This window comes from Ornithodoros turicata, chromosome 2 (genome assembly GCF_037126465.1).
Source record: "Ornithodoros turicata isolate Travis chromosome 2, ASM3712646v1, whole genome shotgun sequence".
Classification (NCBI taxonomy): domain Eukaryota; kingdom Metazoa; phylum Arthropoda; class Arachnida; order Ixodida; family Argasidae; genus Ornithodoros; species Ornithodoros turicata.
Window position 1 is genome coordinate 67,268,966 of NC_088202.1, and position 288,358 is coordinate 67,557,323.

Sequence of the window (288,358 nt, forward strand, 5' to 3'; positions counted from 1 at the left end):
TTGCTATTTTTTGTATCTGAACCTCGACTTACCTTTTTTTGCTCTCGTTTTTTGCCTTGATCCTCCGTGGCACGTTCAAAATGTTGTGCGTCGGGCACCTTAGATTTTCATCCGACGATTTCGTGCCGATATTCCAAATTGCCTCAGGAGTCGCGCGTAACCTATGATAACATTCGTTGACGAAATCCTTGCAGTGGAAATTAGCAGGCACCACTGTCAGCCAAGAGCTTCGCACTGCTTGGTCTTTTGGCAGCTTATAAAAGGTAACACTTGAATGCTCCGATGAATTGTTCTAACAGCGTAGCACGTAGCACCGTCGCATCTTCGACAACTTCGCCGTGGCATATCGCTCCAGCCCATAAAAGGCAAGGTCAGAACAAGGAAGTGCACTTTCCAAACGACGCCGTGCCAAAAAAAAAAAAAAAATATTCACATGCTCTGTTTCCGGCTACATAACAGCTCTTCGCTTATGTACGATGCACAGAGGACGAAACGAAAGAAGCCAAGCGGCCAAGCCAAGAGTGCATGCCAAGCCAAAGACAAATAAACCGAGAGCAGTGACGTCGGTGCGCCCGTGCGCAGGGTTTGCCGACGGTCTGACGGCCGGGCGTGGGAACTAAAAAAACTGTTTTCTAAAAAACTACGAACAGTTGGAGCAAGATATTTCGCACACATATTCAGTGTTAGGTAATGAACACACAGCGCGAGTATCGCTCAGTTCTGCGGCAGTTCAAAATCGGCATATCTGACCTTTAAGGCCCGCGCTTGCATGGGCCCTGCGCATGAACCCCTCAACCAGGGATAACTTTTTTTTTTACATCAAGTATGCACTTACTCGTGTGAAACAGGCCCGCGATGTGCCTTTGCCTCGGGCCCCGCACACCCCTAGCACCGCCCCTGCTGAGTGTAGGGAATTTCTGGAATTGGACCCCATCCGCCCCCACAACAGGGTCTCATTAATACTCAATATCCTGTTGGAAGGCAGTTGACAACAGTTCATCTCATGTATTGCTGTTGAAACGTGTTTTCCCTTCGAATTACTGATTAACCATAGCTGCCATCGCGGTTTATCGCTATCATCACTTTCTCATCCCTTCCGCAATGAAGCAGTGTACCACCATAACGCCGGAGAATGACCCACCACATCATCACCCATTGATATGTGTGTGTTATCGCTTGGCGGTAGGTGAATCTCATATCTGGCGGCTGCGGTTCTGGCAGCGTTCAACAACCCAGTGACAGGCACTTCGGGTGAAGTCGAGGTGTGTCACTTCATGATTTAGTCGATTGGTCAGAAGGGTTAAAGGCAAGCTCGAAAATGCTCACACCACTCGAATTCGAACTTGCGGATGCGAAGGTCGTCGTAGCGACTTCCATTTTCCTTTGAGGGACTTATTGCATCAGCGAAGCCATAAATCATAAGACAGGTGTCGAATGATGTGTGTTGTTCTTGTGTTTGCATGCTCCAATAACAAAGATTTTACGTAGAAATCTCGTTTAATGCAGATGAGCGTGTTGCATAATCATGTGACGGCACCCTGCACAATGAGTGGCCCAGCAGATGACGTCACTCAATGCATTTGCTGAGCCAAGTTTTGTATATATGCGTACGGTTTCTCCATCTGACGTATTTCGCAAAGTGCCTATTTTAGCATATCTTGGTTCCATGCAGTTACCCACCAAACGATAACGAAGCAACACAAAAGGCGTACAGGAAGTGGGGAAAATGTGCCGTTTCACTACAACCGGAGCATCCCTACATACGTTGTCATGCTATCACAGCTTCGCGTCGCGGACACTAGAGCGGCGTTGATCAAAGGAGGGCGGAAGGGAAAGAAAGGGAATCGTCATTCTCCCGCCTGAGTGGCCCGCACGGCACTCAGGAGTGCGCCGCCACAGTTGCGATATTTGGAAGCGCCTACCTCAGGGACTCGCGTGCTTCGTTGCGTTGGGCGCGCTCGCCTTTCGAACATGTGAGCGGAGACTGATGTGGGACAGGCGGTGACAAGTGTATAAAAAGGTGACATTTATGTTGTGCTTACTGCGAAAGAAGGGTGTGCTTTGATGGATTTAACGTAGAGAAGATCTTGTTGGCGGAGGTGAGTTATAGAATCTGTTCTATACTTGTGCGAACAATATCTTTAATGATTCTTAGCGGGCGTTAACGACAAAAGTGACACCGTGCTCGTTGGGAGAAGATGCGATGCCTGCCATTGGCGTATATTGCGTTTTTACTAGATATATTTCATAGGCGTCAAATGTGATAATAAAGAAATGGGAAAAACCAAGGCGCACGTCTTTCGTGCCCATCCATAGCCAACTTTTTGTTGCCGCTGGATGTAATCGCGCGGCGAAATGCATCCATTGTGTCATCCCTGTGTATACGGAGTCACATATAAGGCTGATTTGATATATTTGGCTGGTTTGATATAAGGCTGTTCTCTTTTTAACCTCTTAATCATGTATGCCTCGAAAGCGTCTCAACGTATCAGGAGCTCCCTAAAGATGCACTCTGCAGCAACCACGTCTTCGACGGCTATTTTCGACAACGATTCTTCGGTCACACGTAATGCATTCATAATGATTTCGTTCCGCTTTATCATGGGTACGCCGGCACTTAAGGTAATGAATTTCAGTGTATTCTTAGAGTCGGAGTCGATGATCACAAAATGTGCCACTGGATGACTGAATAGATCGAATCAATTGACAAGAAGGAAGGCCCAAAGTGCGAACTGCGGAGAATGGGAGACTTTTTTTGCCAGACTACTTTTTTGCCAGAAGCGACGAATACTTAAATAAAAGAGAAAAAAAGAAAACTCGGACATCAATTGTTCAACATTACCACCACACGTGGCAAAAGACAACTTTTAGCAGGCTCTGTTTTTGCAAGCCGCGTCACTCTTCCGTCTACCTTCGGCTAAGTATAGCCGAGCATTATGAAATGGAAGGGGCGTAATCCGCTGAGTTTTCAATGCATACATCCAGTGCATGAAGCAATGCCCATTGCCAGCCTGTAGTCTACAAACATAGTGACAACTGTAGTCTACAAAGATATCATCGGTTTAATGGACATGAAACCGAATGAGAGCATAGTAGAAGAATCATCTACCACGGAAGGCGCGAGTTGGTCCGATTAAATGGACGTTGAACGCCGACACCTTTCAAGTAACGGCCCCCGAATTGCCTCTTCAGCGCCTATACCTCCGGAGTTTTCTTTTACGCTAACATCGTCATTATCACACGGGACACGCACGTGTATGGTGAATTACAAAGCCGGGAAATCCCACCATAGCGCTTGTCAGGGCCTAGGAAAACAAGGACTGGTCGAAGAAGCGTAGTATTACGCTATGCTTCAACAATAAATTGCATGCAGAGTTGATGGACGCGATACCGGCTTAGGCGCTCATGTGAAGGAGTCGATGTGATGCCTGAAACGGCTGACGACGACTACGATACATTAAACCTCGAAATTCATCTGACCAGCTCATCCCCTATACATGTCTCAAAATTGCATCCGTTTTATATAACCAGGTTCCTCGAAGCAGGAAGGCTATGCTGTCATACCTCTTAATCTCGTTGCCGCATGAGAGTGCTCTGACATGGAATACTGCCATCTATGGCGCATTCATTTACGTAACGCATGTCACAACTGTCGGGACGACGAAGTTTCGATGATTGATGGTCAGAAGATGGGAGAAAGTAATTATGTTTGGGCTTTGTAGCAAAGTTGTAGCAAACATCCTTCGCGAGTGATAGTTGCGGAGCCCTGCTAGTTTACTATTTACTATATATGAACTGAACCGGGCGGTATAATTTGCAGTTGCGTGAACAAAGGCCCTCAGCTATGCCAGTGTAATGCTTTCTAATGTCCTGACCAATCAATCAGTCCAGTTCACACACCCCTGGTGATAATGTGTGGGTATGCTTTCAGACAAAACGAATACAACCCGATGAAAACTACACATTTCCAAGCACTCCGCGCTGCCTTCTGAAATGTCACGCGTCAAAAAAAAAAAAAAAAGAAAGCAAAAGCAAAAGAACCGAAGAGACCAAACCAGAGTATATAGCTCATGGAAAACTTTATTTGTATGTGCTTTTGTTCTGTGAAACTAAATAATCCACAGCATTATGGACACCATGGAAAAGGATAGATGGAAGTACAACTATAACGAAAAACGAAAACGAAAGTACCTGAAGCCAATCACACATTGCGAACAGCCAATGGAAGGACCTTTGTAAATAACCAATAGGATCGTGCTTTTGAGAGCACATGAAATGCGAACCGAATTCGTCCCGCTGCGCATTGCACTGTGTAGCATGTGTGTATCTTTGCATTCTGAACTTTTAACTTTGCACAACAAAGAGCTCGATTTTTTACTATAACTTGTGAGCGTGCTATCTATGTGAGCGTGCTATCTATTAATTCGCTTCTTCGGAAATGCCCCTTCAAGAAACCACTTTATTTATTGTTTCCGATTAATGTCTGCAGTCCAAGTTGGGGGTAATTGAGTACTTAATATTTATTTATTAATAGCCTCATGGCAAAGCACTACCAGGGACCGTGGCACTACTGAGGGGAGTGGTGACTATCTATATGATGCCATGAAAAGGGTTACGGTTAAGAAACAATAACCAAGATGGAAGGTGGTTCTAGTTCATACTCCTTCTTGGTCCCAATTGATCTAAACATGCGTTGACCTTGCCATGTGGGATCCCTATTTTGTAATGGTGAACAACACGAGATGAAACGTACGGCGGTGCTGCGAGGATGTGTTGTTTTCAAGTGAGACTGTGAAGGCGGGGAGTGTGGACTGCAAAAAGAGAGTGTGCTGATTTTGCGGTGTACAACAGCAACAACAATAAATGATGACGATGAGATAGGGTGTTTCACCGCTGTGGTGCGGTACCCTACCCAACTGCACGTAAACATTATGTGAAGATGATGAAGGAAGGATGAAAATACAAGATAGAACTAAAGCGTCTGGAGCAAACCAGTGCACGACAGGAAGTCCATGAACAGGTGAAGAACCCGACGATGGAGCACAGGATCTTCATAGGGGCCAATGAGTGCAGCTAAGGGAGCGGCCTCTTGCTGATACGGGCAAGCTCATCACACAATATCCGCCTTTGTAGGCAGTAGAGTGCACATTCCATAAGAATGTGCTAGGCGGTCGCCACGACACCGCAGGTGGAACAGAGGCTTGTCTCACAGCATCTGGTCATGCACTTGAATTGCGGGGTGAAAGCCACATTGAGCCGGAGTCTACGCAGGAGGGAGGTAAAATGGCGTAGTAGACGGGCAGGGAAAGAAAACGACAAATTTGGGTCTACCGAATACATGAGAGATTGAGCCGTGATGTCCCTGCGCCATTTCTGCAGAGCCAAGGGTTGAAACCATGCAGTTAGTAGGGTCCTTCTGTTACCTCTCGACAGCACAATGGGCACGGCTGTCGGGTACTCGTGGGCAGCCGTTGCTACTCTGTCAAACTCCTGATTGCCTCTTAGACCGCAGTGACCTGGAATCCACTGCAGGGGTATATGATGACCTTCATCATGTAGACGCTGAATTTGGTGGAGAATGTCTACTACGATGGAGGCTAGCGACCCACGAAGTCTCATTGTTGCCACACATGATCGCAGCCCGTGAATCGGTGTAGACCACCCAGGCACGCGGAGGAAGTTGGGATATCTGCTGCAGAAAGAGTAGAATGGCATACAGCTCCTCCGATGTTGAAGACGTACGATGTGTGAGATGGTATCCACGTGCGACTGCATTAGATGCGACGACAAAAGCACACGACGAACCCTTCCGTGTGGAAGATCCATTTGCGGTGTAGTGATAACGGCACTGAGGCTAAATTAGCGTCCACTGATAGCATGCTTGCTGTTTGACGGAAATTGGATAGAATAAAACAAGTGGCACGGTTCTGGGTAGTGGATACTCTCTAGCTGATCGATTAATGTAAACTGATCGGAATTGTAGATTTTCAGTTTTAGTCAGGCGTCTACTTTGAAGAGTGACAGCGTCACGTTCATGTGGGCTATGCAAATGTTTCTCCTGCTGTATTGAGGTTAGTTTTACGCCGAAATACTTGTATCTGGTTACATACTCAAGTTGAATGTCATTCGCCAAATAAGGGCACTGAGCGATATGACGCCGATGCACTCGAATATGCCTACATCTGTTAAGGATAAGTCGTAATCCACAGAGTGCAGAATTTTAATCGCAGGTTACAGAGTCGCAAGCGTTAATTATTTCTGTGGGTCTGGTGACTACCAGTCCCGGTACTAAAGCAGATAATCCTCTGGGCTCAATTGATGCTAACGGAGTTTCGATTTTGCTCTGTAAGACTCGGAAGCACACACAAAAAAAACTTTTTCCTGAATAGTCTAATACAACTGTGTTCAATATAAAAGTGGCACCCGGGGTGCTTTCAAATAATTATTTACTTCATGCCCCAAGGAAACAAGTGTACGGACAAATGATGTTTAACATGAGGCATCTTCATCTGTCATCTTTCATCTTTCAAACGATGTTTGCCACATTTCGCCTAATCCATCGTCTTCGTGCGATCAAGATGCGGAAGAAAAACATGTGCGGAGGTAGCGTCTTCTATTACGTTGAACATGACTGTAGTTCAGATGCTTTTATACTTTTATTCATGCATAAATAGACGAACGAGCTTACACTTTATATGGATAGGTCTCATAGCTATAAACTAATATGCGGACCCAAAATTATTAACAAAGATTATGGAGCGACTCATTTATAACAGCGTTGACTTCTGACAAATATTATGAAAATTGCAATGAATTTACACTTTTGATACATAAAATGCATGTTATGAATGAAGTTATGGCCTTACTATAGGCGGTGTGCAGAACGACCACCGCGCCTCCATGCGGGTGACAGCCGCAATTGTGCTGGAAGTCGTACGCGGCTGCTGCATTGACAGGCAGGCAAATCTGCAAGGAGTGATCCAACTACCGTGTTCGTTCATCACCGTGTTTTATGAAAGAAACTGGATGCTTCTCGCCACACGTAATGACATGCTGGAAATAATTTGTGTGGAAATCAGCGACGTTCGAGCACCCGACGCCTCCCACCTGCTCCTCCCTTAGCATGAATGGCTCCTGCGACCTGTAGTTACGGTATGCACTTTTTTATTTTATTTTACTCTCTTTGTTGTGAAGGAAGGACAGTTCGACATCGTGGAGGAAATTTTGGGTCAACTGCTTTGAAAGGTGTGCGCTACCAGAAGTGGTTAAATTCAAAGAATTTTGCGGTTTTCTTCTTTTGACAATTGGGATATCTAATTCTGACTCACATTTTTCGGAAGCAAGCCCAGAATCGGGATATTCGCGAAAGCCGTCGATTTTTGTTCAAAAAGAAATCATATTTCACGGGTTCAGAAGTTTTGAGAAACGGATAAACATCGGGCAAGCTACAAGCTCTGCACGTCAAGCTATTGAGGCGGTTTGCTGGAATGCCAACGACGATACGTGCGTTATGTGCAGAGCCGTAGCGACAGGGGGGCGAGAGGGCCAGCTGCCCCGGGCGCCCTTGTCAGAGGGGGTGCCGAACGGCAGGCCCTGGCAGGTTGGTTGGGCAGGATAAAGCGGGAACGAGGAAAATTTGAATTTACGATCTCGGCAGTGCAAATAAGCGTTTTCATTTCTTTGTTTAGAGGGCTTCTGACGGCAGTGGGGGGAGGGTCGCTTCAGATTTACTCAGCCCTGGGCGCAAACTTGCCTCGCTACGGCTCTGGCTATGTGGTAAAAATTACACACGTTTTACCCTTACGAAGAAGCGCCTGCTTGGAAATTGCACGCAATATATCTAACATGAGTCAATCCTACGAGAACGCTTGCAAGAAACAATGCAAAGGGGCGCAGCGTCGTCGTCTGCTTGCGCACAACGTCTCCCAAAGCATTTGCGCAGTTTCTCCGCCGGGGGGACGAGCAGCAGCGCCCCTATAGGCGCTGGACGCCGCCTATACACTTACACATAGCGTGCTTCACATAACACTGACCAGAATTTTTATAAAAACCTATGTGAGCAGCATAGATGTTTGCAGATGTTGACGTTAGATATAGATGTTGTTTCAGATAGCAGTTGGGTACTACGGCTAGGCGGACATCCTCTCGAAGAAAGTGTGCAACTGCAAGATGACTAATTACCTAAAATTCGTTAATTAACTTTTAATTAGGAGATATCGGGCAAAAGCGAGATGGCAGTTTGAGAGACTATCCTACAGTTGTAAGCCATTTCAAGTTTAACTAATCATGAAACCTGCACGTGCGTTAAAGTATTCATCGCTGAATTTTGGAGTAGGTGCCGCTCAGCTGGCCAGAGAAACAGCTTTCCGACCTAGATAAGCCCCCGTCGGCGTGGGTGATGTGCTTCTCACGCGCACTTTTACTGATTCTGCTCATTTGTATACGAAAATTCTGGGATGGATATTCTAGCGCACGAGCGTGTTTCAGGATTTTTTAAACGTGGAATGGTGTTCAACGAGGATAGTCTCTCAATCTGCTATGTCGCTTTTGCCCGAAATTCCCTAATTAAAAATTTAATTCGTAGTTAGTCATCTGTTAGTTGCATAGTCTCTTCCAGAGGATGTCCTCCTCCCCGTAGAACTCAACTGCAAAAACAACATCTATGCTGCTCTCGTAGCTTTTTTGTAGAAAGTTTGGTTTGTCTGACGTGTCGCACTCTGTACACACTATACACCAATCATTCAGCAGTAATTTCAGCTACTACGAAAATAACACAAGTTACCTTTTTTTTTTTTTTTTTTTGACACAGAGAAGGTCGCGCTCTGCAACTCCATAATACCACCACATTAGGGAGCTTGCGACGAAACAATCGAGACCGTGCACGGAACTTACTGGTTTAATCCGGTGGCTGCTCCACCGGGACATCACTAATGATGCCTGCACCGCCGGATGTATTGAAGATTAGGCGAACGTGAATGACGGAAAGTTAGAAAGAATATTTTGTGTAGCAAATGCGACTGAAGAAGAAATATTGGGAATCCTACCATGCCCTTCTTTCACTCTGGGATGCTCGGTGTAGGCTCTGCAACCGAGGCCGGTGTAGGCTGTGATACGAAAAAATTGCTCCTCTTCAGCTACTGGGTTGAACTGATTCTGCCTAATAAAGAAAACGACTGCTACGCTCAGGCTTCAGGTTAGCCAACATGAGCAGAAAGACACGGATGTACAGAGCTGCAAAAAGGATTCGGAGTAGCTCATTGCTCTGGAACGTGTGTGTGTGTGATGTAAAAAGGAGACACTCGACACATCTCTAATAAATTACTTGTAAAAGAAGGGGCGAAAAGGCTGACTTACTCTCATTTGCTTTTTTTTTTTTTGGAGGGGGATCGTTTATCGAAAGCAAGAAAAAAAAATAAGAAAGAGAGGGCGGTCTGCCTTCCTAGACGGGCGGCAAGTTGCCACGGAGCGAGAGAGCAAAAAAGACGAGAAAAAAAAAAGGGGAACACGAAAAAACGGGACACACCAACACGACACACGGCACATAGCTCAGTGCAAAGTTCGGTGGCTATGTCATCTGGTGGTCACCTTCGGTCCACCATACAGTTCACCATAATAACTTTGAGTTGGTCACATTTGTTATAGCAGGTCACATATTTGTTGGTCACATTAGATGGTCAAAGGTTTGTTGTTCACAGTTGGTCCAGTTCATAGTTGATCACAGGGATCACAGGTTGTTGGTCACTCGGTTCACAGCGTTGTCTATTTCTTCTTTGCTGTCAGAGAATACCTAGGAGGTTACTCTCCTTCATGAAATCTAGGTCTATGCTTTGTGTTGCCGCGTTGACATTGGTCCAGTAGGGTATATGAATGACTCCAGAAGGGGGTCTGGGAGACCTAGGTTCCTCATTCTTTCCATTAGATGTTTCCTCTGCTGTTTGTATGTTATGCAGTGAAGATACGAATGCAGAAAAATAGGCGATATCAAGTTGCCGGTGGTGAGCAAATCAAAGAGTGATATTAAACGGTAGGAGCACCTTATTTATTTACACATGGTAACGAGACTTTCGTGCACTTCTTCGTAAGATATGTTCTATATTTTCTTCGACATCGCAGATGTTGCACAGCACATCTTTACTTCGTCTTGTGATGCAGAGGACGTCCTTAGTCTTAGCGCTTCGAGTTCGCATTCTCATTAGAAGTGAAGATTCTTCCCTTGTGAAACCCCTTGTGATGCAGTGGGGAGGGGGAGGGGCTGGCATCGGGGTGAAAGCGCCATAAATGTTCATTTATAGCAGTTTGCGCATGAGCGTAACTTGGAATAGCAGGGAGTAGGGTGTGTAGGAGGTAGCCTTGCAGCCTCCTTGGCTAGTGTGTCGGCTCTTTCATTTCCAGGTATGCCCTTGTGCGATGGTGCCCATTGCAAGGCCGATTATATTGTCCCTGATCTCTAGTTCTTTTATGATTTCGAGAATCTGCAATGCAACAGGGTGGTCTTCGTAGTTGTTGGATATTGTTTGAAGGGCGGGTTTTAGTCTGATAGAATTACCACCGGGCCAGGTTTCAGAGCTGGAATGCAGAATGCTGCTGCACTGTTTCCAGCATTTCTGTCAATTGATAAGTCCGTGAATATTTGTAGTGAAGCATGGTGGTGTTCGTGTCTGTAGTCTTCGGTTAGCTTCCGAGCAACTATGTCTTGCATATTTCCTTTTGTCTTCATGCATGGAGTTGTCGTCGTACAATGTGGTTGGGGTACAGTCCATGGAGCTAGGCTTTTTGGCGGTCTTGCCTTACGTGTGGATTCCGATCAACCTGCGAGTTCTCAGCGTTGTTATAAAGCGAGAGCGTTGCATGTTCTTCAGTCGGTTAAGGAGAGCTCTTCCTGGTTTTGTCTTCTGCAATCTAGTGATTTGTTGTAGCAGTTACTTGGTTGCGAGTAGGGGAAGAGGCAATGCTGGGACTTCCGCATACATTGCTACATTTCTCGTACTCAGAGGAACTCCGATGGTACTTTTGAGTCGCCTCAGATGAATCCTTTCCAGCACTATTCGTGACGACTCACAAAGCTTTGTGTACGGGTAAGCCTACATGAGTCTAGCCACTGTAAGGGCACTATGACCGAGTTGTATAGTGCTCTGTGGAGAGCCTGAAGTGGTGCTTGCTAGTCTCCGAGTAAGATTTAGCGAGGCTTGGCAGCGCAATTTGATGACCTTCGTGTACGTTGGCCACGACATTCGACTGTCTATGGTCGTCCCTAAGGATTTGGTTGTTTTAACCCTCTTTACTGGTGTGTTGTTCAAAGTAAGAGGAGGAAGTCGTCCCCAGCCTGCTCCTGGGTCAATTAGCATGACTACTGTTTTTTCGTTTGATAGTTGAAGATCCCTAGCGGTCACGTAATCGTTCACAGAGTCGACTCCTCTCTGTACCACTTGTCTTAAGATGCTGGGACTTATGCAGATATCGTCCGCATACAAGGATATCTTGATACATGGTGTCGTCTTGGGGATGGCTGCTGGAAGCCCTGCCATAACGACATTGAAAAGTAGCGGACTCAGCGGGGTGGGGTTGGGGGGATATGTTTAATAGAGTGAAAGAAAAAAGGAAATGTCTGCCAGGCTATTGCCAGCTTGCTATTCCGAAAAAGAAACTGAAAACTAAAGAAAAAGAAAGAAACTGAGAATAAACAAAAAGAAATAAAGGGAAGGAAAAGATGAAAGAAAAACAGGCATGCAGTGCAGTGCAGTACAGGCACGAAAGAAAGTCCCAGCGGTCTCAGCACGCTGCCATGCCGTAGTCCTATATTCTGTAGTCTTGTACTGCTGAAGATGTTTCCAAGGCGTACTTTAAAATGTCGGCCCGTAAGAAAAGCATAGACGAAGCGCACTGTATGTCCGCCAATGCCTACTACTGCTAGTACGTTGAGGGCGCATTGTGTTGAAACCATATAGTTGAAGGCCTGTTTTATGTTGAAGAGACGAAAACGATTTGCGTGGGTGTAAAAAAAAAGTGTAATTGTATTCGACACCGGAAGACTCGTGCTATATTATTATGATGAGCATCCTCCTTAAAGAAAAAAAAAAGAACTAAACAAAGAAGGAAAATCCCGATGACACACATCTTCTGTGCCTCATAGGCTCTCTCTATAGCAATACCCACTATAATTTATAGTTATATTTTTAGCAACATCGGGGGTAAATATAGGGTTATATTTTGCTTCAATAATTCGGGTGTAGTCGGGTTGAACTCAGCCTTATTCAACCCAATTCTGGTTGAATCGGATTGAATCAAGTGTAAGTGTCCGGTTTACTCTGCATAATACACATGACACACTAGCGGACACGGAGTATGAATGAGTACTTCATGCATCTAACAGGCAGTAGGGTCTCCGTTTTGACAATTTGTATGGTCATATTTATGCATTGTCAACACAGGTTCCTAAGTTCTGTGCTAGTTGTGAAGACTTCGGAGTTGGTTCAGCAGTTTTCGGTGAAAATCTGGTTAAGCACTGTTTTGCTCATTTGAACACACCAGGCAAAGCCATGCAAATGCCAGGGAATTCTTGTGCCCATGGGAGAGGCAGCGCCGTTGGTGGCAGTTGTTTCTGGTAAAGCTCGGTATCAGTAAACCAGAAATATCCCAGTGACGTCCCAGAAACGTCGCAATCGTGACATATGTCAGAGACGTCCATCAGACGTTTTCTGTACGTCCGCAATGTGACTGAAATTTGTCTCACTTTGCATATCCCAACGATCCCTGCAGGATGTAGAAAGAAACAGTCTAGAGCGCTGTGGGGATTGTCACGTTGACATGAACCTGACGACAACCATGAAGGAATCGTATGCGCAGGTACTGGGTTGTGATTGCGGATTTTGACTTCTACAACGTAGGATGCCTGAAATAAACCTCTCTGGCCGTTCTCCTGATTGGGTCACACGGGTGCACGGAACCTCTGTGAGAGGGTCTCCCACAAATTGAATACGCTACTACGCGCGGTATTTTACAAATGAGCGGAACAACCCACAGAAAGTCTGGAGAACTGTGAAGAACTTAGCATTTGGTAACACCCCACCACCGCTCCCTACAGAACTAACCATTGACTCTATATCGTATCAGGGCTTAGAACTAGCTAACATGGTTAATAACCATTTTGTCAATGTTGGGGCAACAGATAGCGCAGATCCCAGTTCTACAACCTTCGTTGGCTCGTTCCCTGTGAGTTCTGTCTATCTTTATCCGGCTACAGTTGCCGAGATTGAGGGGATATTGTGCGGATTAGATAATTCGCTGGCTGCTGGCGTCGACGACCTTAAAGTAAAGCCAATAAAGCACATATTGCCACTTATTAGTGACAAGCTCTGCTACTTGTGTAATAATATTTTAGAAACGGGTACCTTCCCTGACGCATTAAAAATAGCCAAAGTTACACTAATTTGCAAAGGAGGAGATGGAAATGACCTCAATAACTACCGCCCAATATCCGTTTTGCCACTCTTTTCAAAAGTGGTGGAGAGAATAATAAATGACAGACTCACCAGATTCGTTTTGAAACATAACATAATAACAAACGCACAATATGGATTTCAGAAAGGGAAATCCACTGAAACCGCATTAATGAGAATCAGAGACCAGATTGTGGAAAATATAGAAGATAAGCGGTATACTGTAGGCATATTCCTAGACCTAAGAAAGGCGTTTGACTCGATACAGCATGATATTTTACTGCGAAAATGTTATTCCTATGGTTTACGCGGGACGATTCACGAATTATTAAAAAGCTATCTGTCTGAGCGCTTCCAATACGTCAAGCTTCATGGTTATGAATCTAATAAGCTTTTAATAAAGTACGGGGTACCCCAGGGATCCATTCTGGGTCCACTCTTATTCCTTCTTTACATCAATGACATCGTCTCCATTCCTAACACACCAGATATAATTTTGTATGCCGACGATACTAACATCTTTTTTCCCACCATAGCCTGTCACACCTTGCCACGTTGATAAACAGCTATCTAGAACACCTTTCCAGATGGCTAGCAGCAAATCGATTAAGGGTAAATGTCAGCAAGACGAAATTCATAATATTTCGATCTATCAACAAGGTCTCCGACCCGACGTTCTCGCTAAGCATTAATGCGATTCCCTTAGAACAGGTTTCTGAGATAAAATTCCTGGCGTATGGTTTCACGAGAATTTATTATGGAATACGCATGTTGATCACCTTACAAAACAACTATCCAAGGTAATCGGTGCTATCAGTCGCATTAGAAGAGCACTGCCAAGGTGGCTCATGAGCAATATTTATTACGCACTTGTCCATTCCAAACTCTCCTACAGCCTGTTAGTATGGGGCAACACATCAGCAAATAACCTAGGCAAATTACACATTCTCCAGAGAAGAGCAATACGTTTTCTAACAAATGCCGACTTCTTTACTCCTTCTCCAGACCTCTTTTCCGACGCTCACATTCTTACTGTTAAACAAATGTTCATTTTAAAACTCGGAATTCATATTCATAAGGAAGTTAAGGAAAATCGCATAAACCTTACAACTAAAACCACGACGTATGGGCTAAGGCACTTCAGGAATTACATAACGCCATGTGTGCGAACCAACTACGGGTATCAATCCATGGCCTATCTAGTGCCTCAATTTTTAAACAAAGTTGCAAATTTTGTAAAGCCTGAGTACACACAGGCACAGTTCAGAGGCCTCTTCCGCTCATATTTAGATGTCAATTATAACATTAAGCTATTTTAAAATGGTAAACCTTAGTATGGTTGCGTGTGCCTTTGGCTAAAGGACACTTTGCACAGCGCTGTATTTCTTTTTTCTCTTTTGTGTGTACCATCTAGGTGAGAGATGAACATCCACGAACAGTGGAGTACTTGTACTGTACATGTAAAAAATGTTATCGATGTTACTACTGCATAATCACGTTGCAATAGACACTGTAATGGCGCACAGATATCCGCCGACTGTTTATGTTTGTCTGTATGCATTCCTGTTTGTCGGTCCAGGTACCTCGTCAGGCTCCGCCTTTTGTACCTGGACCTCATTTCTGTATTTTTGGAAATGAAATAAATAGAAATAGAAATAGAAATTGGCGCCCAACGTGGGATCCGATTTAGTGTGCCACACGGCTATGAGAGCCTGTACAGATTTGTTTCATTCTGGCTGTTGGCCTACACACTTCTGTTGCGAACACCTTTTGCTGTCACGATTCTTTGTCTTGTACAACCTTTGTTTATTCGGATTGTGTTGTTACTCCAGGTATTGATCACCTTTTTTGTATCCTGGTAGGGGTAGGGAACGTTTGGAACAGCACTGTTCAGGCTCTGTAATTGTGTCTGGCGGAGAATGGGTACCGTAAGATACGCACTGGGCATACAGCAGGTCCCTTTAATCAGGATATCGTAAATGGCGGTAAAGTGTCACTGTCCGCTGATACGTTGACCATCCTGGGACAAAGTCTGCGATCTACCGCAGGGTCCGGCTTTGGATTCATTGGCTGTACAGATAATCTAGAATGTGGCTGTCACTCACCGAAAAAAGAAAAAAAGAAAGACAGAGAGTGAGAGAGAGAGGGAAAAAAAGCTGCCACTGTACAATCTTGAGCGCGTTCAGGTTCCACGAGGGTCACTTGCTCTGGTACACCATCACTCTAGTGCATATACGCCCTTACAGAAACCAGATATACCTTCTTCTGGAAGTAGCTTGTGGGTCCGTAGAACTTTCTACCAATTTTTCGTGGCTTTACATATGCAGCTCGAGAGTCTGATTGCCTAAACGCTATATATCTGGGAGATTCCTGTTATACGAATAAGGGTTCGAGTTAAAAGCGATAAAATACCCCAGTGCAGGAGATACAAGGAAGAGACGATCAGGAAGTGATCAGGATCGTGATCTGTGATCTGTATCCCTAATCTGCAGTGCTCTTCGTGTAGTGCTTTCCGTGATCGTCTCTTCTTTGTGTCCCTTGCACTGATGCAGGGGACACAATCTTGAAATTGTGTCCCCTGCTTTACGTGACGCCATCGGGACCTGGCGAAGCGCGTTCTGCTCAACTTCTTCTGCGGGAGTGAGATCAGCATCAAAGGCCGCGCACGGCGCATTATCAGTCAGTGCTGTACTTTCCAGGAAATAACTTACTTGTTCTCACTGCATTAAGTTTACGACTGGCAAATCTGGAACATAACACTCGGCGTAAAACTGAGTCCGTTCATCTTGAAGCAGCAACAAAGACGAACGACAAACGACATACGAGCAGGGTAACTGCTTTACTATCAAGTGCTTTACTTTACTTTCAAATTGAGTATTTGCCGAGGGAAACCCCACTTTTAGAAAATGAAATACGTTTGAATGTTGCACATGTTTAAAAGTTACGGTTACCATATGTTTGCGGTTTGATTTCACCGGCTGTGGTCGAGGGAAGTTCCATCTCTCGCTTCTCTTTCCCCCAGTATATATTTTCTCTACCACATGTGATCAATTTTAACAGGTCTTTATCACGCGAAGAATGGCCCATCAATCCCCCAGAAATAAACGATTCCTCATGAAGAATGGTGCACCAGCAGAACGTTCTCCCGCACTCAAATGCCACCGTGCAGGACCATCGTCGTCTTATTCGTTCTATTTCTTCCCACCTTTTTTTTACGTTTCCTCATGAGTTGCCTGTAAAGGCAGTATCAAGCAAATGACTTTGAGCACGCGAAGCCCTACACGCCACGACGCACCTAAAATGTGGGCGACGTCCCTATAAGCGTGCGAGGAGCGCGAACCTCTTATTTCCCATCGCTTAACATAAGAAACCGCTTCCATTGCTTCGCCCTCGAACTTCAAGGCGGGCATTAGGGCATGTAGAATGCAGTTACCTCTGTTCTGGAACACCCGAAGACTATAGCACGTGGCATATCCAGATGTCGGTTTACGTGAAGAGTGAGCAGAATTTTTACTAGCACAGAATCATCTTGCTTTGCGGCTGTATGTTTTTTCTTCTTCTTCTTTTTTTTCTTCTTTTTTTGCACTCCGACTATTGCGTTTGTTCTGGGCTGCGTTTACATGAATACGACAAAAGCGTATCGTATCGAGTCATATAACAAATCCACTCCGACGGGACAAAGTCAACCAATCCACTGGACGGGACGGCTGCGAGGAGGTGCGATAACTCGATACGATGCGCTCCTGTCGAATTCGTTCAACCGCGGCTCATGAGTACACGAGTAAGAGTATAGGTCAAACAGGGAGCCGTTTGAACGACCGCCTGAGCTAATGGTATCACAAACATCAGAACCGCTCCTGCAACCACTCACATAAAGGGTTGCACGTGTCAAACGCAGCCGACGGAAACAAAGGGACTAGTCCACCACAAATATAAGAGTGCCAGTGAGATAATAGAAGCACCAGTCATGTTATTAAAAATGGTTCCAATTGCAGTAGTTTCCCCTCGGGAGATCTTACAAAACAGGAACAAGAATTCCTGGGAGCATGTCTTGGAGCATTCCTGGGCATTTGGGAGCATACCCTGCTCGAGGGAAGGTAAGACACGGTAGAAAAAGGGAGAGCTGACATCAGAAGGAATAAATTGTTGTTAGAAGGCGGTTGTGTTGTGCGCTTGTGTGTCGTCCCCTCGTACGCCATGATCATCTACGATGGAAATTTGACTGCGCTTCGTACAGGACCCCGCGGGCACACGTCGAGCCCATGCAGTGGTCGACCATGTTCAACCGGTATTGTTGCACAAAAGTTGGACTTGGCCAAGTGGCATTATGGCATCACCAGACCTCTTCGGGTCATCACGACTCTAGTTAGAACAGAGAGCGGGTTATCTATCAAATTTCAACTATTGCAAGCCGCACAAAAATTGGAGGTGTTAAGGAGACAGTACAGACTGTAAAGTTAAAGGCTGTAAGACTGCAAAGACTGATCATCCTACATATAGATGGTTACTTTCACCGTGTTTTAAACCTGAATATTGCAAAATTCAGCAGAAACTTGTCCGTCAATTGATACGGCAAGGGTAAATCGCGACGGGATCGGGCCAATGAAGAATGCAATTTCTCATTTGATACGCCTCACTGTTGCTTTGCGTCACAAGACTGGAACAGTATTTGATAGTAGTGGCCATACGTAAAGCCATATTGACGTAAGTTCTGAAGTTCATTCCCGGCGAACGACCGCGCACGCAAGCCAGAAGGCCGAAGATGAATCTTCCTCGCAATACTCAATGGAAGAATGCCGCAGGAAATATTGATTTCGCTGTTTACTGGGCGTTATCTAGTGCACCTACCTTATTCAATCTGTCCACTTACAAAGGGAAAGGAATTAAGCATGATCTCATTAATCGATGCATAGGGTCTGTTGCTTCATCAGTTCTGCATACGGTGAACTATTTTAGGAATCAATTAATCGATGGCATAAAACCCTCGAGGACAGATTTTCAGGCTTGGAGCCAGTTGCTGTGGCGAACCCCGCTAATCGTCTCATGGACCATGCGCCGCCCATGGACACGATTACGCTGCCTCGGCCATCGATTAATTGGTGCTCGCTACGGCTCGGCACTCCGAAATAGAGGTATATAACATGGTCTGCTGGGTAGCGGGGACGACCGAGCCGAGTACAGCTACGTGGTTACTTTTTGATCCCTTCCTCCTGGTGCACGGTAAAATGCTGCTCGGCGGACCACATAACCCTTACGGTGTTTCGGATCGAGTTTGTACCGGCCGCGGGAGATAAAGGGTTCTAGTTCTAGAAAGATCTAGTTCTGTGCTAGGCTAGGTTTGGTTGGGGTAACCTATAGATGTCGGCTTCTATAAACGAGAAGACGGCTAGTCCAAGCGGGTGTGTGCTTGATGGAGGTATTGGTAAAAGAACATCGGTAGCATGGGTCAAGCGCTCCAGAATTTTTTTTCTCTTCACGGCAGATTAGCAGAAGGCACATGATGCATATAAACATCGGCTCCTAGTAGCTACGTAGTCGGATACCGCTTCCTTACTGCTCTAACGTTCAAGAGAGGCAAAAGAATGGTCGAAATGACCATAATGGGACGCTCTACTCACATGCAAAATCACTCATACACGCGTACGTACACATACATGAACTACTAAACAAAAGTATGATGTTACTTATTACAATTACCTAGTTGTATATCACAAGGACTATGCGGGTTACAAGCAAAATATTCTATGAATGTGTCAAGCTGCGCGGATAGCTCCATTGACTGAGCGTTTGTGTACGTCTCGCCCGGCACAGCACTCACCAGGGTTTAAAACCATTCTCATAGTGAAAAACAACGTTCAGCCGAGTGAGGTCCAACCTAGGAACAGAACGTCGACATTCAAAGCGTGAGCAATGCGTCACATCATCTTCGACACACACACACACATAAATGGGATGATGATATGGTGGGTCCTTCTCCGCTGTCCTATTAGCCGTCCTATTAGAGTTCGTCCATTAGTCCACTGCTGGAGAGGAACTCAGTAACAGCTCGTAGGCCTTGCATCAGATGTGAGGGGTCCGACCATAATTTTGGCTAAGTCGAACTGGCATTGATAGACGCGTCGGAGAGCAGTTTCCATGAGGGCGCGCTCGCGATCGTATTGTCCGCAGACCAGGAGGACGTGATGGAGGTCACCGCGCACACCACACGTGGAACAGAGGCTGGACGCGCCGACACCAAGGAGGTGTTTGAAACCCGGCATAAAAGACGTCTCATGCGGTGGAAGAGTGTAAAGGAACGCGGCATTCGGCGGGGGAGAGTAAGGGACAATGTGGGCTCAACGGAGTAAAGCAGAGAGTGGTTGGTGATGTCACCACCGACATCTTCGACACTGCCATCTTCGACAGCTTACACAGAACAATCGTGGGACTAGCCCTTACCGAGTTTGTGCAAAAGCATATCCTTCTTTAAGATGGAGGCGACGCAAAAGGGACTCTGCTAACTCTGGAAGAGCGAAAGTGAACTAGTCAAGTTCGAATTGAACCTTAAAGGAATGTGAGTGCATTCCTCGTAAACCACAAGCCCCTGTTGGTGTGATCAATATGTCAGTCGTTTGCTCCACTTTTCATGAAAAGGGGTCACCTGGATAACAGGGATGAGGTTTGCGAAGCACTCTGCAGTGACCGCTGCCTCCTTGTGTGGTATGGTGGACGTCGTGTTCGAACGTTCTCCCACAGGATACTCACATGAATGTAACTCACTTGTCCTCTCTGTTCATCTTTCCAATTCCTCGCCCCCAAGGGTATGTTGCCTTCTACAATACACTGATGTTGTGTTCTGCGCGGGATAGTGAGGTATCTCCATATTCGTCTTTGGTGCTGAGAACTAGCTGTTTGCCAGTCACTTCACGTGGTGCAGGCGGCGGGCCGAGGGTAGGTCTCAATGTGCACCATCAAACACGCGCACTTTTGCGTTTTCATCAACCCATAGTTGTGCACTATATTAAACGTCGTAAACCACACGCCTCTCCAACGGCCTGTAACGCGCGGGCGTCGGCGGAGGAAATGATGATCACGGGCAGCCCGACATCGACCCTTTCGTCCTGCGAAATGCTAAAATACGTGGATTAGAACGCGAATTACAAGTGCCTATGGAGACGTTTCACGGAACAATCGTTGTCTTCTTTCTGATCGCGGCTAGTTCAGTTTCCTTCTTTTGTTCACCTTCTTTCCATCAAACTTTGCTGAAACCGGGAGATTCTATGATGGGATTGAGCTTTAGTCACCATTTTTCGGGTAGAATGTGTGCTAACACAGTAAAAGCATCGTCCTGTTTTAATTCTATAGAACAGGAAACCTAATATTAGATGAAGTAGTCTGTCGCTTTGCATCCTGCTTTCCACATACAAAGGAGCATGTCAGCGGTGGTGGTGATAATCAATTCACCGGTTCTGCCGGATACGGGAGGGGTCGTGCAGCCAGTTGGAGAGACGGCTCGGCCAAATGCGGCAGCTTGATCGATGACGCCAAATGAAATACATCGTGTGTGTTTTGAAGTACGTTCTATGTTCCAACAAGAGTGAACAATCGACTGATGCAACTGTTGCGTGTCAGCAGGACACTGATGGGAGTTCGGAAACAAACCACCCATTACCTGTGTCCTTAATGACGACAGCTTTGTCTAGACGCCCTGTATTTGTCTTTGGGCACGAGACGGGAAGATGAACGTGTAGAGATGTCCGTAAGTGATGTCTTACCGCTAAATTAATATTGTAAGATATGCCGCGCCCGTATTAACATTTAAAAAAAAATAACAATCTACAGTGATTTGGAAGTAGATCTGTTTCTTGTGGTACACATCACCTGGTAGAAACCAGCACTTATACATGTTGGGCATCTGTGCGATCTCAGAAAACATCAGGTGCCACCACCGTCATCATGTTAAGCAGCTCTTAGGGAGAATCCCTATACGTCAGGCCGTTCTTTTCCCTTCTTTTCAATCGCTCTGATATTACAGCGATAGCCATAGGGGGGAGGAGCCTTTGTCAAGGTCACGGCGTGATATCTTGCAGTTTGTTCGGCCCGCCATTGGTTGGCGCGGCAGCAAATCGGAGAGACGATACAAAAGGAAAAGAAAGGCGGCAGTCTCTTGCGCGGGGCTGCGGGGTGAGAGCGCATTCAGTGTACCGCTATCAATATCCGGTATGGGGCGGCCACGGAGAGTGCGTGCGCCGTCCGCAGATAGGGAGCTCAGGGCCCAGCGCGCCGCTGCTGCCAGCAACTGCGTTGCGCATCAGGGGACAAGCATACCAACGGGCATTGGCTGCACGACATGACCCAAGAGTGAGGAAACACAAAGCGGTTGTGATGAGACGAAGCCGAGAAGATCTGAAAAATAGGAAATTCGAAGCCGAAGCCAAGGGTCGAAGGCGGGAGAACGAACAAGTACGCGACCACGAAACCGTGGCCATGAGATGGAAATGGTTCCAGACGTGTATGCTTGACCAATCTTTAAACCGGCAGGGGAACGAAGACGAAGGACAGAACAACACAGGCGCAACTTTCAACAACGTGTTTTCCGCAAGCCAAGGGAATCATATACAAGGTGTCCCAGAAAACGTCATTGAATTATAATAAAAAACTACACCACCTAGAGTCATGCGGTCAATGGCATTTGTTCTTGCTGGGTTTTTGCCACCTCATGATGTGAATGTCGTGTAACGTAAGTTAAATTATGTAAATTTCTGCGATCTTAAGTCGGAAATTTGCTTAGAAAAGGTTACTTTTTTACCCCACCAACGTGAAGAGCGTGTCTAATTTACTCAAATTAATGGTAATTGACAGGGGTATTGAGGAGCTATTCCATCGGAAAAAATAGCCGAACATCATGCTCTACGGAGGTCGCACAGAATAGCGCACGATGAATTTTTCAGCGCAATCTTTGTCAGTCCGACGAAAGGAGGTTGGAAACCCAGGCCACCCCGGCATCGCAGAAAGGGATAACACAGGCACGACTTACCATGTCCGACTTTCGCTGAGATAATGCTTTCCCCCTCCCAATTTTAGGAACTGTTACTTTTTCTACTATCACTCTGTGGGCTGGCTTCGGAACCTCCTTTCGTCGGACTGCGAGCATTGCGCTCAAAAAGTCATCGCGCGTTATGGTCCGGTGCTCCGAAAAGCATGATATTCGGCTATTTTTTCCGATGGGATAGCTCCTGAATATCACTGTCAATTATCATGAATTTGAGTGACTTTGGCACGCTCTTCATATTGGTGGGGTAAAAAAGTGACCTTTACTTGGCAAATTTCCGAGTTCAGTTCGCAAATATTTACATAATTAAACTTGGGGTGCATGACATTAACTTTAGAAGGTGGCAAAAACCTAATAAGAATAAATGCCGTTGACCGCATGATTCTAGGTGGCGTAGTTTTTTTATTATAATTCTATGACACGTTTTCTGGGACACCCTGTATACAAGCCGGGTGTTGCAGGTGTAGCAGACGACGAGGAGACGGATAGAGGAGATCCGCATCACCTGCTGTTCATCCACCCGACACGTTTCCGTCGTACCCGCAGCAATACGGGCATCCCCTTCCCACTCTGCCGGGCCTCATACAGGGTACACCGGTGACGATGCTCGTTGATACCGGTTCGGCCGTCACCATCCTGAGATACTCATGGTGGGCCACCCTGCCCGGAGATCGATGCCCAGCTCTGTTGTCTACCGCTCCCAGTCTGCACGCTCTCGACGGTGCTGCACTTGACGTGCGCGGCTCGTCTGCCGTACAGATTACAGTCGGCGGAACTTCTACACAACACTCCGTCCTCGATGAAAGATGAAAGTCACTGAAAAGGTTAGCCAGCTGTAGGTTAGCCAGCTTTCATCTTTCATCGTTGATTTCTTAGGCAATTTGAGGCTTTGTTTGTATCTGTCCCCTCTATGTTGTTCCAGCCTCAGAACATCAGTTTATCTCTAACTCCGTCCTCGTAGTGGCTGGTATTGCACATGATTGCATCTTGGGCATCGCCTTCCTGACACGACATCGTTTCCGTTTGGATTTCAATAAAGGAACACTGGACACCTATTCTGCTCCGTGTGACCGTCATTCAGATACAAATTGCGATGGGCTTTTTGTCTGTTTGGCTACGGCGGTCACTTTACCGCCACACACGGAGACCTTCTTAACCGCCGTCGTGTCGTCTCATCCCAACTGCTATGAAGCGGCCTTCAAACCGCGGCCCGACTTGTTCCAAGTTAAGGGTATTATTGCTGCGACTGCAATTGTTGACTGCAAAGCCCCACTCCCCGTGTGTGATACCAACGTGACCAATCAGCCGAAGACGCTGTACAAGGGCACAACGCTTTGGTCTCTCGATGGCACCGATACCGACGGTAACCGGTATGTCCCCGCAACAATTGCCACTCCTGAAGATCCGCTCGCGGTGTTCGCACCAACTCGTATTCACCGGGCACCCTGGAACCGAACACGTCTAGCTGACATCGTAACGACTGCGACCGTTGTGACCGGAACGCACCTCTCGCGACTGACTGACCTATTGTATACCTTTGAGGATGTAATTTCGCAAGCCGATACAGATCTGGGCCGAACCACCATTGTCAGGCACGCCATACACACTGGAAACACTCCACCCATAAAGCAGAACCCCCGTCGGATACCACCACACTGCCGAGAAGTCGTCCAAGGGAAAATAAACAATATGTTAGACATGGGCGTCATTCGGCCCTCTTGTAGCCCGTGGGCCGCCCCGATTGTGCTGGTTAAGAAAAAAGACGGCACTCAAAGATTCTGTGTCGATTACAGACGACTCAACGCTGTGACCTCCAAGGACGCTTTCCCCCTGCCCCGTATTGACGACACGCTTGAGCTCCTCTCCGGTGCAACATGCTTCACCACGCTGGACCTCGCGTCAGGACACTGGCAGGTGGAAATGGATCCTACGTCAAGAGCACACACATCATTTACCACGCATTATGGGCTGTATGAGTTCGACGTCCTTCCGTTCGGACTCTGCAATGCCCCTGCCACGTTCCAGCGACTCATCCAACAAGTTCTTGCTGACCTCCCTTTCTGCATTTGCTACCTTGATGATATTATCATATTCAGGAAGTCAGAAGCCGCGCACCTCGATCATTTGCAGACCGTTCTCCAACGCCTTCGTATCAATTCGTGGCAATTTTCTATTATGGTTCCCTCTGCTTCTTCTTACCCTGGCAACTTTTCGTTACTGTAGCTTTTTTCTATCAATCATTGCTTTGCGATGAATCCAACAAACAGGGTTCAACTCTAAGTGGGAACTTTCTGTTATGGTTCCCCCTGCTTCTGGTACCCCACAAATTAAGGAGATGACGAGAACAGAAGTAGAAAAAAGAAGTTGATTAAAAAGGGTGTTTATGAAGCGGTTATGAACTACTTAAAAGGTGCTAGGGAAACTTTACAAAGATATGTACGTAACAGCGCAGCAAATTAAAAAAAAAGTTAAAGGTCTCTAAGTGCCGCTTCTTTTGTGACAAGGTATTGTACCTTGGTCACGAAGTGTCCCGCCACAGGGTGTCCGCTGACCCGGCTAAGATAGAGAAGGTCCTGACGTGGCCCACCCTCGCAACATCGCGGACCTCTGCTCTTTCTTAGGACTGGCGTCCTACTACCGCAAGTTCGTTCTCAGATTCGCTGCTATAACCGCTCCTCTCAACAGGCTACTCACAAAGGGAACCGCCTTCACTTGGAACGAAAGCTGCGACAACGCCTTTAGTGAACTCAAGCGCCTCCTGACCAGCGCCTCCTGCCTTTCTTCTCTTCGGCAGGGAAATGACCGCCACGCAAGACTTACTTCTAGATACCTTCGAGCACGTTCATCGTAGTGATTCACACACCCGGCATTTCCGCAACCTTACCAAGGCACACCGTACCGTGCTAGCCAACCACGAGCGAGCGAAGCAAACCCAGAAATTCTACTATGACCGCCGTGTTTCGGAGTACCTATACGACGTCGGTGACCTGGTCCTACTTCACTCGCCGGTTGTTAAGCGGGGTACGTGCCGTAAATTCTACCTGCCGTGGCAGGGACCGTACAAGATCATCGAGAATGCAGTGTTCCGTGTCCAAGACGAGCAAAACAAGCGGAAGAGGATCGTTGTCCATCACAACCGCTTAAAACCGTTGAACACCGGCCGCAGGTGGGAGGGACACAGCGCGAACCACGGACATCACAGCGACTGCAGCACACCACCTTCTAGGTGGGAGGGACACAGCGCGTACCACGGGCATAACAGCGACTACAGCACACCACCTTCCGCGTCGGACGACACGTACGAACACGTCATAAGTTTACTCGCGCACTTGGAGACAGAGGATGACAGTGTCACCCGCGGAAGCTCGTCCCCTGAACGTAGCGTCCAAGTAGCGGACGGACTAGGTCACTCTGTGCAGCCTTTGGAGGGCGTTGATGTTTCGCCTACTACGACGTCTGGAGAGGATGGGAAATGCACTAGCCCCTGTGAAACTGCTGGTGGCGATTCCCCGCCCATCACAAGTGGTGACATCGATGACTCCCCGTCCAACACAACAAGTTCAACTGACGACTCTCCATCTAACACACCCTCCAGCGTCCCGTCACCTTCGCCTCCACCTTCTCCAGATGTACCTCGACACCTAGGATAACCTGGTGTCGGATAAACCTCGGTGCCGGAGGATAACCTCCGGCACCGATCGTGGCTTCGCAAACCTGCGCGTTACCCGGACGATGGCAACACACTGTAATTTTCGTGGAAGAACTATTCCTTTTCTCGAAAGGGGGGATAGTGTAGCAGACGGCGAGGAGACGGTTAGAGGAGATCTCGTGACGGAGAGCACGAGCACGGGAGTTCGAGGTTGAAGACGGACTTGGTCGGTTGGTCGATTAAAAGACTCCTACTGATACCCGTTACACAAGGAACAAAACTCTCCTGTGTTTGACGTCGCAAACGGGGCGTTCCTTATCTTTGTTGACCGGGGGAATCATAGACTTCAGCTAAAAATCACCCCCCCCCCCAAAAAAAAAGAAAGAAAAAAAAGTAAAATAGAATAGGAAAAGCACCTGGACGTCGTGCTTCGAAGGAACGAACACAAGCACACGAACACAACGACGAACGAAGCACAACGAAGGACGTTGTGCTTAATCCCTTTCGATTTTGTTCGCCGCAACACCCAGGTTGTATACAAGATTCCTTTGGCCTGCGGAAAACACTACACCGGACAGATGCATAAACACCAGATTGAATGAGCACGCGTACAACTTCAAAGCTGACACAGACACCTAGCTTATCTGAACACTGCAATACTTGCGGGTGTGTTGCCGGTTTTAGTGATACGATCACAATGGGAAAGTACAGGAACCAGTCCCAAGGATTGATATAGAAGCATTTTTTGTCAAAGAGCAGGAGGACAGATATGTCATCCTATACCATCAATAGCGTCGGGTGCGGCTGTTTTGAGCGAGCGTTTGAAACCACAGCTTTATTCATTAAACTGTTGTTGAAAGTTGCGCTTCTGTTGTATCGGTGCGTGTTGTCGCTTCGTGATGTGATGTGATAAAGAAAAAAATGGGGATGTGAGTGTGAGTGTATGTATCCTTCGTCTTCGTTCCCGCTTTAAAGAAATGACTTGTGCGAACATGCCCGACTTAGCGCATTAACGTGTGTACTTGAAAGGAATGCGCGTCCGTCGGATTTTGCACTGGCCAACGCAGAGTTTGCGGAGAAGTTTCTGAATAACGAGTTCGGGCATGTTTTTAACGTTTGCGATAGGCTGTGGATTGGGACCGACGTGGCCAATGCCACCTAGATAACAGAAGGCCTGAGCAGTGGCGTCGCTAGCGTGACCCGGTGCGAGGTCTCATTGCGTCACCCCCCCCCCCCTTCACACACACACACACACACACACGCACGCACACAATAATGGATCCCTTTTCCATACCAGTCGATACACAATACATAATATCATACCACACGCAGGAAAATACCACACGCACGTGCCCGGAGAGGCTTCTTAGGTTGTTTGCTGCAGAGAAGCGATCGTACTGGTGCAGCGCGTCACCCGGTGCGGACCGCAGCCCCCGCACCCTCCTAGCCCACGCCACTAGGCCTGAGCAGTCTTCGAACTGACGCCACGCACGTGGCCCTACTGCGGATCTTGGGGATAGATAGATATGACGTCACCGAAAGAACGAAGAAGAGGAAATCTCCCTCATTGAAAATGTTTGGCAGTCGGTCTGGAGCCCGATCCTCAACTTGTTGTTATTTCTATAAGTAGTAGTAGTAATTAACTGAAAAAGGAAAGAAAAGAAAAAAAAATCGGGGGAAGTTATTTCTATAACGCGCGTACATCCATCACTTCGCCCGTGATTCGCCGCGAGCTCTTGCGCGAGCCTACCAAAACGGCTTTGGAGAGCGCGAACTTTAAATATCACGATAACGTGACGTTATCGAGAGAGTGCTCGCCTTGTTATCTATTTTTGGCAACATGTTTGCTCTTCACAATACGTCTTCGACATCTTCCTTTTTGCTCTCACTTTTGTGTTGGGCCTTATGATGGGGAGGTGGCAGCAGGTAATGTATCTCTGCCCTGTTGTAGATAACTCTGTTTTGTGCGTAAGAGTTGCCATAAATATTACAGTAGTGTGGACGAGACCCAAAATGCAAGCACGCGGCGGAAATCGCAATGGACGGCACAGGTACTTATGCCTGTACTTGTCCGCGTCAGCACTTGCTTTGCCAGCCATGTGTATGAACTACGCTGCTAATGTACTAGAAAACTCGCCATAGTAGCTAGCAACATCACCTCTGGCTGAGCGTTAACTGTTGACCAAGGGTTTCTTCATCGTATTGGTTAGCTACTTCACCACGCTCTTTCAAATGCAGTGTGCCGGACATCACAGAGCGTACACCGTACATCCTCATCTAATCATCTACCTCATCCTCCTGCATTAGTCGTGACGTTGCCCGCTACAAGCGTGGCCAGACCACGGCGAGCAGTTTCACCACCACCACCGTACACCGTTGAGCTGCTGAGGTTAACATGAAGTTGAACATCTCTCTTTATTTGATGGATTGATTAATCGATTAAACGATAACAATCTGGAACTTAACAAATTCACATAAAATATGTCACGTAACAGGCATTTATTCGATTGATGTGCTACAGATTTTTATCTGGGAGAGAGAACATACCTGCGTTATGTGGCACGTTTATCAGCTTCGCAAGGAGTGCGTGGATTTGAATTGGACGAAGGTGCGCGTAAACATTTCGCTGGAAAACATGAACCTCCTATAGACATCACTCTGGTGTACATTACCAATAACCAGTAAGATAGAAGTGAACGACAGCCGTCCACGTTTGGGCAACGTATACACTATTGTATGAGCCCCTAGTTGTTGCTGTTTTGAGATTCTTGAAATGCAATGTGTTGTTTTATAAATATCCGAGGCGGACGCATGCGGGAAAGTAAGAGAAAGGTATATCGGGCAATTGCGTGATCTGTCTGCGTCGATTGATGTTCGCACATTTTGTGCGACAACGTACGTATCCCATTCACTCTACGGCCAGCAAACGGAATGTTAGAAAGCACAAAATGGGAGGGACGTGGACAGGGAGGCGCAATGTGAGAATTAAATTACAAAAATAAATTTGGCGGAATGCGTAAACGGTTTTCAGATGTGTGGAGAGTTGTTGGAACCAATATCGTCGGCGATGTATCGCTGGTCTGTATGACATTTCAGCGGGGCGTGGGAGACTGAATGACAACGGTAGAATTGCATTCGTGGGAATTGGTACGAACAGAAAAGGAGCGCGACAGAAATGCAGTTTTCCATTCGAAATACAAACAATGGGTTTCCATACTTCAATTTTATTGAAAACACAACAAAAACCATAGTTTGAAACACAAAGGACGGAACACTGATGTAAGGTTGTAGTGGAAGTGCAATGAGGAATGGGAGAGTGGGAAAGGAAAAAAAATACAGACGACGGGCCTCTCTCGTGTGGACTGGCGAGCTTTCGACATCGCCAACCTGTTGGGTCTTCCGTCGTCAGACAAGCCGCTGAGGGCACTTGAAGATTTTTACATACAACTGGCTTATGGACATTCTATGAGTCGCCGAATGTGCGCTATCTGTACCCCCAGCGATTGCTACATTTTACGCTCACTTTGGTCGGAACTTCTGAACTATATGTTGAAGTGCATCATCATCTCTGTTTATCATATTTTGGATTTCTCATCATCTCATCATCTGTTTGTGCTTTTTGAGTGTAACCGTACTAGAGTCGCCAGTTCGACTTCGTCGAAATTGACATCCTCATTTTTTTCTTTATCACGTCACGTCTTTATTTGTCACGTCACAGACGACCACGGAAAGTGTTGCGATTTCTAGCGGCACCTGTTAGCCACCTTCGCTGACGGTGACGTTGTTTTTGCTTTGTTTCTGTGAATGTGCTAAAACTCCGTAATGTGTGACTTCTTTTAATTCCGCGTTAGTGCCTCGAAACAACCGTACAGTCGTGGACAGATGGAGAGATAGTACAGCAGGAAGGAGTGGTTGAGGAGTGGTTTGGTGTGCGTCAACGGCTGACTTCAGGGGCAGGGGGAACTATGCCGTAATTGGTCTGGGAAGTGTGCCACAAAACCCAAAGAAAACCACAGGCAGTGCAGCCGGTGGTGGAGTCCAACTAAATCTTCCGCACAACCTTGCCTACCACCAACGAGAGGATGATTTTACCCATTCGGCCATACCCTCATCACACTGTGTGGACGAGGCCCACGTCGTCTGGACGAGGCCCATGCCGACCTATGGGCGGGTTTGCGGTTGCGCCGCACGGAAATCATGTACGGCCACAGCGCAGTGAGCGCCCTTCGTCTGCTGCAATGCTGTCGCATTTTGTTCGTGTTTGTCAGTGCTGCACCAAAGAGTACAGTTATTTTTTGTTATTAATTACTGGAAGGGAACTCCGAAGCAAGGAAAAGACCTACATAGCTAGGACACCAATGTGTCTTCGTACACGTCTTTTCCTTGCCTCGGGGTTCCCTTCCATATTGTACAACCAGTTAGCCCACATGTCATCTCTCTTTCAAGGTTATTAAAGACATGGTCTCTTAATGCCGTATTGGCCTTCACACCTGGAATCCACACCTGACGTGGCGTTACGCTGCACTATGTTGTTTGTTTAATTATCGCGGTGCGTGTTCAGTAGGGAGGGTTAGAAGGATTGCATGAAATTTAGCAGACAGGAGCATCTTTTCGATAACAGTTCCGTAAACGGGGTACGCCAAGAACCTCATTCCTTTGTAGTGGCTGACATCACGTTGAGGTCTTGGATTTGAAAACTGTTTGTTTTTGTTTTGTTTCCGTGGAACGCTTCCGATGTGTTAAAACTACCTAATGTGAGCTTCCTTTTGATTCCACTGCCCCGCAAGCAGATACCGCACTCTAGCGGCACTTGCCCTTTCCATACCTGCGCGCGCACCTGTCATTCTCTTTTCCTCCTTAATGGAGCGGAGAGGCTAGAAGGATTTTGGCACACGGACGGGGCGATCTCCAGAAACCTTCACGTTAACAGTAGCCGCTGTAAAGGGAGTGAGATCAGCCATCATGAACGGGGCGGTACAGTGATGTCCCTCTTTAAGCTTTGTCGAGAACTCACTATCAAAGTTGAAGTTGCCGATGTCGGTGAATGTCTGCACAGTTGTCGACGTCTTTGCGTAATTCCATTTAATGCAATTTTATTTTGTCAGTGCCCATAAACAACCTGTACCGTCTGAGTATTGGTGCACCACACCAAATATGAAGAATGATACTGCTCTCTTTCCTGGATAACATGATCGTTGTAAAACATGAGCCTACTGTAGACATCACTCTGATGTACTTCCTCGACGACATTTTTGGACAACAGCTGATTTGTTGAGAATGGGAAGCGTACGCCTTTTTTGGCTATTATTTTATGTCTCAATTGCCATAAAACGGCTCTCGGCTCAAGTCAAAAGCAATAACTGTATCATTCGGCACACTCATTGGCACAGATAGTGCTATGCGGTGAAGTCCTTTTGTTAGAGCTCAGACGCTTTCAGACATATGTCGGCACAGTTCCCTTAGAAGTCGGCCCAGGAGGCACATTCCCCCAGGGCGTGAGTCGTGACGTTGCCCACATACGTGAGGCCGACAACGGCAAGTCCTATCACCACCACCACCACCACCACATTTTGTTAGAGTGCAGAATGTGTAGTCTTCCGTTTAGGATGTGTGTGGCGGAGGCCGTGTTCCGAAACACGAAGTTACTGTTGCTAAAGTGGATTTCGTAACACTAGGTAGATCTTTCTTTAAGAGTTTTCGTAATGCTATTTCTTTCTTCTCCTTCTTCTTCTTCTTCTTCTTCTTTTTTTGTTGTTGTCTGCCTTTATGTAATCTGCATTTTTATCGAATGCCTTGCTTCCTCCCACACTGACACATGTAGCTGGGGACTTTCGACATCTGTTCTGAAACGGGGATGCTGCTCTTAGGTAGTCAAAGAGAGTGTCGGAATCGCTCTCGCACAGCCTTACACTAAGTGCAGCATACCTGTTGGGGGGAAAGGAACATGCAATCAGGCGCTCTTTGAACAGCCTCACCAGTTGCCAAAGTGCTCCCCGGAGCATTTTCGTAACTTTCTTGCATGACTGTGTGGTGGCCTCTTCCGTCCTCCTGTAACACTAGTTTCGCTTCGGTGTTCTACCTAATTGCTAACGCCACCTGCAGAGGTGCTAGCTATAGCTTTCGCCCTGCAGCGCGGGATTGTCCTAATGGAGATACAGCAGCTTTGTAGCCCTGTTATGTCTCGCACAGCCATGCGAGAAGGATATCGAATATTATACGGGAAGAACTTTGGCAACAGGTGGGACTGTTCCAAGAATGCCTGATGGCATGTTCCGCAACCCTGAATGAGGGTGCTGCACTGAGCCATGGAGAGTTTTGTAGTCATCTTCGTACAGCAGCGCATTCCACGGATATGTTTACGAAGGGATACCGGATGCTCCTTAGTAACAGTCGCAAGAAGCTTAAAATCCCAGGCGAGCAGCAGTGTTATTGAGGTCATGATCATGGGCTGTGTTACTCTACCAGACGATGTAACCAGGGTGTTTGCCCTTGGATCTAAGTTAAGCGTTCCTCCTGTCCACACGAAGCTTGAAGTTATGGGGTTCGCCAGAGATGTAGCCAGAGGAGATGGGAAAGAATACAATGATGTCTGCATGCGAAAATGTATTAAAGCGGCATGTGTATCGGCCCAGCTCTCTTCTAAGGGCTTTGTCACCTCCAAGACTGCCTTTAGGAACTGCAATGAAGACAACCTACCGTTGACCTCAGACAAAGAAGACGTGCTTGTAGTAGCGTCTTCAGACCAGCAAAATGAACGCAGGGGAGCAGCCCTTCGGAAAAGCTTAAAGGGACTCTGACCAGAAGTTGTGGGAGCTATTTCGTACTTGCAGTCGATAAAGCACCCAACAAGGACTCTCCATGCGAAAATTCACGCATTAAAACCCCACGGTTTCTCTAAACCCGGATTTTAAACATTCGACTCCATCCGAGTGCAGCACGCCTAGCGAGAAACCGAGAAAACATACGTTGATATAGAATATCCACCCCGGCCCACCATCAAAATGACGTCAACATGAGGGCCACTGGCAACACCCACAATTGGCTCAAACGCGTCACGTGGTCACGCAATACCCTGTCAATTCCCTTTATGAAATGACATTTATATGTTAATATGTTTTTGTTACAGAGTCTCCAAAAGAAAAATATACTCTGCGTTTAAACCATGCAGTAGGTTCTAAGATTGCCTTTTCAATCTGCGTTCTGTTGTCTTGTGTTCCATATTCCGTTCAGTGTGTTCCGTATCCGGTCAGCTGCAATGGCTGCCATATGACGAGCTTGCGATCTTGTGTGATTCCCGGCTCATCCTGCCTTTTTCGGGTCATTGGGTTGGTGTTGGAGTTGTTCGCCATATTCTGAACGTTTCATCTATCATTGCGGCGTACTGTTCTTGACCTGCTGCGAAGCAACGAACCGCAACGGCAGTCACTCGCCTCAGCGAAATTCTGACTGCTGCATGTCAAAGGAGGGTGGCACCTTAGTCTTCCTTAGGAGCATCGGGACCTGATGGTGTACTACAAATGCTGAAGTTGAATTCTTTGAACCTTCATCTAAAGAAACCAAGTGTGCTCTCGTGTGGTTCTGACGGAAAAGCAGTTTCAACAAGGTTAGCACATTTATTTTTCAGTTCCAAGTCTGCGCACTCAAAACCATGCAAGTGCATCCGATCATTCTCGTAGCTGTTGTGTTACACGAATGCTTCCTTACATATCCCACAGAACCCTCCGCTTCATGAACCCAGTTATACTTTATGTGACCCTTCTGATGGCTCCTTACTAGGCTATGCCGCTCTGAAACATTGAGGTGACGAAAGGTCGTGGGTGCTGCACCTCTGCTTTCGAAAGATGAAGCAGTCATTCCACACTGTGCTTACTGGCTTTGTATCGGGTCTAACAAATCCGACAGACCTGGACTGCCTTTTTCAAGGAAGTTTAAAATGTAAGTATGTGTTACATTGATTTCACATATCCCCACCACATATTAAATGTGTATATCGCTGTACTTTTGATGCTATAGCATATCTAGCGTACATTATTATTGAACACCTAGCGTGGAAAACTCGACACCAGCCACACAATGCCAACAATTGTTTCTGCCTTTTCTTTGACTGCTTATTTTTATTATAATATTATTTTAGTATAATCGTCTAATTTTGCAATAGTCAGTTTTTCCACAGTTGTGGCGCACTATAGCCTGAGTTGCTTATGCGCCATTGAAATTGAATCGTCATCATCATCTTTAACTGCCATTATTCAATTAAAGTGCCATGTTTCAGTTGGATACAATGACATGGCCAAATATACGAGTATTTCTTGCTTTCGTTCTGGGGTTGCCCATTTCAGAAAAATAGTCACTGTGAAGTTTGTTTTCGGAAACATTAAGAGGACTAAAACCAAAAACTTTTCTTTCAGAGCATCCCTTATGCACCTCCATTTCAATTAAGATCTGTGTTACAAGAATGACAGACCACTCAACAGCGATGAACATTTGAAGTTGGAAGTGCTGGAACGAAGATGCGTTAGTCCGTGTGAAAGGTGTTTTATATGTGTCTGAGTACAGGACATAGATCACAAGCTAATTTCAGTCTTCAGAAGAGGTGCCAACTATGCTCCTTCTATCTACTAACCAGCTCCACTTTTTGGGGTTCCCTGTAAACTAATGAAGCACATCACCAGCACGTTGTTAACCATGTTGAGTCTATCAGTTTCTTTTTTAAATTCCAGCATGGCTTTAGGAAAGGGTATTTAGGCAAAACTAACATAATTCGGTCACAGCATTTTAAACTGTCTTGATTTCTGGGTCCATGTAGATGCAGTATCTTTTATTTTGTAAGGGCTTTTGACACTGTCCTTTATGCTCGCTTGTTGGCCAAGCTAGCCTCATTAAAATTTGATCCTGCTGCCAGTAGCTGGACATGCAGTTTTTTGACTAACCGCAACCGTGCCAACAATTCGTGAGGGGAACCTATTATATCGCTACCATGCAACGTTTGTCACGGTACAATTGCATCACATTATAATCTTGTGTAAAGCGAGGCCTTTTGGTGATCGGTCTTGTATAATTACACGTCCCTCTGTTATGTAGCACCACACGGTTCTTCAACCTATGACAGATAAATAAATATATTGCCAAGTAAATTGTTTACAAGGCTCATTACCCCCATTTCACCACATAACCTCAAGCATTTGTTAGAGTAGTGGCCCAGGGTATCAAGCTCGCCACTAATCATCATTCAAACAAAGTTCGTAATGTAGAATCCTTTACTGAAAATACCGACTTAACACAACGATTGAGAACAAAGAGAGTGAACGTTTCGTTGCCTATCCTGGTGGCATCGTCGCTACAACAGAGAACAGTCAAAAACAACGTCGATGGAGTCAAATCGTGTTGTGCATTCCTTTCATCCAAGGTGTTTCATACGCTATTTGAAGGGCACTCTGCCCATCAGGCATTAAGACTGTGCATATAAAGTTAAGTGCATAGACTGTGATGCAACCTACACTGGCGAGACAGACAAAAGACGTGGCACAAGACTAGAAGAGCACACAAGGGACGTTGCCAGGGCTTCTAATGCTACTCAAACCAGGACCAGACCATTGTTGGCTTAAGGGACATGTATTTAATTTTAATGGTGCGGTAACCTTTGCCTAGCCATGTGGCCCTAGAAAGTTCAGAGTCCTGGTTTATCAGACGTGATGCATCAGCCTGTAATACAAACCGTGGCCCCCTATCGGTTGTGTATGACGCCCTCTTAGGTAAGCAGGCTGATGTGCTCGTCTTTGGCCTCCGTTGTACTGATGATGCCACCCGGATAGGCGGTAAACGTTTACGCTCTGTTTTTAATCGTTGTGTTAAGCAGTGTTTGCAGTAAAGGATGTTACATTATGAGGTCGTCACCCGGCATTTGGAATATATTTTCAAATAAAGTTATGGTTTTACACAGCTCATTACATTGTAGAAATCATTCTTAGTGCCTATTGTTTAGGGGATACCATTCTTGCAGTCACATGGAGCACTGAAGGGCCAATTTCGAAAGTAAAGGAAAGCTGATGTAGTATGTTCCTGCCGACATGGCACAGCGTATGCACGAGGTAGCTCCATTTCAGAAGCCTGAGAACACTCAAAGCAATTAGTGTGCTAGCATTAGATATTGTGTGCAGCATTACATATTTGTTTTTGGTAGGGCAACTAAGACGGGTGGATAGAAAGACAGTTACAACCTGTTTCCAGAAAAGACACTCAGATTCATTAGCGATTTCCTGCAAGAGAGCTAAGGCTTTTCCAGATTACTAGAACATGGATACCTGATTGTAGATAACAAGAACTCATACACTAGAGGTCAGTGTTACACACGCCCTGCTTTCCATCAAAACTGTTAGAAGGTGTGACCCCCCAAACCAGCACGAAATTCCTGGAGTGTCTTCACTGGGCACTGTCGCTGTTCCTCTCATAAGGTGCTCTCTATGAACCTGACTCCCAGTCCTCGATGCACTGCCTGAGGTAACTTCAGCATGCTTTCCCAACATGAATGGTTGCAACTTCTATGAGCAGTGTTGTACATACTGAAAGCAATACGAAATGCTATGCCTTGACAGGTTATGTTGATATCCTTCTTGACACCGTAGAGAGATGTTCCTTGCTCCCTTTATTCCAAACCGCACTATCACACGCAAGCCCACTTGCCACCAAGCCGATGAGTATTGCCTCACAGTCACGGCAATCAAGGGAATCAATCACTGAGGCTCAGAAAAGCTGTTTTCTATGGGGATCTGATCCAGGACTGAGACATGAGTAGCCCCGTGAAAGCATTAGGGTTTCTTTGAATTTTAGGTGTGTCAGCTTTTAATTTCCTCCTTCCCCCTTTTTTTTGTGTAGTACCTGGTTACTTTAGCCTTGTACAGCTTTGGAGATGTGGAGATCATGTAAGAGGTGGAATTAGGCTTTAGGCACAATGAGGCAAAGTGTAACAACATACCTTCTGAGAATGTTTATGTATCATTCACACAAAGAGAGGATAGGTATTACAATAGATGTTACATCTTCTTCTGGTTTTCATATTTATTTATTCATGAATATACCTCAAAGGCCCTCGTGGGCATTACATGAGGCGGGACATCAACATGGGTCGTTTAATAAATATAGAAGTTACAAGGAACATGCATATTTGAAAGATAGACTCTGCTTTTCATTTGTTCGTCAGTCCTGCTCAAGAAATTGTTCAGATTAGCAACGGTATACAATGTCACGAAAGGAACGCACATCTATCGTTCGGCAAGACTCACTAAAAAGGAGTCCTAGTGTTGTGTTTCAACACAACATATTGAACTCATCAACCATGCATCATCATGAAAGCTATAATTCATCCTTACAGATGCTGAATTATTTTAAATGCGATAGACGAGCTGTGCAAAGAGGTACCTCTAGTTAGGATGTTGGGTACTCGAAGCCTGTGGTAGTTTCTGTGTGGAAGGCTTGCCAGATCCTGTTCACTGCACAGGCTGGGATGGCTATGCTCTTGTTTTCCCCAAGCTTGTGGTAAAAACACCTTGCAAACTGGCGATACGCAATATATCCGTATCGCCTACACAGATGTACATAAAATACAGTTTAGGCGAATAGGTAACGTACAGGGTGTGTGTCGTGGCATTTCCACATGTACTTGAGAGCGACTGCAATTTATCTGCACACACCCTGTATATTACTACACATGCTGTATTCTTTTAGAAACCAACATTTTTTTTTTTACTTTTCAGTGAATCGAAAGTAAGCACGCTCAATATCGCTAAAAGCTTACGCTAAAAACCTAAGCACAGGGAAATACATACACAGAAAACAAACAACATACAAAGACACAGCACACTGACAATTACACAGTTGCCTATATTGCTTTTCTCCAATTCACAGTTCTGTATTGTGTCGTCTTTTATGTGCTGCACCCTGTACTGGAGTTTTTAGCGACTTTAATGCAGGACCAAACCAATTTTGAGCGCCCAAATTTTAACATCGTTCGACAGGGCCACATGTGACTTACTTGTGAATACGGTCGCTCATAGGTTCGCGCTGCTCACGGAATTCAAAATATCCCACCCTCAGGACAGTCGTATAAGGCATAGAGGCGTGGGTTGTAGTGCACTCATACGGCTGTCATTCGGCTGCGCTTTCGAGCTCCTTGCAGCACAAGCATTAGATCTCCTTCTGCATTGTAACACACCAGCGCACCGGCACCTTAAACACCAAGTACGCATTAAATATGATGACACGAAATTTCAGCGAACGTTTACCATGTTCGATCACAGTGTGCGTTAAAGAGCTCATCGCTTACCTGTCTGTCGAAGACAGGCGACTGATCCTGTTTGCTTCATCTCTGACCGATGTTCGTAGAGCTTTGACTTCGGCTCGCATTTGCGACATCCGCGACGCTTCGAAAGCGAGGCTCCCAAACTGTTCAGCACACAGAATTTCCTTCTCGATCGCAGAAAGGTCAGAAAAAAGTTCCGGGCTCGAAGTCTCCGCATTTCTTGCTTCGATGTCCATATTGAAGATCGCTTTCCGGATGCAGCCGCTCTCACAAACTCACTAAAAACAGAACTTCCGGTCCGGGCGCCCAATGAAACGTGAACCTCATGTTTTCGTCACGCACACGGAAATTGGCGGATATCCACTACAAAGAGGCTAGATTTCGGCGCCGATTGCGCGAGTTGAGGAGGAAAAGCCAAGCCGGTTTTCAGCTCCCCATTTGGCAAACTTTGCCGCCGCGCACAGCCAAAATATTTCGCATGTGGCTTGGAGGCATATTACCTTCGTAGTAGATGCAAACGAAAGATTTGTTGAACTTCTGGTCAGAGTTCCTTTAAGGAAGTGCAAACGGGGGAAGAGAAAGGTTCGCAAGATGAGTGGTGGGCGTCTTTACATGCATATGAGTTAGGGACCTTCAATCAATCAATCAAATAGAGTTTATTGTTGACCAAATAATATGCATACATTTAATATACAGATAGAGGTCCTATAGTACCTTAAAAAGAGTATTCTTTGCACTAAACAGAGGTGGCTGGAAGTCCTCTTCTTAGAAAAGACTTATAAAGGGACAGTCCCTTTCAGGGTCACAGTGTCGGAAATAAGAACCCAGCACAACGAGTTAGCTGCCTACCTGTAGAGACACCTGAATTGTACTCCAGTAGAAGTCCCGCACCGGGTACCTAACTTGGAGGATGTCATCCAAGTGCTTGAAGCTAAAACAGTGCAGGGGAAACCCATGTTCTCTGTGGATGTGTAGGATATTTGTTATTCCATTGAACAGCCTGTCCTCTTCTCGGCGATACTTAAATCTAGAGGAGAGGTGAGGTCACCTTCCAAAACGCGTCAGGAGTGCTGGTGGAGAGCTCCATGGAGCTTTTCCGAACTTACCTTCGGCCCACCAGAAAGATGGAAAAACCTTCCTTCACAAAGAGGGTATCTGCACCAGGTCAGCAGTGGCGCCTTTACCGTCTGAATTTTATTCTGCTACAATGTAACCGTAATATACAAATGGTTCTCACTGACCGGTTGCATACCAGCGTCTTTCGACACGTCGAGGATTAGTTGGTGTTCTACGAAGGTGAAGGTCCATGTGACGGGGTAATGTAAGAAATCCTCCACGTCTTCAAGGCGGCTTCGTCCGGGTTGACGCACACATCATAAGTACGTGTTGACGGTCAGGCCAGCTACGGTTCTTTGACGTCCGGCTTTTACTCAGGACCTCACGTATGTTGGGACGGGGAAGATCAAGAGACGATCTCATCTGATCAGAAACACTATATACAAGTCGTGCCCTCACAATGTCTGGACAAGCCTATGCAACCTAATCAATAGGACTCGAGCCACTGGGTATCCTAATTTAATCGATTACCCGAGCACTGAAGAAGGTGCTGCATGAGGGAAAAGGGACTGCGTCGAAGAGTAAGAAACCAAGGACTGTTAGGCCCATAGTATCTCCTTATGTCCACGGATTCACGCACAACCCCCCCCCCCCCAAAAAAAAAGAAGAAGAAGGAAGAAAGAAAGTACGGATTCGGTACCTGTTGTGGCATCGGTGCTAGGGTTCGGAGCCCGGGATCCCGGGATTTCAGCATACTTTCACGTCTCGAAATCCCAGGATTTCGGGATTATAAATTTTGGCTTTTCTGACAAAATTTATTCGGTGGTACAAGTGAAAGGGAAAGAACGGTGTCCAACCGACTTTTTGTTTTAAGCGTTCCTTCCCTGAAAAATGTCATTTGCAATCCGAAACCGAACCAACCTTATCGTCACGACACATTACAACGACGTTAGCTGCTGACCCATGTGAACTACGCAAGTCATAGCGGAGAACCGCCCTCAAATAGCATAAAACTCCCATGAAATCAGGAGGAGTCTTCCAATCGTACAACAAGAAACACTGCAGAATCTCTCTCTCTCCTCTTTTTGTTCTTTTAATCCGCACGATTACGTATATATATATATGAAAGAAAAAAGAGCAAATGGAGACAGCCTTTTCAGAAAACTATAGATTCGGCTAGCAGAATTGAACACAGCCGTCACTGTGGGTGAATAAAAGGCAAGAAGAGCAAAGCGCACCATTCCATGTATTCACACAAGCGACATTCCCCAGAATACTCCAGGGGATGATGCGAAATATGTCACTGATTTTAGCGGCTGCGTAAGTAGAATTGCTGTACGTCATAAGTATGTACCTTCTCGTACGCAACTAACTGCGGGAAATATCCTGAGGCTCAGCCAGAAGATATTCCATAGCAGACGACAAGAAGAGACGCATTTCATTGGAAAGTCGTCAGTCCGGCTTTGTGCGAATGCTCAATGTAATACGCAGGCTTTACCCCGTGAGCAGTTTTAGTTTTTTGCGCTTTTTTTCTCTCACTAGAATGTTCCGTATAGGGATGAGAGAAGACGGGAACTATATCGCAATTTGTGATAGCATGGTTGTGCAAGTGGATACAGTCCTATACGATATCCTGGGTATAGTTTCGAAAAAATCCCTATCCCGTCCCGAAATCCCGGGATTGTAAAAACGGCTCCGGATTCCGAACCCTAATCGGTGCCGCACAAGTTTGCTCTACTTTGTGCAAAGACGGGTAATCGTCACGCGTAGTTTGAATGAGAAAGCGCACAATCATCGCAACACAGCATATAAAAGAGACAGATGTTGCGGTATAAAATCAGAGTCGCCAGTTCAGCGGTGCTTTTGATTCCCTACCCTGTTGTGTCCCTGTTAAAGTTTTGTGCACTGTGGACATCATGGTAAGTCAGTACCAACTACCCCATCAATTCGTTCTAGTTGATACTGGCTCCAGAGATGCTCATGCCTCCTTACCATATCAGTTCACTCAGCGTATTAAAGATAACAATAAAGGACGGGAGGAAAACTTTTGGCTACGAAGGAGAAAGCTCTTACTGTTATATCCTCGTTAATTCCGACACACAAATCATCTGAGCCGAGAAATAACGTCGATCTCTGCAGTCTGGTTTTCTTATTGGGTAGGGGGGCCTTCCCCTAAATTGACCGGCTTCAACTTGGTATGCGTGTCACCAATACTATCGAGCGCGAAGCAGATGTACTAAATGACCTGGCCATCAATCCATCACCATAGCGGGTGCTATTTGCGATAAAGTTAGCCAAGATAGACGTTTGCCCCCAGGGCTCAAAGCAAGATCGGCTAATTACGCTACGAGACTTAATTAAGTACCACATTTTGCTCTTTCGGACGTTCATTTTTCGTCAAATTTAATTTTCTCATCGTAGCTCGAGGCGCTTTCGATATTTCCGCGGAAAAGTCGAGTTTGTTAGGGCGAGTTCTTTGCATGAACTCGCCTTTCTCTTCACTATGTGCGCTCCCCCGTTAATGTGGCTAGCCTTTGTACTTTGGTCTGCTGTACTGGATCAATCACCACTCTTCCTAACACGTGTTACGTTTTGTGTGCTGTCCGGCTTGTCTGGTTTCGGCGCCAGTGTTTGTGTTGCCACCAGTCCTATTCCGTTATTCAAGTACATAAGCGCAGACCGCTGTTACTACAAGACGTCCAGACAATGTCCTCTGTGGTACTTGAACAATATAATCTCGGATACAGTCCGCCAGCACAAACCTAGGTCCGTTGCACAACCTTGTTTCGGAAGTTTAAATCATTTACTTTGGGTTGAGGGGAAAGAACGTTGTTGCACCGCCATGCCCGAAGCTGCCACATCATAGCGGAAATCGTTAGCGTCGGTTTGGGTTTTGCTGTCACGCAGCAAACAAACTCCATGGACGCAATGCTGGTGGACGACGGCTATTTACGCGGAATAATATTTAATGCCATATTCGACACAAGCGGGATCGAAATGTATACAGAAATAGAAGACAAATTGGCCGCTTGGAAAGTACTTCTCCCGTGTCATTGGCCCTGCCCCGGGTGCCTGTCACGGCTCGCGTGACGACAACATTGTAACACGAAATTGCTTTCCCATCGTGTTTCGACAGAAGCCTTGTGTTATGCGCGGGATAACGCATGCCGTCCCATGAAATACATGAGAATTTAAGGGGTACGCTTTGGACAGCCTAAGTGTGCAGCAGTTTTTTGCCTTTCGCTCAAGTGACTGTGAGATCAATGTAGTGCTGCAGTCACGCAGATTAATGGGACAAATTTCGCAGTGAGCGGGGCAGGTGCCGACAAATTGCGAAGCTTCGAATGACGTGAAATATTTAACCGAAACGTCCAGCCGGACTCTTTTCTTTGTTTGCATTTGATATCATTAAATAATATTGCGCACATTGTGGAGCAGGTCACTCATGCTGCTGCTTCGTAGATACGTAGTTAGCGTTGGACATACTGCACGTAGGCATTCTGTGCGCGCCATTTGTATTTGCTTCCCCCGCGCAATATTACGACTTGTTACATTTTCCGCATTGCGCAAATAATTTGGCGGATGTGCTTTACGTTGAGACCGTTCCCCGCAATTAAGTTGCCCTCCTCTCTATCTGCTGCCTTTAAAAAAGGATGAGGAGATGAAGAGAAGAATGACTTCCGATACAAGTCCCTCGTCAAGCTGCGGCAGCATATGGCATCAGCAAATCTACTAAAGACGCTGTCCCAGGTTCGCTATATTCCACCAAAGTCCTCGAACTTTCGCAATAGACGATGGCCGTTGGTCGATGCGCTGCATCTTTGCCCTAATGACCCCAAATCGCTCCCGCTGGAACGCTCGCGTTACTCGAGAATGCGATGCAGGTCATTTCGAACATCACGGATGGAGCAGAGTTCGGAACCCAGACGTTGCTTAAACGCCGGTGTGAACGGCACAGTGAGCGTCATCCGACGAAACAGGGTCGTTTATATCGTGTTTGTAAAACACAGCGCCCATTCTTCTCATCGTGCATGCAGATCGCATGGATAGTGGCGTGCGCATCGCTGGGTATGGATGGAACGAGTCCGTGGCTCACGCGCTCTTACCTCTACATGCTCTTAATGAGGTAATGCTCTGAATAAGCGGCGAATCAATGCGGTAAGCCGATCCTCCGCACAAAAGAGCGATCATCGATCGCTATGTGGTCATACTGGGAGTCGGAGACACGCGATTTGTCCCGGGGATGTGGCGCGTGTATGTATGTGTGCGTGTAATAGTTTCCCTATATTGGGCCCATGAGGAACACCCGGGTAGTTCATATTAAATGAAAGAGACGAAAGAGAGAGAGAGAGAGTTATTTGTGAACGTGTCCCCGATGACGCTAGTGCTGATGGTCATAGGAGAACTGTAGTTCTCGACGACTGTGATAAAGAAAATTCTATTTGTATTTTAACTTTCACCAATAGGTTCTACAGATATACATATATTCGCTTATAGGGGAAATGAGTTTTGTGCGTATTATGCGTGTTATGTAGTCCTGTCTACCGCACAAGGACAACATAAGAGGGAGACGCATAAGACATGTTTTACCGCCGAATCACACACATACAAAGAAAAATACTAATAAAAAGACGTTGCGTTAAGAATACTCAAAGCACGCTATATCACAGGATCCTGTGATATAGCTTATATGTGTTGTAATGATGCTTTCTGTAGTGGGCTCCTTGGTTTCGGGAAGTTTTCCTTTTTTTTCGTTTATTGCGCGGCTCACTTTGCAGTAGGAAATAAATCCGATGTTTCGATCACCAAGGGGACTAATAGCGGATAGCCATTTTGTACACTGAACTCCAGAAGTTAATGAATGAACGCCGTAACCAATGAGAATTGGCCGAGGCAGATCACAATTAGGGACGACCCGGACACGTAAGCCTCAAACGCCCAGAAATTAGCCTTTTACCGAAGTTGTTTGAATTAATTAATGAAGTTCGTTCGGCAATGCCACCATCATCACGCGGGTCTGTTATTCCTGTGACACCGGGACTCGACACATTATTTTATGCAAGAAGAATCGATTGCTTGCTTGACGGCCTAGAAGAAGTGTGCTCATGCTTTCGCATGTTGAAAGACAACAACTACAACAAATAAGTTGAATGAAAATGAATGGGGAAATGACGATGACTAATTCTGGTGTACTATCTTTGAACTGTCTGGAGAAACACCGACCAAACTCGAATGCGCACGTCTCCTCACTGAGGCGTTCAATACATCCTGTTACGGTGTCACCACTCTGCTGTAGAAGTTCGAGTCGCTCAATATACTAATCATCGGGTTTTCGCTGTTGCTGGCGGGAGGTTATCCCGTGACGAGTTTTTAGTGTTGCGTTGGGGTGATGGCTACGAATCCTTGACTGTGCTTTTACAGTAGGGGAGACCGGGGAGCATTGTAATAGTTTTTACTCCTGATTTTGCTGTGACGAAAGTACGTTCCTCAGGCTGATGAAACGAACGATGGATTTTAGTGCGATCTTTTGGTTACTCAACACAGATATTAAACTAAATCTGGCTTCAAAAACAGTAGACAAAACATTGCACGGAGGTCGTCAAGTGTGACGATACCCCCCCCAGCAGCGGGGCAGATTGTCACACGGGCTGGGTCGGGTTGCCTCAGCTGCATTTTCTCGTAATCTTTATTGTGGAGGTGTACCGAATGGAATATCCATTGGAAGTGCATATGGTAAACAAACTAAACGAGCAGAACAGAACCTATTATCTTAAGCCTTACATTTCCACAATGTACACGTCTGTCCTAGCTGTGCAGGATTTATGGGTGCACTGCAAGTTAGTCATTACTGGCTGTAGTCCGGCATAGTAAATGTAAAAAGCGACACTAAATTATTAGCCGATATCTAAGACGTACTAAAAAAAGCTACTAAAAAACACCTGCTCGCGGATATGGTTTGCGCTGTCAGTCGCTCTGCCAGTTGAAGCACGTGACAGCTTACCCCACCAGATATGGGACAACTGGCCCCTACGACACCCACAGTGACTTTACCTCAGCAGTGGACTTAACTGTGGAACGTATTCCGTTGAAAATCGGTGAAAAGATTTCTGAAAGCTGAATAAACATTACGATCAAAGGGAGGAAGAGGGGGAGCTGGTGATATAGTTCATGTCGCTACAATGCAGCACTCAGACGGGACGAAGGGCGGTTAAAACAAGGAGACAAACGTATCTGCAAACTCACAACTGACAGGAATTTATTTGCGCGGCCATATTTAAACATTCTTCAGAGCTTTAGTGTGCATCGTGGAAAATTTCAAAATTACAAGAATGGAAAATTTTACTAACTCGTCACTGAAACAAGTCTTGTGCTGTGCCATACTTGCCATACTTTCCATGACAATGAAAGTTTCTTCAGTTAGTGGTTGCTCGGGTGCCGCTAACAAACAGCGGGGAACTCCCTCAGCTGCTCTGGGGGCTTAATCACTTCCATCGTTCGCGAGCCAACGAGGGGCAGAGCTCTCGTTAACACGAACACGTGACACGTTTCACGTGACGCGCTTTTTCCGTTAACGGGACGAAGGCGTAATCTCTTGCTCGCGTAACGACCGACGGTGCCTAACGAATGTACTCACGTGCTCACAGGCTTCATCGCCTACATGGCTCATGATCTAACGAGGCGCGAGGCACTCGGGAGCTCGAGCACGTGGTGTATGACGCGCTCTTTTCGTTAAAGTGACAGGGGCGTAATCTCTCGGTCCAGTTACGATCAAATTAGATCGTTTGCCTAACAAGTGGGCCTACCCACTCGTTAGAATGTGAAACATCTTCATTTGGAGATTTGCAGAAACGGAATTTCTGCAGAAACGAACATGTATTGCTGCACGACTGTGTACAAAATGACATATGCTCCCCCTTTCATCGTACTTACACCAGTGGTTACATGAGGGCTGTGAGATATTCTCGAGAATATGCAAATGAAGAAATTGTTCTCTTTAATAGTACATTGCGGACATAGTGTTGATGTTGCAATGAAAGGAAGAGCAAAGGATTTTGTGGATTTTCTGAGGTCGATTGTCTTGAATAGTTTCATAACATTCTCTTGCTTCGCGCTGCTAACATGGAATTAAAACAGTTCACTGACGTTCTGTTCAAGCTCACTAGAAAACTGTTGCACTGCGAATTTATTTTAGTTTAGGCGTCAGGATGCCTTTCAACTGGACCAGATAGATTTTGTAAAGTTGTTCCGTCCGGCAAGAAATGCTATTCGCATGTTTATGAAGCCTGACTGTAAGGCTGCGCGTTGTACTTCCATGCTTGAAGAAAAAGTTACATAAAGTTAATGAAATAAGTGTACACGTTGAGGAGAACGGGTAGCCTCCTCCTCTTTCTTCTTTTGATACTTCTGATACCACTACGTCTTTCCTTTCTGGTCTCGGACTCCCACGTGAACTAGAACTCAGCACACACTAGTTCTCGTATCATACTTAAGACCATTCTCACCCGACACCATCGTCAGGGTAGGAAAATGATTTACAATTTTTTTGCGTATAGCTCGACGATTATCCTTAGTGATCTTCATGTTTGTTAATTATTTTCACACGACTAGCGAGCCATATATTGAGACGGGAAGAAAAAGAAGATGACGAACGAGCCTGAGAACCAACATTGGAACTATTGGAACGCAATCAGTATGTATGAGAGCACGAGAATGCGAGTATAATGCGAGCTATCGGAACAAATGATACAGTCCTACTGGTCAGAGAAGATGCAGCCTCGCTGCCAGCCTGCTCTTCGCTGCCTACACGTCGAGACTGGGAGGTAACCGGGTTCGAATCCCGGTGCCGGCTGTGCTGTCTGGGGTTTTTCCTGGGTTTTCCTCAGACGCTTTCAGACATATGTCGGCACAGTTCCCTTAGAAGTCGGCCCAGGACGCACATTCCCCCAGGGCGTCAGTCGTGACGTTGCCCACATACGTGAGGCCGACAACGGCAAGCCCTATCACCACACACCACACCACCACCACCTGCTCTTCGCTCAGGGCGGTGACATCACAACACGTGAGCGCTCGCAACGTGCACAATAACCACAAAGAACCCCAAGAACACGCTGACATCCCTCACTTATCCTGAGGATGTCATTACGGGACAGCAATGATATCCTGAGAATATCCCCACATGATCCTCAATTTGTTAGAAAAGTGTTAGAATGAGACTCCAGAGATGGTCCTAGGGACAACATCTGGGGACAAGACTGGGATACTCTCAGGAGCACTATAGGATCATGTAAAATTCTCCAGTAAATCTGCTTTCATTTCTCACTTTTAGAAGTGTGCAGACGTTTACAGTGGAAACGGACTCTCTCTTTTGCAGTTTTCAACCTCGGCCACCAGCTTGTCATTTCCCGTCTCTCATTTTTGATTGTTTTTTGATGACGAACAATGGGTGCCGTGGTATAAAAAGCAAAAAAATATAAAAGGTCATGTGCCACTAAGTGCAAGACTAAGACAGCCGACTTTGAAAGGAATATCCAACAGTGGCATTTCCTTTCGCAGATAAATCATATACTATATATTGCTTATCTTGCGAACTTCCGCATGTGCGAGAGTCCTCCTAGCATCGCAGTCAAAACCAAGGGTGAGGAACCTAAGTTTAATTCAATTTCATGTATAAGTAACAGACCAGTGACAAATTCCTTGGAGTATAAGGATACAACCAATGTAGCGTCCGTGTTTCCTACTTAGTTGATTTAAAACATCCACCGAAAGCCAAGCACGTGCTGTAATACGCCATCACTTTTCTGTGTCTTCCACGGAAATGCTCCGTGCAGCATCCCGTCAGGGACCTTGCACGGATGTTCATGGCAACGAGGTCACAATGAAAGGTCTAGCAAGCTATATTTTATCGCACATTGAACCCAGTGCATGGAGTATCCGTTGAAATCATTCGATTTGTATTTGTATCCCTGTATTTTTGTATTTTCTCTTTCTATTCTCTCTTTGTAATATTTTGTAGTTTATACATGATCACTGCTGATTTGGTTCAATTTGGTTACGACAAAGAAATCGAAACGCTAATTAATGGGCGCAGGCATAGAAATGCACATCGCATTATTAAACTAATTTACTTCTCCTATATATGTCCTCCGGCTGGCGGCCGCAGGATGTACGCAAATGACTATCACTGGAAGATCCCATGATGACACTCTCCGGATCTCCTCCGGACATCTCATCACGGACGAGGACGCGATGACACTTTGAGGACGTCCTGAGGATTGCGAGTGTTCTTGGGGAAGCTTCACGAGGAGCACAGATTGCGACCACGCAAAGCGTCGATAAAGTTGGTCGTTTCGTTAGCCTGAACGACTCGTTCAGCTGTCTCGTGCCGTTAAGTTGAACGTGTGAAACGATTAAGCCCCCTGGTTTCTTTTCTTTAAGTCGCGAGTGCGACAACTGACCCGTGTGGCAACTCTCCCCAGTCTCTCCTACACCTCTGTGACGACCAGTGCCTTTATTGTGATGTCATTGTGGTCGAACTGGATTCGAATATTTGCTCTGACCATTTGGCAGCTGTATGGTCTAGGTATATAATTTCCATAGGTAAGCACGGTGAGGTCTTCCACTTATATGAAAGGAAGACTCAGCTTGTGAAAGAGCTCGCACAACACGAAGATTCGCTGGATGCCGTTGTCGAGAAGTATGCTCTCCGTGACGGAGTGACCTCCTCCAAACGCCCGGTGTGTTGCTGTTTGAAGTATTGGAAGTTCTGAGCAGGCTGTTGTGACGTGGGACTGCTTGTGTCCAGTTTGTGTCACGACACCACCCGCTCTCTCCGGATAAGACGTGCATCCTAACCGTTCATCCAAGCAAGCTCATTATTGTACTCACTTGACAAACTGGGAAACAGTCTGAACTTTTGAAAATTGTGGCTAGGATCGAGCCGCTTGATTTGCTAGGAGATTTTGCTCCGGGCGAGATCAGGTAGTCGAAAATTCACACTCCAGTCAGCGCAGGAAACGCAACATCAACAAAAGGTTACTCCGCTACCGGGGATCACACTCCAAAAGAACGCCACCGGAAAAGAGAGACATCCTGAACGCGCAGAAGGCTTGAAAGGTTTGCTCGGACCAGGGTGACGCCCATGGAGTTACGCATGTGAAATTCCGCACTAGATTCGAATGCTGTATTAACACAACGAAATTCCCACCACCTTCTCTCGAAGAAAAGTAAAGTCGGCGCCTGTTGTACTTCACTTCACTTCTTTTAGGCTTTTGCTTAGCGGCAGTCACTGGCGGCGTTCGCTCGATGACGAGGATGATAATAGGCAAATATTGGGACGTGGATCGCGACGTGACCGGAACTGGCTGCCTTAGTAATTCTCTACCGTTACCATCGTCGGAGCTTTGCTCGTAACAAATAGAGCATTTTGAGATTCCTCGTTCCGATGCGGTCACCGATTAGCATATAAAACGGTTCTGCTAACGTTAGGCGTATTAAAGCCCTTCTGATGTAGACAGCTATGTGCTTCTAAGCACCGGCTACCCTTTCCTAATTCGTCATGGTATCAGCTAACATCATGCTCGCATGCGTTATAACGTGTTTTCATGGTCTGTGCATTAGTATGTGCTCCGCACATTGGGAGTACCCCAGTCGAGCCGACAAAGTGATGGAACCCTGGGTAGAACCATATCTCTCTAGGACGTCTTATTCAGATCCCAATGTCTCTGTCAGAACCCGGACGTACACAGGATATCCGTGGGAGGTTGCGAAAGGAATATCAGTTTCTGGGTATATACTCTGTACGTCCCCGACAGAGTTATCCTGGGGACATCAAGGTTTGATTGTCCGGTGGAGGACCTATGACGGACAAAAATTAACGTGGCACACAGTGGTCGAATGCCTCAAGGCTAAAGTTTGACTTTCGATGAGCCTACTGACTGCCTCAAACCAAAAACCGTAAGCGACCCAGATGTTATGTTGATGGTGAATTAATGCTCCAAGAAATTCCTCACTTCAGTGTTGTGTATGGTTTAATCGTGTTTAAGTTAGACACGTCACCTTCATTTTTTGTCATACGCGAGCAGGAGTCTCGAAGTTGCGGAATTTCACAAGACAAGCTATAGATAGTCGTAAACAACGAGAATTAGCCGAGGCAGGCCAGCATCTTTCCCTTGAGTTGCTTAATTCGTCCATATATAGTATGTTTTCTTTGAGGAAAGTAATGCCAGTACCCCACAGCTACCCGCAGTCGCTGCCGGAAACAGAGTATCACTGCGCACAGAGCTAAAGAGAGACACCCATAAGGTCAGGAACCTGTAACGTGCTCCGGTTGGTTTGCCAGAATCACGTCGCAGGAGCCAAAATCGCGGCGCCTGATCTCGCCAGTTTTGCAAGATCTCGCATGCTCGCGTGGCACTTTCCAAATGATAGGAATCTGCCAGCTAGCACTTTTTCCTCTCGGTCTCGAAGCAACCGGGCTTCCCGCTACCCTCTCTCCGTCTGTCCACGTCTGTACGCCGCTCATAGCCACAGTTGCTCCGCGGCACTAACACGAAAGTAAAACTTAAAAAAATGCCGCTAGTTAGTCTCAAATGAAATCGAACCATCCTCTGTTTTGGGTCCCCTTGCTTCACTCGTCGCACCAACATTCACTATATGGTGACCATGAACCGAAACACTACGTCATTGAGTCAACGACCAAAATATGCACTTTGTGTTTCTGCTGTAGTTCGTGCTTTTCTTTTTCACTCTTTTCTTTTTGTCATTTTTGCACATAGAATTCATTCTGGAGCCATACGTGGGATTATGAGGACGAGGTTCACCCAAATAATGAGCTCGATTCTACAGACAGCTACTGTTCCCACGCCAGCATAGTTACTTCTTCGTTTTTCATTTTCCTGTTCAACACATCCTTTAAGGGTCCCAAGGCTGATTAGGCAGTCGTTACAGCTCAGTGCTCTTTGATGGGCATTCATATCTCAGCTCACGATACGTGGTATGTGACCCTGATGAGCCCCACGAAGTTTGTATCATGCTAATTCCTCTTCATGATGGGAATCCTGCCACCTTGTGTTCAGGAACGATATGCTGACAGCGGTGTTACTGCAAATGGATGGCTTGAGTCGTCGTGAGGAAGCCCCGCTGCATGGACGAAATGGAGAGTTTTAGCGCGCCAATTTCCTGCGAATGAAACTGTACTGACCCGAGTGTCACGCATACGGTTTACGAATCGGTGAGCGAGTCGTAGCAAGCGCGATTTCGTTCGAACGACCCAGTCGCATTGAGTCGTGAGCGCGACCGATTGACATCGGCAAACAAGATTTCGGCGATTAGCAGTGGCGTTAGTGTAGTCGCTACTTGTCAGACGAAGGAAAGGTCGTGGACGATATAAATCTCCCGTGTGAAGTGGTCGGTTGCCACCCCTACCGCGATCCCGCAAAACGGCAAACCGTGACGAGCTCTGTAGGCAAGTTGACAGGCAGCGGCTGCGTGAACGTACAGACTACATTCTAAAGCGCTTCCGGAAAGCAGGGAATGGAACACTTGAGTAAGCAAGTACAGAACAGTTGCATTTTCCTAGCTTGTGATGTAGTATATGTACTAGAGCTGTGCATGTACTTACGAAGCACTTTATTGGCGCCGGTCAACGTGCAAGCTACGTCACTTACGCGCTTTAAATCATCAAGCCGTCGTCTCTTAATTGCCGTAAGGTGTTAAGTTACATGGCGCAACGCATATGTGGGAAATCACAAACGTGCACATTACGTCACATTAGATCTGTTAGGACATGCATTTTCAACTGCCACCATGCAATTCAAACCTGTTTCCATTCACCTCAGACCAGGCAGCGTGAGGTCGCACGTCTTGGATGGAGGAGAGCTAATTTACGTTTTACTCGGATGTCGGGCACGGAGGAACAGTACGAAGGAAACAGAAGCTGCTTGGAAGAGATAACTGGCATAACAACTGATTTTGGCAACAACATTTCGGGAGGAACAATGCAATAAAAGTCACTTCAGCTCGCGTATCCGTTACGTTTCGAATGGCCGGAATCGGTCGTTTCGTTAAGAGTCATTCTACCTCAAACGTCCGAAGTCAGTGGCTCGAACATTAGAGGTCGCAATAGTAATGTGATGTTTACTTTCAGTTGAATAGTACATTCGCAACATATTTAACTGCCGCTTCGCACCGTTCTCCCACCAGGCGGCGCCAGACATGCTCGCGGTACACGAAACTTGTCTTCATTCCAGGGCTTCCCACGTATGAACTATTCGTTCGATTTCGAAAATTCTGCAGTGCTTGTGCTGAGAAGGGGCCAGTTCCCCTCTCAGCAAACTGTCATGTACCTTTGACAAAAATCACAAAGCAAGACAGCAAGACATCAAGACAGCAAGATAGACAGCAAGAAACAAAGCCTAGTGCGACCAAGTTAAACCTTTTTTTATTATATCATTAACGCTGCACCTGTGCACAATTACTTTTTTATTTGGTCCACATCACATAGAAGTTTAACACAAAAGGAGATCAGGGCTCTAGGTCCAAGTAGTTTTTCTGGAAAAAAAAATCCCAAAGTTGTGTGTTTTGTTTTCTTTTTTGGTAAAACGCGGATAATTGGTTAAAAAATAACGTACTACTGGTAGTCCAGGATGTCCATCTTGGGATGAGACCTTAGCACAATGACTATATTTTTCAATCTTAAAATATCTCGAGGGCGCATTTTGTTATTGCCGCGAAACGATTTTTTCAAACCCTGTACCAACGGCTTACAGCACCCGATGCAGTCCACGCCCTCTTGAGCCAACTTTCCCACACAACGCTCTGCTTTCGCGGCATTTTCGGCGTGGTCGTGAAGCACTGCTGCTTTAAAGGTCAGTATGTAGGTTTCAAAGTATAAACGCTTTAATATATACAGCATGAAGACACCAGGTAGGGGAAAGCGAACGCCGCTTTGACGTCTCTGAAGAAGCCCGGATTCCAGGTCTGCGCTGAAGTGTGTGGCAACTATCGTCTTCCAGTGGATCCCGGGTCATGCGGGCATCAGCGGAAACGAGGACGCAGATCGAACAGCCGCAGGCGCGCACGAGTACACCCGGCGCGTCCCCATCATCTTGTCTCGGGGGGGATCTCCGTTACCTCGTCTTAAGCCTCACTGGCCCCATGATGCAGTCTCAATGGCAACGTGACATCACCACCCACTCTCTGCTTTACTCCGTTGACCCCACATTGTCCCTCATTCTCCACGCCGAATGCCGCGTTCCTTTACCGCGTCTCCTTTACCACCGCATGAGACTTCAAGGAACTGTCTGGTGAAATTTGAGCCCCACTGTTTCTGTGCGCGACCTGGTAGTGTTTGCCAGTGTGATGCCTCACATAGATCCTAAGCACTCAAATCGCGTTAATCAGCACAAATTAGAAACATTAAACCGGACTGTAGGTTGCGCCCCGCAACAGCTAAAAAAGTCATGATGGGCGTACTCCCGTCACGTGATAGCTAAGTAATACACAATGAACTTATGACTGGCTACTAATCTTCAATAAACACTACTTTTAGAATCACAAGAATTCTTCAAAATATCGAAGAAACAGTATCCCAAAATACTGTCAGCGCGGTCAGCGCCCTCTGTTTGCTCCCCTCCCAACCATGTCGCACGGCATTGCGAAGTTTGTGTACGCAAAAAAGTTCATTTCCTGCCGGAATTGAACGGAGCTCCACCTGACAGCGATGCCAGGTATCTACTGTAATATTCGGGGATACACCAAGTGTGTTCTTTCGACAAGGGACGTTGTGTACCACAAGATTCCAACGGGAAATGCGCGGAAACGAAAGTTGTTGCAAGCGTTTGGTCAAGACATTCGTGAACCACGCCGTATTTGCTCAACCCATTTCTCTGACGAGTCCTACGAAATGGTAGCAGCGGACGGTCGGAAACTTCTCAAACGGACTGCAGTCCCGATACCAGTGTTTCTCCTTGTGACGTCTGACAATGCGAACACCAGTGCACACGTGGTATGTATTTACCGATACACAGGAATAATACATATATGTGGTTCACTTCAAATTCAAATCGATTTTGCTCCGTCCTTTCTCGCTGGCCTTTCCTGTGGAAGTAAATAGATCCCCCCCCCCTCGATTTTTGTGATACTTACGGTGCGTAATGTACGAAACGCAATATCCCCCTTCCCCTGGGGAGCCCTGAGCTCTCGCAGGATAATATAAGTGTCAAATAGATTATGCGCTATAGATACTGACCGTATTCTTCATTTATATCAGCGACACAGGCTTCCATCGTCACTGACAGGAATGTGAAACTCGGAAGCAAAAGCGTCCAAACGCATAATTTACCGTCAACACCTCTCAACCTTTATCCAGTGACGAATTCAACAGCTATTGTCCATACACCCTCATGCTCACAGGTGGGTCAAGCTCTTGTTTTGTTTAACATTTTAACTTCTGCATTCCTCGCAGGTGCATGATATGACAATATCTGCACCACTGGTGGAACCAGCTGTTGAGTCATTCTGGAAATCTAAAGACAACAGTTTTGAATGGCCTGCTGCTCTTGAATGAACGCTCTTCTACTTTGCAGTGTTGTACCATCTGCTCCACCCTACCAGAAGAAGTATATCAAATGTGCATCAAATTCAGAACTTCCGGTGCATCTCACAAAGTGGGCACCCAGATGTTCGCGCCACGCTTCTCACCACAAAAGCCGAGTGCCCAAGTACACACAATTTATCTTGGAAACGTCAGCCAGAAGTGAACAAGATGGCTGCGGGGAACGCCTTGCTGTCTGGCACAATCCTTTTCATTGGGGCCAGTGCCGCCAAGGTGTGAATTCATAGCGCCTTATGTTTTCGCAGATTCAAGTGAGACCTTGTAGTATTTGCTGTTGACCAGGTTCCCTGGTTACTCGAGCTGATTAATATTAAAGTCACCTCAACAGACCTCACCTACAACACCTACCAGAAAGGTTGCAGGCTCCCTTTCGCGACACAGGTAGGATTATCAGAACTCACGGCCATAAGAGACTGAAACATTCAAATAATCTTACTGAAACACAAGCTTTCGAATAGAGTCCGTCCTTCATTACGCATGATACAGACACACATGGTAGATATTTATACTGATGTACATTAGAGAAAGGGAACAAAGAAGGTAGAGGAAGAGGAAATCCAAATTCTTGGTAGAAAGCATTGAGGGCACGAAAAAATAATACAAAACAAGGCACACAAGCTTTGCGTAGTTGAATTTTTTGTTAGAATACTTCTATCTTCAACAATGACATAAAAGGTACATGTGGTAAAAGGTAAAAAGAACAAGCTTGTACAATTGCAATATGCAACTGCCATGCCTGGCAATACTTAGTGGCCATGTAGTCCACAAGAGGATCTTGTAACACAGGGTTAAGAAAAAGCTTGAAGCTGCGGTCAAGTCCAGTGCATGTGTTGAGCTAAACCCGTGGATGCAGCATACTTGTAACCACCTTTACAGGTGTAGTTCCAATTCTGAGGGAAATGCAGAGCTTCCGCTTAGCATGTGGAGAAGTGTAAGCTTACGTACACAGATGAGCTGTCATTCAGGAAACAGTGCATACAAGCTTCGAGATAATGTGTCTAGGTTTGACCTGGCACACTTTCAACATCCATGACAGCTATGAGGGACCATGTTTCGATATAAAGAGCATTGGGAAGACACTTAGCCATGACCGTATCTTATCTTCGCAGAGGATGTAGATCACCTCCTGAGTGAAACACCAACAACTTGCAAAGATGTGAGCTACAGTGAATTAGTAGCGGGCCTGAGGCCTAAGCCCGCACCAATGACTGCAATTGGACTGGTATGAGGGAAAAGATGGGAAATTTATAATGAGAAATTGAGAAAGGGTTGCAAAGATGGATGTGCACAGAAAAGGTCTAAAATTTTTGTCAACGATAGGGATGCCTCTGAAGAGAAGCCTCTGTTGACGCCATTGGCATGACCCCACCTGAGTCCTTCTTATACTGATAAAGTCATGAACTCGAGATGTTTTATAGGCAACGTGATAGCCTATATGTTCTCTTAGAGATTATGAACTGGAACGTGTTTGTGGCAAACACCTGTGCACTGAACAGAAAAAAAACAAAAAAAACAAAAAAAACAAGCATACATACATTGCGTTACTGCAAATTGATATGAACACAGTATGGGGATGTTCTCCTTCATTATTTGCTTGTTTACTGCTATCACTTGTAGGCTCATTCATAAACATAGTGACCAATAAAGCAACATTACTAGCTTTGATGTCTGTAGAATGTATTATACTGTGTAGTGGCTGTCTGGTTATTCCAGAACGGTATGTGGCAGACCTGTATTGTGCATGAAAGGGACAATGTTGTGATCAAGCAGTGTTAACGACCAAACCATCCAGTGTACCTCTGTCAAGATGGGAGGCATTCAATGCTGTCTACAAGCACCTGAAAGAAAAGTGAGAGCTTCATCTCAGTGAAAGCGAATAAACATACACATGGTCAGACAGCACCTAGTGCATCACACGTCAACAAGGCAAAAACCTTTCTTTGTATGCTTCAGAAGGAAAGTTTTCCCTTATGGTATGTACAGCACATGCCTTGAGGACTTTTCTGCAGTGCTTTCCTAGTGGTTCCCAGAGCCACCTCGTAAACTGTTTGTAGGCAACGTACCGGAACTTCTTGCATGTACCATGGATAGCGTAAAATTATGATATGTAACTTTACTAATAACAAACCGAAGGCACACATGAATGAACTCACTTGTTCACTTTGCTGTTCCTGATAACAACGTAGGTACTCGTGGCTTTCTCTCACGTAGCAATAGGATAACTGGAGCAACTCAGTCTTCAGCCACAGTATTCAAAAGTACATATTTCTTGAAATCCAATCGCTGCGCTGCTTCAGTAACGTCTCATTTCGCGGCAACAAAGGCATTCTTCTGCTGTCGGCATCGGCACGCATATGCCGCAAGGACACCTGAACCGAAAGAGCAATGCCATATTTCGGCTGCGAGGTTCTCAACATTTTCATTACACATGAAGGGTGTTTCCGACGGCGGCCAGTTGACGGCAATGACGGTAATTCATCCTCCGTCGACGATTCTGCGGATGATATCGTGTCATGCTGCGTCTCCCGCGTGCACTCATAAGAACAAAAGTTCACCGGGCGTGACTGCTGGACTATCGCAAGCTCGAAGGCATCTAAGTTTGGAAAAATCGACATCACACGACGTGGACCTCAAAACAGCATTACGGCTGCGCCACAGATCGGGAGGCAGATTAGAAAGGCGAGACTAGCCGTAGCCGACACGAGCCAACCCAGTGTTGTTGCTGAGAGAGTACTGAGCTTTGCGCTCGAATGCAATCTTTGAAATTCGATTACTCAAAGAAAAAAGGGATTCGTAACTGAGACGTACTCTTCCTAGGCTTTCATAAAATCATAAGATAACTCTGGGTTGAAATTCACTTTACAGTTCCTCTAATGTGGCTTTTACACCGGCTTTCAAACACCTCCTCGGTGTCGGCGCGTCCAGCCTCTGTTCCACGTGTGGTGTACGCGGTGACCTCCATCACGTCCTCCTGGTCTGCGGACAGCACGATCGCGAGCGCGCCCTCATGGAACCGCTCTCCCACGCGTCGATCAACGCCAGTTCGACTTAGCCAAAATTCTCGGACCATGGTCAAACCCCTCACATCTGATGCAAGGCCTACGATCTGTTGCTGGGTTCCTCTCCAGCACTAGACTAATGGACGAGCTCTAATAGGACACCTTTCCATCATCATCACTTTCTCATCCCTTCCACAAGCGCAATGGGGCAGTGTAGCGCCATAACGGCGGAGAATGACCCACCACATCATCATCCCATTTATGTGCGTGTGTGTGTTTGAAGAAGCCAATATTACGCCTGACATCTGATTCATTCAACGGTTAGCACCGAGGCCGAGTAAAAGTAAAACAAAGCAGAGAGAAGAGCGTTGTGGCCGACAAGGATGCCTTTACGTTTTTGTTATCTGCAACCGAAAGATTTAAGTAAGCAAGGAAGGGAAGGAAAGCACCAAGAAAGTGGAATACTCTATGTGGGGGTCACTAGATTATAAATGCAAAGAGCGATAACCATGGACAGACTACTAATGCAACCTGGGGTGTGAGTGATAAAAGCCGTTTCCAAGATCGTGCGAGAGGTATCAGCCTTGCAATGCAATAGAGTTTTAGCCTCATTGAAGAGAGGAAGACAATCAAAACAGTTGTCTCAACGTTGGGATGGTTCGGAGGTTGGTGAATTATTTATTTATATTTATGTTTATATGTGTCTACTAACAGCCTAAAGCCTTACCAGCAGTACACAATAAAAGCACACAACATAGGAATGTATTAATAAAATAAAATTAAACGTTCATAGCACAATGAAAAAGCAGCTGGCATTGGCCATACTTATACAAACATCAGAGTTCACATGCGCGACGAAGAGCTGATTGGACACTTCCCATATTACTTTTAAACAAGTCAACGCAAGCAGAATTAATGTTACTTAAAATCTGTATTCTTAATGAGGGACATTTTTCTGTAGAGTTACCAAAAACATGGAACATTCGCAGCGCCCTGGTGTTGCGCTTTGGGACGGAGAGAGCTAGCCTCGTACTTACGCTAGTACAATCTACACGATTTTACGCTAGTACAATCTACACTTATACAAAAATATCTGATCACTGGTAAACCCGTTTGCTCAAAAGGGATGGCAGTGAAATTATTGGAAACATTTGTGCTCTCTTAAGCGCTCATTATTACAACTTTTAGCTTGGCGAGTGTAGAAGGATCCATATTTTAAGGGAATTGAGTACACAACGCTTTCGGAGCAATTCACAAAAGGAGATTTGTGGTTTAGGCCGTTTTCAGTAGGGGCGTATAAACGGAGTTCGATTTGAGAGTTTCTTAGCTATCCGGTATGCCACACGTGCACACACAGTAAGCAGCGGCCAGTAGTCCTAGTGAGCGGGAAATACCATAGAAAAAGGAATTATATTATGACAGGACGGCGGTTGGTAGGGTTTCACACGGGCCTCAAGGACGAGTAGCGTCTCGCTAATACAATGGCTTTCAGAAGCAATAGCAGTCAGACACCCCCTCACTGAACCTTTTTTTAAAACTGGGTTTCAGCGTCCGGCGCTTGCAGGCACACAACGTGACTTCTTAACTTTGTGATTTTTTTTTCAGAAAAACTATTTGGAGCTAAAGCAGTGATCTTTTTTTTTTTTGCTGTTAAACCTCTATGTGATGTGAACCAAATAAAAAAGTAATTGCTCACGGGTTCCGCGTTGATGATATAATAATAAAAAAATGTTGAACTTTGTCGAACTGGACTTTGTTTCTGGCGTCGTTCTCTCCCAGTGATTTTTGTCAAAGGTGCATGACAATTTGCTGTGAGGTGGACTGGCCTCTTATCAGCACGAGCACTGTGGAATTTTCGAAACCGAACTAATAGTTCATATGCGGGAAGCCTCGGAATGTAGAAAGGTTTCGCGTCTAGCGAACATGTTTGGCGCCGCATTGTGGGAGAACGGTGCGAAGCGGAAGTTAAATATCTTACGAATGTACTATTCAACTGAAGGGGAACATCACAAAAAAATACTATCGCGATCTGTGATGGTCGAGCCACCGACGTCGGACGTTTGAGTCAGATTGACTCTTCAAACAAGAGCGATTCAAAACTGTTTTAGCTGTGCTCGCAATCGCACACACACACACGAATCGCGAGCACAGGGAGGTGGTCATTATTACAGTTGCGTCGAAGTCGCGACAGGTTTAGGTTCATTGCCGATGTGTGCCCGAAGATGAAATAACTCCCCACCCCTGTAGGGGGTATTGTAGAGGGTGAATAGGCGATGTAGGGGGTTATGAAAATCGTTTCGAAACACGGACACGGAATACCAGAAAGACTCCATGTAACGAGCAAATGCGCCTCAAGAAATGCTCGCCGTTGACGCGAAGGAAAAGCCTGGTTGAGCATTTGACTGCCATTAGTCACGTGGGAAAAAGAACATACACGAAAGCACAGGAGTCACAGAAGCGTTTCCCCCAAACACCGAAGGACATTTGGCAACGACCAGCGACATCTACTGTGCTGAAACGTGAGTCGCACCCCTACAACAGGGCGACGTGACGTCCCGTTCGCTGGCAATTTCCAGCCCATCCAAAAAGTGGAGGGTCACAGAAAAACAAAAGAAGCGGAAGGAATCACTGAAACGGAAACCATCCGCCCCGCCATTTGGTCTGATGACTCGGCATTATGATGGAGCAACTCACGTGGTTCGATGAGAAGAAAAGTGTGCCGCTTTCCAGGCATCACGTCAAGATCCCCTACAATACCCATAATTCCGATCTCGTGCGCTCGTCAAGGCGGCGTGGGGCACGACAATAGGTCTCGCATGCAAATATTACGGAGCAGCGCCACAACACATGAAAAGCGATAAGTAAATGCTGATGCACACGAACGACTTTCCGCGCTTGCGAATGCGTCGAATCAAGCTGACGGGTCTTGGTATACGCGAGCGTGCCCCCCGTCAGGCACCGCCCAAATTTCGTTTTCACTAGATTATAAAATGATCTCGTCATGTTCAACGAGCATGCCGGTGATGCACACGACATCTTCTATAGGTTTACGGTGATGGTGGTATCTGATGATAATGATAACAAGAATGATTAATGGGGACACGAGTGGCGACGACATCGAACTACGTACTCCGATGAATGTATACCATATTAATTAATCGCGTATTCGACTTGCCGGTTTTGAGCGACTTGTTTCGCTCGGCTTGAATTTGCCCTACTTGGCTTCGGATTGGATTCACATTGGTCGTTTGAGATCAATTCGCTCTGTTTGCATTCTTTCTTGCTCTGTCGAGAAGGCTCGGATGCATCACTCAAACACATGGAGGAAGGAAACCTAAGGAGATCCCACTCCTATATGTTTCCACTGCATGGAAGCGTAGAGGAAGTGACGGCATGCCTGCTGTGTCACATAAGGCAACTGCCCAATCCGCGATGAGCTCTCGCCATGTGCGAGGCAAACAATAGTGGGACAATGCAGCAGCTTGTACCGCGTTTCATAAACCGCGATTGCGCATGCATCTTCTGCGGAACAGTTCGAATGCTTATGGTATGCAACCAGCTGTGAAAACAGAGTTTGCGATTGCAGCATTTTTTTTAAGATTTCAAATCCTGCTTGGAATATTCTTATTCCATTATCTTCATCATCATCTCTCAGTATCTACAAATGGCACTCATGCAGCGCCCAGCCTGCTGGCCGGCAACAGCTCCATCTCATCATCGTGTCTTTCTCGCTCGCTCGCTCGCTCGTTCGTTCGTTAGTTCGTTCATTCATTCGTTTGTTCATTCGTTCGTTCGCTCGCTCGCTCGTTCCTTCCTTCGTTCGTTCCTTCGTTCGTTCGTTCGTTCGTTCGTTCGTTCGTGTGTGTGTCGCAAACCAATTAACGCCATTTTAGCGACAACGGGTCGCTTTTCGTCGAATGGTTCGTAGTTGGTGCAGTTCCTGATTGCACAAAAGTTTTCGCAGCAGTTTTACCGTCATATTATTTGCGTTCTCTCAAGAGTACATGGTCAAACATTGTTGAAAATTCTTTCATTAGGCGACAGAGCAAAATATACACGCACTTGTGTTCGGACCAAGCAGTCTGGAGCCGTGCTTTCGGTGCCGCGTCCGTTCACGACGTGCTATAACTGCATTTGCTTCTTCAACGATGAACAACGTTGCATCTTCTGAATAGAAATTAAAGATCGCCAGCACTAACTTTTGGCACGTGCTGTCATAGGGACCGCGATTAGTGTACAAGAAACGCATCAATTCAAAATTCCACTGGCTCCATTGACAGATAGCACGGCAGACTGCATTGACCATCTGCCCCATCGGCGCTCTCACATTCTTTTCAGTCCTAAGGGCAGCTGCACCGGTCAGGCACCTTTTCGTCACTTCCGTTGGACCCTTGTAAAGACGGTAAAACGGGGCAGCACCTTTTGTGGTGAAAATAACGCAGCTACTGACTGGTTCCATGCATCCATCTAGCCATTGGACCATAACAAACCGAAACTCCAAACACAATCCAGAAAAGACGTCCAGCGCGTCACGCCACCCGTATAGAAATTAAACACAATGGGGTAAGATATCATCTGGTATATTTATATTTCCATTACGATGAACGACGTCGTGTGGTGCTGACAGGGAAAGAATTTGAACAGAATTATATGACTGCACACGGCCCCTTATGAATAACAGCGCAATTGCGATTGGAGAATGCGTTCTTTCGCAATCTTTTGAACTCGTGCTTTCAGGAAAGGAATCGGTTTTCGTGTGCGGCTTCCTTTTGTTTCGTAGTCGGCGATATGTTTGTGCGGTAGACGACAGCGCTCGCGCCGCCACAACCAATGCTTGTAGCCACTGCGACGACAGGACGACACGGGACTATCTGAAAGCCACTTCATGGGAAAATTCACTTTACGAGCGATGTTCATCCTTTCTTATTTTCGTAAAGGTTATTTGATGTCAGTATTGGATACTCGGAAAGCAGCCTTCGACCAGTAAGCAAAGTCTGGCATTTGGTATTTAGCAAACTCGGACAGTCAAATTGTAAGTAAGACATCAAGCCTTTTGGAGTATTTTTGGAGAAGTCGTTGGGACTTTATATGGTAGTGCGTTATGCGATTGATCGTGGTACCTTGCTTTCGGAGCTGCAGGATCTTATGTTACGATCAGCAGACTGCTGAATCGAAATCGAACAAGCCGGTACATTTAATGTCTCGAATGAAAACATTATCAAAGTTCACTCAAAGCGCCAAAAAGCACCATAGTCACCGCAACTTTACGGACGATATACAAAAAGGAATAAGATCGAGCTAGACGCCATCTAATTTGTCATTCAGGGGGCTATCGAATGGTATGTAATTTGTTGCTCTATTCTATCTCGAACGTAAGCGATACCTCTTTCAGTAGCACCATGCCTCCGAAAAATGACGAATTTCGGAAGCCTTTATCTTAGAAAACCCACAAGATATTTTCGCGAAAATTTGATGTGTGGTAGATAGATAGTCCTTTGGACTACACAATGAAGAAAATTCCAAATTCGGACTTGATGGGTAGGCGCACTGTCAATTTTTTGCTGCCTTATACGCGGAGCCCAATCAAGCGGGGTCACCGTCTCCCGCGTGGGGCAAAATCGAAGATATTCTAGTCTAGTCTAATCTAGTCTAGTTATATATATATAAAGCCAGAGCAAAAAATCACTACAATGCGATAAGAAATAGCCTCAAACCCGCGTGCGACGACATGGTTTTCCGAGAGGCAGTTTTTTTCCTCTTCTGTTTCCCGAACCGCGCAGCGCAGAGAATTCCGAAAGCATTTATTTTTTTTAATGCGGAAGCATTAGAGTCCTCGCTAGGGAAGAATCGCCGCGTGTTGCGTCTGTAGCCACGGAAGCGGAGAGGGGCGCTCCGAGGGGAGAGGAGGAGACGGTACATGGTACATGGGTATTCGAGGCGACGCTGACGTGGCGACATTGGCAGGTGCAGCTGTGGTGATCGACCGTTCCAGATGTGTCTGCGTGGGCTCGCCATGGACTATGAATCAAGCTGTGGGGAGGACCGGCGGCCAAAGAAGGCTAAGGCTGCGAGACGGCGCCGTCAAGCTGAATAGGAGCAAGCCCGAAAGGCTCGTTTGCCTGCGTATGCTGTCCTGCGTTAGCTACCTGTAGGGTCGTGTGAAGAGATGTGTAGCGTTTCTGAAGGGTCATTGAAGGGTTGTGTTGCGTTGTGAAGGGGACTTCCAAAAGGTTTTCGTTCATACGAGACATCAAACGTACCGGCTTGTTCTATTTGAGATGGAACTAGCCTAGAGCAAGTTGTCATTTGAGGGTCATTCATCGTCTCATCATCATGTCACATCTCATTCCGTCTATTGTTCGTTGGGGTCGTGGGCCGCACCTCACGCGGCGAATTTCCCAATCATCACCATCGTCATTGTATCTCTTTTTGTTCTTTCGAGCGTTCAGTCATTCGCGAATTATCTTACTTCAGAATTTCTGAAGCCGGTTGTAGCACGACCCTACACCAGGCGAGGTTGAAAATTTTATTTAGTGGATTATAGGGCATCATACGATAACCTTAGATAAAGGAAGCCTACTCAGTACCTCTTCTTTCTCGTTCGCCACGTGGTGGACATATTTGAGGTAAGAGGTAATTCAGCCTATTTGTGTGACGACATGCTGCACGTGCCGTGGGGCGGGTCTGCGGAAAAATTTTGTCCTCCTGGGGTCCTTTTGACATACGCTGGAAATCTCCGACACACGGTGCTGGACACTTCGTCTCCGTAGGGCCTCCGTGTGAACGCTGGAAGAAATGTTTACCTCCCCCACGTGGACATATACAGTTGAGCGGTGATAGTCTTCGGTCAATCGCCGCAGAGGATTTCAAACACAGGCTTTCTGTGGCTCCCAGTGGCTGGACTTGCGGCTGACGGCGGCTCGTCTCCATAGTATACGGCCGCCAATAGCACGTCGTGATTGGCGGACCCTTAATGAGTACGTCACGTCGTTAAGAGATTTCGCCTTGTTTACTCATAAGTGGCGTTCGCCACGGCCCCTGTTATGGAGACATCTTTAGTGTATCGTTCAAGTATATGCGAGGCCTCGCCTCAAGTTATATGTACGTAAAATAGAGTTAGTTGCTCCCATGTAAACGTGCCTTTCAAGTATCATACGTGAGGGGGTGATAGACGAGGACGCCGCGAACACTGAACCTGATCTCCTATGACATTATTGCAAGCATATCCACCCGTAAGGCGGCCATAGGGAGAGGTCACGTACCGTTACGACCAAAAGGAATGGACGAGGCTTGACACCAATGTTTCAGACGTTTCAGCCCAGCGGTTTGTCCTCGCCAACCACCACAATTGGAAAATTATTTTTCCTGCCCCCCCCCCCTTTGTTTTGCGTGGAGCTCAATAGGTGATGCAATGATCCAATGAAACATACACATGCATATGTCATAGCCCCTTTAACGTATGCAACGTTTTTATAACAGCGATAGCGATGCAAACCCGTCGAAAACAACAACCTCGAACAATTAGAGTTCAGCCGTCAAACCATATAAGATTGGCCCATAAAATCACGGAGAATGCACTTCGCTGATTTCGCCATTTTTCGCCCCCTTCCGCGTCCTTGTGCTAAGTACTGCAATTGGCTCTCTCGGAACTGGGTAATTAATTGTGGAACAGATGACCACATTAATAGGGAATATTAAAATACCGTAGGAGTCTGCCGAACCATACTGTATTTCGTTTCACATGTCGCATAGCAGAGACGAGTGATTAATTGGCGCAGAGTAATTAACGCGCTGTGACGTGATTAATCGTATAGATTCTGGAAAATAACTGTCGTGCACAAAGAGCCCCAACATGGCTACTTCGATTTTTTGTGGATACGGCAATGAGATGTGTCATTCTTAGAAAGACACTTACAAATTGAATGGATTCAGAAGTCGTTCGGTTCGTAAAAACGGACTCGCTTCGACAATGACTTGTTTTCTTCTTTACCTGTTTCTACCATCTGTCATTTAGTATATACATAACATAACGGGCACGTATCCTACTTACTGTATAGCAATGACAGGTACATCTACATGATGACGATGACATGAGGTGCCTCACGTTGCGGTACCCCGCCCCGTTACATGTGAGAGGGTAAGTGATATGGGAATGAGATGGGGAGTGTGTCCACATGTGGATTGGAGTAACGGAAAAGCGAGAAACACGACGTGTGCCTAGACTATCCGCATCAACCCGGCTGTCATCAGGGACTCTGTGAACTATCAAAGCCCCTGGCGGTGTTGCATAGAGCTGTGACAAAGATGAAACGGCGTTCGACGAAATGGCGTCCGATGAAATGGGCGGACACCAATGGTTTGCTGTTGATTCAAAACAGAGCACGAAGTATCTGTCTTCCCGTTTTCTATGTAAGACGCCGTTTATCATGACTTGTTCGCCAAGACGCCGCTGATAAGAGTATAAATTTCTGTCGCCCATCCGCTCATGTGTTTGGATTGCTGGGTCAAGGTTACGTTGAGGCGAAGGCCGGATTCACACGACCTTTTCACACGATCGTCCGTCGTCCGTGTGCATCAAAAACACAACGTAATGACATTCGAGCCCCATAGGTTCCAATGGGTCCGTTGTGCCTCCGTTAAAAACACGGACGCGAAAAACGTTCGTGTGAATCCGGCCGAAGTCTGTGAAGAAGGAAGGGAGGGAGGCAAAGGAACGTGGTACACTGTCTCGAAAATTACAGTACATGTCCCAAGGTATATATAAACAGGTAGCGAAACTCCCATAGGGCCCTGCGTCTTCAGATGGCGCCATGATACGAGACTGTTAGCGCCATCCAACCGTTGCGCGGACTGCTACTTTTGTAAATAAATGACGTCACATATGACGTCAGCAGCATGAATAATAAGTAGTGCATAATTTGCCATGGCACGTTTGCATTCGCGTACTTCGTTTGCGTTGTACCTTCCCCTTTTCCTTACCGAACCATACTAGTCACCCAGGACAGCAATACCAGACGAGAACACAGAAGAACACCAGGTTTAATGACACATATCAGCTCGAAACACATAGAGTATTTACAGGTTTTGACGAAGGGTACGTGATAACCACAAATAAGCTGGAAGTTTCACTTAATGTCCATTTCTAACCTAGACCTAAACGTACACGTAGTGATTAGCTGTTTGTATTTCTTCAACGAGTGGTCATAATGGGTCCGTTGCAAAAAACATGGCATCCTTGGTGCACAGCTGATTCGGTAACACTGACGCTATCATGGCCGGTCTTGCATTGACGAAACGTTTTTTATTTTTTTTCTCGGGGCCAGCAACACGGGATGAATAGCACTCATGTGTTCACACGTGTTAATCTTTGCCTACAGCTTCGAAATGTGAACGTCGCTTCCTGTTTAATCCAGAAAGTGTACGAACTCCGCATTACAATGCACGGGCACACGGCACGGATAAAAGAATGCACGGACAAACGAGCGTACAGCTACACATGCGCAGTGGAGCAGGATACGGAAACGTACATATGTGGTAGATGATTTCGTATATGTGTACTTGTGGGATAACAGATAGCTTTTGCTATACTTGAATTATGAATAAACTATTAGCTTATACAAGACCCATGCGCGCGTCGTAAATATTTTTTCTTTACGACCGTACCTGTGCTACCAACACCCAGGACCGCCCGAGTCACGGAGATGACAGTGTTGCCGGGTCAGATTTGTTTTTTGTTTTTTTCTCGCCTTCGCTACCTGGCTAAATTTACCTTGCATGTCCTTCCGTGTACGAGAGCGCTGCTCTGTTTTGCCAAGCGTATCTAGCGTATACTCAAGATGTCGCTGCCTTGCAGACATATAATGTGGAAATAAATAGATCCCCCCCCCCCCCGAGTTTGGTTAGCTAGCAGGCCAAACATCTGACGTCATCTGTATGTGTAGAAATGTTAACCCTGCAGGGTTAACAGCAGGGTTAACAGCGTTGCCCCCATGGGGGCAACGCTGTCCTTCAGCCCCGTAATCACAAGGTTACGGAGCGTGATGTATCGTTACGTGCGAACGGAAGATAGTGATGTTCTGTTTGCTTGCTTAATGTTGGGCCTCACGTCGGTAGGCGATGTCTTGGCAATAACGCCGACTTTATTTTAATGATGATGATTTGGCAGTTTCATCGTCAAGGACGACAGTCTATCTCATTGCTGGCGGTAATGCCGTTTAATATATTAATGAGTCGCGTCACAGTGAGCACCGAAGCCTTACGGTGTCCGAAAAAGTTAAGGTGTGTTTTTAAAGGAGCAGTCTAGCGGACAGACAACTTTGTTTCTGCTTTTGGCCGGTATGGAATGTTAGGTGCCCGAAAACTGTTTTCGCACAGTCAGTACAACCGCAGTGAACTGGCGACGCCTACGAAAGCCCCCCGAATCTCACGTGCGCGAAACATTCTCCTTCACCTTCACGATACACACGTGACGAGCACCGGGACGAGCGATGTGTGTAGGAAGGACGCTCCTCTTTGGATTTGGGATCACATGATCCAGGTCATGTTGGCCATCATCCGTCAGCGACATCGCTCCGGCCGGAGTGTCTGCTACCGCTTCTGAAACGAATGAGAGGGCTCTCTCTCACAAACGTCACTCAAGAGGGCGTCCGGTCTGCAGTTCGAGCGCTCGAAGCTCTTGCCGCGGCAGCGATTTTGTAAATAAGATTGCGCCGCAGTGAAATCTTTGGGCAGAAATCTTCATGGGAATGCTTTTCGTACACTGCTTTACAAGTCATCGGCAGTTTTTGGCCATGTTGGAAAACACTTTAATGCTTCATTAAGGCAGGGCGTTGGTGGGCTGGATTTGGTCATGGACCAAAAATTCTGACATATTGAGAGGGCGAGAGTCCAGCTTATTTACAGACACTGGAAGTGTGATTCTGAAAGCTTGGTAGTGCGGACAATGAAGAAGAATGTGTTCTAGATCTTCGAGGTCACCGCAGTGACGGCGTCTTGGAGAGTCAACTTGTCCCAAGGGGTAACGCCACTGAGCTGTAAATGCCACATTGAATTAATGCATCTTCTTGACGAGAGGTGTTTCATGTCATCTGGAAACCGTACATTGGACGAAGTCTGGCAATCATAGACGTGGAGATTATGTCAAGTGTTCATTGGCGAGACGCCAGTGGTGCCATAATTCGTCGAAGAATGGAACGACCGTCCCCTCTCGGCTGTGGAATGCTCGTCCGTCTTCTAGGTGAAACAGCTACTTCTGCGACGCTGTCAGCCTGTTCATTGCTCGCGACACCGCAATGGGCTGGAACCCACTGGAGAACTAGCCTGTGTCGCGGTTCGTACACAGGCTGATAGGCCGTTAGCACGTTCGTCACTAGGGGTGCAGACGATCCTCCTCTGTCTGTGTTCTCAATAGCTTGCAGTCCAGATCTTTTGAGTCGGTGAACGCTGTGCAGTCTCGGGGGTTAAAATCAACTACGTGTTAAGAAAGAGTAGAATGGCGTAGAGCTCTGCAGAAATTGCTTGGTCTATGGCCGAATCCAGACCACCAACGCCCTGCCCTGAAAGCTCTTCTGACCTTTTGGGGTTTGGGGAAGAAATACCACCAGGTTGTGTACTATCATTTCGTTTATTTAAATCATATGGATAATACATAATGCAAAATGTCAGGCAGGGCGACTCAACAATCAAGTGACAGAATTAATTGTGCTCCGGCAGAATTGTGCTATGAATACACATGTATCATAAGTGTAAGAAAGGCCCTCACCGGGGTACTATACGATAGGCACGTCCAGAAAGAGGGCCTGTACTGCCAAGGAATTGCTTGGAGATCATCCATTTTTCCTTCCTTTCTTTCTTGTCCAGCACGAAACAACGGCTGTGCGTACCGTCTTGGACACTACGAAGCCCTAAGAGTGATTTCGAAGAGCGACAGATGATGACGTCCGAGAGCTGTTCAGCAACTTGAAAGATGGAGAATAACGAAATTGGATGGTATCCACAGCATCAAGGGATTCGGCTGGTCACTAGGTAGGTAGGTATTTCTTGCCGATACACCGTTGTTTTTAGATGATATGCAGAGTATCCAAACTAACATGCGCAGGGTTTAGAGGAAGACAGAAGGCTATAGACCCACTACCCTTTGTAACCAAAAGGGCGCATGTGCGTATGCGTATAGAGCAGACTCGATGGTGGGTAAAAGGGGTACAAACTGTATGCTGTGTACGGCGTGTCTGGCCTTTATGTACCGCGTAGCACATCTAAGAGCTACACCACTTCGCGGCGTGCCTTTAATAATGACCGAAAACACACAGTGATCATGCGATTTTTGCCTACCAAACAGGACAGCAGCGCCATCGCATCGCCATGACGCCACGCAGTGAAGTGAGTCTATACGCAAACGAAACCAACTGAGTGTTGTTAGCGGTCGTGTATCCTTGAGATTGACAGTATCTTTTCTCATAAGACTGATCAGCTAACATCAGCTGACACACATACAAAACGATCCACGTGATCTGACGTGCCTTGCGGGCCGGATTGTCACGTGCTATTTTTAAATACGTTTTGGCGATCTTCCGTTTTACGAGACATTAATGCTGATGATAAGCTAGTCTGTAATGACTGGAAAGCGGCCGTAGCCACAAGGTACCACAAGACACATGAAGTGAATAAGTGCTCAGATCAGGTAAGATATTTTGATCAGATCAGGTTGTGTTGCAGACATGGTTCACTTTATCGCTGTCCCTTGGGCATGGTTCTCTTTTGTTTCACTTTAACTTATGAATTTCATTTCCGTCACAGAAATATGGTTCAGGCACAATCGGTTGTGTCTAACAACATATCGAGCATGATCAACTGCTCACAACAAATGGATCGTCGTACAACATAGTGCATAAACATCATAGACAATCGGACAAAACACAGCAGGCGCTGGTCTACATATTGCTGACATATGAAACGCGCTATGAATGAATCCGCTCGTTTATACAATACAACAATACGCACACACAAAAAAAAAAGAAAGAAGAAGAAACCCATCCGGATGTGGTACTTTCGTAAAAGAAGTATCTTACTAGAACTTTATGTTTGCATTGCAAAGTAAGTGTAATCTTAAGGATCGCTTGGACAGTGCTTGTGACATGCGTGAGTATCTTAATTTTTTTGTTTGTTTTATTAGGTAGGACATAGCCCGTTTTCCATATACTGTGTTTGTAGTACTGGGTTTCTGTCTTTTTCTGACTTCCAAAATAGAATACGATGGAACCCTATGTGCAAGACTCAGGTTGTTATGCTTAACCAGTGTATAAATATATTTTCCAAGTTTTAACAGAAACATTTTTGCTGCACTGAGAACTCGAGCATTGGAAAAAATCACTGGACAAGGGGTGCGGAAGTCAGCATTTATTATGAAGCGCACAACTCTTTTCTGAAGAACGCGTAGCTTATTTAGAGGGACTATGAAATTTCCCGAACCCCCCATATTTTTTGCTGGAAACTGTTCTTCCCACCGAGAAACTAATATGCCAGAAATTTTTGCGGGCGAAATCGCTCCACTCTGTGAGAAGTGCGCGCTTGAAGTGTCTCTTCCGCATTCCTCCTCTCCCGCGCGCTTTCTTCTGCAGATCGGGTAATTATACGGGCTCTCTTTTTGGCTCCGGTTACGTCACCGGTGTTGCTAATGCCAAGTAATGCTCGCCCGTTGGCGGCGCCTGCGCCTCCAGCCGCCGGCTCTAAAGCGAAACGGACCGCTTCCAAAATATCGTCGCCACTGGCGCGGCTGATCTGAGGATCCCTAATTGGCTGCGTTACATATGTGTAAATATTTGGATGCCCATTGGTCTCCGAGAACTGGCGCCAGTCTTCCTTCGCGCTGATTGGGCGAGAGTCATTTGATTGAGGCGCGAGGATCTGAACGGTCGGTCGAACGGAGGCGAAAGAAAAATGACGGAGGAGACTTCATGTCTGTCCGGCCACGCGTGTTCACTAGGGCTACGACCGTTGTGCTCGCAGACGCTAGCGTGTAGTTTAGAGGGTTTTAAATGCTTTATATTTATATTGTGGTCAACTGCTAATGTCAAAACGGAGTGGCACATCCAGCTGATCACCTCAACAGCGGGAAGGCGAACGTGACAGGGAATTAAGGATGAAAGAAAGGGAATTCCTGCACCTCCAAGGGACGCAGAAATCGTACGAGAGGAAGTCTGCACTCTTTCCGACGTCCAGCAGGTGAACGGTAAGACAAGTTTGGTCACTTTTTGTTTATGTTATGGTTTATCACGTTAAATGTACAACATTTACGAGTCACTCGGTACGTTAGTGCAGTGCGTTGTCGTAATTTGTGCGTTTCGGATATGCAGCTAATCAAATTATGTGTGGTTATGCTACTTGCCCCTCATGCACGTCGCAGCCTGATTCACTGTGATCTACGAACATTTGTGACACGTGTGCTTTTGTATTCAAGCACGAAATCAACGTCGATTGCCTATTTATAACAGTGATTTTCGTTCAGAGTTACGGATCATCAATAGATTGTTTCTGTTTTGTTTTGTTTTAGTGCTCCCGCAGCCATCGGCAACAACGACGCACCTGGCCCAGCTGTTTTCGAAAACTGTATACCTGTACATTCTGGGTGTGCGAACTGCGATTGGCTTTTGAACTGCTCTTCGATGTCGAAGCACCTAAAGCTCCAGTGAAGCCTGTTACAAGACGTGAAAAATATGTACTGTAACTTTTTCGAAGCAGTTCCCGAGGACAAATAAACTTGCTTTATCATACACCATCGCTCTTTGATTGTCTGCTTTGGGACAACATGATCGTTGCTCTACAGCAAGCGCGGAAGAAAAACGAACGAAGCTGGGGCTGGGCGGCAGGACGAGAGGAGAGACGAAAAACCCCAGGAGAGAAGGGGAAGGAGGTTGGGAAAGGAGGTCGGGCTGCGCATGCGCCCTTGACCCGAGCTTTTTTTCCTCTCTGCTGACCTGGGACGCTGTGAGTGGCTCCTGCAGATCACGTGGTTTGGGCGCCCGCCATTTTCCCTGGACCATTGCGTCAATGGGAGCTTCCGGCGGATGGCGCCTGCTGGTCGTACCTACAAGGTCACAAGGTCTTTGGTCGCGTCTAGCTGAAGTTTCTCTTCGTTCGTTGAAGGCGTTCGGATAACACGCGATAATGAACAGCTTTTTGTGCGTGAATCGTTTGCTACACTTGCGCTGGCAGGTATGACATGTGAGCTGTACTTTTTCAATGAATGAAATCGTCTTCTGCTCGGCGGCTGTTCACAACAAGGAACCCAAGCAAGCATCTCCGTGGCTATGAGGTTTTTGCTAACGCGTAACGTGGGCCTCTAGCGATTCACCGCAACGCTGCATTGTCTTATTGGTTGTATCGCCGTCAACGGTGGAAAGTGTCTGCTGGTTGCTTGGCGTTCCAGTTATATTTACATGTTGGCAATGTGACAACAAGTGCGACTGTGATATTTGGAAGATGTCCCCCTTTGTTGCTCGATTTGTTTACAGGAATTGTCGTAAAAGACTGGGTGGTCTAATGTTTTGTTTTACTTTGTTTCAATCCGTGTTCTTTGTCATCATTATTATTATTCTTCAAAGCAGCTTCGCGCCTTCAAGCGATTCTGATTTATTCTGCATTGCTTGGTCTACAGACGGGACGGGCTGGCTGTATTTCCTTCCTTTCCTAAGAACTTGTTGTTTACCTAAGAATATGTTTCACGCAAGCATTTATGTTTTATGAAGTATGCAATGTCGAGCTCGTCGTAAATATGAACATTTAGCATTAACACCCACCATGCCACCAGAAACTCAACTACAGCGTATTCTGTAAGAGTATTGTGCACATCGTATATATTTCTGATAACTGTTTGTTGTTTAACACACTTATTGTTCAACCAGGTTTCCAATACTGTGCAATACATCCATAACCCCGAGACTGACGGACATAATCCAACGACACCAGTTCGCCTGCGTCATTGTCACCTTATATTATTGTGTTACACAAGTCTGAAGTGACAAGTTGAGGTAACTGAAAAGAAGCAAGAAGCCCCAGTAGTCACGTAGCATGCCCTATATTTTGCAATTCCAAAAACGACAAGGAATTGGTACTATTTGAAATAAACTGCTTTTTGGTCTTCTGGCGGAAATCTGCTTTCTTCGTGAAATAACTATTCCATTTGCCACCTGGAGAGAGAGTCCTCAGCTGTGCAGGCTCCACCGAGGGTGTGGGCGCACTTGTATGTGTGTCAAGGATGAGGGCACTAGGCTCAAACAGCTGAAACGTTGACATTTAGCTCAAATAGTACGATAACTAAAATATATAAGACCTAACATCTACATTACACATTATATGCTACACATGCATAATTTTTATGCATATGCAGACACAGGATGAATTCTATTCTACACTGTCACACAGCTCATCTAACAGCTGTATTGGCACCAGTGTTACCAGCAAATAAGGGCTGAAGTAGCTGCACAGGCTTTACAGGATGCCCCGAATAGGTTGAACTGGTTGAGCACAGCAGTACACCACTGATATGGTAATGGTTGGTAAGGTTATTCTTTGGTAACGTGAAACAAAGTGCAGAGTTGTAGCAGGAACAAAATCTCATGAGGGCATAGTGCATGAAACGTAGGTTACTTTAATTTAGAGGTGACCTTCAGATCACTTGCTAGAGTTGTTCTGGTGTTGTTACCCTGGTGAAAGACTTCAGCTGCCATACACATGGGCCTCCCTGGTTTGAGAGAATAAAATGAATAACACAGTATGCAACCCCAGTTCCGGTGAATGCAAATGGATGTAGTCCACCTAAGTAATGATCATAAGATAAGGAACAAAGTCTGCACCTCTTAAAAGCACCCTAGCTTATTCAGGTGTAAACAAGAAAATGTCCCCCTCAATATCATATTTCTGCACATGATAAGGCAAACTGAAATCAAATAACAAAATAAATAAAAAAACTTGTGAACAATATACAGAGCCTGAATGGTAGGCAAGATAATGCTGCAAAGAGGAATCCCGAAGGAGGCTGCACAGCATTTGTCTACTCTGAACAGTGGGTTGCAGCTTTTGGCCATGCTGTCTCAACTCAGGAGCTTCAGGCTCTGCTGAGGGAATTACCTCTAAACATGAAAGCAGATAAGTGAAGAGAAAAGAACGGATACATATATTCAATATGTTAAATTATGGTTTCTAAGGCCATGCTAAACGAAGCCTATTTCTATCAACAGTGCATCACCTGAGTTTAGTGACGAGATTCGGTAACTTCTATTTTGTCGTTTTTTGACACTCCCTCCCTCTCACTCATGTGTGCCCCAAGCGGCCGCAAGGTTCCAACCTTGTTAGCCCCAATAACGAAAAGTATACTCACACTCTTGCGCCGTTTAGGTGAATGCTCTTTCCCCGGTGTGGACAGGTATTGTGATGCTTTATTCACTTTGCTACACTTTATTCAAACGACACTGAGCTCGGTATCCAGTACGTTGAAGAGCTTAAGCGTCTCCTTCGTAGTCGCAACCATGGAAATGTTCGCTACAAACACTGCAGTCAATGGCACCGCGCCGTCTTTCCATTCCGGCTATCCAATTTCTTCCTGGCATCAAAAGCTGTCCATCTCGTCACTGAGAAGCATATGACACTGGATGCTCGGCGAATATATTGACGTGAATTAGGGCAACCAACGATCCAACATCGTCTCGGTATGTCGACGAAAACCACAGGATGCGACTGCGATAGACTGCGACCACCGCGCGGAAGCTGGCGTCATGGAGTTTTCCACTCCCAATGGACGCATACGCTGGATTCTACGGCGCATGCTCCTGGCGGGACCTCTACACGTCACGATGACATGTCACGGACCCGGCCGTGGTCCGCGTCAAGTTACTCAGTGTGTCTCCGCGCGGCATCTCGCCACGGCGCGGCGCCAGCTGTACTCCCTTCGCCGCTCCGTTTAAATACGCTACAGAGAAAACTCCTCGCATGACGAAGGTAAAATTTTGTTTCTAGACTCAGAAAAATGTTTTCTTTCTGATGAAAACGGGAAAAAGTCATTTCATAGTCCCTTTAAGTTTCTGGTTTCGCAAAAGTAGTGTAAAATTGTATAACCTGGAGTATACCACAGCATAATAAATGTACGTCATCAACCAATTTGGGAGTGTTCCTTCAATGCGATTAATGGCACCTGCAGACTTAGATAACTATTGAGCTGTAGCGTATTCCCATGAGTATCCCATAAGTTTTCGTGGAATCATACTCTTATGAATTTAATTGCCCTAACTTGCTCATTTGGCATTGAATTGGTGAATAATGACAGTTAACAATTTAGTGGCTTATTGATTGGTCAAAAAACAATAAATTTAGGATTCGAATGTTAACGGTAAGCCCGTTTCAGGCGAACGATTCTGAAAGGTTCGATTGATTACCCATCTAAATTTTTATCCTTTTATCGGACGTTACACCGTCATGTTCTTTCTATAGGTTCTAAAGTATAACGGTTTTGACTACACCCCTTCAGTCGTAGTTTCGACGACTTCGTGAATACGATGAACAACCGCTCTCGTTTTCTTCTGCCCGAACAACGACAAGAAAATATGTACAACGATGTTGGCAACCTTGCACAGATGGGGGCTGCGTGTAACTTATGGCTGCGAACCATGAAAGCAATCGGTCACAAACCCGCTGAACCGTTCCCCTGCCACAGATCTCAAAGGCAGGATCATATATCCTTACTAACAAGGCACAGACATTCGTGATTCGATGACATAAGATGTTTCACTTCTCATCTGGTCCTTTGGATCATCTCCATGTGACATGAGCGTAGTATGACGGAGCTGGCAGCGTGCACAAATAGTGCGGAAGCAAGATACCGTTGTTGTTTCATTTTCTGTAATACTATTTTCCCGTATTCCCCATAAGAAACGATATGGTTGTGACGAAAGGACCTAGAACGCTATACGAAACCCAACTGAAGAGCAGCTTTCTTTGCGATCCATGTCACCCAGAAGAGGTACGTTAGAAGTCAGCAACGAAAGCATAAGCTCCAGCTCCCTCAGGGACGCCACGCAATGCAGTCTTGATGTCTGCTGCAGAACAACTAAGCTAACAAATCAACAATACGCGCAGGCGCCCGTCTTTCTTTTCGTAATTTTTACAATAGTTACGTGGTAAGAGAGAATACTTGTGAATTGGCAACACGGATATCGTTGACCTGTGGACCTCGTTAAGCCGTTTGCGTGACTCAAACAGGCACTCATTCTTGAGAACAGGCTACTCCGCGCACGCGAGCAATACGGCATCGTGAACCGCCCGAAGTCCATTGCAGGCGCACGCATGGGCGTGCTGTATTTTTAACGTCGATTGCGTCGTTTGGGCTCGCAGTACCAGTCGAGTGTCCGCGTTGTGTTACACAGGGGGAAAAGGTGGCATCAGGTGGCTCATACTTGCCAACGGTTGCAACATGTGCAGCAAAACCTGCATAATGTCGTCCTCCGTCCTCAATGGCAAGTTTATGACCGCTCGTTCTCCCTTAGCGATTAGTTGAGAAGGGTAGATGATTAAACCCAAGCGTCCCCTGTCCTGCAGTCCTGTTAGTCGATATCAAATGTTTGTGCAGGTTCATGGAATTGTGCTAATTAATAAACGACATTAAACAACATTAGTATTGCAATAATTGACAGCACGCAATCGTCCTCATAAGGGTGGAAGGTGTTTCCAATATGCGGGGGGTCAGCCGTCTTGCTATTTTTGTAAATTCCGTGTTAGCACAGCGAAGAAATGGTTGCTATGAGCGGCGTACAGATGCGGACAGATGGAGAGAGGACGGCAGGAAGGCGTGGGGGACAGGGGGGATTGCTAACCATCCATGAGTAGAGACGTAGTCGAAAGGGTGGATCGGACCGTTTGAGTGAGATGTTGCGCCCTCTCGATTGTCGTCTGCTACTGGCTGAAAACAAATGCACGTGAAGAGGCGCCTCGGTTCCGTTTCGTCAGTGCCGTGATACAAGGGAGTCTGGTCATTACGAGGAGCCTAAAAAGGGGGCTCCACCTGTCAATCAAACTTGGGCGATATTCATTGGTTGCCGTTTCCCATGGGGGCTACCATGACACCAAAAGTTCTCCATGGTGGAGGATGGTGCTTGGAACGGCGATGCGGTGAATTCGATACAAAGAATTTTCACAGACCACTTTAATTTCATGCTATGAGTATATATCGCATGTACGCATTTGCAAAAGCAGCTTCAACTTTCGCTCCGCCATCATTATTTACGCGAAAATGAGACGTTTCGACTCTACCGTTAGGCCTAGTTAAAACCGCTATCCCAAGAAAATAGCAAGACAGTCGCCCCTGACGGGTAAGATTTTGCTTTACATAATTTAAATTTATTTATACATTCATCTTTGCGCATTTTCGATTCAATCTACCTATGTTACGTGATTTAAAAGTTCATACACCGGCAGCCGTCTGCTAAGACGAATCGGTTCTACCGCTCTCCGGGCCAATCACTTCTGCCAGCAACCATTTCTGCAATTCTCAGCTTTCCCAACATGCCTCTCTCCATGCAGATGGCGTTGATAAAAGTGGGCGCAAAATCCGTCGTCTTGGGCCCCAATTTTCAACCTTCACATAGAGATCGTTATCGTTATATTTGAAGTTCGCGCGCTCCAAAGCTGCTTTGATAGGCTCGCGCGGGAGCTCGTGGCGAGTCACGGACCGAAGCTATGCATTTAGCGCGCGTTATGGGGTAACGACAAGTTGAAGATCGGGCCCTTGGTCTGTCACCTGTGATATCCGTTTCAATCCAAATCAATCGAGTTCCTCCAAAATGGTGGCACGCAGTAAATAATAGTGAGGTATAAGTACTGGGTGGCCTGCAATAATAGGGAACTGTATTTCGACCTATGATAGGCTAGATACCTCAAAAAGTGAGTGGAGCCTCAGGTATATGCAGGTCCCATAAATGGCCAGACTCCCTTTCGTGTTCCGTTTTCGTGTCCTCCGTTCCAGCGTACTGCGCGTGTACACTTTTTGTGTATCCATCTTAGGTTTCGAACACCGTTTCTGCTGCTTCTCTCTGTATGACGTTTGAGTGCCCGCGCGCTGCTCCCTGGAACTTTTGCAAATGGCCCATTTGCAAACGGTGGTGGAGAGCAGTACCAGTGTGACCTTGCGCTGACGCTGCACCGTCCGCGCTCACTGATTGGTTCAGAGTATCGTCTGCTAGTCAGCTGTGCAGTGCTCTGAAGAAACATTACTCATAGGGAAACTCCCGCGGCACAATGAAATCCTCCACGCCGACGGTCATCCTTTCAATTCCTAACCGCACCCCCACCCGCGAAGGAACAGGTTTACCGACTACAAAAGCAGATAGCCCTCACACACAAAAAGAAAAAGACAGGCGCTGACCTCGCCTGACTGCGCAGACGTTGCCATCGTAGGTCGTCCTTCTCCTCGTCGTTACACACCGGGGGGGGTCTAGAACGAACGAGCGCGGCTGTGTTTGTGTAGTTTTTTTTTTTTTTTTCAAACTGCACGCATCAAAACCTTTTGTGCTATTCGGCGAATTGACGCATATACTTTCATTAGGTGTTTTAAACTGCAAATATTTTGGTTAGCCCTCTGCGCACTCCTTTAAACAAATTTCTTGAATTGGTTACTTATTCCGTGGATGAGGGGGTTATTTATTAGGCCAAAGGAAAAAAAGGGGGAAGGTCAGCCAAACGGGATGTCGGCTTGCTATTCCGCAAATAAAAAAGTGATAGAAGAATAAAAGAAATAAAGAGAAAGGAAAATAATTAGGAAATAAAGGATAAACTAACAAACGGTGAAAGAAGGATGATATATATTAAAGACAAAGATGACAAAAAAACATGACTAACAAACGGTGAAAGAAGGATGAGATGGATTACAGAAGAAGATGACTTTAAAAGAAAAGCATCAGGTTAATGCGCTGAGGGTGAGAGTGGGGTACTGAAGAATGCGATTGCACGACTGAAGTTCACAGGCTGTTCCCAAGACCTGAATCGCGAAGACAGCTTCCCCGCAAAACTATCCATTCCGTCAATGTGAAATGCTCGGCTTGTACACGTTGAACGAATTGGCCGTCTGATTTCGCAGTTAATCTCATTGAAATTGCGGAGAGAATTCAATGAGATCATGTCTTCTATATCCAGCAGGGAAAATATGCGCTGACCAGGACGACTGACGTTCATGGGGTAAACACTTGAAATACTTTTGGGGAGACGGTTAGCTAAAATGGCCTGTCAGCGCTTCGCCGTCTCATATCAGTTGCGCTTGAAAGTGTTGTGCAAATATTATATATGAAGGTGGACCATGTGCTGCACGTGTTTATTACTCGAAAGAAGTTGTCTTGCAACACCTGGAGTTTTGAGATGAGATAGACCACGGTGTGCTGATTTTAGACAACTGTGTCCCCTAGAGTACATCTCAGCACTTGTTTTTGGCAGGCTTCATAGCAGAGCAACGGTCTTTCCGTCCAAATTGTAGGTATCGTAATATTGGGGGAGATCAGAGTGTGTGTGTGTGTTTCTATCAGCAATATTGAGGCCCAAAGGGGGTCTTGTTTCACCTTAGCTAAAAGTGTTTTCAATATTTCAGCTTAAGAACAACCTCCTGCTCTTATTCTTGTAAAGTTTCAGTCTCATCCGAGGGGAACGGGGACAGCGTGCGCTCTTCGACCGCGGCTGCACTGAACACCCTTTGAAACAGGCACGACGCCGAAACACACACACAAAAAATCTACAATTTAACAAAAAGTTACTTTCTATTTTTTCTGTTTGTGGATCCTGAAGGTGTTGTTATATGTACAGTTCTGTTTAAACCACTCCTTACTAGTTCGACATTGCCACCAAGAAATTGTCATCTGAAATATGTACGTTTTGATGAATTCACGATATTTTTACTACACCTAAATTGTTGATGTAAGTAATGACATGTTTTTTTGAGAAACTAGTCCTAGTGAGCTCCGGAGCTGCGAGGCATCGTTTCGCAAGGGAGCGCACTTAGTTTTACAAGACATGCTAAAGTTTGGGAATTTTAACGTTTCCGGCACCCACGACGTTCTATCTGAGCCATAAATGAATGAGGCCCTCATCATGAGTATACGGGAAGTCCATAAGAAATTTATTTCAGACTTGAACTCTTTCAGTTCAGTAGAGCAGTCACTGCACACCACCAAAGTCAACATGGCTTTAGCTCCGGGCGCAAGTTTTCCAACCCTCTAGAGGCGGGGCGATGGGGCGCTTCGATATTTCGGGATAATATTTCGTATTTGTTGTCCCTCTATCTCCAGAAGCAACCTGATTTTTTTCCCATAAAAATACGTGATGGTCGAGCATCACTCTTGTATCAGCTTGCGTGGAATTCACCCACATGCGAATGTTTTTGCACAAAGAAGACACGACACTCAATCGCTCGAAGCCATCACATTGGATTGGATTAGAAAACAAAAAAGGCAGGGTCCGCACTGTGCGTGCACATAGCACGCGAAATAATATATCAGTGTAAGTGACTCAGCTCGACGCCTAATGAAGCCCCACTGTTGAAGCGGGCGTGTGATGCGGGAGCATTCAATGAGACATCGAGTAGCACATGAAAGAACTGTAAAAAGACAGTAGAAAGCAAGCGATCTTCTAAGTAGAATTCATGACAGTAAAACAGCAGACACAGACACCTTTGTATTTGTATGCCCCTTTTCGTTGTTCCTATAGTCACGGGGCCTTCATTGCCATGAAGTCATTGATTTTTTGTTTGTTTTTTCAATCAATCATTCAGATAGCGTGAAGAAAATTGGTCAAGCATAGGACCACTTCAAGGTGTATCATGTGTCACGAAACGGTACATTGGTACCATGACAGTTCCTTCTGCTTTATTTTAGAACGGTTGTAGCCGTTGTTTGGTAATGCATCACAAACGAGCCATAAAATATGTGTCCCACACAGACACACACCTATTAAACATGATTTCCAGGTACCGGCTCAATAAGGCATTACTGGGCGTTGAAGGGGTTCCTGTTCCGTCAAGTATTCAGTCACGACGGAATTAGTTTACCCTTAAGATTGCTATATTGAGGAAATGGATGCACCTCAGTACCGTTCTAGCACCTCAAAATCGGTTCTCTGTGGAGTTGCGCGCCACGAAGGAGAGATGGATGGCCGAGCTGGACAAGAAAACGACTATGCCCGATATCGAGTGTCGCTGGAAACGAGCAGTAATTTCTTTCTTTCTCGTTTTATTCCTAGTTCTTTACTCTCTTTCACAACGCTTTCGGAAAAGAGGCTTCGCTAACGTTGTAGCCTGGCTCTTGCATTGGCGCTCGTCCAAGTACGTGAAAACCTAATGGCACTCAAGGGCTCATTAACTTTGCATTAAGGGCGAACATCTCTTCTTGATGTAGCTAATTATGCGATCAAAAGGAGCACACTTCTTTATGTTCGCTTGCATGTTTAACTAAAATTGTGATATATAACCGAAAGAAAGAGAGTAGGAGTCTGTAGGTTTACGACATTGCCAGGTAGTGTATTTTAAGCGTAAGGCTATATTTGTTGCCATCTAAAATAACTTTTCTTCTGTGGGTTTTAGTGCATTCCTCAATAGGAGCATTAATACAAATGCGTCCACTTCGTTTCGTAACATATGTATCTCCATCCAAATATGGTGCACTGGTAGCTATCTAAGGAGTCGCAAAATGCATAAATTGCGGTAGCATGCCGGTTCCATTCTGTTGTATTAAAGGGAGACTTCGGAAGAAAATCGGTTACAGTCTTCTGTTGCTTTTGCGATTATTGACATGTTTCGAACACAGTTACGGAATATCTTGGCTGAAAAAGGCGCAGACGTCACAAAAATGATTTTTGAAATATGAGGAGCGGCGACTCCCATCCGCCGCTGGAAGAACGTGTTGCAAGCAACACTGGGCGGCCGTCCTGCATTACTGGGTATGAGTGCGCTTGATCTGTGCTTGTGTTCATTTAACGCCTTGTAGTTTTTTCGTCTTTGTTTGTTTGTTTTTTTTTCACAAAAATAAATGATGACAGGCGACGCGAGGTATTTCATCAAAACTTGCAGCAACATGTCAATTTCTACATCCGGTGTTGTTTATGTTCGCTTCCCGAGTGATGAAAAGCGCGTCGCCGTGAGTGGGATGCAGCGCTTCGAAAGACTCGAAAGATTCGACACAGAGTAGAATATGTTTCAGCCATTTCGAATCTAAAATGTTCGACATCAGAGCACGTCTGATGCACCAGCAATTTGTCTTCCAAGAACAAAAAGTGTTGCAGAGCCACGCTGATCCTACGCTCTTCCCTGGTGATCCTATGCTAACTCAACGGGGCACGTACACAAAAAGAAGACTCAAAGAGGTATAAATATACAAGGTGGTGCAGATGTTTCCTCCTTTGATAATCTGAGTCCGATACAACTAAAAATATATTGATTGTAGATAAGGCTCTGAAGGAAGACTCGTCATACGCGGTGAGCACCCGTGCAACACGGATGTTGATACGGGTCGTAAAGGCCTGAACCCATAACGGAACACTGCTTCTAAACCGCTCTGACCAGCCGCGACACATGCGTACTTCTGCCGTTTCTACATTCCCTGTGACGTCATGCGTCGGCTTCGTGCGGGTGCTCTCAGAAAGGGAAGTTCCGGCCTCCTCCTCCCCCGACTGTTGTCTCGATTTAGATTGGCTGATATTTCCGCATAATACATCGCATAAGAGGGAAACCATGCTCATAGCAGGTATTTGGAAGCCAATATGTGCCAAAAGCGTCGTGCAATAAGTGCACTAGCCACTAGAGCAACATCGATGTCGTTTTTGCAGTTGAGTTATATGGTCAGGCGGACAACCTCTCGAAGAAAGTATGTAACTACAAGATGACTAATTACCTTACCTATAAAATTTACGAATTAACTCTTTAATTTAGATATTTCGAGCAGAAGTGAGATAGCAGAACAGGAGACAATCCTCGTTCAAAGTCTTTCCATGTTTAAAAAAAGCAAAAGTCCTGCTGTTCAGATATCTGCATTGTGATGAACGCCGCGCGTCCAGTTTTATTTGTGTGTGTTTACCCTACCCTGTGTTTACCCTACTACTGCAAGACCGGTCATGGTCAGAAGGACAAGTACGTAGGACCAGAAACATCATTCGTGGCAGCGACCTTTGTGTGAAGACGTGGCCACGTTTTGTGTGTTTGTTGGTGAGGTGGTAAAGCATGCCAGTAATCAAACTGGTACAACAATGGAGGAAATCAAATGAATCTGCTACTGTGGGACAGCGCCCGTTTGTAAAGGAACGATTCAAGATGACAGGAGTACGAAACAACCGATCCGGTACGTACTTACGAATGAAATGTTATTCCCGTGACACAGCTGATTTCCGTTGAACGGCAACCGCGGTAAGAACACGTTAACAAAACGTTGTTCCCGCACTGGTGCTCACATTTTAAGAGTATATTACTTTGGGGAAGCATAAAAGCACAGAAAGGAGCGCGAGCAACAAAGCGTTGCTAAATCGAAACTTTAGAGAGGATCACGTGGTGGGCGGGAAGTAATGGCGGTTTTGACAGGAGCGACCGCCAGAGGGGTCCCACGGAAATCTGTTCGAAACGGCCACTCCTGTGTTTCCCTCCTCCATGCTGCAAACGATGTAATCGACAGACCGGCAAAGGCGCAGGCTCGCTGGTACATAGCCGAGCGAAGGGGCACCGTCTGGTCCCTCCGCTTCTGTCGGTGTCACGCGGTCCCCCTTCACTCAGCTAGACGATATAATGTTTCTTGTAGCGCGCAATACTTATTACAACAACACATACCTTCCCCAGAACCGTGATCTCCATAAAATACTAAATTTACGCATATTCTTTACCTAACTTCGTGTTCACACCGCGTACATAATTACCTCCGGAACTGTTACAATTGACACGATGGAAAATATAACAACAGAGAAATAAATATAAACACAAACAGAGGTTTTTATAACAGATATATAACAACAAATGGGTAAATATAAGCACAGGTGCCGAAGAACACGAACAATTGAAATGTGGCCAGTCCTCAAAAAAGCCAGAAAGCGGCGGGACTCGAACCACGCACCCCTCTATTGTCGGTCGAGTGCGCTAACCACTACGCTACGCTGGCATCTCCTTTCCGACGGCTTACCACGGGACCTCATCCAACTGACGGGACACGCCACCCAATCTCTTCGCATATACTCTCCCGCATTGCTTCACATAAACGCAATTCTGATACACGCTGTCTGGCTTTGTGGTCTGGCGCTGCGTAAGATACATGTGTGACACCATATCGAGCTGAATCCATGCGAGATAGCGTCGGAACTGCCCGCCGTACTGAAGTGCTTTTCTCCACACGTTATGGGGCGAAATGAAACCATTCTGCGCCTTGTTTGCTTCGACGAGGTGTACGCGAAGGTACGGGGCATCTGCTGCTCACTCGTTTTCTTGTCGAGGATTGGGTGTGGCCCATATTCTCCCCTCTCGATATTAGAACGGCAGGTGCTGCATTGAATAATTTCCGAGGAAAAGGTGGCTTCACATTAAAGTGTTGTCTTAAAGCTTAAGTGCAAATGAACTCCAAGTTATTATTATGTTGTCTCAGGGCACCTTTGTCACGCAGTAGCGGTTATATGCAGAGTTGTATTTTGCTCAATGCGGATATTGTACACACTGTTATATTTGGAGACATTAGGAGCAGCTGCGTCGCTGCTTACCGGCAGTTGTAGATTTTGGCGAATACTAGGCGTTGCTTTTTAAATGCGACAGTATTTCCTTAACACACTTTTGGGGCATCGGTGTCCGCTTCGCGTCACAACGCTTGGAAAGATTTCTCAACCGCGCCGCCGGTTCAGTAGGGAGATGTAGAAGGATTGGAAGGATTAGAAGAGATATACCAGATTGAAAGGTATTTACGATATACCATTCCACAAAATGATACATCACCCCGTAATAAAGTTGTTGTTTTGTTGTCCTTTGAAGTGGCTGGCATCACGATGGTGATCTTAGATTTATATCCTTTATCGTTATTCCTTTATCGTATATTGCGTATCGCAATACATACTACACGAACATATCATTGCAACACATTGTAACCTTTTCAATCTGCAGAAGTAGTGCCTTCAGGTTTACTCACTAGTCATCTAGGATTTGGAATTCATTACCACCCGCAGATCTCAGGAACATGTTAGCTTTCCCCTCTTTACCCCTCTCTTTCAAAAATGCTTTGTTACTTGTTGTCATAACTTATTGTCATGTCATATCTTTAGTAAACTTTACTGTAAATGAACAATTTGGTGGTAATGTAAAACTAAGCATGGAAGCGTGCGAACCTGACCTGTTGCGTTAGCCCTGTATTTTACAGAGAACACGAAAGAAATCATTCAAGAAGTAATTAATAGTGGTTTCAAAATAAATAACGTTCCAGTCATGTAATGTCCGAAGAAAGAAGGAAAACATAAATGCATATCGGACCTGCTATGCGAGATATTTAGAGTCTTATTTTGAGGGGAACGGCCAGCCTTTTCATTTCCTGAAATGTATCTGGAAATGTTAAGGTGGAACTCGACATTAATAATGATGTAATTTGAGCGGTCGCAAGGCGCAACATCTCTGCGGGCATGTAGCTGAGATAGAGAGTCTGAAAAGCAGTATTTGTTGAAAAGGAATCGGAGGACTAGTTTTTGAATGCGTTCAAACTTTATAATGTTGGTCTGTGTGTTAGGACCGCAAACTGAGCTGGCATGCTCCGTGGTGGGTCGTGCTATAGTGCTTTGTATATATCCTGTTTCGTGCGAGACAACAACAACAACAAATAAGTAATGATGATGTAGTGGGATGTTTCGCCGCTCAGGCGGCACCCTATCCCGTTGCTTGAGGGGGAGAAGATGATGCATGTTCAGAGTTCACGCAGGAGCCCTGTTGCTGCTAAGAAGGTGATGAGGGCTTGAAGAGCTGGTAGCTGATGCGCTGGGTTGGCCAGAGGGCCAGGCAGTTGAGGAAGGGCAAGTGAGGGTGTCCCAGTGGCTTCAAGTTGGCGCAAGAGGACGCGTCGCTCAGTGGAATACTGCTAACAGTCGATGAGAATGTGCTGGACGGTACTTGGAGTATTACAGCAAGGGCATAGCATTGTGTTACTGTAACCCAGCTTGTGGCCGAAGTATGGAGTGAATGCGACATTCAAACGACGTACGATAGACGTAAGGACGACGATGCGCATGCTATGGATTGTTTTATGTGTCAGTGCTTTCTTTTTTTAGTGTTTTCTAACTTGCGTTGGCTACGTGCTTGTACCAGATAAAGGTCCCAAGATATATATACACATAAATAGTTATACTCAGGGACCCTTGGGATAACAGCATTTTGAAGACAATAACCGAACCTTGACGTTTTGGCAGTACTTTTCCAATTACGGCCAGTACGGCACATTTTTGGAGTTCAAAGACATTTGCCACAGATCGCATCAATCACTAACAGTAGCGGGGCATGTGCTTAAAGGAGCAATGAGGTGACATTTAACATCGCTTGAAATCTTGCCCCGCTTGTCAAGCTGTCCACCAGCAGTCACCATGCAAAATATTGTCGCTCTGCGTTGCGTTATAGCTGTGCAATCGAATTTACGAAAAAAGAAAAAAAAAAACAGTTCGAGAAAGCAGCCGCGGACGGCCGACACGATGCTCCGATGCACGAGGCTCCGTGCCTTGTCTTTTTTTTTTTTTTCATTTTATTATTTGCAGCTCACGCGCCGCTTGTACATGAGAGACGCGGAACCCGAGACGAGGAGGGAAGAAGGACGACACAACAAGAATTCTCGATTTCTCAAGAATTCTCGAATTTTCGAGAATTCTTGGAGGAGGAGGATTTTTGAAAGGTGTGCGGAACAGAGCCCTAGCGCTCGCTGTGTAGGTCACATACGCTCATCGTTCTTTTGCAGTATCTCAATTTATTCATTGCAGAACACTCAGCACCGAAAAACGAAGAAAAAAAAAGAAAAAAATCAGGGGTCATCTTGGTCACCTCACCGAAGCTGATTATCACCGCTCTCAATTTTCTCTTAAGTAACGCATTAATTCTTAATTAATGAAATGAATTGTTTCCGTTACAAACTCGGGTAGCGACGATCTTCTACGATCTACTACTCTCTTATACTGAAGAATAATGCTTTATTTAATTGCCTTTTCCTCCAGTCTTCAGAGCACGAATAATACTTTTTTTTTTCGAATACTTCAGAACGTGCATAATTGCGCTACTCCTCCAGTTTAGAGTCCGGTCCATAGAGTTCGGAGTTCGTCGTCTGCGGCTTAATGTTTCGCTAGCAGCAGCCTTCCTGTGCAATACAGGAGTCCGTGGAACGCCGCACTGTCTAACTTGTGGAACACAGTTTATGTACACACAGTCGCCAAGAGTCTGGTGTGCCAAAATAGGAGAGCCGTACCTACCTATGGGAGTGAATAAAAACCAGTAGTGTTTACGAATTTACTAGTATTTTAGCGCGCGTGAGCGATGTGTGCCAAGTGTAGTGCTCCTAATAGCTCAATTTTTACAGCGGCAGCTGTTAACTGGAAGGTTCCAGGAGATCGCCGTGTCCGTGAGCAAAAATCCTCCTCGCATCTCCGCTCCAGAGAAGAGGAAAACAGAGTGACAGGTGCGCGCGCAGCTGTGGAAAGGGCAAGCGTCGCTAGAGAGTGGTATCCGGTTGCGGGGCAGGGACATCTAAAGGAAGCACGCATTAGGTAGTTTTAACCACGGTGGTTTTAACATATCGGAAGCGTTCCACGGAGACAAAACAAAAACAAAAAGCTTTCAAATCCAAGACCAGCAACGTGATGTCAGCCACTGCAAAGGAATCAGGTGCTTGGCGTACCCTGTTTACGGAACTCTTATCGTAAAGACGTTCCAATCTGCTAAATCTCTTGCAATCCTTCTGATCCTTCTAAACCTCCCTACTGAACAGGCGCCGCGATAATTATACAAACGACAGTGTGCAGCGTGACGCCACGTCAGGTGTGGATTAGTGGTGTGGAGGCCAATACCGCATCAATGTATCGTGTCTTTAGGGTAGGTTCACACGAGGGACGCATCCCCGGGATAAGTCCGCGGATGGTGTAAACGTCACAGCCTACGTCATCAAAATGTGCGTTTTCTCCGGTCCGCGGAGGACCGGAATCCTACCGCGGACCATTCGTCTCCGACCCACAAACGGTCCCCGTGTTGGCGGGGGACTTGAGGACGGAGCAGCGTCTTTTCACTGTTTTTTTTTTTTTTCGTCTTTTGACTGGCTGTTTTACAGCTCTGACCGCTGAAGCAGAGGAGATTCGAAGAACCGCGTAATAAAACAGAGAAATCGTGTACGGGTCTTCACGAAGCAAGAAAAAAAATGGCGAAAACGAGGGTTTTGCTAAGAGCAAGCAGATCTCCAAATACGATGCCCACTAAAGCACGGCGTGGAAATGTGACCTTACTGCATATACAGCAACAGATAAATTATGATTATGGCTTTTATGATTGACACGTTTTGCATACGCATATGTCGCTTTGTACTGTAAATAGCTTTTACTACGTGTCCAGTCTCAAGAACTGACAGTTGTCCGTTTCCTTTGCTGAAAACTCAGTGCAGTTTGAGTTCTTTGTTTTCAACGAAGAGGACATTTTATGATTCCGCGGCACGGCAACACAGTTCCTACGCAAAGGCGTCGACCGCGAAATATCTCTTGTCATCGACGACAGCAGTTTCTTTTTTATTTCGCTAGTGCAGTGGTTCCCTGCATTGTGGAATGCTGCAGGTGCAGTGTACCCCAACGTACAAAATTTAATTTCTTTTCTGTTCAACCACAGTGCAGAAAAGTGAGAAAACTCGTTCCCGCAGCCTGATAAGTAGAGTTGGAGACCGACTTATCCGCTCCCATCCCTCGTCCCGTGTGAATGCTCGGCGGGGACGAGGACTCCGCCGTCCATGTGACGTCACCGCCCGCCGGGGACTTATCCCGGGGATCCGTCCCTCGTGTGAACCCACACTTAATAACATTGAAGGAGAGATGAGATATGCGCAGCTGGTTGTACGTGATGGAAGGGAACCCCAAGACAAGGCAAAGATACAACATCTCATCAACAAACATACACATATACAACAAACAACATATCTTCGTACGAAGATATGTTGTTTCCTAGCTATATGTACGTCTCTTCCTTGCTTGAAAGTTCCCTTCCAATAATTAATAACAAAAAAACTGTACTTTCTGGTGCACTGCCAAACACGTACGAAATGCGATAGCATTGCAGAGACGAACGGCGGTCCCTGCGCTGTGAGCGTACATGATTTGCGTGCGGCGCAACCGCAAACCCGACCATATAGGTCGGCATGGTCCTCGTCCAGACGACGTGGGCGACATCACGTGAGACACGCTGTGCAGCCACACTGAGCGATCAGTGGCATGGCCGAATGGGTAAAAGCGCCCGCTGGTTGGTGGTAGCCGAGGTCGTGCGAAACATTTGGTTTGTATCCACCTCCGGCTGTACTGTCTAAGGTTTTCGCTAGGTTTTGTGGCAGACTTCCCAGACGAATGACGGCACAGCTCCCCCAGAAGTCAGCCCAGGACGTACACCAAACCACTTCTCCCCCAGTCCTTCCTGCTGTCCTCTCTCCATCTGTCCACGCCTGTACGGTTGTTCCGAGGCGCTAACACAAAATTAAAAAGAATCACACATTTGGGCGTTTTAGCGCATCAAATGCGTTCCACAGAAACAACACAAAAAGAACGTCAGAATCAGCAAAAGTGGCTAACAGCTGCCGCTGTAAATCGCATCACCTTCAGTGGTGGTGTAATTTTTTGGTCTGTATTTGGTCCACTCTACCCTTAGTAATCTCAAGGAAATACCGTGAGGTGATGGAAGGGGATTAAATGAATAGAGCCATGTAGGATTAGAATTTGAAAGGAATAATAAAATATAAAATAAAGCGTACGGGTTATGCGATTATCATTACAGCAACGGAAATAATATCGACACTAAAAATAATGTACTTACATGAGGGTGCACAACCCATCAACATGTATTAGATAATATGTGCGATATGTGCGGACCATGATCAGTTACGGCGGGAGGACCCGATCGTCGTCGTACAAAAAGTTTCGAACACAAGCTGGCAAGGTGACCGCAGAGCGAGAAGCCGTGCACAGACCTCTTTGATTACATCACAAAAAAAGTAAGAAAAAGGGTGGATGGATGGAAGAAGGAGATAACTGTGGGCAGGCAACACCAACCTTCCGGCAGCGCAAGTATGTTTTTTCTTGTTTGATGTGACCACTGAATTAGATAATGAGAGGTTGTTGGCTATGAATCAAACTGGTCAATTTTGGATATAATGCAGATCATTTACATATTAACATTGCGATTTCTGACCGCTTCGTATGACACAACTGCAATAACTAATTGAGTAACCGTAGTCATAAGAGGGAGTTTTTTCATATGCACATGGTGCAGAGTCAGATTATTTATAAAAACACGTTGTGCTACCTATGTCGCAAGTGCAGTGTTTTCCGCTGTTTATTTGGTCGTCATGCTTTCATCATCGCCTCTGATTGCGGTAGTGTGATGAAATGTTGGAGCAAACGAACAACTGCCTTCGTTGCCACTTTTCCTTTCTGGCTCACCGGTGTAAATGTTGCGGGAAGAAAACAAAAATACCAGTGTACAAACTATGATGAATCTTTCGCTTTAATTACACACCCATATGCACACCTGGAAAACGCGTTCATGTTAAACACTTCTGCTTGACGTCCTCGATCCCAGTAATGTCGTTGTGTGCGCACCGACCTACACTGTCTCCACTCATGGAGGACAATTCATTGTCGTTACATGACCCCGGGTGAAAGATAAAAATAGCAAAAGTGGCAGCGAACGATACGCTCTGTCTAGCAACAACGTGCACTGCGTAAGCAGCGACCTCCAGCGGCGGTCAAAGGAGTGCCGGTATTAAACGCACGTGAGACCACGCGTCCCGCAATCGAAATGCGCCTTTTTTGGGAGACCTCATAAAGAATAGACCGGAGACCATAAACGTAAAAGCAGATCAATAACACAGCGTGCGTGTTTCTGCAATTGAGTGCTGTGCTTACGGATAATGGCGTGGTTAATCATTTGCACTGTGAAAGTTCGACCCGATGTCAGATTTCTTTCTTGTGCATGTGCCCACTCAATTAAGAGGATAGGGAAATGGGGGATTAATTATTAATTAGGCACGGGCCCGTATGCGCCGTTTGTATTCCTAATGAGCCTACTTTGGTGGAGCTTCGGTGAGCCGAACGCATGACTTGCGTCATCTCGTCCGCTTTAAGCGTCTCATTGGTGGAAAAGCAGTGGCGTAGCTAGTGGGTGGGGGGAGGTTTGGGTGCTCAAACCCTCCGAACGCGTACCTTCGCACTTGGAAAAAAGACAATGGAGTGAAATACTCCTCTCCATGTAATGTTCCCATAAAACACACCCCAAAGTATTTTTTTTTTCTTACCACACGCTGCTGTGGAACAGTGCGACAATGCGAGAAGTATATGGGCGAAACGTTATAAGACATATTCAACTCACTCAGGTGCGCCACCTTTCATGAACGACGTTAACACCTTGCCGTGGACTGAGTTTCAGAGTACGTTGAAGAATCCCGAGATGGGCAAAATTGAACCTACAGAATGATGAGTGTGGCAGCGAAAATCAGCCGTCTGCAACTGACGGCTGGTTTTGATATCAGAGTTGTATTCGAGCTTGAGTTAGCCTTCTTTCACACGTCCGTCACATTTTTGAAGGTCGGGAGACTCAGACGATAGGAACTGCTTGTTCTTCTTCTTTGTTTTTTGTTCGTGTGCATCCGTGTGCAGTCCGTGTCCCGTCCGCATGGCCGTTTTTGACTGCGGTGTGTCGCTTTTCACACGCCCATTTTTCTTCTTCTTTTTTTTCCCCCCAAATCGTGCGTCCGCGCCGCAAAACGCCCTCCGTCCACGACCCTGCGGGGCAGACACTAACGTTATCCGCTGCCTTTTCAGACGAGACAACTTTCTCGTCCGTGTGGTATCTAAATTTCTGACGGGCACAGAACGTACCCATAAAATTCGCTGAAACATTTGTTGTTTTAGCGACTTTACGTATCCCCGCCGTGAAACTCAGAGTGCATGCACTATTCCTGTCCGTTTTTGTATGTATACCGCGCATGAAACTCTCGAGTTTGAGAGTAGGAACACATAGTATCGCCCACGAAAAATAATAAAGGAAATAAAACAGGAATGGAGGAATCGAGCGGTTATTGGCGTTTCTTAGGACTTGCGGCAGCGAAAGGTGTGGCCATGAGAGGTAGCACCACCCTAAATGTATGTCATATTTTGGACATTAAGCAATTTTCCACCAACGGTTTCGGGTGATTTGTTGAAATGCTCAAGAAATCGCAACGGTGTGCTGGATGACAGTGTTTGCGCATCACTCTGAAAACCGAAACGTCTGTTTGTAGTACTGCTAGAACGAACAACCATCGACTGTTGGTCTCTTTCCCCATTTCGCTCACAGTCATCCTGCATTTTGCTCATAGGATTGGCACAAAGGACCTATACATGGAACCTATCACCTAGCGTGAGAAAAACTAATAATGAAAACTCGACTTGTGGCAAGTTAATGTTTCACGGAATTAAATTGTCACGGAATGGCATTCTTTTCGCTTGTTTATTTTTTATTTTATTCCGTGTTAGAGCCGCGAAGCAACTGTGGCTATGAGCAGCGTACAGACGTGGACAGATGGAGAGAGTGCAGCAGGAAGGAGTGGGGGACAGGGGGTGGGGTTCGCTTGTGATTTGTCGAAAACAGAGGGCGTACGCCTTTTTGTGGCAGTTACTATAACCGCATAGTGGCACAAAAACGTGAAACTCCTCATGTTTTCAGCAAGTCACGAGTGATAAAGATATCACTTCTGGCAACGGCCGCTCTCATCTTATTATGCGACATTCTTTTTAGGGATGGGCGAACCGAATCCGTAGATCCTCGAATCTTAGACAGAGATTCGAGATTCGGGAATCCGAATCGACGAATCGAATCTTTCGAATCCTCCAACCACGTTTGTTTGTTTCTTTTTAAAATTGGCGCCTCCGGTGTCCACCGAAAGCCTGATTGGTCGGTTGGTGTTTTCTTGTTTGTTTGTTTACATTGTTCTGGACTGAAAGAGTTGAAACAGGAACTCTCATTACAAGTCTAAAGTAACATACTTTGCTTTTGATTGTTTCTTAGTTTCACGGAAAGAATTCAGACTCGAGAGTTTATGTATTTCCTGTAGTCGATGAACAACATGTTAAATAAAGGATGAAGTATACGGGTATGTTTGCTACTGAAAGTGAACTATTATTTAATTTGTTTCTCATTAAGCAAATGTATCAAATTCTGCTTCAAAACACTTCACAATAGGAGCGTTTTCCCCCTGGCTTTTCACACTCTTTTTTGTTTCGTTTTGTTTTAAGAAGGGGTTCGAAAGATTCCAGTTTTGTAAGATCCGTGGATTCGCAGAACCATCCCTATTCGGATTCGGAAAATTCCGGATTCGCCCCATCTCGAATTATTTTCTAGTTCATTTTTCGGATTTCTTTCTAGCGTGCATGACGCGAGGATAGGCGAATGCCTGTTATTAGTTTTATGTTGTCTATTTCTATCTCTATTTTGAGTGAGGGTGGTTGGTGAGGGCGAGGAAGGGGGAGGTGTACATTGGGAAAGCAGAACTTGCTGCACGAAATGACATTTGCACTTCTGATTCGCTGACGGCAGGAGGCGCACGCCTTTCTGTGGCAATTATCATAATAGCATAATGCAACAAAAATGCGTACGCCCTCAGTTTACAGCAAATCAGGAACACGATATCATTTAGTGTGCTGGTTGGTTTTCAGCGTGTGGTGGGATGAAGTTCTGTTTATAGTCGTGACGATGCCCACTCCTGTGTGGACAAAAACAGCGAGCCGAACAAGAGCTCCCCTCCCCCCAGTCTGTTTTCAGAGTGTGGAATGACATAGCAGCATGAAAATATCGAAAACACTTAGAGGGACTCTTTTGTCCCTTGAACGCGGTACAGTTCGCGTAATGCGCCCAAACAGAACCGCATCTCATGTTTTAATGTGTGGCGGAAAGGCCGGTATCCCAAAGCGTAACCTACGGTAAAGAACAGCAAACAGCGATAATGAACAACAATTTGGCGTCCGCGCTAGTTTCAGTGACACATGTAGCGTTGTTCGGGACAACCCGGCACACGGTGCCTCTGCTGACCAAGTTTCCTCAATAGTTGAGCACGAGATTCAGCCCCAATCAACATCGTGCGTCCACGTGTCTCTAGTTCTCAGTTTTTCTAATTAGTCATTTTTCAGTTTGTCTTTTTCTTTTTACTTTCATCTGTGACTGTGAGACACGAAGGAAAAAACGGACAGCACACGGGTCGCTATCTCTGCTCTGTCGAACGACACGGGCAAGTGTGATCCCCGTAAACGGGCAAGAATAGTCCCCACAGTGACGGCTGCGACTCGGACACACGGGCCGTGTAAAAAGAAAGACCGTCTGAACAGCACCATATAGGTTTTAATGGGTTCTATTTTGCACCGTTAAAAACATGAGCAAGAAAAACGGACGTGTGAAAGAGCCCTTAGGCGTAGATACGACAAGGAAAAAGTTCATCCACACTCTAAGAAAAAAAGGAGTACTTTTACTCCTTTTGGGGACTAAATGCATTGCAACCAAAAAATAGTCCCTTTCGGGAGTAAATGCACGGGAGTAAATGAATGTCACGGAGTGGAGACTGCATTTCACGCGCTGTTGTAAGAGTCCCAGGTACATAATTAGTGTGCATGCATGAAAATACTTTGAAGCAAACCGTCAACCGTGATATATCGAGTGATATAAGATCTTGCGCCATACTTAGGGCACAATTTGCGAAGAAAGATGCGCTAACTGTTTCTTACTCTGTGTGACTCGAAAATTGCTACGTTGCCTGAGTTATACAACCTTATGTCGTTCAAATTGACCAAGAGCACATATTTACGTAGACTGTTGCATTCAGGAGACCATTCGCGAAGTTTAGTGCCAATTTACAGTCCTGGGGAGTAAATGTCAGGACTAAATGTCCGGTTAGGGGACTAAAATGGGGAGTAATTGCAGACTAGGGGAGTAGAAGCTGCAATTACTCCCCGTTTTACTCCTTTTTTTCTTAGAGTCCAGCAGAGGTCTGCGGCTTTCGAGATAATCTAGAAAAAAAAAAGAAAGAACGGCGTGGAAATCAACAAAAAGGAAAAGAACAAGGAAAGGAAAAAAAGAGACCTTTTGTACCACTTATGCAGTACATAATTGGTACAAAAAAGGCGTACGCCTCCTGTTGTCAACAAATCAGGGGCGAGGACAATGCCATTCTGGATGATGGTTAGCTAGGAGCATGCCATATGCGGTTAAGTTCATTTTTAAGAGTGACTGTTGGGAATCGCGCGATTTCGGGATTTATAAATGTGGATCTCGCAACAAGATCGGGGCTTTAGTGCCACACGAGGTCGTATACGTCTGTAACAACTTGCGCATTCCCGCTATCGCAAATGGCAACACACCGTTCCCGCTGAAGTCGGCCCAGGGCGCATACTAACCCTCCTGTTCCCCGCTTCTTCCTGCTGTCCTCTCTCCATATCCATGTCTGCACGCCGCTCATAGCCACAATTGCTTCGCGGCGCTATCATGAAATCAATAAAATAAAATGGCAATACAGCGCGCGTTTGCTACAAATTGATGCGCCCGCTCTTCTCTCTTTTTATTTCTCTGTAATAACCTATTGTGTTTTTGTCTCGAGTAGCCGAGTCTAGTTTTCTGGAAAGAATGTCTCGATTTTTTTCTTCGCGCTTTCTCATCAACCTATGGGTGAATGTCAAAAGTTGAAAACGAGTGTGTGTGAGAGAGAGAGAGAGGGAGAGAGTGGTCTGACTGATCAGAATAATCTTTGTGATTTCATAGGAGTTTTAGTGCTACTTGATTCCTGGCTATGGGGCGTGTTTTTTGAGTTCGGTCAGCAACCAACATGTTTATCGTGGACGACGTAAGTTGGTTCTATTTCAGATTGCAACGGATGCTTTTCGCGGCAGGGACACGCGAAAAAAAAAAAAAAGTCGGTAAGACACAATTCATTTCCTTTTCCGTAGTATCGCCAATCATTCATTGTCAGCACAGCCGAAATTTTACATCCAGATTTCGGGAATAATTTCAGAATATGCCGGGATCCGAACCCTATCCGCATCCTCGGTTTCCGGTTACACAAGAATGAGCATCCGAACCGACGTCACAAAGGTATTCCGCGGAGGTATAGGTGATTCTGGACTCTTTTGATACCCTAGCCACACGGCAAACTGAATTCATTAAACGAAATGGCATTTACTTCACCTCCTAACCAACCATCATCTCGAATGACATCGTTCTCTCCCCTGACATGTTGAAAACAGGAGGCGCGGGCCATTTTTGTGACAATTATACAGAACATAATTGTAACAGAAAAGGCGTACGCCACATGTTTTGAGCAAATCAGAGGAGAGAACGACGTCATTATCATCATCGCGCACAGTCGCATCGTTTGCTAGATTTGGTTTTGCTATTTGAATCATTTTGAAAATAGAGAGAGAGAGAACCTTAACGTGTTCCTGAAATAAAAGAAAACTTCCACTTATTTTTTTTGTTTTTCTTATTACGGAGCTAGTGAAACCAGTCAAACGCACGTATTCTTATTGATGCAGCGAATAAGATGATGTATAAGATGATGCAGCGAATAATATGATGAGAGAAGCGAATAAGATGATGTACATGGCTACGAAGAAACGCAAGCGACAACACGAGTTAGAAAGCTTTGCTTCCGACCGACGATTAAGGAAAAGCCCCGTACCAAACCTACCAAAAAACACGCACAACAACCAACAACCGCTGGCGACCAGCCCGCAACAACTTGTAAAAGTGGCTCACGAAATCTGGGACACGCAGCCCCTGACCCTTCACATAAACGCCATCTCCTTCCCTTTTTCCTTTCTGTAGCATTTCTGTAGCTGCACCTATGCTGTGGAAAGTTTCGAGAAGCGGCCCGCACTCAAGCGAAAGCAAAACCTTGAGCTAGCTCTTCGAAATGGAAACTGTCGAAAACAGGAAACGCCCGTCGGATTCATATCTTTGGCTCGGTGCCAATGATCCGCAAATCATATTTCAGTTGGCACACTGGGGCCACAGCGACGACAGAAAGGCAGAAAAAGGAGAAGCTCGCTGTTTTCACAAGATTGGAATGCTTCAAAGTGGATTGAAAAAAAAAAAAAAAGGTAGTACAACATGCGAAACACACACATAAAAGCAGTTCTTTTTTTCTTCTTTTTTCAAGAGATAGTTTATGGCGAAGTAGGAGATGCGGGACGACTGGCGAAGCACAGGGATCTTATCCTTTCTGATGCTCAGATTCTTTGCCTCGGCGGCTCGGCCTATGAACCAAGACAGCTAGAAGATCTCGAACCAAATCAATGCAAGCTTGTTTCCTCGTGACGGAGCGTTCCTGTTGGAGTGTTAGGCTCTATAATCTAGGCTCCTTCTTGATTGGCTTAGTGTACTGAACGTTGCGCGTCGTAAGCAAGAACAGTATCTGCTATGAGGACGAAAAACAGCGATAGGAAGGCCGCGCGTAACGTGAGACCCACGTAAGAAGTCTGTTATGAGACAACATAAATGCCACTATTGCTAACCCTGCATAACTGTTTAGAGGATCCGGCAATGTCATTTGGAACAACTCCACAACGTTGTGCCGAATGTGATAGTTTACATAAGCATGTCTTTTTAGCGTCGTTTTTCGCAGTACAGTACACGCCCTGTAGAGCCCTACGGTTATGCCCTGGACCGGTAATCCAGAAGATATGGGTTCGAGTCCTACAGCTGGCTAACCTTTTCAGTGACTTTCATCTTTCAGAGTACACGCGTTACAGGATATTCCATGGACCTTTTCCGAGCAAGCGTATGGGCATACGCAGCCACTTGTGACAGGCTGCCATTTTAGTTTAGGGGAGATATAATCGGTTTCAGGGTCAGGTAACGTCTTATCACGGCCGAAGCCTTATTACGACCCATGTCTAATTACGCACAATAATACTCAACCACAAGTGCCTCATTACTACAAAATCTCAGTTCGGCCAAAGCTGTCTCATTACGGCCAAGAGTAGTCTCATTTCGGCCAAAAAGAAGCATACGCCATATATTAGCAATCACTGTGTTTCCTATTGAAAAAAAGCGACACATGTCTGATGTGATTTGTGCATAGCTCGGCATTTCGGGCCCTCGAAACTCACGATCACAATAATCTGATAAGGCGTGAGTTCGGGCCTTGCTACGAGCTCACGTGAAGGTCAACATGGCGTATCGGTGAGCTCGATCATGCCGCATATTAAACAGAGCAGATGTGATTGTGATGGTGAGTTTCGAAGGCCCGGAATGCCGAGCTATGGATTTGGGACACTGTCTTGATGCTGACGTTAACATCAAAGCTGTTCTGATGCTGATGTTAAAATCCAAGCTGTCCAGGGTTAACATTAGAGCTGCTCTAATGCTGATGTTAACGTCTGAGCTACCCTGGTTGATGTTAACATCAGAGCTGCCTTGACCCTGGTGTTTACATGAGAGCTGCATTGATGCTGGTTATAGCGATCTTGAAAATGCTGCTGTCTACTTTATTCACCACTCACGAGCACGTAAATGAATATGTTTCCAAAGGTATACCTTTGAAAGCATATTCACCATCGACACACCTCAGCGTTGAACTCATGGGGCTTCAAGATTCGCAATGATCGAACGATGAACAACAACGAAAAAAGCACACCAAGGTCCTCATTTCCAACTTGTCAAACCTTGTCATGACGTGCACGAGTCTCCACCACCTTGAACACGATGCTTGCGTCTTTGTTGCTGGTGGCCGCTGCGTCATACACGCTTAACCTGCAAGAAATATCATTTCAGAAAGCACGATGGCATCATACTATATAGTAGTGTCGAGGCATATTACATATCGTCTGCACAAAGCATATACAGTCGCTAACGGTTTCATCTTGCGTTCCGTCTCCCTGTCGTTGTTCAGATTGCCTGCAAATGGAGTAAAATGGACCACGAGAATGCATGGCACTGTCGATCATATTACTTCACAGTTATATTAATTACACACCTGAAACGGCAGAACTCCCGAAGGCGAAGCGCGATTTGGCTTCAGATCCAAGGCTGGCGGGGCAGAGACACTTCCGCTTACGGACAGTTGCAATGTCAGACGGGTTGCTAGAAAGACAGCATCAAGTGGGAACAACAGTACAAAGCCTTTAATACGCTGCAGACTTAGTGGAACAAGAATTTAACGTTCGAAATTATGCGAACTACATGCGGCGACGAGAAACGCCCGTTACAGCCAAAGCGAACCTAACAAAACTGCGCATGCGCGACAGACAGCGCTGGCTGGTGGCATGGTGGTGTACAAGCAAGGACGCGCGCCTGAGCCCGTGTTGGCATGCAGCCATCGCAGCCGCCGAATGGCTCGGCAGACGAAACATGACGTCGGAAGGCATCGTACTATCCCTTGAGCTTGTGGGGGTTCCAAGATGTTTCTGGAGATGCTGCTGTTTTCATAAGAACCACTGAATCTTGTGTTTGAAGCTTAATTGCAACTCGTCTGTTCGCTTGCTGAATTCGGTCCACATTACACATGCCCTGCTAAACCGCTACAAGATTTAGAGTAGTATAGCACATAAACATCACCACATTAATATAAACCATAACAGCATAATATACACACGGACCTTCATCATACCTTCATGCAGGCAGCACTCACTTCTTCCACCTCAGACGGTGGCCGTTATCTACCAAGGGAGATTGGCCAAGGCTAAGCTATTAGTTACTATAGCTATGATTGGTAAGGATGATGAATTTTTTGTCAACGGTACGGCAGTGCAATGTTAGAGCGATAGAGCGACGGAATACAAAAAAGAAGTGCACTCAATGTGTTGCACACCCTTGCTTTGTCTTGTTTTTATATTCAAAGAAAGCTGGGTTGCATGCTACATTTTTTCTTGACTGTGTGCTATCGTGTACATCGCAGATTCCTAATGTGCCATGCAACTACTTAAAACCTGCTGATGCTGTCAGGGGCATCACGTATTTCTGATGCGACATCAAAGGACATGGTGTTCGCCTATAGATGTTCGCCTAGAACATGTCTGAGACACCTGATGCTAGCACTAAGGAGCATGAAGAAATCTTGATGTCACACTCGAAAGTTCTGATGTTTCTTGATGTCACATCTGGGAATCTTGTTGTGACATCAAGAATCATCCACAATCATCAGAATTTACTTATGTTCATTTTCAATAGGAGTATGCTTCCCGAAGTGTTATATGTTCACGTTCGCGTGCTCATGCACACAATACTACGTGACAGTGTTTCATGCATCCCTTGTGAGAAACGCTTTATTTCCATACTGTGTCATATGACGGAGTTGGAATAGACGATTTCAGAAATTGCATGGATGGCCCACCAGAGAGCGCCGTGTTGCGAAAGCCCCGCTGCACCTTGGGATTTAGTTTTCATGAGTCAGAGAGAAGAAGAAGAGCCCAAAGGGTTCCGGTTTTCTCTCTCCTTCACCTCCCGCACCTTCGAGCAACAGGCAGACGAGCACGAATGTAAACAATTTCCCACGACGCATTGCGCGATGCCCGTGACTTGGGCGACGGAGGGCCCCCCGTGCGGAGCACAAGGGCAATATCTGAAATCGCCTATTAGAAAAGAACAATATGGAGATGGTCGCCCCTACAAAACACAGGAACCGCCTTCTCCAAAACACTTGATATTTGTATCTGTTACATGTATTTCCTCCCAGTAAAGCATGCTACTCATTGATTCTGTGAGCAAACTGATGGTGTGCATTCTGAAAAAAGATTACTCCACAGGGGCATGTGGCAGGAGCTGCCTTCTACAATTGAGGCCGTTCTGAAATAAAAAAAAAGTACATAAGGTCCTGTAGAAAATGACATATGCTCTTGTTTGGGGATGATGATAAGCCATGGTTGCCAACCGGACTTTTTTTTTTCTTTTGCTTATAGGTTGACATATTCGAGGCAAGAATTTTTTAAAATATGAATGGCCATCCACTGACAATTATGTCATGCTGATGCAGTGGCGTAGCCAGAAAAATATTCCGTGAGGGGTTCCGTGAGGACGTTATATGGGAACGGAAGATTCCCCTCCCACTCCCAAATGCACTACCAAAGGTACCATCTCGGGGAGGTGGGGGTTGAACCGCGATACCCTCCTTCTGCGGTTATGCCACTGCACTGATGTCACAACATTCTATGCGTGTGTCATCCTGGGAATTCGGAATTACCCTAAGCAACAAGATGTAAATTCCGAATCTGTATGTCAGCAGGGAAAGTCGCAGAAGTTACTTGCAGGATTCATGCTGAAACGTGTGTGACTTCTATGCGATAGGAATCCGCGGCCGGTGCCTGCATTGATTCTCTGAGTACATACAAAACAGAACAGTCTTCATACGAACATCTAGTGGCAATACAGACTGTCATGGTTTAACAGCCGAGACCCCTGAGGGAGGAGTTCTGAGTCCTCTCCATTTTAACGTTGTAATGGCTGGTATCCCTGCCATTTTGCCGTGGGGAGTACGATCGAGCATATACGCCGAGCATATTTGCATTTGGTCATCCGGTAAGCAGCGGCCTGCACTCCAACGAAGACTACAGGATGCTATCGATAAGCTTTCCAGGTACCAAACGCAAAGGGGTATGGACATCCCTAGAGAAAAGGCTGTCTACTTACCTTTCACCCGTAAACTTCTGCCCCGCTTCACTCTAAACCTGAACGGAGAGGCCTTAGCAAGAGTTTCCCACCAGCGGTTCTGTCAGGTATTTTTCGGGGTGCCTATGGGGCACAACATCCCACTCCATGTTTGGGCTTCATTCCTCTCTGGTGCGGCAAATGGTGCCGTCATGGTACCGTCATGAGACTTTGGCCGTAATCAGATACAATCCAAGGTTACGTGGACGTTTGAGGGCGAGACTTGACGACGCTTTGTACTCGTAATCACAGTGCGCTTTCACTTTTTCCGCATTCTTCTTGCAATATTCTCTTGCTACTTTGCAATGTTGTACGTAGCGGCGCTCCTATATAGTAGAGTAGCGCCGCTACTGTATTCGCTACATTTTTCAGTAGTGGAGTATCGATCGCGCTACATTTTAAATTGGTAACGGTAAAAGTATTTCCGCTACAAATATGGGCGGCGGACTCATTCACCGCCTGAGCTGCCGCTACCTCTCATAATATGAAAGACGTACAACACAGGGGGGAGGGGGGGGGATAACGGCGAAGCTGAATTTTTTCTTGTTTTTCCTTTCGGCTACTCGTTAATCGGCCAAACTCATGTGACGATCTTCCTCAGTTTCACTAACGTTCATAAGCTAAGTACAATCGAATAGTTGGGAATATAATTTGTGTTATTTTGTGCATTTTTTTAGCTCACACTTGCGAAACACAAACATATATGTATAACATATTGCATAATACGCATTACGGGTAAGCTAGTTCCCGTCTCAGTTGCAAAGCTAGTGTGAGCGTGTTGATAGCACATTTAAAACTGCTTTTTGCAACTTAATGGTTCGGAGCAGATAAACAAAGCGCCGTGTCTTTTGTAACAGGAATACAAAAATATGTCAGAAACGTAACAAGATGTCGCTCTAAACCTTATTGTGAAGCACTTCTGGCAAGATCTAGTTATCTTAGCATACGCAGGTTGCTGAACGCGATGTTGTTATTTTCTCAAATTAAGTACGTTACACTGGGTTGTGCGGCAATAAATGTAAAGAAACAATAATATTATTTTGGAGTCAGTGTTTGTCAACTGCTTATTTGCACACTTGCTTGGTGATGGTACATAGACGATTAAATTTAAAGCAATTGATTCTTGACAGCGTTCGTCGCGTATTTTTTTTTCTCTAAATGCTTCACTACGGCAATCTCACACGGTAGGATCATTTTTCGTATAGTCAAAGGCTTTGTAAAAGAAGCCGTCGTGTTGCTGGGAGAATGGAAGATGGGGGTAGGCAACAGTAGCTCCTAATTCCTGTGAGACCTAAGCATTGGTGCAGCATGCCAATAGCACCGCGTTGGCCCTGGCGAGAGCAAACGTTATGCCATTCGTTTGATTTTTTTACCACCTTGTACCCACTATTGATGGCTCGATGAGTGGTCGTTTATGATGGCAGTTGCGCACAGAGTGTCGAGCGGAACCAAAAAACACAGGATAAGAAACGAAAAAAAAAAAACAAAGGCTATTTTATAGATGAACTGAAACCTAACCGAACCGATATTGTCACTGCTCTCATGGAACTGAACTGGATGAAAACCAAGAAAACGGAGACACGGCTGCCGATTCAAATGAGGGTTCGGTAACACTGAAATGCGCGCAACAACTGGGCACCAGAATGGGTGTATTATTATTTGTGCCAGTTTTGAAGGAATGCAAATGTTCGGCAACATCTAGCGGATAACAGTCAAGCCGGAAAGCCGCGCTCCTATCTGCTTACTGGAGACATCCGGTAACACTGACGAAGAAGCACGCGCTATAGTTTCGGTTTCTCGGGCGAGACACCCTCAGTAGTTGCTCTTCGTGCACTTCGTGCTACTTGTATAAATTATCCTTCGTAGACTATAATGAACCATAAGTGGACTTGTATTGTACTTGCATCCATGTAAGACATGCCAGGGGCATCTTATACTCCGTGTTGGTGCAGTATTTCGAAGGGCTGCGTGACACACCGATCAACGTGAAGTACTCTCCCATATTATTAGGACCATGCACAACTAACCGAAAGTTGCTCTTTAAGCGAAAGTTTCCGTCATCCGGAATATGTCTTGTTGGAAACGCCTTAACTACCGTATTTTCACGCGTATTAGCCGCGGCTTATGCGCGATTTTTTTTTCGCGGACGCTCTGCGGCTTATCCGCGGGTGCGGCTTATCTGCTGACTATTTTTCCCTGGTACTTTCCCCATACCTCGGATTAAACGAAAGGGCCGACAGTGCTTCATGTTTTTCCGAACAGGACCGCCCTGCCAGTGCACGAACAATACCGAACAGGGATGGGTAGAAATCCAGCGAACCGGTAGAATGTAGGAAGGCAACTCCCTTCCTAATACCGAACAGGGGCGGGTCCACACTCGAGTGGACTGACCTTCCGAATACATTCCCCCACGCAGATTTAACAAAAGGGGTGACAGTGATTCGTGTCTCCTGGAACACCACTAACCCGTCAGTCCAGGAAAAACACGCAGCAAGTGCACAATCCGATCTTAGTAGAACACTAGAACTGACCTCCTTTGTTATACATCATGCCGACACCGGAATGTAGACAGGGTTTATCGCCTTCCCTACGGTCTCCTCTGTCGGTAGACCCACAGGAAGGGTTCAATACACCTGACATCGGGATAAAACGTGGTCAGCTAAGCGTCAGTTCTCATTTGACCAGAGCAGCAGCATTCGTGGACACGGGCATGGCAGTTAGGGGTGAGGCATGGCTCTAACGCGAAGGCACAGCTACGACAGCGGCTTCAAACTAAAAGTCGTCGACTTCGCGGACCAGTACGGGAACAGGGCAGCTGGCAGGTAGTACTCCGTCGACGAGCGTTGAGCGTCTCTATTGATTTTATATGTGCATCACTGGTTTAGCGCACAAAGCAGTCGCGTCGTATTACCCGCGGCTTATCTGCGAGTGCGGCTTATCTGCAAAAACATTTTCAAAATGTATCTAAAAACGAGTCCTGCGGCTTATCTGCGGTGCGGCTAATACGCGTGAAAATACGGTAATTGTTCCATCCAACCTCGTTTTCGCCCATATTGAGTACCTCGCGGACGGCGAGGAAGATGATATCATTTACCAGAGTTCTTAAAATTTATTTTGTTTCACTGTAGGTACAAAAGCTGGGTGCGAGTCGAAAGTATATTAGGTGGAAAGACACAAAAAAATCCTACTCTACTTCTGTTTGTGTGGTTTGTGGTATACTGAGCTATACAGTTTACTGGGACAGTTCAGGTGCAAACCGGTTACCGAACCGGTTTATCTTACTTTGAACCGGTTTTAACCAATGAAAACTCCAGCTGGAGCTGAACTGGAACAGAAACTTTATCCGCGAATGTCCGCGAACCTGAACCCGAACCGAAAAATTTTAATTTGAAATTTAATCGAAATAAAAATTTCCATTCGACACTGTGGTTGCGCCACTTGATCACAGGGAGAAGTGATGAATCCGTCGACAGGAAGCAGACGTAAAAGATTGAGGTTGGGATCCACGGATATCTCGGACAAAATAATGTAATTGCGTAAAAGTCGTCTTGTGTTTGAAATATTCTGAAGAGGGGAAACTTAGAAATGCAAATTAGCGCTTAGTGCATTAAATTATGTCTTAAATGCGCATCATCTCAAGGTTAAGATCAATGTGAAATGACATATCTCTTAGTAAGTATTGTGGTATACTTTATGCCGCATGTCGGGTACAGTATGTGAGGAAACCTAAGATTCGCACCGCCTTTATACACATTTAGTAACGAAACGGTACGGTAAGATATTGCGTTGAGAAGGAAGGAAAAGGAGAACGGGGGGCGGTTAGCCCCAGCAGAGCAGAGCAGAGAGAGTAAAAAAAAAAGAGAGAGAGAGGACGAAAGGTGGAAGGGCGGCAGCACAGCGAGCGTGTTCAAGCGTTCAAGTGCCGTTTAATAGCTACTCCAGGAGCACGAAATCCGGAGCGCACGAGAATAATAATAATAATGGTGTCGTGATGTTACACGTAAGGTTTGTCTGCCTAGAGTGGCGACATGCCGCACGTGTCGCCGGGTGGGGCTGCGGCGAATTTCGACCACCTGGCCCAAGCAGCAAACAATATTGGGCCCATTTTGGCTGGTCATTGGCGATACGGGTCCAATATGGGGCCCGTTTCCCCAAGATTTCCCCCATATTTTTTGAAACTGGGCAATATGGGCCCCATATTGCCGATTTTGAGCCAATATTGGGAAAATCCTGGCAATATAGGCCACATATTGACTGAAAATTCAGAAAATGGTACGAACCCGTGTTGCACAAATGCCCAAGCAGCACGGCACGATTGGACGTTGAAGCGTGTGAAATGCCCAATTCAATATGTCGTTATATCCAACAACTTCCCGAAGATGATACACATCGTTCGAAACAGTCAACATACATGGCAATTCTCATTGTAACATTCACTAGAACTCGACAACTCAACTTTCCACTTTCTGGAAGCAGCCGCCATCTTGCTTCGCGATGCCAATGCCAATCAGTCGAACCGACTGAGAGCGAGCGTGGTCTTTTGAGCGAAATCACGCGTCCTACAACTAATGCGCATGCGCGACAGTAGGATCGGACGTTTCATACGGGCTAAAATGTCGCTGGTTCCTCTAATGATAACGGAATTGCGGCAGGTCAACTAAAAAACACAACGTTTGATAGAAAGGGATGGCTCTTCTGTAAAGTTAGGTGCTTTCAAGCTACTGCAAGCACTGTGAGTTGCTCTGGCGTATGTCCGTCACCGTCACGAAACTGTTTCGTTCCTTTGTACTCTCGAAACGGGTTGGAAATTTTGGTTCGTGGACTATTGCGACCCCAATGAAGGCGTCTGAGAGATGTTTGGCATTGGCAGTTCCGTGTGAGTGCCTGTGTCCTTCAGCAAGGCGGGCGTAGCACCCGTTCATCGTTTTTCGGGTGAGGCAGTGTTGTTTTTGTAATTCTATGCAACGTGGATCAATGAGACCTGCAGAAATGAAAAAGCAAAAAGAAGAGAGAAATAATATCAGTGGCGGATATTAAACCGGATAATGGTTTATTATTACACTGACACCCTGTTGGCGTTATCACATAAATATTGGCAATATTGGCGCATAATCGGCTTGCCAATATGGGCAGCACATATTGGACCAGTATTGGCAATCTTGGCAGGTACCTATAATCTGAAGGACCCTATTCGGACAATTCTTCAAAAGGCCGTTACTGTATATCCTGCAGATCTACGGCTAGATAAGCCCATCCATGTAGCTCCCACAGATGTCCACCTGACATCTACTTCAGGACATGGACGTTGGGATCTATTTCGCACGTCCTCAGTAGATAGTGTTCTGTCTGGGTCGTGAGGTAATCGCTGGGTGAAAAACTATTGCTCCTTGGAGCAAATGTTTTGCCCTTGCTCCGCCAATTGAATATTTAACACATGCCCCGATTCTACAAATGGAACAGTTTTCGCCCCTTCTCGGGGCAAAACTTTGCCCCACCTTTACCAATGGAATACGTCATTAGTTTTGGTAGCGCGTACAACACTGCTACTTTCCCACGCCATTCACCAGTCCGAAAAGCGTCGCCATGTTTATTTGGGGACAAAATACGACGTCCGACATTCCGCCGCTAGTGGAGACACGAACATGGAAGTGCTGCATTCGTGCACTGTACCAACAGAACTTCACCGCATAGCACGCTGCCCGCCAACCATTGCTTCCCATGATAGTGTTATCGCCTCGCATTCGAAAAGAGAGAGGGGCGTACGCCTTTTTGTGTCAAATGTCATCAATCTAAACTGACACAAAAAGGCCTCCGCCCCTCTCTCTCCGAGTTAGCAGCGATAACCCTATCATTCGAAGCGAATTGTTGGCTCACAGCGTGCTATGCGTTGAAGTTCTGCTTTTAGATGTAACATGACAGGAGAGAGCAAGCTGTCTCGTGTTTAAAGCCCGAAACGCTTGGGACGTTTCCTTAGCGTCAGAACATCACGCGCACGCCATGGCCTTGCACACGCGGCAAATAAACGCCCGCAAGGCGATCACCCGAGACGCATACGGAGCGAGTGACGCGCGCCACTGTTCCTATATTCGTCGACCAAATGTCTGTTAGAACCTACCGATGCTCTTCTTCCCTGTGGCTCCTGCGTTCATGCATTCCAGATACCATTCAAATGTACAAGTAAATTTAATGTGGTGGATAATATCCAAAAAAATTATGCGAGCTATACGCAACCTTGTCTCCCGCACGGCGGCCATCGTTCTGTGTACTTCTCGGAAAACGCGCCCAGACGCGCGCGAAGATCTGTAGCCGACAGATTCCGGAGTACACCCTCCGCGCGTGTTGAATAACTGGTTTTCCTAGGTCACACGCACTTAGAGCGTGCGCGCGTCCTGAAAACGTCGGAAAAACGCTCCATGCATTTAGGCCTTAAGTGAGACATGTATACCGTTAAATCCGAACTGTACCACATCGCACGCTCCTAGCCAACCATCATTCCAAATGACATCATTTTGTGTCCTGATTTGTTGAAAATGCCCTACCTAGGCACCCCCCCCCCCCTGTTTTGGACAAACTATTGTACTACACACAATGATATCATACAGAATGATGGTTGGCTTACCGTAATGTTCGCTTCAACCGGCACTTTTAGTATACCGCTTCTGGTGGTCCACTAGAATGCCGTGTCTATCGGGACAGCTGCCTCCGGTTGTGCCGGAGACCGGTACACAACACTTGACTATGGTATACCGGTGACTCCTCTGAAGCCCCTTTGAATGTGTGCTTGTAATTTGATTGCAAGTTCAAATGCCAACTAATGTAACAATGACAATAAGAATGGAATAAAAAGCACGCGGTAACATAACACAGAACACATATGTGGTAACACAAAACCAATGTTTTACTCGCGTTTCGCAAGAGCATAAAGCGATCATCACTGAAATGAACGTATCGCAGAGCACAACTTGTTTTGCTCATGCTATTGCCATAAGCCAGATCATTTTGAATAACTGATATCCAAACCAGACTGCCGCACGAACGAAACGTCCGCACGCACCAAAATTCTCATTCGGTTTCTACCGATGATACTCCAGCACGGGGGTGCCCTACTACCACATATCGCTTCAAGGAGGATAAGGGGAACTCTTACTCAATGCATTCTGGACAGGTCCTGCGCTGACGTCATTGTAGACGTCATCACACACGTAACTAAAAATGGCAGCGCCAAGACCGGTAGCCGAACCACTTGCAAAGAATGCGACTGCCGTTTCTGCGCGTCGTTTTGTAACCTTTTGCCAGGGCCGGCGTCACCTTTTCGCCTCCGACGGGACAAGTGGAAAATTTGCGCCCCCCTTGTATTCTATATTTCCTTTCTCTCTTCTGTCGTCATAATGCGGCTTCTTTCTGCCCGAAAGGTCCACTTTTGGCGCCCCTTCAGGCGGGCTTCAGAGAGGGGGGGGGGGTAATTGTGCCCCTGCTCCCCCGTGGAGGCCGGCAATGTGTATTTCGATCTACGAGTATACCAATACGTTTTATCCGATATTCTTGCAGCTAAACCGGTTGGTGCGAATGCGGCCTCGTATTCATTTTGCTCGCCATAGAGCGATGTTATACCGACGGCGGTGCTAAGGCTCACTCAGCCGATGTGATTTACTGAAATCTGCTAGAATAATCTACGACGTCGGGTGAGAAGCAGCTTACACCAGCAAAATACGTTGGTATAATATTACGTTGACAAGGAAATGTCGGCCAGCGCCAAAACGGAACGTAAACAAGGACACATCACCTCATGACGTTTCCAGTGACGTGGGATCAGGACAAAATGGTGATTTTTCCATAAGCGACCGCTTGAGGGTGGTTACGAAATCGGAACTTTGTGCACCCCTGTGTGCTCCTGTGATGAGAGTCGCCATCTTACTCGGCGGAATTGGAATGTGGTGGCGCTAGTGTTTATTTGTCTGGTAGGAGCGGTAGAGGGCCCCAGTATTTTGCCTGTTGACCGTCCGTCGGCCGGTGCTTGTTTCGCGCCTGCGCATTGCAGTGATGACGTAAATACCGGCTCTACCTGTAGCCATGACCGGTATATCGAAAATTTCCAGTCTGTGCAAAAATGGGAGTCTAATTTCCGTTTTCAAGAGCCAGTTGCGCTTGTTTCGTTTACTCAATTTTAACGTAATCCTTTCGCACTTTGAGAAACATAGACTGAAGCAAGCACCTCCAGTTAAAGGGGTTGCGACAGGTCTTCACAGGTTATCCCAGACAAAACGGTTAAAAACGGGGTTTTCCACCGATGTGAACCTGCATTGAAAGTTTTACAGCCAAGATGATAATAGAAGCGGAGAAAATGGGCACCGCGAATACTGAAGCTCATGCGGCTCTGACATCACAGCCCTCGCCGCCGCCAGTGAGGCAGCGCGCGTGAAGTCACTTGCTTACGGCTGCCAATAGGCGTGGACGCAGCCCTGAGCTCTCTGACGTCTGCGCTTTGCACGGGAGTGTGTTTGAGGGCTTGTACCTCGCTAAGTACGGACACGTAGAAGAATAATTTTCGTTTCCTTAGTATTCTGGCGTGCAGTACAATGCGTCCATGATGTAATGAACCACATGTATGAAAGTGTCCCGACCCCCTTGAGAGCCGCCTGTAGTGTGAACAAAGAGCATTAACGTAGCGTATGAAAAAGATAAGTGACGACTCCTCTTTCCGCCGACTTTCTTCTTGTGTCTGTAGCCGTCTTGTACAATAATACTCAGAACAAGTATTCAAGTTAAGTTACTGAATACGACGCACAAAGTAACTGAGTGTACTAATAAATAATCGACCTTTGAAATGCATTTGAGTAAACATACTTTTGAGTTAGGTAAATATCCAAGAACGTAACTCGTTATCAATAAAATAAGTTTCTTTTCTTTAGTTCACTGTCAAACCAATACAAACAACGCGATGAAATGAATAGATACGCTAGGGATACCCTTCGTTTTCCTCTCGATGTCTTCATTGTAATTGCTTTCCTGGGCGAACATCTCGCCCTATAATGTCGCTCGAGCCCGGTACTGACCTGAGATTAGGAGGAAGAGCAACACGAAACTAACGTAAGCGAGCAGGCCACCTGAAACTACACGCATTGTTCTCATCAACGGTTCCTTGCTCGTTATTACCCCACTGAACACCGTTCCTCCTCGATAAATTATGGAAAGAAAAGTGTTCCCTTCGCAACTAGAGGATGTGGTTGAAAGAAGTTCGTATTTGTGGAAATAATAACGACAAAAGAAAAGTATTAGGTAATCTCGTTGAATGTTTTGAAACTGTTAAGCCAATTTACTGCCACTGCTTCTATTCCTTCTTCTGCGGATGAACGAGAACCGACATACAACCACGGGAGAGAAAGTAAGGCAGAAAGCACAAGCAGAAATGTATCGAGCAGAGTTGCGTAAATTCCTTCCGCATCTGAGAAGTCGTTTTACTTGTCAGGATAGCAGGAGCTACAGCTCCGTGAAAGAGCCAAATGCGTTGTGGTATGTCGCGCCTACTCAATGTCACGCATTACTAAATTTCAAAGAAGTCTGAAAACTTTCGCGAAGGATGACACACATTGCCATGTTCTCTGTTTTTCGTTTCTTCTTTCGGTTTCTTGCGAAAATTCATGAAAGCAAAACTTGGTTTTTCGTTTCATGAGAAACTGCAAAAGCTGGTGATATAAAGTGCCGACTACATGTAATGCGTGTTCCTCGGACGTTTCCTAAAAACTAACGCTCTGTAAAATCTTGCGTGCTCCACACACTACGGGAACAACAACACAACAAATAGATCATGACTATGGTCTGGGGTGATTCACCGCTGGAGAGCAGTACACTACCCCATTACACGCGAAACATGAGATGTGAGATATGAAACTGAAGTTATGTGCAAGTACAACACTTGAACTCTCCTCCACTGGCTGCGCAGCGCTACGTCACACAAAAGGAAAGATGAAGAAAGAAACACATGAAAGAAGCGCCAGTGGTCATTGAGATGCAGGGGAGGACCCTACAGCGTCTGGAGCAAACCGGTGGACCAGAGGAACTCCAAGAACATCAGAAGACATCGACGATGTTACACACGGCTCTGACATGGGCCAAGAATTGCAACCAGGTTGAACGTCTGTCGGCCAGCACCACTCAGCTGAGCACTACGGGAACGTGACGATTCTTGCATGAAAGAAGCATTACTCTGTCGTTTGAAAGGTACTCGAACGTTGCTCACAGGCAGAGCCGTCTCAAAGCCAACTTCAGCATGGGGCACGATAAACGCAGTATTAGCGCCGCTACCATATCCGCTAGTTTTTACAGTAGCAGAAGATCATCCCCCTGGAGTTTGGGGTAACAGTGGACAAAATATTCTCGCTGCAAATACGTGTAGCGGCGGACTCTCTCTTCGCTATCCCTACCGTTACTTTCAGTGGAACAGAAAACACGGAACACTGCGGGTGGAAGGGGAGGGACACCTACAAAACAACTTTTTCACGGTTTTGAACAGTGTTAAACGCGGCTTATCCTTTCCTAACGAAAGGAATCCTCAGTGCCTAGAGCAGCGCCTCTGACAGCGAGCTCAGCGAAAACGATTCTCTCTTTCCCATGTCAATTAGCACCCAGGGCGCAACGCGTTAGCAGGCAGCACTGGGATATCTTAAAATTGTTTGTTTATTCAATCTTCCGTGCTGAGGCATGTATAGAACAACTTGTGAGTCTAACTAAAAAACTATATCCCTTGTAGTTAGACTCTAACCGTGTATTCACACGAGCAACATTTGTCCGCGTACTCCACGAGAAGGTGTGAAACACGTCACAGCTTTCTGCTGTTGCGCGAGCGCCCAACGTCATGTCTCCTCGTGTACTGCTAACATTGCGGAATATGATGCGGCACCGCTACAAGATATTCCTCCTTGTAAGTGGTGGCAGACGACAGAAAAAGATGGCGTCGCAAGACGGTGGGAGTCAACGACGCAGTTTCTTGTGATCTGCTCGCAGTCATCGAAGCTTATCCCTGTCTGTGGAAGCTGGATCACCCAGACTATAGGAACGTGGCACTGAAGAATGAAATCTGGCAAGCCCTGGCTACCCAGCTACTGGCAAACCACGGCGGCAACATCACTGCAGATAAGTATATTGCTTGGTCATATGCTTTTTGATGGTTCTGACGGCGTCATTTTTCCGTTTTACCATTTAATTTTGCTCGCTAGTATTAGACCGAGGAAGTCGTGAATGCTTGACGATATGTAGATGTGCTCTTTTACATATCCTAAAAAAAGTGTTCTCCATCAAGAAGAAGCAGTAGCAAGATAGAAAACGGAGAAGGCTTGTCGTAGAAAGCGGCCAGCCTCCAAAGTATATTGGGAAGTGGAGATCTTTCTCTGCTCTTACGTTCCTTCACACAAGATGTCCTGCAGTGCAAGACAATTCAGTCTTGGGGATGGGACTCCATCGCGTAAGTCCTGAGAGTACGATGCGTTGTATCGGTCTTCCTATACTTTAATTTTATACGTCTGTGCTCACCTACATGTGTGCCCACCTTAATTTCCACTTGACTCTTCAATGTTGATCTCTGATGGAGGGCGACGTAAGAAAGTAAATACGATAAGCACCTACGCTCTTTTCTGAAAATTCCAGGTCGAGTCCTGTACAACAAATGCCAGCGAAATTCTGCTATCAATTGCAAATGCGTCAACAGAGCACTCACCCAGCAGGGACAGTTCTCACACAGAAATAGAACCAGTTGTGCAGCAAGCACCTACAGTGAGCACTGCAGCAGTGGCCACAATATCGGGCCGCCGTAGGCATTCGCAACAGAGGGCACAACATAACAGTCCATCTGACAGGTTAGCTGCCATTTCCAAAATAGCAGACGCACTTTCGAAGCCTGCTGATGAGTATGAAGTTTTCGGCAAGGTTGTTGAGTGCAAAATTGACAGAAGAAATGTTAACGTGATGCATTTCAGGTCAGCCATAGTGCAGAAAAGGTGTGTAAACATTGCATGATGCAGGAAAGTTACCAAAATTATTATGAGCCTGTCATACGTGGCAGTTGACGACTATGACTACACGCACATGACGACAAATCATTTGCTACACTACCCACATTTTCAGCCACGAGACTTGTGTTTGAAGGAACAGACTGCAGTTTATATTCGGTATGATAGTAAAAATATGTCATAAAATGTAGGCAGCATCAAGTGCTTTGATATGAAGTGTAGATCATTTACAGATTAAGGTTATTTACAGGTGATAGTTCTTGCATCCTTTTTCCTTCTTTTCAGGGGTACCTACTGTCCTGACGATGCATTGTGCCATATTGTTCTTCGTTATTCATCAGCATCTAAGTGTGTGGGAGCTTCAGCAAGGATTGTTTTGTACAGACACCTAATGCAAACTCTCCAGTAGCTTCATTAGGCACAGTGGACGCAATGACCACCATTCATTCCCATTTTGTGTGGAACATTTTGCATCCTTTGCCATCTTTCGCATACGCTAAATCATCACAGTACTGCTTGCGACATACTTGTTTGATATCTCCAGCCCCCGTAAAAGTGGGTTACCGAACCAAGTTGCTGTGCTACCGTCGCCTTCGCCTCACTTCCGTTCCCCTGGTGGCGGCGGTGCTGCGCAGTAGTAGTAGTTTGACATGTCTTGGCTCCGCGTAAATTGTAGTGTGGTAGGTACCGAAGCGGTTTGAACTGTATCGAATGCACTCTCTACTACATTTCTGGCCCGTGAAAGTCGCTCATTAAATGCATCATCTTCGGGGCAGAGATGGCTTCCCGGGTAAGGCTTCATTATGTTCTCAATGAGAGGGAAAGCGTTGTAACCAAGAAACACTGGTGATAGCAGCAAAGAGCTGTTTGGTAGCTGTATTGGTTTTAGTAGCCCCAGTTTACCAGTTGTCAACAGAGTTTGTAGAGGTGTACCAGACCAGATACCACCATCACTTGAAGAGCCCGAGGCACTTGCATCGACGTACATAAACTTGTACCTGGCATCTACGACTGCAAACAATACGATGCCGTGTGCCTTCTTGTAATTGAAAAACACTGATCCGGACTTCTTCGGCTTAACAATATTTACCTGTTTGCCGTCCATAGCTCCTATACAGTCGGGAAATTGACAGTTCATGCTGAAGTCCTGACATTTCTGCCTCCATGCTGCTTTTGGGTTTGGTAGCTCTACAAGACCAGATAGGTGTTTGCAGATTGCAGTACTTGTAGACCATATCATGTTGTTAGTAGTGCTGTGACCCATTCTTGCCTGAAAGCTCAGTGACTTTTGGCTGTCTCCTGTGGGGAGAATAGAAATAGAAAGAAAAAAATGGAAACGTAGGTCGCACTGGTGCGACCAGCTGTTCCAGGACGCTTGACGTGTGAAAGCACTGAATGATTTAAAATATTATTTCAGCACATATAGGTTGGTCGTCAGTGCACACAGCGCAGGTTGCTAGTGCTGCCTTGGCCAGCTCCCCAGTACCTTCTCAACACTAAAAGGTGGCAAGCTCCGCGAGGGCGTTCTTCAGTGTTGGCCGACTCGAGTCGAAGCGTCGGCAGGTGACTGGCACGTGCTTCGTATTCTCTACAGTTCCGCAAGTTGAACAGTTCGGCGATCCAACGACACCTATCTTATGAAGGAATGCTGCTGTGAACGGGACGTTGAGTCGCAAACGATGGATGACGGACTCTAACGGCCTTGACATCTTCGATGGGTGGCAGTAGGTGCAGTTGGGGTCGATTCGCGAGAGGAACAAGTGATTCATGACGTCGCTTGTCCATATGGTTTTAGAGAGGTGATTACGTAAGGAGGCCAGCAAGTACTTTGCATTGGATTGCGTGAAGTAGATTTTATGAGTAGTTGCTTTATGGTGAGCAATTCGAGCAGCCTAGTCCGCCTTCCCATTTGCACTGATACCGCAGTGCCCTGGGATCCACTGGACGATGACGTTGTGACACTTTGTTTCGGCAGAGTTGTAGTCTGCGATAACACTGTAGACGACCGGCGCAAGTGAGGATGTCGTCGAACCTTGCATAGCTTTGAGGCCAGATTTTGAGTCAGAGAAAATAACCTATGAAGTCGGGATTTCTTTTGACGCTATGCGTACGAGAGCTTCCTCGATGGCGTAGAGCTCTGCCGCTGTTGAGGACGTCCTGTGAGACACACGGATCGCATGGTGCTCTCCCGAGGACGGAATGACGAACGCGCATGTCGACGACTCTTGTGATGTGGACGCATCTGTAAATATCTGCTGGAGTTCCGAGTACTGAGCAACCACATCCCGTGCGAGCTGTATTACAACAGGCCCTGGAGTGTTCTACTTTGAATTGAGGCCTGGCACCTCTGGTGACACCGTAGGAAGTTTCAGCGTCCAGGAGAAAATGGGAGCTGCAGGCAGAGGCTTGAACCGAGGTATTTCCTGTGGGGAGAAATTGAGCACCTCGTGTTCATTGTAAGTACTGTTACAATATGTTGTGATATTGATATGCATCCTTCTACATTGAATAAAGAAATAAACTTTGTTTTGTACTTTTGGGTAAGGCTGGCATGCACTTCCAAATATTTTTCTTTTTCTTTTTAATGGGGCTGTTTATCGTCGTTACAATACGTAATTAGAGACAAGGAAGGGAAAGTATGGGTGTAGTATGCTATAAAACAAGCACTGTCATCAATGTATGGCTCATCTGATGTCTAATCTGCATCCTCCCAATGAAACAGTTCTGCTCTGGTACTTGGATGAGAACCCCTCTTCATTTGCCGTAACGTTCGCAGTAGGCGCATTTTCTTATAATGTGCATTGGCCAGACAAAAAAAAAACTCCTATTGTTTACCACGGCAAATTTTCGTTGGCGAATAGTACGCTAGTCAGAATGAACGAAGCAGATGTAGTGTACCTGTAGCGAGATATCTTAGTGTTCAGGGTTGTTAAAGTTACTTTTCAAAAGTAACTAAGTTACAGTTACAGATACTCAGCTTCAAAAGTAATTAAGTTACAGTTAGAGTTACTGACAGGAAAAAATACTGAGATACAGTTACAAATACATTGGAAAAGTGTCCGAGTACGGGTGGAGTTACCTTTTGCAATTCTGTACGCAGACCATATCTTTCGCCTTTGGGTCATAATAGGTGTCACTCTAGAGCCACAGAGACATCCCTTCTTGGGTAATCGTACTTAATTCCAGGCAAAACAATGAAAGGAACGCCTAAACCGAGAGTGACTGAGACAGGGACAAAACCTGGCTCACTGAGTAACAAATAAACATTTTAATTGCCAATAAATCTCACTGAGTTTCGCATGGCCATCAGATCCATGGACTAAATATCTTATGCTCCGACTAGTTCTCTGTGAGACTGCGATTCTGGTAGATTATATCAAATGCGTACAATGAATACAGTACATCACACAAGCAAAAAATGCGCAGCACAGCACTATCTACGCTCTGCAAGCACCACTGAAGTATAAAGTGCCTCAACGCCTCAAGAGTGAACGATGAAAGATGAAAGTCACTGAAAAGGTTAGCCAGCTGTAGGGATCGAACCCACATCTTCTGGATTGCCGGTCCAGGGCTCTTTCAGTCTCAGGCCGGTTTCAGTGACTTTCATCTTTCATCGTTGATTTCTTAGGCAATTTGAGGCTTTGTTTGTATCTGTCCCTTCTATGTTGTTCCAGCCTCAGAACATCAGTTTATCTCTTGCCTCAAGAGTGTCTGTACTCGCACACTCGTTTGAGAATCACACAATTGGTTCACACTGCGCATTCATCACACTTGGTACTTCTTGTTCGCAAGCAGTAGCACAGTCATCTCAAAGTTTTTGTCCGTCATCCGAGTACCCACAAGCCCTTCAAGGCTGAAGAGCCTTTCCACAGAGCTCTGCACTGCTTGGTAGGGCAGGGAGGATCCCTAGTGTCGGCGCTCCCTTCGCCCCATCTCCTGCTCGGCGACAGTGTTTTACCATTTTTACTCAAACAATACTCAAAAAGACAGATACAAGTTACTGAAAAAAGTAATTAAGTTACAGTTAGAAGCAAGTGTTTGAAAATGTATCTAATATTTCCTCAAGATACACAAAAAGTATCTAAGTACACGTACTCAGGTACTTTTACTAAGTTACTTAACAACCCTGTTAGTGTTACACTAAGTTTCTCGTACGGTGCAATTGCGCTTCGCATGACTGTGTCCTGCTTCAGGAGATCTGGTCGCAGCTGTGTCTGTGCGTAACACGCAGCGATATGCGTTTGGATCGCTCAGCTCTAGCTCGGGAATAAGTTGTTGTATCCCCCTGTGTTTGGGGTACAAGACCCTCGTTTTCCAAGACCCACGTTTTCCTTTTCTTTGAGCTATCGCCTTCATGTAGACCATCAATAAGTAGCGCAAGACACAGGAGCTTCCTTTGCGTACTGTTCATTGTTTCGCCAACAGTGGTTGTGTCATTCACAGCGCTTGAAACGTTTGGAGTGCCGTCTGCTCGCTTGTGTGACTATACGGTAAAGGGCTGTTTATACTCCGGCGTAACGTCGACGACCAAGCAACCGTCAGCAGTCAACCGTGTTGCGCGGTTGACTGCCGACGGCTGCCGTCTGAGTGTTTATACTCAAGCGGCAGACGAAGACGAAGTAGAAACAGCACATGAAAGCCAGTGTAGCATATGCCGTACTGCAGTGTACACTGCCGTATGCAGTGTGCATATGCATAACTTCTGAATGTTCCCTCTTCATTCCTCCTCCTTTACCATGCGTGACGTCAAAGGTAGTCTCGTGTGGGCCACCGGCTGTTTTTCGGGCACGAGCTTTGTAACTTCTTCGTACCACATGGATGACGTGTCATCTGCTTCCTCGATTTCGTTCGAAAATATTCGCCTGCGGTAAAAGCAAAACCTACAGAAAGCCGTACACGACGAATGCCGGTGAGGTGAAGCCCAGTGTCGCTGGGCTGCTTTTCCATGCATTAGTGCCTAATCACACAAAGGAAAATATTCCTTTTCTAATTATGAGTCACTTGGGAATGAGAGATCGTATTCACTGAAATATCATACGGATTGATGTCGCACTGTTACCTCAACACGTTTTTGGTGTGGAGTCTCCCTTTAACTGCACATCCATATCCTAGAGACAAGTTATCGACCTTTATTTTGAGTCTAGAACTATTTCAGAATTTTACAACACGTGCTTCAGTACGGAATACCGAATAAACAATGTTTAGAAATCCCAGTCCTGCCTGCGCACGCGTTGCGCCCTCTACTCTTATTGTCATGGAAAACAGATAATTGTCGATTGGGTTTCGTTTTCGCTGACCTTCGCACGTATTATCGGTGACGTATTCATGATACACTCGCGGTGTATGCTGCCAAATGTGGCAACATGAACACCACGCGTAACAGCAGGTAGGAACGCGATCCTGCTTGAGCCAATTCGAAGCTCAAGGACCTTTTTCATACCCGTGTCGTATCCTAGCGGCTGTTCAACGAACCACCGTTGGCGCGCGCCAAAAGAAACCCACTTGGGTAGCATAAAGGACCAAAACCAGTCTTGGAGTGGAGCCGACGTGTTCGTGCGGTGCCCCCACTGATCCCCACTCCTGTCGTCGCCATCTAGCGTCATGTATGGAACATGGCGATAACCATGTCCGGCGTACACAAGGTCATCGGCACCGCATGAGCGGCTGTGAAAAGGTCCATTAGAAAATAGGAAAACCGAGAGGGCGTAGACGGAAGCGAAAGTTGCAACGAAAGGCAATCAATCGGCAACCTCTCAAAAGGCGGCCCTTTCGTGCTTGCCACAGGAAACTCGAAAGGGAAGGGCTGTTTGAAATTGAGCAGATGGTTCTCTTTCCAAGGGAAAGGGAGCTTGGAAAGGAAAGTAGGGACGTTTAAAAATTCGTGCCTAACACTTCTTGACTCTGTGTATTTAAGCTCCCTTAGAGTATTTTTACGTTCTTTATTGTGTAACAGGCATCTTGCGAGGGCAAAGTGAGTTTCGCAAGAGTAAGGTAGGATGAGACTGAGGAGAAGCCGGAGTAGCAGAGTAAAGACGGGCGGAGAAGCGTAGAAAGAGAATAAAAGTTTACTCTCGATTTGTGTTTTGTGTCACTTGTATGTTGCACGACAGATTTGCCCCCGCTGCCGGCCACTAGATTAATTTCATTTACATAGTGGAGGGTTTTCGTGAAGACTCCACAACATCTCAGTTATAGACACACTTCTATTCGTAAACAAGACGACGCATCTGCGCATGCGCATAGATCAGTCGTCGCTGGTGTTCATAAGGGTGTAGGTAAGCGTATGGTGTGTACGGCGTATTTGGCCTTTCCGTACCGTGTAGCACATCCAATAGCTACACCACTCTGCGGCATACCTTTAATAACGACCGAAAACACGCAGTGACTCTAGGATCCGCGATTTTGCCACACCAAACAGAACAGCAGCGCCACCGCATCGGTGCGACTCAGTGTCGCTTTCACTGCTCGCTCGCGTTACTACTAGCTACAAGTGGACCCTCAAACCTGCCCTCACTGTGGTGAGATGGAAATAAGGAACACATAAATCTCCATTACCCGCTCTACCAATCTTTCAGGACGACTTCGTTTACTGTGTCTTTAGATCAGCTAGACTCTCGACCTCACACTGCAACGAAATCACTTGGTCTATGGTGAAATCCACCTCACCAACGCTCTGCCCCTAATAACACTGTTCATCTGTCTTCACCCTGCAGAATTTCAGCCCGCGCAGTGAGGCTCATCGCTATATTTTCACGAAGTTGTCCTGTGTTGATTTCGTGAGAACTGATTTTCTCACGTTTCTTTTGTAAAACCTTCCACAATCGCATTAGGGTCAACGTCCCACAATGAGTGCTCTGGATCATTTGATCCAACCTCAACGGCCCTGCCTGTGGGACGTTTTTTTCTTGCCAGAGACCAACTGGAATAAACGTGGGTCGTTGTCTCCTTCTGCATCCGCTGCAGTGGCGTTAGAGACCGGGTTCAGCTAATGTGTTCAGGGGCTTAATCGCTTCCTCGTCTAAGGAGTTAACGAGGGACAGCCGTCAGCAAGTACACGTGATACAGTACGTGCATGGTGCCCTTCGCGTTCTATACGTGAAGGGTGCACCGTACGATATGTGCAATGCATCACGTGCCCGTCGTAACGAATATCAGGCCCTTCGTTAAATCCTTTGACGTTTAAGTGATTAATCTTAATTAGGTGTCTCATCAGTTTCATCAGATTCATCATTTTCAAGCTCATCAGGCTCAAACTCGTCATTTTCATCTCTTGGCGAGCCGGCCTAGATGAATCAGTCGGTAGCGTGTCCGCCTTCTGATCCCAAGCTCGCAGGTTCAAACCCAGCCGAGGACTGCGGCAACTTGGTGGACAAGTTGCTTAGACAGGCAGTCTTTTACGAGGGACGTTAAATGTGATGTGCCGTGTGTCGAGATTGCGGCACACGTTAAAGAACCCTCAGGTGGGCAAAATTAATCCGCAATGTGGCGTCCCTCATGATCACAGTTGTCTCGCGACGTAAAGTCCCGAATTATTATCATCTCGTGGCCGTATTATGGAGGGTCCTGAGCAGAGTGTTAAAGCGAAAATTATATCGCTTGGGCTCAGGTTTCGGGTTCACATATAAAGGTTCGGTTCCGATTCAGCTCCAGGCCACCATATTTATCGGCTCAAAAGGGCTCGTGAATAGATTAACCTGTTAAAAACCGGTTCGTTGCGTAACATACGTGCGACGAGACCGTGAATACAATCTGATGCACAACCTAATTCGGGTGGTCATTTCATGGCAACACGGCCTAGCGCTCGGAAATTCCTACTGTGGCGCCTGCTCTTGATCACGTGACCGTTGCCACCCGCAGATGAGTGCCAGGTATCTAGCGGTTTTAGTCGCTTGGATCACGCTATAGGGCATCGCGGTTGCTCGCCTTCGTGTTTGATCGGCTGCTAACCCACGCGAACTTCGACGTGTGGTCCAATGCGGACTCTCGACACCCTCACAGTGCGGATGTGACGACATCGGATATAGTTGGGCAACCCGCTGCACGGTTGTATTGAGGCCGGGCGAAAAAAGTGCTAGCTGGCAAATTTCTGGCACTTGGAAAGCGCCACGCGAACATACGAGATTGCTGCGCTTTGATCAAGCGAACATGACTGTTCGGGATCTCGCAAAAAAAGCTGCAACGAAGTGACCACTCGAATACGCCATAAAAAATCTTCCTAGAGTAGCCACATGTGCAATAACGACAAGAATAAGGCTTATCGTTCCTTTTACTCGTATCGGGAGTGAAGGTAATAGCGAGTGTTAGTACATCGGAAGAATTCTACGAAAACGATACGATAAAGGAAGTTATGAAATCGAGATTTAGCAACGTGATGTCAAAGAAGCAGGGCGATTGACTTATCTAGCTTTCGGAAATGTTATCGTGCATACCTTCTGGTGTAGTAAAACTGCCTAATAGGGAGTCTTAATACATCAGAAGGAACTCTACGAAAACAATAAGATAAAGCATGCTATCAAATCCAAGCTTAGCAATGTGATGTCAGCGGCCACTAAGAAACAGGGCCATTGGCTTATCATGTTTTCGGTGCTGTTATCGTGAACACCTTCCGACCTTCTAAAACCCGCTGGTGGAACACATGTAACCGAAAGACTGTAGGCCGAGTTGGACACGTATACAGCCTCCACGTTTTTTGAGATCACAAGTGACTGTACAACATACAAAACAAAACGTATCAATGAATGTATCAAAACGAGTCAGACACATGCACAGTGTCTTACCCTATAAAAGTCTACCCGGGCCAGCATGCCGTGCTCGCCAATTACTCAATGCAGGTGGCAAATTGTGTTGTCTACATATAAAGCTCATAAGTACATTCAATCATGGTAAATTTCGAAGTGATTGAGCACTGCAGCGGAAAAGTTATAACGCGAAACATGCGTTTCCCGTAGTCAAAACAGTCAAGATGGCGGTGTTGCGAAGCGCAGTTGAGACGCTGCTCCCCAGACAGCGATGTCTCGCGTATACTGCCAGCCGGATGGAACTGCGGTTTTCATTTCGCTTGCGTGTAACTGTCGCATTTTGCTCCCGGAATGAGCAACGTGAAGAAAGAAATTGCCGCCGGAATTAGCAGACGACAGCCAAAAGGGATGTCGTCTGCTAACTGAACGACAGTGAAATAACATAACGCGGAGACGTCTCTGCCAAAGCGACAGCTGACAGGTCGTCCTCTGGGGAGCAGCGTCTCTACTGCGCTTCGCAACACTACCATCTTGGTTGTTTTGACTACTGGCATCGCACGTTTTGCGTTATAACTTTGAGCTGCGGTGCTCAATCACGTCGAAATTTACCACGATTAAATTAAATGTTCTTATGAACTTTATATGTAGACAACACAATTTGCCACCTGCATTGAGTAATTGGCGAGCACAGCGTGCCGGGGCGGGTAGGCTTTTATAGGGTAAGACCCTGTATATTGGCACACGCAGGACAGCTTTACAAACGGACGCAACCACATCACATCATCTAGAGTGTCGGGTGAGCCTCTTTTCGGAGTGTTCGATTCCGGAAAACGCTCGTTTTGCGCTCACTTGCGCGACTTGAGGGCGTTTATTTGTTCTATTGTGCCAGAGCCATTTATAGAGAGTTTGGTCATTAGGAGGAGCCTTACTTGAACCGCGTCATGCGACGTCACGGCTGAACGACCTCCCTCGCCGCGCTTTATTGTTGTCCAGTCGTCAACCGGTCGCTGACGCCATATTGATGCAAAGCGCCGTTCACGAAGCAAGGGGAAGACACGTGCGTGGACGCGATACGTGTCATTCGAGAACCTTTCGTCCTTGAATCCTTTGAGTTTGGTAACAAAGCCCCCATAACGCAGGCGCCTGTCGGTCATAAGCCAGCGATTCTGGTAGGTTACATTGAGCGTGACAAAAGTACCTGTCGACCAGCCGGTGGACTGCATCGAAATGGCGCCTACCTGCTGGCTGGTAAGCGGATTTTGCTTGGATTCAGGCTTTTTGGGCGGTGCAACAGCGACTCAGACGTCAAAACAGGCTCCGCCCGTGAAGCAGCAAAAGATCAAAAGATTGCCAAGCTCTCTCTATATACGGCTCAGTACCGTGCATCACAGACAACGTAATCCTAAAGAAGCCATAAAAGTCAGCTCTGGGTAACATTGAAAATCAGTTACGTTAAGAGAACTGTCTGTCTGAACTGGGCAATCGAATTTCTTCACTCAGTTCTGTTCCATCCATCTTTCTTCAATCCTTTAATCAGTTCAATCGGTTCAGCCTAAAAACAACGGCTATTTCTGGTTCCGTTCTACACTCTGTTTCGGAGTGCCTGCCACACAGCGAACTACTCCTTCCGGGAGTATTGTGGTTGAATGACCAGCCTACGCCTCAATTGGAGAAGTAGGCTGAGAGCGTCGACCTTCCATTGCTTCAGCGGCGTCCTCTTCCTAGGTAGCCCTTAAGAACTCAGGCACATAAATTGTCGACCGAGCAGTGAAGGCTTACGCATACAGGATTCCTTAATAGCATGTAATTCAGAGTAGATTTACACGTAATGTGGGTCCCCACGCATGTGTGGCTACGTGGTACGCCCCCAGGAACACACGTCGTCCTACGGACGTCCCAAAGTGTCACCGTGTCTTCCTCCTTCAGAGCTTCTCGCTAGGACATCCTCAGGGTAATTTGGACTGTCCGTGAGGGGTCTGGCGGATACAACCTGCGCGGCTCATTTGGGCCATCTCGGGGGTGCAGCGGAAGGATCGGGCACGAGTGATGGTAGGCCACCGTTTTTTAAACTTTTGATTACAAATAAGCTACTGTCTTAACTACTGTAAAGGCTTTTTAAGCAAAGCTTCCATACCAGTATCCTATAAAGGTCTGCATATCTCAACTGACGTTTCCAAAAGTTTCCCTCGTGACTCCCCTGGCTTCCCGCCAATAGACCGCCGACATTCTCCCCCCAGCTTTCCACATGCCCCGACGTGCCTCTCTTCAAGCTGCCGCATTAGTTCACGGAATGCGCCTCGATGTGGTGCCTCGTAGTGGCGTTACCAGCTGATACAAGCTGACTCTCACCATTGCTGTCACTGCGGTGCTGTAGAAAATCTAGAGCACATCCTTCTCCATTGCCCACGCTACTTACCTTCCCTAACCGTACTCTGCGGATCCCTTAACGAGCTGTACTATCGCTCAATCTCTCACACAAAACTGCTTGGCCCCTAGCCACATCCAGCCCATAACATAGGACATCATAGGACTTCGATCCTTATTGTGAAGGGGCTCATTATTTCATTTCAGACTCATTATTTAAGTTTGAGCTCATTTGAGCTCAGGTACCAGGTACCAGGAGGTACCAGGTACCAGGAGGTACCAGGTACCAGGAGGTACCAGGTACCAGCAGCTCAACAATTTGAGCTCATTATTTCATTTCAAGCCATTTCAGACGGCATCACCACCAGCAGTGCGGTAGAGTATCGCCCCTGGCGATGAAACTTCCCATTCATCATATCACAATAAAGTTGTTGTTGTTCCGAAAGTTCCAATAGTGGAAATTTGTGCTGTTGTCATTCTAATCCTGGAGTACAGTTCGGGGAAAATAAAATAAAAGCACCATTGTGGGAAAATAAAATAAAAGCAGTCAAAAAACAAGAGAATTCATCCTCCTGCAAATAACCTGACACTGTTCTAACTCGGTCCCTGAGAACGTCCTTGGGACATTCTTAAGCATACTGTAAGAACGTTGAGGAGTGCCATTGCTACACTTGGAGGATATCCTAACGATCGACTTCACCCTCTTGGAGACGTCATTTCGTCCCTGTATTGCAATCTTCGGATATCCCAGGGATGCCAGTGTGTTCCTGGAGGCATGTCGCAGGGTAGGGCTGCGGATAATTTCTACCAAAATTCTCCGACACACCATGCTGGGAGCAATGTTTACTTCCCCCAGATTGCTACCGTCCTCGGCCGGGATCAAAGCCGCGACGTTAAGCTCAGGAAGCGAGAACGCTACCGACTGAGCATCTAAGGCCTGCAATAGAACTCAGCAAGTCGCTTTTTAGAAAATGTGCTCTAAAAAAATATCAGGAGCTTGATAAACACGCGTCCTCTTACCGCGAGCACTTTGTCCTTTTCTCCAACTTCATCCGTTCTAATAATGCTCTCTGTTTGACGTACGTAATACCGCCCTTAAAAACAAGTACGCTAAATAAAAGAGGGCGGTGGAACGCTCGCTAAAACACTGCATATGCCTTTGTCGAATACTACAGCTTTCCACCTTATTTCGAAATCTTCAACTTTCACTGATTTCCATTTTGTCATGCTGCTTTAAGTGCCACCCTACCGGGAAGGATGCGGGTTTTCCTTTTTCTTTGTTTCTGATGGGGCCGTGGGGAGATTTCCATTTTCTGCAACAGCGAAATCCGAAAGTGCTGCGAATCGATTGGTGTGTTCGATGCAGAAACAGTGAGAAGCACACTGTTACAACCTGGCGGCGGATTGATGAAGTGGAGTGGAAGCGACATCGGTTTGAAGGTCACAATAGAATCGTAATGTCACAGTTGCTCTGTGCGACAACAGAATAGTGAAGAGCAAGACCAAGTAAAGTTGGAGGAGTAATGCGAAATATGTGCGAATCATGTTTTTTGTTATTATACAGTGTTGTTTGACATTGTTTTTTTGCGATTTGCAACAATATTTGAAGTGTTCAGACACCGTAGGAGTGAAAGAAAATTTCGTAGCACGAAAGGACACAGAAAGGACGCAGCGGCATGTAACGGGGGAGCAAATCAGAGCATAGAAGTCCACTGGCTGGTTCGTCGGGACCGCAGCGGCCCGAGAGTATGTCATTATCAGAGGGTGGGCTGACGCAGACCGTATTCTACAGGAGAACTTTATTCGGTTTGCGCGTGCCAAGTAGGGCGTTCGCTCCTCTTCCCCAGTGCCGCCCCCTTCCGGCATACTCAACATCCTCCCACGGCCGCCTTGGACGAGTTTGCTTCCAGCGGGTACAAGCGTTGGGGAGGGCGCCGGAGCTGCTGACCACTCGGGAGGAGAACTGCGAAACAGCGTTCGACACCATCTATTCCTCGGAAGGAACCAAGTATGCGTCCAACCTTCCAAACCAGACGTGGCAGTATATTGTCCTCCACTATCACGACGTCACCGATGCGTATGCGCTGCGGCGCCCTCGGTGGACTGTGGTGCGCAGAACGCAGAAGCAGGAGATACCCCTTCGTGCAACGCGTTCATAACTGCAGAAGAAGCTGCAGCAATTCTCCACCGAGGTTTATGCCCTTGTCCAGTATATCGTTAAGCGAATTACTTCCCGGTTCATGCGAAGAGGCGTCGAACACGACACGAACCTTGGTTGTCACCACTTCCCGCCGGATGACTGCGTGATGAGGAAGATAATACACATGATGTCACTTTGGTCCCACGGCTCCACTCTCTCCGCATGACCCTCGTTGAAGTACCCACTGATTGTGCGGTCATATTCTCGCAGCACGTTCAGATGAGCTTCGAAACGTTTAAGTTGACGCTGTAGCCTTGCCTCAGCGACGGTTCGGTTCGTAGTGGACAAAAGGTCGGGCTACTTTAGCATCAAGGGAACGACGTATCGTCCCTCTTCCTTGTATACTGCATTCTGGAACTGGTCAAATACCGTGCGCTCCTCGGTGGTTTGGGAATGAGATGAATCGGTTATGCCAATGGCATAAGTCTCCACATCTCCGAAGGGTCGATTACTTCTTCGTTACCGCAAGCGACATTCAAGTAGCCTAAAAAGAGTGCGACAGTGTTGCCGCCCATGGGTGCCGGAAGGCTTGAACTTGAGTGGACTCCTTGGACCACTCAGCCGAACACAGTCTCCATGGCACAAATGCGGTGGCCTAGGCGCTCGATGCGTCCTGTAAACACGCTCCAGTAGAAATCTGAGCCTATAAGGACGCTAATGACAGAGGTTTCCCTGGTACAAGAACTAGGTTGGTCGGCGAAGAGGAGGTTCTTCCGAGGAATGTTCCGGCAGATCCGTGGCCAAGGTAGTTACGGTACATACTTCTGGAACCTCCAGCGCTTCTAGGGTGACGGCATTGGAGCTAAATCGGCTGCTAAGAGTGAGCTTGACTCTTTGGCAATGGTACCGCCGCGCCCGACTCGTGCTTCCGAACGTAAGTACGGTGAGGTCTTCCTGTTCTTCACAAGGAAAATGCAGTTTGTGGGAAAGATTGCTCTTTATAAACGTCCTCTGCACTCTTAAAAATGAACTTCACCACATAGCACTCTCCTAGCCAACCATCACTCCGAATGACAACGTTCTCGCCTCTGATTTGCCTAGGAGGAGCCTATTTTGTGCCGTGCATAATGGACACAAAATAGACTCCTCCTCCCGTTTTCAACAAATCAGAGGCGAGAACGTTGCCATTCGGAGTGATGGTTGGCTAGGAGCGTGCTATGTGGTGAAGTTCATTTCTAAGAGTGTGGCTGCCGGTATCGAGCAGTAGTCGTACCACGACGTTGCCACGTTCTCCAGACGCCCATACTGTCGCTGTCTGTAGTAATATCGGATGAACAACCCCGCTGCTGGTATCAGTCGCAGTCACAGTAGCTGTAGCGTGCTGTGGACTCTGTGTTTCTGCTGTGGACTGGGAGTTGGAGTCCCCGCAGGCAGATGACGTTAGTGAATAGCTCGCGTCAGATCGCTTTCATAAGTCACACAGAATAGTCAGATGACGGCCTGAGCAGCCCGGACATTTCAGTGCCGCTGCAGTGCGGCATTGACGAGCCATGTGCCCACGCTTGTCGCACTTGAAACCAGGGTAGGATAGCGGGCGTATTTTGGTTACCGTTTCCATTTTCGATACTCCTATATTGTTGTTTCCGTTATCCGTTTCTGATACCGGCCTTTCAATTTCGTTCCTGTTACGTTTCCGTTACTGTTTCCGGTAGTGGAACGTAACAGAGCCGCGGGATGACAGCCTGTCCGGTTCTATCAGCGCCCTGTTTTGCCCAAATGCTGCTGCGGTGTCAGGCGTACACACTACACAAGTAATTTTACGTCGTTGGGATGCGCACATCTTGCAAGATTAAAAATAAAAGTAGGGACATGTCTTCAGTCCCTCGGAGTCCAGCAACTCAAGACGGCGTAACCTTCATCCAATGTCGCATTCATAAGTGGACACTATCAGTAGCAAATAACACTGCCATGGCCACGGTGAAAAAAGAAAAGAAAAGAAAAGAAACTACAAAATAAGTAACTAAAGATCGTAGTGCCTGCTCCTCGTGCTATGGTGAAGTACGGTGTTGATGGCATGAATTATGAGGGCTGGGACGAGGTAAGCGACGGAGGCAACCTCGAAATCCAGTATTGCGCGCTCTCGTGTAGTATTTAGAGCATTACAGGGAATGGAGTCATCAAAACGAAAACAAAAAAATGAAAAGTCACTCAAATGTCATCGCACAACAGGAATAACCATTACCCGAATTCAGAACCGGACGATAAATTCGTTTCCGTTTCTGTTTCCGGTTATGGAGGACCGTGGTATTCGTTTCCGTTATCGTTATCATCTCCAATTTCGGTGATATACCGTTTCTGTTTCCGTTACCATTACCGTTACCCCTCCCTGCTTGAAACAGCAACGCCTTGTTGTCAGACTCCTTCGCTTTTCATCTGCTGATAATGAGTCTTTTGTCTCGCACTTTGTCTCTCTCTTTGTGTCGCACTCCTGGGTTGTATGACCAGACTGGTCACACAAGGCACACGTGAGCTGATCGCGAGCGGCGGATCCTGTAGCCAGTGCCAAGGCAGACGGAAGGTGGGAGGAGCTCCGTGATTGTACTCGTTCGGTTGATGCGAGATTCGAGTTTTCTTTCACGCGTGCTGCCTTGGCCTCCTCTCGGCTCTCCACTTGGACCTTCAGAAACTCCATGACAGTCTTTACTTCTTCCGCACGAGAGTCTGCTGCGGAGCTGGACGTTGAATCTTGTTTATCTTGCGTCTTCAAGCGCTGTCTGTAAAGAACAGCGATATCTTCCGGTAGGGAACGCGTAAGGACCCGATGGAGAACTACTGCGTACTCCGCTGCAGGAACCGTCTCTCTGTCGGAGGAAGACTCTCGAAGCAGCTAGTGCGGAACCGTATCTGTTCGTAGACGTCTCGGAGCCGAGTTATCTGAGATGAACTTGGGACAGGTGCGATGGCAAGAAGGCTATCAATATATGTTCATCAACAAGAGTATCGGTACGGGCAAATCGCTCGGTGAGCACGCTCACCGCCATCGGGTAGTTGCCTTCGTTAAGGCGAATCCGCTCGACTGCACGCCTTGCAGATCCACTCAAGTAGGCCTTCAGGTATTGGAATTTCTCTATGTCGGGGAGATCTTGACGTCTGTGGATAGTTGCTTCGAAGTGTTGCCAGAACCCCTGCCATTCCCGGAGCTCACCAGAGAAGACGGGCACTTGGAGTTTCGGTAGATTAACCCGTTGCGTTCCTGAACACGAGCTACTCGCTGTAGTTTTGTGAGCGGCATTGACGGTACCCGACCCTTCGCCTGAGTGCTCTCCTAATTGGTCTTGGGTAGCGGTACTAGTCACTGCAGCGCTAGATACGGGACGAGAACTCAGAAGGAACTGAATCCGGCTTACGTAACGGCAAATTTTCTCCTGGTAATCGAGAGTGGTGCTGAATTCTTGCTCGTAGGTGTCGTCGTCAATGAGCTCTGCGACTTTATCGTTCAGAGCGGTAAGAGCCCTGTCCTTATCGAGAAGTTCCTCCAGAGTTACCTGCAAGTCAGACGGGCCCGGTAATGGCTGTTGCAGGAGTTTGGTAGCGGATGACAGGTCACGGCGCCCCGAAGGACAGCTCGGTTACGGCGATGCTTCTCCATGGGTGAATATGTCAGAGGTCAGCCTTCTCTCGGGTTTCGGCACCAATTGTTAAGAGTAGAGGAGGCTGACGCAGACTGTATACTACGGGAGAACTGTTTATTCGATTTGCGCATGCCAAGTAGAGCGTTCGCTCCTCTTCCCCCAGTGCCGCCCCCTTCCGGCATACTCAACAGAGAGCACGACCTTGTCACCTCTTCAACCTGTCGATGCTCTGTAACATCATCCTTCGCCCGTGATTCACCACGAGACTCCGCGCGCAGGCTAATCGCAACGTTTGTTTGAAGTCCCGGCCTATCAAAACAGTTTGCGCGTGCCGTCGCGTGACGTTTGGAGTGCGCCAACTAATAAAATGACGATAACGCTTGCTCTGGGGGTTCATGATTGGGTCCTATATCGCGCTTCTGCTCTAGCAGATGAAGCTTCAAAGGCAAATTAGGACTCCTGCTTCCGCTACGTCACGGCGACGGAAGAAAACCTTTTTATTTATTGCAGCTACAATGGAACATACATTAATGGAACATTGAATTAAATGCAGCTACATATGGAACATAAATACATTAAAATACTAAAATACATTAACAAAATACATTAACATAAAATACATTGACAAAGGAAATGAATGAAAAAGGCGAGGACTGCTGGATAACTACAAAGCAAACATGTACATAATTACAAAATTAATACATATAACAACAGAGCTGATTTGGTTACCGGACTGAATTGAGTTTCTGATTTTAACTTGAGCAGCATGCTGCTCAAGTTAAAAGAAACACATAACACGAGAGAAATTTAGCAAGAGTCATATATTGAGGGACCGTCCTATCACGTTTACATTTTCTTTTCATCTTGCAAGACACAGCTCTGTTGAACTATTTTCTCTCTTCTTCTCGACATGTGTTTGTTGAGCGATGAACCTGCCAGATAGCGGTATGACTCTGCTACGTGGAAACGTACGTCCTGGGCCAACTTCATATGGAACTGTTGGAACACTTGATCATCATTAGAGACAGTTGCATGAATGTCCATATGGTAGTCATGCGCATGAGGACAACACGTACAGGCAAAACTCCAAGACAGTACAGTGGGTAAAACATGCGGTTTGCGTAAAGGGAAAAAGGAGAAAGAAAACATCGGTGTGCGGTTGCAGAGAAGACTTCGGATGAAGCATTCGCGATGAGCGGCAATGTCTCGAGATTATGAACGGAATCGATGAGGCAGGCACGGCACGGCACGCTCAGGAATAAGAACGTGGTTGGTAAGAAATCGACATTGGCAATGCGAGACAAATTGATTCCATGCAAAAATAACGAAATTGGCGTTTTCACTTAAGCGTTATTCACTACTTGCCCAAACTATGAGGCGAAGATAAACCAGACCAAACGACCAGACGCATATTAAAACACACATGACGTCAAAACACATGGCAGCACAGTCAGCCACAAGGCAGTTGTTTTCTCATTTCTACTGACTAGTCTTCTTCTTTTGCTTTTTATCTTTTATATATTTTTGCTGGTCGGAACTGCCTTCCTTAGAACACAGGACTTACCGTGGAAGCTATTGTTTCCGCGTGGAAAATATCTGTGCATTTCGTGGTCAGAATTGACTCGAGGTGTTATTACCGAGATATTAATTTGCGAAACACGTGGGAAGCGGTGTTTCGTTTTAACCTCACACATCGCTTCAGATGTCTCTGGTTGCGTTTTGTTCCTGTTGAGTTTGAATGAGTTGAGTGAGTTGAATCAGTTTGAATGAGTTGAATGAGAATGCTAGTATGACATAGATGCAGGACAGCTGGTGGACAATCTCAGTAAAGTGTAAAGCCATAAAGTGTTAATGTCCTGACGCACGACTACATCTTTCAGTTTGGTCACCGAGGGGATTGCTCTACACAAAGCTGTAACTAAAAATAAAATGACACAAACGCAGGCAAGCTGGTGGTTAAGCTGCATGATGTGCCGTCGTTCAATTTTCTTGTCGCCGCCGCATAGGTCACCAGGACCTCATCATTCTCATCATGGTTCGGAATGAATTAATAACACGATACCGGCGAACCCACTGTAGGGCACTGCATCAGTATTAGCCGGGGGATGTACCTGCTGTCTGGCGCTTGTAAGTCATGTCTAGTGTTTGGGCTGAACGCGCCGCCCATTTTATGCGGTACTTATCCGCTACAAGATTTAAATGGCTTTGGCGACTGGTACGTTGTCGTCCGCTACCACTATACCGTCGTGCTACTGAGACATCAGTGCCCGTTTACGAAGGGGGGGGAGGATATGTTTATTAAGAAAAAAAGAAAGGAAAGGAAGAAGTCTGTACTTGACGAAGTCGTCGCAACACGCCCATCGCAGCGCCACTTACCTATTTCGTTAAGCACACTCTCACAATCTTCGCAATCAGAACGTATGTAGTGCTAGATGCACAAGACTGTACACAGAAGTGAGGGAAGACCGGACAGCGGAACAACGGCCCAAGCTGGCCGTGCAGTCGTGTTTTATTAACCTCGCGCCTTGATCATTGGTACGCGGCGTGATCTGATGCGCCATCACCTGAATGTCGGGTGGAGAAAGGGGGGAACGATGGTCGGCCTGTCGCGGAGGAGTGGCGTTCTCTAAAGCCTTAGGTCGCTCAAGAACGCTGACTTGGTGGGGTGAGGCGACCTCCATGACCGCGTCAGCAAGGGAAGCAAGCTTGTCCAGGGGTAGGTTCGACGCGGTGGCCAAAGCCATTTGGGTGTTAGTTGGCAGGCGTTGCATGAACAGTTGGTGCAGGAATCGGTCACCGGGTGCGGAAACGTCGTCTCCCAAAAGCTGCTTCATCCGAAGTAAAAGCCTGCCTGAGGCGCTCGCGGTCAGATGTGGAAGTGCGTTTGAGCAAGGCAGCCTTAAAGTAGCACAGAAGTCATTTTTAACACCCAGTTTTCTTCCTATAAAACTGTTAAGTAGGCCAGTAAGATGCACCATGCGAAGTAATCAGAGTCATAATTATCGCAGAAATTGAATTTAAAATACGCCGCAAAAAGCGACCGTGCGCAACGGTGGTGAAGAGCAGTACCAGCCTGTGATCTGCCTGGAACCTCGCGTTGACGCTATAAGGAGAACGCTCGCTGATTGGCCTAGAGAAATGTTGTTGTCGCGTAGTCGGCGGTTAGCGACGAGATCAAGCAGGCGTGACTATCCAGTCCGGATCAGAACGTTTATTCTCATCAATCCTCGCGTAGCATGCGGTGGCGCGTGACCACCTGTCGTTCGTCACATTGTCGTCGTCATGTAGTACAACATATAATATGCACACAACACCTCCCCCTTTCCGAAAGACGCAAAACCATTCCCACATGTCCAAACCAACGAATAGTCTCAGTGTCCTGTCACTGGTATCCGAAACGCTCGGGCGGTCTAACAACTCTCCCTGAACGTGTGGTCACGCGTCCTGGACTTGATACGACGCCTTGTGGTCCACACTGCGGCAAAGCGGATGGTTGCTCTTGCAGGTGTGCGCCTGGTTATCCCCGTTGAAGTTGCCACGACGTAGGACCTGGGTGTAGAGGCCTGACCGACGATGGCCCCATGTGCTGCCGCTCCTGCGAGTATTCTCACGGCCGTTCAGTTTCTGAAAGGCCGGCGAGATGAGGCCCTGTGCCTCCGGTTGTAGTGCCTTGCATGGACCGCTTGGTCCTGGGCGTAGCTCCTTCGATACTGTTCCAAGTACGGCCACTGTGGCTGCAGGGAGCTCTGTGGAACTGGTACCGTGGATTGCAGACGTCGTCCCATTAGCAATTCCGCCGGTGAGTATCCGGTCTTCCCTGGGGTCGTCCGCTGCGCCAGAAGAGCGTCGTAGATGTCTGACGACTTGGCTACAAGAGACTTTGCCGTTTGAACCGCCCGCTCTGCCTGGCCGTTACTTTGAGGGTAGTACGGGCTGGACGTCACGTGGTCCACACCGATCCGTTGCAGATATCGGGCGAACTTCTTCGAGACAAACTGCGGCCCGTTGTCAGTCCTTATCACCACTGGAATGCCGTGACAGGCAAACACCGGACCCAATGCCATTATGACGTCAGCCGTCGTAGTCTTTGGAAGACACCTCAGCTCGAAGAACTTTGAGTAGTAGTCTGCGATGACCAAATAGTTTTGTTTGTCTTTGTAGAAGATGTCCATGCCCACGGTATGCCAAGGTCGCGGCGGAAGTTCGGTCTGAAGCAGGGGTTCCGCCCGGGATCTCCTGTGTGCTTGGCATGTTGGGCATCTGGTCACAAAATTGGCGATGTGTTCACCGATACCGGGCCACCAGACGGCGTCCCTCGCTCTTGCTCTGCATCGGACAACACCTTGATGGCCAGCGTGGAGCCGGTCCAAAATTTCTTGTCGCATCACTGATGGGATTACCAGTCTCATCCCCTTGAACAGGAGTCCTTGGACGACAGAGAGCTCACTGGAAAAGCTGGCGTACCGACGCACCTCATGGCTCATCTCGTCTGCTGGTGGCCATGTGTTACCGCAGTACGTCATGACCTCTGATGTGGCGTCATCACTCTGTAGAGCTCTCCGGAGACGTGCTTGCAGTGACCCGGATGCTGGGAGTAGCTCAACGGTGAGGAGCTCGTACTCCCGCAGTAAGGTGTCCAATGATGTTTCATCGCTGCTAGTAACCGGAGCGCGCGAAAGAACATCCGCCGTGTATAACAGTTTGCCCGGGACGTGTGCAATCGTGTAGTCATACTCCAGGATTCGTAGGCGCATCCGTTGCAATCTTGGGGTCAGCTCGTCTATCCGTTTCGTGGAGAAAATAGGGACCAGTGGTTTATGATCCGTCTCTACGTGGAACTGCAGGCCCAAAATATACATCCTGAAGCGCTCGCATGCCCATGTAATAGCTAGGGCCTCCTTTTCGACTTGCGCATAGCGCTGCTCGGTTGGTGAAAGTGCCCGGGATGCGTACGCGACCGGATGTCTGCGGTGCTCGCTGTCCTCTTGTAGGAGAACTGCACCAAGGCCGTAGGACGATGCATCTACAGAGACTGTGAGCGGGTGTTGCCCTGTGTAGTAGGCGAGACATGGAGCCTTTGTGAGGTCGTCCTTAATCTGTTCAAAGGCCTGTTGCTGACTCGGGCCCCAAAACCAGCCTGCGTCCGACGTCAACAGGTCCCTTAGCGGCTTTAGCTTTTCAGCCAGACGGGGGAGAAATTTCATCAAGTGGTTGACCATGCCGATAAAAGATCAGAGCTCCGCGACTGATCCTGGCGGTTTCATGGCCCTGATGGCTTCAGTCTTCTCCGGGTCGACGGATATGCCACGCCCGCCCAGTACATGTCCCAAGAACTGGATCTGGTTTACACGGACTTCGCATTTGTCCTTGTTCAATGTGATGCCACTGTCCTGTAGACAGCGAAGTACTGCGTCCAGACGAGCATCGTGTTCCTGCTCATGCTTGCCGTACACGAGGATATCGTCCATGTGGCATACAGTTCCCTCCAAGCCGTCCAGGATGCGCAGCATTTCCCTCTGGAAGAACTCGGGGGCAGTTGCGATTCCAAAGGGCAGTCTCAGGAAGTGGTAGCGTCCCATCGGAGTAATGAAGGTCGTCAGCTCTCTACTTTCCGGTGCTAAGGGAGCTTGCCAATATCCCGCATTCGCGTCGAGTTTGCTAAATACTCTTGCGCCGTGAATCCGTGAGAGATTTTCTTCGACCGTGGGCATAATCAGTCGCTCTCTAACGACTTGTTTGTTGAGGTCGGCGAAGTCGACGCAAATGCGCAGCTTCCCGTTCTTTTTCTTGGCGACGACCATGGGCGCGCACCAGCTCGTTGCGCGGTCGACTTTCTCTATGACCTGGAGCTCTTCCATACGTTCCAACTCCTCCTTCACGCTTGGAAGCAGTGGGATTGGCACACGACGAGGGTACGAAACAGCATGCGGTACCGCCCCAAGAACAAGTTTGATGTGGTACACAGCCTTCATGTGTCCCAGTGCGCCGAAGAGGGCTGGATACTTTGACATTATCGGGCCGACGAGCGAAGTGGATTCCACTGAACAGAGGTGTGGCAGCACGTCAAGGGCCCGGATTGCCGGTCGACCTAGGAGCGCGTGCTCCAGCTTGTCCATGACAAAGATTTCTTGACGGGTCGTCTTCCCGTTCCAGGACATCTGCACTTCCGCCTGACCGACGGGGTGAAGCCTGGACCTTCCCGGTCCATACAGAACTTTCGTTGCCGGACGTATGCGTTTCTTCGTGTTCTCGGCAAGTGCAGACTGGGGTACCGCGCTGACGTCGGCTCCAGTGTCCACCTTGAACGAGACTGCCATGTTGTCCACCTCAGCTGTTATGATCCACGGCTCCTTAGCGGTCCATGCCGACAGGACTTCGCCGAGGAAGACTTCTTCCAACTTGGCCGTGGTTTGACCCTTGCCCCGACGACCGGGCTGTCTTCCGGGCTGAGTCCTCTGGTTGGTCCCCTGCACCTGCCGCTGGGCGCTCGACTGGCAAACAGACGCAAAGTGTCCTGTCTTGCGGCACGTGCTGCAGACCTTCTCTCGAGCTGGACAGTCTGCCCTCGTGTGATCCAGGCTGTACCCGCACCACTTGCAGGTTTTGTTTGGTCGCTGCCGGTCACGATCGCTCGCGCTGTGTCGTTGCCGTTGCGCGGCTCCGGAACGTTCCTTTGCTGCATACGGAGATTTGGCAGCAATGACCGCGTCCACGTCAATTTTTTTCGTACGAGGTCTTCCTTCGGAGTTGACGTCGGAGTGCAGCAGTGGCTGTTGGCCTTTCACGGCCTCCGAGTTCCTCGCTCTGTTGACCGCTTTCTCCAGCGTCAACGATGAATCCAACTGCAGTTTTTCGCTAAGGCCCTTGTCATGCAGGCCAACCACTAGGCGGTCGCGAATCAGTTCCTCTTTGAGCGCGCCATATTCGCAGGTTGCAGCCAATCGGTGAAGCTCTCTGACGAATTCCTCCACGGTCTCGTGGTCTCGTTGGTGCCGCTGGTTGAAACAAGCCCGCTCGTAGATCACGTTTAGTCTGGGTACGAAGTGTTGACTTGTGTCTGCATATCCTGCTTGTGGAGCCCCGAAATTACACGGTAACGCTCCCACCTCGTGAACCACTTCTTCCACGACTCCGGGTGGCGAAAGTCAAACTTCTCGGGGAGCTCTATGGCGAAGGCGTTAAAAGCTGGAACGTACGTTGCTGGTGTGGCAGCTCGACTGTTGCCGCTGCCTTCCATCGTGGCCCATCCCCCGGAGGTGACATGCCAAGGTGTACAGGAAGTCGTGGTCAGTCTTCGAAGCGTTTTACCGCTGCCACCATGTCGCGTAGTCGGCGGTTAGCGACGAGATCAAGCAGGCGTGACTATCCAGTCCGGATCAGAACGTTTATTCTCATCAATCCTCGCGTAGCATGCGGTGGCGCGTGACCACCTGTCGTTCGTCACATTGTCGTCGTCATGTAATACAACATATAATATGCACACAACAGTTGTCTGCTACTCCGCTGTCGTCTGCTACTCGGCTGTTCGGGGTTCTGATAAAGCCTTTCTCCTTGCTTGGTAATGATTCGGCCGCTCCTTCTATCCCCAATTCTCCGGGAGAACTGGCAAAACAGGTTTTACGGCGGCAAAGGGACAAGGCGCTGACCCCCACTACCGGCGAACCAGAACGAGTTCTCCTTATACCGTCATCGGTGACGTGGCATCATACCTCCTCATCTTCGTTATAGCTGGAGTGGCGAGTTAAGGGTGAACGCGCGGAGCTATGCTTATGTGAGTTTTTTTCTGGGATACAAATTGCACACATTAAAACCTTTCGCGCTATCCGGTATAATGACACACACACTTTCATCAGATGTCTTAATCTGAATTCTTTTTGGATGGCCTTCTGTACTCCTTGAAGTCATACGGGTTCTCGGGCTTTGGAGAGGTGATGAGATCGTGCACCTCTTCGGCGGCGGTTGGAGACAGAGCCGAGATGACGTTGTAAAACCGGGTGGTCTGGGAAGTGATGCCGGACAGATGGAACTGCGCTTCGGCTTGGGCAAACCAAATGGCTGGATTACGGTCCCAGAATGGAGGTAGCTTGACGGCGACAGCGGTTACGTGTGGTGATGATGGCGCCGCGTTGTCGCCTTGAGACATCGTCGGAGAGGGTTGAGATTGTTCGGGAAATTGTTCGGGTCACCAATGTAGTGCTAGAGGCACAAGACAGTACACAGAATTGAGGGAAGACCGGCCAGCCGAACAACGGCCCAAGCTGGCTGGAACCGCGCGCCTCATTGGTGCGCGAGGAATGATGATGGCAATGCCGCTACACGTGAACGCCGTTTGCAAGATAATCCTGTCAGGGTTTGACAGCATGTAGCGGGTTCCTACGTTTCGATGTCATTATTGAAAAAATACGGAGTGGGTAAAAACACCCGCTCCTTGGTGGTAGCTAAGATCGTGCTGAAGACTTGGAGGTGGTGGGTTCGAATCCTACCACCGGATGGGCTTTCTGAAGCTTTCTCTGGGTTTTCCGGCAGACTTTCCAGTCGAATGTCGGCACAGTTCCTCCTGATGTCGGCGCGGGACGCAAACTGACTCCCCCTGACCCCACTCCTTCCGGCTGTCCACTCTCCACCTGATCACGTCTGTACGCCGCTCATAGCCACAGGTGCTTCGCGGCGCTAACACGGAATCGCATTGAAAATTAAACTATCGTGAATCGTAAATATTAGAGAATTTTAGCTAACCATAGAAGCTGATATCTGATTGACTGACAGCGATACGGAGTCTGAATCGGAGCTTACGGTTCTCTGAAACTCCCTACTGTGCTACACACGTGTAAATGGGTAAGCAGCCTAACGGACAGGACTGGACAACAGGATAACACGACAACTACTACTCTCAACTGGAAGGTTTCAAATGATACAGGAAGTTTTTACACTTAGCAAGTTGTCGGCGTTGTCTTCTTCTCCGGTTCTGTCTGCTAGACTGAATACCGTATATGATCATGTACCAACTACCGTTACCCCACCTTTAACCCTCGATGTTTAAGATTGAACACAGACGAGCAGCTAACGCGCTTTCTTGCGTATTTTGGAACACGGATTAGTAGCTGGCTGCGGTGACCGAATCGCGCACCGTACTGTAACACATGTGAAAAACCGGATGTAACGGCGTATCACCATACATACCGTCATTTGCATGTCATCATTCAGCAAGCCAGTGGTTCGCGAGAATTCCTATCACGATTTTGGGTTTGCGTTCCTGTGGCATTTCCATCACGTACATGTGCTTCTTGTCTGGGTTCGTATCAACACTTTGATACGACGTAAACAACGACCCAAGCCGCACAATCCCAAGCAGCACAATGTACTGAAAGTCGAGTGCAATAGGGGTGGACGGGTAGGTGGAAGGCCTTGAACAGACTCTTGAAACTAAAGAACATTGATAAGACACATACCGTCCACCCCTATTGCACTCGAGTTTCAGTACATTGTGCCGCTTGGGATGTACTGAAAGTCGAGTGCAATAGGGGTGGCCGGTATGTGTCTTATCGATGTTCCTTAGTTTCATGAGTCTGTTCAAGGCCTTCCACCTACCCGTCCACCCCTATTGCACCCGACTTTCAGTACATTTTGCTGCTTGGGGAGAATTAGCCGACGCATGCTGCAAACGTGGACGACACAAACACGCAAGCCTCCAACGCCCAAAAAACAATGACGTCAGCACCTTTTTCCTGAGTTCTTTGATTTCAAAGCTTTGATATCGACTTTTGTGATGAGGGACATTAGAGGGTTTTAGTACATCATACGCAAAGGCGATAGCGTACGTAACAGATAGCGTTTGTGGTTCTGCGCAATGCGCGAAGCTCTCTCTCTGTTATGGAAGTGCACAGAACCATCAACGCTATCCCTTACGTACGCAAAGACGATAACGTACAATCATGGGCGTACCGAAAGGGGGGCAAGGGGAGGCCGTGCCCTCCCCCCCCCGTGGAACTCCCAAGGTCGCTTGTCAAAATAGTGCGCTCTCTAGTCATAGGTCGTAATGATTATTCTCAGATGTCATGATAGGGACCTCTGAACACCCACACAGTGCGCAACGTCCGCCTCCAGAAAAAGATGTGGTAGGGGGGTGGGGATTTGCCCCCCCCCCTTGGAAAAAAAATCCTGGGAACGCCCATGCGGACGATATACTAAAACTCTCGATTATTGTGGTACGCATATCCAGAAGACAGCTTCAAGTTCATTTTTGCAATACACTTGTGTAACGTAGATTTCGTATTGAGTATTTCTTTTATTCCACCGTAGCCGCATGGCGCTGGCGTCAAATTGTCTCGGCGCCTCGTTAGCTTCCGACTCGAGGATGCGGAGTCCCATTGACGTCACAACTTGACGCCCCTTACGTGCTCAGCACTGTATCTGCAGCTGAACTAGGGCATTTTTATCTCCCATGTGTTCCAGGGTGCATGCTCATTGATGGTGACGTAGTTTGGTAATTACATAAATTCTATAAGACGTTGTGGCGTGTTTTCTCATGATTTTTCTTTCGTTGTTGGGGAACTATGTTCACACAAGACGTTCTACGGAATTTCCACGCATTCGGATACACAATCTGAACTTACGTGGGAAATACGCTAATTTGATGTAACATAAAACTGCAAGGGGTCATAAACGTTGACGAATACAATACCATTTTTAAAGGGGCGGTCGCATCCAGAAACCAATCGACGAATACCACAATGTTCGATATCGGCCGACAATCTACTTAGCAATTATTCTTTTTCGCGCACAAATTCCTTAGATAATAAATAAATGAATTATGCCGCGACACCTCTTTCCTAAAGGGTGGTGTAGGGAATGTCTTTTTCTCAGTGTGGGAGCTCCGGCATATCATCGACATTCGGCGTTTGCTACTGTCACGTATTCCACCGAATAGCTGTCAAACTGCGCCACTATTCCGCGTGAGATTTTCGGTACCCTGGTCAGTGATCAACGAGGAATAAAATGACAACGTAGTTTCGAAATCGACTGGAACGGATGCGACCTTCCCTTTAAAGCGGGCATTCCTACGCAAATGAGCCATCCACTGGGGTAGTTTTAGGCTCTCCACAGGTAAGTATTATTCCGAGGTCGTTAGGAATTCTCACGGTGGACTGTTGTGACGCTGTCGTTGGACTGTAGCACGATTTCACAGGCTTTACGTGCCTCTAGGGAGGAAGTGCGAGATGGGCGGATAGCACTACTGCGGTTAGGTCCATTCTAAAGTGTCTCAAAATATCGCTAAAAGTTCTGCGATACTATTGTGCATTTGGAACTTACTTCACAAGACTGTTTAATCAGTTTGGACGTTTTATTTCAGACTGGCAACTGTTGGAACGGAGCAACATAAGCGAAGCGGAATCCTGGATGCTCGCACTTAGGAAGGGAGACGGAGACCTGGCAAAGGTCCAGGTTCCCTCTGGTGAAATGGCCAGAACGACATGCTGCGGCCGATGCAGAGGCTTTATCCATTCCGTGTTTTTTGCTGTCTGGTTGCAAGGTACGATATTATTTCGTTCCTGATACCTAAACGCAATAAGATTTTCAGTCATATCCCCGTAACCATCACATTACACGGAATGTTCTAGTGCGTTCTAGGAAGTTTTAGGATGTCTTCATTTCGCAGCAAGGCTCAAGACAAAATGAATCTGGAATACGGCTTTCACCTTTTGCATATGCACCCGCACTTTTGGTAGAATATGCTGCTTGTGATATCGAATTCACTGAAGACCTAAAAAGGAATAGCTCTGAAAATGAGTGCTGTACGCTCCAGGTGATGGGCAAAGTACCTCAAAATTGTACTTAAAGTAAAGTACCAAGTACCTGGCGTCATTGGTACTTTAAGACCAGCGGCATGGCTGAGTGGGTAAAAGAGCGTGCTCGTTGGTGGTAGCTAAAGTCGTGCTGAGGACTGGGAGGGGATGGATTTGAATCCTACCACCGCCTGTGCTGTCTGCGCTGTTAGAAAAATTTATAGCTTTTGGGGTATAAACGGCTTGTCCCAGGGCGCATACCTTTTGGGGTATAAACGCTATACATCATTCGAGGTATAGTAAGTTTATACCTTCCTGAATGTATATTATTTGCACCTCATGGTATATAAACATATCCCCTTGAAAGTATATTTTCAAACCTGGGATGTAATATTGGAAAACTAGTATATTCGATTTATTTCAGCGCTATATAAGAGTGGCACTTTCTTGATCCAGCCCGTAACAAAATTACAACAAAATAATATTCAGCGACAAGTGCTTTAATAACAACAACTACCGTGAAAAGGAAAGAGTGAAAGAAAATACCTAAACACACGCACGCACGCACACAAACGTACCCACAAACTCATTACAAAGTGCAGGTGTAAAACGTAGAGGAGAGCTCGTGCAAATTACTCGCCACGAAAGAAGCAACGTGGGAGGATTTGGTGGAGAACAGATACTGGTATAATACATCGTGGCTTCGCAAAATGTGGGGCGCCTTCGCCCGGCGAGCAACTATATGAGTGAGGAGGAGAAGATTTCGTCATTTCCGAACAAATAGCACGCTGCCATAAACCACTCCCCCTATTAATTCCGATGCAACTGTATTACTGGCTGTGTTTCTTAATTAAGTTACTACTTAGCTGAGATGGTACTGTCTCCACCGCAAATTAATGTGGTACCACAGCATGATGTAAAACCCCGAGACTAGGGAACACCAAGGGACAGACACAAACACGAAGTCTCAAAGACTAGGGAACATCATGCATCATCTTCACAGCTCGCTTGCGTCCTAGCCATTTTTTCGTGGTACCACAGGTTCATATCTAAAGGTACACAAGATACCGAAGGTATAAACACGAGAAAGAAATCTCTTATTATACCCTCAACTGATGTGGAAGGTATAGCCTCCGCGGTTTATACCTCCCACGTGGTTAGACGTCGGTGATGAGGTATAAATTTGGTAGTTTAGCCCTGGTTTATACCTTCTTTATACCTCTTCTATGCCTTTTCTTCTAACAGTGTGGGTTTTTTCCCTGTTAGTTCCGCTGACTTTCCAGACGAATGTCGGCACAGTTCCCACTGAAGTAGGCCCAGGACGCATAATAACCCCCTGTCTCACACTCCTCAAACATCTTCTCCTCCATCCATCTGTCCACGTCTGTATGCCGCTGATAGCCACAGTTGGATCGCGGCCTTGACACGGAATTTAAAAAAAAACACTTTAATAATGTACAAAGTACCATATTGCCAGTGTACTTCAAGTAAAGTAGACAGTACTAGGTAAAATAGTTTAAAGTACAGCTTAATTTATACCACCTTCGTCGTTTCACTGCTTGACCATTATATTTTGTTTTCTTAGCAAAACTGCAGCAAGGATTTTTGGCAAGTGCAATGCTGTAAGCCCTGCTGGTTATCTGCTTACTAATGAATATGAACTGAATCATATGACATAATTTGCATTTATAAGCACAGATGCAATAAACCGTGCTGTGATTTTGCAAAGTAGTGTTATACCCTGAATGATCCCAAGGATTTACCCAGGATTTTCATCTCAGGGGGTTTGGGATTACATAGAGAGGATGTCATGCCCCTTTCACCTGGTCATGTTACTTTGTACAAAATATATTTGTATCAGAAAATTTTGGGTTGCGCTGTAACATTTTCGTTTTTGCGGGGAATCCATACAATTCCGTCTGTCTGGTGCACATCTAGATTAGGGGTTAGCATGTGTCCTGGGCCGACTTCAAGGGGAAATGTCCCGACATTCGTGTGGGAAATCTGCCACAAATCCCAGGGAGAACCTCAGACGGCACAGCCGGTGGTAAGATTGGAATCCGCCTCCTGCAACCATTCAGCAGCTTGCGCAACAAACTTAGCGGTTGTCCAGTTTGAACCGTTCGTGGTGTAACGTGTACGCAGGAAACAACGCATGGGAACAAAGGAAAATGCTATGAAACGCTTTCTGTGGTAAAACATCAACAAAACGTTGCCTATAGTGCCGTTAAACCGGCAGAGGACACGAACAGGCAATATTTCGATCGTTAAACGTATGTAGCAAGATATCAGTCGGTAGAATTCATGAGACATACACAAATAGAGAGCTGAAACCTTCGTATCTTCTGGTTCACTCATAAAGTATTGTTTTATTATGAATACGCAGGAACGATGACGGCCGTACACGCAGTGAAGTTGGTGAACGTAGACATTCCCTCGCCAACAACATTGGGCGAGACTGTGGGATTGAGCTGCATCTACGAACTCAACGGCGACAAACTCTACTCGGTGAAATGGTACAAGAATGACATCGAATTCTACCGTTTCGTGCCCAATGACTGGCCTCCAGGACAGTTCCTTCCACTGCCTGGTGTAGACGTTGACGTACGTTGGACTCCGTTCTTGTAATATGTTTGAAAGAAGGAAGTCACTGAAAAGGTTAGCCAGCTGTAGGAGTCGAACCCACGTCTTCTGGATTGCAGGTCCAGGACTCTACCAATTGAGCTAAGCGAACGCGCCTCCCCAGTGACTGCCAAGGTTGCGTCTTGTGAAAGGACAAATAATATCCACTCACTCACTCCACTTTCACTATGACATGTTTTCCCACTCACGCACACATTCATACGACGGGACGACGCAAGGGACATCTGTTGAGCACGATGGAAATTTATGTTCTGAGGCTGTAACACAGAAGAAAAGACAACACAACACACAAGCCTCAAGTGCCAATGTTTCGATGTTTCAAGTGCCTCCTTAGCCACTTGAGGGGGGGGGGATATGTTTATCGAGAAAAGAAAGGAAGGATTGTGTGTTGTGTTGTCCTTTCTTCTGTGTTCCAGGCTCAGAACATCAATTTCCAACGTTGTAATATGTTTCAACGGAGCTTCTTGCGTTTAATCGGCGTCCATAAAGCATTCCTCTTGTACACCCTCAAACTTGTGAACCGAATGGAATACTTGAACGGTAGCATGGTAACGCTACATGCAAACCATTCTTCATGCACAACAAATCTATGGCTCATAGCAAGAAGGGCCCCTTGATAACGCGGTCTGCCCCTGGGTGGGCCGTGTCTTTGAACGCGCGGCCGATAACAAGGTCGTCGGGGCAGTACCGCTTGCGGTGCTGTTCCGGGAAGATCTTTTCTTGATCTTTCTTGATCATAGCAACTCCCACGGGCAAACGGTCGTCGGGGCAGCATCGCTTGCGGTGTTGTTTCCGGGAAGATTTTTCCTAAAGAGCAACTCCCATTGTAACATGATGGTAATCCAGAAGATGTGGGTTCGACTCCTACAGCTGGCTAACCTTTCCAGTGACTTCCTTCCTTCATCATTAATTCCTATACTAACCGCCTTAAAGGTCAGCTATGCCGATATCCCAAATAGTCGAAACGGTTGTGATATTCTGAAAGCCCACATCCAGCTCTCCCCAAAATGCACCTTCATTCTCTCAGTTCGGTACAGTACCATGTAAAAAAAATAGATAATTCATTCCGAGACACACATGGGCGCAGCCATTTTTATGACGTAGATGCACCCGAACGGGCATTGTGACGTGTACGCGCCTTCGTACTTGGCAGTGGATTTCAGCTACGGCTTCTCGCGGCTTCACGTATCTGTGCTTGACGATGGCGGACAGCCGGGTTCCACCGTTCCGCGATAAGTAAACAGTGCAGCAGCTGCGAACTCATTCGCGAACCAACCTCTGTGCGATGTTGTGACTGGAATTCGTCGTTTGTGTTTTGTGAGCACGTACGATTTGTATCAAGTCGCGTCTGCGTTAGCCCCTTTACAGCACTTGCCCATTGTAGAGACTGACGTTTCGACAGCCGTGTTAGCAAGAAAATGCCGACAGCGTTTTATTCCTGCAGGAAAAAAATGTGCTATGTATTTGAGAAACCGCATACTGCTATGGGACAAGTTTTACGTACGATTTATCAATGTGCAACAGCGTCGACGATGGTATGTAACGACGAGAGACGTAAAACGAAATACAAATCACATTTTAAACTTTTTGTGGGATTCTGTGCATTTTCCAGAAGCTTTCTTTGAATCACACCCCCACGCTGCGTTGTGTGGCACGCTACAAACTACTGCATTTTATGTCAAACATCTGGATATTGTTTGTAATGAGCACCGTCGCACAAAAACATGCACACGAAAGCTTCAGTAGCCATGTGGTTGCACACTATGCAGGCGCAAAAGAAGTACCAGAGCACATATTGCCACTTAGAAATGGTGTTTTTAGAAATGTGGTGTCTGAAGAGTTAGGGCATAGCATAGATCCTAGAAATCAGGTGGACCTTATCCTTCTGTAGAGTGCTCTTTGAGTTCACAACTCAGCCCATGGGGTGTAAAAGTGTTAGAGGCAATTATGTGACTTGTCGTCCTGGGTGACATCACTGGTCAGCCTTGGAATTAATTCCGTGCTCAGGAATTATTGTACAAATCACTTTGTATGTAGGACATGATAAGCAATATGTAAGTTGCAACCTTGCCTGCAGCATTCTCGATGGCCTCTTACCTTTACAGTTAGAGACACGTTACCAAACCATTTAAAAAAGGGCACTCTTACAGGGGCCGTGTAACTTGAGTTTTTAGCTTATAAAAATATAAGTAATGTAATATGAAATTGATATAAAATAAAAAATAACATTTATAAAAAGACTTTATAAAAAATAAATAGAAAGGCGTCATGGAAGCAATCCGTTAGCATACCCATTGCACATGAAGCACAATTATATATGTTTGGACATCATCTAATTAATCTTCTGATCCATATGTGTGGCTGCATACGAATTTTTTATGCGCATGCTCTACTTTCCTATTCCTGCATGTGCACACGAATAACAGTGAATATATGTGAAGTGGCAAAAAGCAACGCTAGGCTCTACCATCATTGTGCCCCCTTAACTTTTCCACATTTATTTCTGGTGAACAGGGAATATCTCACAAGAAAAGAAGACATTTGTGCATTGTTTGGCAAGCAAATAAATATATTTATTTACATTTTCCATCAATCAACAATGTTGTGACCTGGTGCAAATATTAATGTCAACAAGGAAAGTACTTACAAATTATTCCTATGTGCTCAAATGCAGATATGACAATTCTGTTTTTGTACCTCAGCACAGTACAGTTTCAAAATTAACAGCCTGCACATCATCAGCAATCTTAAAGTATCTCAAGAGGGGAATCACATAAAGTTCCAATAATAGACTGTGCAAACAAAGCTCAAAAAAACAAAGTACTTCAAGAAAAATCTGAATAATCGGTTGCCGTTGTGATATGTACTACTATGCACAGTTCATGAATGGAACATGTTACCTCATTGCATTGCCTCCATGTGAGCACTAGAACAGGCAGCTTTTTAGGTCGCTCTTTTCGTGTTTTCTATTGTTCTTTTTGTTTTCTGTTTCTGCAATAGCAAGCATGTCCATAGTGAAACACAAGCAGCCAAAGACAGGATCAGACATCTGCAATGCGACTGCTAGCTCTAAACGGATATATTTATTAGCAGACTCTGGAATATACACATATATGCTGCTAAGCAAATGACAATTTAACCAATAGAATAACAGACAAGAAAAAAGGATTATGTATCTTCCCCTCTCCTCATTCTATTTCACAGGCAGCCCTAGTATCATTCTGAGTGTGTCCGTGCGTTCCCTCTGAGATAACGTATCTCAGACAGAAGCAAATCCAACAGCGGAGTGCTTACACATGCAACTGTCTTGAATTTCTCTAACCACTTGTTATTTAACCGCTGCCTTGAGCGGTGTGTTCTGGAAATTTAGGCAGCATCCAGAGTCCCTGCAATGTGTTGCCATATTTCTCGAGGGCATAAAAAGTCTGTCCTTGGCTGCCTGTGTTTCACTATGGCTCTCAGATACAAACTACCCCATTTCAACACAGTAGAAAACACAGATTTGTAAATAGCATCTGTTGATTGCACTGCACATACCCCCCCATATAAAGGATCATAGTGGATACTACATCTCGTGCGATAATGTCAGGAACACAAAAAAGCTAGATCTGAAGCCACTCTTACGTCGTAGTAGTAGTATTTGTGTGAAGCTACGCAATTCCTGTTCTGCAAATAATTTAAACCATATGTTTCATCTGCCAGCGTCATGATCCCCTAAAAAGCAATTCACAGTTGGCGGGAACTACCGGTTCTGAAACCTATCCCTGACATGTGTAGCCATCAGGGAGGAAACCCAGGGGCTGCGGTGGAAAAGACAAACACACATGGGCTATGTTCTCACTGTGCATCAGCTGCTCCGACTACTTAGAAGAACATGTTCCAAATTAATATAACATGGCTTGACATGATACGCCGGCGAAAGCTAACCAATAAAATTAGTAGTTAAATGTACAATATGTAAACACTTGCCATAACATGACAATTCCCTTCCTGCATTCATGCGCTACCATTCAACCCCCATAAACAGTGTACTGAATTTTCCACCCTGAAAGCACAAGGGTAACTTTGAGGGCAGATTTAAAAGTGGTGTCCAGATGTCCGCCAGCGAGTGCACATGAAAAGTTGAACATATGAATACTCAAATTATAACATCACATTGTCATACCTGTTGGTGGAGGTAGACTGCAACTAACGTGTCAGCAATTTCTTCATGCACCAGATGCAAGCCAAATCATGCTTCATTTCCGCCTTCAGCGTGCACCTGTGATAATTCTGAAGTTAGATTATCAATACTATTGCGTTGTTAATCGTGGTTATATCAGAGTAAGCGCAGTAGGACAGCTGCACAATCGATTCATTAAGCTTGTTATTGTTTATATCTGAACCTCGACTTACCTTTTTTGCTCTCGTTTTTTGCCTTGATCCTCCGTTGCACGTTCAAAATGTTGTGCGTCGGGCACCTCAGATTTTCATCAGACGATTTCGTGCCGAGATTCCAAATTGCCTCTGGAGTCGCGCGTAACCTATGATAACATTCGTGGACGAAATCCTTGCAGTGGAAATTAGCAGGCACCACTGTCAGCCAAGAGCTTCGCACTGCTTGGTCTTTTGGCAGCTTATAATAGGTAACACTTGAATGCTCCGATGAATTGTTCTAACAGCGTAGCACCGTCGCATCTTCGACAACTTCGCCGTTGCATATCATGTATCATATCGCTCCAGCCCATAAAAGGCAAGGTTAGAACAAGGAAGTGCACTTTGCAAACGACGCCGTGCAAAAAAAAAAAAAAATGTACATGCTTTTTGTTTCCGGCTTAGCAACAACATAACAGCTGTTCGCTTATGTACGATGCACAGAGGACGAAACGAAAGAAGCCAAGCGGCCAAGCCAAGAGTCCATGCCAAGCCAAAGACAGATAAACCTCGAGAGCAGTGACGTCGGTGCACCCGTGCGCAGGGTTTGCCGACGGTCTGACGGCCGGGCGTGGGAACTAAAAAAACCGTTTTCTAAAAAACTACGAACAGTTGGAGCAAGATATTTCGCACACATATTCAGTGTTCGCTAATGAACACACAGCGCGAGTATCGCTCAGTTCTGCGGCACTTCAAAATCGGCATATCTGACCTTTAATGTAACGTAACATTTCATGAGAAGACACTTCACATAATGCCTTGCGTTCATGTCCCTTTAATAGTCTGTGCACCTTTAAAGTTCAGCTACATCGATTTCCCGATGTGTTGAAACCGTTGTGATATTCAGAACAAGCACATCCAACTGCCCCCGAAACGCACTTTCGTTTCTCAATTTTGTCTTCCTACTACAAAAATTAATTACTCAAAGAAACCAAAACAAGCATGGGCGCAGCCATTTTCGTGACGTAGATGCGGAAAACCTGCTCCATCTACGTAGATGGGGTATCGTGCTTATGACTGCATGAAAGCTGGACTTTCCTGGCGGCTTCTCGCTTCTCCCGTTTGCGTGAAAATCCTGTTATGGCGGTCGGCTATGAGGCTATGAGGTTCCGGTGATATTGTACTGTATTGGCATCAGAGCGGAAGACCAGCCACACAGACTGGCTCCCTCTAACGTTTCACACGGACTAAACTAAGGCTACGTAGATGCCAACTCTAGAGCAATATGATCTCTAGATTAATATGTGTGCTGGACGTCACCATGCAACGAACGAATACTCGCGGAAAGCTGCGAACGTGACAACGGCACACTGTACTTGGCCACCTAAAAGTGAAGCACATACGTACCTCTATCATCTTCAAAGAGGACCGAAGATGTCTGCCACCGTCTTGCAAAGTGCACAGCTCCCAGCACAGCTCTCTCTCTACCAAGAGCGCGACGAACCCCTGCTCGAACAAGATTTAGCACTTCTGCTACACTACGGATGCTGCCACCCTGTGCTGCAATGCAGCGAGAAATCCACACCCGGTAGTTAATCTCAACTGCCAGAAGGAGGAACTGTTTCCTATCGCGATGCGGGACGGGAGGCTGAAAGAGCGTTTGAATGACAGCCCACCGAATGCGTGACACACCGAACAGGACTTCAACTTTGTGCCATAGCGTATCGGGCACAAGGCACTGATGAAGCGCGTGTTCCGCAGTTTAGTGACAAGCACAGAATGGATAGAAAGGTAGTGATGACTCCGTACCGAGCCAGACGGTCCCGAAGCGGTAAAACGCCGTGTGCCAAGCGCCGTTGCAGGCTAGCCCGACGTGCGTCGAACCAGCCCGCGGTGACACGACGCCAAGCAACCTGCCGGGGCACACCAAGGCCCACAGCCGCCGGAGTCAAGGGAAGAAGCTCCAAGAGGGATTTGTACAGCCGCTTCACAGTCCACGTAGAAATGCGTTCACCTGGGTAGGACTCGCGCAGGCGCCGCATGGAGGAGGCATACTCCCTGAGGTGGGGTGCGACAAACTCAGATCGAGGCCTACTCAGCGAAAAAGACGAAAAAAACCTGACATCAGGACCCAAGAGGAACTGTAACAGATCATGGGCAGGGTGGCACGGCTCCATGAGCGCATCAAAAATACCTTTAAGACCAAGGGCGAGACACTTGGTCTTCATATGTGGAACCCATAGGCCACCTAACTCCGCTGCAAGCACATGCGGGCGCATGACACCCATTCCACGCTGCCACCCCAGATGAAACGAAAAGCTGTGCGAGTAGCAGCTACCAAGGTCTGACGAGGGGGAATAACGACACTGCCATGGTACCAGTACTTACTGAAAAACCATGAGGTGGCAAGACGGCCTCGACACGTGATAGGGAGCACCAAACCTCTGAGATGAGCAAGAACGGGAACACTGCGCTGGTGCACCCTCAGCCATGAGGACGGCGACAGTCCGCAACTATTAAAGTTATACCCTAGTATGCGAACACCGTCTTTAACAAGAATGCCAAAGGGCGCAGGGCACGAAGGAGTAGCATTAAGGAAGAGCAAAACACTCTTCGCCCGATTAATGCGCGCATTTGATACGTTGCCATAGGCATCTAGAACACCTAGGACAGCGGCAACAGAAGCTTCATCTCTAAGTATTAGAGACAAGTCATCTGCGTACGCAAAAAGCGGAAGAGCTGTAGAGCCAGGTAGTTTGAGCATACGAGAAGGGAGGAAAGTTGCAAGAGACTCCAAAAGTGGACTAAAGACCATGGCGTAGAGAGCAGGAGACAAAGGGAAACCTTGCCGCACACCGGACTTTATTGGAAAACGGTCAGACAGAGCCCCATTTAGCCCAATCGTAGCTGAAGTCCCGGCGTACAGAGTTCTGACCCAGTCAATAACCGTAACAGGGAAACCAAAAGCGTGCAGGACCTGGTACATGTACCCGTGGTGCACCCTGTCGAAAGCCTTCTCTTGGTCAAAAGAGGCCAAAACTGCAGGTTGGATGCGACTATGAGCCCAATAAAGGGCATCACGCAACGCAGAAGCGTGGAGCTGGAGGGACCGTCCGGGGACGGCGCAGGCCTGCCAAGGAGGAATAACAAGGCCCAGAACGGGAGAAATTCGTTGCAACAGCGCGTTAGAAATAATCTCATAGTCCGTATTCAATAGAGACACGGGCCTATAAGCGTTCCGATCGAGCCTGTTCCGATGCCGGGTTCCGGTGCCGGGTTCCGTGATGCCATTGGTAGGATCATCGCCGACAAGAATGCCCTCCTGTCACCACGGGTCAACATATTCCGTATCACCGATGGTAATACCGAATCATCGGTGTCTGGCAAGAGCAGCCACCGTGTCAGCCTCTTCATTTCCGATTAATCAACAGTGACCCTGGCTCCACTGAAAAGTGATGGAGTGACCTACGTCGCAAAGACGCTGAGCGTCGCTGAGGATGTCCGTGACAATTGGAGCCAATGTACCTCGTGAACCCATGCTCTCTATGCACTGCAGGGCTGCCCTGGAGTCGGTGTGTACAACCCATATTCGCGGAGCTTCGTGCAGAGCATACTGCAGGAACGACAAGATGCCGTAAAGCTCTGCGGACGTAGAGGAAGTCCAATGTTCCAGGCGATACCTGGACCGATGGAATAACGAAGGCGGCCGATGAACTTACAGGTGTAGAGGACCCGTCGGTGTAGACCGCAGTGTGCTCAGCGTGTAGGCGATTAACATCATGTCCAATGACATCTGGCGAAGGACTGACGGTGACACTTTATTTTTTTTAACGTTGAGTCCCGGAATGCCGGGGGAGACAGAGGGCAGTGGCAGAGACCACGGGGGAGACGAAGACACTGTTGGCATTACTACAAACGAGGGAAATTTAGGCTTTGCTTCCGCAATGATTTTGTAGAGGTTGCTCTGATTGCGCCAATAAAGTTTTGCTACGAATGAGTGACGGCGGTGATGAGCGATAAGGCGTAAATAGTGACGTACAGTCTCCCTCGTCCTGAGGATTTCAATTGGTATGTCATGAGCTTCGGCGATGACCATCCGCGTTTCTGCAGCTCTGGGGTCGCCAAGGCAGATCCTCAGGCTGCATGCAAGGAAGCACCGAAGCCGCTGAACTTGCGTCTCAGAGATGTCGTGAAGAACGTAAATGTTGGCTCAGGTCATTTGATAATTAACATTATTCATGTACTGCTGCAGGTCGTACCAGCAATAGCACACATCATGTTCTGCATTTGAATGCACCTGAATCCAAGCATCTGCAAACATAGAAGGACGATCATATAACACTTAGCCCTCACAACGTCCTGTTGCATATTTTATTTAAAGAGTGGCAGTAGCATCTCTAGAGTGAAGTCGTAGGAAGTGGGTTCGTATCCGACAACACCCGTGCCTTTTCGACAACCTCGATTCTGGCTTCTTACTAATAGCGACGTTCGTTTGAGACATCTACTCATCAACTTTCAATTTACCCTTCGTTCCCAACTCATCTTATCTCGGATACAGTCGTGACGCTTCTCACATGAGTGTTGCCAATATCCACCACCACAGAGGTGACACCAGGAATGATAGGGAGGTGTCAGTGCGGCGTTGCCATGCGTATATGGATGAGGACGGAAGGCAAATGTTGCCACGCCTGATAGTCTCATTTGAACTGCTAAACGTCATCAGTATGCGATTCATCGTGCTCATGGGTATGTAAATGCGTCACGTTGGACCCGTCAGACGTCGGACGTAACGACGAACTCTCAAACGGAACGAATGGTAATGTGTGTTAACGAACATGTGTCCTGTGATGATACGAGTACGTCGTACACTCTTTTATATTTATTTTTTATGGGGGGGGGGGGGGGGGGCTCTGTTTATGGGAGTAGCCGAATTTGTCGTGTGACGAATTCAACCTCGCCCTAGTATTTTCAACATCAACATCAACATCAACGTCGTATACTCGTTCGATTCGCATGCGCGTGTTCGGATATGTCTACGTGTCTTCTACATGTTTCCAAGGCTCGTCATCGAAAATGTTTATGTGTTCAGTCATGGGGACTCTACAACGAGCCTAAGTGTTCAAAGACATGATGTACGGCTAGTTCTACTTAACCGTTCTTGTCTCCCGCTTTCTTACGTGGCAATGCAATGACCGAATGGCGACCCCAGCATGACGTAACATCTGTCGCCACATGAGCGTTGCTGCTCCTCCATAGATTCCCCGTGAAGGTAAACCGCCATGTGCGGCCCCATGTGATCTCCCCCTCAAGGGTCAAGGTTTGTTACGGGAATGGTAACGGAAACAAGAAACGTTAACGATCCCAACTCCGCGGGTGACGAACATACACTCAAAACCCAGTGACGGATAGGTGCCGTCTGATCAACTGGCACATTTCTTTAAAAAATGTGCCACATGACTTCAAGGGGCACGCGGTGCCTGCGAAAGCTGCAGGTGCCATGTGCCCCCTGAAGCAACTGGTACGACACCCCTGCTGACGCCAGGAGCCACAGTGTACCGGACGTATCGAAGGGTTACTTGTACCCACTAATACGCGAACACATTGCGCCTCTCGAGTTCCCTAACAGAAAAATTGCCTCCACGCTTCGTAAAAAAAGAAAAAGCAAGGAAGAAAATGCTCCAATCACATCGAACATGAAACACCAAATTTTATTGGCTTGCACATACCTTTAAATTGGATCCAGTACATCATCGTTTGCCGAATGGAAAGCATACACGGTTCACTAATCCCAACACATACATATGGAGCACACGTTGCACGGACACACAACCCATCCGATACACCAGGCAGTCCTCCAAACGCCGAACACACAATCCTCGAAACTTCGAACAGGCTGGCACTGAAAGCTCAATGGAGATCCTTAGTGACGAACACGACGGTTCCTCAAGCGAAATGGCCGAGGAACAATTGTCCAACAAGTTGCAACAGACACCAATTCCATGTGAGAAGCAGTTGCAATCTTTCACGCGTATGTGTGACCGTTGAGACAGGAAGCAACCTGTAAAGAAATCGAAGTGAATATCACGCTGGTATTATTCCAACGTTAATGCTGGAATAGTACTCCATTTTGTAACTCACCTTCTCGCAATCGATACAGTCCTGCGGTCACCTATAACGAAAGAATAAACAATTACAATTTACACATTACGAATTACAAACAAATACAATTAACCTCGCTTGGAATGTACATCGTCGCTTCACCGATGCAGCCGATCCTCTCCTGTCGCCATTTGCAATGCGTCCACCGTCTGCAACGGAATGTACTTCGATTGTTAGACACGAGTAAAACGCATGCGTCGTACGATGCATCACAGCTGGGTTGGCTTAGCTTAAGCAAACATGAGACCTGTACTTAAAAAGCAAGGTGTCATCCTTCTCAAAGGCGAGGTTGCAACGCGAGGTCCTTCTCAAAGGCGAGGTTGCAACGTTTTTCTTTATTTTGTTCATTGCGCTTCTTAGAAGACGTGTCTTTCTTTCACCCCCAATGTGAGAGGGAGAAAGAGCACACTATCGCCTCTCGCGTCCTGGAAAAAGATTAAAAGGAAACAGAAAATGCAACCCAAGATAAGGCCAGTTCCGATAGAGTCACCCTTACATTTGTTTTTGTTTTGTTTCAGCAAGTTAAAGCTCATCTTCGACGCATGAGGCGGCACTGTGCTCCTTCCGCCTCTCCCGTTGGGGATGAAGGAAATACGCGTCTTCTAAGAAGCGCAATGAACAAAATAAATAAAAAATGGCGTTCCTTCACGAATTTTTTGCGGACGATCTATCGAACGGATTTTTGGTCTGAAAACGGCTACGATATCAGGTGACCGAAAGGAACAGATGTTCTCATTGGGACAACTTTGTAGCTTTTATAATTAAAAAGTTAATTAACGAAAGTTAATTAAGACATTGCCTTTGGACTTTGCTAATGCCCTGCTAGGGGGTGCCCTTCAGCATATGCTATATTGCAATTGATTTCATCTTGGAAAAAGTGTTATATATATTTTTAAAAAATCTGTTCACACTTAGCGTGGACACCCTGTATATATACATGTTATTTGCACATTTCTAAGAAAAAAGACAATGAGAGCAGCATAGGTGTCGTTTTTGCAGTTGAGTTATACGGCGAGGTGCATATCCTCTCGAAGAGAGTATGTAACTACAAGATGGATAATTACGTAGAATTCATTAATTGACTCTTTAAATAAGGAATTTCGTGCAAAAGCGAGATAGCAGAATGGGAGATAATCCTCACTGAATGCCATTGTATATTTTAAAAATCCTGTAATGAGCGGATGCGTTCAGATATCCATCGCCGAATCTCGATATGGAAATGAGCCAATACCGAAGCCTCGGCGAGAGGGAGCACAGCCAACACCACATAGATATAGAAAACCTGCTTACTCGTCGAAGTGACGTAACAACTAAGAGTCAGCCAATCAGGACAGTGTTTTCAACAGCCGTAGCAAATCGCGAACGTGCTTTCAGCGGTCGTAGCCATAGAGACGAGCCACCGTCACCCGCATGGCCAGCCACAGAACGCCTATATAGCCGTCTTCGATTGGGCTGCACTTTCTCAACTAGTGCAAACGGTGCAAGTTCCCGCATTCGATTTAGCGGAGGTGCTCCCTTTGGCCTTTGCACTGCACTCGACCATTCGATTGGAAAAAGTGCAGCGGTAGTGCAGCACGAGTTCACGCAAATGCTGCACCGTCTCCGACGTCCATGCACCGTGGAGCAGACGACATGAACAGGGTAGCTGCCGTTTTTGGCGATGTTTCATCATCGATATAGAGCATATTCGCAAACATTTTTTTTTGTTAAGATGGGCCTGATTTTACTCCTCGAGTCAATTTATAGACAATGATCGCCCAGAAAATTGCGATGCAGTGCAAACGTCTGTGAGGAAGTACCTGAGGCTTACACTTTTCTATTCCATTGGGCTTAGTGTACTTTGCACGAGACAGCACCTGTCGTGCACTTCGTTTCCATTGCCCTACGCTACATTTTGCCCTTTTTCGCGAATCGAAGGCAGCTTGTGTTTCAAAATCGCCACTGGCTCCTACTTCCTCGCGCCTGCGGTACGGAAAAGTATTTTTATCTTTCCCTCCCAGCAACTTGTTGTTATTGCAGTTGTGAACATAGCAAAGGTCTCATGTAATTTATTCGCTTTTTCGCATAGCCAGAGATAGCAGAATGCCCAGCTAACCACTGTCGTCTGCGAGTAGTGGACATCTCCGCGTGCAAAATTGGAAAACAAAATACAGCGCAAAACAGTCCGTTATCTTTCTTTTCAAATTGTCTGGACAAATTTTGTGGAAAGCGTGTTGCAGTTTAGTCTACAGGTTCAAATTTGTGAAGTTAGATGCATCATCTGCTAGTTCTTGAACTCGCAGAACGGCGAATCGCGGTAGCAGACGGATTCTGACTTTATATGTCCACGTAGCGAAGGATGGAGAGGAGGCATTAAGCAGGCCTTCTGAATCTAGGTGGCGTTCGCACACCGCTCATTCCACGTCAGAGGGCCACGTGTGTTGGAGCGATGGAGATGATTTGAGTGGGTGCTGATCTGCTGGCCAGATCAACCGCTTTCCGGCCCAGATAAGTCTCCGTTTGCAGAGGTGATGCGGTGTTTTTGTTTCGCCTCATTTGCACAGCGAGATTAAGCTATTGATATTTCACAGCACCAGTTCATTACAGGATGTTTAAAAGATTGGATGGCTTTCAACGAGGATTCTCTCCCATTCTGCTATCTCGCCCTCTCTTTCTCCATCTCGAAATTCTCTATTTAAGGAGTTAAATAAATAATTTTAGGTAATTAGTTATCTTGTAGTTACATACTCTCTTACAGAGGATATCCGCCTGGTCGTATATCTCAACTGCGAACGTGACATCTACGCTGCTCTGATAGGTTTTGTATAAAAATTCTGTAAACGATAAAAAAGACGCCCTGTAGATAAGAAAAGGAAAAATAACATGTACAGCTTGGTCCCCTTCGTAAAGTATGTTAACGTTTCGTCACGAACTATCTAACCCCTTGGGACGAGGAGCAAAAGTGTCGTATCGTTGTAGCACGAAATGCAACTGAACTCTTCGACTTAATTATATTTGCAGTTAGCACGATCTGGAAGAACATCAGTCTACCTCCGCAACGTGAATCTCCACAGCGCAGGCACCTATCGCTGTGAAGTCTCTGCAGAAGCTCCCTCGTTCGACACCGTCGGTGGACAGAAAGACATGATCGTCTTAGGTATGAGTTCAGTAAGATATAGTGGAAACCTACTGCAGAATACGCATTGAATATCTAACAAGGGTTACAAGTGATATACAGGGTGTTACCCTATAAAAGTCTATCCACGCCAGCATGTCGTGCTCGCCAATTACTCAATGCAGGTGGTATGATGTGTTGCCGACGTATAAAACTCATAAGGACATTTCATCGTAGTAAATATCCAAGTGATTGAGCACCGCAACGCAAAGTTATAGCGCAAAACGTGAGGTTCCCGTAGTCAAAATAGCCAAGATGGCGGTGTTGTGAATCGCAGTTGTGACACAGTTCCCCAGACGGCGACGTGTCGCTCTGGCAATCCATCCATACAGTCAGCAGTCAGAGCCGTCCCCGCGTTATGTTGTTTCACTGTTTTCAGTAAGCAGACGACATCCCTTCTGGATGTCGTTTGCTAATTACGTCGGCATTTTCGTTCATCACGTTGCTCACTTCGGGAGCAAAATACGACAGTTACATGAAAGCGAAATCAAAACTGTAGTTCCATCCAGCTGGCAGGGTATGCGACACATCGCCGTCTGGGGAGCAGCATATCAACTGCTCTTCACAACGCCGCCATCTTTATTGTTTCAATTACGGGAATTGCACGTTTTGCGTTATAACTTCGTGTTGCGGCGCTCAATCACTTCGAAATTTACCAAGACTAATTCTACCAAGACTAAACTGTCCTTATGAGCTTTATCTGAAGACTGCACAATCTGTCACCTGCATTGAGTAATCAGCGAGTACGGCGTGCCCGCACGGGTAGACTTTCATAGGGTAGCACCCTGTATTATAGGCATGTCCCATTAGCTTCGAATCATTTCTCTCACCGGGTATCCGCAGGAGCGACTTTATCTGGCGAGATGTCGGCAAAGGAGTGCGAGGAGGAAAGCACGCGCCAACGAGATAACGACGTCTGAACTGTCGATGAACAAGTTACTCAAGCCCGCCACGAGGACGGCGCTGAACGCAGCGCAGCTAGCAGGCGCAGTTTCTCGTCGGAGAAATTCTGTGGAGCGCGCACAGAATCTCCCGGCGGTAGACGAGTGCACGAGAAGACGTGACGTTCCTCACGTGCACCCAAGAAACTATGGCGCCGCTCCTGTTGCCCTCGCGCCTCCACCGAGATCTCGCCAGAAAAAGTCGCTCGTGCAGATACCCTGTCAATAGCGCGCGATTCTCTCTGCCGAATCAATTTCTCAAGATGCTTTTTATTTTCGATTTATCAGTATCGATTATTGTGTTTGGTCTCACTTGATGATGAAACTAACTTGTGGAGAGGTAGCTACTCAAAGTTCAAGTCCGGTGCTTTGGTAATTTTCTGTGTTTTGTTGTGTGTTACCACTAAAAGGTAAAATATCCCTGTTGAAAAAAAGCCAAATAGGTTGTATGCGATCCTATTTATCCTATACAAGTTGATGTAGGATCCTTTATGTCCTATTTTGTATCATGTGGGAAGGTTGTGGGATCCTACATGTCCTATATTCACTCACATATAGGTGAGTCATAGGATCCTACATGTCTCATATTAGGCTATGTAGGAGAGTTGTGGTGTCCTACTTGTCCCATATTCGGCAATATAGGAGAGTTGTAGGACACTACATTGCCTATATCCGGCTACGTAGCAGACTTGTAGGATCCTACAAGGCATCAAAAAGGAGCTATGGGAGATCGTACGTGACCTGCTTGGTCTCATGTGTGGAGGACGTGGGGAATTATTTTGAGATATGGAAGTGATATATTAACACAGCAACAAACATTATTTGATTGCATATATTTATATATATCCTTCAAAACTGGGGCCTAGAACGAACTAGTCATATTCAATCACGTTTGCCAACGCGCATACATACGGCAGGTTATCAAGTGCGAATTCTATTAGAACCACTGCAAATAAATATATATTTTTAGGTTAAAAACAAGTGAATGGACTGGTTGCATTCATTTATGGAACATGCGTAGAGTATGTCCATTACTAGTCGACGAACCATCAAGTATACAATGATGCGTGCATTCCTTTGAGTGCTATTTAAGCACAAACTTCGACAGTAGTGCGCAACAGGTCGAGGGCGGAAAAACCCCATCGAGCGACATTGCGGTGTCGATGGGGTTCTCGGTCTAATTTCTAGGACTAAACCGGTTCTATCAGGACGCGGTTTGTTGTCACGGATTCCCCAATCCTTCGCCTTCACGTACACGCTCATTGCTCGCAGGAATCCTAAGAGTAGTCGAGATACTTGAAAATTCCAGGCCTCCGTCTGCACTTCCGATGCATTCGGAGCTCCGTAACATCCGCCCCGCTGGTCATGTCGACACCAGAATTTCCGTCCTAGTAGGACTTGAGTCGCTCTACGATCGGTCAAACGGAACCATGGGTCGGTCTTTAGCGGTTCGGGGGTTGTGGGCAGAGACGCGTTCGTAACTCTGTTTTTCTAAGCTTTGACGCCCTTTTTCGGACGGAAGCCCGCGATGGACAGTTTTCATCTTTCTAGAGTGTACTCGCCTCAAATCGGTGAACGTGGCAAAATTTACTACAGCTGTCAAAGTCTTCTGCTTCTCGAGCTACAGGTTTCCGTGTTTACACTCCTCCCAATGCATGGGACTGCCGGCTGTTTTTTCCCTACAACCGTTTTAATAGCACCTACAGAGTCGTGTTTGACATAGTTTTGAAGCTCTTGACGTGCTCTTTCCAACCGCTTCAATCCCGTAAGCGCGCGACTCTCCGTTCCCCAGATATGGGCTTTGGAGTTGGAGAGTCATGGCACTGGCGCCAGCAAGTCTGGCTCACGCCTCTCGGAGACGCTTCCGTGAGTGCCGTTCCTTTAGTGCCGTAATCTCGCTTACATAACGTCCAATTTACTGGAAATTTTGGATGCGTGTTCTTCGTTCTTTGCTCTACAACTTTTCAATTCGCACCTTCCGTCTATTTACTACAGGTTATGGCGTTATTCCCGAAATTCCTTAGGCTGACTCTCCTAGTTCTGCAACCTTCGGCCCTGTTTTTAGGTTTGAACCCTGTGGGAGATCTGAATCACCTATTAACGGATTCGTGCACTCCGAACACCGAACGGCTAGAAACTTGCGGGATATTTTTATCTCTCTCCATTCTCGAGTGAGGACAACATGGCAAAAGCGGCTCGTTATACATGGGGCTGGGGACATTTTTTTCGATGTCGGTTGTTTGTTGGCGTAGAAATGTGACTTATTTTGACGGGAAAAACGTCCTCTTTCCAATGGCACTGGTCACCCGTACGCGCGACTTTCTGCTTTCTTGATGTAGCGCGAGGAGAGCATGGTGGAGAGCCGTTACAGCCAGGTGGCGCCGTTGGAGCTTGGAATTCCTCCAGCTCATTTGGAAGGGAAATCTTAGAAGCGTTCGGACGCATGTCCAGAGAGCTCTCGTTCGGGAAGCGTCTTTCGTCGTAGTTTTGGTGGTTTTGGTGCCCCGCAGTGCTGTGACTGTATTTCATGCCTTACTAGTGGTATCTGGACCTGTTTCTGTGTGTGTACCTTGGAAGACCGAAAGCTGTTGGATTTCGTGAATTGAAGGTTAGTTGTGTGCATGTTTCGTGCACCTTTTGCGTTGTATTCTTCCTAGCGTGTGGGTTCCTATAACTTTATCCGCTCAGTGCGATTATTACCCTATTGTTACCTATTTCATTATCCTCCATCTGTAATCTTGTACTCTTACCCTGTTGGTTAACCTGTATCATCACTTAACATCAGGTTGATATCATGTGTGATGCTTCAGCGGCCCTGCTACAGGGTATCGGTGCTCTAAAGATACAGATCTTCCTTTTTTTGGTTATTAATTCATAATAACTCAGCTTGGGTCATGCATATTTTCCCCGAGTGTGGAAGGAATATGTACAGAATGTAAATAATTGCGGATATTATAACTCAACGTGCATTGTTTTCACCCTGTTCAGGTAATGCCTTACTGACACCCTTGCTGTAGCCCCAGTTGTCATAGTTAATTGATCTTACTGCTAACAAACAAAACCATTGTCTTTGGACCTCAAGTAACAGCATATGTGGGAAGTCTGGTTAACCTGTGCACGAGTTTGGCATATTTTATGTGACACATAATGTATTATCCCTTGTTAAATCTAGCTTCCTAACTCACTTTATTGTTTCAGATGCCTACAAGAAATGTATCTTAGAGCTATCATCTAGCATGATCTGTAAAGGTGTTGAAGACGCTGTACATCAGGCAAGAGTGTCATTGTTCAACAGTCATGTCAGAGGGATGATGAACGATATCAATAAAAAATAAAAAAACAGAAGCTGCATGATTTGTTATTTCCTAATATACACAGCACAATAGGGTGCACAAATTATACAGGATCACCACGAGAGACTTGGACCTATTTGCATGTAGGACCCAACGTAGGTCCCACAATCAAATAGGATCATGTTTATATGTAGGATCGAATTTGCATGTAGGTCCCACAACCAAATAGGATCCTGTTTATATGTAGGATCGCATTTGCATGTAGGACCCACAATTAAACAGGATCCTATTTGTATGTAGGTTCCTTCATCATGTAGGACCTGGTGTCATAATACCATATGGAGTCAAGTAGGAATTTCCAACAGGGCGTGCTTCTTACTTTATCTTAATACCATTCTGTACCGTTTTTTACTTTTATCTAAGAATACCTGACGATATCCTTACAACCACAGCATAGACACCAACTATTCCAGGGAACAGATTCATAACGCCGTGGCTATACTTAATTTAATGTAAGTGAACTGAAGCTCCGAAGCAACATTACAGGACAGAGTGGCCCGAGACTTACTAATAGAGTAGTCGGGTGTACAGTTACAGTAATGCAGTAGAAAAGTACCGGTTAAATGCACATAATGAGCAACGAATCATGGTAAAAGCGACGGGCGAATTTCATTTACCTATGCCCACTAATCAAGTGTTACATGCAGCGGCAGCACGCTTTGAATATGTGAAGAGGGCTGTGACAGTGTGAGGACACGGTGCACATCTAAGTGTGGGCAAAATTAATCACCAATGAGCAAAATTAATTCACAGACCGACCACTGTGGCGTCCCTCATGATCACAGTGTTCTCGCGGTGGAAAACCACGAATTATTATTGTCTAATATCTCACATGCAATGAGGTAGAGTACCGCAACGGTAAAAAAACAAACAAAAAACGTCAGGTTATCAGCAATCATTTGTTGTTATTACTGTTGCTGCTTTTACAAATTTTAAAGCACTCATCCCTTCACATGTTGATAGGTAAATTTAAAAAAATACCTTTACATGTATTTTTAGTGCTTCCTACAGAAGGTCCAAGAATAAGCGGCGAACGTGTTCGGTACAAAGTGGGAGACAGTGTGGCCGTGAACTGCACGTCCGCAAAGTCGAAGCCTGCAGCCACGTTGCGGTGGTTCATCAACGACGTTCCCGTGGTCGATCCCAGCTACGAGACCGAGTACTCGACGACGCTCCACAGCGACGGTCTGGAGACTGCCTCCCTGTGCCTGCGCTTCATTGTCACCAGGGAACATTTCAGAGACGGTAACATGAAGCTAAAGTGCACGGCAACCATATCGCGCGTCTACACCATGAGTAACGAGGAGCTCGTGCTTGGTGGAGGAAGGCATCAGAAGGCTGGCTTGCACGTCAGCGAAAATACAGGCAGAGGTATGGCTGTTGAAACGGACGTGCTTACAGTGTGGCCCGGGGAGTACAACGATGAATACGCTGTACAAATAGGGCAGGTGTCTATGCAGCTCCTCAGTTTCTCTCTTCCCTATTTCCCCTGGAACGGCCCCATTGGTCCCTCTCCCAAATAAGGGGGTACCATCTCAAGGTGAGGCGCACGTGGTTTCATTTGTGGACCCATTCAGAGAACCATGCCGGTCCGCGAATACCCCCTTATGAATGGAGCCTTATGAGCCTTGTGAGTGGAGAGTGCGCCTCACGTGTTTTTTTTTTTTTAACTTTATCCTCTACCCCGGAAGCCTGACGTTCCCACGTCCTGCTTCTCCGGAAACTAGCTGCTGTAGGTGTGCCGTTATCGCAAGAAGGTGGACCCCGTGCATACGCTATACCTTGCAGCTGTCCACACTGTACAAAAAGTCCTTAAAAGGAGAATAGATGTATATGACTTGTGCATGTCATTGTCGAGGCAACTCTTTAATGTCGCGTCCATAGGGGCTATAAATGTTAGATCATCAGCGGAGCCTCGGATCATATCGGGGGGTGGGGGGGGCTATGTTTAATGCAAAGAAAAAAAAAGTGAAGGGAAAGGTTAGCCACGGTGTGGGCTTGCTATTTCCAAATGCCATCAAGCAAACAAAAGATATCAGTTTATATCAGTGATGGCCAGTAGTTAAACTACTAGTTAAACTACCTGATTGTAGTTAAAAAGTAGTTATCAACTACTTGCAGAAATGTAGTGGCAACTACTAGTTAAACTACTATTTCGAGTAGTTAACTACAGTAGTTAGGTTACAGCAGGCTCCAACTACTTCCGATTTTGCCGCAAGCTTTACGGCACGATTGTGCTTCCGAGTGAGAACGGAGTTACAGAGCAATTGTGCCGTGCATGTGTACTAAATCTTCGTTTTTAATGCTTGTCCAGTGAAGCCTCATTTGCTGTGAAATAATTCTGCAACTGAGTTTATCACGTAGGCACAGAAAGAATCCCACCGCAAGCTTTGTATTTGACGATCGTAGCGGTCTGTGCAATACCTTGGTTACCGTACAGGTGTGCACATAACCCTATAGGATGGCTATGTCATCTCGTCTAAATCTCGTACATGGTCTGTCGTATGTTGTACATACCTTTATAGCGGAAGCTTTCACTCCATATAAAATATTTCCGCAGCAAGCTCTTTTGTCAGCGCATAATATTCAACAGACAGGCAGTGGATTTTACGACAGTATGTGAATTAAGCGACGTAGGCACAAGAGTATATTTTATCACTGCTTGTTATTCATATTTAGGTGTCCAAGAACACTACAAGGGATTGGTGTTGACGGACAATGTTAAGTAGTTATAGATGTAGTTAAACTACATTGGAGTAGTTAAAAAAGTAGTTCTAACTACTCCCCTGAAAAGTAGTTGAACTACTAGTTAAACTACTCCATCGTGAAGTAGTTAGTAGTTATAGTTAAACTACTGTAGAAGTAGTTAGTGGCCATCACTCGTTTATATGCAATAGTACACCGAACCCACCTGTCCTGGCGCCACTATTATGCAACTCCAGACATACTGGCCTCAACTAGAACACTAAATAGCAGTGTGTTCGCGGGGAAGTTCTAGCAGTAGAGAAAATTCTGTTGCACAGCTTCGACATCAGCCATGATGCCATACATTCCATTAAAGTCAGGATGCCTTCACATGTGTTATGCTTCGGGGTATAAGTACGTGAGCGAGGGTTTCCAACACCCTGCAAGCTTAGCAACAGATGCGGCCTGAGAGTATGTGTCGGATAAGAAAATATTCCTTCTGTACGCCAGTGGCCATGCATAAGGAGACTAAACGCATTCGTTTGGCTAGTGCTCACTTCTGTTTCGTGCAGCCGTACTCTGGTGATAATTTGAGACACATTTGGGGCGACAACCCCAGCCGACAACAGGACACGTTTGCACGATGAGGTAGACGTTGACCTCCGTGGTTGGAATCTCTGGTCATAGCTATTTCAGCTGTTGCTTGTAGCTAAATCTTTCGTTATCCTTAGTTCCTGTGAAAGGTAATTTCGTTTTCACTTTGTGTACTGAAAACTCAACGCTGTACATCTACTGTTGTAGCCATGTTACGATTCTAGGTATACCTTTAAGTGTCGCTGGCTAACATATAGTATAAATCGTATCAAAACCAACAGGAGGCCTGAGTTGTCATGTCTGACACGTGGGGAGGGTGGGGGGGGGGGGTGACACATGTGTGTGCGTGTGTGAATAGTTAAGTTCCCTCACGTATATTATTTCACATTGATCTTGTCTTTGATATTATGCGCATTTATGACATAATTTAGTGTACATGGCGGACATGTTCATTTAGTAATTTTCCAGTAAGAGTGTTTCAAACATAAGACGATTTTTCTGGAATTGGTATTTTTTCCGAGATATTCGCGTCTTTCCCACAGCTTTCCCTGTTATCAAGTCGCGCAACCGCCATCATAAACGACCACTCATCGGGTCATCCCATAAGTGGCTACATGGAGGTGAAATGATTAAACGAATGGCATAATGTTTGCTCTCGCCAGGGCCAACGCCGTGCTGTTAGCATACTGCGTATACCAAACCTTAGGTCTCGAAGGGTTACAGGAGTTACAGTTGTTGCCTACCCCCTGCTTCCATTCTTCCAGTCACATGACGGTTTCCCTTACAAAGCGTTTGACTATACAAAAAACTACGTTAATACGCTCTTTCTGCGGGAGTACGAGTTGCCCAGGAAGGGTCTACCCGTGTGAGATTACCTCTGTAATGAAGCATTTAGAAAAAAAAAGTATATAAGGGTGTCCACGCTAACTGTGAACATATTTTTAAAAAATATATAGAACACTTTTTCCAAGATGAAATCAATTGCAATATAGCATATGCTGAAGGGCACTCCCTAGAAGGGCATTAGCAGTTCATTAGAAGTCTAAAGGCAATGTCTTAATTAACTTTCATTAATTAACTTGTTAATTATAAAAGCGACACAGTTGTCCCAATGAGAACATCTGTTTCTTTCGGTCACCTGATATCGTAGCCGTTTTCAGAACAAAAATCCGTTCGATAGATCGCCCGCAAAAAATTAGTGAAGGAACGCCATTTTTTCTTTATTTTGTTCATTGCGCATCTTCGCAGACGAGTATTTCCTTCATCCCCAACGTGAAAGGGGAAATGAGTACACGGCCGCCTCATTCGTCGAAGATGAGCTTTAACTTGAGGAAACAAAACAAAAACAAATGTATCGGGTGACTCTATCGGAACTGGCTTTATCTTGGGTTGCATTTTCTGTTTCCTTTTAATCTTTTTCCAGGATGCGAGAGGCGATAGTGTGCTCTTTCTTCCTCTCACATTGGGGGTGAAGGAAAGACGCGTCTTCTACGAAGCGCAATGAACAAAATAAAGAAAAAAATGGCGTTCCTTCACGATTTTTTGCGGGCGATCTATCGAACGGATTTTTGTTCTGAAAACGGCTACGATATCAGGTGACCGAAAGGAACAGATGTTCTCATAGGGACAACTTTGTAGTTTTTATCATTAAAAAGTTAATTAAAGAAAGTTAATTGAGACATTGCCTTTGGACTTTGCTAATGCCCTCCTACGGAGTGCCCTTCAGCATATGCTATATTGCAATTGATTTCATCTTGGAAAAAGTGTTATATATATATATTAAAAATCTGTTCACACTTAGCGTGGACACCCTGTATATGTATCAAGTAAATATCATTTCCGTGAACATGTCAACAATCAAGTGCTTTAAGGCTAATCGTCTGAATGATATTATTATTTTTTGCATTTTGTGCGGCTCACATAGCTGGGCGTCCTCACTCATGAGGACCCTCATGAAGACGCGTCACCCTCACCTGACGACGATGAGGTGAGGGTGAGTGAGGCCAGACCACGCTGAAGGTTACTCATGAGGCCCACCGTGAGGGCCCTCATGAGGCCAGTCGTTGTAGGGCCATCAATACGAGAGGGTACAACGTATTCCGTGAGGAGCCTCACGGATGAGGCCGTGAGGCCTTTCGTGAGGGGCCTCACGGATGAGGTAATGGGTTCGGGCTCCTCTTATCTGATGCCAAACACTAACGTTAAATGAGGTAAGAACTCCTATCCGCATGTATTTAGTTACTGGTTTAATAGATGTAATATTGTTCTTTTACGCTTCGTAATTCGATTTACAATTTAGTGTTCAATTCTTCTCCTTCATAACTTGTGCAGCGTTAATACAAAAACGCACTATCTCTCGTATTCGGGCGAGTAGACGCACTGCCGTCCAGATACCTCTATCCATCGTTACGTCATCTGAAGAATTGTAGCACCAAATCAGACGCCAACGCGGAGGTACACATAACGTTCTGCTTTACCCTCTTCAATATGATGGTGGTAGTGATTGTGAAAGGGCTTGCCGTTGTCGGCCTCACGTATGTGGGCAACGTCACGACTAACGCCCTGGGGAAATGTGCGTCCTGGGCCGACTTCTAAGGGAACTGTGCCGACATATGTCTGAAAGCGTCCGAGGAAAACCCAGGAAAAACCCCAGACAGCACAGCCGGCACCGGGATTCGAACCCGGGTACCTCCCAGTCTCGACGTCAAGATGAAGTTCATTACATTGCACGCTCCTAGCCAACCATCATCCCGAAGAAGCCGAGAAGAAGAAGAAGAAGCCGAACAGCAAGGACGCATTCTTCCTGGGGCTAGATTTTTAACTTTTCGCTATTCCGTAACGCTTGCTAAATTTACTCCGATTTACCTTGGTTTCCTCAGTAACCTTAAACCTCTAACAACTTCTGGGGTGCACCCATGACAGACAGTGGGCGGTGTCGCAGGACACCTGGAGCCCGCGACATTGAGGCCGCGCCTGACCCGGCCCGACCCGATCTGCCTAATGAGGGTGACAGGAGTCGCTCCCCGGTCAGACGTCACTTAAGCGAAGACCATTTGCTTGCCCCAGGGACCTCGCAAACGGAACTTCTTGATGACCCTAAAGATGAGGGGGGGGGGGGTTCTCACTGCGAACGAATGGTGACACTCAGTCCATGGATGTTCCGCCTGACCCTACTCTCGAGCCTGCCCATGAGACTGATGCATCACTGTTTCAGCTGGTCACGTATAAGGAGGATCGACCAAACGGGATCCCGGTAGTGTTCAGATGTCTCACTGAGTCGGACTCGTTCTGGAATGTGAACCCCAACTTAACAGCTAGTGAAGTGCTCACCGCGACGCAAGAGAAGGTCCTCCGTCACAGAATCAATAAATATGGCACTCTCATCGTCCATGTCTCATCCGAGCACTCCGCACAACGCTTACTGGGCCTTACGGTACTCGCCGGAATAGCAGTCCAAGCGTCTATCCCACAGTCCTACTTACGTACCACCGGCAGAATAACTGGCGTCCCTCGTCGTTACAGCGAGGCTCGGCTCCTTGGCTACTTTTGTTCAAGTGGTGTCACTGATGTTCAACGAGAACAAGCTTATTGTCGGGAGAATGATGGCTCCACGAAAGCCATCGTCAAGTCTAGTGTGCTCTTAACCTTTCAACCTGGCTACGCACTGCCAGCGCAAATTCCTCTCGGGTTCTCATCCTTCCCCGTGTCAGAATATATTGAGCCGCCTACTCAATGTTTTAACTGTCAGAAGTTTGGTCACATTGCTCGCGACTGCCGCGGTCCCCAAAAATGCAAGGTGTGCGCAGGCCCACGTGCTTATAAACAATGCAATTCACGACGAGAGCCCACATGCGCAAACTGTGGTGGTCAACATAATGCCACCTACCGTGCCTGTACCGTCGCGAGAGCGGCAGTGGCCGCGCACCGACGGCGAGTACTACATACTTCTCCACCAAGTGGCGGCTCGGCTCCTGGCTTTACTTCTGGTACTGCCGATTTCCCGCGCCTGACTGGCAGGCTTGCGCCACCAGCACACGCTCGCCACGGCACGTCGCAGTCCTGTGCCTCAGCTGTTAAGCGACCCGTACCACAAGCTGCACGCCAACTGCCCAAGGTCACAGGACGACGAACTGCTGGTTCTGCCGCACAGTCGCCCCGCATGTTAGAGGGACAGGACACCATATCTGGTACAATTGCAACAATGCATTTCACCGCCTTAAGAGCAATTCTCCAGCAGCTCCCAACGGCAGCAGACTTACCTGCGGTCCAAGCTGTGCTTGCCCTTGAACCTCTCCTACGCAAAGGCCCATCCCCTTCTACGTACAATGAATAACGGTCGCCATCGCATTACACTAACCCACTACCAGACAACCACGATCTTTCAATGGAATTCACGCAGTTTGCCCTCGAAATTATCTGACTTCCGCCAGTTCGTGTGGCGGCATAAATTCCCGGTACTGTGCATTTCAGAGTGTGGCATTAGGGCAGACTTTCGTCTCTCAAACTACCTCACCTTTGTGTCTGAGCCTCGTAGACGGACTAGTCGTGCCGCGATTTTTGTCCGCGCCGACCTCCCAGTGATCCAACGTGATCTGCAGATGGATGGGATCGGGGACTACGTCTGCTGCTCGGCCGAGTGGTGGCCGAGTTGGGATTACATATTAATGGCCTCCCCTTCGTGCTTTGTGGGGATTTTAATGCACACAATGCCGCCTGGGGCAGCACGCGCACGGATAACCGCGGCCAGCGTCTTGCAGACCTTTTTGCGGACAGAAACTTCTGCGTGTTAAAACGACGGCTCGCCAACCTTCCTCCATTCAACGTACCTGTCCTCCTGTCTCGACCCCTCGGCGTCCCTAGCCCATCGGCTCCGCTGGAGTGTCGATGTGGACACTCTTGGCAGCGATCACCTACCTGTGCTAGTTGGCATCCCACGCACTCGTCGCTCGCCTATCTCACGCTCCGTCAAGCGGACCAATTGGCATCACTTCGCAGGGCACTCGAGTCAACCCTTTCAAGTCATGTATATGGCAATGCTCGGGACTTCTGCCACATTTTATCCAGCGCAACCCATGCAGCTACCAGGACATACCGTGTTCCATTTCAATTCTCAGCCGTTGATGCGGAATATGAGCGGCTCCGAGCCCTTCGGCGATGTGCCGAACGGCAGGCACGACGTACTCTCCAACCCCAAGATCGGCAGACCGCCAAACATATACAAAGAGCTATACAGCGTCGTCTGCAGAAGCTCACACGGGACCTCTGGCGTCCATTTACGTCGTCCCTTTCGCCCCGTACCCCCCTGTCTCGGATCTGGGGCGTGCTTAAGGGACTCTCGACTCCTGTAGTGCAATGTCACCCATTCCGCTCCCTCTCTTTGGCAATGTCGCGCACGGAACTGCAAATTCCAGAGGACTTCTGTGCCCGCCTAACCGCTTTCCTGCGTCAAGCCAAGCTGTTCCTAAAGTCGTGCAATGTACGAGCAACGCAGCCCTAGACCTGCCTTTTACTCTCATGAAGCTGGATGCTGCAATAGGTGCATCGCCCCAGCATACCTCACCAGGGGCGGATCAGATCTCGTACAAAGCACCTCAGCATCTTCCCTATGCGGGGCGACTATATCTCCTACGCATATTTAATGACAGCTGGCGGCAAGGGCGATTTCCCGAGGAATGGAAAGCCGCAATGGTAGTTCCCCTGCTCAAACCCGGCCAATCTCCTCACCACCTGGACTCATTCCACCCGATAGCCCTTACCAGCTGTGTGGGGAAGACCCTGGAACGAATGGTCTTCAGCAGGCTCAGCTGGTACCAAGAGAGTACCGGTTTTTTCCCGACCGCAATGATGGGGTTTCACCCAGGCCGGTCGTTACTTGATAGTATCCTTACCCTCGTCAGTGAAGTGCAACAAGCTCGTGCGGATGGCTTCCTGTCCGCCGCTGTATTCCTAGACGTTAAGAAGGCATATGACAGTGTGCAACAGAACGCAATTTTGCGAGCACTCCAAGATGCAAACGTAGGTGTTCTCTTCCCGCCATGGCTCCGAGACTCCCTCACAGACCGCTCTCTTTTTGTACGCACTACGGACGGGGATACTGCTTCGCACCACGTCCAACGAGGTGTCCCTCATGGTAGCGTACTCAGCCCCCTGTTGTTTAATCTCGTCATGGCCTCCCTTTCAGCACAGCTGCAAAACACACTCACGTTACTCTCTATGCGGACGATATTTGTATTTGGACATCTGCCATTCGTTGTGATGCGATCCAACGTCGTCTGCAAGGTTCCTTGGACACACTATGTCAGTATCTCGCCGACCGAGGCCTAACGATCTCACCTGCCAAGACTGTAGCCATTGCCTTTTCAATGAAGTCCTTTCACAAGTACCCGTTATCCCTTGCTGGGTCGCCCGTCACATTTGTCTCAACCTGCCGTTACTTGGGTTTTACCGTTGGCCGTGGCTTGACATGGTCTCCTCACGTGAAGACACTTGTTGCCAAAGCTTCAAGCCTGGTTAGCGTCCTTAAGCGTGTCGCAGGTGCGTCCTGGGGCCCCTCCTGCCGTGACCTCAACCGAGTCCATATGTCTCTTCTCTTGGGCACGCTACGGTATAGTCTCCCTTTCGTCCATGGAATCAGCCCCACCCAAGACCGAGAGCTTCTCAACCTTCAAGCCCGCAGCCTCCGTGTCTGTCTAGGGGTCCCTCGGACAACGGAGACCTACCCCGTCCTCGCAGAAGCTAGAGAACACCCTATTCCTACTCTACGAGACTCAGCCACCCTTCCCATCCCCTTTGTCAGATTGCAGAAAGCTGCCCTGCTTCCGCCTTCGGTACTGCGGTTGCCCGCCTAAGCGATTATCTCCCGCCCGCGACATCTTCTCCCTCCTTTGCGCCTGTGTGGACTCTTGAACGCCCCGTCATTGAAACTGCAATCCCGGACCTTCCTCGAAAACACGAAGCTCCTCCAAGAGTAGCCCATCAGCTCTCCTTGGCACATATCAACTCCACTTACCCTTGCTGTCGTCAAATCTTCACAGATGCATCTGTGATGCGTGACATATCTGGGGCAGCCTTTTACGTCACAGATACGGACCAAAAACAAGCCTACACGTTGCCCTATACTGTGTCCTCTGCTGAGGCGGAACTGTATGCCATCTTCACAGCCCTAGAGTACATTGCTGGCCTACCACCTGAGAAGTCCTGGGTTGTCCTCGCTGACAGCAGGGCGTCCCTACTCCTTTTGCTGTCTTCAACCCCACCATCATACATGACCTGCCCAGCATGATCATCCAGGCATACAATCGGCTCTGTGCAAGTGGTCACGCTTTTTCTCTGCAGTGGATTCCCGGTCATGTGGGCTTATCCGGTAATTCACGTGCAGATGCGGCTGCACGACGTGCTGCACAAGTTATGACTCATGCTACGGTACATCTTCCCCTTACTGTTTCTGCTTGTTGTATGTCTATACGTCGACGGCGTGCTGCTCGGGCCCAAACGTTCAGAGCCGAGGCTGCCTCATACAACAGTTACCTGCAGTCAATAGACCCCGCAATGGACTTCGTTATTACGTGTCGCTGCACTCGTCACGAGGAATCGCTCCTATACCGTCTCCGTCTAAACGTCGCCCGCACACCGCTGCAACTCTTCAATATGAGTCAATCTAGCAGTCCCCTCTGCACTAGCTGTGGCGTGGTGGGTGATATTTCCCACTGCATCCTACACTGCCGGCAACATCTTCTGCACCGTGAGGCCCTGTGTCGTCGTCTATCCCAACTTGGCTACGGCACTATGACACTGACTACCTTACTGGGTCTCGTTCGTCAGTCGTCCTACACTCTAAAAACAGAACTTCACCGCATAGCACGTTGTGCGCCAACCATTGCCACGAATGATAGGGCTATCGCTTCTGATTCGAAGAGAGAGGTTTGCGTACGCCTTTTTTTGGTGATTTGGATATACGGGGTGTCCCAGAAAACGTGTCATTGAATTATAATAAAAAAACTACGGCACCTAGAGTCATGCGGTCAATGGCATTTGTTCTTTGTACTGGGTTTTTGCCACCTCCTCATGTGAATATCGTGTAACGTAAGTTTAATTATGTAAATTTTTGCGAGCTTAAGTCGGAAATTTGCCTAGTAAAGGTCACTTTTTTACCCCACCAATGTGAAGAGCGTGTTTAATTTAGTCAAATTAATGATAATTGACAGGGATATTCAGGAGCTATCCCATCGGAAAAAATAGCCGAACATCATGGTCTACGGAGGTCGCACAGAATAGCGCGCGATGAATTTTTCAGCGCAATCTTTGTCAGTCCGACGAAAGGAGGTTGGAAACCCAGCCCTCCCCGACATCGCAGAAAGAGATAAAACAGGCACGGCTTATCACGTCCGACTTTCGCTGGGATAATGCTTTCCCTCTCCCCATTTTAGGAACTGTTACTTTTTCTACTATCACTCTGTGGGCTGGCTTCGGAACCTCCTTTCGTCGCACTGAGAGCGATTGCGCTCAAAAAGTCATCGCGCGCTATGATCCGATGCTCCGAAAAGCATGATATTCGGCTATTTTTTTCGATGGGATAGCTCGTGAATATCACTGTGAATTATTATGAATTTGAGTGAATTGGGCACGCTCTTCATATTGGTGAGGTAAAAAAGTGACATTTACTTGGCAAATTTTCGAGTTCAGTTCGCAAATATTTACATAATTAAACTTGGAGTACATGACATTCACATTAGGAGGTGGCAAAAACCTAATAAGAACAAATGCTCTCGACCGCATGATTCTAGGTGGCGTAGTTTTTTTATTATAATTCAATGACACGTTTTCTGGGACACCCTGTATGAAAATTGCCACAAAAAGTCGAACCTTGTCAACAGCTTGTGATTGCGTGACCGTGTGTGTAACTTTTCAGATTTAGTTTTCATTTCCCTTTCTTTTCCTCTTTGTCTTTTCTTTTTTTCTTTGTCTCTTCCTTTTCTTCTCTTTGTGTTCCCCTATTCTTTTCTTTTTCCTTTACCTTTCTTTTCTTTGTCTTTTCATTTTCTTTTCCTTTCCATTTCGTCTTTTCCTTTTCTTCTTTTTCTTTTCCTCTTTTCTTCCCCCATTTACCATTTTTTTGGAATACCAAGCCGACCTCCGTCTGGCTGACCTTTCCTTTTTTTTCTTAATAAACATACCCCCCCCCCCCCCCATCATCCCGAGTGACAACGTTCTCGTCTCTGATTTGTTGAAAAGCGGGAGGCGTAGCCCATTTTGTAGCCCTGTGCATAATAGATACATAATAGGCTCCGCCTCTCGTTATCAACAAATCATGGGCGAGATCGGGATGGTTGGCTAGGAGCGTGCTATGTGCTGAAGATACGCACTTATCAAATTCATACAAAAGGTGTCACAGACAACACGTTGAAATCGCCGTTTCGAGCCGATATAGTCGGCGGGCTCGCTTGGTACAGTTCATAGCTCCTTTAAACCTCACTGTGACAGTAACAACGTTTACCAAATTTATCGAAGCACAGCACGAAACCCTATAAACAGTTTAATGCTGCGTAGTATCATTAGTACCAACTACCGACACAGTAGTCCAACGCCGACGTGTCATGTGAACATGATGGAAAGTTATTTTCAGGCTCATTTGCCTCCTAGTGACTTGTCAGGCCATGAGGGTATTCACGAGGCGACGGCTCATGAGAAGAAGGTACGTGAGGCCATGAGGGCCCTCATGAGGTCAGGGCACTGCAGGATGAGGACTCGTGAGACCATGTGGGTCCTCCCTAGGCGAAAGTACGTGAGGCGTCGTGAGGAGATGAGAGCCCTCATGAGGTGAGGACACGTGAGGATCAGGACCCTCATGAGGTGAAGATACCTGAGGCCATAAGGGTTGTGAATAGCCTCATGAGGTGAAGGCATGTCAGGATGAGGATGGTGCAGCCTCTCGGGATCCCGATGCCCTGAGGTGCTGTTTGTGAGGTCAAAATTTAAAATTGAATGTGAGGGTGAGGGCGACTGAGGTTTAGTTACTGGTGAGTGAGGCCAATGAAATATGTGTTTCGTGAGGATGAGTGAGGCCGCAGGAAAATGCCCACCTATGGTGGCTCATATAGCATACCTACAGTAATGTGAGAAAATACAGTTTTAGTGTACCGTACGCTATCGCCTTTGCGTACGTACGATATCGCGTTGGTGGCTCTGCGCACTGCGCGAAGCTCTCTTTCTATTATCGGCGTGCGCAGAACCATCAACGCTATCCCTTACGTGCGCAAAGGCCACAGCGTACGTACTGGTAAAACTCTCTATTGACTAGATCCCGTTCGACAACCTGTGTAAGCTTACGTAATCCGGTCGCCAGAAATGCTTCACCTGCATGGGACACACTACCTTAAAGCAAAGTCGGCGGTACATTTCGAGTGCAATGACATACCGATATCTTCTTGTGTTCCCGATATATCTTCGTATTCATGCTCTAAAAGACAGAACGATTTGTTTATCTCCTCCGAACAATAAAGTTTCAAAAACACAGTTTTGAATGTGCTATCAACACGTTCACTTTTGTTTTTTAACTGATTGTATGACGGAGGCCAGCCTCGTAGTGAATATAATGCAGTATGTTACCTGCTTATGTTTCGCAAATGTGAGCTAAAACAGATAGAAAATACATAGAATAACACAAATCCTAACTATTCGATTGATCTTATATAGCTTATGAAAGATAGTCAAACTGAGGAAAATTGTCGCCTAATTAACAAGTAACTAAAGAATTAACAAGAAAAAATATGATTCACCGTTATCTCACTTTATTTCTCTGTGTTCCACGCCTTCCATGTTATGGAAAGTAGCGGTAGCGGAGAAAGAGTCCGCCGCTACCCGCATTTTTAGCGGAAATACTTTTTCCGTTACCAATTTAAAATGTAGCGCTATCGCTACTCCACTAGTGAGAAAAGTAGCGAATAATGTACAACACTGCTTGTCGTAATAAATATCGTCGTCATAGCACGAATCGTTAAAGTGCTCTGTCTTGCCGAAGGGCTGAATATCAGATATATACTAACATATGCTGTTTCACTGTTACAGTGCGTGGCAGCAGCGGAAGGAGTCATCCTAGAACACACCGTTACCTCCTAGGCCTGTTTGCAGTTGTGTACCTATCAACAACAACACTACTGTCGTGACCACCAGTGGTTTTCTCCCACCAATCTGACAGCCCACCGCCCAGTTTAAGCATGACATAACATGGCTGGACAGTGACTGTGATATTGTGCCCAGATGCCGTCCTGGACAGTCTGTTACACGACTGTGACGTAACAACACGTAGTGTTCCTGCATCACGTTCAGTTTCATGCGGTAGCTTTGCTCCTCATATTATCGAGTGCTGCAGAGAATAATAGTGAGCAGCTGCATGAGACACTGTTCGAGACTATCATGGGCTAACAGGATACTCGTAGCTCGGAGCTATTTTTCTCTTTTCAGAAGGCTCAACTGACAGCAGAGGCTGACTGAAGTGTTTTCTACGGTTAACGACGGGCCTTTCCTGCACGTGCGCTCAGGTGCACAAAGTTCCACATGCACAAGAGTTCCTGCTCACATATTACTAACACCAGTAGTAGGACGCCAATATACTCGTTTGATCATGGAGAAATATACGTGTAAGATATGGATTAAACCCACTCTTTTCCATGCATATGTATGCATGGTAGCTGTTTTGTTGAACTCTGTGTGCGGTGTCGTACATGAGGGGTTAGGCAGCCTGAGTTCACTTCGTGATATGCGCTTTGGAGTCTTACGGTAACCTAACAGACAGCAGCGGAAGATATGAGATAGATTATCTCAAGGGCAGTGGCGTCACGAGATGGCTGAGAAAGAAAAACAAGAAAGGAGACAAGAAACAAGAAAGGTGGCGTAGATGTTGTAAGGTAAAACATATTGCTGGCTGTAGGCAAGCCGTGACGCGTTGTCACATTTTTCACTCTATATTTTGCTGTGGTAATAGTACTTATGTCAGGCTGCTGAAACATATGCTAGAATTGAGTGAGGTGTCCTGGATACACAACACGCATGTTGGAGAAGCACTAGGTCAACAAGCCACCCTGCGAGGAGGTTGTCACCATGGGCGTCCCCAGGATATTTTCCAAGTGGGGTTGCAAAGTGCTTCCTGGGTGGGGTGGGGGGAGTGTGCACTGGAGACGGACGTTGCGGACTGCGCAGGTATTCAGAGGTTCCTATTATGACATCTGAGAGCAATCATTACCATCTATGACTAAAGAGCGTACTATTTTCGCGAGTGGCCTTGGAGGTCCAGGGACGGCCAGTACGCCAGAGGGAGTGACAGTACGCCGCACAGCAAAAATATTTTGCATGATGACTTCGGAATGGCAGCTTGATAGATGAGACAGGGTTTCGAGCTATGTTATACATATATCTCCTCATTGCTGCCCCAAATGCTTGCGTGTTACGCAATGTGCAGGACAGTGCTAGCTGTATATTTTTCATGTGTGCATTGCAAGCATCCCCGTGAACGGAACCAGCGGTTGTCCTGTCTCGCTCCCTGTAAGGCCTACAATACTGTTGACAAAGCCAGCCTTTTCCTGTACTTGCTAAGCGCGTCTCTGGTGGTTCAGAAGCTTTAAGTGAAGAAATAAACCAGCTCTGAGTCCCTGAGTCGATTGGGAAAAGTACCGCCATCCGTTGATCTTGCCTCCTCGACATTGGGGCTTTCATGGCGGCCGTGCCATGCAAACCTACGCAGCGGCCGCCATTAAAGCTCCAAGGCCGCGCCGGGAAAGGGAAGAGATATCGCTACTTTTCCCAATCCACAGACTTTAACCTGCCCTTGATGCTCGAGACATCTGGCGGCAGAGAGCGCGTTTGCTTTCAGGGGGATCTTAAATTGGCAGTGTCTCTCCAATATGACTTTGAATCCATATTACATTTAACAGAAACTGAATATTATTTCCAAGGTCATTAAACACTGTTCTGCAGTGGATGCAGCTAGTGAAACCAGTCAGGGGTGAACTATAGCATGACTACCCATGTTTGATTTTTTTTTTTTTTTTTTTTCATACGATGTCTATCTTGGTGTGAAGAGTTTGGCTGTGCCGACATTGCGCATTTGAGAGTTGGGTGGAAGTGCTAAGCAACTCTTAAAGTGTACTAAAGTACTACTAGTGTACTAAAGGGACAGTGCATTTTATCATATCGCTTTGTCAGCTCAGACGGGGTGGCGGCTTACCCAGACACAGGACAACCTCCCTATAGACATAACCGACAGTGTCTTTACCTCACTAGAGGGCTTAGCTAACCAACGTATTCATCTGGAAAACAGTGAAAACATTTTCAAGAGATGAATAAATTTTGCGGTCATCTGTCCATCTTTTAGCGCTTTTGTACGACTTCTCAAAACTTAAAATTTCAAATCATGAAAAATTGTGCTTGCTCGCGGGTGATGCACGCTTTCAGCTCTGTGCTCGCAGCCAACGAAGCTTTCCTTGATGGAGAAAGTTTTCTTTCTTTCAATAGATCTCTACGGACGAAACTTCACGGTGACGTAATCATGTCGTTGGTAGACATAACGAAACCGAAACAGCGCGGACGGAAAACACCGCTGTTTCACAAAGCCGTACTCCTTCACGAAGGTCGAGGGTCCCTTCTTTGTATGAATGGTACACACAAATCAGGTCACGTTTTTAGTCTCTTTAGTGTCTTTATTTGCGTTACCAGTGCACTGCGTAAAGAAAAAGAAGCTCCACTCAAGGGTTGGTTGCATCGTCTCGAAAGTCAATGTCGTAATCCTATGCTGAATGTGGTTTGTTATTACGACTTAGTTCGGGCTCGCTTATAGAGACACTTGTGACTTATTGACTTTTCATATAGTAGTTCCAGACTACCAAGTTGATTGCGCTGTTGTATCATCTGTTGTATCATTTATTTGTAAACAGGGACAGGTCTATTAGTGGCTACTGACACTGCTAACAAATAGCAAGAAAACGGCTTGGCTCATCTGCTTCATTGACTTTTAGTAGACAATGTGACAGCTTACCCGTGCGACGAGTAAGGATAAGTTCTAGTGCAGGATTTTATTTTTGGCCGCAATTGCAGGAGGACAAGAAATGTGTTGGACTAACCAAAACCACCTGCAATCGCCCTGTCGCAACCTCATCGCAGTAGTAGCTTTTTGCGAAGCACGCCTTTCCGAGAGAACAAACTATAACGAGTCACGGGGCAGTCAATGTAAATGTACAGCTACCAAAGTACCTACACGTACCTCGGAACACTCGTTAAACTGGGTTCATGGTCTTTAGTAAACAGCTGTTAAGAAGTGTCGAACGATGCGGTCTGCTCATTCTCTGGTGAATGAATCGCTTAACGACGAGGGCGATTGTTGCCTCTCCTCATGGTGGCGGCACGTAGCAGAAATAAGCAATAACTGCTGACTACTCTTAGGACATTTACTTTAACCGCTAGTTCAATTACATTTGCGCAGTAGTAATTAAAAGTGGATTTGAAACAAACTTTTGCAATGTAATTAAGGTGCATTTTTAACTGCTGGCTTTTTACACTTCGTTTGTTTCCCACTGAGCAGTTCCAGACTCCCGCAAACAGTGTCAAAGAGCTTCAGAAGCAGCAAAACAGGATAACGCTCGAGATCGATCTTTTTGAAGAATGTCGTCTACTATAGAAACCAATTTCGCTGACACAGTTTTGCACAGCTGTCTGATTATTCGCTGGAGATACGCTCGGCCAGGAAAGCTCCGGAGAACGTAACTCTCAGGACGCGTATCCACATGCGGTAGAGATGTGCGGAACCGCCAGCGGGGGAGGGACTTGTCCGGCGCCGCCCCAGCCATACCTAGGGTACCGCGTTTTCGGCATTTATGCCTGAGGAGACTCGGTGGGTGTTTTTCGGCATTTATATGTGTCGTCAAATCCTGACATTTTCGCATTTTAAAACCTTTGCGCCAAAGATAGACTCCGAAAGATCGCCGGCTATATTCACTAGGGAGAAGGACTATGAAGGGAGAGCAGCTTGGTAGGAGGACACTGAGAAGGCAAAGAATTGTATTTCTTTTGGTGGGGGGTTCCACGTGTACTTGAACTATTTTGACCCGCTGATGAAAGTGTTAGAGGAAGGATTTTCCCTGAACTACACGCTAGCACCTCCGCATGGCGGTATTCCCCGCATTCCACCTGCAAACGAGGTGAAGGAAAAAAGAAAATGTGATGTCCCGGAGGAAACTGTTCCTCCTTTTTTCTGATGAAGAGCGTCCGCTGGAAACGTTAAGTATAGTTTCCCCCCCTTTCGCCCTTTTTAAGTACACCAGTCCGTGTTTTTACTCCTGTGTTTTGTGTACCTGGCAGTCCTTTTTATCGTTCTGACACTGGCATTTTAGGCGTGTAGCACCACATGCAAGACTACAGCTCGGACTTTTTAGGAACATGCCGAATCTTAAAAAAAATATTCGGCGGGTGTTTTTCGGCATTGGTCAGCAAATGCCTCTTCACAGCGAGATCTCGTCAAACGCGAGAGCGTCTGAGACTGCATCTGACAAGATGGCGAACTGTGTGATCGTTCTCACACCTCAACTTCAGCAAAATCGACATCATAGACGCAAGAAACGCAGGCTTTGGGTTCACTCGTTGTGGCGAGAGCGCGCGATCTTTTATTGTGGGTATGTTTTGCTTTCACCTTCCTGACACTATGGCAGTAATTATCTTACACTTTACTTATCTGTACTCCCAAGTTTTACCCCAAGGCGGACAAAAACCCGTGTCCATGTCCTGCAGCAACGCTTTATAATGTATGCAAGTGATGACATTTTATTTCCTCCACAAATTATCCGGATGAAAAACGCGAGCCGCTGCGAGTAGGGTTGCCACCTTTCGTAGTGAAAAATGCCGACTAAGGGAGAGGAGGTGGAATAGAGGGAAAGGGGAAAGTCTCGCGGGAAAGGGAAAGTGGGTGAGGCTGGATGAGCACACATAGAGACAGAGAGATAATACAAGGAAACATAAGTTTATATATATTTTTTAATATAATTGGGGGTTTACGTCGCGAGACAACTGAGATCATAGGTGACGCACCAGCGGTCGGTCTGTGGATTGCTTTTTCCCCCTGAGGGTTCTTTAACGTGCCATGAAAGCTCATCACACGGCACCCCGTATTTAACGTCCCTCGCGGAAGACGGCGTGTCTAAGCAACTTGTACCCTGCCACCAAGTGGACACATAAGTTCCTGTGTTTGGCTGGGTTATTGATGTTAGAAATTGCTATAAACAGGTATGAACGGTACACTGGACCGTATTGGTACAACCGGATTGGACTGTTATTTACTTTGAAAAGCTGATCGATGCACACAAACCCTTCTTTGCAGGAGATCTCATGATGGCTGTATACGGCCTAGGTTCTATCTGGCTCCACACAACCACCAATAGCTTTGCACAACCACTGATCTTGCCCCTCCGAACACAAGACTTAATGAATAACGATGATAATAATAGTAATAATGAATAACTAAGAAAACGACGAGCGACTGCGGAGTTTCTGTGCTCCAGATTTATTCAAGCTGCGGTGGAATGTTGAATAGCTCCCAAACTCCCAAAAGCCTCTGTGAAAGTCTTGAGCCACAAATACCGGCAAAAGGCTGCCGGTATTTCCTTCCTGCCGGCAACCGGCAGAGCGAGCAAATAACCGGCCGTGCCGGTATAATACCGGCCTGGTGGCAACCTAGCTGCGACATACCTTCCAGTCAACTCCGTGCGGGATGCCGGAAGAAAACAACAACTTGACGCAACTTCCGTTGATCTCCTGATTGGTCGAGGATGTGCGGCATGCCGCTAAAAATCGTGCACTGCGCGGTCGATAAAAAGCGGAAACCGGTGGCGGCTTTTCGTGCCCCGCGGCAAGAGTTGAACGGTTGGTTCCGCATCCAATCAGGGTTGCCAACTCTGGCTACTTCCCGCCAAAATGGCTACTTTCTTGTCCTTGTGGCTCCTAAATATTTTGGCTGGCTACTTGCCTACTTTTTGGCTATATTTAAAGTTGAGCAAACAGTCGTCAGGAAATCGAGTTCTTGGTCAGGACTCAAGTTCTCAATTTTATAACATCGGGTAGGCACGCGTGTCTACTCGATTCTATCAAATCACCTGTTTCGCACCTGAACACCGCGGTGTTCTAGCGTTACCCTGTACTCCTATTTATCTTGTATAAGTATAACCCACTCCCTTCTGTGAAGCTGTACGCTGAGGGTATTACAAATAACTAAATACAACTATCAGAAGAACGAACCTGATAATTGGAATGATGATTGACGCTGTGTGCTCAATTTTTTTAGCCGAGTTCGATCTTCGGGCATCATGCGTTACAGCTTCGTCCTTCCATTTCACCGACATGAAAAGTTTTTTCCTGTTAGCTCAGTGATAAAAGAATCAGAAAGAGTCGTTGAGGTCACACATAAGATGGCGCAGATGCAAGCTAGTTCGTGGATAAACCTATCATACACTGACACGCACTTACTAGTGACATTGCAACAGATCATTGAGGTCTGCTACATATTATTTCCATCGTTTATAAATGTCACTGGTCACTGCGTGTCAAGTAGATGTTTCGATATTATCTAGTCAGTTAGAATTATTTGTGAATGTGTACACGTTCTGCCGTATTATATGTTTCTACATTTCACTGCTATTTGTTCCTTCTGTTATGTAGTGCTCCTAAAATGAAATGGGTATGTTTGTGTGGCATGATGGCTCCTTTCGTGGCTACCATGTGTTACGTATGGCTACTTTTGGTCTTTTCGGCTCCCGAATGGCTACGTTTTGCATAAACAAATTCGCAACCCTGGAGCATATTCTCCGCATGTGGGTACGTGGCCTCACAGTGCAGCGCGTTTCCACGCTGTGTATCGCAATTTATGCGCGTCGACTGTCCCTAGCACAGTACGAGAAGACACTCGAGTCCATGAGAACTGCTATATTTCAGCTACAGCTGGTGTAGTTGTGGCAGAGCGTTGATGAAGTACGGCACGGAACGTGTCGTTTATACGTCAAAAGGATACAAAAGATACTAGCGACTTTTGTAGATCCGAAGAGCTCTTCGAAGACGATACGATAACGGAAGCTAACAAATCCACGCTTAGCAATGAGGCAGGGCCATTGTTTCATTTTATTATTTTATTTTACTAACAGGGCAACTGTTATCGTAAACAGCTTCCAATGTACTAACACTCACTACTGGGGAACGCTACCTGAAATCCGCTACCGTGACATAATTTTCGCTACCCTGGCAGCTATCGCCATCTGTTAGCCGATAATCACTACCTCGTCTTGTACTGTTGATGACGTACAGATGGCACTAGGCGACTTGACATTGGCCAGAGGTGGATGCGCTTCAGCTATGACTTCAGCTCCTGTGAGCCTTCGCAGCGGCATTCCCTTCTTTCTCGACAGGTGACGCTCCCGAGAGCACCCATGCTTCGAAATTCAATAGCGCGGGAAGTGGGTGCTCTTCGTATATGCCGAGGAGACCACATTCTTCACTCTTGCGTGACATTTTCCTACCTATATTGTGTGTAATTGCGCAACTTAGGTCTACCTTCTTAAGCTAATGTTGTAAATACAGGCTAGAAAATGCATTAGAGACGCTCTATGCATACCTGGTGTCTCCGTTAAATTCTCCCCCCAATTTTTTCCAACACCCCTCTCGTTCTTGGGATTCTGGATAAACCACTGCCCCTCGTTCATTTTCGTGGGCACTACATTAGTGCTTGTGCCACTGCACTGATGTCACAATGTTGTAAGCGTGAGTCACTCTGGTCATTCGGAATTCCTCTAAGCCACAATATGCAAATTCAGAATCAGTATATCCGAAGGGTAAGCATCACATGTTACCTGCAGGCTTCATGCTGAAACGCGTGTGCGCAAAACACTTCTGCCGTGGTGGGCGACGTCGTTAGTGTAATCATACACGCAGGACAATTGCGTGCACATGGAGTAGTGGCAGCAACCTGAAAACGATACACTTTCTCGTTATATATCAGTAATCAAAAATATACCTTCCCACATGTTTCGTTTTGTCGTTTGTAAGAACCGCTAGTAAGGGAACAGCACTTGGTTGGTCACATGCAAGCCACAACGCGAGAGGTGCCGATATTCCGATTATACGATCAAAAATTAAAAGTCTAGAACCATGCACACTTCGTCATGCAACTACTTCCCCAGCATCGTGAGATACGACACCCATGTATTCACGCACAGTGTAATGTGAAATGATATGCAAGAATGAAAATATGCCAACATACCTGAAATCCAGTGTCTCATAAGTTTGCTTCATTTCTGGCAGCTACCATGAAGTGCAATGCACGATTTACAAGTTTCGTTTCGCCATGATGCTCACCGCACATTGCTGCACATTTCGCAAGCGTCACGCAATCCCACGTGACCTCTTTTTGATAAGTGAAAATAACTCGTGCCATGGACATGCATGTTCATCTTAGCGCTAATCACGTTTTGCATGTTATAGAAGGAGGGGAGATCAACACTCTTCCTTTCGGGTTTTGATATCATATTATATATACTCTCACGCTTTCACTTCGGATGGTGTCTAGCAACGTTGGGTATCTCGTTTCTTGTTTGTCGGGGCACCAGGGGGCACTACCATCCATCCATCCATGTGTTAGCGAGCAGTTGTAGTTTACGACGTGTTTATATCTCTCGGTTTGTAGTGCTGGAACGTGCAAATTAGAGGACTTAAGCGGCTCTTTATTTTCCGTCGTTGTCTTTCGAGCAGCGCGTGTTGTTCCGGTGAAAATTGAGTTGAATGAATCGTCACAGTCCCCACGTATATCGCGCAGTGTTGACCAAGGCCGAGAACCAAGAATTCTGGTAAGTTATGCTTTCGTAGACTGTCTGGCTTAGCAGTGTGCTATCCACACATAGTTGCATTCTCATACGAGTAATTTGACTGAATGAATACAGCCGAAGTGCCTGTAATAGATGTAGCTCGGTATGTGTTAGTAGATTTGCACCGTTTGTAGTTCGTTGCGCGTTTAGGAACATGCAACAAATTCTTTCCGAGTTAAAGGAGCAGTCTAAGACCGAGAAAAAAAATTAGTTTTTGATCGTGATGGAATGTCCGATCACTAAATAACGTTTTCAGGCAAGAAATATGAGCGTAGCAGAAAAATATCGCGCGCAGCAGTCGATTGATTCTCACGAGTGCGGAGAGCTCTCGTGAGAAATGACGGACACGTGAGACACGTGAGAAATGACGGGCACCTCCGTCACGACGTGACGTTGTACGTTGCGTCCACTCCTAGGGCTCGCAAGTGACCTCGGCTGCGATCAGACACCGACAATTGTCAAGGTGACGGCGGGCTCCTTTCGCGCGCGTTGTTCTGCCGAGGGACGCATGCGCATCAGAAACGGCTACCTTTCTTTTTCTTTTTTTTTACAGAACATGGCGTCGGAAACATTGGTCATCTGATCAGTCTGCCGCCAGTCGATTCTTTTCGGTTGCACGGTGAAGACACGCAGTGCAACGAAATCGGGAAGTCACGTGTGGATTGAGGTCAGCACTCCTCCAAAAAGGAATGGGGACGTGCAGTGCGAGTGGAAGATGCGATCGTTGAACTAGTTCAATAAGTTGCAAACAGAAAGAACGCACTTTGTTTGTCTTGTTTTCCAGGAACGAATACGAGGTCATGTTGCATCGCTTCGCGAACAGCACGAACTGCCACACTGCGTATCGCCTCATGTGAGACGCTGGCACTTTTCGTTAGTTGGAGATGTGTATAATAAACAAAAACAATGACTATAAGACATACGATCGCGTTACCATTATGAGCGCAATGTTTTATTGTTCGTTTGCACCTCTGTTTTATGCCTCAAACCAACAGAACATAATGAACCGCTGTCAACAAGGAGCATGCCGTGTTCGAAGCAGACGAATTTTCCGTAGCGAATGAGAGCACGTTTAACGTTTGACGTCACAGTCAATGGGTAATGGCTTGTGGCTGGAGCGCGCGAGCTTCCCGCCACGTAAGCGATTTTATAAATCGAATTGCGCTGGAACAAAACATTGTTCAGCCGAAACATTTTACGAGAATGATTTTTACACACTGCTTGACAAATTAAAAACGGTTTTCAGCCATTCAAATTTCCTTTCCATGCTCCTTTAAGACACCGATAATGCCGCACCGTACAGCAGCATTTACCGTTGTGAGCCATATTTCATTTGTTAAAATTTGTCGTCATATTTGTTAAACAAAATACAGAAGCCGACACTGAAGATTTTTGTTTAAGTTTAATTTGTACAAGCTTTCCCGTGGAGGTCCACGCTTCCTCAGGTACAAAGTGAAGTGGTGACACACATAAGTATATAGTATAGTATACACGACTAAACACACTGCTGTACAAAGAAAGGGAAGAGGAGGGGAGATATGGTGCCACATGTCTGTGTACAATGAATAGATGGGCAGACGAATAGGCGACCTCTAACCGTTTAAGAACAGTAAAAGGTGTTGTTATGAACAAAAAGGCTCGCCAACCCAGTTTCGCGGAAGGGGGGTCAGGAGTATGGGAAACGAGTGGCAAAGAATGGACAAAAGGGAAGGTTACGGATTATCTAACGGAGTACCAGACGATGACTGAAAGTGGGGATTCAAGAATGGGCCTTTTTCAGGTGGACGTGCTACGCATGCGCGAGCTGTGCCGCGCCGCCGCCATCATCTTTGGTGGCTTTCGGTGGTCAGAATAGCACGGCCGGGGCACCCTTGGTTCGCGTATTCCGTGCGAAAAATGCCTCAACGATCAGCTGTCGTTGGTTTGCACAAGTGCATGTAGTTCTTAGCTGCATAATTTTAGCCTTCTTATCATCAGCTTCATGGGTTGTTTTTGCTCGTCAACCACATAAAAGCCATTCTTGTACCACTGAAAGGGCACACACCCTACCCATTTTGCGTATAGGAACCCTAGATGTTTAACGTGCCTGGTACTACTGCTGCCGTGTAAAAGTATACTAGGCCTTCATGGACCTCGTTCCACATTTATTTGCCGTTATCTTAAGGAACATGCGCCGTGTGTAATCATCTTGCTCATCAACACATTCCTCATGCTAACCCACTTTATCACGTCCAAAATGCGGTCCAAGAGCCTGTGTTGTTCACCCTAGCCCGTTCGACAACTTGATAGGTTTTTCTGCTCTAACACATAGTGACTAAACATGCGATATATGTTCTTCACTCCTAATCTCCAATACTTTGTCAAATAATAACTGATGTCAAATAATAAACATTTTTATAAATAAATATAAATCTATGGTATTTTTGGATGATTTATTCGCGTCGAATGTGGACAAATTCTAGCAATGTATTATTAATGTTTGTATTTAACTGACCATTGTATAGGCGAAAGAAGAGTTTTGGTTTATTTACTTTGTGCCTATGGTCAAGTGAATCTAAATCTGGTTCTTCAAACGTACATGTTACCGAAAAAGTCCTTCGAAACCTAGACAATATAAGCCGGGGAGCAGATCTTTGTACTGTCTTTTCTTCTTTGTGTGATATGCGTGCATGTGTAGGCACCCACAGTGCAGATGCACACTCTAAACCAGGTTGAACGAAGGTTTTATATGCTTGATAATTCAATATTGTTCGTTGCACCATGGCGAAATTTCCTTCTTATCATCGACAGACTTCGAGTGGCTTTCGCGCACATATGGGTATACCATTCCAGATCGTTCCCTTTAAATATGCCGCCAGTAATGAGAAGGGTGCCCAGAAGAAGCACGGATTATCGGCTGTGCTCAACATGAGGGCATTTTTTTCAAGATGTGTCCTAGTGGTCCGCCGGATTGTTCCGCAATGTTCTGTTCAACTGTTCTGCTCGTGAATGACAAAGATATGCAAATAACCCATGGTCTCCCCTCTTCAACTGAAAAACAAAAGAAGAAAGAAAGCGGAGGACACTGGTTGCCTGCTCCGTACCGTCAATGGTTACAGAAAAATAGGTGCGGACAACACACGACTCCCAACTCCCTTTGAACTCCCTTCGAACAAAAGTATTTCGAGCAAACGGTGTCGATCAACCCGCTTTCGGTCAAAAGACTTTCGACCAAGCGGAGTTCGATCAGACGTCTCCAATCACACGGTGTTCGACCAAATGTACAGACACCGCGCGGCGCGCGGGCCACCAACCGTGTTTCCGACTCCTCCCGCTAGAGGCGCTTTTCCGCTCTGAAAAAGGTCCATTGTGCACAAATAAATGTAGATATATAGCTACTACATTTACATAAGCGGATATAACGAGCCAGGACTAAGATTCAGACCATTTGGTGTGAGACACTTGAATTGCGAAATTAAGTAGGACTCTCTATTCTTACGTTTAATGTCGGTGCGGAACCCAGATTCTAGCAATATAATTTTCAAATCAGTTCCAAAATCGTGATTAGGTTGATTGAAGTGAATGGCGACAGGAGTTTGGCGGGCATTTAGGATATCAAATTTGTGGCCATAAAATCTTTTTCTCATTGTGTTGGAGGTTTCACCGATGTATTGTGAATTGCACTTGCAGCAGAATATCAAGTAACAAATATTGGGTGAATTACAGTGGAGTGAATGACGAATTTTCAAACAGAAGTCACCCAAAGTGCTACGGGCAATGGTGGACGGATCTTATTCTATCTCCCATTTTAGCGCATGGCATTTGTGACGTGATAAATTCTGAACCATCTTCCACGAAGGCTGGCCATAACACCGTCTTTAATCTTTCTGATGTGACCCTCGACCAGGCTGAACTTGGTGTTCTCTCAAAAGGTCTCAGTTTTGTACCTACGGAGCGTAATATTGATGAATTTGAAATTCTGCACGATCTGCACAACTTAGGTAGGAGAATGCACCTGAAAACCTTCTTTCACGATAAACCTAGCTCAGATGCTGCGCCCTTCCGAAATCCCTCTAGCTGGATGCCGGACTCCTCTAGAACTAGCCCCCTTATTGATAATTACATCAAGGCCGTTCACAGGATATCAAGACAAATTATTCGAAATCTATTGTACACACTGATAACTTGTCTAATTGTGAGAAAGTAGCGCTACGAAATCTTAAAGCCCGCAATGACATTATTATCAGACCAGCGGACAAGGGTGGCGGTATAGTGGTTCTCAATACATCCGACTACATCGCGGAAGCGGACAGGCAGTTGAGTGACCGCTCATTCTACAGAGCTATCGATCAGGATCCAACCCCTTTCTTTTGTCTTCTTATTAATAAGAAAATTGATGAACTCGTCACTAGTAAACTTATCCCGTCCTATATTTCCAAATTCTTGCGTCCTAAGAACGTCACACCAGGTAATTTTTATCTTTTGATCAAAGTTCATGAACCCAATAACCATGGGAGACCCATTATTTCAGGAATAAACACACCAACAGAGAAATTATCCTTAGTTGCTGACCACTGCATCAAACACATCCCACCCCTTCTCCCATCCTTTGTCAAAGACACAAACGATTTCCTTTCCAAAATTAACGCTGTCCATGACCATTTCAGTAACCATGCTGACATTTTGTTGGCAACAATGGATGTCGTTTCGTTATACACTAACATTCCCAATGACGAAGGTCTCTCTGCTGTTGAACACTTCCTTAATTCTCACCCTTCCGATATTCTTCCCATGCCCGCTATCATCCCCCTTTTAGAACTAGTTCTTAGCTGTAATAACTTCGTATTCAACGATCAACACTTCGTCCAAATTCATGGCGCTGCCATGGGCTCCCGGGTCTCACCTAATTATGCCAATTTATTCATGGGTCGTTTTGAAAACTCAGCCCTCAATTCTTTCCCCCTTAAGCCACTTATATATCTCAGGTTCATCGACGACATTTTTGTCCTCTGGTCTGGTGATGAGGCATCTCTGCAGTCATTTTGTGATCACTTCAATTCTCTGCATAGCAAAATTAAATTTACCTGTAACTATTCAAAGTCATCCATCAACTTCCTTGATGTGACAGTGTCATGTAAATCTGGTAGGCTGACCACTGAACTATACAAGAAACCAACGGACAAGCGCCAATATCTCCACTATGAAAGCTATCATCCCAATCACCAGAAAAGGAGTATTCCATATGGTCAGTTCTTGCGCCTGAAACGAATCTGCTCAGATCAGACTGATTTTGTAAAACATGCTCAGCAAATGGTATCTGATTTCGAAAAAAGAAATTACCCATCTGAACTCATCCATGACTCGTTTACCAAATCATCTAGCCTATCCAGGGAGTCCTTATTCACCCCGAAACGCACTTTGGGTGACTTCTGTTTGAAAATTCGTCGTTCACTCCACTGTAATACACCCAATATTTGTTACTTGATATTCTGCTGCAAGTGCAATTCACAATACATCGGTGAAACCTCCAACACAATGAGAAAAAGATTTTATGGCCACAAATTTGATATCCTAAATGCCCGCCAAACTCCTGTCGCCATTCACTTCAATCAACCTAATCACAATTTTGAAACTGATTTGAAAATTATATTGCTAGAATCTGGGTTCCGCACCGACATTAAACGTAAGAATAGAGAGTCCTACTTAATTTCGCAATTCAAGTGTCTCACACCAAATGGTCTGAATCTTAGTCCTGGCTCGTTATATCCGCTTATGTAAATTTAGTAGCTATATATCTACATTTATTTGTGCACAATTCTTGAATCCCCACTTTCAGTCATCGTCTGGTACTCCGTTAGATAATCCGTAACCTTCCCTTTTGTCCATTCTGGGCCACTCGTTTCCCATACTCCTGACCTCCCTTCCGCGAAACTGGGTTGGCGAGCCTTTTTGTTCATAACAACACCTTTTACTCTTCTTAAACGGTTAGAGGTCACCTATCCGTCTGCCCAGCTATTCATTGTACACAGACATGTGGCACCATATCTCCCCTCCTCTTCCCTTTCTTTGTACAGCAGTGTGTTTAGTCGTGTATACTATATATACTTATGTGTGTCACCACTTCACTTTGTACCTGAGGAAGCGTGGACCTCCACGCGAAAGCTTGTACAAATTAAACTTAAACAAAAATCTTCAGTGTCGGCTTCTGTATTTTGTTTATGTGATCTACAGGACTTGACTCCCCTCTTCGTATACGCATCGTCATATTTGTTCAAAAATAAAATCACAAGTCGGCATACTTGAATTGATCTCCTCGAACTGCTTACCGCGAACGTCTGCAGATGTTGCGCAAGCTTTTACACCGTACTAAGCGCAAAAGCATATCAGATTAGAATAAATATTTCAAGAGGGAGTCATTTAAGTACATTGTTACTTATAGCTATTTTCCATTCCAGTCATGTTATTTGGCTACGCGAAGGATTCCGAAAAACAACAACAACATGGCTAATAGGATGTTTCTGCCCAAGGAGTCTTGGCTGAAGAGGTGAGCTGTTAAGGTTATCAATCTATCATACGGTTCTGTTGTGAAATGAAAAATTGTGTAGTAGTGCACGAGTGTTAATACGTGCACTACTTTTATAAGAAGAAACGAGAAAAGGAAAGTCATGCATGCATCATTTCATGAATTGTAATGTATCACTGTTTCATATTCACATGTTTCCATTAAGTGAATGAACTAATGCAACCAAATTCATCTCATGGTCATGCATTGTGTTTACCCGGAAGTCACATTTTTAAGGCTTGTCTTTTTTTTTTTTTTTTTTTTGTCTAGATGAAGATTTATGTTAGCCTTGTATGAAATAACGGACACATATCAACATGTATGCAGCTTCTGCACATTAAAACCAGCCATGTAGAGTCAAATGCATGTTTTTTTTTATATTCTAGCCTATTCACAGTTGCTCTTTGCTTCTTGCAGGTCTACTCATTCCTGAAGCAAGAATTGTACCATTGTAAAGCGAATGGAAATAAACTGACGTCGACTGAGATAGGTGCTCCTTCTTGTCCAGTGACTGTAGGATGACTCAAAAAAATGTCACAACAAAGCCGATGTTCATCTAACTCTCCTCAAGTAGCTAACTCCACATAGTAGCCTGCTGCTTCACAGCAACATCAACACTACCTTGGGCGTGTACACATTACACAATATGCTGCATAGTGCTGTGGTATGATAACATACTGATTGTCTCACAATATGTGTATATATTTATGATAAGGACCCTAAGGGCACACTGCATGGCTTATACCCTCTGGAATATATATCTATACCTGGCTGCAACATTGCATGTCAATGCGCGTTACAATACACATTTTGACTTTTGGCCGTTATCAGACATCTGCCGTAACGAGACTGCTTTCGGCCGTATTGAGACTTTGGCCGTAATGAGACACTTGGGGATTAAAAGACTATCGGCCGTATTGAGACATCGGCCGTAATGAAACTTTGGCTGTAATGAGATACAATCTTGCGATCGGAAACCAATTCAACTGCGTCCTCCACGCGCGCTACAGAGCAGCTGTCGGCGCAGTGCAAGAAATGTGAAAAAAAAATTCTTAGGACTTTCCATTACTCGTCGAAGGGACTTCAAACCCATTTGCTACATCGCAAGGTAAACGTTAGAGTAAGTTTAGAGCAGACGTTAGAGCAAGGTCTAGAACAGAATATGCGCCGAATATAAATAACGATGCTCCTTCGTCTGCTCAAAAGACCAAGATCTTCCACACAAACTCATGACTCCCTCGTCGTCAGCACAAGAGTTTCAGTCGAATAACGAGCCGCACGTATGGTTGCCAAGTGTGGGTTGCCGCTCAGTTCGGTCGCAACGTCACAGGCCATTCCTGACGGCATGAAAGGTACGGCAGGACGGAAAAGGCGCACGAAAGCGTGCCTTGATCTTCTTGGGCGAAATAGACTGAGGGAACAAAAAACGCATAAGCACGGACCTCAAGAAAGAAGTCGACGCAGTATTGAAGATTCCTCTGACGTAAAACGAGTGACCTTGGCTACTTCAGACGAGAAGATAATGGTTAATTAGAAGAAATAGGAAGAGAGAAGAGCCTAACGAATTAATAGGTAGAAAACGCGTGCACAATTAGCATTTGCAACAGCGTAGATGCGCAACGGAATAATTCCAAGGTTGTTTGTATGTTTCAGCCTCAGAACAGTTGCCCTCCATCATACGCAAGTAGTTACAGTCGTATACGACCTCGTGAGGGGAGTTTTACAAAAATCCCGATTCCGTCCCGGTTGGATCCACATCTAAAGACCTCGAAATTCCGGGATCGTAAAAACGGCTCCGGTTTCGAAATCCTATGTTGAATGAATCGGCAAGTGTTTTACGATACTCCACCGGGAAAGGAGAGCCATGAAGTATATCCCACGCATCAGAAAAAATTCGTTAAGAGTGTGTGAGCATCTCTTTCATGATAGATAGGATAGCACAGGCGCAGGATACCTCTTGGATAGGTTCCCATATGAAAGAACCCGCGCCCATCCTTTCGTTTGTTCCCTTTCAGTTTTTTCGTTAGCGTGTCCTTCGTCATGCTCTCTGTCGTCATGTTGTGTAGTACTCTAAAGAACGACAAGTTTGCAAGGTACGTATAATCTATTTGTATAGCGCTTACTTCGGCACGTGTTGTACACCTGGTGGACAATTCTCAATTTACCCTTTTACCCTAATAGCTTTGAGATGGCACAATCGTGAGGCCCTTGTTGAAACGTAATGCGACGACTGAGTGGGGGCTTTGTCAGTTGCCGGTTCCCACCCCCGATGCTCATGCATCAATGCTCGAAGGAACACGTTGATTGAGGGAAACGGCACAACCTTGTGTTAGACAGCAGGCTGTGATAATTTGCGACCAGTGCGCATCCAGTGGTACCACTTGATGTGGATGTGCTCTCAGTCTTTGTCGCCGTATGATGACAGGCCGCTGGCAATGGCGATTATCCGTGCAGCCTTCGTTTCGATGTGACAAACATGTGCTTAAGAAGGAAATGAAGCCTGAGCATGCCTGCAGGAAGTAATACCCCTGTCACACGGGCATTTTCGATCCTGCTCGACCGAACCTGCTTGAACCCAATACAGATCGGATGGTGCTACACGGCCGCTTCCAAGCAGGATCGAACTTTGATCCTGCTTGACTCAAGACAGTTCCCATAACAGGATTGAGAATTTCAAGACGGCTCGACGGCCGCCATTTGCATCCTCGACCCCGGTGAACTGTCATAACTTAAGACGGACATGCGCGCGAAGCTACAAATGATGCTTACATCGGTATACGATAAATTACCACTAATATCGCTGTTATATAGGAAACACGAAATTAATGAGTCCCGTTTATTCATTTGCACAAGTCAACCATTCAATGCGCATTGAAAGTGGCCGTGTAGCAGCGTCAAAACTCGAGCGTGCTCGGGAAGTTCGATGCAGATCGGATTCGAGAAGGATCGAAATGCCCGTGTGACAGGGGTATAAAAGGCACATAAGAACAACTTACAAGCCTGTAGAAACCACGTCCTCCTCCAAACCTTGGAACCAAACCTCCGAAAACTTGGAAACTTCAGACACATAACTACATCGAGCAGTTTTTAGCAATCTGCAGATTGCTAAAAACTGCCTGATGTAGTTGAAAAAGTACCCAAAATGTGACTGCCTTCTCCATGAGGGATATACCATGGTCTGTCGATACCAAGTCACCATGCTAACCGTAATTGTTTTGCTGTAGCTGCTCCTGTGTGCCAAAATCACTTGCCATATGTATTTTTCTGTCATGTGCCATTTATAATTGCTTAACAAACTGGCATGTATGCGTCTTACTGATTGGGATACAATATGGGATACAAACAAAACGCAATCATTGTTTGTACCTTGGCTGAAGTACACGGTGTACTGTATTCCAATTGGCAAATTGTATGCATTGCAATAGCTCGTGCTACATCAGCCTGTTCTCTGAGTCTATGGGCACTTAATGCAACGTATTCAAAAGCAACGAAGGATTGTGTGTCCAATATTTTATTTCGTTGATACTCACTATGTGTACAAATTCCAGATTCACCTTGGCGTTGAGAGTTTTGTTCCTGAGAACTTCATGTGCGTACAGCGGGGCACAATCAACAACAAGTTAGTCAACGATTTGATGCAGCGTTTCTGGACACAAGATGGAACGACGACTAGTTGCATTTCAGGGCAACCGTACCAGAGAGCAGGCATTCATGCGCTCGTCACAGGCAACACCAGAGAAGCTGGACTCCATTACATAAGTAAGATCATGCTGCAGTTATTTTCTATCATTCAACGAACGTTCAGATTCTAGCCACAGTCAGTTTGCAATTCTGCTTGAAATATTATCGCATATACTGAACATCTCCCACATTTTCGTTTCAGATGGCATGCCACTTTACATTGAGGGCCACCAGACTGACTTTCTAAAAGAACAACGCTAGAACTAGTCAGGTGAATCTTTGCAGATTTGGTTTTGGAGATGTTGCCCAGCAAGGCAAAGCAGAAAAGTGACACAATAAAGAAAATAAATCTGGGAATAGTGAATGAGTTCTTATGCATTTCTCGGTCTACACCACGAAGCATGCAGATTAGGGCCAGACTGCACTGCTTATGTGCCTCTCAGGATACGACACTGCGTGCAGAACAGGACTTGCCAAAGCCGATGGGCCTGCATCCATGTGACCACACTGTACATTTCAGTAAGACCAGTGCCCACACTGGACCATCCAGTAAGGCCAGTAATACTGGGCTTTCCAGTAAGACCAGTGTCCAGACTGGGTTAATAATCCCGTATGACACTGGTTACTGGTTTCCAGTCTGTCCAGTATACTGTTTTTTTCAGCAGGGTGGTTTCCAAGGTTGCTCTGCCAAGCGGGCGTTGGATCCGTCCTGGCTCCTCCGTCTAGCAACACTGACGCGACCCAATGAGCCATTTGTTGAGAACACACGCAGAAACGTTCGAATCACTTTCGTTCTCACGCATTGTCCTTTCGAATTGATACAAAATGCAGTGCTACAAAACGGCGTCGTCGTATATGCGGGGTTAGGGGGATCCAGGAACACAACGCACAACCCAGGCATCCATGTGAATTAGTTGGAATTAAAGTGCTGCACACATCGGTGACAAAAATTCGGCCTACATCTTCTGGCCACGCTAATCGCGCCACGTATAAACAATGTATCGAAACACTCTACCACATCCGGATCAAAACACCCTAACAACGAGGTCAAAACACTCTCCAGCTGCACGTCGGTGGTGCTGTAGGGTGTTCTGAATAAATAAATAAATGAGTGGCAGTCGGCGGCAGACGACGCGAACGGAGAAAGTTTTGTACCAGCAGGTTCCAAACTGCTCAAGAACTGTCGTCATTCTTCAAAGAAAGTGCAGTAATAATTTATAATCCGCTTCAAATTTGTCACGTAAGACTTTACAATCACGTGGTACTTGTTCACAAATCTGGAGCGTCCTCCTTATGCTCCCGTCCATGGACGTCTGATGCGCTCTGATCAGTTGACACAGCCAAAATGTTGCAATGTGTGCGGGGGATATTTATTAGAACACAATGGGAAAAAGGGAGGAAATTAAGGTCAGGCAAACGTTATGTCGGCTTGTTACGCGTTGCTGCAAGGGCTCATGCACACATGCGTTTCAGAAAGGGGCGCCGCCGAGACCATTGAGGCCTGTCTTCATCCCCACAAGATTCGCGTGCATGCTTCAGGTCATTAACTCAATGGCTCTCGAAATACACGGCAAAAAATTTGAGTGTGCATCATCCACTCGACGTGCTCGCAACAGGCAACGGCACGACAATCGACTTTCAAGTTGAATGTGAACCCGAGACGCTCAAACGTACCGATTCTGTACAGCATATCAGAAATATTATGGAATGGTGTTACTCCGGTACGAGCACAGGTCCTCCTGGCCGATGTAAGGAAAAAAAAAACCTGCAGTAATTAGTCGAATGGCATCCACAGGATCCAACGCAGGAAGCTCGTTTATGGCCCCTAAAATGATAAGCCGGGGGAAGGTGGACGGCTGCCGTGCTGTGCGACCTTCAAACTCATTGGGGACAAACCTTGGGGCTTGCGGTGCCTTCAGTTTCACGTCGGGCAACTACAATGCGAGTGGCTTATATGTACTATTTAAGGTAAGGCTGTACCAAACGTAATGCAAAAGTGGTCATAACTTCGTTATTATCTGATGTAGATTGCTCTACAACAATGACACTTCCTCTATACAAAAATCCAGTGTACAAGTACACTGTACTCCAATATATTCTAAGTACTCCAAAGTACACAGGATCCATTAAAAGCGATGCATTTGCGCCATCGTTGAGCCCAACCCTCGAATCCTCATTGAAAAAAGTCAGGTGTGCACTGTCGTATCCACTTCTTCAGAGCAGACTTCCACCCTTCTCTCCTTCAAATCGGGTGTCGACTGCCGAGGTACCCACTTCGCACACACTTTCCAATACCCCTGGGTTTCCACCATCTTCTGTATGGCATTGTGGCCACAGTCCAGTTGTGTAGCAAGCTCAAGCTCTGTCGATACCAAGTCACCATGCTAACCGTAATTGTTGTGATACCGTGATTGTTGTGAATTGTGTTGAACCGGGATTGTGACACGTCTGTCCGCACGAATCAACTCGTCCCCTCGCTGATGATTCGTGTCAGTGGTCGCAGTCGATGGTCTCCAACAACGCGGTTTGTTTTCAATACTGATTTCTCCTACTGTAAACTTCTTCATCCACCTGGGCACACTACTCTCGTCAATGGTGTCATCTCCGTACACATTCTGTAGCCTTCTGTGGATGTCGGACAGCCTGCACCCCTCCTTCGTCAAGAACTCAATGATAGCACGTTGCTCTTGCTTGGAATCCATTATCCACCTGCAAGGAAGAAAAAGGTTCCGTAACACCTGTATAGAAGAACAGTCTCTCCAACTACATTTACAATTTGAACAGGGGACATCAGTTCATAAAGGAGTTATGAACACTTTCGCATTACTCTCGGTACAGGCATCGTACTTATGGTGCGACCAAGAGAGTTTTTCTTCACGCCAAACCCCACAGTGCGTTATCCCCTCTAGCAGTTCCACACAACTCATTGCAGTTGGGCTCCTACACTTGACCCATACCTGCCAACCATTACGCGCAATTTAAAATTATCCCGGCATTTTCTTTTTTCTTCACAGCAAACCTCACAGCGTGTTATTCTTTCTACTATGACATCATAACCCAATGCAGTTGTGCTCCTATATTTGACCCATATTTGCGAACCATTACGAGCAATTTAAAATTATCCCCGCCCTTCTTAGAAGTTCAGCGATTGCTATCGCATTACTTCTCGTTGCATCAGCAGGGAGACCGCTATATTTATTTATTTATTTAATTTCATTTCTTCATACATGAAGCGTCGTGTGCAACTCATAGCCTTGCCTTGTCGTATACTTTTCCACACCTCACAAATATGTGGATAGGTTGGCTTCTGCATCTCGGGGACCCAATATTCCAGCGAGCGTAAAATAATTGGATTCACCTGTTTGTATTCGTATTTTGTTTTATTTTTAAGTGAGCATAACAGCATAAGCGCATTTAGACTGTCGCACTTATCTTAACATCAAGACAACGCTTAAAAAGTCAGTTTCAATAGAATAACAGCCGAAAAGGTATCTCTTAAACTCTCTTACAACAGAAAAAAAAAAGTTAATATCATGAGGAAAGGAATCCTAGCAGGAAAGAGTGAAACACGTCTGTTATGCCTGGGAGTCACGTCGGATAAAGAGTCAAGAAATCCCTGACACTTTAAGCTGCCATTTATACAACGCGGTACAAAAACAAAGCATTCCGCACGCACCTGCTGCCACTTCATCATCAGAATATATCTGTTGTTGTTGTTGCGGCTGTAGAACGTACTCAAATCAAAGTTTTATAAGACATGTGCATAATTGTAGTAATATCTGCGGTCAAAGCACCTGTCGTAAAAAAATGCGAACAAGACGCTTTTGTATGTTGTCGACCTTTGCCTCGTAGCCTTTAGATAGTTCACAGTTCCACACAACGGAGGCGAACTGAAGCCTTGGCCGTACAATGGTACAATATAGGTAAACGGGACAATGGAAACTTTTAAAATGCCGCGTCAGGCGACATAAAATACCAAGTAGTAGTGTAGCAAAGCTGACAGAAACACTATGGCGGAGGAGGTTGATGACCGCACTGAGATCGTGCCACATGGGCGCAAGAGGCATAAATCCCTTAATGACTTCCGTTCGTCGAGGGTCAAGTGTAAAGCACACCTGGAGCAGGTTGCAAGCGTTGCCGGGGAGGTTGCTATCTCGCGCAGCGCAGGAGTATGCGAAATGTGTCCACTGCATCTCTGTACATGGTGCAGTTCATCGGGTCTTTCCTACAGAAGGCAAAGACCGAAACGAACGTCGAGTCAAAATCCGACGCGTGAGGCAATGCAGGGCGCATGGAACATGGGATCTTTCCTTGCTTGTAAGCAGTGTTGTACTACATAGCGGCGCTGCTAGCGTATTCGCTACGTTTTTTAGTAGCGGTGTAGCGATCCTGGTGCTTTTTAAGTTCGTAGCGGAAAACGTATCTCCGCTACAAATTCAGGCAGGCGCGGGCCGACCCATTTCCGCTACGTCTACCGCTAGAACATCGAAAGAACAGCCGAACGAAAAGAAAAATCACACTGGAGAAAGTTTTTTCCCTCCTAATCTCATTTATTGTGTCGCCATTCAGGCAGACATGTCTGGTGATCCTCCTCCGACTTCAACTGTTCTCATATGTTAAGGCCTACTGAACATAAGAGAAATAATGTAATTCTCATCTAATATATCAAAGTCTATTCCATTGTATTCCTGTATTTTCCTATATACTTTGACGTTTTGTGAAATACATGTACTACTATGTGATATACTGAAGAAATATGGACAATATGGGGCTAGTTGCAAGGAATGCGAAGTTAATTAATACGTCAGTGATATTTTCAGGTTGTTCGGTTGAATTTTATTGTTCGTAGCAGGTAAATGGTAGGTTGTGTCTTGCGAGTCAGAAGCAGAGAAAGATAGCGGAAACAGAACAGAACGTACTCATTGTCATTTCAACTGCAAAACCATTGCGTTAAGTTCTATTTAGTGCGATGTCAAACAGACATTAATGAAGCATTTCTGTCGAGGTTAAACATTTTTTAGCTAATACAGATCGTTGAACATTCAGTTATTCTTTCCCACAAAGTACGATCATTGACATGGCACGGCATTCTGTTGCACGAGAGCCTCTTGTGGATGTTAGCCATGGATTTTGTTGCACCCACCTGGCAGAGGTGGTACTTCTTACGTACCACAGCTGGTAAATGCCTCGTGCTATAAAAAGGGGGCATATGAAAGTTTATTAAACCAAAAAAGAAAGTTCAGCCAGACAAAGGTCGACTTGCTATTTTAAAAAAATATTAATAACATACCCAGACAGCACAGGCGACCGGGGGAAGCTCGGGATCGCAATGGGACCGTTGTCTCAGAACTGCGGGATATCGCCTACATTTTCCCGACCCCTTCCCGATAGCTTGAGAGAAGAGAAACAAAAGAGTAAAGAGAAATAGGATTCTCATCCGGCCTACTCCCATCCACGAGCCGGTGCTCTCAAACGCACAGCTGGCGCCGTTCTGTTCTCGGCTACTTGACGATTTGCCATTACGTGGGGGCTCCGTGCACTGCGGTGAAGTTCTAGCACAGGAGAGGTATCCCGAACCGCCGAAGAGGGTGCAACCACGTGATTTCAACATCGCGCTGTCGCAGTTGCGATGGACAGTTGAAGCAGCGAGCGCTGGGCGCCGATGTCGATGTTCCGTTGTCAGCTGGGGTGAGGAGCGTCCATGGAGGTATCCATGTTCTCGGAATCAAGAGCAGGACCAACGAAGTACCAACGATGTAAGTATATCGATTTTGCCATTAGAAAGTAATGTTCAACATATTTCGAGTCTGTAGGTATACTCGTGAAAGCAGAATTCCATTCGTAGAAGGGATGCACCTGCCCGCACTTATCACTTGTGTTCGAGTGTGCCTAACTGATGATAATGTTGCTTGTTCGCATGTTATGTATGGGGTTCCTTGCGTCTGTATATATTTTCGTTGACATCCATTCGAGTTCCGTCATTTAACTTTCAGTTGAATTTCATCGCATGCCATACACCCCACCCCCCGACCTCCACCCAGAGCAGTGAATGGAGACAAGATTTGTGCCTTAGTTAGAACGGTCTTAGTGCACCTGGTCTGTAGAATGGTCGTCAGTCACGAATATGTTCCGCTTTGCGCTAAAACTGTGCTTTTAGATTACTTTGTTTTTCCAGCTGCACGAACACGGAACGACGGGAACCATATGCTGAGTGACACCGAGCACTCTCCGCCATGACAGTTACCACTCAACTGCTAGTTCCTATTGGTATCCCGTCCTGGTTCTTACCACTTACCCTTGCACAACATTGTCCTTAGGGCTGCACAGCCCGCACAAAAATCCCTGAATGACCTGAATCAGGCCTGAATCCGGGAGCATTCATGCGGATTCTGGCGACGTTCAGGCGCAATCAAGGGATTCCGGTACACGTCCGACCGGGTTACCGCGAGCTCGTTACCGGGTATCCCGACGTGGCTGCGCACCCAGCAAAGTGCCAAGGAAAGACCTATGTTTATTATGCGGCTAGACAGGTGTTTTGCTCGCAGAACGAGCAGGTTTTTTGGTGGTTGCAGGCTACATATATCCTGCAGGCAATTAAGCGAATCAGTGTACACAACTGATGACCTGATGGAAAGTCGTAGTATATGATTAAGTTCCAAGATTATGCCATAGACTTCTGCGGTGAAAATGGAAGCTGTGTTTGGCAATCGGTGCGATCTGCAAGATGTGTCGGTAACCATTGCACATGAGACACCGGTGTCCGTTCTGGAACCATCTGTGTAAAATGCGACGTTGTCCCGAAAACCTTCTTTTGTGGACAGAAACTCTTGCAGGAGTACGGCTGTGGGGGTTTCGTGTTTCTTATACTGCAATAAAGATGTATTGTGCTCGGGCGGTGGTTGCCACGGTGCAATCCTCCCACTAGTTCCTACAGGCGTAGAATCGTACTCTGAAAAACGATGTGTTTCAATTTCTTGCATAATTTGCAAGTTGAAAGGAGGTGTACATGACGGTTTGTTAAGAAATAACTGTTTGTAGCGTGTCTGAGTAACACAAGAGAAAGCTGGGTGCTGTGGATAACTTCATACTTTTAGCGCATATGTAGAGGCAAGCTAAAATCTCCGCCTTTCTAATGACTACTCGTTGCGCTCCACATACAGACTCTCGACCGGCGATGTGCGAAAGGCTCCCAAGACCAGTCGCAGTCCCTGGTGGTGGACAGGGTCTAGAGCTTTCAAGCTCGACTTTCGTACAGAGCCGTACACGACAGATCCGTAGTCAAGCTTGGAACGAATGCAAGATGTGTAGATGCGACGCAGAACCTCACGGTCTGCACCCCAGGATCTATGTGACAAGATTTTGAGAATGTTCAGAGATTTGTCACATTTACTTTTTAGGTTCCTTATATGAGGGTTGAAAGTGAGCTTGCGGTCAAAAAGTATACCCAGGAATTTGTGCTGAGATTTGACCGTAATATCTTGGCCATTCATTTTAAGTTCTGGCTCAGGAAACATACCCCTTACTCTTGAGAAAGGCACGCAAACCGTTTTCTCGGGTGATAAATTAAGTCAATTCTCAGATGACCATTTTGCTAATTTGTTCACACAGAGCTGGAGTTGTCTCTCACATCTTGAAATGCTTGTAGATGAACAAGATATCTGAACATCGTCAACGTATAGTGAGTACATGACGGATGGACAATAGAGTTAATTTTGACTATGAAGAGTGTGACACTCAGAACGGAACCCTGTGGGACACCGTTCTCCTGAATAAAAGAACGTGAGAGTGATGAAGAAAATTTGCGATGCAGCGGAGCATACGACCGCGTATACCGAAAGTGTACAAGTCGCGAACGATACATATCGCCATGCGGTATCGTACGCTTTTTGGACTTCGAAAAATATGGAAATACAACGCTGCTTTCTGACAAACGCCTCCCTGACGACAGTTTCCAGCCGCAACAGATGATCAGTGGTTGAGTGGGCGGCTCTAAATCCGCACTGGTACCTGTCGAGACATCCATTTTCTTCGAGGAAGTACATCAGGCGGTAGTTCACCATGCGCTCGAAGGTTTTGCCTAAACAACTTGTAAGGGCTATAGGCCTGTAGCTACATACATTGGAATGATCTTTCCCTGGCTTCAAAAGTGGAACGACTGTCGCCACTTTCCAACGAGATGGGAGTTCACCCTGATGCCAAACTGAATTGAAAAAGTACAGAAGACCTTCTAGTGATGTTTTTGATAAGTGCTGCAACATACTGTACGTGATTCGATCTGGCCCAGGTGCTGTTTGTTTTGGAGATGACAGGGCACGCAGCAGCTCCATCATACAAAATGGTTTATTAAAAGCATGGCTGTCACTGGTGCCATATGTGATTTTGCATTTCTCAGCATCATCTGTGACCTTTAAAAAATCCCTGGTGTAGTGAGAGGAGGAAGAAACACTCTGGAAGTGTTCTCCCAACATATCTGCCTGTTCTTCTAAAGTTTGGCACACCGTACCATTCCTCTCCAAAAGGGGAATAGAGAAGCTTGTGTAGTTGCCCTTTATTTTCTTCAGTCGATCCCACACAATCTTAGTTGGGGTGTTGCTATTCAAGGAGGAGACAAAGCCCTTCCATGATTCACTCTTTGCTTGTCGGCGTGTCCACCTAGCTTTTATATTTACTGGGGTTGAATAGCGCCGGAGCCTGCCCCAAGCACGGTTCTGCTCTTTTCGTGTATTTCCACAGTCCTTTGACCACCAAGGCTTGCCAGGCCTGGGCAGTTGACCTGATGACTGTGGAATGGACTTGGTTGCTGCTTTTACAAGAATGTCTGTGACATAGTCATTTGCGTCGTTAATGTTCAGCCCAAGGAGGGACTCTATAGAAAGTGTGGTTTCTTGTTTAAAGTGGCCCCAGTCTGCTAACTGTGTCTTCCAACGAGGTGGGTGGGTTCTAATAGCACTTGATGGTCGATTGATCTCTAAAACGACAAGGAAGTGATCGCTACCATAGAGGTTTTCGTCCACTGCCCATGAAATGTCCTGAAATACAGATGGACTGCACAGCGAAATATCAATGGCGAAAAGGACTGCGAAACAGCATTAACATGAGTAGCGTTTCCTGCATTGAGCAGGCAGATTGTCAAGGATGCTAATAATTTCTCAAACATTTTACCTCGGGTGTCAACTTTGGAACAACCCCAGAGCAAATGATGCGCATTGAAATCTCCCAGTAGTAGAAAAGGCGATGGGAGCTGATTAATATGATCCTCAAGCTGGTCTCTGTTCGACCCTCATTGATGGCGGTAGGTACAAAGAGCATACCGTCACTACACGGTCAGTGCAGATCTGTACAGCAATGGTCTCAAGATTTGTGGAAAGTGGAACGTCTCCCGTGGGAAGTGTTCTGGTCGTGAGAATGGCCACACCTCCGGAAGCACGTGCCGTGTTCGTTCGGTCCTTACGATAAACGTTCCACCGTCGGAGGAGGAAAGTCTGGAATCAAATTTGTGTCTTGGAGACAGAAACAGACAGCATGATGTCTGTCTGCCAAATCATGGACGTCATCAAGATTTTTCAGCGAACCCCGGCAGTTCCACTGAATAATGCTCTGGGAACTCATAAGAAATGTCCAGAAAAGGAAAATGAATATGGACTGAATGACTACTCTAAGGCGTAAAGACCTTATAAAACAACTGTCAATGAATGCGGAGGGATTAAGGGATTATTATGCTTGTAATCTCGGCGGAGGAACCCTTCGTTGTTGTTCCTTGGCTTTCCCTCCTCGTCCTCGACCAGCTTTTTCCCTCTCTGTTCTTTGCCCATGGAAAGACTTGGTAGACTCGAAGACGACTTCTGAGAGCAGCAGTCGTCGTCATCGAGATCCATGCTCTGACTCGTGTTTTGAGAGAGGCCCATATCAATCCCGTCCCAAACGGAGGGGGATGCGACAACCTCCTCTGAGGTTAACATTGCGTCTCCCTGGCTGTTCGTCTGAGAGGCCACCGGGGGAGAACCCTCAGTGTTCCTCTCTTTGTGTTGGGAAGTGCGGAGGGGAGCCCCAGAGGTCTGGGTCTCCACCGATACGCTGAGTGGTGCCACTCCCCTGCGCGCCACATCAGAGAAGGTTCCTTTCTTCTGGAATGCCAATTGTGCCTTTGCTGCACTGTACATGACATTCTGCTCCGTTTTCAGTTTGAGGATCTGTTTCTCCTCCGTCCAACAAGGACATGATCTAGAGTAAACAGGGTGGTTACCCTTGCAGTTGGCACACTGAAAGTCATTGTTGCACGACTCTGACGTATGGTCTTTGCCGGCGCACTTAGCACAGACGGGCTGCCCACGGCATACCTGAGAACCGTGACCAAACGGCTGGCACTTGTAACAGTGACTCGGACTTGGGATGTAAGCCCTCATACTGCAACTGAGGTAATCGGCTTTGATTGTTTCTGGCAGCTTGTGGAGCTTGAAAGGATGACGTGCTTTGTTGGGATTTCTTTCCCATCCCTACGCATGACTATTCGCTTTACGGCTACCACACCGTGCTGTTGTAGTCCTTCCTGGAGTTCGGATCCCGAACAGTCAAGAAGGTCGCTGTCAGAAATTACTCCTTTAACAATGTTGAGACTCCAGTGTGAACTTACTGTGGCAGATATCCCATTGATGCTTGTCAGTGAGAGAAGCGCACTGCTTTGCTCTCGCTTTTCAACATGGACTTGGATATCTCCAGAGCCCAGTTTCTTGGCATTGTATTCTTTACCTATCAGCTGTTCAAGTGATTTCGCTATTAGAAAAGAAGATATCTTTGACAGTGGTCTTGTGTCATCATTAGAGTGGACAACGAGAAACTTTGCAAACCATGGTTCGGGTGTTGAGGTAAATCAATTTGCTGGTACTCGGTGCGGAACCGTTTCCGATTCCGATATCGGTGTTTTAAAGAAGGGGAAGCCATAAAGGAGACAAAACTATTCGATGCAAGGGTCCTGCCGCCCACCACGGAGCCCAACCAGGGGACCGCATTTGACGCAGTAGCAGGTACGCCTACACTATACCAAGTGCAGCTTCTGGAGAGTGAAAGACTGCCCAAGGTTGACGGTTGCCGCCAAAGAAGGTTAAAGGGAGGAAGGATAGAAGGAGAGCAGAAGAGAGAAAAGTGATGAAAAGCGAGATGGCGACTAGCTGAATAGTCCTGGCCGGGCCTTCCAGGACCGCCCGTCTATGGGAAGCAGGGGCCAAAGCAGTGTGTTGTTTTCCCGGAGGGTCCAACCAACCTCCGAGTCCACTCAACTGCCTGGATTCCCTTTTCCCCAGACACGGGAAAGCCACGCACAGCCGTACGTGGGGGTCTCCCTTCTGCGGCAACCCAACCGTGAGTGCAGAAGGGGGCTACTGCGGCTGCTGCCTCGCGATGGGGGCGCCGCTTTCCCGACGCCGGGACTGTACAAGTAATTTTCGCGAAATTCGTGAGAGCTCCGCGAAATATCTGAGCGGGGGACAGGGTAATTCGGCAAGGATTCAGATACTAACCAAGTAAGGACGCCTAACCGCCTCCCTCGGAGTAAGAACCGGCTCAAAAGGAAGACAATAATATATGACACGGGTTACTGGCCAGTTGTGATGGATCTTCTGTAAAGTTCTGCATGAGACGCCTGATGAAAGGTGGACGGCACCGTACACGATGCATATACTATAGTGTCGCAAATTTAAGGTTCCGCAAATCATTTCAGGATCCTGGCTTCTCATAAATCCACGAATTATTGAGTCCGCGAATTCAACCGCTTATACAGTAATTAATCAGACTGAGCTCGCTGTAGTTGACTCTTCTGATATGCGGTACCGTTAGTAATTCTCATCTAAATACGACACGTACGAGAAGCATATGCGGACAGATCGTAGCTCTATTTGTCGTGTATGTGTGCGTAACACCTTCTATTGCGCACTAATGTCACATGAACAACACAGAACACTTTAGAGCGATTTTGCAGCTAATTTGTCAGCGATCATAGATAATCAAAATGTTAGAACCACATGTGGTGAGATGTGCAATATTTCAGTATTACCAACAAAGGTTCGTCTCTCTCCAAGGATTGGTTTCCGCCCGTCACGGGGAAATTCCGAGCGCAATGGGGAGAACGCGCTGACATGCAGGCGCTGACCCTTCCCTTATTCTGCCCCTTTGGTATCTCGGGCCTCCTAATGAACTGTCCTACTTTTGAACTGCGGCTGACGTCACTGGATCATTCTTTGTGGTGGGGACCAGGAGTCATTTGCTGCCCGTCGTGCGCAAAGGAAGGCTGCCAAGTCGGAGGAGATGGCGTTCGCACTCGCGCACTTTGAGAAAGAAAATCAGTGTGTGTAAGAGTTGTACTTTTTAGAAACCTCGCGAATGTTGTACATTTCCAACTCAGTGGAATAGCCACCCGACAGAGATTCGGGGAGGGCACGTTGGACGGGGGACACTTGACACCTCAGGGGGTCTTCGCGACCAGATGCTCGCTGGCAATAAATCAGTAGAGTGGGCCAAGGAAGATGCATTGTCCAAAGTTGCATGGTGCACGGATTGACAGCTTGGTCCGTTACCCATAAATACCGAGTAGCGGGCGGACAATTAGGAGGTGCCTGGTTCGTTCTAAATTCAAACTAGGCCAACCATGAGTTGGAGACGTTTGAATCGGGCTCCTGGGATTGGTGTTTGCTGGCGGAGGTTGTGTCCCAAATGTCACTCTTTTAAACGGAGGACACACGAAAATCCGTGTGTGGAAGCCGCAAGGATTGGATGAAGATGAGGCGAAAGCCCCGTGACTTCAGTCGCTGTAGTATTGTCTTGTATATAGTTATGTAAATGACTATGTAAATAAAGCCCAGTTATTGTTCGAGAATACCGCCTGTCGGACGTCTCTTGGGAATATCTCCGATCTGTGAGCTACATCAACGGACCATCTTCCAGCAACAACGGAAGAAACTTTACTGTGTGGGATACGTCCCACATGGGAAAAAATTACCATGGAGATCCGCCTCGGTAGCAAGATCAAAGTTAGCTGGGAAGGAAGGAAGCACTATCCTGCCGCCTAAAAACAACTATCCGGTAAGTGAACTGTACTTTGAGTTTGTTGTGCGACCTTGCGCGCGTGCATGTTCTACGAAGGTGACCAGGTCTAGTACGCTGTCCACAGTGCACCTGCCTTTACGGAAGCCAGACATGCATTCTGGAAGCAGCTTTTCTGTCTCGATGACCCATTCCACTCGACTTAGCACCATCTTTTCCATTACCTTGCACACGCAGCTCGACAAGCTAATTGGTCTGAAGGATGCCATATCCCTGGGAGATTTCCCCGGTTTCAGCAAGGGCACTACTCTGGAGGTTTTCCATATCGCAGGAAGTTTGCCCTCATTCCAGCTCTTATTGATTAGACTTAATAAAGTCTTCTGAGCGTTGACGTGTAAGCTACCTATATGCTTGTAGGTAACGCCGTCGGGACCTGGCGATGATTTGCATCTTCTTGAACTTGAAGCGGCGACAAGTTCTGCTAGGCTGAAATCAGCATCCAAGGCCGCACAACGCGCATTATCCGTCAGCACAGTACTCCGTTTGGCATTTCCCACTGATACATGATATGCAGTTGTCGTGGATGATAGAGATGGCCTAGTAAACAGTTTGCAAAATTCATTTGCGGTAGACCTCTCATCAGTATCGTGATGAATAGCCAGAGCCCTGAAAGGGTAAGATTGCGTGCTTGCTGTCCCAAGCAACCGGACTACCTGCCATACACGCGTCATGGGTGTGAATGGCGAAAGTGTGGAACAGAAAGACCGCCACTGTTGCCGAGATAATCTTTGTAGGTGACGCCGTATTATACGCTGCAGCCGGCATGATTCCCGATAATCGTCTGGGTTTCCGGATCGTCGGAATCTCCTTTCCGCTCTGCGACGAATAGCACGCAGCCTTTCATATTCCGCATCTACGCGTGTGTAGGTATCGGGAACCGTGATGGCTTTCGATGCGGATTCCGCGGTTTTTTTCACCATAGCTGCAAAACCTTCAGCTGTATCAGTAGCTGCACTGCCGATGTCTCGAGCTGATTGGAATTTATAACGCGACCAGTCCGTTACATTCACGCGTCGTCGTTTTCTCAGTGACCCTGAAGGACGGTGCTCAATTAGCACAGGTATATGGTCACTCCCCAATGAGTCAGTATGCGTGCCCCACTCAATATGCTGAGCTATTTCAGTGGAGCACAGGGTGACATCTATACAGCTGTGGCAACGCAGGCCGCGAAAAAACGTTGATGACCCGTCGTTGAGAACAGTGAGGCCAAGGTCAGTCACTACACTTTCAAATATTCTCCCACGAGCGTCAGTGTGCTGGCTGCCCCATAGTACACTATGGGCGTTCATATCCCCGCAGACAATGACCGGTGCAGGAACGCCAGCAAATAGGCCTCTGACCTGTTCCTCAGTAACTCTTACGTTCGACGCTACATACACAGTGGTCACAGTAATGTAGGTGTTCTTGAGTCGAACGCGGCACGTGACGTATTCGAAATTTTCATTTGTCGACACCCGTATGAGGGCACACGGTATGTCCTTTCTTACGCACAACATGGCTCTACTCTGACTATTGGGTCGATGGGAGAAGTGCACCTCGTATCCTGAAAGTTTGAAGGTGTCATCGACTCTAGGTTCACTCAAGGCCAATATTCGGAAACGATGACGGAAAATGAAGTTGCGAAAATCTCCCATTTTCTGCTGTAGACTGTTACAATTCCATTGAAAGATAGTAGCAGACTTGATTGCTTTAGTCATGTGAAGGTTCATTCAGCCGTCGACGCAGGTGATCCTGGTGTAGGACTCCCTCCATTGCTAGTATAGCTTGTACTTCTGGAAGATCCCCGGAGGTCGGGTGGTCTCGTAGAATTGCGCGTAAGACAGCAAACAGCAAGGGCACGATAATATCTAGTACTTCTGATGACGATCTGCTACAGTTATCTTTTGCGGCTTGTCTAGGAGCCCGATGTAAGGACTCTTTCGACCTGGTATTGTACGTTGAGGTAGTCTTCCTGTCGGAGGGCTCAGGGAAGCCTCCTCGAGATGTTTCAAGCTTACGTGAGATTTAGAGGCAGCTACATTGGCGTATGTGTTAGATCCCTTGGACTTTGCTGATGCTTTCTTCCTCGTTAAGTTTTGCTTTGGTGGCTTCGAGGTAGCGGGCTGGAGAACCTCTTGCTCGACGGCCCTCACGAATTCTGGGTTAGGTGGAGCCAATTTACTAGTGTTAGAGCGACCGAGAGTCACTCTTTGCACCTGCGCGGCGGCAGCCGCTTTAGCTATTCGGCATGCACCGTAGATTGCTGTATGTGCGAGACCGCAATTTGCGCACTTCGGCTCTCGCCTCGCAGAGCATACCTTATAATCATGCGGCCCCGAACAGATCTTGCATCGTTCTTCGTTCCTGCAGTGCCGAGCGATGTGTCCACGTAAGGATTACGCTGTCTTTTTCTAGAGGGCTAGATGTGCCGTCGTCAGCTCGGATGAATACGACTTCTCGCTTCACGGTTATGATGCCGTAAGAGCTCAAACAAGCTTTTAGTCGCTCTTCGGAGTACTGCATGGGGACTTTACATATTCTCCCCATAGTCTGAAGATAGGGTGATGGCACAAACGTTTCGACTGCGACTGTGGCGACTTTGTCAATTTGGAGCAAGCTTGTGGCTGAAGCTTCAGTTGCGACATTAATAACTAAGCTTCCATCTTTGTTAATTCTGTGAGAAATTATTTTCTCCTGAGTTTCTTTCATGATATCCTTTGCAATCGTATTGGGGTCCACATCCCAAAACGACTGGGCTGGGTCTTTTGGTTTAAAGACCACAGGAATGCCCGTGGGACGGTTCTTCTTGTACGATACCACCTGGAACGGTGTTGGGTCGTCGTCGATTTCAAAGATCACTACTGTATCGTCAGAATCCATGTTCGGGTCCTCGTGATTAGGATTCTGCCTCTCGAACTCATCATTTTCATCACGAGGCCGTTTTGTGGGGGGTTCAGAGTGCCTAGGATGAGCAGCACTTCTGTCAGGCGGCTCTATTGATGTTGTATGCTGGGAGTGTTGGCCGTCCATTGTTGCTGTAGCGACCCGAGCCCGAAGCCCGAGCGAAGGGGCCCGAGGTGTGACTCGGGGTGATGGATTGAGGTGCAAAGCTTGCCTTTCGTCAGAATCGTTGCAGAAAATTCCGTAGCTCGATAGACACACGTCCGCTTGGCGCGAGCACTTCGTCGTCGTCGTCTGGACTGTACTTTCTTTCTTTTTACTAAACGGTTTGCTAAGCGTTGGTTATCTGTGCAATATAATGTAGAGACAGTTGTTCTGCGTATATGCGTGCCGCTTTATTAAATGTCGTGTATGTTCTCATTACAGATGACTAGATCTGGGTGCAGCATGAGATGTAGGCCATGATAGAGGAATACAACCAAAATGTAGTAGTGACACCAGACGAGGACGTGGCTACCATGCAAGCGCTTGACCTGCTGCGAGAGCTTAATGGAACGTCTGCCGTGGAGGAGAAAAACGCTAGACTGCTAGAACAGTTGCGCCTAACCGAAGAAAAGCTTCGTAATATTGAAGAGGAGCTGCGAATCGTGCAGCAGCAGCTTGCAAGGCATACCAGGTACGTATTTCTTTTATATATTTTCTAACCACCAGCTGCTTGGGGATCAGCGCGGAAGATATCGGTCCAACTTGATTACTCGCTTTTGTTTTGCTCGCTATTCCAGAACTAGACGGACATTTGAAGTCTGCTTGCCGGCTCCTAAAGGCTGTCAACCGCTGCGTCAGCATCCAGCCAAAGGGAGCGCCTGCTTCAGCGGAAAAGCCAGCCGCAGGAGTCGTGGATAGGCATGAGTCGGAGCTTGAGATTGACGAGAATACCCTCATTTTCTTTAAATGAAATACAAACCACTTCCGGCTACGCTTGCCAAAGTTTGTGCGTCGTGAATGTGTGCTATGCTACTGTTAGGCAAACATTAGGCTTAGATGTATATGGACATCCTGTACGCAGGTGGTCTGCTGCCGCGGTCCTGCGTGTACATACCAACGAGGACGTTAGCTGGTGCAAAGCAAGCGAAGTCAACGACGGAGCCACTGTTCGTCAGCATCTTTGCGGAGGACGCACTCCAGTCATGTTCAGTGAAGGGCCAGCGATATAATGGAACCCGTGGCCGCACGTGGGCCCCGTGGGCACGGTAACTGCTGTGTCCGAGGGCGATCGACGCTATTATAGGTAAGCGGCCACCTCGTACGCTGTTGGCATTTCTCAACGCATTTGTCATTTGCAGAGTTCACCCGGGCACATGGCGGCAACCGTGAAGACTGGAAAGCGGCAACCCCTGTTCTTGTGAAGTCGCTTGGAACAAAACTGAGTGAATTGCGCGAACGACAACAGGACGATAATAAAGTTGTTGAGTAACGCCAGTACATTTTCGTTCCTCTGTACTCTGCATGCATTACCTTTACGGTGCACTTACTGTGTAAAGTATAATGCGCGCGCCAGTTTGTCAGTGATCATTCAGGATCATATGTGGCTACAATTTGTTTTTATTCAGGCCATTCAGTAGTCATTCAGGATTCTATCTGGATGTAGCCAGATTTTTTTTCAGTGATCGTTCAGGATCATATCCGGTTGCAATCAGTTTTTATTCAGACCATTGAGTAATCATTCAGGATTGTATATGGATGTAGTCCGATTTTATTCAGTGATCGTTAAGGATCATACCCGGCTACAATCAGTTTTTATTCAGGCTATTCAGTAATCATTCAGGATCCTATCCGGCGCATGTCTGGAAATATTCAGGCCCTGTACGCGATCCCTCCGGTTGTCTTCAGGTTTGGTTCAGTAATTGGTTGCAGAACCGGATTGATTCCTGATGCCCCATTCCTGAATAACTCCTGATTGACATTCCCGCCCAATTTTGGATTCAGACCGGAATCACGCCTGATTCAGATAACCTGATTCGTTCCGGATTCCGGAATTTCCGTACGGGAGGGCTCACATTCTGCTACAATCCCTTGCAGCACCTGAGCAGCGCGCTGGAAATGGGAAGTCCAGTGCCGTGAATGCCAAAGGGAGTCTGGCCATTAATAGGACCAGCCTATGCCTGAAGCTCCAGCCACTTTTCGAGCTCTCTGGCCAATCACGAGCCAAAATACAGTCCGCTATTAATTCCAGGCTCTCCAAGCCATATATTACTTGTATTCACTGGGTGCCGATATTTTCGGGAAAATGAATTAGATGAGATTGAATAGGATATTCCCGGATAGGATTTTTAGGCCGTCCAACTCCAGGATATTCCCAGATGGCCTACCAACACAATGGATTTTGCGTCCACTTCTATCGGCGTTATCTGGATGGAGAGGGGCATGTCGGGAAGACGCAGAACAGCAGAAGTGCTTGCCAGCAGAATTGATTGGCCGGCAGCACCGATTGTTGGAACGGACTGCATGTATTGTACATATTTTAACAATAAAACATAACAAGATTGAATCAAGAACGGGCAAAGGTGTGTATATGAATAAAAGCCTGTCATCAAATGAAATTTTTTGCCATCCGTTGCGTTTTTATTGCTGATTGTTTGCGATCGCTGTCTTTACTAGGCCTAACGAGGACGACGAAACACATTCGTTTCAGGTAAACGTCTGCACTGGAGCGTAATTTAAAGGTGATTTGCAAGATAATTGCAACAGAATGTACACTAACGGTAATATAATATAATAGTAATTGAAGTAATTTGTGAAAAAGTTCTGTCATGAAATCCTCGCTTCGCCGTTAAGCTACGCCTCCATTTTCGGGGCAATTTTGGTATCATGGCGTCCCGCATACGAAACCGCAGCCAATCAAAAACGCTCAATTTGATTGAGAGGTCGAGCCTTTTTTTTAGGCTCCGCCTAATGGCAAGACTCCCTTTGGCATACACAGCACTGGGTAAGTCCTAGTTCTTTGCATGTGCTGCGAGGTTCATATGCCTGAAGTTTTAGTTCCTTAATGTTGTGAAAGACAACTTTTCTTTTGCAGACTTGTCTGTTCGCCATGACCTGTCTGGAACACAGGATCAGTGTCTTCAACAAGTGCGTTCACGTACGTTTGTGATCACTGCCAGTATGTATCAGGGCCGGATGCTTCTTCGGAAACATCCTACCTGCGCGACGACGACAGTTCAGTGGGAACAGCTCAGAGTAAGTGCCCCATTACAAATGCGTCAAGCAGCGATTTTGGCATGTCTTCTTGCAGAATTTCAGATTTTGTGCAAGGCATCTTAGCACTCCTTGTTGACATTAAAAAAAAAATTAATGAAAGCTCTTGGAAGGCGTGTACAAGACATCACAGACTAAGTGACACCAGAGAATCGGGACAGGCTCAGCACCCCACCTTATCCATGATGTGTAATTGTAACATATACATATATAGCGCATCATGTCTTAATAAAACGTTCTTCGATTACTTGTGCTTATCGTTCATCAAATTTTATAAATAAAACAAAGAAAAATTTAAAAATCTACAGGGCAATGCGTGGAGGGCAGTAATGGGACGCTGTCGGGAAAGAGTCGGGAGCAAGTACCGGGAATCCTGATCGTGGCTTTATCCTCCCGGTGTTGCAAAAGGTACGCAGGACCGTTGCTGGGAGACGACTTGCGTCCGATTTGTCAGGGTCTTCGCCGTCCTCGGTCCGCGCGGCCTTTAACGGGCTGTGCTGCTTGTGTATAAAAAGAAAAAGAAATGAAGAAGTAGCAGATAATGCACAGTCAAAGAGTGTACACAGGGCATTCAGGCAATCGCAGACAATCACAGTGTGTTCATAAGGCCCGACGCTTGGAGAACCTGGAGGAATGCAGATCCTCTTGGCACATCACTGCGCACACAGCTTCGTCACTGAAATCTACATCGTGCGTCCATTTTATCGGTACAAATAACCACGTGTGGTCTCAACATCTTGTCTGAACATGTACTGCAGCTTTCCCAATATCTTCAGATACAATAACGCTAAAGAGAACATCAAAGAATTTTTTTACCTCGGCTACCGCTATGGGCTTGCGGCACGACGGTTGTGAAATGGTCGGAGCGTAAATACTAGACATTTTTGACAACGCAGAACCTCCGCCTTCGCCGTGAGACTCGTCAACCAAATTACCAACAGCAATATCGCCTCCGGGGCTGGGCTGTAGCGATAAAACACCCACTCATTATCTCTCCAAATAAAGTTGCCGATTAGTAGGTGCATCCGATGATGATACAGTATCCAGAGGAGTTTCACCGTCACGAAAACGGCAACTGTAAATAACTGATCATTTCGCAGGTCCTAATTCAGTTTCATCGAAACTAGAACAAAACAAATAGAATATATTCGTTCATGTTTTGCACACATCGTGCAATGGCCGAACGCGGGAGGTACCCGGGTTCGAATCCGGGTGCCGGCTGTGCTGTCTGGGGTTTTTCCTGGGTTTTCCTCAGACGCTTTCAGACGCTTTCAGACATATGTCGGCACAGTTCCCTTAGAAGTCGGCCCAGGACGCACATTCCCCCAGGGCGTGAGTCGTGACGTTGCCCACATACGTGAGGCCGACTACGGCAAGCCCTATCACCACCACCACCACCACCACCGAACGCGCGTCACGAACGATATGCGCTGCGTCGCTAGGCTATGCCCTCGGAAATCATGAATCAGAATCAGAAATCACGAGAATTGAAACATCTGGCCTCAAGTGAAAAGTTCTTTTAGGTGCTTTGACAGTTAGCGATGCAACAGTTCCAGTGTGGCAAAAAAAGACGCTCGCACTTCACATGTAAACAAAGCTGGCTACCCGATGGCTATCTCACAAGGTACTTTCTCCGGAGGCCGCATCGCGGCGCCACCAGTTTGTCTCACTGTCCCTATGGGGTAGCTAATGTGAGAGTGCCGTGGCCAAGTTGGAATACACAACGCAAGACGGCGCGACCGTACGTTTAACACGGTTTAGAGGGCTTTAGCCTTTACTTAGGTCAACATGTGGATGTTTTGAAGGATGTTTAACATGGGCAGACACAAATAAAATCTAACAATTCACTGAAAGTAAGTAGAGAGAAAAGTTTGAAAATTACAACTCCGACAAATTCGAACACAAAACTGTCTTTCAGAGCAATAAGCGTGATAAATCATTTCATCGTGCAAGATGACGTAAACAAGCATACTGTGAAGGTCGGAAACCATATCAAATATGTCTTGACGGGAAGTTGTGCTCTATATTGGCTGCATGTTTGCTAATTACGTAGGGCACGACTCCTCGATCGGAATGACACGTTTACGCTTATTTACTGCCTACGTTACTATATCTTACCTACTCTGCTGCGGAAGCTTATCGCACTCTATGACCCAAGGTTTCAGGAAGGCACGTGTCACCGTCGCAGCACAAACGACATTGCACGAATTCGTCGGAACCAAATCTGGAGTATCGTATATGAACAGCATCGAGCAACACTGCATCACACTGAACTGCAGGAGTGGTTATACAAGGAGCAACTGTCTGCGAGCCACTTGGGGCACAGCTCCTCGATCAGAATGGCACATTTGCGCTTCTGTGCTCTCCAGGTTAGTTACCTTGGAAATGGCTTGAGTTACAGATCGAGTAACATGTATTTAGTCGAAGTGGGGTTTCCACACTGAATGTGTACTTTTGTTAGCCTACCTTCCGAGGTCGTTGCAACGACCGTTTCCGAATGTATTTGCGAATCTACTTGCTTGGTGGGGACACTGAGGATAATTCTGATCCAAGGACAGCGGGTTCCAGACAGGCCGCACACTCTAATTCAGCTGAATCGATCACTCTTTATGTATGTGGCGTATCTGCGCTGTTGAGTAAGCTGGAAAATGAGTAGTCTCTGATATTGACAAAAATGAAGGTGTCTCAGGATAGGCAAAAGAGACTGATGTCAGGCTCGGTGACATTCGAAAAAAAAAAGTAAAGCACCGTTGATGTTAAGCTTGACGGTATAAATTCCAAGATTGAAGCACTTCAAAGAGGTCCTCGTGATGTTGTCAAGATTCGTACTGAGGTTGATGAAAGTTAAAGTGGATATGCTGGACGGCGAGATATCAAGGCTTCTTGATAAAAATGATGACTTTGAAAACAGTTCGCGAAGATGTAATCTGGTATTTTCTGGCATTGGAGATAGTAAACAAGAGAGTTGGGAACAACCTGGAGAACTTATTGTCAGTCTCCGAGTCTGAAGCGGAACTTCAGGCCCATTACACACTGCCATATTTGTCGGTCGTTTGCTTCAAAAATGGAACCTAAGGGCAATCGAGGCCGTTAGATTCCAGTGTGTTCGCTTTGGCTCCGTGAAAAACACCCACGAGTGTGAAACTGGCGTAAAATTAGAACGCGTAATGATTTTGCGAGCCCACAGGGTCGGTAAATTCTTTACTAATAGAAAATACCAGTACTGGTCAGGTTCGAATCATTTAAGCCTAAGATAGGTACAAGCTGGAAGATACCCTCTCTTATTATTGAAGGGGATTTCTGGACAAACGTTCATTATGAAAGGAAATTTGCTTGTTTGTTTGTTTTTACCGGAAAAAAAAGAAGAGAAAAAAGAAATTGAACTCGTCTCCCGAAAGGAAATTGTTGCGTGACTCCGCGAAGGGACAAGGCAATGTGTTCAAAAATAACGCGCAACCGATTAACAGTGAATGGCAAGACGTATCATTATGATCCTGGACGCGGTTGCAGTCATCAGATTAACGCGTATAACTATATTTAGCTGATAATATCCATTAGCGTCCGTGAAAAGTAACCGCAGCAATTGTGGACCGCAGCGGTATCAAGTATCAAACATGAATTTTTTGCATTTATAGCAACAAGTGCGCTTCTTCACATATTTGGAACCGATCGTCTTGGCTTGACGGTACGATATCCGGCTGCAGTGGTTATAAGATATGTCGCCGGGAAAGACATAGTCATGGAGGAGGAGTCTTTGTTATTGTCGCCAAATCTCATTCTACCTTGTCAGTTGAAGTTTCATCTACTTGGACATATTATGGCGTCGAATAAAATTGCTAACCGATCGTACTGCTGCTCTGTGCTCTTGTAATAATCCACCATCCGCCAGCTCACCATTGTTTCCTGCATTATTAGATGCACTGTCAACACTCAGGGGTGACATCATTCTCATTTGTGGTAATTTTAATCTGCCTGATGCTAGACGGATAGATGGGAAGCTGCAATTACATTCTTCCTCCCCGTCATTAGTCCAATTGGATAATGTCGCAGTATGACTTGATTGCCGGACACCCATTTAGCAACAGAAGCCTTCTCTTCCCATACATTCGCTTAACTACGTAACCTGTCGAGTGCACGCGACTAATAACAGCCCTTGGTTAACTGTAACACAGATGCAGTCGCAGACAATTTACTTCGAATGGGAGATATTGGTACATACGATAATGCCTGTACAATATTGAATACTTTAACATTTTGCAATGCACCACGTTCTCTGTTTGTTTTTCAATGCTGCTCTTGTGTCTTGAAAACATTTCATAATATTTTGCAATTTGGTTAGTTGGCTGCACGGAAACAACGCATCTCATTTTCCCGCACCGTTGTTAAGCCCTTGAGTTGTTCCACCACCCATTGTTGTGTGTAAATCGAGCAAAGTACCGATAATAAATTATGAGAAAAGGAATCAGCGGTTGCAATGCAGGAATTAGAAGAAATAGAAAAGAAATCAGGACACCTGTCCCGTGGATGACGAAACGCCGGAGTGTTTTACGTTTTGTCGGTGATATTGGTCTCGTCTTGAATGACGACAATTCTGAATAGCGAAAGCAGCAGACAAGAAATATGATCAAGCCTATAGTGCTGCATCCGAAGACTTTCCCTTTGCACGAGGAACCTTTTTCTTTGTCGGATGTCGCTCAAGCGTTATCGCTACAGAAGCTAACAACACGGAGCTCTCGAGCTTCACCAGCACATTTATTCTCAACTCATGTTTCACAAGGTGTCGGCTCATTAGCGAGTTGTATAGCGACTAGGCACTGGCGTGCGCTATGCGTTAGCAGTTCAGTTAGCGACCCGCACCTCTTTCGTCGCGCACGCACAGTCTTGGCAAACCATTGTGGAGGCATCTACTGTACAAAATAAAAACTGTATAATATATATTTCGAAAAACAAATCAACTTTCAGTTGATCAGCATGCACTAGAAGTTACCGAGAAGGTTTAAGGTGGCAAATTGACGAGACGTTGTGTGCATGCAGTAGGGAATCGACGAAATGCGACTACACCTTACGACACAAGTACTTTGAAAAGTTAAGGTAGTTAGGACAAACTTCATTGATCGCGTAACAGTAAAGCCAAACCAACTACATAGTTCCCCCTGTCACGCTTCAGCAGTTGGAGCACCACCACTCTGCATCGTTCTTGCAGTGCACGATCGTGCATGATTGAGTCGCTAAACGCTGTACGTGTGTCGTCAAACGCTGACCGTAGCCCATTAAGCTATATTCTGGAATGGGGGATATATTTACTAGGACAGAAAGGGGGGAAAAGAAGGAAAGGTAAGCCAAACGGTGTGCTCGAGGTCAAGTCTGACAGAAGGTGTAAGTTGTCAAATGCCACAAAGCCACGTACAGCCATAGATCGAGAAGTTGCCCGTCAAAAAGAACTCGTTACGAGTTAAGTTACTGTGTGAAAAATTTCACTAAGTTAATGACGAAGTTCTTCAGCCTGAAATGTATCTCCCAGTTATGGAGTTACCTAAAAAAAGAACGAGTTACTTCCAAATTACGTCGGACACAAAATAGCACTACACAGGTGCAGCTCTCGTGAGCAGTTGAGTTCGACCTTGAGTTGCATGCGGAGGAGTGCAACCCCCTTAGATCGTTTTCGTTTATGTCCAACAATTCGAACACTTTGCGTCCGATGCAGCTTACTTCCTGTGTGCGCACAATGGTTCAGCTTCATTTCAATGGCATTCCTTACTTCCTGAGTAGAATACTGTCATTGGTTGAATATCACGTTTGATGGCATAAAATGCCGTGAAAGACCTGCACAGAAAGCAAGAAAATAAGTGGACGTGAATGAAAAGCGAATGAAAAGTAACTTGGAACTTAGCTTAAGTTACTTTGGCAAAGTTACCCGAAAAAGAAACGAGTTCCTCTGAAAGTTACCACGGCCGCTAAAGTAACGAGTTACTCGTAACGAGTTGCCTCCAACTCTGCATTCAACTGTGACCTTCGCCGCCTCCATCCACAGATCTGGCGAAATCTCGCCTGCCATGAGAGTAGCTCACGAAAACCGTAGCGTAATCACACAATATCCGAGAAAACAGCTACTTTCTGCGCTCCTGTGAACTTTCCGACTTTCCTTTAGCAGACGAAATGACGCCACCTGGCAGCTAGGTTACAGGACGTGCGCGACAGTAGATGGAGGGCTTCTGCTGTCTACTCACGCGAGTGGCTCTCTCATTAGCCGTGACCCTTAATAGTCCTTGTGTCAACACTGCCACTGCGATGGTGATCCTGATCGGCCATTTTGTCATCGTTGGGTGGGTGAGGAAAGAGAAAAGTGTAGTTCGGTAAGAGACACGGACACGCTTGTCTACGTCTCGCAGTGTTACCCTGCATGTCACCACACAAATAGGATGACACACCTTACGTGCAAATCTACTCCACTTACCTTTTTCGGGACACGTTAGCCTACATAAAATAGCGCACAGGAAAGCACAAACACGGTTATTCGATTATTAATTAAATATTCATATATATTTGATAAAAAGCGAGGCTTATCGTAGGCCGTATTACCAGCACCAGACTTGAAGTGCCACATACGGCCTGCAAGTTCGGCTGTGTACGGATAAAACCGTTCAAAGGTGCAATCTTGCACAATGTTGCTCAACTTTCCCTGCGGAACTATCCTCCTGAAAAGGGAATCTAAAACCTATGTAAAAATGCTCACAGCCCATCCACCACGTCAGTCAGAATAAAATAAAAATGCTGCAAACACGCCGTTGACATAGTTCAAGGATATTCCCGTGTGTGAGACTTAGTGGTTGTTGAAGGATATTGCGCGAAACTTGTTTGAATGCATGAAAATGAAACTACCATTGGTTCGCCTGGAGAGCCGACCACTAAAATAGCTCTTGGGCACTGGCCCGAGCCAGGCAGTATACGTGCACGAAATGCATCCACCCACGAAATTCTCAATTCTCAAAACGAGCAATCTCATCGGCACGTTCTTGAATTGATCCTCGTTCCTTCTTCCGCCCCCCAAAACACGCTGTTGCTGACATCGGAAACCCTTGTTCAGACCTAGGGTTCCGCGCCTTCGGCATGTGCCGAAAGGTACCGAAAAACACTCGCCGAATATTTTTGAAAATTCGACATGTTGCGAAAGAATCCGAATCATACTCTGACATATCGTGCGACATGCCGAAAATGCCGGTACCCGATGGCACTTTTCTTCTGGCGCAGCATCACATTTCGTTTTTCCTTCACATCATGTCCAGGTGGAATACTGCCCTGAGGAGCTGATGGCCTCCAGTTCAGGGGAAAACCTTCCCCTGTAACACAGTTTTTCACGAGGGTTGAAGTGTCACGTGGAACACTCCAACAAAAGAAAGGAAAATGTGTGTTCTCAATATCCTCCTACCACAGCCGACCTCCTTCCATAGTTCTTCTCCCTGCTGATTACAGCCGAAAATATCCGAATTTAACAAAACATGTAAATGCCGAAAAACACCCGTCGAATCTGCCGAGGAATAAATGCCGAAAACGCGGAAACCTAGCTATGAATGGCTATTCATACCTCTTCTTATATCACTTAATGTTTATTCACTTTAGGACCGTTTATTGTCTGCTTATTCAGGGTCTGGATGTCCTTTTTCATTATTTTTTTCTTTACATTTTCCCAGTCTAGGAGTACTATACAGTATCTGGTCGAGATCGCGTTAGGGGGATGGGAGGACATATTCAATCGCTGAAGAAAAAACAAAGGAAAAAGAACAACGGCAAAGGTTAGCCATACTAGAGGCTTGCTATTCCCAAAAAGGAAAGTCTCGACATTTCCTTTACCATTGAAATGTAATCTGGTAATATTGTACTCCTTCCTTTGCCCGTTCCTCCTCTCCCCGTCGGCTAGAGAACAAGATAAGAGTCAGCAGGATCTCTCTCGCAATTCTAATAGCATATCGATTGCAGAGCATACACCCATTCATTGCAACACTGTCGAGCTTTTGTAGGGCATCTCAGCCAAGAAATAGAGCAACTAGACGTCTGCGACGACCAGCCTTACCGAGAAACGGACACGTCTTTTTATATCGCTGTCTGTCCCTTTTCTACGACTGAAGCTGTGATGCGACAGAAGCAACGAACCGTTGCGTTCAATCTTATTTTCCACGGGGGAGCTATTCTTTAAATTTAAAGCGACCCAAATTCAATAGTCGCTTCCGCTCGACGTTAAAAGCGGCGATATCCGTTGAACAGCACTGTATCTTTGACACTGGCCGGCCGACTTCTCCTTTTTGTGTGAATAAACATATACCCCCCCCTCCCCCCTTGACACTGGGCTTTGATTTTCAAAATAGCTTACTCTTTATTTTGTGTGTTGGTATCGGCGCTGGAATCACGTAATACGACGAGGTATAGAACACATAATCAACCTGATAATTATAGTGAAATATTATTTTGTCAGGTGCTGCTGCGTATGACTGCTCTCAGTGACAGATGTGGATGCGCTCGCAGTTGCCGTAGTTGCATTGTTCCGTAGGAACTAGGTAGTCAACACACGAAGGCCCACTATTTCCGCCTTCGGGTTATATGTGTTTCCCGATATGTGTTTCGTGTTCTCGAGTCGTTCATTGTCAGTCCAGAAGCTGTGGGCTGTGATCATCATCAACATCAACCGACCAAGTGTCCACATCGGCTCTGCTGCAATGTAGACAATCATCGATGGCTTCTACTGCATACGGCATCTTTCATGTGGTATAGCATTGTATGTGGCCCCCTTCTTTTGCTTGGAAGGTTGCACTCCCATATTTTGGAGCTCTCCTAGGGGCGTTGATTGTGGTTGCTATGTGATGATCACCATCTCCGTCATGTCCCATTTCAGGCCTTCATCTCACTGACGTTTAGCTCAGTCACAGTACGTCCGGTGCACAGCTCATCAATCAATGAGTGGCGTACTGGTGCAGTGTACGAAGCATTCTCCGAAGCCCTCGAAGCATTTCTCCGATTTCCTTGTGACAATCCCGAAGCTTGTGCCTCACACGTCTCTCGAATTCCAAATGTAGCGGATAAATGACGTTCGTTTCTGCTTACTTGCAGCCCGTGATGTCATTAACGGAAGCAGCGTTGGTGGTGAGAAATACACTCTTGTTATAGTTTGGTCGCACGAGCAATTCGGAAATAACAGTTACTCAACAGAAACGAATAATTGATTACAAACCTGTTACAGAATGTCACTTGGATACATGCGAGCCGGTATTCCTAATATAGAATGAACTGGCACGTGGAGAAAACAGTGTTCTGCATGAGTTTCGCACGAGGAGGGAGAAGGTAAATACGGCCTTGATTGCTTGGTCCCTTCCTTCCCACATCCCCCTCCCACGAGCAAGGTACCGCCAGTCTTGGTAGGCAGACCGAACGTGTACCCATTGTTAACCTCCCTCCCCCCTTCACTCCCCTCGAGAAGGAAAATACCATGCAATATGAGGATTAGTCAGTTGTTATTTGGTAGCGTTTTATTGATCTGCATGACGGTATGCAGCAGTTGGTGGTTCAGTAACAAATCCCGGAGGGTTTGCGACCATTCTCATCGCGGGAGATAGGGGAATTGTGTGGGGCCGCAGCATGTTCATCTGGATACCGCATGTTACATGAAATATGCACACATGACAAATAATTAGTGGTGCTGTAAAATATGGTGGAAGAACTTGTTGAGGTACTTGGAAGAAGGTGTTGAGGGTGTACTGTCGAAATCTCTGCCATATACTGCTATACAAGAGACAAAGCGCTGACAAGCTGGTGCATGATCAAGGAGGGGAACCCGAGACAGGGATGAAGAGAAGACACTTGTGTCGTCTTTTCATCTCTGTCTCGGGTTCCCCTGCTTGATATACTGCTACAGTGCAGATTGCGACCGGTGTCGCTTTCGCAGTTACACTCGGGGGAATTGTAAAGTCGTTAAAGCTGACAGCCATAAACAGGAAATGCGATTGGACCACGTAGTTTCGTTAATGCGCTCTAGTGATGTCCAGCGCTCCAATATCCGGAACGCATTCCCAGACAAAGGAGAAGGTCTCCGTGGGTGAGGACTAAGAATTATATCCCTTCCCCTCAGTGAACCAAATTTACGCGCAGTTGTCGCTGATCTGGAAACAACCAACCAAGAAACAAGCACATGACGCTGTCGCATCAAGAAGGTGCGTATTGGATACTGTACCTGAACACCTGCTTTTCTTGCTTTGTCCAGCATTTGCATTTGACTTCATCACAGTCGCGCATCAGCAGCCTAGTCTCAATACAGGTTTTGATGTCGTGTTTCACATGCAAGCAGTCACGCACAGAAGAAAAATCCACAGCATCAGATGTCGCCGACAGTGCAGTAAGCTTTTACGAAGTCAACGGCACAGTTGGACTCATTCGTCACTGTGGGCCCGAGGTGAATTCCATGCCAAAGCCCTTCGGTGGACACTTATATTGGGCCCTGCATACCACTGGTTTCGCTTAGTATCCACCGCACGCCAAGCTATTACCGGAAAGCGATACAATGTTTCGCATTAGTGTAACATCTCGCGGCAATCCCTATGTGAGATAATAGCACCCTATTTCCTCCTTATCGAAGTTGATCATATTTCATGATGAAATCTCCTAGCTTCCGTCGTTGCACTTACAAGGCTGAAGAATGGTGCAGGGACTTATCGGCTCTCTTTCAGTGCAGCGTGTGGTTCGCAACGAATGGAAATGTGAAAAGGGGGAATTGTGACCCGGTGAGGTAATCGCCCTATGTTGCATTTATAATGAATCCCGTCGTCGTCGTTAAATTTCCTGCTGAGTATAATTACTTAGACTGTGCGTAATATCGCGCTGCAGGGTAAGGCTGGGCAAAATAGGATGTGGGACAAAACGAGATTTTTTTTTATTGAAAGAGGCAATTTAACATGGAATGACGAACACAACACAAGCCTTACAAGGCTCAGTTGCATGCTTCAATTGAAGAAGCCTTTTCCTCCACGACCATCATTCAATCGAAGGAGACTTTGTCTTTTGTTGTTTTTCTTACGTGACAATGCATATCTCAGAAACGCTCCATTGAGTCATGCTTCAATTGAATTCTTGCTTCATATGAATTGAAGTACCCCATTGACGTACCTCATGCTTCAATTGAATTCTTGCTTCATATGAATTGAAGTACCCCATTGACGTACCTCATGCTTCAATTGAATTCTTGCATTCTTGCTTCAATTGAATTGCTTCACTGAACATGCTTCAATTGAAGAAGCCTTTTCCTCTACGACCATCATTAAATAGAATACTTTTTTTTGTGTGTGTGTGTTTTTTTTTTTTTTTGCTTGACACTGCACATATCAGGAACGCGCCATCTCAAGAACTTCATACTTGACTGAGAGGTGTTTCTACGTGTGCGCTTTAGTTGACTTGGGAATCGTCGTGATTGTTGCATGCCCTGAAGAGGAAGAGAATCGTCTCTTCCAGTGTTGAGGCTGAAGGCTCTCCCAAATTATGTAGTTCTTCTCTTTTCATCACTACAGTGGTGCTTTGCAGGCTTACTATGTCAAATTAAGTCCAAATTCTATTCGTTCATTTATCTAGCCAGCTTCGTACACATTATAGGCTTTAAGGGTATGCGTCGTCCCTCTGTATAGTTCCCCTAGTAGTCGTCCCACTGTGTTCCCAGACTCTGGTTTTTACATTATGAGGTTCTTCCACCAGCTAACCTGCATTAAGCCATTTTGTCAAGAGTGTGCGGGTTTCGCGAAGGAAAAAAATGTAAGGATGTGCACGGGGCACAACGCGACAATGTGTCATTTAAAAAGGCATAAGCAAAGAATTAAGTGTCTGTGTACTTGTTCTGGAGGTATTTCTTTTTCGCTCACATTTCGTCTGGGATGCTTCGAACGCTGGAGACACACAGATTTTCCAAAGCGAACGATGAACCGAAACAAAAGCGCCCAGAGGAGCGAACCACGTACTTCACGAGAGAGCTACAGTGCTTTGTCTGCAAGGGACGAGTGCACGGCTGTCAGTGCACCGCATGCGCAGAATGGACCCATCAAGATTGTATCGATACGTTCACCTTGCTTGCTTCCACTGCAAGAACTAAGTTGTATATTTGCACCAGTTAATAGACATTTTTCTGTGATTTTGCCCTTGCTTAAGGCTCGTTCCGACATACAGCGCTTTGCTCCACAGCGCTGCACCATAGCACTGCAAAACAGCGCTGTATTTCCACTGTGGGGTTCGCACTTGCAGCGCTTGTCTCAGCGTGCAGAGCAACGTGCAACTAGGCCTACGTGCAACCAGCGAAGCGAAAAAAAAAAAAAAAAAGGCAGCCCCGTCACGTGAACGCGGCGCCGCGTTCTCATTGGTTCAGGAAGCCTGTTGAAGGTTCAGGGAGCCATTTTGAATTGCCTGTGCCACTCAAAGGCTGCCATTTTCTGTTATGTTTGCTTTACCTTCACATCACTGCACACAGCTGCCGCTGAGCTCGTATTAGGCACCCTATACAATGAAATATGCTCACGAAATACACTAACCTGCATCGTTAGAGGGGATCCCGCCTGTAGGCTTCCTGTTCTCGTGTGTGTTTGCGCCACTTGTGTGCGGAGATATGAAACTGACGCAGACACAGAAAGAAGGGCATTTTTTTGTGTCCGGTTCAGTTTCATATCTCCGCACACAAGTGGCTCAAACATTTCCATTCAAAATGCGCGAGGTGAGATTTTGTTTCTTTTTACAGCGTCAGCAGCATAGTGGAGACTTTCCCGCGATCGCATCGGCATCGTCGCCATTTGCATGTCCGCACAAAACGACGACAAGGGGAAGCTAATAGGGAGTTTTAGCGAGTTCTTTTCGCATGAACAAAACGACCGATTCGAGTGTCGCGCATGCGCATTACGAATCGGTGAACGAGTCGTGGGGGAACGCGGTAACATGACCACATACAGACTTCCTATGTTGGTGATGGCGCTTCGTCACGATTCGTGGTACGTGACACGTAGCATGCATTGCACCATTTTTACTACGGTTGGTAACCTGCAGTAAATGTTAATTATGAACGGTATCTTGCCGTAAATTATCACGGCGGATGACAGTTTAAAAAAACTGGCAAATACCGTCACAAAAAACGGGCAAAATGGAATACGGGCCACCGTTAAAAAAAAAACGGGCAAAAATTGGCAGCATTGCTGCCAGGTATTTACCCGTTTTTTTACGGTGAACTTTTTTACAGTGCACTCGCGCTGAGTCGTTTCGTTGTATTCGCCGAGCACGACGGATTGGCATCGCGAAGCAAGATGGCGGCTGTTGTTTGCAGTAGCGGAGCTGCGGGGCGACTTAGTGATGTTTACTGAGGCCGACGATGTGCGTGCGTATATCCTCTGCGGTAAGTTGTAAGATGTATTACAGGAGCGCCGCGAACGAAAACGACGAAGACAGCGGGGAAAGACACGCGAGTTTTGTTATTTGTACAATTTTACAGCGTGTACAGTTTTAGTGGAGATGCCGAGATCGCCTCGGCATCGTCGGCATTCGCATGTCCGCACAAAGCTCTTATCGCATGTGCGCTCAGCGCTCAGGAGGAGGAGAATCTCGCAAGTTTACAACTGCTATCAATGGAAATTGATATAGCTAAGCTTGCTTCTATATCACCGAAAGGTGAATATGAAAAGAACTTTGGCGTACGAATTCCATCGACTGGAAAAACGCCGCCTACGCGCCGTCACTACGTAGTGCGTAAAACAACTAGACAAGCCCCACTCGTTGACACGGTCACAGGCTCGGGTCGGAATTAGTGGAAGAAACCTACACCCGTGAGCAATGAATAGATTCGGATCCGGCTAGTGGGGGGACTGTGGCCAGAGCGGTAATGAATGAGCCCAGACTCATTTTCAACAAACAATTTTGCACTCTTACTGAACGGTTCACGACAAACAGAAAAATGAAGCTATGTCACACGCTAACACATTCCGTGAGGCTTTGTATGTATTTGTCTATTCTATGTGTCCCCCCCCCCCCCAGCCTCAGAACATTAATTTCTCATGTCCAACAGATGCCGCTTGCGTCGATCCCGTCGTAAGAATGTGTGTATGAGTGAGAAAAAATGAAAGAGTGAAAGGCGGATGAGTGAGAGAGTGGTTGCTTTGTCCCTTCAGATGACGCGCCCTTGGAAGTCGCTGGAGAGGTGTCTTAGCTTAGCTCTGTTGGCAGAACCCTGGACCGGTAATCCCGAAGATGTGGGTTCGAGTCCTACAGCTGGCTAACCTTTTCAGTGACTTTCATCATCGAAATAACTTAGCTGTATAGGGATGAGGAAGTCCGTAGCAACTTCGAAGAGCCTTAGACGTGTTCTTGTTGTGGCGGCGTGTCTTTTGTGTTTCCCTCGAGGTCACACCGTGGCACACACTCTTGCACACTTCACACAAATCAACTGCTCCCTATACAGCAACCTGCATTCGATACTTCAACCGATTGTCAAACCGTACCGATGGTTGAACTAGAAACCAGTGTCGCCGCTACTCTTCCCAAACTTCCCCGGCGGGAAAACCGCTGCTACCCCGTTCGCGCTGTCTTCCTTGTCCCTTCCAAATCGGCCACCGGACTCCCCCAATTCCGTCCAACCATTCCTTATATAACTTCGTTAAACGGGGCTTCCAAAACTCATTCTATGGGGCATCCCTCTTTTCTTGGGCGGGAAAAAAGGTCACCACGCCCCTGCCACCCAATACGACTGACCGCTTTACCTAAAAAACGATAATGCACTTTTCACTTTCCAAATTTCAGAGTCTGAAAACAATTCCCAGGATTTGGGGGCCAAAAGATTCTGGACGAAAAACATGTGCCATCGGGTTACCGTAAACGGTCCAACCGACCCAAAAATGCCATGCCTGGCCCCGCCACAGGGGGCCGAGAGCAACCCGGAGTACGCACATGTAGTTGCGTCGAAGTGTCCGGTTTCTTTACTCGGACTGTCCCTCCAACGCGTCTTACAAAACATCTGGAGGCAGTAAATTTTGGAATCCCCGATCTGTCATGGCCAGCCGAACAAGCGCCCGTTCTAACTCTTGTGTAAATTAACTCACAAAAAACGAGAACCGAAATATGTTTAAACACAAACTCGCACAGCAACTGGTTGCCCTGTGACAGACACTCGCAGCCCTAAATGTACGCTTCGTACAGCACGACGCAGAAGACGTTGTACACGACTATGTCCTCCGTAAGACATCACTTCTGTGTCTTTCCGAGACGTCGATGAAGACGGAGGGACCGATACAAGTCGACGGCTTCAAGTGCGGCTGTGGGGCGCGTCCCAGTGGCAAGGGCAACGGACCGGCTCGAGTTGCCATTTACCTGCGTGCCGGAGTACCGACCACACCACTTGAAGTCACCCCGCTTGGAGACGACGTCGGTGAAATTCGTGCCGTGCAGCTTCGCACAGGGCTCTTGGTGCCTGTGTCCTACTTCTCGCCTCGCGCCGCGCCGGAACGCGTCCGCGACTTTATCGTGTATGTACTCGCGCCTTACTGCACGCACACGCTTCTCGACGTCGGAGACTTAACGTGGTCGTTTCACTGGCCAAGAACACCACTTTCCTAAGTGATATGTCAAAACAACTGGACCTTCCGCTCTGCACCGATATCTTCCAACCCACAACTAGACATGGCTCATGCATAGATTTTGTGTCCCAGAACAAACAGCCCCCTCGTTCATGACACCCCTCACCTCGCCAACCATTTCAGCGACCGCATACCAATACTTATCACGCTTAAGTAAATAAAAAGTGAATTTCGCGTTACACGAGTCGCAACGTTCCTATAATTTTTTAGTTTCCATTCTACAGCATAACGTTTGAAGAAAACAAAATGCAATGACATTTCAACCGAGTGGCTACCAGCCTGCAAAGTTTAACCATTTAAATGACATGGACAAGCTGAGTTCTTTGGCGGTTACTTAGTTGAAAATGTCACGATGTCCATGCAAAAGCTCTTATCGCCTCATTCCTGGGTCACTCTGAAGATTGAAGGCAGCAGTCTGGATATTTGGCATATTTGGGTCCCTTCTCAGTTGTCACTGAAACATTGTGGCTCTTAAGTGGTTAAAGCGGAATATACCCCATCTTGTATTTTTACGACGTGATCGAAATGTGGAATGATTGCTAAATTCGCCCTCTATATACGAGGGGCGTTCAAGTCAAACAGGGACTTTTCATTTTTCGCAAAAGTAAAATTAACTTACAGGGAAGAAATTAGTTTTATTTTTCAACGTAATCTCCAGCTGCACTAATGCACTTGTTCCAGCGTTTCACGAGGGCTTGGGTGTCAGCAGCGTATAAATCCTTGCCGGCGCGTAGCAGCCATGATCGGACCGCATTCTTGACTTCGTCGTCGCAGCTGAAGTGGCGGCCCCCAAGGAACGCCTTCAGTGGCCCGAAGGGATGGAAATCGCTGGGGGCGAGGTCTGAACTGTAAGGGGGATGTGGCAGCAACTCCCAGCCAAGTTCCTGCAAAGTGCGTGCCATGAGATGCGCGGTATGCGGGCGTGCATTGTCCTCTAGGACAGTGTTTCCCAAACTTTTGGGGGTGACGGACCCCGGGAAGCGATGAGAACCTATCCACGGACCCCCCCCCCCCCACACACACACACCGTCACAGCCAATGCATAACCAGCAACCTCGTCAGCTGCTGCGTGCTTTCGATACACCTTCAGAAACGATTCCGGACTGGTTTCTTCTTCTTGTTTGTATGTGTATGACGCGGACAAACGTGCATTGCAAGACTTTTGTATAGGAAATTAGAAGCTAGCCGTTGAAGCATGCTTGTAGCAATTTTGGAAGTTCTGGGTGTTTGGAAATCGGTCAGCATGTACGAGCGCGTGTTTGTGGGGACGAAAATGCTCACTGAAATGTGAGAGACGGTCGCGGACCCCCACGGACACTCTCGCGGACCCCCAGGGGTCCGCGGACCACACTTTGGGAAACACTGCTCTAGGAGGTGGACTCCTTTGGTGGGGAGGCCCGGCTCTCCGAAACTGGAGGTGTTCATAAATGATAGTGTTCAACGTTCCCACAGAAATGTTCGTCTTTCGAGTCAGTTCGAGACATGTTATCCGTCGGTCCTTGAGGATCAGGCGCTTCACAAGTTGGATGTTCTCAGGAACTCTGACACTGGGCTCTGAGCCACCCCGGCCGGGATCGTCCTGCACTAATGTACGGCAGTCTCGGAACCATTTGCACCACTCAAACGCTTTGTTGCGGCTAAGTGTATCATGGCCATACTCAGCCTGACGTCTTCTGTGAATTTCAGATGACTTTACGCCTTCATTCACGGGAAACTTCATGACAATTCGCTGTTCGATGTGCGCGCTCACCTCGTTGTCGGCCGTCTTGTCCAGCACGTGTCTCCTGTTTCGCACAAACTTTGGACACCACGTGGTGAACCCGGAGGCCTGTTGCGTGTGAAAATCGCGAAAATGAAGTAGCGCGAGCCATTTGTACAGTGCTGGACAAAAGTTTACGGAACAGGCCCCGGCGCATTCCTTCCTGAGAGTGACACGCTGGCTGTGAAAGGACCGTATGGAGTTATAGACATGTGCCTAGGTAACCCAGTCACCTGTTTGCAAGTCCATTCGGTACCATACGCTGCTAGTGCGTCACTCTGAAGAAGGAATGCGCCGGAGCCTGTTCCGTAAACTTTTGTCCAGCACTGTACACTCAGGAGACAGAAAGTCCCGGTTTCACTGGAACACCCCTCGTATATATATATATATATATATATAAAGAGAGGAAAAAAGCCATTAAAAAAATAAGAAAAATGACGCTAGATGTGTTTGAAATTCAAACTTACAGATTAAGATGGCTTCTATGGCTGCACGTAGAAAAACAGATACTCATGGAACGATGCGACAGCACCAGAGGACACGTGTTTCGCCGTGTTTGCGGCTCATCGGCCCTGGGTAGCTGCGCATCGTTCGGGATTGGCAAACCAGGGGTCACTCAGCGAGCGATATACACCTGGGAGGGTGACTGAGCACTCCTCAATGCCACAGTGCAAGCCAGTGAATTATAAAGAGAGGAAAAAAGCCATTAAAAAATAAGAAAAATGACGCTAGATGTGTTTGAAATTCAAACTTACAGATTAAGATGGCTTCTATGGCTGCACGTAGAAAAACAGATACTCATGGAACGATGCGACAGCACCAGAGGACACGTGTTTCGCCGTGTTTGCGGCTCATCGGCCCTGGGTAGCTGCGCATCGTTCGGGATTGGCAAACCAGGGGTCACTCAGCGAGCGATATACACCTGGGAGGGTGACTGAGCACTCCTCAATGTCACAGTGCAAGCCCGTGAATTATAAAGAGAGGAAAAACGCCATTAAAAAATAAGAAAAATGACGCTAGATGTGTTTGAAATTCGAAATTCGAAAATTTGAAAAATAGAAGTCATCTTAATCTGTAAGTTTGAATTTCAAACACATCTAGCGTCATTTTTCTTATTTTTTAATGGCTTTTTTCCTCTCTTTATAATTCACTGGCTTGCACTGTGGCATTGAGGAGTGCTCAGTCACCCTCCCAGGTGTATATCGCTCGCTGAGTGACCCCTGGTTTGCCAATCCCGAACGATGCGCAGCTACCCAGGGCCGATGAGCCGCAAACACGGCGAAACACGTGTCCTCTGGTGCTGTCGCATCGTTCCATGAGTATCTGTTTTTCTACGTGCAGCCATAGAAGCCATCTTAATCTGTAAGTTTGAATTTCAAACACATCTAGCGTCATTTTTCTTATTTTTTAATGGCCTTTTTCCTCTCTTTATAATTCACTGGCTTGCACTGTGGCATTGAGGAGTGCTCAGTCACCCTCCCAGGTGTATATCGCTCGCTGAGTGACCCCTGGTTTGCCAATCCCGAAGGATGCGCAGCTACCCAGGGCCGATGAGCCGCAAACACGGCGAAACACGTGTCCTCTGGTGCTGTCGCATCGTTCCATGAGTATATATATATATGTATATATATATATATAAAGAGAGGAAAAAAGCCATTAAAAATAAGAAAAATGACGCTAGATGTGTTTGAAATTCAAACTTACAGTTAAGATGGCTTCTATGGCTGCACGTAGAAAAACAGATACTCATGGAACGATGCGACAGCACCAGAGGACACGTGTTTCGCCGTGTATATCACTCGCTGAGTGACCCCTGGTTTGCCAATCCCGAACGATGCGCAGCTACCCAGGGCCGACGAGCCGCAAACACGGCGAAACACGTGTCCTCTGGTGCTGTTGCATCGTTCCATGAGTATCTATATATATATATATATATATATACAAAATAGAAAAATAGCTAATGCTCTATGGCTGCACGTTGAGCATATGTTTACAATTCGATCGTGCACTCCCAGCCGAGTACAGCTGTTTCGTCCTACTTGGGACTCATCAGCCCGGCGTAGGGAAGTGACACGATCTTGGGTCGGGACTAACAGTGCGTCTCGGCGAGACGTCAATGTTCCACGGTGACGGCTTCACCTGTGGAGGCCGCAGTGCAAGCCAGCAAGTACATATACAAAATAGAAAAATAGCTAATGCTCTATGGCTGCACGTTGAGCATATGTTTACAATTCGATCGTGCACTCCCAGCCGAGTACAGCTGTTTCGTCCTACTTGGGACTCATCAGCCCGGCGTAGGGAAGTGACACGATCTTGGGTCGGGACTAACAGTGCGTCTCGGCGAGACGTCAATGTTCCACGGTGACGGCGTCACCTGTGGAGGCCGCAGTGCAAGCCAGCAAGTACATATACAAAATAGAAAAATAGCTAATGCTCTATGGCTGCACGTTGAGCATATGTTTACAATTCGATCGTGCACTCCCAGTCCCAGAGTCCCAGAGTCCCAAGTAGGACGAAACAGCTGTACTCGGCTGGGAGTGCACGATCGAATTGTAAACATATGCTCAACGTGCAGCCATAGAGCATTAGCTATTTTTCTATTTTGTATATGTACTTGCTGGCTTGCACTGCGGCCTCCACAGGTGACGCCGTCACCGTGGAACATTGACGTCTCGCCGAGACGCACTGTTAGTCCCGACCCAAGATCGTGTCACTTCCCTACGCCGGGCTGATGAGTCCCAAGTAGGACGAAACAGCTGTACTCGGCTGGGAGTGCACGATCGAATTGTAAACATATATATATATATATATATATATATGCATCTTAAATACATGTCACAGGTCTTTTAAATTCTACACATAAAAATGACTACTTGAGCATTGGGAGGCACTTGATGGTATCTTGTACAATGAAACGCAGGGGTGGGCAGTAATAGTAATAGTTTGTAATATACTATTACTTACTAATGGCGTTCATTTATGATCGGCATCGGATGCGGGAAGTGCTACATAGGTGAGACGGGCCGATGCATAAATGAACGCTTACGAGAGCATGTCAACCAGGTATCAAACGCAGAGGGTGGCTCTTCCCGTTTAGCTGAGCATGTAATTGCGGTTGCGAGCCGAATTTTGAAGCGACTGAAATAAAGTTTAAGTCAAAGGATGTGTATATCAGGCAGATTGTGGAAACGCAACTCATTGTAGAACAAGGTAGAGATTCGGTAGTGCCCCCACCGCCGTGCTTACTAAGAAGCAAGAAGAAGTGATAAAGAAAGGTTGTTGGTTCGGGTGATATCGGTGTTTGGCATCAAGTGTTATCGGTGACAGAATGTCATGTGGGGGGAGTGCTGGTTAGAATGTGTGTTCGTTCCTTTCCAGTGTCAGTAAACGGTTGAAAGTTGCGTCGTCGTTGTCTGTGTCCATTTCTTTTGTCGCCTTGCTCAAGGATACTTTTGAGTATTTGTATTGTGTATTATTATACACCTTTTTGAAACATATTTGTATCTGTATTATATTACACACACATAGACACACACACAAACAAGCTCTTGCATGTATTATAATACTTTTGGAGGTGTAATACTTTCCCAGAGGTCGTAATTCCGGCCTGCTGGGTGTCACCGGTGCAGTTTATCAGTAATTTTTCGTGTCCCACAAATATTTGGACACGAACAAGGCGCCTATTATTCCCTTGCCCGAAATTATCCCAAAGGGAGTGGCAGCGGGACCAGAGGTTACTGGAGGCTTCCCCGCATTCCTTTCAGTTCAGCGTCCGTAAGGATGAGTTATCCGATTGCAAGGCCTTTCTCGTATGAAAGAGTGCTTCCAGTGACTCCAGTCCAGTCATCACTATACGCGGTTGCGCTATGGACAGTCCACACTTTTGAACGGCCTACATTTTGTCGTCCAGACTCAAGGAAATCAAGACTCTGCCACGCTGAGAGCAAGCTGTTCACGGTGATCGAAATGATTACGGTACCTCATCATATTCGGAAAGGCCATGCCCTATAGATAGAGGACTGTCCTTTTGTGTAGCTGTCTGTGTGTATGTGCGTGTTTCTTTTCTCTGTTTTTTTTTTTCGTTTTCTTTCTTTCTTTTCGTTTTCTTTCCTTTCTTCCTTTCTTTTCGTTTTCTTTCCTTTCTTCCTTTTTCTTTCCTTTTTTTTTTCGTTCTCTTTCCTTTTTTTCGCTTTCCTTCTTTTTCTGTTCATGAAAGGAATAGCAAATCGGTCTACGCCTGACTAACCTTTGCCTCGTTTTTCTTTTCAATAAACATTGATTGATTGATTGATTATGCCCCCCTTTGAGAATATGCTAAAAGATGTAAGCACCTGAAATAAAATGTGGTTGGAGAATTACTGTCTCGATAAGTAATGCACGATTTGCACATATTTCTGCTTTTCGTTTCCTTTCTTTCTCCCCAAGTTACGTATCAATGTATTACTACTAGTATTACTCGTGTAATACATATAAGTATTAGTATTATGTATTATAAGCAGGGTGTCGAACCGAACCCGAACCGTTATTTTTGCCGGAAGCCGAACCGCGATTTTCATGATACTCTTGAACCCGAACCGGAGCAGAACCGGAAAAGATAATAGCGGTAAACGGTCCGCAACAAAACGGTTCGGACATAAAAGAAGTGAGCATAAGAGTTCAAGTGCCTCTCAATACCCGAACGAGGGCACATTGGTTTCGAAACCGTTATTTTTTGGGGTTCGGTTCAAATTCCGGTTCAGCGTTATCGGTTCGGGTTCGGGTTAAGCGCAGCCAAAATGACGGTTTGAACCGCTATTAATCGGTTCGACACCAACCTGAACTGGTTTTGAAGCAGAACTGGAGGAAGGAAAGCAAACAAGGAAACGCTACGTTTCCTTCCTCTATGCTCTGGACCACACGCCAACCTCTTTCCCGTGGTCGCTAGATGCATTGTCTCGATGACGTCGAGGCAACGGTGACAAACAGTGCACCGCAGCAATTCGTAAGCCACCACGCGGCGACAACTGGCGAGTGTGTTTTACCAAAAAACGTACGACAACGGCAAACGTGCGTTTGCCGTTGTCGGTGCTCAGTAGCCTTCAGGGCGAGCGGGCAACGGAAGTGCGCGGGACGTGACAGTTGCTATACCCTGCTTTAATGGTAGTGGGAAGCTTATGTAACTGAAAGGAAGGGATAATGTGTTTAGTGGCAATCTCCTCACCGTCTCGATGCATAGTTATTCGCCGCGCTGTCACAACACCTTTATTACAGAGCCATAATGAACATTTGCACCGATTTTCATCAAAATCGTTCAAAAAGTAAAAAAGCTAGTGTCGAAACCCGCGTCCCCCCTTAAAACACCAAACGATTCGGATGTAGGATCCCAACAACACCCGCTCCCCAAAAGGTGCTTTAGAAGGAGCATTGAAATTGATGCCAACAAAAATATGGCGCTACCTGAATATATTATATTTTACAGCTACTTCCGTCAGAAGTGGTAACAGTTATTGGTCTGCGTTGCTTGTGGATGTCAATGTGAACTATTAAAACTTCTCCGTCACACAGCGACGCTGAATGAAAGGAAGCAGCCGAGAAGCAAAGTGTAGCAATCGTGTAGCACATTTTTCTTTCTTCCTTCCTTTCTCTCTTTCTTTTTTTTTTTGTACACCTCGAGTTACAAAAACTTACAGGGATGTCGTGAACCTTTTGGGGGTGAGCCTGTGGGAGGTGCATGGACTCGCCGCTTCTTGGTTCATCAATTTGTCCGTTCTATGAATTCGGTAAGATTCCGAGCGATGCAGGGAGCTGGTGCACGGCAGTCGAGTGGGAAGGTATAGGCGTTTTTACCGTCTGGTGAACCAGTGACCGCATCATATTTTTCCGGTTCAGTTCCGGTTCGTTCAAGGGGAGAAATGCAATGTTTACGGTTCGGTTCGGCAAAAAATAACGTTTTTTTGCGGTTTTCGGCTCGGGTTCGGTTCCGGTTTCGACCCCTGGTCTCCATATCATCCTGCACATTAAAATCGAACCGGTTTGTAAACCGGTTCGATTTTTGCCGTGGCCGAACCCGAACTGAACAGGAGCGAAATCCAAGCAGCGCGAACCCGAACCCACCGAATCCGTGTTTTTTGCAGTTCGACACCCGGATATATATAATATAATATAATAATACCTCAGAATCGAATACTTTAATAATATAATTTATAATATATTTATAATAATTTAATAATAATTTCTAATACCTCAGAATCAAAGTATTTAGTACCAATTTCTAGGAAGTATTATGTATTAGTATTATAATACAAAATATGAGTACAACTTCCCATCCCCTGAATGAAAGCACCCCACTGCTTGATTAATTTCGAATGCACACTAACATAACAGGTATCTATTTATCATAACAGGTATGATAATAGATAAATGCGACATATATTCCGTGTACATGCGGCAACTTGACGACACCGTGAGAAAATAATGTGATATCACACGACTGGATGCAATGTCCCGTGATGCATGCATGTGCGAAATCAGAAAGGTCATATACGTATCAGTCGCTCTCTCTGATTTGCCCGACAAAGTAAGTCCGTTCAGTGCAAGCGGGACGATCACACATCATAAAATCAGTTCAGGTAGCTATAGATAAATATCGTGTCACTACTACACCTCTTGGTTCAGGTTTGGGGCTTGAGGATATTCACAACCGTCTTACCCACGCCGCTTACACTTTGTCGTATAATAGAGCTCGTGCACGGGTTCAGGAACAAAATGCATAACGGATCACCTCACTACAAAGATGCAAAGACGTTAACATTTTTATGCGGTCGGAGGAGTTAGTAGACAGAAGGAAACACCTAATTTACCAGGTTGCGTCTTAGACGCCTACAGATATTTCCAAGTTCAAAACAGATTCTGAGTTGATGCCGACCGCGTTTAGTGGCATGAGAAAGAGCATTTTATAGAGAGCTTACAAGGTACATACACACGCACGGTTTTGCTTAATTATTGGTGAGGCTTGAACGTCGTGTTTGTCTCAATTGTTCTGTCACTTTGTATAATTTATGTTTCACGGTACAGTCGCCGATCAACTTGCCTTGTACCTGAGGTACGTCATGGAGCGATTATAGGAACTACGCTTATATTCATCGTGTCAACATAATACATAATAGGCAGTGGTGAGGGATCGTACGTGTCGCGCGTCCGGAATCTGTGACAGGTCCAATTGCGCTCCAATTTCTCAAATCGAATTAAATCTAAGCACATTATAGAGCTCTGCACGGGCAGAGTTTTCGGGGCTCGACCTGGCACCGGCGCTTCCAAAACGGTCCGTTCGGGCCCGGGCATTCCTGTTCTTATGCGGTCCGACCCGACCCGATGGCATAGAGAGTATAGCCCGGCCTAGCATTTCCAGCTGTGACTTACGCCTTTCTAGGGATTATCAAACAAATTTATAAGTAAATTCATAAGAAGAAAACACAAAGCTAGAAACATACAAGAATTTGCGGCTTAGCGCCGCAACAAAATGAATCAAAATAAAATCCAGAACGCACGCGGGCAAGCGCGTTATCGTTACACTACAAGCTTTTGTGAAAGCAGATGATGTTGTCGACAGATTGTTGCCTTTCACCAAGCTTTGCGAACGTGACTGTGAAAGATGTGAGGACACAGGAGACACAGGGGCAATGTGAAGTGCCTTTGAGAATGTTCTAGAATCTAGAGGGTCCAATTATACGCATAATGCACTGTCCTTTGCTTGTTTTTGCAGATATATGCACAGGAATGACGCAAGCACGTGATGATATGAACTAATAGACCTACATTTTTTTAGATATATTCAAACTCAAACTCTCCGACATTGTGTGGAATTAGCTGCGTCTCGCGGTCAAGTCAGGCTCCCGAAAATGTGCTTATCGGCCCGGACCCGGTCCGGCCTGCGAATCCGGCGCATTTTGTCAGCCCGGGATCGGCCCGGAGTACACAGGCGATAAGATGGCCGGCCAGGCACGCAGGCCGGGTCGGACCCGTGCAGGACTCCACATCAGTATGCATATCCTAGTTGACCCATGTAGCTGTTGATGCACAGCATTCCACGTATCTGTTACCGGCAGCAACTTTCGCACTTTTTAAACTAAATCACGCATTCCATCACAAACTCTGTAGCGAAACAGTCAAATCTATTTCCTCGAATGATTAGGCGTCTGTTCAGGACCATCTAGCCAGTTTCTAACGTCGTCTAGCATACGTAACGCGAGAAGATTTATCAACCTACCGTGACCTGAAGCGTTCCTCGATTGCATCCTGGATAAACCTGAACCGACATTACGGATAAGCGCATGCCATGGTAAATTTTGTAGTAGCTCTGCAGGAAGGGGATGCCGGCGAGCGATAACCAGACGCTACCTCACCGTTCCGGTAATATATCATAACGTGCCTAACCGGATTTTCTCCGTTTGTCTTGCATTGGGAGTTGGCGCAAATGTGTCAAATGTTGGTGCTAATGCTTTCTGACTCGGTTGCGACTGGTAAGCATCACGAATACTATTTCTACGGCGGGACGGCGGATATCTCAATGGAGCCTTCGTTGCAGAGATGCGACAGCACGTTTGCGAACTATATATTAGGCTTAGGGGACATTTGTCCAAGGTGGTATGCGAGGTACTAGAAGCCGTCAGCGTTACTAATTAGTTCTGCGATTTTTTCTTCGGCAGCGTAATGTTTCACGTTAAAGGCGATGCCACATTTTCGTGAGCTGCACGTATCGCTTTGCATACTATTGTTTACACCGACCGCAAGAATCCAACAGTACCACAAATATTTGATCAGTAAGCGATTGCAGTTTACCGTTTATTTCCCCCAGATTTCATTTGTACCTGAATTTCAGGTCTGTAACGCGTACTGCAGACAACGCGCATTTTAAAAAAAATTCTTAAAATCAAGAGTATCCCGTAAGACGCCCACCGGCATATATAATACACTGGAGCTCAGTCAGTCAATGCTTATACGTACAACAAGGAAGCATCACGTTGTTGTTGATGATGACGTCGAAGACAAAGGAGATAAAAGAATCGAGGACATAAATCGGGCTACCTGAGTACACCTGCCATGAGTTTATCAAAAAGGAGCGAATATGCATACGCAGAAAAAGAAGAAAGGGGCAAGAAAAATTATGCAGGGAAAGGAAACAGCGACAAGCAGGGGTAAAGTCATAGTTTAGCCGATAGGAAACACTTGTCATATATCTGAAAGCCACAAAGTGTTTAGTAGCTGGGTTTCTTCAAGGAAGCATTGAATCGCTTTTAAAGCAGCCGCTTGATGATACGATGGTTGACGTCCCAGAATTTCCTCGATGTCAAAAGGTCAGGCGTTCAAACACGAGCCACACTTGCTTCTATAGGACCCTGCGACTGCTAACGTACTTTGAGTATCTTGAAGGGGGGGGGGGGGACTTTCTTTTGTTGAAGCGCGTAATTGGGGAGGGCAATGGGGGAAATTTAATGCTCCTCCTAACGTTAACGTCTGTTGCACTCCCCCCGGATCTACCACTGACCAGAGGAGCATGTGCCCTGTGATTTCTACGACTTCACACTCGCTGCGGTTGGGAGAAGACTTGGGGCGATCGACGGCCGTACGGTACATTAGGTCGTAGCGTATATGTAGGAGAGGCGCATTTCGTCGAGGGACTGACGAACATAATCGAGAGCGTAACTCAGGGTCAACCCTGTACAACAGGGTGACCACGCCTATCAGTCAAAAAGCGTTGGCACATTTGTTGGCTGGGTTCGCCAATCATTCTCTTTCGTGAAGTAAACGGTTGAGGTGAATCATATGACAGTCATTCGTGATAATTCGTGGCTTTACGTCTCACACCGTATTTGACGTCTCTCGCGAAGGACGGCGTATCTAAGCAGCAGTACCCGGTCCCCAAGTTGCTGGCGTCCTCGGTAGCGTTCCAGCTCGCATACCTATGCGTGAAAGCTTGCTACCGGGACAGGAAATACCCAGTATAACGTGCACTGCCGCATATGGCGCAGTTGGAACCTGGAGGGCAAATCCCGCCGCATATCACGCGCATTATGCACCAGAAACCAAGGTATGTCTCATGGCAAACCACGTCTCTGAAAAATGACCATTTAGGTAGCCAGAGCAGCTGTTTCATTGCGGGAACGCAGGTTTCTCTCGCAAATGAGAGGTCACGGGTCTAAATTTGAAATGTGTGACCCACTGACGTTAAGGGAAATGGGACACGTCTTGCATGAGTCATGGGATGGTCCTGGCAACCTCATATTTCGAGGCTTTAAAAAGACTGTACACCGCGAATGATGTACTTTCACGTGAGTACAGGCTGTAGCGATAGTAGGTCTCGTCAGCAGCACACAAGAGACAAGTAAAAATCTTGACACTAGCATTACAATTGCGGCGAGTAGAAGGACACGTAGTTATTTTGGGGTTAATGATAGACCAGCAAGACAAGCGAAGGGTCTCAGATCCACTGAGCTCTTCTTGTCATTTATTAAGTACGACATTGTGTCAAAGGGGAAAACAGCGCGTGAGAGAGAGCGAGAGAGCCGTTCTACAAGAACTATCGAAATGCATGATGCCGATCGTCTCGATGGAGAGCTTTAACATGCTAAAGCAAGAAAACCTCGCACTCAAATCTGGGTTATGTACATATGAATCGCGCCACCCTCCATGGTGTGTGCCTTCAGCAGCTCCTGACACTCATACTGTGTTTGCATGTTTACTACTACTATGGAAATATCAAGCTGCTACTGCCTATCTGTGACTGCACTGCATTACTGCGCAAAACTGCGTTATTACGCAAATGGAGATGATGATGATTGGCGTTTTTATGGCGCACAAGCAACTAAGGCAAACAACGACAACTTTATTTGAATGATGAGTGCAAAAGTGCGCCAACACTATGCAAAATGAAGAGTGCACACGGGTGTGGCACATGTACAAATTTTCGCGAAACCGTGTCGCCCTCGTGATATGCATTCGAGGGGGGGGGGATATAGTTATTAGAACAGAGAAATAAATGAGGAAAGGTCCATCAAACGGTATGTCGGCTTGCTATTAAAAAAAAAGAGAGAGAGAGAGACAAAGAAAAATAATTAGGAAATAAATGATCAACTAAGAAAAGGTGAAAGAAGTATGAGATGGATTAAAGACAAATAAGATTTTAAAAAAATATTAGAGTAATGTGTATCAGTGTGATAGGTGAAGGTGGGGCACTCACGAATGAGATGACAGGACTTGAGTTCACAGGCTGTACATAAGACCTGTCTCGCTGAGGAACGTCAAAACTGCTTTGGTCAGACATCACTGTGTGGGATGTCGTATTGGGCGGAGCAGCAGCAGAGTGGCCAGAGAAAAGACTTCACAGCAGCCCGAGTAGGCATCGTCTGAGCGTAGCTCGAGGGGTATCGAATCTGCAGCAGTCGACGAGAAGATGTGAAATATCAGCTTCAACAGCACTCGTTTTATAGAGAAGGAGGGGGGTCCTGGCGACATTAAGTCGTAGTCGATGTAGGGCTCTACGACAGCAGTGGTTAGTGGTAACGAAACCTATCGACGAGTGCAAGGACTGGAATTGATCTTTGAATAGGACAGCACCCTCTTGAAACCTCCGAGTGTCGCTGTGGCGGATTCGGTGTGTCTATTATCGAAATGCTGAGGCCGAAAGTGGTAGTGAACAGTTATTGAAGGTGACGTCATCATGTGCCCGACGTGCTAAGGCGTCTGCGCGGGTGTTTCCGTGCAGACCGGGGCGATTGGATAGCCATTGAGAACACAGGCTATATGACACGAGGATAGAAGTCGGTTGTACGTTGCGTTATCAGGTGTCTAGGACGCCGATTCTTCTGGTGCCTAATTTGCCATAATCTCTATACTGACCGAGAACACGGTCCTACCAGTATACAGGTTCTGGCAAATTAGTGCACCGGAACAATCAGCGTCCACAGTCCAACCAAGAAGAGAGACGCGGCGTTATCAGCGCTTGTCAACTTCATAGTGAGCAGAGAGATGGAATCTGTATTTTAGGACCCCATTCTAGGCATGTGTCGTCGAGTTCCCCGTTCCTGTTAGTTTCTTGCAAGTCCGTTCACTCGGGATGTAGCCTGTCACGTACAGTCATGTGCACGTACAGTTCGGTGGCTTGGAGGGGTGATGTTTTTCTATTTTTACCTTTTCATCTTTACAGTTTTCTTTCTCCTTTCATTCATTTCATTTCCTTCGTGGAAGTAGCAGAATTCGTCAGGTTACGAATGCAATATATTCCGTTTTTCTTCTGTCATCTAACTCAAACTCAACAGTCCAACCCCAAGGTGCTGATCCCGCAATGTGATTCGACGCGGTCAGTATGACGAAGAACTCCGACTCGGTATAGAGGGGGGGGGGGGACATCAGGAGAATGCAGCTTAATAGTATACGTTGTTGGGCCATTTGGTTTATATCTAAGAAAAACTGGCGACGGGGCTAAGCAAAGACGGAACACATTGAGCAAGACAGGACAGACGCTTATTTTTAACTTCGTTTATATGGATGCAGTCGAGTATTTAATTATGTTAAAATGTTTAATTTAAACGTTCCACTGTAACCGAATAAACGTAGTTGATAGTGAGCGTCCGCCTGTCTGGTACAATGTGTTCCGTCTTAGCTTAGACTCGCTGCCAGTTTTCTTCAATACAAGACAGTTAAATAATATTGGCCCACGAATCAATTACCAGTGCTAATTGATGCGTAAGGGGCTATCATTCACAAGTGGCCCATCGTGTGTTGGTAAAGTGACGTATGTGATTTAGTCAGCGTTGAGTTTTTGTGGAAAGGCAGTCTATGCACCTTGTCAGCCTAAAATGACTCCCAAAACCCTGTAGTGCTTCTCCCGTTTGAGTAGATTGCCCCGAGCTGGAGCTGAAACCGATGCATACGCTTTCGGGTGAAGGAGAGTACTGCGCTCTTTCCCACTGAGATGCAAAACCCTGCATCTTTGTGGAAGTTCCTAACGGCGTCTAATGAGCGTTGCAGTCTATATGTTCAATTGCCAGTTGGGACTTTCCGGCACTCTTGACGCACACGTCATCCGCGTTCATGGTCACACTGACTTTTTTTGGTGATGCAGGTTTTGATGTCACTCATGACGATGTTAAATAGCAATGTATTATGACACAGCTCTGAGGAACACACCGCGGTACAGTAAATTTATCTGTGTCGTCGTCTTCTGGTGTGCTGAAAAGGTTTCGGTAATGACATGCGGAAATGGCAAACAGAGCTTAAAGCTATGCCGATATCCCAAATGGTCAAAACGGTTGTGATATTCTGAAAGCCCACATCCAGCTCTCCCCAAAATGCACCTTCATTCTTCAAGTTCGGTACAGCACCATGTAAAAAAAAAATAGATAATTCATTCTGAAACACGCATGGGCGCAGCCATTTTTATGGCGTAGATGCACCCGAACGGGCACTGTGACGCGTACTCGCCTTCGTACTTGTCAGTGGATTCCAGCAACGGCTTTTCGGGGCTTCACGTATCTGTGCTTGAAGATGGGGGACAGCCAGGTTCCATTGGTTCCGCGATAAGTAAACAGTGCAGCAGCAGCGAACTCATTCGTGAACCAACCTCTGTGCGATGTTTTGACTGCAATTTGTCGTTTGTGTTTTGCGAGCACGTACAATTTGTATCAAGTCGCGTCTGCGTTAGCCCCTTTACAGCACTTGCCCATTGTAGAGACTGACGTTTCGATAGCGGTTTTAGCAAGCAAATGCCGACAGCATTTTATTCTTGCACGAAAAAATCGTGCTATGTATTTGAGAAACCGCATAGTGCTATGGGACAAGTTTTACGTACGATTTATCGATGTGCAACACCGTCGACGATGGTATGGAACGAGGAGCGACGTGTAAACGAAATACAAATCACATTTTAAACTTTTTGTGGGATTCTGTGCATTTTCCAGAAGCTTTCTTTGAATCACACACTCCCATGTCACGCTGCATTGTGTGGCACTCTGCAAACTACTGCATTTCATGTCTAACATCTGGATATTGTTTGTAATGATCACTGTAGCACAAAAACATGCACACGAAAGCTCCAGAAGCCATGTGGTTGCACACTATGCAGACGCAAAAGAAGTACCAGAGCACATATTGCCACTTATAAATGGTGTTTTTAGAAATGTGGGGCCTGAAGAGTTAGGGCATAGCATAGATCCTAGAAATCAAATTAGTGGGTGCACCTTATCCTTCTGTAGAGTGCTGTTTTAATTCACAACTCAGCCCATGGGGCGTAAAAGTGTTAGAGGCAATTATGTGACTTGTCGTCCTGGGTGACATCACTGGCCAGCCTCGGAATTAATCCCGTACTAAGGAATTATTGCACAAATCACTTTGTATTCAATATTTATCATGTAGGACATGATAAGCAGTATGTAAGTTGCTACCAGGGAAGGGTAACGGACGTATTTTCGTTACCGTTTCCATTTTCGTTACTGCTATATTTTCGTTTCTGTTATTCATTTCTGATACCACCCTTTCAATTTCGTTTCCGTTACGTTTCCGTTACTGTTTCCGGTAATGAAAGGCTGTTACAGTGCTGCCGGAGGACAGCCCGTCCGGCTGTGTCATCACCCTGTTTTGCCCAAGTGCTGCTTCGGTGTCATGCTTACTTTTGCTCGCGTGCACTGACCAGCACGGACGTACTTTTCGCTGCTCTGAAGCTTGGCTAGGCCTATAGCTGTTCTAGCCGATTTCGGCCCTTCAAGGGCCCTCTTTGTTAATGGCCACTGGGCGGACTGTCCCCCGCCGAGACCTTGAAAACCAGGATGGACCTCCAGACGGGTTCTGTCCAGCGCGGAGTGACAGGAGCCGTTCACCGATGGATCGACGGCCTCCGGGCGCAATGCGCGACGACGATCCGGTCCTGCCTTCTTCGAAGGATCCAAATGCACTGCAGAATTGGTCCGATGCCACTGAAGTTGGGGATGGTGAGTTACCGTCAGCGGTTACCTTCTCCCCGCCTCAGAATCCCCCTGTGACGCCGCCACCTGACATGGAGGGTGTCGAAGATGGGAAGGACCCTTTCACTCTTGTAACATACCGCAAGAATAGAGCAAAGGGGATACCAGTTGTTTTCAAGCCCCTTCAGGAAAATCTGTCATTCTGGAAGGTGAATCCCAACACTGTGGCCAAAGAGATATGTTCTGCAGCCCAAGAGGAAATCCTGAGTCACCGTTTTAACCGTGACGGAAGCATATGTGTGTGTGTAACTTCTGAAGGAGCAGTAGCAAACCTGATGGGCCTTAAAACGGTCGCCGGACTGGATGTTGCAGTCATCATTCCGTCATCGTATCTGAACAACATGGGTAAAATTTATGATGTACCACTTGACTACGAGGACGAGGATATTGCCTCTTACCTGGCAGAGGAAGGTGTCACTTCGGCTCGCCGGCAACGACGTCATGTCTATACGGAGGGGGGTTTAGACTACTATACGCCACTCAAGTCAGTAATTCTTACGTTCAAATCCAACATGAAGCTGCCGAAGACTCTTCGGCTGGGGTTTAATACTTACGAAGTATCTGAGTACGTTGAAGGCCCCGTCCAGTGTTACAAGTGCCAACGTTTTGGTCACCTGGCGCGCTCTTGTCGAGGGTCAACACGGTGCATGATATGTGCTAGGCCTCATAAGTTTACAGAATGCACTGCTCGGAGGCAGCCTAAATGTGCCAACTGTGGCGGCCCTCATGCCGCTTCTCACTCCATGTGCCCAAAGAAGCGGGTGGCAACAGTGGCGCACCAGACGGAAGTCTTGAACCCAACAAGCCCATCGCCTCCGAACGGCAGTTCGCGACGTGGCCAACAACGGCGTGTCGGCGCCTCGCGTCCCAATCCATACCCGGAACCACCCAAGAACGCTCGCGTAAATGTCATGCTGGCTAAGAGGACCCCCAGACAACTTACAACAGTTCAAGCAGCTACCAGTGTACCTGACGAGCAAGTTCATGGCCCGCCAAGCAATGGTGGTGTGAATTCTCGTCCTCAAGTTTGCCCTACATATGCAGGAGTAGCTGGGAGAACCTCGAGTGTGGGAAACAAGAGTCCACCCATGTATCAGCGGTCGGAGCCTGAGCGTCGCGTCGACACAAATGGCTTGGCCGATCTTCTGCTTCCATTGATTTTCGCGGCACTCAAGGCCATCCTGCAAACTTTCCCGAGTTCTTCAGAGCTCTCAGCCGTTAAGCAGCTTCTTGCAACGGAGCGTTTCCTCGCATCTGTCCATGGACCGCTGCTATAAAAACGCAACTCTCCTCCAATGGAACGCACGTGGCTTGCGCAGTAAGCTCCCTGACTTGAAATTGTTTTTATTGAAGTACCAGACCCCCATATTGGCCATCAGCGAAGCCTATGTCAAAGATGACTTTCGACTTAGCGGATACCACATAGTGCGATCAGGAGGTGCGGCCTCGTCCAGAACAATATTGTGCGTACGAAGTGACCTGACTTTTGCTGTGCAGCCACGGACGCCGGGTATTGCTGTGGACTACGTCACGTGTGTAGTACGCTTCCGTGACGTTTTGCTCACTGTGGTTAGCCTCTACGTTCCACCCTCATCAGCCCTTACGAAACGTGAGGTGAAGCACCTTCTGGAAAACTTGCCTCCTCCATTCATTCTCGTAGGTGATATCAATGCACATCACCCATTGTGGGGAAGTCGGAAAACGGACGCCAAAGGGAGAATATGGAGCGACGTCATTGACGAACTCGATGTGTGCTTGCTGAACGATGGCTCCTCCACATTTATGCGTAGGGACTTCACCACGGATGTCCTCGATGTCTCTATCTGCTCGAAAGATGTCTTCAGAAAGGCGTCATGGTCTACGGATTGTGACGGGAGAGGAAGTGACCACCTTCCGATATACATAGCGATCCGTGGATGCACCATACAACGTGGCAATAGGTCCGTTCGTCTGGTTAACTGGAAGGTGTTCCGGGAGCGATGTGAGGTGTCATCACAGCGGGAGATGACCGCAGACCACTTCTCGGAGGTGTTGACAACTTCTCTTCGTGAGTCCTCCAGGCACGTACCTGTTGCAGCAGGACATACGGGCTCTAGTCCCCAGGTGGAACAGCTACGTGCATGCCGTAGAAGAGCTGAGCGAAGAGCTCGACGCACAGGTTTACTTTCCGATATTGTCGCAGCGCGTCATTCACTTAGAGCTGTGCAACACAGGTTGAGAGCCCTTGATCGACAGCGTTGGCGCCGGTTTTGTGAGACGCTGTCGCCCTTCAGCAGACCCGCCAGAATTTGGCAAGTTGCGCGTAGCCTGCGCGATGGCCTTCCACGCACCAATCCACTGGGGTCACTTGCTCTGATCCTCGACAAGTCTGAGGTCGACGTAGCTCTGGACTTCTGCGGAACTGTGGCGGCGGCTGCGGAAGCTGCGGGAACTGCCACGTTTCATACCTACATGGTTGAACTTCGCGAGGATCTTGATCGTATAACGCTCCCGTCGAACGCACAGCTGGATGCGGATTTCTCTCTGCCAGAGCTTAAAACTGCCCTTCGTTTGTCCCGACCCAAATCGTCCCCTGGTGTAGACGGGATCACCTATTCAGCTCTTCGAAATCTTGGCGCTGGGGGCCTTCGAACTTTGCTGTTTATATGCAACAGCTCATGGAGATCTGGCCAGGTACCCGCAAGCTGGAAGGAAGCCATGGTGGTCCCATTGCTGAAGCCTGGCAAGCATCCGTCGCACCTGTCCTCCTTCCGTCCAGTTAGCCTTACCAGTTGTGTCGGTAAGGTGATGGAGCGGATGGTTCTACACAGGCTGGAATGGTGGTTGGAAAGGAATCACGTTTTCCCTGATGAGATGGCGGGCTTCCGTCGGCACCGTAGCTCAGTTGACTCCCTTATGGACCTTGTGACTGCTGTTGAAGTCGCCAAGAGCTGCAAGAGGATTGTCGAGGCTGTTTTCCTTGATGTCAAACGTGCCTATGATACGGTCAGTCACACTTATGTATTGCACACCCTCCTCCGGGCTAGAGTGTCTCACAGGCTTTTTGTCTGGGTGGCTGACTTCTTGTCCAACAGAAGCATTTTCGTCCGCACTCGGGTTGGGGACACGCAAAAAACAGTTTTGACACAAGGCGTTCCTCAAGGAAGTGTATTAAGCCCCATCCTCTTCAATTTGGTTATGGCGGATATCAAGCGCTGCGTTCATCGCAAAGTTCAGCTCTCTGTATACGCAGACGATGTGTGCGTTTGGACCACAGGTAAATCAAGGCCAGCGATTCAACGCCGCCTTCAACACTCGTTGGATGCTGTTCAGCATTACTTCACCAAGGCTGGCATGGACATCTCGGCTGAGAAGACAGTTGTGCTCCCGTTCACGCGGAAACGCATGCGCGCCTTCCCTCTTTCGCTAGGCAATAATACACTCAGCCAAGTGAAGTGCCACAAATTCCTGGGTGTTATCTTGGATGCCAATCTCTCGTGGAGCGCCCATATCAGGTACCTGGAAGCGAAAGTTCAACGCTGGACCAATGTCATTTCTCACTTCGCTGGCGCTGCATGGGGGATTGATCAGGAAGCGCTCCTATCGATTCATGGGGCGTTGGTCCGGGGAACCATTCTCTACAGCCTCCCGGTCTTACATGGCATCTCAAGAACATCTGAACAGAGACTTCGATGTATGTTGGCCAGAAGCTTGAGGATCTGCCTCGGTGTACCCCGCGCCGCTGAAACGCGCATGGTGGTGGCAGAGGCCCGCGAGCTGCCAGTAGAGGTCTTACGTCTCAGAGAAACTGTGCGCCATTATCTACGTCTCGTCGCGGAACACCGTCGTCACCCCTTGGTTTCGAAGCTCAACAGGCGGAGGCAGAGCAACATTTCTCACTGCATCGCTGCTGTAAAGCCCTTGCTACCGGCTTTTGTTGGAAGCGCAGTCGTCCCCAGGTCCCCTCCGTGGGTCTTTTCGATACCTTCGATCTCCATTACCATTCCTGGGCTCAAGTGCAAGAGGGATCACGTTGCAGCACCCGTGTTGAAACAACTTGCGTTAGACATGATGCAGTGCCGTTATCCTTCGCACACTGCAGTATTCACAGATGGGTCGACCAACTTACACGGCTCCACTGCTGCCTTTACCATCCCGACTATGTCGTCGTGCCACGCATACCGCCTCTCGCACCGCACCTCATCTACGTCTGCGGAGTTGCATGCCATTTTGTTCTTCCTCAAGCACATTGCATCAGCCGCTATCAGCAGCTGGGTGATATACTGCGACTCCAAGGCAGCTCTCCAGTGTATAGCGAACATGGGTATTCGTGGATCACTCGCGCCTGTGGTGGTGGACATACTGGAGGAACTAAGCCGTCTTGAGATCAGCGGGCACTCTATCTACCTCCAGTGGGTTCCTGCCCACTGCGGCATCCGCGGCAATGAAGAGGCTGACGAGGCTGCAGCAGCTGCGTATCATTCCCGATCAAGCGTGCGGATTACCCTCCCCAAAGGCGACAGGCGAACCTTCCTAAATGATGTGGTGGGGCCTCTCGCACATGCGCAATGGTCTCGAGATGTTCCATCAAGAGTTCTGATGCGTGAAGTGGACCCTGACTTTGGCTTCACCATGCCTTCTCGTATGCCTCGCCATTTTGCGTCGCTGATACACAGGCTTCGTCTTGGGGTTGCATTCACCCCCCATTTCAAGCATCTGATCGGCCGCTCTGACTCGATGCTCTGCTCTCGCTGTGCTGTTTTGGCGGACACCAAGCACGTGCTCCTCGACTGCCATCTATACACCTCCCAAAGAGCAGCTCTACAGTGTCGCCTGCAGTCGATCACGGCCGCACCACTCACATTGGCAACCATTCTCGGCCCTGGGTCTAACCAGACTGACCATCGTCAAATTCTTGAGTATTTCAAGATGTTTCTCCGGGACACTGGTCTCCTTTCTACCCTATAATCTGCCTGCGTACCTGTGTGCTGTGTGTGTATTTTTGTGTGCTGTGGTTTGGCCTACCGTTGTGATGTCATACTTACTCCACTGACTATCCCTATTTAGCATCGTTCATCACCTCATCATCAGGACACATCACATCCTGACCCATTGTGCCTTGGGGTAGTGGGCCGAACCTTAAGTGGCGAATTTCCCCATTCATTATCATTAACTTATTTGTTGTTGTTGTTGTTGTCATGCTTACACACTACACGTCGTAATTTTACGTCGTTGGGGTGCCCACATCTTGCAAGATTCTTCTTTATTTAAATGTAGGAACATGTCTTCAGTTTTCACTCACTCTATAAGTCCAGCAACTCAAGGGGGCATAACCTTCATCCAATGTCGCATCCATAAACGGTCGCTCTCAGTAGTAAATAATACTGCCATAGCAACGGTGAAATGAAAAAAGTAAAAACAAATAACTAAAAATCGTAGGATGTCATCCTACGATTTTTACATCCTGCTATGTTGGAGGCTTGCTTCGAATCAGCTGAGATTAAATGTAGGTAAAACAAAATACATTTTGTTCAGAGCACGCAATAAAACCATAGCCTACGAGCCAAAAATATTATTTAATGACCGTGTTGTGGAGAGAATAAGTTGTTTTAAATTTTTGGGCGTGCTATTTGATGAACACCTCAGCTGGATTGAACATGTTCGTTATTTAAGAAGAGAAACTGCGAAAGCAGCTGGTATGATATGCAGAGTCCGCGACACCTTTCCTAGCAAAGTCAAGCGTATGCTATATTTCTCTTTAATTCATTAAAAGTGTATTATTGCCTGTTGGTATGGGGTACGGTGGCATTTACTCATTTATCTAGCCTGTTGAGAGTGCAGAAAAAAGCCGTTCGTGCAGTCGATAGTGCTGGGCACTTTGTCAGTTCTGGACCACTGTTTAAAAAATATAATATTCTTACTGTGACGCAGCTTTTTACCTACAAGTTGTTAGTGATGATCTTTTGTGGAGTGTCTGAAAATCGAGAATCCTTTTTTTCATCCTTCAGTTTGAGTGCTCACTCTGTGCCTTATCTTCTCCGACATTCATATAAATTACGAGTTCCCACTGGCCGTACTAACTACTCTCATGATAAGATAAGTGTGTTAGTAGCGAAGTATTATAATGAATATTGTAACCAATTTTCTAATGTTTCTCTTGCTGTGTTCAAGAAAAACATAATGCGGACGTTGATGCAATGATCACATTACTCTTTTTTTATTCCCTCCTTGTGCATTTTTAACTTTTTTGTGTGTGTGTTTTACTTTGTGTTACTTTGCGTGTAACCTTGTGATATTGTCCTGGTGTTCTCGCCTAGACAGGGATTTGGTTCCCTTTTGCGTAGCACCAGAAAACAAATAAACAAGAAACAAGAAACAAGTATAGTCATGAGTTTATTTCATGGAGTTACCAGGGCTGGGACAAGGTAAGCGACGGATGCACCCTCGAGATCCAATATTGCGCTTTGTTTCCATGCTCACGTGTAGTGTTTAGAGCATTACAGGGAATGGGGTCATCAAAATAAAAAATAAACTGAAACGTTACTCAAATGTCATGGTACAGCAGGGATTGCCATTACCCGAATTCAATACCGGACGATAATTTTCGTTTCCTTCTATGTTTCTGGTAAGGGAGGACCGTGGTACGCGTTTCCGTTTCCGATATCGTTCCACCTCAAATTTCAGTAATGTACCGTTTCTGTTTCCGTTACCATTACCGTTACTCTTCCCCGGTTGCAACCCTGTCTGCAGCATTCTCGACTGCCTCTTACCTTTACAGTTAGAGACACGTTACCCAACCATTCGCAAAGGGCAGTCTTACAGGGGCCGTGTAACTTGGGTTTTGAATTTATAAGAAATTAGTATATAATAAGTAATATAAAGTTTATATAAAATATAAAATAAAATTTATATAAAAGAATTTATAAAAAATAAATAAAAAGGCTTCATGGAAGCAATGCGTTAGCATACCCATTCCACATCAAGCACAATTATATATGCTTGGACATGTATTATCTATCTAATCTTCTGAACCATATGTGTGGCTGCATACGAAATTATTTTTTATGCGCATACTCTTCCTTCCTAGTCCTACATGTGCGCACGAATAACAGTGAATATATGTGAAGTGGCAAAAAATAAAGCTACACTCTACCATCATTGTGCCGCTTTAACGTTTCCACATTTATGTCTGGTGAACAGGGAATATCTCACTAGAAAAGACGACATTTGTGCATTGTTTGGCAAGCAAATAAATATCTTTATTTACATTTTCTATCAACCAACAACGTTGTGACCCGGTGCAAATAACAATGTCAACAAGTAAAGTACTTACAAATTATTCCCATGTACTCAAATGCAGATATGGCAATTCTCTTTTTGTACCTCAGCACAGTTCAGTTTCAAAATTAACAAACTGCACAGCATCAGCAATCTTAAAGTATCTCAAAAGGGGAATCACATCAAGCTCCAATAATAGACTGGGCAATAAAAGCCCCAAAAGATAAAGTAGTTCAAGAAAAATCTGAATAATCGGTTGCCATTGTGATATGTACTACATACTATGTACAGTTCATGAATGGAACATGTTACCTTATTGCATTGCCTCCATGTGAGCACTAGAACAGGCATCTTTCCAGGTCGCTCTTTTCGTGTTTTTCTACGGTATTTTTGTTTTGTTTTTTGCAATAGCAAACATGGCCGTAGTGAAACACAAGCAGCCACGGACAGGATGAGACATTTACAATGCGACTGCTAGCACTCAACTGATATATTTATTAACTAGTAGACTTTGGAATATACACATAGCTGCCAAGCAAATGACAGTTTAACCAACAGAATAACAGACAGGAAAAAAGGGTTATATATCTTCCCCCTCTCATCATTCTATTTCACAGGCAGTCCTAGTATCATTCTGACTGTGCCCGTGCGTCCCTTTTGGGATAACGTATCTCGGACAGAAGCAAATCCAACAGTGGACTGCTTACACATGCAACTGTCTTGGATTTCTCTAACCACTTGTTGTTTAAACGCTGCCTTGAGCTCTGTGTTCTGGAAATTTAGGCAGCATCCAGAGTCCCGGCAATGTATTGCCATGTTACTCGAGGGCTTCAAAAGTCTGTCCTTGGCTGCCTGTGTTTCACTATGGCTCTCAGATACAAACTACCCCATTTTAACACAGTAGGAAACACAGATTTGTAAATAGCATATCTGCTGATTGCACTGTACATACCCCGCATATATAAAGGATCATAATGGATACTACATCTTGTGCGATAATGTCAGGAACACAAAAAGGCTAGATTTGAAACCACTCTTACGTCGTAGCAGTAGTATTTGTGTGAAGCTACGCAATTCTTGTCCTGCAAATAATTTAAACCATATGTTTCATCTTCCAGCGTGATGATCGCCTGAAAAGCAATTCTCACTTGGCTGGATCTTCCGGTTCTGAAACCTATCCCTGACACGCGTAGCCATCAGGGGGAAAACCAAGTGCTGCGGTGGAAAAGACAAACACACACGGGCTATGTTCTCACTGTGTATCAGCTGCTCTGGCTACTAAGAAGAACATGTTCCAAATTAATATAACATGGCTTGACACGAGACGCCTGCGAAAGCTAAGAAATAAAATTAGTTGCTAAATGTACAATACATAAACACTTGCCATGACATGACAGTTTCCTTCCTGCATTCATGCGCTACGATTCATCCCACTTAAAGAGTGTACTGAATCTTTTTAGAGCATTACACGCTCGTTTGACAGAACTTGAATAAGACTACATAGTACACGATAAAAGTAGAGTGAACATAATGTGCAGCTTTCCATTCACGCTTAATGGCCGCAGCAGCAATGCATGAAGGCCACTGCTAAGTGGTGTTGAGAAACACCACTTTCTGTTTGCCATGTCTAAATGAAACGTACCTGACCTGATCCAAAGTAACCGTTCTGAGTCTGGAACACACAAAGAGAAAAACACAACACACGACAGAACATTAACAGATAGGCAAATGAGCTGTGACGAGCTTCACCTTCTGACAAAGTCAACAAGTAATTCACCAAAAGTCAAGAGTGCCTGAAATGTTTTCATGAATTATTTGTTGAAGTTTCCATGTGCTTGAGAACGTGAACCATTCGTCAACCACTGTATCCTCATGTGGTGATGAGGGTTTGTCAGAAAAAAAAAACAAAGAAAAAAGATTTAATGACAAGAAATGGATAGTCATGTTAACTTTATAATGATTGTGCACAACAGAAACAAGACCTTCGCACAAAAGGCTGTAGTTGAGGTCTAACATCAAGTTACAAAATTCCAGAACATGTAAGACATGTTGTAAGGTAGAGAACAAGTAGAGTGAGGGTTGATACAAATATACAAATAAAAATACAAACAGTGTAATAAAGTAAAAGAGGGTACGACGCCATCAGTTTCAAACAGACAAGGAATGAGTTGTGTAGCATAATACATGAATGATACGGCGGCCAGATAAGTATTTGTCACAAAGGCATTCACGGGCGACACATTCAGGGAAACAGTGCTAAATCGTCTTGTCAACTCATCCCTTGCCGGCTTGAAACTGATGGAATTGTACCCCCTTTTTATTTTATTATACAGGGTGTCTCAGATAAATCCCCGGGCTGAACAATTCGGGAACGGCGCCATCTATCGGGAAACTTTCTTTTTTGTTACCATTTCTGAGATATCGTCCACCATCCATGCAGTGTGAAATTGATGTGCGCACCTTCATTAATTAGCTAAAAATAAAAATCAATTGCCCGGAAATGATAGCTTTCAAAGTACGCGTCCGACGGTACAGCGACATCTACTACACCATTGGGGATATTGAGTACATACCCCTCAGAGAAAAAAAAATCATCGGGCCTAGTCATTTTCGCGAGTAATTAATTAGTTTCGATTTACATATTTTCCTCGCGTAGGACCGCAAACACAAGTTCTTTCACATTGCTATCCGCCTCGGAATTACGTGTTCTTCCGCATGTTTGGCAGCAGGGAGTGCTGATAGAAAAGTTAACAGCCGCAGAACCGGCTTCGCCAACCTTCCCAAGCAGCAAAATGTACTGAAAGTCGAGTGCAATAGGGGTGGAGGGGTAGGTGGAAGGCCTTGAACATAATTCTGAAACTAAAGAACATTGATAAAACACATACCGGCCACCCCTATACGCTCCGCAAGTACGTATCTGCGCAGAAGAAGAGGGCGAGGGTGTAAAATGACGTGCACGGCGGCGTGCCGCGCTCCCATTCGCCAAGGCCCCTGTCGCCTCCACGTGCGAACCAGAGAAAGGTAAACAGCAGGGAACCCGCCATACGTTTTGTGTGTTTTCCGCTTTGCTAAGTGATACGGTGTTAAACACCTGCTGCATTTATGACTGTACTTCGTCGCATTTGGATGTAGTGTCACTTATTTATTTCGAAAGCGCATACGGATTCGCTGACGGTGGGAGAACGCGATTAACTGTTGCTGCTGCTGTCGAGTTCAAACGGCATTCTACGACCGAGGGAGTGTTTGTGTGCGTGTGTGTTGTGCAGTGATTTACATTGACTACAGAAAGTGTTCAAACACGGTGCACTCCCAAGGCTCTGCTTTCGTGACAGTGACGAAGAGCGCCGCGGCAGGTCACAGTTTAATGTGCTGTTTTGAGTGGTCTCATAGTAGTTCTAACGTCTAATAACAGTGGAACGAACCAGGAACGAGCATGATCATTGTCTGTTCGGGTGCAACTGCACAAGGCTCCAGTTGCTTCACAGTGGAGGACGGAAGTTCGTACGCGTGCTGAGGCACGTTTGTCGTCGTCCTGTCGTTCACGGTAGTTTAGACCATTGCAGCTGCCATGTGACTGAATTTTCCATGTCTACGAGGACACTCGCTGTTCGCCCTAGACAGCTGTCAACTCCGTGAGACCGTAATTTGAACAAAATGGGGAAAATGTTTGCAGGGTGCTCGCACAGCGAACTTAAACGAGAGTCGAATAGTTGAAACTTCAGCAAATATATTGCGTTAACCTTTCTTTCGTCTTTCGTCGATAAACCAGGATCATTCCCAACGAAAAGTGGGACCTCTAATACAGAAACCAGAGCTGTTTTGGCCCTCCCAGGGGTACTCCGTGCATCGAATGTGCCTTTGTTTATTTTCTTGAAGCGCGCACATGGTTCCTTCGGCCAATCGGGAGCGTCCTAGAAACGTCACCGTGACGTCATGCGCACTAAACTCGCGGGCTTGCGGAGCGTATTACACTTGACTTTCAGTACATTGTGCTGCTTGGGTTCCTTCCTGCTTATCTGATTGATGTACAGTCCGCTCTATGGGGCCGTCGTGTAGCCGAGATAACGTGCTTTTATCGCCAAAACAAAGAATGTACGCACGAAACAAACAAGCAAAACAAAGGAGTGAAGCGGGGATTCTGTTGTTGTCCTGAGCTTTCGTACCATGAAATAACAAGCCTTCTGACCAATTGACCTTTTATTCACTTTCAATCTCGAAGCAGGAGAAATTATGCGTATCATGCCATTTCCCCGCTTGGTTTCGCTTCTGTAATGCCATATTCTCTGAATTTCCATAGGCGACCGTTGGACGATGTATCGACGGTGGTGTGACAGTGCAGAGAGCGATGTGCTCCTTATGCACCACCACGATGTGTTTTTGTGCTTGCAACCGCAATGAAGATTCGTTCTTTACTTATAATGAACGCAACCTCCTAAGTTCAACCTACAAAATTAGGAAAACATAAATTTGATTTATTGCAGCACAGAAATCACAGGACGTGTTCAAAATGCCTTCCTTCCGCGGCAAGGCACATACGGAGCCGCTTTTCAATTGATTCCACGGTTCTCGTAGCTGCTCAACGGTTATCTGTGCGCAGCATTCCTCGATCATTCGCCTCAAGTTTTTCGGCGTCGCTGGATCGGTGTCGTTCACTCTGTCCTTTATGTATCCCCACAAAAAAAAAGTCCAAAGGAGTCAGGTCAGGGGATCGGGCTGGCCAGGGAACAGGACCTCTTGCGCCTATCCACTTGTCTCCGAAAACGGAGTCTAACCATAGGCAGGACGTCCGCGATGCATGAGCTGGGGCGCCGGGGATGACGCCGAAATAAACCATGTAAAAATAAAACGTTCACAAAAAAAATCTCTTAAATATCAAATTTGCAAAATAAACTCTTCAATATAAATCATGAGAAAATCCACGCTGTCGAAATAAACTCCGAAAAATAAACTTTGAAGAATAAACGCTTCGAAATAAATCTTTTAACATCCATCGTCCCTGATTTGTGGACAGCCGACGGCTCTACGTCGGCCGCGGAAAATAGTACCCTCCTCGCGCTTGGGGCTAGCCAGGGCTATAACTGTGAACGAGGATTTCGATACACCGGAAGTAGGTTGTCTGTCTGTATGTGTTCCGTGATCAGTTTTGCCAACTTAGAAGGAGGTAGGGGGGGGGGGCTGATATAATTCGGAATGACGGATGCCCGGGAGCGTATTATTCGGTGAAGTTCTGTTTCAGCAGTGCAAGTAACGCGCGACATCGGTGTAATATAGTCTAATATAGAGCCGACTATCAGGAGAGTTTGGCCATTCTTTGGTATGTTTTCTGATTTTGCGTTTCTCTTTTTCGTGTGCGTGCGCGCTTTCTTGGGCATTCTTTTATCAGTGGGAATGACCGTCGCCGCGCAATCCGTCCACAGCGCTCAGCTGACTCAAGGATCAAGAGCATACCTGGGTAAATTACTTCTAAAATGTAATTAAATTACATTACTCCAGTTAGAATTTAATTAAATTACATTACTCATTACTGCAATTGAAACGTAATAAAATTACATTACAATTACTCCGAAAAAGTAATGACATTACAATGCCAGAGACACAATGAGACGAAGGAGACACAATGTATCACGACAACAGGAAGATTGTCAGGAGGATGGGGGGCCCGCAAACAATGGTTCTCCAGGGCTACAAACCGTTGACCTAGCAACGTTTGTTTGTGGGTGCCCTGCCTAAGGGAACTGGCTCGTCAAAGGGAATTGACGTCCCACGTGCCGATTGAGTGCGTCACCGTTCATAGTGCTGTTGGAATTCTTTTCACTCGCCAGTCCCCCAACTCTCTTTCTGCCAAGTGCCAACACAGAACACACACTCGATTCTTTTGTAAAAAGTAATGAGTAATGTCATTAAAACTACAGCCCAAATGTAATTAAATTACATTACAAATTACCTAATATCAAAAGTAATGCATTACATTACAAACTACCAGAAAAAGTAATTCATTACAATAATGCTATTACTACCCAGGTATGATCAAGTGTGCGTGTCCTGTATTCATACGCGCATCGTCGTCATCACTTTTAAGCTGGATATTTCGAAATCCTAAGTTGTTATGTAATTGATAACAATACAAACATGAGCAAGAAACATCATAATAGCATGTTTCACCGAAAAGAACATCGTGTCGCCCATACGGCTATCACTACTTTGATACGGAGCGTTACCTTCCTAAGCCTAACCATGATTTATTTTAACAACGTTTATTTTGAGGACGTGTATTTTTAAACGGTTTATTTCAGAAAATGGATTTCGAAGGGTGGAATTTTAAGCGTGGATTTTTAAATGTTTTATTTTAAAAGATTTATTTCGGCGTACAGCCGGGGCGCCGTCGTGCTGATACCAGACGCCGCGTCGGTCGGACAAAGGCATTTCGTCGAGGTAGTCTTGGACAACGTTCCCGAGCACTTCACCGACGTACCTATGTGAAGTTAGGTGCCCGTCAAAAAAGTATGGGCCAATGACGCGGTCACCATGAATGCCACACCAGACATTAAATGACCACTGCCACTGGTGATTACCATGCAGCAGCCAGTACGGGTTAGTAGAAGCCCAGTAGTGCCGATTCTGGGTGTCGACATTTGCGTCGCGCCCAAATCGCGCTTCATCGGTCCATATGACTTTTGATAGAAAGTACTCGTCGTCCTCTAGCATGATAAGTGCCCAGTTCGCGAATTCCGCTCTTCTGCCGTAGTCAGCCTGAATGAGTCCTTGATGTATGTGGGGATGGTAAGGATGTCTACCGGCCTTTTTCAATATGCGCCATGTTGTCGCTCGGCTCACTTCAAGGGCAGCTGCTGTGGAACGGACACTTGCATGTGGATGATCGCGGATATGTTCGAGAACACTGGACGTGACCTGCTCGTTCCGCGCAGATGGCTCTCTCGTATGGGGCTTGACGAAGGTGCCATAGGTTGAAAGATTTCTGTAGACGGATAATATTGTGATCCGGGTGGCACCTCTGGGGAAACCTCTGGGCGTAAATTGTTGCAGCCAAAGATGCGTTCCTCTGAAATTCCCCGAAGGCCAGGATCATGTCCACTCGTTCTTCGTTGGAGTACGAACCCATATCTTGACATTTGACATGGCGCAATATTGCGGGGTTTTTATTGCCTCCAAACCGAAGTTGCGCCCAATGAAAACAAGAAGACATATCAGTGTCACATGTGCGATAAAGTGCGATTTATCCTACCCTATGGATGCCATGTACGAAGTCAGGTGCTGGCAGATCGCGTTGATCAAGGCCAGTCTCACTGTGTGCACAGTGAGACTGGCCTTAATCTGCCAGCAGATCTGCCAGCACCTGACTTCGTACATGGCATTGATAAGGTAGGATATCGTGGCTGGGGGAGGGGGGCACCGTTTAGCATTGATAGGGTAAGATAAATCGCACTTTATCGTACATGTGACACTGATATGTCTTCTTGTTTTCATTGGGCGTAACTTCGGTTTGGAGGCAATAAAAACCCCGGAATATTGCGCCTTGTCAAATGTCAAGATATGGGTTTGTACTCCAACGAAGAACGAGTGGACATGATCCTGGCCTTCGGGGAATCTCAGAGGAACGCATCTTTGGCTGCAACAATTTACGCCCAGAGGTTTCCCCAGAGGCGCCACCCGGATCATAACACAATATTATCCGTCTACAGAAATCTTTCAACCTACGGCACCTTCGTCAAGCCCCATACGAGAGAGCCATCTGCGCGGAACGAGCAGGTCACGTCCAGTGTTCTCGAACATATCCGCGATCATCCACATGCAAGTGTCCGTTCCGCAGCAGCTGCCGTTGAAGTGAGCCGAGCGACAACATGGCGTATATTGAAAAAGGCCGGTAGACATCCTTACCATCCTCACATACATCAAGGACTCATTCAGGCTGACTACGGCAGAAGAGCGGAATTCGCGAACTGGGCACTTGTCATGCTAGAGGACGACGAGGACTTTCTATCAAAAGTCATATGGACCGATGAAGCGCGATTTGGGCGCGACGCAAATGTCAACACCCATCGGCACTACTGGGCTTCTACTAACCCGTACTGGATGCTGCATGGTAAGCACCAGTGGCAGTGGTCATTTAATGTCTGGTGTGGCATTCATGGTGACCGCGTCATTGGCCCATACTTTTTTGACGGGCACCTAACTTCACATAGGTACGTCGGTGAAGTGCTCTGGAACGTTGTCCAAGACTACCTCGACGAAATGCCTTTGTCCGACCGACGCGGCGTCTGGTATCAGCACGACAGCGCCCGAGCTCATGTATCGCGGACGTCCTGCCTATGGTTAGACTCCGTTTTCGGAGACAAGTGGATAGGTGCAGGAGGTCCTGTTCCCTGGCCAGCCCGATCCCCTGACCTGACTCCTTTGGACTTTTTTTTTTTTTGTGGGGATACATAAAGGACAGAGTGCACGACACCGATCCAGCGACGCCGGAAAACTTGAGGCGAAGGATCGAGGAATGCTGCGCACAGATAACCGTTTAGCAGCTACGAGGAACCGTGGAATCAATTGAAAAGCGGCTCCGTATGTGCCTTGTCGCGGAACACGTCCTGTGATTTCTGTGCCGCAATGAATCAAATTTGTGTTTTTCTAATTTTGTAGTTTGAACTTAGGAGGTTGCGCTCATTATAAGTAAAGAACGAATCTTCATTGCGGTTGCAAGCACAAGAACACATCGTGGTGGTGCATAAGGAGCACATCGCTCTCTGCACTGTCACACCACCGTCGATACATCGTCCAACGGTCGCCTATGGAAATTCAGAGAATATGGCATTACAGAAGCGAAACCAAGTGGGGAAATGGCATGATACGCATAATTTCTCCTGCTTCGAGATTGAAAGTGAATAGAAGGTCAATTGGTCAGAAGGCTTGTTATTTCATGGTACGAAAGCTCAGGACAACAACAGAATCCCCGCTTCACTCTTTTGTTTTGCTTGTTTGTTTCGTGCGTACATTCTTTGTTTTGGCGATAAAAGCACGTTATCTCGACTACACGACGGCCCCACAGAGCGGACTGTACATCAATCAGATAAACAGGAAGGAAGGTTGGCGAAGCCGGTTCTGCGGCTGTTAACTTTTCTATCAGCACTCCCTGCTGCCAAACATGCGGAACAACACGTAATTCCGAGGCGGATAGCAATGTGAAAGAACTTGTGTTTGCGGTCCTACGCGAGGAAAATATGTAAATCGAAACTAATTAATTACTCGCGAAAATGACTAGGCCCGATGATTTTTTTTTCCTCTGAGGGGTATGTACTCAAGATCCCCAATGGTGTAGTAGATGTCGCGGTACCGTCGGACGCGTACTTTGAAAGCTGTCAATTCCGGGTAATTGATTTTTATTTTTAGCTAATTAATGAACGTGCGCACATCAATTTCACACTGCATGGCTGGTGGACGATATCTCAGAGATGGTAACAAAAAAGAAAGTTTCCCGATAGATGGCGCCGTTCCCGAATTATTCAGCCCGGCGGTTTATCTGAGACACCCTGTATATGTTTGTACATTTATTTTTATGTCTGTACCAACCCTCGCTCTCTACCTTACAGCATATTTTATATAGTCTGGGATTTTGTAACTTCACGTTAGACATTAACAAGAGCAGCCTTGTGCACGAAAGTCTCGTCTCATTTAGCTGCTCTCAAAAGTCTTCTTTCTGTTGTGGATCTCTATGGCAAGATATCTGCACATTGCTGTTCTAGTACTGCGACTTTGCAGTAAGATCATGTACTTTGGATAAAAAGACTACACAGCACTGCTCAGGTATTTTTGCCTATCAAACAGCATTTATGCAGTATGCACACAGTATTTGTGCAGTGGACCCACTAAAAATGTTATGAATGTGGCATTGCCCACAGTAATGCACCAACTTCAACACAAGTATTGTAGAATCCGGTTTTTTTAGCTTACATGTCAATCCAGTACCACGTCGAGTGTGAAGTTTCTTAGTTTCCATTTTTCTTAGTTCTCAGAACACAGACAGTGAATTAATAAGAGTAGACAATGTTAACATGAATTCTGGGCTATTCTTCAATCAAATATTCACAGATAGTAAAGGCACCTTCCTCAAGGGACGTTGATGACAGTGAAAATTCTAAAACGTTATCAGAGACGACATCAGCTTATGCGTGTCAGAAAGGATTCTATATCCAACAGTAATCCAGCTAACAGTAGCAAAAATGTGCAAAAGACAAATTAACTGAACTAATGTAACGCGCCTTCTATATCAGACAGTGAAGCTTGTAACACCCCATCCACAGGAACCAGTGTCCAGACAGCAAAAGTGCTTGAACTGGGAGATAGCAGCTAATCGGAATGGCGACCTTTGTTTTCCACCATGAAAGCACAGGTTGTAACCTTGAGGGCAGATTTAAGAGTGGTGTCAAGATGTCTACATGAGAGCAAACACGAAAAGTGGAACATAGGTGAATACTCAAATTATAACATCACATTGTCGTACCTGTGGGTGGTAGGTAGACTGCAACTAACGGTGTCACCAATTTCTTCATGCACCAGATGCAAGCCAGATCCTGCTTCATTTCCACCTTCAGCATGCACCTGTGGTAATACAGAAGTTAGATTATCAATACTATTGTGTTGTTAGTCGTTGTTATATCAGAGTAAGCGCAGTAGGACAGCTGCACAATCGATTCATGAAGCTTGCTATTTTTATATCTGAACCTCGACTTACTAATTTTAATTAGTAGTTTAATTTGTGGGCTGCTTCGCGATCTCCCTGGACCCACAGTTTGGGAACCACTGGCTTACAAAGTTGATTCGTGCGCCACACAAAAATATTACTCTTCATGCGTAAGTGTACGCCAACATGCTTATTAATGCTCTTAGCACACTTACTTTTGGGCGGTACACAGGCGATTAACTTTAAAGCTATATATCGTTTACAGGTTCGACATGTGTAGGGAATGGCCTGCGATTCATCGTAAGGGGTGAAGAAGAATAAGAAGTGTCTGCACCGAGCCAACGTAATTTTTTTTCTGGTCTGTAGATCCAGTAAATTTCCAGCTAATTTTTATTTTCTCGCACATCGTTGACGACTCAATCATCGCAGCTCGGCGTCGGCGTTCTGTTTGGCGTTCGGGATGGCTGAGTCACGGGCAACGCCGGTCAGCCCAGAGCTTGCTGCTCCAGAGCTGGAACGCCCACGTCTCAAGGAAGACTCGCAAAGGTGTAAACGCCCTAGAGAGGATTTAGAGGACGATGATTCTTCTTCTGATGACACAATGGTGCATGCTCAGGAGGAAACTTTTCTGGATCATGATGCAATACAGGAGATCAAAACTGACCCTCGGTCCTTCCAAATTGTAACATATAAGAAGAATCGACCTACGGGGATCCCCATAATCCTGAAGCCTGTAAATCCAGAGAAATCGTTCTGGAAAGTCAACTCGAATCTGATTGCGAATGATATTATTCATGCGACGCAGGAGAAAAGTTTATCCCATCGGATCACAAGAGAAGGAAATCTTGTCATTAGTGTGCCCTCTGAAGGCTGAGCCAGAAGTCTTCTGCAGTTGTCAGCTGTGGCTGGAATCGTGGTACAAATTTCGATAGCGGGTTCTTACTTGCGATCAATGAAAAGGTTTCAGATCATCCCAAGGTGGTACTCGGAAGAACTACTACTGGAATACTTTCAGCCATACGAGGTTACGGTAGTACGACGGGAAATTGTCTATGAGAGAGAAGACGATGGGTCATCCACGCCCTACCATAAGTCGAGTGTCACTCTCACATTTGGTCCCGGTTATGCCCTGCCGGAGGAAGTCGGCCTGGTATCTACGACGCATGTGGTAACAGAGTACGTGGTTCCTCCGATTCGATGTTTCCAGGGTCCGGGATTCGGGTATTATGCGAAGGGTTGCAAGGGAATACAAAAGTGTAAGATATGCGCGGGAGCGCACCATTTTGAAACCTGCACGGCGCGTCGTGAACCAAAGTGCGTTAACTGCGGAGAGAAGCGTACAGCGTCGTACGGAGCGTGTAGAGTAACACGCGCAGCGCGGCTACACACGCTCGGAGAGCCTTTACAGAAGTGACCAAATCTATAGCATTCACTCGTCCAAATGCTACTTACGTTAAGCAGCGACCAAGGGAGACTTCTCCTCCAGCAGAGGTGCACAAAGGCACATGTGACCAGAAACACACACGACCTCAATGAAAAAAATCATTTGCTGAAGCTGCAGCGAAGGGCCAGAATAGTCTAGAGGTACCTTTTGAGCTTCCAGCAGTACTAGGAACAGCCACGTCAGCGGCTCCTGCTTGTGCAGTCCAACAGGGACACGGCAAACGGAGCTCGTATCACACTGTCTCGCAAGCGAACGTCAATCTTGAGATGCTCGTGCCGTTGATCATTCTTGCCCTGCGATCAATCTTGAAAGCGGTACCTGGAGCATCTAAACTTCCGGAGGTGCAAGCTTTGCTTTCTCTGAAGCCGATGCTCAACAAGTGTACCACACTGACCAGTAATGACCGATAGGTACAAAGCTACTGTATTTTAGTGGAATATCAATGACATGGAACTAGGCGATTCGCCATCGAACTAGGCATTGAAATTAGGCGACTTTCGCAATTTTATGTACAGGCACAATTTTCCCATATTGGTTATCAGCGAGTGGATCCCTGTTTTTAGGTCTCAAACTGTGTTACGTACGTCTCTGCCTCGACGACGAGATTCAGCCGGCCTATGTTGCGTGTTAGAATGGACATACCTAGCAGCCTCTTGTGCACCTCTAGCGATGGGGACTTCGAGTTTGTTGTTTGGAGTGTTTTCCTCCGCACACGAAGGATTGCCGAGGCGATACGCAGGGTGTTCGTGCAGGGTGTGTTCGTGCTGTTCACGAAGAGATGCAACATGACACGGCTCACCTCGTATTCGTTCCTGTAAAACAAGACAAACAAAGTGCGTTCTTTCTGCTTGTAACTTATTGAACTAGTTCAACGATCGCAATTTCCACTCGCACTGCACCTGCACATCCCCATTTCGTTTTGGAGGAGTGCTGACCTCAATTCACACGCGAGTTCCCGATTTCGTTGCACTTCGTATCTTTGCCGTGCAACCGAAAATAATGGAAGAAAGTTCACTGGCGGCAGACTGATCAGACGACCAATGTTCGGACGCCATGTCAGCCGTTTCTGATGCGCATGCGTCTCTCGGCAGAGCAACGCGCGCGAAAGGCGCCCGCCGTCACCTTGACAGTTCTCTGTGTTAGATCATAGCCGAGATCACCTGCGAGCCCTAGCAGTGTACGCAACGTACAACGTCTCATCGTGACGGAGGTGCCCGTCATTTCGCACGTGTCTTCCACAAGAGTAGGAGAGAGCTCTCCGCACTCGTGAGAATCAATCGACTGCTGCCCGCGATATTTTTCTGCTACGCTCATATTTCCTGCGTGAAAATGTTATTTATTGATCGGACATTCCATCACGATCAAAAACGTTTTTTTTTCTTGGTCGTAGACTGCTCCTTTAATGTTCTTCGTTACTTATGCGGTTCCCGGTAGGGCATGTCTTCTCGGGCAGTGGTCAGCGTTCACCTATCTCTTAAGTCAGATGGTTGCTCATCACATTCCCCTGCTTCATAACGTCCCTGTTATCAGAGAAAAGGTGTTAGAGCCCATCCTAGCAAAGAGCATCAAACTCTGTCTCGGCCTCCTTCGAGCGACATCAGACGCCTTAGCTATGGGAGAAGCACGGGAGCCACCCGTATCAGCTCTCAGGATGCAAAAAAAACGTACCGTCAGTGCAGTTGGCAACGCGTTATCATCGCCATCCTCAGCCTCGATCCGTTGTGAGTCGTCACCTCCTGTTATCAACAACCTCCCTGTCATCACAGAAAAGGTGTTAGACTTCATCCTAGCAAAGGGTGTCAAACTCACTGATCTCGATTGTAAAAGGCTGGATCGCGGATAGGGAGCGCGAGCGTGAAGAAACCGGCCGCCATCTTACGGTGCCCACAACAGTCGCCGCAGCGATCATGGCAACTTCTTGCAATTACGGTCGTACCAACCGTACTGGCAAGGTTACAGGGCCTAAATTTATACAGGTGAGTCACTCTTTATCGAGGAATAAATAGCCGTCCATTCTGTATATTTAGCTGACCATTATGAAGTGTTTTTTTTTTTTTTTTTGCCCAAAACGAGCACTGGATGCAGGTTGGTTGATCGCTCTTCCGACGTTCAATCGAGCACACTTGCATTTTACCCGGCGGCAAATACAGTTTGAGTGCATAATATGCTTGAAAGAACACGTTACACTACACAGGTAGTGTTGTCATCAATATATGTGCGAGCACTCGAGCGCTTTTTTGCGTGCATTGCTAGCATGGTACACGGTGTTCTCTGCGGAAGCAACTGCCACATTCATTTCTTTGAATTACCTTCGCGCACAAGTTCGGTATTACGTCATAATGAGACCACAATTGTCACCTTTTTTCATGTATTGGTATTGTTTTGTGCCTTGGTTTGATTTGGGACAAAGAATCCTACGTAACGGTGGTGTGGCGCGACTTGAATAACGCCTTTATCTGAGCTGTATCGTCAGCTTGTTACGATAGTAATAATTTGTAGCGTGTCGTGCTATTTGAAGCAGTTTTTAAGGCAAAAGTGGTCTCTCAATACAGGTTTCGTCATGAGGGCTACCCAGTGAATAATCTGTGTAGTGTGATACGGCTGGGTGTACAGGTAAGTATCACGTTCCTCATCCACTGGTTTCTACTTTACAGGAAGGAACAACCTCAGTGCACGCACTGTGGTTAGCCTCTCTCAGTTTTGCATATTTCCTTACATGTTCACATCAGAAACACACCTTACACTTTAGGCTCCTTCACCCAGCAATATAATAATTAGAGATTATAATTCTTTTTATAAGAGTTCCCCATATTCTTTTTAGAATAGTTTTTCATCTTTTTAATTTTTAGAAGATACAGGGATTGTAAACCATGTTTTAAACTGGTGTTTTAACATTTGTCCAATGGATTTATTAAACAACATATTCATTTTTAACTGGTTGCACCCAAACCAATCTTCTGATGTATTATTTCCTTTGTTGTCGATGCACCATAAAAATTGGAATAATCATCATCAATGCAGGTTACTTCACAGCTGCCTCGACATACTCAAGAAATGGGTGCAGAACCTGCGTAATGCCCACAAACTTTGATTACCACAGCACCTCCAGAAAGTATGTGTCACATGGGATTTTTAAATGTATTCACAGTATATAATACCTTGTATTAACTGTTGTAGATCTAAACCGTCTCTACAGTACACTCTCAGAAATTAAAACCGTGAGAACCGTGATAATTGTTTCAGTTAATAGGGCATGCACATATATGCTATAAGAAGAAAATTATTCCTTGAGAATGCATTTCTCTGGCTACTGGTGTTGTTTACATCTACTGTTGATCACATTCAACTATCACATATTATATTCTTATATATATTATTATATTAACACATATTTGATCACATTAAATTCAAAATCCATCATATATAAGAAAATACCAGGAGGGAAGTTGCTATTCATTGCTCATTCTAACCTAAAATTGAGTGCTACAAATTTAGAGAGAGTACCCGTTCATTGTATCCTGAAACGCATAAGTGCAAGAAATAACTTGAATAAACTTGATGTGGTATAAACTTGATATAAAATGTTGAATAATATAATGTATGATATAAAATGTTGAATAAACTTGAACTTGTATATTCTCTTTACTCACCATCAGTGACCTTCTTTACAAAAGCATATCGTGTTACATTTTTTTTGTTTACGTTTCACAGACGGAGTACACGAGGGCAAAAATGACAAAATCACAACTGTTTCAAGCTCCAAATCGTCCTGCTGCAATTCTCCTGTTGCAGACCATACGTGTGTAGTGCAAGAAGGCCCTTGCACATCAAAATGTAAGATGGGAGTCACAGTTAATGCAAAGTGGTTCCTATGAGAGACTTCGATGCTGAACAAAATTGTGCAAACTGCGGAAGGTGCCAGGGAAGATATTCAGAAAGCGTGTCTGGTCTCACAACGGTGCTACGACGCTCTCTTTTAGATGACGATGATACTCATTGGAGTTTCAGATGTGCAGCTGCATTTTTTCGAACGTGCTCCACATAACAAGCATGACAAAGTCAGCACTGGATAGCAGGCCTCCGTTCCTAAGCAGCTTTGCTCACACTGCAGTTGTATTCAGCAAAAGCATGTGAGTACTCGAGAAGGACATTCAGTTTGGCACAACCGCGCCTGCAAATAATCAGAACAAATGAAGGAAGAAACAAACAAACATAGAAGGGCTGTACTTCAAAAAGAGGTAAATCTTGTGTCTCAATGAGGTGTTACCACTTTTAAGTAACTTAATTGATTAAGCTTACATCACTACCTGATTAACTGTCCTAACGAGCGTGTTCTAATTGCGTGAAGCAATTAAATCACGCTCACAACGTATTTGGGCTGCTTCGGTGTGTCCATATTTGCGAGGCAAAGCACCGCAGTCGTTCACTAAAAGACACTTTCTGCGGCGGTGCTTGATATAAATCATACGAAACCGATACACGGCTAAAACAACGGCTGTGATTCTACAGAACGATCTCTTTCTGCCATGCGAGTATATCCTTTCCCGGACCGTTCTTTATGGAACAATTTTTGTCCAGAACGCAGCACGGGATATTACATACATGGTGGTTGTTAACCTCACATCGTTTCTTGTTGAAATATTGGCTGGGAAACGTACTGTAGTACAATCCCCAGCGCTGCACTGCTGTGACGGTCTAGTTTCGGAATGCAAAACATAACGTAATTAAGAATCGAACGGCAGGACACCTGTGAAACACTGTTAGGATACATCAGTATACTGGCACCTTACAAAATTGTGTGATGACAAGCAACGATCAACGCCTGCAGCGCTATAAATACTCACAATCTCCGTTGCCTCCCATTGTTTTCTATGGGCGCACACTGCGCTTTAGGGCCTCCCAACATGGCGGCCCGAATGCACGCCTCTCCCCCGCGAGCCCCTCTCCCATGCGCCATCCAGCCTTTATAGATAGAGATCAGTGGTCAAACTCTGTCTTGGCCTTAGGTCCTTCCTAGCCATTTTTTCACTGTTAGGTGCTCCGTCGTCCGACAAAGCGCTGAGGGCTCTTGAAGACTTTCTTCATACAACCGGGTTATGGGCATTCTATGACACGCTGAATGTGTGTTGTGTGTACCACTATCGATTCCGACATTTTACGCTCACTTCGTCGAAAGTTTTGAACTACATATTGGAGTCCATTATCATCTCTGTTCTTCTCTGGTCATCATCTCTTTGTTTTCTCATCATCTGTGTGTTCTTTCTCTGTGTAAGTGTACTGGGGTAGCCATTTCGACTTCGTCGAAACTCAAATCCCCATTTTTTTCTTTATCACATCACATCACATTACACATCATCGTCAGGGTGCACAGCGCTCACTCATCACCTTCGTTAAGAGCATAGCAGAGCTCTCGTCTTTTCAGACGTTTTTCTTTTGATTTACTAAACCTGGAGTAGCTTGTCCCGCAGTGAGCGGGCTCACATCTCCATTTGTTTCTCCTATCATCATCATCATCATCATCATCATGCTTAGGGAAAGGTCATATTATTGTTTTCTTTCTGTAAATGCTCCATTAGGGAGGTAATCTCACACAGGTAGGCTGTCCCTGAGGAAGTGATACTCCTGGAAAGAGCGTATTCAACATAGTTTTTCGCATAGTCAAACGGTTTGTCATGTGGCTTGAAGAATGGAAGAAAAGGGTAGGCAACAACAGTAACTCGTAGTTCCGGTGAGACGTTAACCTGTGAGACCTTGGTGTGGTATGCCACCAGTTACTAGAAGACTGTCTATTATTCTTGGATGCCTTAGCCCTACCGAAAACATGAGCAAACGTTGTGCCTTTTGCTTGATATTTTTCCACATCGTATTGATGGCTTGGTGCGTGGTTGAGTTGCTCCACTGGGCCGGATTGAAAACCGATCGACCCGTCGGCAAGTAAGTAGACAGAGGAGTCTGAGGTTATGATTCGAGGGATATTTCGAATAATATAGTGGTACTGCAGCTAAACAGTCTTGCATGTTCAAAACATTCTGACGGGAAAAATGCACACATGACGCTCTATGCATTAAAGTATGTCTTAGATGCGCATCATCCAAAGGTCAAGCTCTATCTGAAATAATATGACTGCGCTGTAAGTAGTGGTATACTTTATACTGCATGCCGGTTACATGAGGGAACATAAATATTGCTGTCAGAAATAAATAAACTGTCAGAAAGTCGGGTTCTTCGTTATCAATAGCAGCTGCTTTGAAAACAATGATCGAATAATTGAGGTCAAGAGTGTATTTTCAATCGCACAAAATCCTACTTGGGAAAGAGAATGAGAACTGAACAGTTGCCCTCAATTTTGTAGTCATTTCCCCATTCATTAATTTATTTGTTTTTGTTGTTGTTGTTGGTAGTCAAATTCGATCTTCGGGCATTAATTTTTTTACACCTTCGTCCTACTATTGCACCAGATACTCTCCTTACATGATTTCATTTCATTTAATTTCTTTCATTTCATTTGTTTTACCTTACAGGCCCTGGAAGGGCATTACGGATTGAGTTGTTACCTCGATGATAGGAGATTGAGAAACTGAAAAGAAATTGAGATCTACTACAAATTATTTCCCTAATGTTGAATATCATTAGTCAGTGCATGGCCAACTAAATCTTTCGACATTACCCGGCCAGTAAGAATTCGTCATTACACTCTTAAACCCGTACCTTTTATTGTAACTTTTAGAAACGTGTAACTTCTATATAGACGTAGATTTCGAGATTTCTTATAGGTTACACCACTGTAACGTATATTTAGAGGTTAAAAGCGACCAAAGTCATGTTTTTACAACACGAATAGAAGTTACATCTCGGAAAAAACAAAAACAGCTTGTTGTAACTTATAAATGTACCCTCTGCTCCGACACTGTAACTTCTAAGCGAAATCTCCAACGATAATTTCTTTGTTAGTTTCTTATCGTTTGTTTTCCTTCTGTTTTTCAGCATAATGCCGCGTTTCAGCCTCCCATTCGAGACGACAGTTGCGAATCTACGCTGTTATTTTTTATCTGTTTCAGCGTCATTTATACGTCGACTACATGTTATCAATGCTGTATGAACACAGATTATAAGTTCGCAGTCTGGAATACTGATAGTATGTTTCTTTCTAAAGGGTGGAAAACCATTGTCAGTGCCGCAACCACCAAGATTTCCGATTTCGCTGCGTAGCCGAGCCTGGTCTAGGTCTATCAACACTCAGAGCGGTTTCCTTGAAACGCTTAACGCTCGTCGTCCGCCCGTTAACAAGTGTAATCTGTTTTAATCAGTGGTTTTCCTCGCGTTTATCATAGTATCATCAGGAACAACGGAAAAGCTAGATGTCGCTAGCAAACAAGGATATTTTCGGTGTTCTCGGGAAAGTGTAGTGAGTGCGAAGATTGCAAAGAATATATAACCGAAAACGAACGTCACCACCGCAGCCCTAATTCACACATTTCATACACTGGGTAAGTGCACATTTTGTGCTAGGTACGTGCGTTATTTTGATAGCAAGAGCTCTTAGCGCATGTTTGCTGTGATTATGGCAAGCGTTTTGCGGTCCTGCATATGAACGCCACTTACGCTTGCTACTTTTCTGCTCTTACTTGGTCGCAAGTCAATACACCGGCGTGCATTTTGCGAGCTGCGGACATATGCATCGAGATATATAATTCGCAGCTTCCTACTTGTTGTATTCTTACGATATTCTAAGACTCAATCGCGGAGTGAACGCCTTCCCGCATTTATGCTGCTTTGTATACCTTGTGCTTTGTACGGATTTGAATGGTTCCGTAAATGTTACTCTCATTGCCCAAACTTTTGTTCCCAGGATCCCGCATGCAGGTTCACATACCGTCACCAGCGCAATGCAGTACCTCACAAACTCGTCCCAGAGCGCCTCCAACGCTGATAACGCAGTAATGTAGTGTCTCCTGCGTTACTGTACACTCATATTCCTCAACGTCGTGTGCGTTTTATGTAATAATGTATTGCCATTTGCGCTCGCCTCTGCAACACGAATGTGGAATAAATTTTTTTCTGCTGCAATTCTTCATTTCGTTGGGTCAGTTCAGCTTAGCAGACATAGGTCAGTTGTTTTGACTCGCTGGCTTCCTCGCACTTTTATGCATTGCTTCTCACTTAGAAGATAGTTCCACATACATGGTAAAGCGACCATGGTTTCTCCTCACATCAGAATCGCACTTGTGCACAATGTGTCACCTCTCGACAGACTTCTGTTTTTGTAATATACATATGTTCAAGATCTCCTTTTCTGCTGGTTCATTTCGGTACCTTGGTGTGTTCTGTGAATGTCTGTCCATATCCCACGCACAGGGTGTTTGTTTTTATTCGCATCAACCAGCGCTCATTTCACAGGTGGGTTATGTTAGTTTTCGCAAATTAACCCATCCGTAGTTACAAACATTTCCGACATTTCCTGACGCATGTGTTTGTAGCTACGGATCGATTAATTAGCAAAAATTCACATAACCCACCTGCCAAATGAGCGCTACTCTGTTGCGAATAAAAATGAACATCCTGTATAAAAAGCCGCACGTTGGCATAACCTTTACGGGCAGGTGCTGGATTGAAGGCCGTAACCTCTAATTAGTGGGTTTCCTTGTAACTTTTATAAAAGGTACTGATCAGAGGGTACCTGGTAGCTTCTGAAATAGAGGGTAAAATATTGCGATTTTTTACCCTTTACTAAAGGGTACCGAGTTAAGAGTGTATGGTATGCGCATTTCGAGGTATTTGTTTGTGCCTTTCAATCATACTTGTTCATGTGTTATGCAGCGTTTCTAAGATCAAACATTACATTCGTGTACGACAGCTATTTCGGTGGCGGCTATCTGCTGTGGCTATTTGAGTGCTTTTCCCACCCAGACAGCTATATTTCACGTCAGCGAGTTGGCAGACCTGCTCTCTATATTTGAAGGATGCGCTCTGCGGCAACAAAAAAGTAAATACAACGGCGATGCATCACGGCTATGTCGGCCAAGATCCGAGTGTTTCTCCGTGACCATTTATGGAGATATCTAAATGTGTCAAATGGAGTGCTTCGAAATGGAACTTTCAAACGTTACATTTTTGCTGAACCCACGTACGTTATGCTTCCTATACACCATGAAATGCAAAGGCATCACACAAAGCTCATGCAAAGGGAAAAATAAATTAATATTTTCTCTCAGTTTCTATCTGCAATTCAAACCGCATTTCAGATGGGGCTCCACCGCTTCGCCGCCGCTGGTGCTTCACATGGCGTACCTATGCATATCGTACGAATCTATGTTTGTGATACCGTAAAAAAGGGGTGGAAACAACAAACCATGTTGTCTTTCCATTTGTCTTTTCCTCTTTTTACCCAAAACTTGCAGTGTTCGTGCACGCTTACTCTTTCGCACGTTCACGCAGCTGCTGAAAATATCGATTCTCGCACCGGCATTTCAGTGCAAAGCAAGAGCAGAACGCGGGAGCTTTTAGAAAGGCTCGATGGAGAAGTGCTGTTGCTGCCTGAAGGCACTGTTGCTCGCACTTAACTGTTATGGTAGGTCTTCGTCTTGTATCGAATCAATCCGAGCATAAACTACTATCAATAGCCTTACTTATTTTCTTCAGATTTCAACGATGACATCTCGATAGTGCTTGTTGGGGACTTATATACGCTATGAAAGTAGCTCAGCCATTCGGACGGTCCCTCAACTCTTCCCTTTTCCCTTCGTGCACGTAGAACGGTCTTAAATAAGGTACCACTACAACAACTGCACGTAAGGTCCACGTTGCTTTACCTTTTCCCCATAGCGTTGTGGCCCGTCTGCGAATACCCCCTTATTGCTGCTTTCGGAGTGTACCGACGCTTTGTCACGTGCTTTCTCCGACCTTTTCTTTCTCTCATGGGCACAGACGTACTGTCGTAGCGTAATAAACACACAGAGTGGTTCATTTGTCCAGCACAGCACGTTGCCAAAGATACATTTGCAAATAGGTACACGTGAAATGTGAAGCATGTTCACACGAGATAATTTAATGGAAGCACCGAGGTTATTCGAGCGAGGCGCGATGGCGAGTCGAGAAAATCGACCACGTCACCGCTGTGACCTCGCCCGATTACGTTACCCACCACGTCACCGCTCACCGTATGGTACGCAGGTGATTGACTCGATGCTCCTCTTTTACAAGCCGTGTGTAAGCCTAACGTAAAGCGGCATCCAGGACCACGCTCGTAGTAGTCAACATAGAACCCTCATAATACCTAGCAACCGGATCTGTGAATGTGAACATCTCAATAACTGAGCTGCCACTGATGGATACAGTAGCCCTAACGTGTTACGAACGGTATCTCCTACAAGCTCCAAACGCCGTTAGAGTGATTGCACGGTATAATAGTCCTTCCCCAGAGTATGGGAAGTAATCCACATGATCGGCGCATCTTATGATATCAGGCCACCTCACACATGGAGCCCACAGAAAAAAATACGCTGGGATTGGATTGGTTTGGATATCAGGAATGCCGAAGCGGAGTGGCTTTTCATGCATCGAAAGACAGTGTTCATATCTGTCATGGTGGATTCCGAATCCGACGATGGTGAACCATCGCATTCTTAGAAACACTTCGCCTTTCCCGATTTCTTGCGTTACCTTCCTTTTTTCTGGCCTCTGTCCTTGTTAATTTTCTAGTTGTCAAGAATCGAGTGGTGAAATACGAGAGGGAGGAGTGGACCAGAGTTATATATGAACAGAATTATCTCCTGCGAAAGAAAGATGGGCGCCGGTGATCTGCATTGCGCGAGAGAGGCCATCTGTTCTACACACCGTTTAAAATCCTGCACTGTTGAAAAGAGCGTAGCGGAGAATGAGGGGACGTCGTGACGTAGCCTATTCCCCTGGCATGTGACTCGTTACGTAAAATGATGCGGCTAAAGCGGGTACAAACAGCGCGCGACCTGAGAAGAAGGAAACAAAGAAGAAATGAACGGGGACATTTCCAGGATCGTGTCTGCCGTCCGCGGCTGTTTTCTCCGACAGTTTTTTTTTTTAATTTGATGGCGCAGTGACAATACACCGCAGGGCTAAAAATTTGTGCATGGTGACTCTTGGTGGAGAGTTTGGCCACAGCGTCGAACCAAAACCTTTTTGGGTTTGTTTCGGGTTCGGGTTCGGCCATAAAGGTTCAGTTCCGGTTCAGCACCGGAGTTTACATATATCGGTTCGATTAACCGATTCAGAGACTCCTCGGGTAAACGGGTTCGGAATCGGTTCGAGGTTCTATAATATGCTACAGAATTATAGGTAGCCACTCAAACTGATGCAAGATCGCTTAGTTACGTTTTCTGTGCATTTATTTCTGTTTCTCGACCTACCCGACCCCCTTTCATCCCTTCCGCGAGCAACGTGCTGCCTATCTAGGCAAGCAGACCGCTCGAATCCCCACATCACCCCAACCCCACCACCCAGAATATGATTTAAATTGCGAAAAAAAAAAAAACTATATGCCTAGATTATGACGGTAACATGCCATCTGGGAGCGGAACGTATTTTTTATGTAGCAGCTTCATATGGCAAATGAACTAGTCATTATTGCTCAAAAGAACTTCCAACGCCCCATCGAAGTCTCAAGACGTGCTAGAGCACTGCACGGGGCCGGGCTTTGCGTTTTTTCTGAGGCCCTGGGCCGGGCTCGAGTTTAAGCCACCGGGCCCGGGCCGGGAAAGGGCTTGATAACGCCCGCCAAGGTCGGGCATGTATGCAAAACATATTTCACGAGACTGGACAGCTGGATTTCCATGTCACTTTTTTTTTTCAATGGGTATGGGATATCATAGTATTCTCATCTGAGCACTATCACTTTTTTATATGTGATCATGCTTATTTCGTGTAATGGGTCAGAACACACGGGGCACAACGTATATGAATGAACGCTGACCCCTGCATCTCTCCTTCACCATTGCCGCTGCTCTGTGGTCACGCCTCTTTATCTTTTCCACACTTTTGCATTCCTGTTCTTCCTAACTTCCGTTTCTTCCGCAGAACGTAACACCAACCACAGAAGATGATTGACTCACCCATATACGACATCGCCTAGACGTAACCTAGGAGAAAATACAATGTAAAAAAAAAATCTAACAACCGAAATAGCTTGCCTGAGAAACAGGCATACTTGCTTGTGTAATCCAGGTATAAAGTGCAATCTAGGCTTCTCTAATTCACGCATCAACGTTCGTGCATGAAGCGCAAAGTTCGTTGTCACCGTTCCTCAGTCGTTGTGTCCAGCCTGCCAGTGATCAGGACCACTGGGAATCAGAGCGAAGATGAACGAAAATGCGTCGTGCGGACGAATAATTACTTCGTAGATATAGTGCGCACCTTAAATGACTCCAATCTTGAAAGCGTCGGATGAGTTTCTTCAAAGACCGAGCAGACTTGTCCTCGCTCCCCGACGTTTCAAAACAAACTGATTTGCTAGCGGTTGCAAGAAACGCATTCTTCTCAAACGTGCGATCCCTCACAGTCACGGGTTCTAGTTATTGCACTTCTTTGATAGAATGATAGTGCAGACCCATTACGGCACTGCCGCATAAGGGAATTTATTGCCTGTTTTTCGGAATCACGCGAAATATTTTTGCAGCGCATCAAGATCGTGAGAAGGCGTTCGTACTCATGCGCTGGAAACACGCGGTACACATGAGGTACAGCTGCTACACAGCGCTTAAAAAAATACCTAGCCGGTAGGGATGGGGTGTCGGAGCCCTTGTACCGCTTGAATTTCGCAGTGGTCGCGAACTGTACCTGCTGGTTGAGGACCGTACCTCATGTGCACCGCTTGGCACAGGTGCGGGTCCTCTTTCATGCGGTACATATCGGGTGCCGGATTTAGAGTGTAGGTTGGTGCACTAATATGTAGTTGGAGGAGCTTCACTCACCGAAACTTGCATTCACCTCCGTGTGCTTCCTTTCGCCTTCTTTGCGTCTGCGTTCTGAAAGCTTGGCACAACTTCGGCCAGCGTCTACATCTCTAAAATCGAAACTATAGAAGTACGCCACGGCGCAGCTGCCGCCGGAGCTCTTCCAAGTTGCAAATGGAAGGACTGAACTGCTGTGACAGGCGAGTCGCGGCACACTTGCAGCAGCAGTGCAGTGCAGCCTCATGAACATAGTGGTTGTTTGGCTACGTTTTTAATGTTCCACATGATGTTGTTACAATGCACTGCTGCTGCAAACTTTCTAAGGTAGGAATGACAAAAATGTTTCTTTATAAGCGGCGGCGAGAGAACAACTTCCTTCACCCTTTGCCTTGTATGTCCCGATCTGTATGCCAGATCTCGAGTATTATGCCACATAAAACGGATGTCGCCACCAGACGATGAGATAGATAACAGGCGGCACACACCAACCCGAACCGAACCGGCATCCCGGACCGGTAACCGAAATTTTTAGATCAGATTGGTTCCGGTTCAGCTCCAAGATGGCTCTAGTAATTACGGTTCAGTTCCAGCGAAAAATAACGGTTAATTCTAGTTTTTGGTTTCGGTTCCGGTTCGGTTCGACGCTCTGAGATTGACAGACGAGGCAGGGTTTCGAGCCATGCTAAATGGCACCTCATTGCTTCCTTTAACCATGGTTTGAAACCCTACCTCATCTGTCAAGCTGTTCACCAGGAGTCGCCATGCAAAATATTTCCGCTCTGCGGTGCGTTATAGCTGTGCAATCAAGTTAAAAAAAGAAGAAAAAAAAACGGGTGGAGAAAGCATCCGCGGACGGCCGACACGATTTTCGCGTGACGGGGAGAAGGCAACGTACGAGGGTGGTTGCATAAGTTTCCGGCCCGACCAACTTTTAATAGTCATAGAGACGAAACAAGTGTATCACTTTTCGACATAGTCACCCTTAACTTCGACGCACTTTTGACACCTTTCAACCAGCATTCTTATACCCTTGAAAAAATAGTCCGAACTTTTGTCCGGAAAATGCTGGAAAACTGCCTCTTGCACCTGACTATCGTTTTGAAATCTCCGTCCTCTGAGATCCCCCTTCAAGTTTGAGAACAGGAAGTAGTCAGTTGGTGCCAAGTCTGGACTGTAGGGTGGGTGGTGGATTTCTTCGAAGCCGCACTCCTTCAGTGCAGCCTTGGCAACAGAAGCCGTGTGGACAGGGGCATTGTCCTGGAGCAACCGGACACCTCGGCTCAACCTGCCGCGCCTCTTTTTCTTGATGGCGTCTCGCAGTCGGTGCAGGAGTGAAGCATAATAAGTCGCATTCACTGTGGTGTTCCTCTCTTTGAAGTCGATGAGGAGGATCCCGTGACAATCCCAAAATATTGTTGTCATGATCTTCTTTGTGGATTGTGTGACCTTGGCTTTTTTTTTAGGTGCTTCTCCTGGTTTGCGCCATTCCATCGACTGCTTTTTCGAAAGGGGATTATGGTAGAGCACCATTGTCTCATCCCCTGTGACAATTGACTTCAATATTTCTTCTTCGTTCTCTTGACAGAGCTCCAAAAACTCTTTGGCACAGACGACGCGCTGTTGCTTTTGAACTGACGAGAGAAGTCGTGGAACCCATCTCGCACTGAATCGCATCTTTTTCATGTGAAGGCCCTCGCCGATGATGCGAAAAACGGTTGTTTTGGAAAGCCTCAGCCTTTCTGAGATTTCCTTCACCTTCAGACGCCTGTCGCTCAGCACTTCCTCCTCGACAAGAGACAAATTTTCTTGTGTCACCACTTCCACTGGACGACCATCGCGTGGATCATCTTCAATGGACTCTCGCCCCAGTCGAAACTGCTTAGCCCAGTCTTTTCCCGTTGTGTAGACGGAGTCCCGACGGAGAGGCTTCCCTGTACACGTTGTCCAGTCGCGCTTTTTTTTCCATTTTAACTGAAGAGTGCACCCTGGCTGTTTGAAATGCTGCTCTCCAACCGAAAAAAGCATGGAGAGGGTTGAGGGTGGTGCGTACCTTGTGTCTTTGTTTTTGCTCCGCAGCTCACGCGCTGCTTATACATGCTTAAGATGTGCCGCTGTACGTCACTGGTCACGTGAGGTAAGCAGCATACGTCACGACGCCCTCTCGTTCCGCGATGCGCTCTTTTCACGAGGAGGTAGATTTTGCAAAGGTGTACGGAACAGAGCCCTCGTGCTCGCTCTGTAAGTCACCTGCGCTCATCGTTCTTTCGCAGGAACTCATTTTTTATTCGGTAAAGAACACTCCGCACCGAAAATAATAATTTGGGATCACCTCAATGTTCCTTCAAGGGACCGTGGCAGCACAAGCTCCGTCGAATGGGTCTAAAAGACTCTATAGGCATTGACGAGAGTATGCGGTCCAAATAACAAGGGATAAATTATGACTATGACATGGAGCGTTTCATCGCTTGGGAGCAGTGCTCTACTCCATTGCATGTGGTAACATTAGGTGATAGATATCAGGTTGAAGTGAATGCACGTTGGATGGTTTCCTGGGGAAAAAAGTCAACTGAGCACGAAGTAGCCACCTCTCCGTTGCACAGAGCTCATATTATATGAGGTCATGCTCAATGCTCGTGACATGCACATGACACGTTCAAATATCTTATTTATGTGCCTTCTTTTTTGAGTAAGCGTGATTCATGTGACGGTATTCGAGCAGCTTACGCGTCGTACACGCGCCCAGCCACGCTGTAAGTCCGACATGCATCACAGGACAAGAAGCTCCAAACCACTCTAGTATGCAGAGTGCGGAACACTTGTGTGAGAGAGGAGAGAAACAGAGCAGACATGTGTGGCGGCTTTTCTGATGTGGCACCATATCCTGCCGCAAAGCAGAAGATACTTCTTTTTTCATGCAAAAGTACAATTAGGGCTCACTGCGAGGTTCACTGGACTTACACCATACATTTATGAGGACGCCCATATATTTATGCACGAGATGGGAGTCTCAGATATCATGCACCAGTGCTTTCCTTGATCGTCTTGAAGAAAAGTGTGCGCACAGGCCACATCAACTCATCCGTGCTTATTTTGAGCTCTTCCACATTAGTTTGAAACACGTAACGGCAGCAACAACGTATCACGGCAGCGGTCGGTCTCTACCTGTTATGCAGGTTCTCTCTCACGCAAGGATTGCAGGCTGGCGAGCTGTCGACTGACTGGCTGGCGTAAAGTCTTAGGAAGGGGGAGGGGATGGAATGTATGTTTATTGTGGAAAAAAAAAAGAGGAGGGAAAGGTTAGCCTGCGCTACGGCGGCTTGCTATTCCCAGCTAAGAAAAAAGCGGAATTGGTCACAGTTGACCCAGAAGGCCACCAGACCCGCAGGAACCGAAGTGCCTTGGTGACATGACTATGCTGTGTGGGACCTAGCGACGTAGGTAGGGAAAAGTCTGATACTGTGTTGGCGGTAACGGGTGCGGTGGAGCAGCAGGTGTGGGATGTCTCCTTCAACATGACAGGTGGGGCAGATGGGTGATGGAAGGCGATCCATCTTTGAGAGGAGCATTGGGGTCCGTGCCACGTTCAATCGAAGCCTGTGGAGCAAGGGCTGTTCCTCCCTAGGTAGGAAAACAACATCAGGCAATATTCTAAATTATACTGTACTATACAGTGTTGTAACGCAAGTCATTGGTGCGTGACAAACATTGAGGGCGGTTCTCATAAATGATCTGACTCATGGTTTCGGGTGGGTAGCAAAACCTGAACTCTAAGGTGCTCTTCGACTAAGCGAAGAAGGCAGAATACGTGAAGTGAAGCGGCCATTCACTCCGACCGTAGAAGCCCGTACGGACCCTTTCTTCCCTCCGGGCTGTTGACCCACAATTCGCATGAACCTTTAAACACGTCACACCTAACCCTTTAAATACCATGCCAATGATGAGGACGGTGCCCAGAAGAAGAACAGTCTCTGTTCAAAATATCGGCGGCTTTGTCCTGAGGCAACTCCCTTCCTGGCCTATTAGTATGTGTTTCCAGTCTATGAAAGCGGAAAGTACACATGTGTTGCAGGGCGAGTTGAACGCGCAATGGCAGATGGTGATGGTAATGTAATAAAGAAAAAAATCTGAATCTGTCTTTGACATATTAGGAAGGCCAGGGGTACATCTGTGCATAGTAGGCTGGCGTATAGGGCCGAGAAAGAGAATAGGCCTAGTTATTGGGATATAGTTTTGCAAGTCACAAGTACTGCTCGACCGAGCGCTGACGACAGATAAGATTGTGTGCCATCCTCGAGGCACTCATGTATATGCCAGGTAAGGTGCCGTGAGTAAGTGAGTCCTTTCACCTTTGTGAAGTGAGTCCTTTGTGACGTAGGACGTGCGCCAGTGGTTCTCGCCTCTGCTAAAGCAGAATTTGTGTTCTTTGTCCTGGGCACGCTCTGTGCGTGTAGGGTTTTGCCAAATCATTTCACTGTATCATCCGAGCTCATGCAAAATACATAGAATATGTCTCGAATAGCCAGCATCAGCTAAGAGTGAACCTGACGGAGGTCGGCAGCGGACGGGCGCCAGAAACAGCAGCCCTACAGAGATAGCCCTATAGGGACCATACTTGCAAACTCCTAGGTGTTTTTGGCGCGCGTTATCATATGCACGAAACCCCCTTACAATGTTGACAATTGTCTCAGGCTGATAGTAGTAGGAGGGGGTGTCCTATTAAATTGGGTGAGAAACTACGGCACCCCTGCCCCTGAACCCTGCGCGTAATTTTCCCTGCGCGGCGCGTGTGCGGAGGGTTGTCCGCGCGCTTATCGGCGGGGGAGGGCTGCGCGTGCGCTCATCGTAGCATATTTTTCAGCCTGGGCAGACTTCTTTGGCCATACGTGGGCCGACTTCACATATTTTTCCGATACAACAGGTGAGCGGTTTACATGCAGAGACATGCAAAGAAGGGTCATACACAAAAAGTACAAGTGAAAATTATATTTATTAATGCCAATTGTAATGCCATTCAAGGTGAGATATATTTATTAAAGCCAATAGTGCTGGGAATTGTGCCAATTGTGATGGGTGAAGGAGAAAAACCCAGCCGAAAAACCTTCACCACCTGTAACACGGCGGCGCTCGGGTGGAGGGCTGCTGTGGTGGGTGGAGCGTGACCGGAGGGCTGCGTGCGCGCTTACCCTTCAGCCTGGGCTGACTTCTTTCACCATTTTCCTACTTGGGCCGACTTCACAATTTTTTTCCGGTACAACAGGTGGGCGGCGCTCGAGTGGAGGGTTGCTGTTGTGGGCGGCGCGTGGCCGGAGGGCTGCGTGCGCGTTGATCCTTCAGCCTGGGCCGCCGACTTTCGTAATTTTTCAGCCTGAGTCGACGTGAATCGTAATTTTTCCAGCTACAACAGGTGTGCAGTAGGCTGTTTACATGCAAAGGATAGCCATACAAAAAAGTACAAGTGAAAATATATTTATTAAAGTCATTAGTGTCAGAAATTATATTATGACTCTGCGTGAATAGGAAAAACCCAACCAAAAAACATGAAGCAGGAGGAACACAATACACGTAACAAAGAATATACTTATTACAGGTACTATACAATAGCATTGAATAGGTATCACAGATCAAACACAATATTTTTTATTAACTCTAATCACACAAGTTTTCAATGAATGAGAAGGGATAGCGCATTTAATCAAAGAAGATATTATTAATCAATACGATTACAATCAAAATTACAAGTGCTATTATAAGAAGTCTGAGATGTGAGAATCTGATAGGTGTAAGTAATTTCGAGCACAAGCTAAGTTTAATATTCCAATATGACACAAATTTAATTAATCAATTTCTATTGAAGTGAATAGCGCAGACATAAGGCAATAATTCGAATCAACACATAGCCTTAATATAGAACCAACCATCCAACATGTAGGGAAATAATAGCTACACCATATCAAAACGAGAAACGATCACCACATTTAATTAAAGAAGATATTCTTAATCAGTATGATTATAAACAAAATTATAAGTTGTATTATAAAAAGTCTAATATTCCTATGCGTGAGAACCATCAGTGCAATAGCTGGAAGTTCTGATAGTTGTATGTAATTAACTGTGAACAGCAGAGACCCTGGAAGACTATGGGACACGAACACAAGACGAAATAAAATCTATACCACTAAATTGGTTAATCAAAACAACAGAGTAATCTATCATTCAGAAAATCAGAAGAAAAAATCAAACTCATCAGAAAATAGACATGTTAAAAATGAACTTCACCACATAGCACGACCCTAGCCAACAAACAGAACAAGGAACGACACGAACACAAGAGGAAATAAAATCTATACCACTACAAAGAAGATATTCCTAATCAAAACAACATAGTAATCTATCATTCAGAAAATCAGAAGAACAAATCAGACTCGTCAGAAAATAGACATATTAAAAATTAACTTCACCGCATAGCACGCTCCTAGCCAACAAGCAGAACAAGGAACGACACGAATACAAGAGGAAATAAAATCTATACAACTGCAAAGAAGATATTCCTAATCAAAACAAGAGTAATCTATCATTCAGAAAATCAGAAGAAAAATCAAACTCATCAGAAAATAGACATGTTAAAAATGAACTTCACGACATAGCACGACCCTAGCCAACAAACAGAACAAGGAACGACACGAACACAAGAGGAAATAAAATCTATACCACTACAAAGAAGATATTCCTAATTATAAACAAAATTATAAGTTGTATTATAAAAAGTCTAATATTCCTATACGTGAGAACCATCAGTGCAATAGCTGGAAGTTCTGATAGTT

The 288,358-nt window shown here is 46.4% G+C and overlaps 3 protein-coding genes and 1 long non-coding RNA gene across 5 annotated transcripts; 3 read left to right on the plus strand and 1 right to left on the minus strand.

The window, feature by feature from the left end:
- The first annotated feature begins 1,874 nt into the window (after positions 1-1,874).
- LOC135383663 (uncharacterized) lies at positions 1,875-179,189 on the plus strand. 2 transcript variants are annotated; one of them, XM_064613040.1, is made up of 7 exons: positions 1,875-2,099; positions 69,939-70,107; positions 143,202-143,381; positions 146,021-146,238; positions 159,790-159,925; positions 165,237-165,608; positions 178,581-179,189. In XM_064613040.1, the coding sequence occupies exons 3-7, from the start codon at positions 143,249-143,251 to the stop codon at positions 178,676-178,678; spliced, it is 957 nt and encodes a 318-aa protein (XP_064469110.1). In that variant the 5' UTR covers positions 1,875-2,099; positions 69,939-70,107; positions 143,202-143,248; the 3' UTR covers positions 178,679-179,189. The 2 variants fall into 2 exon arrangements, with proteins under 2 accessions (XP_064469110.1, XP_064469109.1); XM_064613039.1 differs by having other exon boundaries at positions 69,939-70,103.
- Positions 115,576-116,241, minus strand: LOC135384738 (uncharacterized). Its single transcript, XM_064613927.1, has one exon. It carries the CDS (start codon positions 116,239-116,241, stop codon positions 115,576-115,578), a length of 666 nt encoding a protein of 221 aa, XP_064469997.1.
- Positions 179,190-195,826: 16,637 nt separating the features above from the next.
- On the plus strand, positions 195,827-197,945 carry LOC135383665 (uncharacterized). The gene is made up of 3 exons (XR_010419991.1): positions 195,827-196,033; positions 197,489-197,699; positions 197,824-197,945. It is a non-coding gene; the product is annotated as an uncharacterized LOC135383665 (long non-coding RNA).
- Positions 197,946-248,985: 51,040 nt separating this feature from the next.
- LOC135384740 (uncharacterized) lies at positions 248,986-257,667 on the plus strand. Its single transcript, XM_064613928.1, has 3 exons — positions 248,986-250,482; positions 250,580-252,211; positions 257,602-257,667. The coding sequence occupies exons 1-3, from the start codon at positions 248,986-248,988 to the stop codon at positions 257,665-257,667; spliced, it is 3,195 nt and encodes a 1,064-aa protein (XP_064469998.1).
- The last annotated feature ends 30,691 nt before the right edge of the window (positions 257,668-288,358 follow it).

Bases quoted from the DNA above. Each gene is read 5' to 3' on its own strand.
- LOC135384738 (XM_064613927.1), bottom strand. From the start codon at position 116,241: ATGGGTCACAGCACTACTAACAACATGATATGGTCTACAAGTACTGCA.
- LOC135383663 (XM_064613040.1), top strand. From the start codon at position 143,249: ATGCTCGCACTTAGGAAGGGAGACGGAGACCTGGCAAAGGTCCAGGTT. The intron at 143,382-146,020 runs GTACGATATTAT...ATGAATACGCAG, and splicing joins TTTTGCTGTCTGGTTGCAAG to GAACGATGACGGCCGTACAC. The intron at 159,926-165,236 runs GTATGAGTTCAG...ATGTATTTTTAG, and splicing joins GAAAGACATGATCGTCTTAG to TGCTTCCTACAGAAGGTCCA.
- LOC135384740 (XM_064613928.1), top strand. From the start codon at position 248,986: ATGGCCACTGGGCGGACTGTCCCCCGCCGAGACCTTGAAAACCAGGAT. The intron at 250,483-250,579 runs GTCCATGGACCG...TTTTTATTGAAG, and splicing joins CGGAGCGTTTCCTCGCATCT to TACCAGACCCCCATATTGGC. The intron at 252,212-257,601 runs GTCAGTCACACT...TTCATCTTCCAG, and splicing joins TCAAACGTGCCTATGATACG to CGTGATGATCGCCTGAAAAG.